General features: G+C 37.9%; 7 protein-coding genes across 18 annotated transcripts; 3 read left to right on the top strand and 4 right to left on the bottom strand.

Moving 5' to 3' along the window:
* The first annotated feature begins 97,962 nt into the window (after nucleotides 1-97,962).
* On the top strand, nucleotides 97,963-178,099 carry LCORL (ligand dependent nuclear receptor corepressor like). 8 transcript variants are annotated; one of them, XM_063157695.1, is made up of 8 exons: nucleotides 97,963-98,172; nucleotides 121,699-121,764; nucleotides 128,519-128,598; nucleotides 128,810-128,939; nucleotides 137,813-138,067; nucleotides 146,880-146,970; nucleotides 156,144-161,020; nucleotides 176,655-176,819. In XM_063157695.1, exons 1-8 carry the CDS (start codon nucleotides 98,025-98,027, stop codon nucleotides 176,666-176,668), a joined length of 5,661 nt encoding a protein of 1,886 aa, XP_063013765.1. In that variant the 5' UTR covers nucleotides 97,963-98,024; the 3' UTR covers nucleotides 176,669-176,819. The 8 variants fall into 8 exon arrangements, with proteins under 8 accessions (XP_063013765.1, XP_063013771.1, XP_063013772.1 ...); XM_063157701.1 differs by lacking the exon at nucleotides 176,655-176,819 and adding an exon at nucleotides 148,383-149,214 and having other exon boundaries at nucleotides 156,144-156,293; XM_063157697.1 differs by having other exon boundaries at nucleotides 98,100-98,168.
* Nucleotides 178,100-181,251: 3,152 nt separating this feature from the next.
* On the bottom strand, nucleotides 181,252-205,789 carry NCAPG (non-SMC condensin I complex subunit G). Its single transcript, XM_063158058.1, has 21 exons — nucleotides 205,679-205,789; nucleotides 204,864-205,073; nucleotides 203,778-204,006; nucleotides 202,385-202,530; nucleotides 201,389-201,473; nucleotides 197,922-198,114; nucleotides 196,272-196,421; nucleotides 193,994-194,134; nucleotides 192,886-193,009; nucleotides 192,131-192,220; nucleotides 191,800-191,979; nucleotides 191,239-191,349; nucleotides 190,579-190,698; nucleotides 188,829-189,062; nucleotides 188,319-188,500; nucleotides 185,534-185,708; nucleotides 184,932-185,093; nucleotides 183,938-184,109; nucleotides 182,838-182,924; nucleotides 182,350-182,425; nucleotides 181,252-181,548 (listed from the first exon to the last, which is right to left on the bottom strand). Exons 1-21 carry the CDS (start codon nucleotides 205,787-205,789, stop codon nucleotides 181,425-181,427), a joined length of 3,102 nt encoding a protein of 1,033 aa, XP_063014128.1. The 3' UTR covers nucleotides 181,252-181,424.
* Nucleotides 205,790-212,960: 7,171 nt separating this feature from the next.
* Nucleotides 212,961-249,094, top strand: FAM184B (family with sequence similarity 184 member B). Of its 5 annotated transcripts, none has more exons than XM_063157690.1 (12): nucleotides 212,962-213,196; nucleotides 225,840-226,583; nucleotides 233,655-233,765; nucleotides 238,117-238,329; nucleotides 239,529-239,682; nucleotides 240,810-240,922; nucleotides 241,326-241,567; nucleotides 244,215-244,361; nucleotides 245,712-245,829; nucleotides 246,014-246,118; nucleotides 246,773-246,972; nucleotides 248,332-249,094. In XM_063157690.1, the coding sequence occupies exons 1-12, from the start codon at nucleotides 213,062-213,064 to the stop codon at nucleotides 248,435-248,437; spliced, it is 2,388 nt and encodes a 795-aa protein (XP_063013760.1). In that variant the 5' UTR covers nucleotides 212,962-213,061; the 3' UTR covers nucleotides 248,438-249,094. The 5 variants fall into 5 exon arrangements, with proteins under 5 accessions (XP_063013763.1, XP_063013760.1, XP_063013761.1 ...); XM_063157691.1 differs by having other exon boundaries at nucleotides 212,963-213,196; nucleotides 241,326-241,510; nucleotides 246,770-246,972; XM_063157688.1 differs by having other exon boundaries at nucleotides 212,963-213,196; nucleotides 246,770-246,972.
* A 1,449-nt stretch (nucleotides 249,095-250,543) lies between these two features.
* MED28 (mediator complex subunit 28) lies at nucleotides 250,544-252,551 on the bottom strand. The gene is made up of 4 exons (XM_063157694.1): nucleotides 252,402-252,551; nucleotides 252,253-252,319; nucleotides 251,322-251,434; nucleotides 250,544-250,878 (listed from the first exon to the last, which is right to left on the bottom strand). The coding sequence occupies exons 1-4, from the start codon at nucleotides 252,549-252,551 to the stop codon at nucleotides 250,681-250,683; spliced, it is 528 nt and encodes a 175-aa protein (XP_063013764.1). The 3' UTR covers nucleotides 250,544-250,680.
* A 1,198-nt stretch (nucleotides 252,552-253,749) lies between these two features.
* LAP3 (leucine aminopeptidase 3) lies at nucleotides 253,750-268,126 on the bottom strand. Its single transcript, XM_063157687.1, has 13 exons — nucleotides 268,004-268,126; nucleotides 267,453-267,568; nucleotides 267,068-267,122; nucleotides 265,196-265,301; nucleotides 263,890-264,049; nucleotides 261,292-261,453; nucleotides 260,159-260,317; nucleotides 259,331-259,455; nucleotides 257,903-257,991; nucleotides 256,674-256,776; nucleotides 255,012-255,091; nucleotides 254,255-254,367; nucleotides 253,750-254,146 (listed from the first exon to the last, which is right to left on the bottom strand). Exons 1-13 carry the CDS (start codon nucleotides 268,124-268,126, stop codon nucleotides 253,948-253,950), a joined length of 1,590 nt encoding a protein of 529 aa, XP_063013757.1. The 3' UTR covers nucleotides 253,750-253,947.
* A 1,399-nt stretch (nucleotides 268,127-269,525) lies between these two features.
* Nucleotides 269,526-278,465, bottom strand: CLRN2 (clarin 2). The gene is made up of 3 exons (XM_063157686.1): nucleotides 277,356-278,465; nucleotides 273,435-273,614; nucleotides 269,526-273,022 (listed from the first exon to the last, which is right to left on the bottom strand). Exons 1-3 carry the CDS (start codon nucleotides 277,606-277,608, stop codon nucleotides 272,757-272,759), a joined length of 699 nt encoding a protein of 232 aa, XP_063013756.1. The 5' UTR covers nucleotides 277,609-278,465; the 3' UTR covers nucleotides 269,526-272,756.
* Nucleotides 278,122-288,092, top strand: QDPR (quinoid dihydropteridine reductase). The gene is made up of 8 exons (XM_063158102.1): nucleotides 278,122-278,230; nucleotides 278,396-278,700; nucleotides 278,812-278,904; nucleotides 280,565-280,661; nucleotides 281,404-281,544; nucleotides 283,882-283,990; nucleotides 285,354-285,437; nucleotides 287,241-288,092. Exons 1-8 carry the CDS (start codon nucleotides 278,122-278,124, stop codon nucleotides 287,347-287,349), a joined length of 1,047 nt encoding a protein of 348 aa, XP_063014172.1. The 3' UTR covers nucleotides 287,350-288,092.
* The last annotated feature ends 266 nt before the right edge of the window (nucleotides 288,093-288,358 follow it).

The raw sequence follows: 288,358 nt of genomic DNA, 5'->3' as shown, positions 1-288,358 counted from the left end.
ACCTTGCCCACCCACCATCCAGGCATTTTTTCTGCTCACTTCATGGCAAATTACAACCACAAAATTCATTTATCTTCACGTTACTAAAATCTTTGCTGATCCAGCAAGATTTGGGGCACAGCTCTAAAAGGCTAACAAATGCAAAGTATAATCTCTTTCAAAAATTGTGTCTAATGCAGCAATATTTAACTGAGTATGAGTGTATTACCTTTATTAGAATCACAGATTTCAGACAAGAACCAGAGTATCGCAGGTATAGTGTCTTTTTTTCTATTTGTGTCTCACAGTAACAGTAACAGATCATTTTTCTGGAAACTGTTTAGGGGCAGGAGTCACTGAAAAAAGTTATCCCTATCCACATTTTGAGGCCCCAGTTAAGGCCCAGAGTACCAGTATATTTTGCTTACTGAGAATATATCCCTGTAGATATAAATTATGTTTATACTATGGAACTTGAAGGAAAATTTCTGAGAACTTCAAAGTTCATGCAAACAGGAGAATAAAATTCAGTATGGCAAAGGAATTCATAGCTGATTACTAGAGAGGAGTAGAATGTGAGAGTTCTGGAGTTTTTCCCCAGATATGTAGATTTTTTAAGTTTTCTTTTCTTCAAAAACAGACAATAGTAAGAATAAATTATGTCTGGAAAAAATTATATTTTCACATTTATTAAAAATAATCTATAGATGCTATGTTAATTTTTTATCAGAATTGTACACCCCACATCACTCCTAACCTCTTGGTTTGAGTACAGGTGTTTCATATTATTAATTTGTAAATGCTCATGCAGGGCATTCTCAGACCCCCATACTTGTTTGACTTCAGAAAAATTACATATTCTGACAAACTGAAAATGTATCAACTAGTTCTATTAATCAGTGCGGTGCAGGACCAATTAAAATGAACATTTTGATTTTGCTGAGTTTTAATGGAACTGCAGAAAAATTCAAAATAATAGAAACTAAAATGGGGCACTCTGCATAGTGGAAAGAAGGGTGAGGTAATCCACATTTCTCCCAGACAGGGAAGATGATGTTCTTCTGCAAAGAGAAGTTCCAAAGGCATTCCTATACATCCTTAATCCAAAGACTTCTTGTACCAAACACAACCATAATAAACTGACTGATCAAACCAGAGCATATAGCTGGATCATCTACTGCATAATTTTGTCCTGTAACAGTAGCAAGGTCTGTGGATACTGGAATATATGTGAATTTCACAGTGATACTGATATGCTTTCCCAAACTCTTGAACATAATATCTGTGCTGGGAATCACAGGGCATTTCTAAAAATATCAAAATGGTAGCATTCAGACAGCCAATTTTGCAAGGAGGATAAATCATCTTCCCCAAAAATTTGCAAACAAGCTTGAATGTTACACAAAAAAAATTACAAACTATGTGTGATGTGTGGATGCTGTTGCACCCTGGCAGAAATGGCTGTAAAAGATAGCAGTGAAATGATGGCATAATGTCACACAATGTTGTGTCCTGATCCAGCCCCTGGCCTCCCTGGGTCACCTCTGTGCCTGACAGCTGCTCTGCAGAAAGTTAAATCTCTGTTGGAATTTCAGGATCCCAATGTTTTTCAGGCTCTATTTGACACAGCACTGGTGGACTGAGGAACTCAGTATTTTAGCATTCCAGTCCAGCTGGACAGCAGATATGAAATATTGACTTAGCCAGCAAACAGGTCATTACAGGGAGTGCCCCAGGGTCTCGTCCAACCAGAATGGATTCTGATAGCTACAGCTCTCTCATTTTGTTTCTGTCCATTGCTGGATCAAGGGCCTTTAAAGCTAAGTCTCTATCTATGTTATCAGTTTATGAAATGGGCCAGTTAGTTAGGAAATTCATTACAAACACTGCTATTAAGTGGTTTACCTCTGCTTGAGTTTCTGCAGTCTGTTAAATGTGTGCTTCCATTTATCCCATTAAATGTACTCTACAGAACTCAGTGCAATGGCCACATGGTAAAAATACCATGCCATTTACAAAAACAGTATGTCATTAAACAGTAATAAATATAAACCTTTCAAGGCAAAAGGAACTGGTGTCTTCTACAGGGCAAGTCTGGTAGCCAAAACAACCCTGCACTCAAGAGACTTCCTTTGAAAAAGGCTAATGAGAGAAAAGGTAACCTCACCCCAAAACTGGCCACAGTGTGCACTTGGAAGAAGTTGGTTTGCCTCCATGTCACCTTGACATGACAGCCTCCATTAAAACTCACATTTCAATAGCTCTGACTAGCAGTCTACCCAAGTTTTGATGCAATAAACATGTTTTGCTCTTATATGAACTGGTATCATTCACATCACTGATTATTCAAATAACTTCAAGGCGTTTTGCATATTTCTGTTTTAATGAGAAGTGCAGTAATTTTAGAGTTATTTTCCTCTTAATGCAGGCAAACCACTTGTTAATATCATGTGTGGCATCAACTGCAAATATCATATTGCTGAACTAAAAGGCTTTAATGTGTTAGACCAGTGGCCAAAGAACCAGTCTCCATGGCAACTCTATATTAAGTTTCCCGGCTACAACAATTGCAAAGACTATTCAATCACAACTCATTTCAGCTGAATTCTTTTATATTTCTAAATGGCTCTCATAAATAATACCACTTCCGACATTTTGTCTTAGTTTCAGGAGAAAAGAAAAACATAGGAAAATGAAAAGCAAAATAAAAAGCTGACTTTGGAAAGGTTACTATGAGTCTATTTTACATCCCTAGTCTAAATAAAACATTAAAAAATTATCAAAATAAAGATAAAACTAAAATTTAAAAAATAAAAATAAAAATTTGTGCAGATATGTGTAAAATTTTAGATATAACACCTACCCACAGAGCTCTGGCAGACTCCATCAGTTATTCCTATTAAGATTTTATCAGACCAGTTATTCACCTCTGAACTTTCACCCCATATCTGGAGGCAGGTTCATCTTAACCAGCAAAAATATTTTTTCTCTTATCACTGAGTGTCCATACCCACCTGTGGACTGCAGCTTTCTTATCATATACAAGCAGAGCCATCTCTCAAGTTGCTCAGTGCTTAGCAGGGCTCAGCAGCTGGATCAGCAAAGGGAACAAAAAGATTGGAAAATACCTAGTTCCAGCTACATTCTGCACAATGCCCCTTCCTGTTAAGAGCTTCTCCTAAAAGCTTTTAAAGTCCATTTGTAACTGGATATCCAAACACATGGCTCTTTCCTATTTGTGGGCTGACCAGAGCTCTTTGCTGGTCAGTTTTTGAAGTAGTTTGACTGATGTGAATAGCCAGTACTTGATTCTTGTGCTGAATTACTGCAACATGTAAGCAAAGAGAGAAATTGCGTGTTCCTGAGAAACCTCCATTTGATGCAAGTGCAGCTTCCCACCAGCTGAGGCACCATGAGAATATCACAGCATGGCTCCAATCTCTGCATTGATTCCCCACTAAAAATAGGCAAGTGCATGGTGCTATCCCATTAATTGGACTCTGTCACAGGACTGACCTTTAGAATCTGAGATCACCTCTCTGTCCACGGCTCCTGAATTCTGTAGCTGCTTCTTCCCACTGGGAGCACAAGTGAAGCACAAAATTGCCACAATGAGAACAAGATTTTTTTTGAATTCTAGATAAGATTTTTGAAATAATTTCTGCAGAAAATTAAAGAAAACACAGGACCTCAGCTGCTTTCAGAAATAACAATACCTTCCACATTTCCCAAAATAAGTCATATTAAACTTAAAAAAATAACTGATCATTGTCTGTGGAAACAGCAATATAGATAGAGAGAAAAAAATTACTCCTGACGATTCCTTGAGTGACTCAAATATATGAACCTTTGTAAGAGAGCCTACACAGTCATTAATACAGGTGCATACTATAATAATCTGCAAAATTTCTGTTGTGATTTGAAATATCTCTGTTCCTCAGTCTCAGGATCACATGAGTCCAAAGCTTCAGAGAAACAGTTGAAGTGGACTTTATTTTCCATAACTTATGGAAATAACTTACTTATTTTCCATACTGTTAAAAATGCTAACCAACATAATTCTGCATTTTGCAGAGCAGAGTTCTCACCCTTTCTTATACAGGTACAAACTGCTAATAATCATCACAAGTATTGATTGAACTGTGGGTTACTGGAGCAGACTTATTCCTAGGTGAAAGCTCTATATTAATTTAAAATAGCAATCAAGTTTGAACAAAAGATCTGAGAATTTTAAATCTATTCTCACTTCGAGTTTGTTTATAAGACATAAAGACAGGAAAAAGGTTTGTGGTTTCAGGTTTCCATTAAAATACTTAGCACATATCCATTTGTGCTTATTAAAAAAACCACATACTTTAATCTGACCATCTCTGAAAGACATAGGTGGGATCTTTTTAGTTTCCAGGCCACATTTACTTATTTTAATGAATTGATACTACGAGCAGCAACAATAACATCCTGAAACCCATCAAGCATCATATGAAATTAAAATCTGAGCTTGAGTCATTCTGCTTATCATCACTAATCTACCAGTCATTATAGGTATTTCTCCTTAATCCTTCTTTCCTGTAATATCTTGAGGTTTGACTGCAATATGGGGGCAAAGTCATTTAAAAACATGAGACACCAAATGAATGTCTACAGGTAAAATGTCTTACAGCAATGAAGTGTCCATTTATCTTAAAAGCAGCAAGGTTTAATAGAACATTACTGAAGCTTTTAATCATTCCTCAAGATATTTCAGGGCTTTTCTCATGGGACCCTTATCTGCCGGGATTCCAGAGCTAAACTGTAGACAAACTGCTATTTCAGAAAGGGTTGAGGTAGTTCATGCTTAAATTAAATTGTAGAACCCTCACAGCAATAAAATACAGTTACAAGGAAAAAAAAAATCACTTTACATAAAAGCCTTTGTCTTTAACCACTTTCAGTAGAAGATTAGAGGTTTAATCATAGTAAGTTGAGGCAGGAACAAACCCCACTTCCAATGGAGTTAAAATGGCTTCAAAGGGACTAAACTTTTGCTATGAGCATCAGACCAACACATCTTAATAAAGCTCATTACCTCAACACCTTCATGATCTATAGACATTACTCCCAATAAGCAGAATTTATTAATCTGGATCCAGTGGCTCAGTAAGTATGTCTGCATTGCTTTTGAATCAGAATTGAATTATGTTCTCAGGAAACAGTCCCACAAAAGACAGTATTTGCAAAAGCTTAATTAAAAATATCCATGATCTACCTTGTATTTGAGCGCAGGTACATAAAATGAGCAAAAGCACCTCCTTTTCTCTACTTAGCAACTCCTGGGAAGCAGCACCTTTGCTAAGTAAACTGTGCCTATGCTAGTCAGCTCATCAACTCCAGATCATTTCCCAGTCACAGAAACACAATTACATGTGCTAATAAATTGCAAATACATACTAATAAATGTCCTTGGCATACTACTTCTTTGCCAGCTATTTCCCAAAGAGTTTTCCGCACAGTTCAAGAGGCAGAGCTTTCCCAGAGCCATTCCCAGATGGCATCACGGAGGTGTTAATCTACAGGGATGAAGGCTTTCCCTCTTCCCTTGGCCACCAGATACAGGGCTTCATTTGCTCATACAGATGTGGGCTTTGAGGCCACTCAAAGCAGAAGGTTGCCACGGCAGGTGGTGGCCACCCAAAGCAGAAGGTTGCCATGGCAGGTGGTGGCCACCCAAAGCAGAAGGTTGCCATGGCAGGTGGTGGCCACCCAAAGCAGAAGATTGCCATGGCAGGTGGTTGACACTGAAAGCAGAAGGTTGCCATGGCAGGTGGTTGCACTGAGCCAGCCCAGTCACTCTGACCATTGCACAGTGCCAGCTCTCCTGGAGGACTCTTCTTTCTTCCTCTGAGCACAGGGTTCTTCAGAATCCCAGGCCCAAGCTCTTGGCTGGGGTCCCTGGGTTCCCCAGGACATCCATTCCCAAGGACTCTAACCACAGGAATATCCATGGAAGGTTTCAAGAGAGTAGCCTGGAACCAGGCCATTGTGCTTACAGTGGGGCCCACAGCCATACAGCTGCACCATACTCTTCCTCACTAAGGTTCACTGTTACCCTGTCCCTTTTACCTCTACTACACAATTCCAGAGTTTTCACTTAATTCAGTATGACTACCAGATGGCAAACTCAGCCACACCTGGTTTTCTATAAATGAAGACATGCAGTAAAAGAGCCCTGTGGCACAAATTATAATGTTCAGAGTATTGTAATTTTACATAAAGCAAGGGGAATATCTCTACTTATAGCTAGATGATATAAGATGTTTCATCATTATTCATGTCTTTTAAAAGTATTATTACTACAGGTGTCTCTTACAGGTCAATGGTTAGTATGCCACAATCTGAGTGTTCTGTAAGCAGTTTCAAATAAAAGTCCTTTTTCCTGTGATACAGGTGACTAGTTAATCAGCTAAAGTCAGCACATCCAGAATATTTACTAAGCTTAATGAACAGTGATTTTCAGGAAGTATATTTTAATCACTAGATTGCTCCAAATTTAATTTATGACAAAGCTGGTAAATATAATTACACAAACAACTATGAGGTGAATTAATACATAACATTCACAAATGGTATTTGGATTTGAACATCAAAATATATTTCAAACACACAGGGAAATTACCTAAACAAGTAAAACACTGTATTTTTGTAGCCTCATTTTTATTTCAATCTCTCTCATCTCTCCCTAAAGCCTTCTATAATTAGAAAATGCACTTTGTGACTAGAACACTGTAAATCACAGATCTGATATGGTAAAAACAGCTCTTCCAAATGCCTCTGTTATTCTTTAGATCATATGCACTATCATTTTATTTTCTGGAGGTGTCCAAAACAAAAAACAATTTAAAAATATTTTTCAAAATCCCAGATTAAGAAACAGAACATGACTGCAGGTGTACATACAAATACACATAGATTCATACTCATGCAAAACTCTTGAAAGCTATTTAAATACCTAAGCTGGCACAAATCAGTGAATAGGTAGGTCCTAAAAGTATAAGGTCTTAGGGCACTGAAGATGAAGAGTATTTTCAGCTGCAGGGGAAGTCAGTGGAGGAGGGAACTTACACATTTCAGAGGAGAATGTGAACACTTTGAAGACTACTGCAGTCAGAGAAAATGAAGATTCACATCAGTTTTTTGTGCATATAATTGCTTCAAATATTAGAAAGGAATAGAGAAAACTGAAATTGTTTTAGATGTTTTGGGAGAGCTTTCAGGACCCTGAAAAATACTCATATTTTCTTTTTAATAGTAGGTTTTAAATAACACATGGCAAATACCATGATGAATGTGAGCAGTTGCCCTGCATGTTTTTTGGTCATGAAACACTTAAGAGCACACCTCATCTAAACATCACTAGAGAGTGAGTTGAAATTTAGGTGGATGTGGGGTTGCCTGAGGCAGAGGTGACCCACCAGCCTCCTCAGAGTGCCTGGTCTCCAAGGGGATGCAGCCACAATCTGAACCGCGTGAGACCTCCTGCCTCTCAGGGGAGTTACTTTTTTGGGTGCACTATCAAGACACCATGGGTAAACAGATTCCAAGGCCAAAGTGTACTGTGTTGAAGCACGGGCCAAGTAAAGACATTACATTATTTGTATGATCAAGGTAGACAATATAGATTTTATTACATAAAGATTAAGGTAGAGATCCTCTAGCTTTTCCCAGTGTGTGAACAATCCTCTACAATTTACCTAAGTTAGGATCTTCATTCTGCTCAAAATCTTCCTTATTTTAACAACTCAGAGTTTAAAGAAGAGATTGACAGTAACCTAGGATGAGGAGTCCATTCTGTTTTCTGCATGGATATATGCACATAAACATTCACAGTTCAGATAACACCTGGGTAACAGATCTAAATTGCCTTATTTTTACAGCTTGAATTAGTTCAGAGACCAATTTAATTTAACTTTATGTATTCCTCCCACAAACATTCTTACTTTGAATTCAGTATTCCTCTTTTCAGTTTTGTTTAACCACTAAATAAAAATCACCAAAAAAACAAATGAATAGAGTATTATTCATCCAAAAGACATTTTCCATACAAAGAGAATTTAATTAAATTAGATCCTAATCCAGTTAATTAATGTGCAAACTATGCTCAGACAGCCCTAAAAAGTATTTGTTCCATAGTCTGGGCATCCATTTAAAAGCATATCATAAATCATTTCATTTTGCTTGTCTTCTAGCAGTAATAATTACAAAACCAGAGCACATTTTTCTAGCTGCTATTAATACTCTCCAGGAAAAGTAAGAATGATTATCCCCATTTTACAGGTGGGGAAACCTATTTCCCATTTCATTAATGATCCCCTCTCCCTTTGCACTTCATTAAGTCATTCACAGAAGTATAAAAAGTGAATCTGAAATAGTGTCATGATAGTATTTGTGGCATGTGCAGTTTTTCATCATTTTGCCCTGGACTGACTGGCTTCAGTGAAGTGTTGCATCAGCTTTGGGAACTAAAATACTGAAGTTTATTAATGATATACACATTTACATGCGACTAAATATTACTCCTGTAGAAACCATAAGGAGAAATCCTTACTAACTGAAGACTCATGAATGACAAGCAATGGAATGTCAGCTACTTAATTCATAAGATTTTGGAAAGCAAATGAAAAAGAAAAGCAACTTATTTTATTCCCCAGAATGTTTTGCATTTTAAAAACTACCTCTCAAAACATTCCCAACTCTTAACTTAGTGCCTAAGGTAACAGATCAGATAGAGAAAGTGAAGTGCTTAGTTGATTGCCATCTTAGTCAAGGTAAAAGGTCTCTCCTGGATTCAGCACATATGCAGATATGCATCAATTCCAGGAAAACATTATCTTTAAATGATGTCTGAATCACAAGATAAATTCAGCAATTGAACTTTCTGGTTATTTTAGCTCTTTTAAGCGACTGAATTGCTACCATAGCTGTTGTAACCACAGCTAGTTTCTGTTATTTCTTTGAGTGACAGCTGTAAAAATGTCACAGTGACCTTGAAAACAGGACTAATGTGGTAACACTGTGGAAGATAAAAGGCGCTGAAACACAGAGGCTGTTTTGGATGGCTCCATGGCAGACACATTTGTGCCTCTGTACTGCTTTTTACAACTGGTGTGGGCGTGGTGGGGGGTGGGGTGTGGGTGTGATATTAGATTTTATTTCAAGCCTCTTTTATTTGACGCCCATGAAGATGCATCTGAAGAGCCAAGAGTTGTACAGAAAAGGGGGGATGGGATTTAATTTTCAGGGGAGTGTGCTAAGGAGTACACCCCAGCCTGCAGGGAAGGAGAGCAGCACTTCAACATTACAACCCTGCCAAACTGCCTTTGGCTCTGCCCACCATCCACTCTGCCCTCACATCTGGAATTCTCAAAATCTGTTCTTCAGACCTCTCCAGACCTCTCCAGAAATCCCCTCATTTATACTAGAGGTGTTTAAAATAAGATTGAGGGGGAAAAGGTAGTTATAATACTCTGTTTAGAATTACATTCTGTATCATCATTCCCAGTTTTAGGCATGCTGCGTCGTGACTAGAAGATAAACTATTTGGGGTACAGACTGTGTTTATGGGTTTTTTTTATGCAGTATTTTGCATGCCTAGGAGACTTTATGCAAAACCCATGAAAGGTTTCTTTTGACATAGACCACTGATATGATACAGTGATAGGATAGCTTCTTATGAAATAAACATCTACTTTTTGGAGTTCTTTTAATTTCACAAAAGACCTAGTTTTGAGAAGTCACATTTCATTCTTATTCTAAATAGGGAGACATTCAACAAAACTACAAAATTTTCTTTTAAAATGTTTTAGTGCCACAATATTTAATTATATGGGGGGTTTGGGGCATTTTTTTCCCATTCTAATTGTTCTGAAATAGTATAAAAAGGGTTATGACAACTCTTTGCATCCTTATAGATTTCTCAATTCCTATCAGAAAGGATTATCCTATAGCAAACCTTATAAAAGCTCAGTAGCGAGGACAGTAAGACTAATTGATTTCGCCTTAGGTCATGTACTGACAACAAACTGCTCTCAGAAAACAGAACATCTTCCATAAAGTCACAATGTAAAGCAAAGAATAAAATGGCAACAGGAATGAATATATCTGCCTGTGTTTTTAGTTTCTTGCTGCTATTTCTACAATTATGTGGTGCAGATACAGTTCCAAAAGTATCAATTGGTAAGCATCATTAGTAAAATGCAGCATAGTTTGTAAAAATCTCAGACAAATACTGACAGTTTAAATCCACCTGTTACAGCATGAATTACCTTTCCAGAGCACTTATCAGAATACATTTATAATCCATTCTCATTGTAAGATTATCATTTGCTGTTTGATTCTATGTATTTGAGCTGTAGTTTAATCATCTCTTAAGAATTAGAATGATAAATGTTTTACAGAAAAGAAATCATCTATTGGGCAGCATTTTATTACTCTGCCACTTCACTCAAGATTTTAATGCTTCTCTAAGCAGCACAAGAAATATTTCTGCACATTTCCACCCAGGGCCTCATAAATGGAAGTAAGAGAGGCTGTTTGTACCTGCCATCTGTTCTGCAAGTCGAAATCCTCTTAGTGTAGTGGACTGAGATACCACCTTCTCCCTTAACCCATGAGGATCTCACTGTGCCCAATTAGTCTGTCTGGAATTACTCAGAAGAAATGTGACCTTAGCTGCATTGCTAAGGTCAGTCCTGCTTCACTGTCACCTCCCTAGGCAAGAAAACTATTTTTTTTTCCATGTGAGAGAAGTGGGAAAATTCAGGGAAAAAAAAAAAAAGAAAAAAGAAAAAAAAAAGGGAGAGAGAAAAATTCAGACTGGGAGTAAAAGGAGCAAGGGTTAGGTATGGGAGGACCAGTGAGAATAAATATGGATTGTGACAGAAAAAAATGAAAGGAAGAAAAATTAAAAAAATAAAAGGAGAAAAATTAGATTTAAAAAAGGAAAATATAATGCAGCTAGTTGGAAAATTACACTAAAAAACAAGTTAAGAAAGAAGGGAAGAAGGGAAGATATCTTTTCTGTCATTTTCCATGTTCTATACTCTCTCTTTAATATAATTAATCAAACATTTAGCCAGACTTCTAGTTGCTGGAAAGAAATTCCTGTCCATTCTCAGCTAATTCAGATTTTTAATTTTTTTACATTTAGTTAGGAAGCTGCAAAAAAATAGGATATCACTAATCATACTAGAAAATTCTGCTTTGAAAACATTTCCTTCGAATCATAAACATTTTCTGCAAAATACATAGAAAATGTTGAACACTATTCATTTCTAGCTAGGAAGGAAATGCAAATAACTTTTATTAAATTATTAAATAATTTTATTTTATTAAATAACCTGTATTTAAATTAGGTCTTAATTTTAGTATATAGTACTTATGATTAGTATTCAGTACTTAAACCCTGCACTTATTGATTCAGGAAATTATTTTCAAAGCAACTCAGGTCTCTGAGGATTTGCATTTGGACATCACCCTCTTCCCATTTCATTCTTCTTCACCTCTCACCCACTCTGTCTGCAACTCAGAGCTACAACACAATTAGGCATTTTCCTGTCTTCCACAGTTTTCCACAAGACAGCACAAAAATGGTTACATCCTTTTTTCTACTGATGAGAGCAGATATTAAGAGATCCAAAAAATATTCTGTTGATTGTTTGGGGTTTTCTTAGTTTGGGTGTCCACATCTCCTTCTAAGGCGCTTGATCTCATATCAGCTGCAAACATTCAGTGGCACAAGATATAAGAAGCCCTTAGGGACTATTTATAAACTTACTTATTAACTCTGGGATGATTTAAGGCCTCATTTTAACCAAGGTAGACTAGTTCCAGTTAGTTATTTATACATATAAATTCTAATCATGTTTGAATTGTACTGAGAAAAATGTCTTATTAAACTTCTGATAATTAGTTCCATGAGCTAATTTTATGCCATGCAAATAGCTATTTTCTATCAGGCTTATTTTTATAGTCTTTTTTATTGTCCCTGAATGTTCTTTTTTTGTTCTGTTACAATGCTATGCTCTGCATAGCAATACTAATCCATACTGTTATATAAATATAATTTGTGGCCTCTAATTGAGATATTTATGTCACTATGGGCAGATTCATAAATTAATGCTTCATCATCCTTATAGTGTTTTCTGTTGGCTTCTGGAAGTGTTATGTGTGGAAGCACTTTTATCTCTACAAAAGCAGAACCAAGTTTATGTCCTCAGCATGTGAATCCATGTCAGGAAGCTGAACAAATTTGCAACCATTCTCTGGCAGTGCAGACTTGTAGACCAAAACAATTTGTGCTTGTATTTCTAAACAGAGGTCCCACAAAAGCTGGTTTTTAGAAATGGTCCTCTGCCTGTACTTGCTCCCAAGCCAAACCTCCGAGCTGTTTAGAAAGCTGCCAAAACAAAAGCACAACAGGGAAGACTTGAACACTGCCATGGGTTAAATTATATTTTTTTGGCCCTGGCCTGTCCAAATTTTGCTAATATAGGATTAGGTTAAGAGAATGGGTTCTGGTCTTTACCTCGACAGAAGGACAGGATTTTATCCAAGACTACCAATGCAAGAAAGGTAAAATGAGAGAACATAGGGTTAAAAGGAATCTGTTGCTGTTGTTAAGATCTGGCTTTCTCTAAAGATGAGAGGCAGGAGCCCTGCAAGAAACAGCAAAGTTCAGCTGGATGTAATTGCTAAAATGGGTGCAAGCAACAGAATTGGCTGGGAAACAAGGAGAAAGGGAGGATGTTATTCCTTTATCCCTGGTTTAAAAGCCTCCCAGTATAGGAAGGCTGAGTGGTTGAAGCAAGAACAGCTACTTCCTTCAGAAGAGCTTTAAGTGCTTTGGCTGGAGTCACATCAAGTTCCTTGCTTTTGCTGAGTTAACAGAGCAGAGCTGACTTACTCCATTCCTCTCTTTTGCTGGAAAGATAAATTTTTCAATTATAAACATCAAAAGCTCTATTATTTAGTGAGCTGGCTAGCAGGAAGCAAGGCCAGCCTATACCACAAAATTTTTAAAACATAATAATTGCAGACTGCCTTGGTTTTATTCAGATCTTGGCTAAAAGTAAATTCAAGTTAAAGGTACCCCTCTCCTGTTTTCCTAAAAGCAAAATCTAGCTTATGTGAATCAGTAGTTAGACTGAAATCTGGGCCTAAGACCCTAGTAACTGGGCTATTGAAGTTGTGTCAATGCATAGATATTCTTTAAATCATATACATTCTAATTATTTGCTGCCTCAGAAGCAAAATTCTGAATCTATTTTCATATGTTATATGGAAAAGACAGGTAACACTCTGTATAAAACTAAATCTCCTTTTATTCCTTTATCATAAAGGTCAAACATTACTCTCATAGATTAAATGCCAACCTTATAATGGACAGAAATGTTGGTCTGAACCTAACAAACACAAAAAAGGGAAAATAACGTCAGTAAGACCTGGAGCAGGAGTTAATTAGGTTAACTTGGAAAGAACACTGAGGACCCTGCTACCAAGCTCTCAGTGATCAGCCGTGTTGTGATCACAGGACATTCTAGGGAGAAAGGTAATCTCAAAGCCATTTGGTCAATGGAAAGTCATCTGCTAATTACAGTCATTTATGGATCACAACTTTAAGTACGACTCGAGAGGTTGATCCAAGTATGGACTGTTTCTATCTCATTTGAAAACGTCCCAAATCTCGTTCAATGTGGTGCATTGAAAACATGGAATCCAGACCAAGATCAACTGCACAGGCCCAGATTAATCATAGCTCCAATGAAAACAAAACAGATTTTTCTATTTTGTACAGGAACAGTGAGTAGTAGGATAGCTATGGACTTCATCTAAAAGATAAGGGTGATTAAAAGGTTCAGTATAAGGATAAGCCATATTCATTCCTATTCTGCTAGTTTTATTCTGAATCTAGCACACAAAAAAAAAGGAAAGTAGCTTAGCTAAAGCATATGGATAATTTCAGTAAACCAATTGATAACACAAAAAAAAACACTTTTGCTCTAGAGATGTGTGGGCACTACATAGTCACACAAAGTCACAAAGAATGAATGTATATTGCAATTACTTTTTCTTTACATTTGAGGTATATTTCATTTGGGCTTTCAAAACTAATAAAGTAGCATACCCTGTGCTGCACAAGTGGGACTTGGCAATATGCTATATTGCCATCTGGTTTTGTTTATCATGTATTTTAACTATTAAACATTTATTGAAGACCTTATTGGTTAAGCCATTCCTCAATAATTGCAGTTATTATTTATTAATCGTAATACATCTACATAATTAGTTAGGGACTCCTTCTGGTATCCTTACTCACACTGAGTAATAATTTACTCCATGATCTACCCCAATAAAACAAACCACAAATCTGGCTAACACTCATCACAAATTTGGGAAGCAGGGCTGATTTTCCTGTGGCATTTTCACAGAGTGTATTAAGTTTAATGGACACACACATGCACATGTGCATGTGTGTGTTCCAGTTATCCAGAGCTGTGGGGTATTCTGCTTAATAATTTCAGTTTAGAGGCGCCAGTTTTTCTGAGATTATAAATTGGCAGGAAAGGCATGTCAAGATCTATCACTGCTAGGGATTTGACCTGTGTTATTAACTCACATTCTAAAAGACAGATGATGTTTTGTTTCTTAAGACACTTTATCGGATACCTTGTTCAATACCAGCCTCTATCTTTGTTTATTTTGTAATAACCAAAGTCTAAGATTCTTTTTCAGAGAGAAAGGTACAAATTTGTATAATCTGAAGATCTGAGCATTGTATGACTGACTATATTTAATAATCCTAAACTGAAGAGAAAAGCCTGCCATTCAGATACATGTTACTTTCAAGGAAGCTGTTTTTAAGCCTCTCAATAAAGAAATCCAGTATGTCACCAAAAAACTATATCAAGCAGCTTGACTTTATATGATCAGAAGCTGAGTAATCTTCGCAGGTGGATTCGTCCAGTATACATGAGGCAACGAAAGTAAAGGTAATAATGTATGTGTTCAGAAGGAAAAGAGTTTGACATTGCACAAGTAATCAAGGCAGAAATTATTCTGAGAAAATAAACAATATGCCACACAAATCAGAGCTCTTGAGAAACAAGACATTGGGTCTCTGCTTGCCATTTTTGAATCAGGAAGACATGTCACAGTCCTTCCTAATGAGGCTGATCCAGACAAGAGATTAAGTAACTCATTTTGTTACCTCAGGCTGGGAAAACTGTAAAGGCCACAGCACTTCAAAATGTTTATGGCATTTTGGGTATGTGTTGTCATAAAAACATGAGAACCTGTGGAATTAGAAAAAAGGCAAAAGTTTCTTTTCTACTTTCAGTTCTCGATGACAATGATGTAAAAGGTCTTTTTTCATAACAGACTGATTTTGTTCGGTTTAACATTGGCTCTGCAATTCCAATATCAACAGAGCCTAAAAATTCCACCAAGAAAACATTTTAAAGGGATTAATAAATATGCATTTGATCTAGATTTATTTGATTTGAACACATCATTAATATCTGTGTGGCCAGACAATCAGGAAGAGGTGTAAACACAAAATGGAGCCTGGAGGAGGTTTTCAGTATTCTCCAGGAAGAGCAGTAGATTGAGTTTTGTCTATATTTAGAATTGTGACCCTTGACCAAGGTTTCTTAGGTGGAAATTAATTTAGCAGAAGCATGCTGGAATTAGAACAAGTAGATGAGAATAATAGCTTGCCCTTAAGAATGTCTTTTTGTTTCCAGAGGTAAAATTAGTTTTCCTTTCTTTTATTTTTATTTCAAATCATCATCATCATTATTCAAAAGCATTGTGTGTGCTGTACTAACACTACAAGCTAGACTTTCCTTTTGTGATTAACACAGATGGCAAAAGGAAAAATAAACAGAATTCTCAAGGGCTGTAAGCACACTAAGTATATTTTAATTCATTTTCACCAGACAAGGAAAGCTTTATCACAAGAACAAGAAATTTTCCCTCAACAGAGCAGATACTTCAGTACTCAAGCAAGATATTTTGTGGCAGGAAATCAAAAAGTATTGCATAAAATTACTACAGCACAACAGAATTAAAACTATCTCTCTTTGACTCCCAGTCAACTCAGATTCAACTTCTGTAACGAGTTTCTTTAGCAAGTTTGTTCTTCTCAGTAAGACATCTAATCATATAAATATTGTAGAGAAGACTTTTGGAATGAAAAATTCTGTGGGAACTTTATGAACAACTTCATCATCTTTTTCAAGCTCTACATAAGTTTTCTACTCTTTGAGCCTTTTATTTTAGCATCTACTAGCTATAACAAAGAAACAGTCAGTGTTCAAAAGGATGGCAAATACTAAATTCAACTTTGAAATTCCATTGTAGCCCCTAAAATGGTATCTCATAATTTAAAGACTACATGCAAGTTTAGTAGCTGTTGAACATGGGCAAGATTTATGTAGTCCCATCTTCCCATCTCACATCCTTGGCCAATGCACTATAACCTTCAGTCAAGCATGCTGGCCAGCATTATAGGTAATTCAGTTGGATGTTACTGAATCATATTTTATTTAGTTGAAAAGGGCACAAGAATTGAACTGTTCAATTCTCGTTCCAGGGATTTTTAGTAGGCCACAAAGGATGAAGCTGGTTCTTGAGTGTTTAATGCTCAGTGTTTCAGCTTTGCAGCACATGAAAGAAGAGTGTCCCACTGCTAAGATTAATAGTCTAGATTAGATGTCCCTGGTCTTGCATCCTGATCATCTGTAGGTTCACAACACAATTTGGGGCAAGACCCTTTGAAATAGAGTCATCTTTTTTAACTTTAGATGCTGAAAAGTGTCCAGTCTATATCAGATATCAAGATTCCTTTCCAACAGTGCAAAAAAAGGTGTGCATCTCCAGAGATTTAGAGATTTATTTTGTTCTGATGCCTGCACTGATACCAACTGGCTGCAAATGAAGGTGGAAGTTTAGGATTTTGCTGAGCTTTGAATAGCTTGTGTCAGGTAAAATAGATTTATCTAAGCTCAGCGATCAAGCCACCAGACAAGGTGGGCACTCCTGGTGGCTCTCCAGCAGCACAGACTGGATGAGCTGTGAGAGAGCAGAGTGTGGCAGTGACCTCACTGTGGACTGGCACCTGAGAGAGAATTCTTCCCTGGCAGCTTCACAGCCCAGGCTCCTTCTCTGGAGCTTCACAACCCAGGCTGCTTGCCCCACTGCCTGTGCCCACCATGTCTGGTTCTTGAAGGCAGTGTGTACAGGTACTCTGTCAGCAACAGCAGTGCAGAAGGTACTTTAGTGAGTATTAAACACACTTAGGAACCTAGGTCTTTGTGCTTTATCTCTCCACCTCACGAAAGGAGAGTAGGACTCCCCTTCTTTAATGCACGTTCTGAATACAAAATGTAAAAATATATGACATTTTGAAATGCAGTCATTACAGTAATAACATAATGGTAATAAAGCTCAAAAAAAAAATCCTCCATTTCAATTTTATTACAATGTTTTATATATAGAGACACTTTGAGAAAACAAGGTCTTTTTTCCCATTCCTACGCATGTTTGTCAAAAATCAAATAAAATCTGTTGAAAATATAAATCACAAAAGGATAATTTACTATAAGACATTTATTTCACATATATATGTGAATTTGCTACAAATAATTGCTTTAATCATATTTTTCTACTGAAGTTTTTTTAACAGTATTTAGACCACTAGAAATGTCTTGACCATTGAATTTCTACAGAAGAAGGAAAAAGAGGATTACTGCAGAAAGCTTTATTTTTGTAGCTAAAATTCTTAACTGTGGGATTTTTTGCATTCTTTTACATGAGAAATTGTTGAAACCATGTGATTAAAGACCATTGTAATGCATATACACCAGAGGGCAGAGCAAAGGCCACTTAACTTGGACATTTCTGGGCTTTGAGTGCACAATGCAGCAACAGTACAGTTCAATGGGAAACAGAATATTTTTTGCATTTAATAGAGTATCTATAATTCAAGTCAGCAGTAGCTTCTTCCTAATTGCCTTGTTTCCAGTTGTCATCAGATGTTAAGCTAAAGACAGAATGATGTGTAACAGAAATGTGCTGCTGCAATAAGGAGCAACATGAATTGCCCTTTGCCATAACTCAGCAAGTCAGAGCCAAGCATGAAGTACTTGTCTGTGCCACACTATCCAGGCCTGTCTCAGCTGCAGGAACATTCCAAAACTATGTTGTTTGTTTATTTATTCATTTGGGTTTGGGGTTTTTATTTTTTGGGATTTTTTTTTAATTATTTTGTTTTGTTCTGTTTCAGATGAAGGAGAAGGAGAAAAGTTCAGGCTATTCCTGAAGTGTCATTTCCTCGCTTGCTTCCAACTCAGAGTGGTGCTTAGTACTTGAAGTGGCAGCCAGAGCATCCCAGATCAATAACCAAATGTGTCTGCAGATGTAAAGTCTACAATCTTAAAATCCACAATTCTAAAGAGGCTTAGTATAGCCTCATGTTCAAATCAATTGACTCTCTGGCATTTATTTTTTAAATTATGACCTTGTTTAGAGGAAAATATAAGTCAATTTATTGTTCTTCTGTTGAATATTTGTATTCCTGGAAAATTAATGTGAGTTATTCAGGAAAGTAAATAGGAATCTGATTCAGAAGGACCAGCAGAAAACAAAGGAATGATTCCTGAATGTATTATTAAAAATTTCATCTAAAGGGTTTGCCTATAAAATTTAAAATTAAATTTAGCAGTAGAACAAATCTCTGTTTCAGAAACGGCTGCCTTATGACTGAGGGAATAAGAGAGGAGCTGCATTTTAGAAGAGAATCTGAGATGTAATCTGAAAGTCCCAGTTGTATCCTCTCCTTACAATTGACTAATGCAAAATCTTACATCTGAATGCACTTTATTTTAGGTTGAGCAGTTTAGTGCTCTTGGCTCTTCATAAATATCAGCACATGTTCTTCTGTTCTTCTGGATAATGCAAAATTGAATCTGAGCAATTAAAGGTGTTTTCTAGAGCAGTAATAACTTCATTTTAATACCATTGTGTTTTCTGTTACCTTAGTTGTTTCTAACCTTTTACTAATTCAAACTGAATGTTCTTGACATGACATTTCCCCTGATATATACCTGTTTCTTAGAGGCACCTGGTCAATTATTTAATTGACATAAGTGGTATTCTTGCTTAATAGGAAAGAACATCTCTACTGTTACTGTCATGTTACATCAATTAACTTGTGCGAGAATTGGGACTGATTTCCTCAGTTCTCCAAATGTTTATCCATGTTTCATTCTGCTTTTGAAAAGCATAATAAGTTCTGTAAGAAACACTAAAAAAAATAAGAGTTTGCAATCTTTTGTATATGTGGGCACATGTGTATGTACAGAAACTTAGTCAAAATTTGAAACTCTGTATCTGGGGTGAAGCCCATTAAAATCAGTGCTGGTTTATGCATTTTTTAAATTTCTTTGCAATCAATCCTATGTAATTTGTTCTGTTACAAAAGTGTGGGGTCCATAGAAAGAGTGATCTTTTGTTTCTGTGTAGATATGTTGCTGGTATTTTTTATCTCAAGATGTAAAATGTTTACATCAGAATCTCCCAAACTGTAAACTTTCATTCTGCTGTTCAGACTTTGTAAAAAATACTGTTGGCTCTCCACTGAGAGTGTAAGATAAATTTGAATGAGGTCTCCATAGGGCATCATTTAGAACACCAAGGATGTCTGACTCTACAAACAGCTGGTTGATTTAACAAAAGGGCACAGGAGATCAGGATGACAAATTATTTGGACTAAGTGAAAAGCCATCCTTTAAATTTTTTTCAAAAATTAGAATGGCTTGGATTGGAAGGGACCTTAAAGATTACCTAGTTCCAGCCCCTCCACCATGAGCACAGGTACCTTCCACTAGAGCATGTCACTCAAACCTTGAGCAGTTCCAGCAATGGGGCATCCACAGCTTCTCTGGGCAACTTGTACCTGTACCTCACCAGTCTCACAGGAAAGAATTTCTGCCTAATATCTAACCTGAATCTACCCTCTTTTAGTTTAAAAACGTCCCCCTTGTTGTCCCAACATCTGCCCATGGAAAAGGTTGCTCTTTCTCTTTAATAAGCCCCCTTTTTGTTCTGAAAATGGCAATGAAATCTCCATGGAACATTTTCTTCTCCAGACTGAACAGCCCAGCTCTCTCAGCCAGTGTCCATAGAAAAAAGAGATCAGAGGCTGCAGTCTTCTGATCATCTTTGTGGCTTTTTACATTAAAATGAAGGTATGAGAACCTTATCATTTCAGTCCCTTTACTTTAAAGTAAAGAGTAATCTGTAAATGTACAGCACTCTTATAGATTTCACCTTTCAAAACTCTACAACTTTTACAGGTTTCAGAAAAAAGGTCAGGATTACATTGGAGCCCAAAGTCTCCACCACCACTGAGTATACAATTAAAAATTGAAACTATGAACATTTTCTATAAGAATTTTTCTTTCCATGCAATTTCACAGTACAAAACTACAGCATCAGAAGGCAGAAGGAAAACTCAGTCCCAAAATCTGTCATTCTGTTCCGATAAATTTGGCCTGACAGTTTGGTATAGATATATGAGAGATGTTGCAATTCCATTTGTTTATATTCAGAAATGGATCTTAAAGCAGAAAAATGTTTTTTCATTAAAACAAAGCAACATTACCTTTTGACCCTGTGTGCTTTGCTTCCCAGTAAAGGAAAACAATGCTTCAAGTTAGGTTCAGCATAAAATATCATATATTCAGTTTCTCTCCCTGCAAATTTCAGGATATTTTTTTTTTGAGTTCTGCTCCACTTTGTATATGTCTGTGTTTTTGGACTTGTGTTTTTTATCTAAACACAACCATTGTACACATAATTTTCTTTCATCCTATATGGATGAAGAAAAACTGGTCTCAAATAAATCACTAGTGAAAAGTGGTGTGGTATGAAATTCAATAGAAGGAAAACTTCTTTTCCTTAACTTGCAGGCCAGAAGTAGAAGCAAGAAAAAGGGGGGAAAAAACCCCAAATCAACTACCAAGTGAATAGCAGTCACAGAGATGAGAATAAATGAAAACAAAACAGCCTAAGCTGCATTTCATCAATACATCTCTGCACATGGAAAGTGACACAGCTATTTATAGCAAGCAGTCCTTTTCTGTTTTCCACCAGGTTTTATGACCAGTAATTATATTTCATAGTCAGAAGTGTTGAACTGTCACAAAGCATGAGTCCAGACCTCAGAAACAAAGCACACTGCTAGTTTACATTTTGGCTAGGCAGAGGAGGTTTTTAAGCCTTTTCAAAAACTGCAGGATAAGAGTCAACCCCTCCTTTCTAGAATTTCATACTATTCCACCCCTACCAGCTTTCTGTCATTACATTAGCTTTTCCTGGACTACTGGCATCCAGGGAGAACCTAGAAAATCTGAGAGGCAGCACCATAACCCTTGTGTGCTCAGTCTGTCACTGTGCATGTGGAGAGTCCTCTCCATCTGCAACCAGTTCTCCAGTCATCTAAAGAACACAATTAAAACAGAGATTGATGGGCAGGGCAGAAGAAGGATCTACTTCAAGCTTTCATGTATATTTTTAAATTCACATCAGGCCTGCTGGGCACCATCGTCCTCTTTCTGCAGCACTGCTGCGCAGTTCTACTTTGCAGGGAAGGAATATCAAAAGCAGAAAGACTCAAACAGCAATTTCTGCAGCAATCTCTCCCTAATATCCCATCAGTAAGAAAAAGAGAAAGCCTATGGAAGGCTAAGTGAGCCTGTTTCAATCCATTATATCCCTCTAAAATGGCAACTCACAGGCAGCCACTGTAGTCAGTGGTCCTCAGAGAGTAACAGAGGCAAAAGAAAAGGCACCCAAGTGAATGTCTAATTCTTCCTCCAGCTCTTCTGATGTCCAAATGGACGATCAAGAGTCTGAAACCTCAGATGTGTTCAACTTAGGGACAGATGAAATCATTTTCCCACTTAAAAAATAATCAAATAAAATTGTAAACACTCATGCAGCAAAGAATCACTGCTGTTTATTCAGAGGCTTGTGGAATAACATCAATATCTTGCTCAGATTTAAGGACCCCCTGCATGCCTCCCTCAGAAACATTAGCAAGAGAAAAAAAGACAATGACTTTCAGAGACAAGAGCCACAATATTCTTGGCAATTACAGTAAAATTACAGTAAAAGTGGGCAAATTTATTTTGAGTGCACAATGTAATTGTATGATTGCATTGATGCTAAATGACATTATTTTTGCCTTTAATGCATAATCATTTTATATTTCGGTTGTGGGTAGAGAGAAAATGCAACCTTTTTGTAATTTATTAAATACATTTATTGAAAAAGCCCAGCCCAGATTTTGGCAGCCCTCTTAAAGGTCAGTACAATTATTTTGAAAACAATCACAATATTTACTGTTAGCACCACTAAACTGAGAACCAGATTGGTCCTCCCGCTGCTCAGTATCTCAGACCATGCCTTCTCAAAGAAAAAGAGATGATCTTTGCACATGCCTGAAAGGCTGTTGGCTGGGGGAGCCAAGGCTGAATGATGCCTTGTTCTACAGCCCTGAGGATTAACACCACCTCCTCTACCCTATCAGGGTGGCAGTGGTTTGAAAGTGGCAATAGCCTGCAGGCTACTGCTATGAACAGCATGTTTCAAATACAGATTTCAAAGCTCCTTACAAAGGATTACCATTATCTGCATTTTACATACAGGAAACAAAAATATTTGGGAAGGAGATATTCTCTGAGGATGAGAACAGGAGAAGAAACCTCACCTCCTTAGTTATCATGCATACATTTTCTGTTAGGCTAGCAACTTGAAAGCTGCTGGAAGCCCACTGGAGAAAAAAAAAAGTCATGGAATGATTTTAGTAAACAGGCAGTTTCCATCATATTCCAGTGCTGCAGATAGAAATTGATTGATTGAGTTTAGTGAACTTGCATTAGTTTACATAAATTATTTCAATTGTTATACATACACAAAAAGTGTATAACAGTGTGTTATACATAAAAGTGGATAACGTCATTAACGTGATGATTAGTTACAAAATTTACCACTATGTAGTTTCTTTACAAAAAGAAAAATTCTCCCACAAAATCTACCTGTTCTCAAGAGGAAGTTTAGTTCAAATATATTTTTATAGGTCCTTAAGTCTGAGCAAATATATATTTCTGAAAGCAGAAAATCATCTTTATAAGAAGTGTCTGGAGTACACCTTAGCTTTGGAGAGAAGGTGTCCTCTTCAACTTCAGCAACTTCAAGGAAATAAACACCTGTTTAGAAATTAACTTCAGGTCTAACCCAAGGAAGGAAGAAAGCTAACTATGAAAAAAATTTCCTCTAGGAAAAAATGCTGACAACGCAAAACCTTTTTTGTGCAGGTGAGCTAATGCTTTAGGTGATCTCATAAGTCCTTTTCACCTCTAGCATCTGCACTTCTGAGAATTTCCAAGGAAACTTGTATGCCAGTACCTCAAATAGGCCACAGGAGCCAAGAGGAAACTGAGTGTTTTCTTAATTTCTCTTTTTTTTTTTCTCTCTCTCTCTTTTTTTTTTAATGGAGTAAGAGATCTTTTTCTTCAATTTTTTTCACCTATTTCATTTTCTCTGTTTATAGAGAACAGCTTTACAGTTTATTTACAGAGCCAAAATGAAGATGCAATTCATATTTTTGCACATCTCTTTAGCACTGAAGCATGTGAACAGTAATGCTATAGGTTTTACTTCCTTTCCTTTTTCTACTTTACCTGCAAAATAAAAGGGTGTTTGTCACATTACAGTTGCCATAATGGAAAATGACAGCACAGAGGTTGTAATGTCATTGTATTGCCATAGCAATAGACAAACAGTGCTTATTACTAGTAGTTTTAAGGTTTCACTCAAGTATTGGAGGCACTTTTTAGTTCTTTCTTCTTATGCAAACACATTTTAGTGATTTTTGGCTGGCTTCATCCTGTGGGCCAGGAAGCTCTCCTGCTCCATTGAGAAATAAATCATCTTATGATGACAGATTTCATTTCCACTGCCACCCCTTCCCTCAGTCATGGCACAGAATGGTATCTTGACTTTCAGTCTGAGGAGCATACATTCATCTATCTCCACTCCTGAGCCATTCAGGTTTCTGAAAGCTTAAAGCAGAAATGAACTTACTTACCCTTTACTTACCACATCTGACAGAATTAAAACCAATGCTGTAATTTTTACTCAGTAATACTTGGGCTACATTTTAATTGACATACTGCCCAAATCAAGACAGATGCTTATTTAACACACTGGCATCTTAAATAATTACTTGAACTTCTGAATTGCCTATACTTACATTGATCGCACTTAAATGATTTTCTTAAGTGAAATGTAAATTATCCTATAATTACAATTGTAATTGAGGATTTATCATAAGAATTAAAATAATGTAAGAGCCTTGGGAAAAAAAATGATCCTCCTGCAAGGCAGTCAAATTAATTAGAAGGCCAAACAGTGATGTGATTTGACTTAGATTCTGTAGCTAATATTCTATTAATAATAATTTCTCTTTAAGAAATGTTCCTGTTTTGTTTTCACAAAAGCCAATAAGGTTAATTGTTGGGCATTCAATACCTATAAAGCAAGTCCTAGTTTTAAAGGTTCAGTGGAATAAATTAGCAATTAAGTACCACACACCCATTTACTCATTTTCCCCAGCCTTGTGGGGAGAAGAATTAGAAAGAAAAGGAAAACCTTATGGATTAAGATTATAGCAATTTAATAATTGAAACAAAATATTGTTGTTATTGTTAATAATGATATGCCAATAATACTATAATTAGTAAGACTGTAATTATAAAAAAACTGAGAGAGAGCACGAGACTCTGACAGAAACAAGTGATACACAACACAGTTGCCCACCACTCACTGACCCAGCCCCCATCCTTGAACAGCAATCAGCCTCTTCCAGCCAATACCCATATACTGCGTGTGATGCTCTGTGGTGTGGAATTTCCCTTTGGCCAGTTTGGGACCTCTTGTCCTGGCTACACTCTGTGCCAGCCTTCTGTGCACCTCCTCACTAGTGGAGAAAATGACACTGAAAAATCCTTGACTCAGGGTAAACATTTCTAGGCAACAACCAAAACATCATTGTTTATCAACATTACTCTCATAAATCCAGGAAACCCAGCACTGTACCAGCCACTAAGTAGAAAAGGCAGCCCAGACCAGGGCCAGCTCTTAAGGTAAATTTTCCCTTCATGTATGAAATCCCAAGGAAATGAACAGTACAGCATCAGTTGTGATAGAAACATCTAATCATAGAGTTGATAGAAGTCTCAGACATTTAGAAAGTGTCTATGATCTCAGACAGAATCAATTATCACACCTGACCAGTTTGTCCAGCCTGCGCTTAAAATATTCTAGTGATAAAGACTCATACTTACTTCCATTCTAGTATTTCAGAGCCTTGGCAAGTTTATTCTAATACCTCATCTGAACCTCTCTTGAGATTCATCTTGTTTCTGCCACCATGGGGAGAGAGCACAGAAAACCCCTTCTTTACAGCAGTCCTTACATATGGAAGTTTGTTACCACATCACTCCACAGTCCTCCTTTCAACAGGCTAAGCATCCCCATATTATTATTGACTCTTCCCCCACATATTGCACTTGTATGCCAAGGTTTTAGTAGTGGTGTGTAGGGGGATACAATATAAGAAAATAAAGGCAGTATAGAAAGTAATCTTACCCCTTACAGAGTTACAGCTGAGCCAATTATTAGAGATTGGGAGCAGGCCTGACTTTACCAGGCCACAGCTGTAGCCATTAAGAAGAGTGTTATAAAAGAGTGGGTTGGTTGGTTGAGGGGAACTGGAGTCAGTGGCTGCTGTGAGGACAAGGAAGGGGCCATGTCTAGAGGAGCTGTCTGTGAGAAACATCAAGGAGGTACAAAACTCTGGCAATATGGAAACTTTGTACTATAATGATAACAGCGGTGGGCATGGGCAGATAGGGGGCTGGGGAGGCACAGGTGGTGCTGCTGGGTGGCTTCTGTGAGACGCCAGAAGCTGCTCCCTGTCCAGCAGTCAGTGCCATTGGCCTCCAAGACAGATCTGTTGCTCACCAAGGCTGAGCCCATCAGCAATGAGGGCAGCACCTCAGGATAATGGGGGGAGGGAAATGACTGCACAGCTGCAGCAAGGAGTGAAAATGCGTGAGAGGAAGGGCCTGCAGGCACCAAGGTCAGTGCAGAAGGACAGAAGGGAGAAGATGGCCCAGGTGCCCAAGCTAGGATTCCCCTGCAGCCCATAGTGAAGACCAAGGTGTAGTAGCGGTACCTCTGCAGCACCTGCGACCTGCAGCAGGCCTGCTCTGATGAGCAGGGGGATATAGCTGAATGATGCTGCACTGGCAGGTACAGGAACCCTGCCCTCCCACCATGGGAAGTTGGAACGCGATTCTAGCAGAACCTGTGGACCCATGGAGAAAGAAGCCCCTGCTGGAGCAGTTTTGCTGGCCAGACTTGTGACCCCACAGAAGATCCACACTGATGCAGTAGTAAAGGCCTACAGCCCATAGAAAGAACCTATAAACCTTTTCATAAAGATCTGCAGCCTATAGAAAGGTCCCACAGTAGAAAAGTTCAAGGAGGACTGTCTCCTGTGGATGGAACCCAAAGGGGTTCCAGGGTAAGAAATTAAATAGGAAGGAGCAGCAGAGACAATGTTTGATGAAGTGACTGCAACCCCTGCTCCCCTGTGCAACTCACTGGGATGAGATAGAGACATCCAAAGCAAAGTCAACCCTGGAAGAAGGGAGGGACGACAGTAAAGTGTTTAAAGATCTGGTTTTATTTCTCATCATCCTACTCTGATTGTATTAGTGAGAAATTCAGCTAATTTTTCCAAGCTGAGTCTGTTCTCCCCATTACAGTAATTGGTCTCCTTTACTGCCCATGAATCTCTCATACTTCTGACTCCTGCCCATCTAAGAAGGGGAGTGACAGAGTAGTTTGGAAGGAACTCAATGTCCAGCCAGGGTCAACCTGCCACATCCCTCAACAATACCTTAGAAAGTCTGAATTCATTATTATTTCAGAGGTTTTGCCTCTTTCTTGAAAGATATATGCCCCAAACTGGGTGAAATATGGTGGCCTACTAGTTAGTTAGATTAAACCTTTACTAGGATTTTTTTAGTTAATATGAGCCATCACACTTAGAAGATTTTCTCTCTCTTCATCACTAGATTCTTCCTCTCCCTTTATTTGGATTTAATGAGTAAAAAGCTGTCAATATTCCAGTGTGATATCTGGTCAACATGTGAAAATACACCAATGGGTCACTGTGTTCTCAGTGCAAGCTGTGAGCTAATGAGTCTGTGTTAAAACTGAAATTTTTGTGATAAGCCTAGAGATCTTGACCTGCATAAATGGGCAAATTACAAAATTAATTATATTCAACCAGAAGAGAAGTAAGTTTATCAAGATCAAGTAGGTAATTAAAAATCAAGTTCTGGATAGAGCAGAAGTGGTGGATGGATGTACTCGCAGATGATGACTAACACCCTAGTAAGTAGTTTTTCATACTAATGAGGCTAAAAACCTTGGAAGAACCAATTAAAAGTAAATATCCTAAAATTCAGTTAAGTGGCAAACAAAATAAGGCATTATAAGTGCTCTCAGTATGAACAAAAGTTCAGTCACAACTGCATGAACCACATTTGAGGCAATGGGGATTGAAACTCCCCACAGGTCCTTGCAATCAACAAAGATTCTGATCCACTTCTCCTCCTTCCCACAATAAAGGCCTTAATTAACACACCAGCTTGTAATTTTATTTTTTTCACTTCCCTGAAATAAATACCTGCTGATTTTACTTTATTTTGAAGAAAAAATATGTAAAATAAAGATTTTTTTATAAGAGGGTTATTTCTCTATTGCGAGTTGGAATACTTCATCCCAAAACCCAATCACAGCAACTAGTCTGAAAAAATATTGTATAGTTCATTCCAATAAACATAAATTTCAAATAAAATATTGCTTGACTTCTGTGATAACAGATTTTGAGATGTGAAGAGGAGTATACATCAAAGAACAATTGTTTTAAGCTCTTTTCAAACTCTCAAGAATGCAATACATTTCACACATTCAAAAGTAATAGAATTTTACCTTTGTTGAGAGTTGGGTGATTTCTCACAGGTCCTTTGTTCATCATCGTTGTTTGCTTAGGCCCCCACACACTGCAAAACCTTGTGGTCACACAGCCCCTGCAACTAATGCCAGAGAAGCTTTTCCACCTTCAGCCCTGACTCCTACCAGGTGTGTGTTGCAGCTCTGAGAATGTTCCCATCTGGGAATATTTTAAAGCAATTGCTTCAGTAAGCACTATCTCTCATCAGCTGCTAAAAGGTTTCCACTCTGCCCTCTGCAGCATATTTACATCTATGGAAAGGGACCACTGGAGTCATTGTAAGTGCAGCTTTGCCTCTGGACTCCCAAAGGTGGCACATGAGACCATGCAGGGCATTGGGAATTCACTTTCCAAAGATAACAGTGGCCCGACAAGAGGGAACTCAGACAATTTTTTAGTTCTGAAGGCACGGATGTGAGTATTCAGATGTGAATTGTGATGTCTACTGGTCTGCCCTAATAACCAGTGGTCATGCTCAGCTGCAGCAGTTTGATTTCTCCTGAAGGTGGGGATTAATCACTGAATAAATTAGAACTCTGTGTTTTGACACAAAGCCTGGAATTATGGGTCCTATCTCTGCCTTCAATGCAGTGCCTTTGTCTTGCTTGGCTGCTGCTTCAGGCACTGAAGCTGTTTTCACTGGCTGGTAATTTGTTTAGAGTAAGATACTCTGAGATGTATGAAGACTTAGAATGACCCTTGAAGGATTCCAAGGCAGGAATAACAAATATGTCTCTGCCTCTCTGCTGTCCCACTCCCTGAGGTCTCAGAATTATGCTCCTTTTGTTTATTAAGAGAGAACAATTGGTTTGACAGAGAAACCTCACTTCACTGACACTAACACTATTGATATTTTGTAGATTGTCATTGTGGGGAAGTATCAGAAAAGCAGTTAAAAGGAAATTGGCACTTGGAAGGATACCACAGGGCACTAGAAACAACATTTGTTAGTTCTCAGCAGCTTATTTTCATCAGGACCAGGAGAGTGAAAAGTCTCTGTAATTACTAACTACAAATGTTTCCATTCTCCAGGGAATTGCAAATTCCCTGTAATTGTTGATCGCAGTTTAGATACTTGAGGTAGAGAAAGTAAAAAATAGAGGGAACAAGATCAGTCATTACAGCCAGCTCTCACTCTCCCATCCTAAGGGAAATCAAGCTGCTGTGAACTCTAGGGCAGTACAAAGACAGTTTAGCTAAAAGCTAAAAAGTTGCAAAATGTCAAAAATAAACCAACATTTTGTGGTATCAAACTTTTGTAAAAATTATAAAGTAGCACCACAGGTTCCTATGAAGATCCTAATTTGTCTGTGTATAAGCAAGTGGTTTTGTCCACAGAATAAGTATGCAGGTTTACCAGGCAAAAATTCATGTTTGCAATGAATTTACCTTTCTTGAAAATCCCCTTAGCAGACACATTTCAGTCATACATCTGCCATTTGCCTTCTTCTCCTTGCAAACTCTTAGGCAGACAAAATTCCAGCTTTGAACTGGTAACACACATGAATGCCTTAGAAACACAAAACCATATAGCTACTGAAAGAAAGTGCTCTGCTCCAGGAAGATATCCTATGCTTAGGAAAGACTATTACATTTTACCAAAATACTTTTGACTGTGGAAAAGTTAGTAATTAAATTATTTAAAAACCAAAAGAGAGTCTGTAATTCTGATTTAAAAATGAGTGGAATTTCTTAAGAATACATAAAGTCATAAAATAGTTCAAATAATAATAATCTCTTCTTTCTCTGGAACATAAAGTATGAGCAGAATTCCCATCTGGTTAAGGTAGAAAACATGGGAATGGAGAGAAACACTAATTATACATTAGCTCAGTTAAACTAATTCATGTGGGACTGCAGCACATGAATAGATGAAATAAATATTAGTATTTTAAATGATGGAAGAACTAGTAAACATGTAATAATTTTAAACCTGTCTCTGTGATAGGAGCCTGGATTTGTAAATGCTACAGTAAAAGTGAAACTTTAAAAGAGATGAGACCTCTTCAACCTGCATATAGCTGATGGTTTGTTTTAAACAGCAATAAAACTGTCAAAAAAATCATCAGAAAAACAGTGTACATATCAATTGCCAAGAGGTACTCCTGGGGAATTTCTGAAAAAGTGAAGCAGTAAGTATTCTGGGGGGGAAAAAAGATATTTTAGTTATATAAAAATACAAATTAAGTCAATAGAATGGAGCCGTTTGATTATGCCAAAATGGAAATAATTTTAACATTAAGTAATTATAATAATTAAGAGATTCTGCTTCAAATCTTTACCAGGAATAAATCCTACAGCACTAGTAAATTTGGGGATAGATCATGGCTAGGTTAGAGATCTAAAGTTCAAAATTTGGTTTTGGAAGAAAACAAATATTCATTCTTTTCGCAATGAATATTGTTTTGTTCTTCAGAGAGTTCTCATAATTCCTATAAAATACTTAAAAAACAAAATAATATTCAACAAACTGAAACATCAACATTTTAGCAATTTTGAGCAACATTAGTAATTTCAATCAAACCTGATAGTGGAATGTCAGCTTTTGTGCCCACACACAAAGCTGCTGCTCCTCTCTATTCCTGAGGTCTAAAGAATGTGCTATATATACTGTATATAATTCAAAAGCTGTCAACATTATTTTCACCTAGAAAGACAAACATATTTTTAGATTTTTGATAAATGCCTTATTTTACTAAATTAAATCAGAACATATTGTCATAAACGGGTACTTTTAGGATAGGAAAAATGCACTACTATGAAAAACTTATTTGGTGTACGTGGCTACATGTTTAACTTACAGAACTTGTCCTCTGGGAGTGCTTTTCAGGGTGTCCTTTTGTAAAATACAAGTGATCCCATCAGGATATGTAGGTTAGCACTGAGGATATGAGATAGATTTGGTATTCAAAGTGAAGTTTGTTCTCTCCTTCAAAATTGTGTCTGTGCAACACTGCATAAATAACAGACCTGTAGTTTTTGAGAACCCCATAGAGAGGTTTTGTAATAATCTTCCAAATTTGATTATAGATTCAATGTCTGTGTAATTTACATAGCTAGAATGTCTTTTAGAAAGACATCAAATCCTGATTTTGAAACTATAGGTAATAGAGAATGCATGACTTTGTTATTAGATGATCCCACAGTCAGTCATCTTCACATGAAGATAAATAAATCTACAGTTAATTAGGGACTGAAATTCAGACTTTGAAATGAGTTGTTCCCTTGCTTTGGATTCCTTTGGATCTGCTTTTTTACTGTTTGCTTAGTCAGGATTGAACCAACATGTTGCTACAAGTGAAATTCATAATGAGAAATTCTTCCATCTCCCATGCAATCCTTTTTTCCCCAAGAAAATGGCTTTGTGCAGGTACTTGCAAAGGACTAGTGTGAACCCCACTGATACCTCATCCCAGGCAAAGGCAAGGCAGGGGGCAGATTTTGCCCACATAGGACTTAGAGTATCTGCTGTGTCTCAGCACGGCACAAAGGACCAGGAGTTACCTCTCTCCACCCTCCTAACCAAAGGGACAGAGGCGTGTGGCACACAGAGTGACACACCATTGCACCATCAGTACTCCCAGGGATTTGGAGAGGAACATTCCTGCATAAAGGCTTGTCTCTGTCCAGGCAGAGAAAGGAGCACACATTATATAGGCAGGTGTGAGATATGAAGGAGAAGGAGAGAGATGAGCTTCCTCCAGAGAGCCAGTGCCATGTGGCTGGTGCTGCTGTCAGAATGTCAGAGACTGAAATACTATGGTTAATTGCTAATCAATGTTAGGAAGGTCCTTTTGCCCATGATGACAAAACTGTATAAAGAAACTGCAACCACCAAAACCCATCCTTCCCTGAAGATCCCTCCTGACTAGAGCTTTGGGCTGTGAGTTAAGGTGAAGGGAACCTGAGAGAAAGGGGAGATCACTGTTCAATTATCTCAGGTCTAGGGAAAAATAAACAAGGCTGAGGGAGAAGAATGTATGCACAAGCCAAACCAAACAGCTGCTGTGAAAATCAGCTCTGGATGGGTTCAGGGTGGGGCAGGCCAAGGCCCACAGGTTCATCTGCTGAAGCTGGGTTTGCACAGACTCCCCCCTCCTCCAGCCAAGGGGGAAGGAAGAGAGTTTGGGGTGTGTGACATAACCCCTCCTTCATTACACAAACTGGCTCAGCCACATCCATGGGACATTCATGTGAGGGGCAGCTGAGGGGGTGTCATAAACCATCAAAGACCCCCAAAGCACTCCCCAGACTCCTTCCTGAGAGCTTGCACTAGAGTACTGCATGTGATGCACAGTGATGCAACAGAGGCTGTTGCAAGAGATTGTGTCAAACTTGCCCCCACTCCAGGGGAGGTACCTGGGTGTTCCCACCGGGTTTGAACATATACTAATCCATAAGACTTTATTCTTTTGGGGGAGACCCTCACCAGTAAGAAGGCCACATGGAGAGAATCAGTCAGGATGCCCCTGAGATCCCCAGAGCAGTGATAATTTTCTATGTAATCTGTCTCTGTTACTGTCTTTCTCTCCCCTTACCTCTTTTCTACGTCTTTCTCTCTCTGTCTCTCTCCCTCTCTCATTTACTGTTAAATAAAAACCATACCACTGACTTTGGCATATGGTCTCATTTGCACCTTAATCCAGGCAGAGGCATCACTCTAAAAATATTAATAACTGGATTATAAAACCATGTCTCTCAGCAGAGAGGGCCCAAACTCATTTCCATCACAGCCCTTCTGAGGAGGGAGACTTTCCTTACCAACACTGCACAGTGTCTATTACAGGTAACAACTGTCTCACCCAAAACCAAGGAAAGTAGAGGTGCAGACTTGTAAGTGGAATAAATTTTTACCATTGTTTCCATAGCTTGCTGTGATTGAAATAACTGCTCAGTGTTTTTCTTGGAAATTTCCAATATTTATTTAGGGAAAAACATTTAGATAGCTTGGGTAGAAATCTTCCCACTCTAATACTTTCAATGATTTACTTTCCTAGGTAGATCTTCTTCCCTTTGTTGCTCAGGTAAATTTCAAACAGCAGTTTTGGCCTACATACAGCAGATAATGCATGTTGACTCCACTTCTGGCAAATTAACGATGCATCTTTGGTAAGACACCATTTTCTGAAAATTCATTTTCTCAGAGGAATTGAATCCTTTCTGCTGATTCCAGCAGTCTCTGTTCAAAACCACCAACTACCCCTATTATCGTCTAATAAATATGACATCAGGAAACGAGGGTTTAACCAATTCTAACCAATTCTGTCAACAACTGACTAAAAGAAACTCACTGAGATATGTGAGATGACAAAACATTTTAAATGCTAATAATTTGAGACCTTAGAATGTCTGCTGCCAATGAAGTAAAATGGCATGTCTAAATAGCTGTAGAAAGAAAGTGTGGGTGGGGGGAGGGAGAGCTCCACAAATGATAACTAACTTAGTGAACTAAATCCCAAACAGAATTGTAATTTTGAAATAGATCTGAAGCAGAGAAAAAAAATGTGTAAAATCTTCTTAATGAGCATTTGAACACAGAGTCCCCAAAGCAAGAACTGAATCGACAAGGGCAAGTCTCAGTGAGTCAAATCTTACTGACACCTTACTGTCTCCTAAATTGAGGTGACAAGCTGTCTGCCCCAGGGAGAACAGCCAGCCATGAGCTGATGAAAGCAGGGAGATATACCAGATATCACTATGCCACCATGTTCTAATCTCTTCTGCTGAATATCTCAGCTCTATACCCCTTGGATTTGCAGAGGCGTCTCTAATTTGCAGCCTGTTCAAATGCTGCCCTTAATGCTTCTTTTGCCTTTGATTTTCAGGAGTTTATAGTAGCTCATATGGGTATGATAAGTTTTTACTTAAGTGAAGAGATATTTAGGTGTTTTGCAACATAGATAAATGCTTTAAAGAATTTTCCAGGGTACTTACTTGCCAATGTCTGCTAGAAAGCATGAAGTTTTTCATTATCTTGAGACCTATACATTTGTTTAAAAATCTGGACTATATGCTTGTGAGGTCACTTAATGCCACACAGTGAGCTCTTTTTGAGGAATTAAGTCTCAAGTGGGCTGTGGTTTTTTTGTAGCTGCAACAATATGAGAGAACTGGATGCAAAACAGAAATGGAGATGATAATGAACCTCCTGGTGATAAATCTTTTAGGCCAGCTGGTCAGTCAGTCTCATTTCAAGTTGTTCTGCATATTCACCAACCTTTCAAAACTGATACAAACAGGACATGTTTTGAAAATGAAGACATATAACCACTACAGTAGCCTTAATCCCACAAACCTCCTTGCAGCCCAGTATAACACTTGGCTCCAGAGCAATTGTAAATGGGAGCCCCACCCAGGCATAAATAAGTCTGAATTGTCTTCAGAGAATAAGCCTAAAACTCAGTTCGTGCCCATTCCCCAGGGACTGGTGCTGCAAAGGCTGTCTCCTAGTGTAAAAGAGACAGTGAAATAGTTCAGGCAATTGGAACCATTAGTCACTACACCACTGATTCAAAACCCCATGAAGATCCAGCAGACTGAAAGAATTAATAACTTTATCTTGAAAGCTCATTTGGACCATAGTTGTTTACAAAAGCAAACCTTCAAAGGCAAATGCTGGACTGTTTCAGTTGGTTTTATCCTTTATAAAAATGATTTATAATTTTGATTTCTATTTCAAATGCTTAAAAATGCTCATTATGAAAATAAATATAGCTCAGCAGGATCTTCACACAATATGTTGATTACAATTCTATGTATTTATTTAAGACTGAGAGAAATGTCCCTGGCATATTGCCAGTATCTTTCACTAGTGTCTACAGTCAGTACAGAGTCTGCAAAAATGCAAAGGTTAAAAAGGCTAAATTTGGGTACATTTACTTGCTGCTTTAATTATTGAGAAGAAGATAGTTGGTCACTATTGGCTGATAACATTCCCACTGTTAAAGACCCTTTTATCTCACACAGTAAGGAGAAATTTAGCTTTTTATATACATAATCATCTTTATATAATGCTAAAGTTTTTACATATGCCATATTTTGCATGAATTTTAATTAAAAACAAGTAACTATAATACCAATACAGAGTATCTTTGCAAAGATAATAAATTACAAATTACTGATAATTAAATACTACATGTGGCAGTACTTCAAAGTATTTATATTAATCATTAACAAGAATCTGGAATAAAAAGCGATATATGGCAACCCAGACTTATTATTGTTTTAAAATTGTGTTCCTATAAGCTCCATCTTTCTTTCATTAAATTATTAATATAAAAACTTATAATTTGATACAAAAATATTTAATTTTTTAGTGCATGATCAGTAAGTTATGAAATTTACTTTTGGTACCTTCTTGCATTCTTTTTGTTCTGACTGATACAGTACCTTTCTTGTGGCAAGTAACTGAAATTTTCCAACATTTTGATTTACAGTGCTCTATTATATTGGTAACCTGTTAATTCAGTAGTTGGTGTATGTGCATAGCAGAGGTGTTGTGGTAGACCATCACCTCTGTATTTTTAATTTTTTTTAATCATCTCTGATGGGGAGAGATTGGTAGAGTTTTACTGGGAAAAATAATTTAAATATGACAAAATCTGCTTTTAATAGAGTATTTATTTTGGCAATATGTTTATTTTTAATAGTCATAAAATAATCTTGGAGTTTATCTGTGTGAGACCTAAGAGGCAATCCAGATTTCAGAATGTCATACTACAAGTTAAAGTGTAATAATTGACGTGAATCTGATTTTCAGAAATGTTGGATCCCACATCATACCAGTTTGGGTTAAAAAGACCAGACCAGCTATTGTTTTTTCTGGAAAAAAAAATCAATATATTATGCGGATGTGCATTTTGAAATGAACGTCCATAAAAACCTCATAAAAGCTCAAGAGTAAAAAAGAAATTGAAGTAATTTTGTTAGCTAACTAGCAGCACGGACTTTCATTGGTACTAATAGCAGAAGAAAGGTTTTAGCATCAAACAGCACCACGTCTATTCTTATTGATTTTAAACACCCTTATTAAAAACTGTCATGTTGCAAGTGAAATGAGTGAATGTTTGTGATGCATCTGTGTAACAATGTGAATAATAAAGATGTATCAGTTTTGTATGTGCTTACATGCACTAAGTAAATCTCATTATCTTTGTTTGAAAGGGTTTCTAACGTTTTTGCTTTTGAATCTGCATAGACCATGTCCCTTTCTTAATTTCTTACTCTCTCTTCTCTCAGGTGAAGGACATGAGGGCATGTATACTGCTGACAGGGAAAGCTTTGCTTAATGAAAATAAACCAAGCTAAAGATTTAGAGGAAGGACACCTCAGCACTGAAACTGTGTGCATTTGCTTTCTGTGCATTTTAACACCAAACAGATGAAACACTGGTGCAAGCAACTGGAGTGCAGAAAAGAAACAGATCAAGAGCTTTTCACATGGAAAGATTGCATTAGCCCAGGGAACAATAGTCTCCTGATACTGCTGAGCCACAGTGTACAGAGAAAATGTAATTTAAACAAGTGAGAGCAGGTGTGTATTACTCAGTGACCTACTAGCATGGCTCACATTTCTTAACCTTTAAAGGAAAACATCTATTTGTTGTAGGACAAAAGAATGTACTTGGTATACTTGGTATAAGAGAATATGGCAAACGTTAACACACAGTAAAATATGGTTTATATGACAGAAAATTCTTCATACACATGAATATGCACATATAGAAAATCTGTCATTTTAAATTTTTTTCCTTACTTGAAAATAATGAAAAAATCATAACAGAGCCAAGATATTTCTATGTAGGGGTTTTAAATGAATGTTTCATCCAAGAGAAGCAATCTTTCCAATTTTGTAAGTGATGTTACATGACCACATAAAGGGTAACTGCAGACACCCTTTACTCAGCATTACATTTTATCATCATTGTGGGAGCTTTGCCACTGTAATTCTCAGGGTTCATCTCACTTCTAAGCAGCCATTGAGCCATTTTGCCATGGCTCAATTCCACATTGCCACAGAGATCATCTATTGCAGGCCAGCAACCTACAGAAAAAGGAACCAAAAATGGGTTGGCCCAGCTCAACAGCATCCAGCTGGGAGAATTTCTCAAAGTCTTCCCATGGAGGTTCAGATCATTTTAAATTTTTTGCATTCTGACATTATCTTCTAGAGAGAAATATATTAATGAGTTGTATGAGCTCTCTTACAGGAAAACCCCATGAGCAGATGCAGCCAAAAGAGGGGCTGCTTCCCACAAAAATCAGCAAGGGCCTCCAAACTCCCCACAGTCTGAAAGAAATGCATGCATAGAAGCCAGCTGGTTCTAAGCATGGTGTCAGAACAGACCAAGCTTTGACAAGAATCCAAGGGAAAGTCATTCCACCAATTTCTTGGAGTATTAGAGATACCCTCTTATGGATACAATGAAGAAAATGGTTTTACTGTACCTCAGCTTTCTCTTTTCATCCTGTGCAGTCTTAAAAACACTATCACTAGCTCATCTTGTGAGGAGCTCAGAGCAAATAGCTGTTATAAAACTAAAAAAATAGACAAAGGCCGTTAAGCTAAAATTTTGATATCAACAGGACTGTATACATGAGTATTGGGCATCACAGAATATTAACTAAATAGTATTTAAACTATCATCAATATACTACCCCAAAGCAAGAATCTGTGCTACTGAGCACTACTTATCTTTAGACATAAATCTGTTTCTTGATCTCCACATTATCCTATAAGGACCTCTTTGAACTCCTTTCAACACCATCTGGTACCAGAACAAGTAAATCATATCTATATCTATCTATATCTATCTATATCCATCTATAATTTTCCAAATTTTCATATGCAGCAAATACTTTATCTTGGTACTGGTATCTGTGGTACCAGTCCACAGATAGGGCTTGTTCATTTTCAGGTCCTGTTCAAAAAGGAGAAAGCCAGTGAATTCATTGATATATTTGAATATTTGCTGGTAGTAAATAAACAGCTATTTGCTGAAATAGAGGCAATATTTTATATCACCAATTTAACTATGTAGTATTCTAGAATTCTAGCCAGGAAACTTACACATCCTCCTAAAACTAAAAGCACTCCTAGTTCTCCTGAAAATATCATGTAAATAATATTTGCCAATACAGTAACCTACCAATTTTGCTACCTTTCAATTACTGGTTTTACTTGTTTCACAACATGGAAATGCTTGGCTTCCCAGTAGGTTGTATTATTCAGCACAAGGGAAGATAGACATGAGCAACATGCTTACCTAAAGGTTGATCTTGTTCCCACTGAAGGGCTTCACTTACTGTGTCAGCCTCTCATGATTTTGGGTCATGTTGTACCCATGAACACAGAAGAACAGTGTGCAAGAGGAAGTACCACTATCTCCCTATCTGATGACACAATTTTGTTTTGCAGTTCTGTGGAGCCTATGTGAACTGGCAATCCTGGAGTAAGCAGTCCCACTCCCAAAACCTCTGCCTGTCTGCAGGGTATGTTCCCAAAAATTCTCTTGGATCTTGGCATGTGATGGAGCCAACAAAAATAAGACATAATTTTGCAGGGCAGTGTTCTGGTGTGGGAGCTGAAGCCAACTGACCCTGCAGCAGTGTGACAGCAATTTCCAGTCAAGGGGAAGGGGCCAAAGACAGGCAGGGGAGAGGGACTGCTGCTTTCAGAGCCAGTCCCTTTTGATGTGAAACCTCTGCTAAGATATGAGCTACCAGGGTGTGATGTAGTGGCAGTATCCAAAGCTGGGACAGCTCTAGGTCTCCAGCCTCATGACCTAAGTGCTTGTAGAAGAAACAACAACACACATAGTTGTGAGAAGGTGAGAGAACCAGGCCAGGCCATCTGTGTTTTCAGTACCTTGGTCATTTGCTGAGTGGGAATGTGCCTAACATTTAAATGCTTCCCTGAGCTGGAACCTTAGTGAAAGCTTAGTGAACTTCAAAGAAGACTGGCTATACTGGAAAAGGAAGTTGAGAGTGCAAGATGCACAAAGAAGTTATGATGTCAGCAGAATAAAAAATAAAATAAAATAAAAATTTTAAAGCTTCTTTCTATCCCTGATCTTTTTCCACAAGGGAAAAGAGGATTCCCTCTTTTCCATATTTCCTGATTTATTGCCAGTAATTGAGTCAGCTGTAACATTTAGCATTCACAGCCTAGTGCTGGGATGGCTGTTGTGCCAATCTTTTCAGAGCAGAAAATGGAGAGTAGGACTGAAACAAGTTCCTCTTTCTTTTTCGGTCCTTTTCCCCAAACACCCAAACACCAGCACGCACACCAAAGACAATTCAAGCTATATTGTTCATAGAATTAGTGTACCCACTACATTTTGCTGCTCTAATTATCTGCTTTGATTTCCTCTGCCTCTGATTTTCTTCCTTACCAGATCAAGCGTATTGTCATATAGCATTTGCAATTGCTGGAACACAAAACACTATCATACATTTCCTAAAATTATATATTTACAGTAAATGTACCAGCTTTTTAGCATGGGTGACAATGATGTACTTTAGCTACAATCAAGACCATCAACAGATTGTACTGCAATCTGTCACACATTCTCAGGAGGAAGAAATTGGCAACTCACTACACTAAAGAACAGTAATCAAGCATCTGGAATATTACAGCACAAGTAGATTTTGTATGATCTGACTAGTTGAAGCAATTTGTAATAATGACTTTTTTAAAATGAGCTTGCCAACAAGAATCTGCAACAAGCTTAGGCTCCTATTGTCACCAGAATGCTTAATGCATGTGACTCTCTGATCAATAGTATCTCTCATCTATTTTACTAAAGATACTGTTCTAAATTACTTATAGCTGAAATAGATGCATTTTAATGAGAAAAAAAGTTAACTCTTGGTGTTATCAAAAGTAATATGTTATTTTTATGGATGCCTAATGCTTGGGAAGAATTTTAAAATGCTCAGTAAGCAAAACATTTGTGTCATTTTCTGCACCATTGGCAAGTAAATCTTAATAACTGCTTTCTCTCATGTGAGGAAAATGATATATTGAGCAATCTGGAAAAACCAGAAAGGCTGTCAAAAAGTTATCCAAAGGAGGAAAATAATGTCCTCTGGTCTCTATCACTCTGAGCTTGGACCGTTACAACAATTCCTTTTTTTTCAAAAGAAACCAAAAAGAAAAGAATGAAATGAAGTTATTTAATTCTTGAAAGCAGAAATTATAGATGTTCTGAAGCTAAACACACAATATCTCAATATAGGGGCATATGCTGACAGGGATCCCAGTTAATAAAACTGCTAAGATACTTCTAATGTTGTACATGTCAATCACAGAAAAGCAAAATAACAAAAATAAAACCCAAAAACACCTTCAAGAGAATACTGTGATTTTCTTTCAAGACAAACATTTTAAAAGGGAGACAACATAACACTCAAAAGTGCCCTATAAAATTAATTTAAAATTAGTTATGTACAATTATATTTTTTCTAATAAACTTAAAATTATTCCCGCCTTATGAATTCCTACCTTCCTAATTCTGAAAATATGTATGCAAAATGGAGATTTAAACCAAAATTTTGGGGCAGTCCTTATGAAGGCTACAGTTTATGATTAAGGCATAGAGCTAAGAAATAATATAATACTTGTTAAATACATTGTAAGATTAATAAAATAGATTTATTAATTAACTAAATTAATCAATAAATGGAATTATTTATTGTTAAGTTTTAAACCAGAATAGCAAAGTCTTAAAGAGCAGAGCCTTAAAGCCCAGTTCTCACGGCCAATTGCATCTTGAGGACTGGAAACAGTTGCAGGTATAAGTTATATGAAGGAGTCAGAGTAGTCATTCACTGTTCTTGCTCTTCATCTTCCTTATTATTCTTCCTTTTGAGGCCACATCAACTTCTTCAGAGAGTCAAACTAGTCCTAAACCTGAAGATCCATGCTGGGCCACGTTATGCTCAGGAGTAGAGAGCTGCTATACCTTTCCTTCCCTCTGGTCCAATAAGTGAATTCAAGTTTCCCATCATTTCTGTTGATTATAGTAGGCTGAAGGAAAAGCCTTACTCAGGGATGTTAATTTTCTTGTGTCCATACTTGGAAGTGGCAAACCTGGCAACAGACACACACACACACCCACAAATACACACCCTACCAGATTATAGGCCTTTGGTGTCTCTCAGGTTCAAGAAAAATACCATCTATAAGAGAATCTTCACTTGGCTGATGACTAACTCATTCACAGCTCACCACTGTAGGCACTTAGGAAAGCAGATGTGCCTCTGACCAGGAGCCTGCCTTACACCCAGCATCTACCCTCATACTGTATCTCCTGAATTCTGCAGGCCCTGTCACATCCATCTCACAGCATCTGTTGATCCCTCTCAAAAAATCACTCGATCAGTCTCATTAAATGTTAGAGCTACAAGAACACTTTTGAAATCCTCCCTTACTTTTCTTGGAGTCATCTCAGTGCTGATGAGGGGCTGTTAAAGATAGACGCAGTTTAAGAATGCTATAGTTTTGAAGGGTGCTCACACTCTCACTTGAGTTTAGCCTAGCTCAACCCCATTGCTTTGCTAAGCTTTGATAGATCTGCTCTTATTGGCAGACGATCCCAAAGAGGACATGGAAACTCTAAAAGCCTTATGAATTATCAGGCTGAAGCTGGGAAGACTTCAGTCATGACACTGAGTGTAAGGGAAGAACAGAGCCTCAAAGGTGATGTGATGTAGAGGCGTCACACAAAAGCTCCTTTGTGTTCACACACACCCAGAGAAGGCTTACTCCTGAATATCTGCAGTTATCTGGAGTACAGACTCCTGTGAAAAAGGGTTAAATTTACTTTTAGGTCTTGTTTTGAACAAGGATAACACCCTGGAACAAGAAAAGTGGCAGCCCTTGGACCTTTCAGTTTAAGTCCTGCTTTTGCATATTAACACTGGCAGACAGCCTGGCTAAGCTGCAGGTACCTTCCTTCTTAACTTTCCTCCTCCTGCTTGTGAGTCCCTCACAGGGTTCGGCCTCAGAACACCCACCACTGATTCTGACTTGGAGAACTCACTGCCTGCAGATCTGCAGGGTGCTTTGTGGAAGCTGGGGGGGATGGGGGTGGAAGGTGAAGCAGCAGCACATTGACTGCTTGTGCAGACACAGAACAGTTGTGCTGATAGAGAAAAGAGGGTCACCACAGCACATCAGGGGAGTCCAACTGTACCCAAGGACTTCAAAGTGACTGGACATGACTTCCAGTATGAACACAGACAATGTGGGCAATTTGGCAAACTCCAGGGGAAGTGATGAGAGTGATCAGGCAGTGCCTAAGGCATCAGTGCCTGATGTGAGTACTGCAGAGGAGGTTGGCCCTAGGAAGAGGAATAAGACACTGAAATCCTGGCAGGGATCAATTGCTTTAACATCAAAACATTGAGTACTGCAGTAGCTCATTTCTTTGTTGTTACAGTCTGGAAGTCTACATGGGTTATCCCTGCTCTGCTCCCTGGCTGAGGAGGAAGTTCACCACATATGATCTCTTATAGACTCTTCTTCCCTGCTGTAATGGAACATGGGAAAGTGTCTATCAGGTGGGACATCCACAGAGCCACAGTTAAACTCAACATACATGTAAAACACCCTGACAGCTCCCTAAAATAAAGATCATAGAGGGAGCCTGAATAGCTGCTTGAGGAGCAGAAACTCCTAGAATACATTAAGATACCACCTCTCTATGCTAAAGCATGACTGATGGGGGGGGGGAGCCAGTAATGATATGTACAGGCAAATGAACTGCTTTTGTGCTGCTGTCCTGCTTTTGAATCAGGAGCACCATAACCAGCTATTTGCATCTATTCAGAGGGGCCTAAACAAACACCACAAGTACAGAACCGGAACATCAAACGTGGACACAAAAAAAATAGGGGGGAGGGAAATCTTGAGCTGAGAGGTAAAAAAAAATGTTGTCTGTTGAGTTATCTCAGTACTGAGAGCAGCATTAGAAGAGTTAGACCAGTCCTATTTTGAGACTGGGAGCAGAAGACATAAAAGACAAAAAGGCTGCTGAGAGATGGTGGAGCAGCATGAGGGTCTTCACATATAAGAAGGAATGAGCAGCTATGGTTCTCCCCTTTGGGAAGAGGAGGAAAAGTAAAGACAGCTGGAGCTTAAAGAGTGTGAGAAAAAGAAAAGGGAAAAATTCCTGAGCCAGATTGTTGATTATGGTGTTAATGCTGTGATTCCTATGGTCTTGAACAGATTTTAATGGGATGAAATATTTATTCTGATTTTGTAAAGCAAGTACTTCTTGATGATGGGCTTTTTTGATGTCATTAGAAATTGGGTCACTAAGATTTACCACTTACTTTTAAAAACCAAGCCTTTATATTCATTTTTATGGATTTTATGATATGTTATCATAGATTAAAATAAGTCTCGTTCAATTTTGTTTGGAGGAGATCTCACTGCTATTAATGAATTTCCATTGCTCAGTGTACTGAAACCAACTTAAAATATTTTTGTATGCTCCAAAAATTACATAAATATTTCCCAAACCATTTCATTAGCATTTAGAGGGAAAAAACATAAATTCATTTGAGTTCATAGTTAGTTCCTTAATACTCTTTCATTAAATGACCTCTAAAATATTTTCCATGCACAATTTATTTCTTCACAATCTAAAATTTAACTGCTGTGTAGTGTTTGTTATTAAATATTCACAAAGAAGGAGGAAGCTACTTTTTTTAATGTAGAAGTTAGTAAAGTGTGAATATGAAAGACTCAGCCTTATGAATGTGTTTATTCTTTAAGTCTTTATGGGCAGGACAGGAAAATCTGACAGAATATTGCTTAAGAAATGGACAAAGGAATTATAATTTCTTGGTCGTTTTTTTATATATTCTTTCATTCGAGAGCAAAGCCAAAAGCAGAATTGTTAACATGTCTCACATGATATTTCAAAATTATTTTAGAAAAGTGAGCTAAATGTGGATATTGTAACAGTTTTTCCATTATGTGTGACAGTACAGTAAAGTAGTAATAAAAGCTCTTTATTTACACTGTAACTTAAGAGTCCTGCTTACACAGGACATTTTCATCCTATTCCATTTTTAACAGTTGCAATATAATGCTGATTCTGCAGCTGATATAGCAAAGGACAAGGATGTTCAGCACCATGTCACCTAGAGATACTGGAACTCTTTGAGATACAGCCTCAGTTTGAGGGCATGATATGATTGTTACCACAACTTGTCCTTTGGTACACTGCCTGAAAAATCCCACCAAGATCTGTTAGCTGATTTTAGCGTTAAAAATTGCATTTAGGGATCATAATATTTGCACTATTTCAAGCTGTGTTTCTTTTACTCAAATAGGACTTTCTTCACCAGAAGGATTGATTGAGTTTCAAAACTGAAGCATTTTCTCATATTTTACTAAGAACTTTGGTATAGTAAGAGACCATCACAACTCTCTTAAATCTGAACTTAAAATAAATTCCTTCGCTTTGCTATACTAACTCTCTGTATTAACTGAGAATAAAAAAAGTAGAGCTACCTTACAGTTCCTGCTGCATTTCATTGCCATTTCCTCCCTCTCTTCTGATCACATCTTCCCACCCACAAGATGAATGTTCAGGCCTAAGTCTTAATGCTCTGCAAGTGCTGCTGGCCTTTCACTTTTGCTCTGCCTTCATCTCTCACCCTAATATATTATCCTGGAGAATCTGAGCCAAAATCTGTTCTCAGGCCGAGGAAGGTAAACCTGCAGGCACTGAGCTGTGGGTGTTGGCTCCCATTTGTGCTGTCCCCAGCTGCCCTGTCTCAGCTGACACCACCCTGGACACTGCGGGCTGGGTCCTGCAGGGCAGGAACTGCCAGGGACTTGCAGGGACAGTGGCTCATGAGCAAAGCACCCAGATAATCTCGTTAGTAACTCTGTGAGTCATAGCAGAACTGCTTCAGGATGCCAGAGCAGTAGTGGGAACCATTTAGCTCCTGGAATGCCTAAAGCATTTAAGTGATGGAATAACTTACCCTCAATCTTTCTGCTACTAAGCTGTGACTCCTTCCTAAGAATAAAAAAACACAAGTATCAGCAACAGTGGCTCTGAAACACTTCAATAACAGCCCACTGCCTAAGCAGTTTCAAGGATTTTTTCTTATATACTTCTTTTATTCTATAGTGAAAACACTGCAGACACTAAATTCGTAGCCAGTGGCTGCATTAGTGGTCTGCAGAAAACACAGAAAACCTATACTAAATCCTACTAGAAACATGAAAACAAAGGGAAGCTTTCCAAGAAACAAAATACATTGATTAGAAGGTCTCAAAATTCAACTGACAAAAATATTCTGCTTTATTAACAGATACAAGAATACAAGCAATACATGTATCAAAAAGTTGTAGGTTTGGCCTTGTTGTAAAAAGAACCTTTAAAATTAGTAATTGTAATCTTTCAGTTATATATACTTAATCATAAAATGTCCATTCATTTGAATCAGGAAAGAACTGACCTTGGAAAACCTGTAAAATGAGTTCAGAAAATACCAAAACATTTCATCAGGACGCTTTAAAATTTTAAAATTACTTTTTCTGAACTAAAAATAAGTTTAGATAATAACAAAACAAAATGTTTAACAAAAACCACAGCGAAATAGAGACAAAATATTAGAAGATATTAAATAAAGCATTTCAATTGACTTGAGCTGACTATTTTCCTCATTTTTGATTGTGAAGATTCTTTGAGATTTCCATATTGCATTCCTTACTTGAATAAAACACATTTCACACTCCAAAATTTGCACCAAAAAAAATTGTTCCTACTCTAAATGAAAATCCTTACTTCAGAGAAAAATCTGGTAGTTCTGACTCCTTGGCCTGGTGAAGGACTACCAAAACACTCTGGGAAATTCCATTGTGCTGCAGTGCTCAGAACAGTTCAGCTTTCCCTGACTCTCATTGTTCTGCCTTCACCATGTAAAGCTCTCCAGTTTCTTTGTATGACTACTTAACAAAAGCAATTATAAAGAATACTATTTTTTATTTTTCAAGTATTCTTCAGTCAACAGAGATTGCAATAACTATTTTTTTTTTAACACAGATGCTGAGCAAAAGGCCAGACCTTGCTGCTCCACAGCTCTGGAAACAATTGATCTGCTAGTTCTTTCTGAAAGGATGCAGCTTGCTGAAGTAAATGCAACATCCCTAGACTTAGAAGTACAATTGACTGGTACTCATACCACCTGTGTGAGTACCTCAGTGGACCCCAGCCTTCTGGTGATTTATGTCTTTGTCTTGTGAACATGCTAATGAAAATGCTAAGTAAGGATAAGTATTACATGGTGCAAAACAACAGGCTCACAGAGATAAAAATACATCCATCAGTGCAATGTGTGAAACTGCAAGCTGCCTTGAATCCACTTTGTGAAGTTAATCTAAAATAATAAATGCAGTATTTACAGTTACTATTCATCTTAGAAAGGTCACTAGAAGTAGTACTGAGAGAGTTTTCATGTATCAGAGAGTCAAGAGTCACTAGGATATTTGTTCATATGACATGTTTTTTCCTGGAATGATCTGGAAAGGTTATTTAATAAACATCCTGATAGTGCATTGACAATGGCTACACTGTCTTTTGATCTCTTCCAGGGGAAAATTTTAGCTAAGACTTTTATTACAGAGCTTATGTTTTTAATGGAATGCAGAAATATTTCATGAGAGGTTTAAATAGCGTGTGGGACAGATGATACTGTGGAACCTTCAAAATTGGTGCGATTGCTGAGTATTACAAATCATTAGATCTGATGATGCAGGAGACTGTTTCCAGACCTATATTTCTGTGCACTTTCTCTTTTGTCCTGTACCTTCTCACAAGTCTTAATTTTGTGGAAGAGGTGGCTCCTCGTACAGAACTCAGTTTTAGGGCTAAAGCATTCATCAATGAAAGAGATCTTCATTACTATTATCACAGCTGCTCCTTCTTTTGTTGTTTTTTCCTGCAGTCCACAGGAACAGATTTCACAGCCATGGAAATTGAATCAGTAGGAGTTGATCCAGGACATTCAAATTTGATTCTCCAAAATGTTGAACAGGCCAGCCCTTATCCAGTAATTTATATAAATAACTGCTTAACCTCAAACATAATAATAATTACAGACTTCAAAGAAAGATTTTCTTTGAGTATGAATATAAACTATGGTTAATTTACTTTAGTGAGAGCTACATAATCTACTGAGAATTTGTGTGTTGCATGATAAAAGCCTGTAGCACTCATTTAAGCACTGATCTATAAATCTTTAGTTGATCATAGCAAACCAATCACTAATCTGGTGGATTAATGAAAAGAAAGCAAGAAAAAATTTATCTACTTAAACAATTAAAACTCAGCATTGGAATTCAAGACCTACTGGATTTTGTATATGCTGAACTCTATTAAATTATGTCCTCAGTTTTTTCAGATTTTGAGTCTTCTGGAAATGAAAAAAATCTATTTAAAATAGCATACATATAAATGTAACATGTATATGTATATATACACACATAAATAAATGTGTGTATATATACATAAATGTGCTGTGTATATATATCTATGTATCCACATTATATATACATATATAACATGCATACACATGTGAAGCATATTTACCTGCTACATATGTAGCTATTTCACCTAATTCTTGGCAAAATAGAAAACTACTGGTCAAAATGCATTTTTAACAATTCATTTCTGATTCTTTTTCATTTTGTAACATCTTCCCTAAATATAGATGGGAATTGATAGTATGCTGTCCCGTGCAGGATAACTTGGTAAGGTTTTTGTACAGAATATGCAAGTATCAGGGAAAATGTGCTGACACTCCAGGCAAGCCTTTGGTGATGTAGCACTTCTTCCAGGGCACACAATCTCTTCTATCCATCAAATGAAAAAAGTTTGTGCTACCTCTACACAGAGAAAGCTTCTGCCACATCCTACAGAGAACACCCTCCTAGAGAAGTTTCATCTTTTTTGACCCCTTAACCCAAATTTGTGTGAACTTCATGCTTTGCAGTTTGTTTGGGAATGTAGGAGATGTGCTAGAATGCTGATCAAAACTAGCAAAAGGTGTATATGCATTATTTACAGTGCTGATCAAAAACTAGCAAAAGGTATACATGCATGACTAGAGCAAATGTTATCAATGTCAGGCAAGATATTTGGTTTGGTGTATTCCGAAAGATTTGTATCACCATGTAAAGTTTCTAGTATAAACAGTATGATGAGATTCCTTGAAGATGGAAATTGCTTCCTACCTATGAAATATCTTTGCAAATAATTCATGTCATCCTTAAGAGAATTACTTGTGACAGAAATATGTGGAATTTGTTACTGCAGGTTTCATGTTTGGCTCAATTGTAAGGCAAAATATATAAGGGAAAAATAAGTGTAAGCATATAGCATAAAAATTATAATGACTTTAAAGGGAAAAATCCTCTGCATAAACGTGAGTAATTCTTGAGGATAGAGAAATCCACCCAAAGTGAAATGACAGCAATATCTATGTAGTTTCAGAAACCTTCACTTGTAAATGACTTTTGATAAAGAAAGTATGTCTGATAATATAGATGCTCAATAATTTGGTATTAAATGTTCCTTAAAATGCAACTGTAAAAACATCTAATACATTTTTTCTTTTTTTTTTTTTAAGTCAAATCCTTTAAAGTCAATACCTTGAAAGTCCTTCACACAAATCTGATTTCCAAAGCATCCTGAAACAGTCACATTTTGCTTAGTCAAGTATTCACAAAAGCCATTATTTCTGTAGACATGAATACATAGCAACAAATTAAAACAACCAACTGTCCTGTTTCAGGTGGAAAATTACTTCATGGGAATTTTCTTCTAACTATTATAAAAACTTTGAACAAACTTACTAACCTCAGAAAACACCACTGTCTAATTACCTTCTCTCACCTTTTCTGTTAAGCTCTGTATAATTTTTTTTTCTTTTTCTCCTCCTACTTGTCTTTTACAGAAAATACATATCTCTTCACACCTTTGCCTACTCATTTCTACCACAAATACAGTTTTTTAATAAAATTAGTCATTACTACATTACAGATCCAAAGAAATCATCACCTTTACCATTCATCAAGAGGCAGTTGTGTGCTGGTCTCTCATCATCATGCCCCTTTTGATCTATGGCCACCTATTTTGAGATTTTTTTTCCACTGATAACTCCACAAGTTAACTAATGCTCAGTAGGTTTTGAACTCCTCCTAACAAAAATACACATCAGAGGTTGTTTTTTTCCACCTTCCCTGACTTTAGACAATTAATTTGGATTAGTTTAAACCCCAGAGATGCAGAGCTCTGAATAATTCTTTGAGCAATGATTTTCCTAATTGTCTGAAGTCCGTGTGGTGAGGGGTTACAGGCACGTTTGCAGTTGTATCACAAACCAAGACTGCGTGTTTGGAGCTGAAAAACTGGTTTGTCTCCATCTTAAGAATCTGAAATTGTCAATTTTTTTTTTTTTTTTTTTGTAATTGGCAGAGAGTAAATGAATATTTTCTAACTTTTCCATCTCAGGGTCATAAAAAAAGATGAGGTAATATCCTTCATCCCCTGAATTCTGCAGCTACTGTTTTGTAAAATGTATCAGACAACGTCCTCAACAGGAACTCTTTGAATTTTATCCACATCTTCAATGCAGGATCAGGTCAGTCTTTTCTCTGATATTCATGGATTCTTTCAATTCTTTACCTCCACCTCATATTTTGTGGAACATCACTCACACAAAGACTTACTGAAGTGATAAGACCACTAATTAGACAGCCTGACACACAGCTCACATTCCCATATGAGCCTTGGGCAACATTACAATTACTGTGAACTCAGAGATGAATTTGGCAGTATTTCAAGGTGGAACACACAAGTTCATCTGCACTGAATCTCCATAAACTCTGAACAATTAATTATAGTGATTGTATATACAATCTGCAGCAGAGCAATGTCTCACTTTTCAGTCGTCTAAAACATCACAGAAGCTAAAAGCCACCCTGCTGTACCAATGCTATTATTTCATGGTTATTCTCCCTCACTGGAAATTATCAAGGCTTTAGGGCCACGTGGGGAATCCTTCAGAGATCCATACCCTCCCTAACCAGCCTGCCTGCAGCTGAGAATCCCTTGCAGCAAGAAGGGAAACCACTCAGAGCCCAACACTACCCTGCCCTACTCTGCCCCAGCCTATAACATCTATTTTTCTCTCAAGACCTGCACAATGCCTCAGTGCCAGTTTCTGCCACAGTATCTTCTCACATGGAAATGCTACAAATGGCCAATATGGAGGATGCAGTCCATTGAAGTGAAGCAAGGATGTGTCTTCTGTTACATCTACTGAGACAGTTGAAAAAAAACCCAGTTTTGAAAAACACAGATTGCTTTTCAGTTAAAACTGAGATTCTGGGTTTATCATTAATCAATGCAAACATTGTTTTCTGTAACCTGATAAAGAGTTTATCTTCATGAGCATGGATCTCATGCTAATTTTCTCCTAGTATTCAACATTTGGAAAAAATTGAGTCATTCATCTTTCAATATTTGAATTGTCCACTGATGGTTTTTTTTAATTTGCCTGTATTTGCACATATTTGATATTTATAAATATAAAGGTCAAACTTTTTGTAGTTCACATTTACTGCTACAGAATTCTAAGGAAATAACCTCAATTACCTTCTGAGAGTGTCTTAAACTAACATAGTGCTTTTCCAAAAAATTCTCAAATTATTAGACAATGACCAGCTAACAGGAATAATAAGGAGCAGCTGTAATTTGATGGGCAATTTTCTAGTATACTTGTTTTTAACAGATTTCATTGAATGAAGGCAGATGAGCAAAACTATGAAGCTGTGATTTTGAAATGTGAGAAGATCTGCACTATAAAACTAAAAATAAAATAAAATTTTTATGTTTTATGTAGCAGTTCAAAGAATAAGGGAAGTATTTTTTTATTGTTTATGTAAATATGAAAATCTAATATTGCAATTGTGAGAGATTGAGCTTCTGCTAAAACAAAAGAAAAAAAAAAAGAATTGTGATCTGGGAATTAAAATCTGTGGAATGAGTTATCCTAAAATAGTAATTAGAACTTGCCAATCAAAGTCATCTAAACCAAAATAAAGTTTATGAAAACTAGATGATATCCTTGTGTTATGGAGAACACAATTTCCTGCAAGCAATGAACATGGAAGCAAACAGACCCTTCAAACGAGTCTTCAACAGCTGCACTAAAGCTACTTCATCCAAACAATACAAACCAGATCATGATCCAATTCTTGAAAGAATATGTAAGGCAGAAAAGGCAAAGAGAAGAAAACCCCTTGGCACAAAGATCACTTCATAGGCACAAGGCACAGAACTGCAACAGCAAACTCAGAGCCTTGTCCCAAAATGCGTTAGTTCTCAATCACTGTCTTGACAGTGTAGTGCCAAAAGCAGTTTTATCATTAAAAAAATAAAAAATAAAGCCTCGTAGTTTAAAATTTATATTGATGATATCATTTAGGGTAGTAAAAATACAGTCCAAGTTACCAAAAATGTGAACTTAATCTGAAAGAAAATAAATTGAAGATGGAATTTGCAGCAGTTCTCAGGGGAAAGTGTATATTAGTATATATTGGAATGAACAAGGAAGGAAAAGGAAGATAAAACAACTGAGGAACAGTTTGAGGTGGCTTTCTAGGTGGATATTTTTCTCATCAGATTATAGAATATAGCTAATGGAGACCATTTTTTCACCTTATTCCAAGAGAAAGGATGAGTATCAAAAGAGGTTCATCACTTTGAGAAACAAAGAATAAATAATGCCATGTTTATATTGAATATAAAATATGCAAATCTGGGATATTTTCTGAAAGAAGAGTAAGGTCATTTTTCCTAATGTAAGAAATACATTGCATATAAGCTCATAAGCACACTTCAAAAATACCATGCACACCTATGTATGTTCAATTCACCTTTTGGGTGACCCTTGCACTGCTGTTCCCACCACATTCCATAGTCAACATGCTGAAATTTGAAGAGACACACAGGTGTGTGTGTGTGTGCATGCATGTGCATTTCATCATACAGATATTCCTAGGATTCTTACAAGAAGTATTTACATGCACAGAAGTGAAAGAAAAGCATGGCCAAAAGATCAGAACGTCTATGAAAAGGACAAAAGTTATTGGGCTGAACTTACAAATATGTAAATGTAGACTGTGTTAGGGTCAAAACACACAGCAAAAGACACAAGACTGAAACTGTCACCTAAATTCACCATTTAGAGGCTTAAGTCTCCTGAAGTCCTGCCTGAAGTCTCAGTTCACTGATGAACACTATTCCAAGCAGTACACCTGAATAGGAGCATTCCTTGCATAGTTCCAGCTAATCAAGCAATCCAGATTTCTCTAAATGACTATCAAACCTTCAGGATTATTTACCTTTCCATCTGCACAATTTACCATCTCAGATTTCATATCTGCTTCCTCATATCATTGATGCAATGCTGAAAAAACATTGACCCTAATAAGAATCTGAGCAGTACCTCCCTAGGAAACCCACCATGTGAGGATGATGCAGTATTAGCAAGGACCTGTTATCTGTCAGGCCTGTTTGAAATTATCTATTTCCTTTAAGTCATATCAATGCTGATAAATTGTATTCTTATTTTTTATTGTTTTATCAGATAGCACTTTGCACAATATTTCACTTCTTTTTGTTTTCAGGATAACTGGAACCTCTTTTGCCCTTTGGAATTACTGGTACACGTGGGTTTGGTTCTCAACTCTATGGAACTTGCTTAGTATTCAAATGTTTAACAAGTTCAGCAATAGCAGACCAGACACCTTAGCCAGCTCTATTCAAACTCTCTACTCCAGTTACTGACATCAGCAGTGGTATCAGCTCTTTTTCTATGAGCAGGCTAGGAAGTTCTTCTTTGTTGTTATGTAACACTCACACATCAGCCTTTCCAAACAGGATAGGAATATCTGTTGAACATTTCCTGTGACATTATCTTCATTTCAGCTACCTCCAATTTCATAATGGCCTATCCCATTAGTAGAATCTCCTTTGTTCCCACTGTAATTTTTAAAAAACTAAACTTCTATTAGCCTTTTTACTGGCAGTCATGGCTTTTCTTCAATTCTTATTTTATTAACAATTTTCTATGCTCTAGATTGAAACTCATTTTTCTCTCTCTCCTTTTCTCTTCTTGGATTTTACAGACTGTTTCTTGATTTCCATCATCTCCATTGCATCACTGATAAAGGGCGAGCTTCTAAGAAAATCATTCTCTTACCTGATGCAGAATCATAACTGAAGATTTTCTGATAATTCTCTAGACTTAATCAAAAACCTTATTTTTTAATAATTCTTTTCTTAAAGAATCCAAATTATTAAAATTCAGTCAGGTTTATCCACTATAATAATGTTCAAATATTGTTGTTCCATGGTGAATTCATGCTATTGCATTTGATTTTAAAACCTCTATCAGTGCTTAGAGTGTCTTGCTCCACACATTCTCTTACATTTGCTTTAACATGTAACTACAGTTTTTCCTCTACACACTTTATAGTCAGATGGTTTCCATTTTTATTAAATGGTCTTTAATAGATTCCCTTTTGTGCCTGTATTTGTGCTTACATGGAGTGGCTTACGTGAATTTAAACAGTAATTCAAGTGGAAGGCAGAGGAAAAGAGGATGTGTGCTGAACTCAGCAGACATTCTCAGTGTCTATTACTGAAAGTTCTGTTATGATACCACAGCTTTCTGACATGGATGACTAAATTCAGCATCAGAATAAAGGATGTAAAATAATTCGCACAGCAATGAGATTGTTTTCTTGGAGGCGCTGATCAGTAACAGGGGTTTTATTTTTTTCAGGTGCCTGAAAATGGGTTATGCTTATTTTTTTTTTAATATTATATTAAAAACTGTAAAGGAGCATTATTAAGACATTCAGTTCCAGTCTCTAAAATTTGACAAGGGCTTGTAAATATTTCACGTTGTTTTCCAAGGGAAAATTAAAATTCATCATGTTGATGGACTAAAAATCCCACATCATCCCACATCCTTCTCAAAAGCATGGGCTTTGGCAGGTTTTGACCTCAGCTCTAATGATTTCTGTTCCTTAATGGAGGGAAAATTTACTTCTATGGAGTGCTGAAGCAATTTTAAAGGGGAAAATATCTGTACTGAGAAAAGAGGTAAATATGGCTTTAGCTGGGTTATTCCCCTTCCTTACATCAGTAGAGTGAAGGAAGTTGTTTCATATTTTAAAATACATTTTAATACAGCTTGCATCTATTCAATGGTTATTTTTCTTAAATTTTAAATACAACTTAGGTAACAAAATTTGTGCAGAATAGTAACTCACAAGAATTATGCTCCTTCTTAGCCAGAGAAAAGCAAGAAAAAGTTTGGTGTCACTCCACAGCCTGTGAAACTGATTTACAACAAGTGTAAGGAGAATCAGACACTCTATTAAAAAATCTTACACAAAACCAGAATATACTGGTGTTCATTATCATTTTATTTCTTGTTTCTATTTTTAAGGCTTCTTTCTGAGAGCTCATACTGAGGTAAGAGCTTGTTCATCACTTGCAGGACAGTATAGACTTTTTATTCTTTCTTCACCTGTTGGCCTATGCCAAAAATTATAATCTCATGGAAAGTCAATTATTATTTTTCTTTTAATAAAATTGGACATTGTACCCAGTTTTCTTCCTACATGTTAAATAAAAACTGAATGATCTAATAGAAGGTATGGTGAAGGCCCCACATGTGTTTGTTTTCACCTGCTTGATTCCAGCTATCAATTAGATCTCAAAGGAACAGCGTGACTTTGGCAAGTGTAACACACAATTAAACTGAAAGGTCTTGTTCTAATGCTTCTCTGCTCTTGCAGACTTATTTTATTTCAATTAGTTATTTAGATTTATAAATAAATGACGTCTTCTCCTCTCACACCAGGCAATCAGGGAAACAAAATCTAAGCCTAATTATGCTGTGCTTTCCTCCATCTGCAAACTCTTTTAATCATTCCCATTCCAAACTCTATTGCTATGAGGATATTGGTAACAATAAAAATTAGTTTTGTTGTTGTATTTTCTGGACATTTTCTCAGCCTTCTCAGATTATAGATCCTAGTAAGCATAATAAAGATTGCAGCTGTCAAAAAGGCTGACTTCATACTGAGAATTACCTACAATTATAAACTCCTGTACTTCACATTATAATAATTATTATACAAGTTCTACTTATGTCATTTGATGTCAAAGAAGGGTGAGATCCATGCTGTGGTTTGGGAAAATAAGGTTAAAATGTCAATTAACTGCGAGATACAAATGCTAAACCAACCAGGCTTCTATAGTTCCCCTCCTCATAGAACTACTTATTTAAGCCCACAGTCAACAGACATTTACACAGATTGTGAATTGTTGTTGCTATTGATGCAGAACTTTGTTGCTTGCTTGCTGGCCTAATCTCAGAAACAACAAAACAGAGATGCACTAATCCCAGGAAAACTCATCCAGAAACAATTCAACTTCTTTCATGTGATACAAAGACAAAGGCTGTAAATTCAGCAGCCTTAATTTGCTCCTGGAGAATAATCTCAGTGCCTCAGGACTGCACTTTGAAGCACCCCAGTTCCAGGAGAGCTTTAGATGGACACAGCAGCATGTGAATGGCAGAATGTGAGCAGGTTTAAGCCCAGAATCCAAGTTACCCAGGGATGTCATCAAAAGACATCCAATGTACCTGGAAAAGCCAGTGTTGACCTTTGGGGTTTAACAAGACTTATAGAGCCCAAAGTATGTTCCAAGTAACTACAAAAAAATTTTCCTTGTCAGCCATATTCACAATATTCACAACACTGAGATTTTTACACTAGCCTAGAGCTTCCTAGCTATATTTTTCCAGAATAATCCAGAGTTGACAATGGCCAAAACAGCAAAAAAGCAAAGTCCATTACTATGTTTGTTGCTAAATACATATATTAAAGTTACAAGTAGTGACGCGTATTTGCCAAAACTATCACTATTTATTTCTGTATTTATAATGAAGCAGAAGGAGATGTTACATGCCATATGATGTTAAAGGATGCAGTAAAATTTACCATCTGTTGACAAAGAAAGATGTGAAGGAGATTTTGCTAAAATTAATGATTGCAGTTAAAGCTGAACATCTTATATCCAAGATCCCTACAGCAACTAGCTGGAAAGCTCACTGGAATAGCCTAGGGTTATTCTAAGGACTAGGGTACCCTTCTAATGTCAGACATGAGCAAGCTAAAGGCTGAATCAGGGACTGCAGGCTGCCAGTCAGCCCCTGGGCACAGAAGGGCTCCCATGCCCAGCTGGACAATCCCTCCCATTTTCAGGAATGTGGGAGCAGGGGTTTGCAGTACAGACTGCCCCCCAAAGCACAGTGCATGGACTTGTGGTGAGAACAATCAGGAGGGAGAGGGACCTGAATGAGGGGTTGGGAGCACTTTAGCCCCTGGTAAATCCTCACAGACAAGTTTTAAAAGGACTGGGCAGCAGTAATGTTGTTCTGGCATTCATGTAGTATTTAATTTATCAAAACTCATGCTTCAGGGATTCAGTGAGTCCCTTAATTACATTAGGAAAAAATCCCTTCCTTTATTCAGCAACACAGAGCCGAGATGCATTCAGAAGGAGAGATTTTTATTTTTTTTTTTTTTTTTAATACTTAAACAGAGAAGTTTACCTAGAAAGGTCAACAGGACAGGTCAATCAGCTTTACAGCCCCCTTTCTTACCAAGTATGAATGAAGTATTCAGCTCAAAGGATTATATCTCTATCACTAGATTTGGAAAGTGTAAACTTCTGCTGTTTGCAACAGATCAGCCAGGACAACCAACATGCCACTGTTTAGTCTCCTGACATTTGGAATGATTTTCACTAACGGAAGTATTTGGATTGTGGGGGAGATAAGTATGTGACACAACAGCCTTTGACACACAGAAAGTCACACTAGTTGATTAAATGGAATTCTTTGGCAAGCAGATCTGCTAAAAACTTGGACTTGCATATTTTCTGCTTAAAGGAACAGACACAGACTTGACCCAGCAGAGATGGATTCCTGGGCTCAGATGAAGAATGTGTGTTCCTAGAATGAATTTCACAGATGACTAGATCACTAGCAGCAGATATTCAAGAGCTAATCCAATTCAACAGATAAGCTTTATTCTGTATAGTAGGCATGTTAAGAAGAATTCATCTGCCTGAAAATAGGCAAAAATTTTAGATGGTGTAGAAATTTGAGTTATTGACAGTTGACTAGCCAGTAGAATCATCACGGTCTGTAACTATAGCCAGAAGCAATAGAGAATTTAAAATGAAAAATGTGTTTGGACATATGAATATCAATTGTTATCAAAATTCCTTTTTACAGCCATAAACTGTTTGAATTTTTAATTGTCCCACTTTTTGTCAGAAAAGAGACAAGATTTTCTGTATGCTAGAAATAGAAAAGGTGTCAACATCGTCAACAACAGTTTTTATTTCCCTTAGTTTGGAGTTTCATATTGAAAATCAAATAGCTAAATTTAGAAGATGAAATCCATGCATTGAAAAACTGCAAGGAGCTGCCTAAATTAAGTCAATTAGTTGGGGAATAGACCTAGTTTAAATATTGATATAAATCAATCAGACATAAAGAACATGGAATTAAACTGGACTGATACGGTCAAAACAAGAAATCAAATATTTTCGGTTGGTTCTTGGCATGGATTTATTTCTGCTCATAGAGCCAGAATTCTTGTGAAAATGAGGTAATGCCATTATAATAGGCTGGATTAGATCAAAAGAGCAATGCCTTTCTTTTCAAGGATATAATGTGTCCCTACAAGCAATCATTCTCCACTGCTCATGAAAGTTTACAGTTCTCGCAAGGCAACAAAAGGGAGCCTCCAGCAGAAAGTTATGATCCCTCTGTTTTTCTTATTAGCTACTCTAACAAATTGCCCTGAGAAATACAACTACTATATGTGACAGAGCAAAAGCACAGTAGGACAAACACTGAGAGTGTCAGAACCAGGAGGTTCAGTTAACTTTGGTCACAATCAGTAAAAAACCTGAGGCCACACTTGCATGTCCTGTCACGCTGTGCAGAAGACATAGAGGGTAACAGTGCAGGGGCTCAATAAAGAAGGAAGCCCAGGTATCTGTATCTATCTGTATCTATCTGTATCTATCTGTATCTATCTGTATCTGTATCTGTATCTGTGTATGTATCTGTATCTGTATCTGTATCAATCTGTATCTGTATCTGTATCTGTGTTTGTATCTGTAGCTGTATCTGTATCTGTGTTTGTACCTGTATCTATCTGTATCCATCTGTATCTGTATATATCTCTATCTCTATCTCTATCTCTATCTCTATCTCTATCTCTATCTCTATCTCTATCTCTATCTCTATCTCTATCTCTATCTCTATCTCTATCTATCTGTATCTGTATCTGTGTATGTATCTGTATCTGTATCTGTGTTTGTATCTGTATCTGTATCTGTATCTTTAGCTGTAGCTGTAGCTGTATCTGTATTTGTATCTTGTTTCTTCCAGGGAAGAGGACAGATAAGTCCAGCCTGACAAGTCACCAAGCAGACCATTAGCACTTTCCCACAATTTTCTCTGCAGGTTTATGCACAGGTAGGGAAAGGGCACTTTATTTCCCTTTGTGCTTCCATTCCTCATATCTCACCCTCTCAGATTTGCTGCATGGCAAAGGAGATTTTCTACCTCTCTGGTGCTCTCAAAAGAGACCTCCTTCCTTCTTTGGTCTATTTGGATTCTGAAGGAGAGAATTGCCCTTCCTTTTAATTTTCTTTCTCCACTTTCTGCTCTCTGCCTTTAATGTTGCTTCCATTAAGACCCATGGGCTTTGTGGTGTTTCTGCGGGGTTTCTGTAGTGCTTCCAGCCCAAAGACCAAGCAATGTCTTTGTAATCTGTGCCTCAGAGTTGCATAAATAAGAGTTTTAACCTGCAAATGCAAATGGGGTGATCCTGTAGATTCAAATGGTCCACATTAGCAAATCATACAGAATACAACTAGATCTAGCATAAAATCATTTGTCCTAACCACTATTTACATTAACTTTTTTTTTTCTTTTCTGTAAACAAAGTATTTGTCAAAGGAAAAATAACATCAATCTAAATTTTTATTATGGAAGATAGTTTCACATCTAATACGGTCAACCTTTCTATTAAAATATTAATTAGGAAATGATAGCAGTAAAATTTCAGGTATGTTTTTAATATTTAATTTAAGAATTTCACATCCCCTAAATCATACTTTACTTTGTAAATATTTGCTAATCTAACAATACGTGTACTACCAGCATTAGGTCATAACTCATGCAGATAGCAAAGAGGACTTCGTGCCATTTTATGATGTGACTCCTCCATTTAATTAACTCCTTTAAACTATTAATATCAGATTTTTTTTCCCCTAGCTCACATGTTTCTGCCTGTGTGACTAAAAAGCTCTGTGTGCCGTTCAGACAGCACAGGTTGGCTTCCTCCCTCTCTCATAGCAACAAAATCCTGGCTACCTCTGAAGTGGATATGCTAAATGGGAGGGATTTCACATCATCTGTTGTCTTTCTAGCTTACATGCACAAAATGCCACAGTTCTGCTCAGAAGATGTTTTTCAGCAACCATTCTGCATATGATATTAATCAGTTTGCTATTGATGAACACATCTACACAGTAACAAAAATATATCAAAAACAGAATTAGTCTGTTTCATGATGTATGGTATAGACACACATTCTTTATAAATATATAAAGAGCATTAGCATTTACAAATCTACTTGCTGGTTTTGTTTAAATAAGAAAGCCACATTCTTCTCTGGATGCTTCACTTAGAAAAATACTCGTGGCTAGCAATGTCTTGCACCAATACACTAAGCATTTTTGTTGAACATTGTAGCAAATTTTTTCTAACGGAATTTATACTTTTTGCTAACACAGAGTTCAATTTTGGTCAAGTCCTGTAACCCTGATTCAAATGACTTCATGGGAATAATATCACTTGTTTCAGTAAACCTATTTGAGTTTGTGCTGTTCAACATCCTGTCAGCTTGCTGAATCAGATCATTAGCTAAGACAGACAAATATATTCAGCCTAGGCAACTTGCACTCCCCTGTTTCTAAATAAATGGACTTATCCTGCAGTATAAACAGCACTTATTTTTCTCAAAATTTTAAAGGAATGAACACAGTCAAGATTAATCTCTTTATTATGACATCTGTTATTTTTCCATTATCCATTTCTAAATTTTGTTGCGTGCCCTACAATTAGAGAATGTTTTGTTGCTTAGTTCAGCAGTAAAAAGGATTGTTTCTAAAAGGCACAAATGAAATATCTCCAGACCAGTTCAATGAGCTTCTGAGATCCTTTCACTTCTAATGAAGCACCATTACTAAGCAATCATAAAGCATTTGCTAGCCCTCAGTAGCTCTTACTCCAATGAGACTATTTATGACAGCAGAACTAAAAGTGAATATAAGCATCTGCAGAGTGACAGCTTTGACAAGAGGTTCTGTGAAGAGTATTGCTAACACAACACCTTACTCCTCAGAGCAAAGGCAGGCAATGTGGTGCACTGCTGGCCAAGCTGCTGTGTTAATAATAGAAGAATGATTGAAGTTAAGAGGGATTTTTGACCTAATGGTAAAAGGAAAAACATTACCAGCTTTGTGTAGTAATACTGACTAAATTCATTTACCCTTATTTATACCCATCTACATTACTGTAGTGATTTTCTCTCCTTTTATCTAAGTCAAAATTCTGGTTTGGTACTCTTACTAGAAGGGAAATATGAGAAACAGAAGGTCTGCAGCAGCTGAAGAGAAAAGGAAAGATCAGGACCTTCAGTGTAACTGCAGTGTGCATTGCCTGAATTTTCCTTCCCATCTCCTTGGAAAAATAAGAGTGTTTCTAGTCTAGGTTACCATAGTTTCTGGTTTCCTTAGTAACCCACCCTTTTGAGAGCATTCATGTGTTTGTGTCAGTAAGCAAGAGTGTGAGTGGGTCTAAAATGGAGTACAAACCTATCAAATTTGATTTGAGTGAAAAAAATCCAAATTTTCTCCTCGACCAACAAAAAACTCCAAAACTTAAAGCAAAAAAGTCTCACTGGAAATCAAGTGAAATAACTATGACTGGGTATGATTTAAATCATGATGTGAGGAAAGGATGAGTTTGTTCTCAAGTCAGAAGGGTCTTCAGAGAAACTTGGAATTTGAACAGAAGACATGCAGTTACTGTTCCTGGGATAGGAATCTGGAATTATGAACTGTCACTTGCAAGGAGGCTTCCTGTCTAGAGTTTTGTTGCATGGCAGTTACAAAGAAAGCAGTTACCCATTTGAGGCATAATTTTAGCAAACAAAAACAAGGCCAGTAAGACTTATCGGTCAGACAGTATCTTTGTGTAATTATAATGGAAATACTTTAATAAGAATATAACCAGTAATATTTTGCAAAGCATTTCCTCCACCCCTCATGCAATAGACACTAAATACAAAAATTAAGTGGTTTATGAGCTAATGGCTTGATCTTGCCTTTTTTCGTAGTCTGAAATATTTGATATGACACCTAAATACTTGAGAGTTTAAATTTCTATTTAAATATAGAAATCCATTTATGTTTATAGAAGACTACTCTTTACTAGTAGCCTTCAGTGATCTTTATTATTGTACATCTGTCAGAGCCCTCCTGTGTTTGGAACTGTGCAGACACTGAAGTAAGGTAGGTCTTAGGATAAATAATGAATATACGAAAACACATTTTTACTGTGAGGGTGGTCATACAGTGGAAGAGGTTGCCCAAAGAGACTGCAGGGTTTCCATCCTTGGAGATATTCAAAACTCAGCCTGATCTGGGGAAGGGAGTTGCATTAGATCTCCAGAAGTCCTTTCCAACTTCTGCTCTGCTGTAATTCCAAGATTCTGTGAAGTGTGTAATGACTGGAAAACTGCCTAAATGCACATTACTGAGAGATCTAGAGAAAGTCTGTGGTTCATACAAGGAAGCACATGCTGTTTCACAAATTTAATACTTTTCTAAATATTTATATAGTATTTGAAACCTTAAAATGTAAGTGACTGAGGGTATAAAAAGGGAGGCAGTAAGGCAGGCAGGAAAGATAGTAGTAACTATAGCATTGGTATTAAGTATAGCAAATATCCTAAAAAAATTTGGTAATTATAGGATTTTTCATTTGGGAAATTTAGCAAAATTTGAAGCCAGAGCTGGGAGGATTTCCTTTTTATATGAAAAAAAAAGGTACAGCTCCTTTTACATACAAATGGGACAAAGATAGAAAACAAGTACATAGACAAGAGTGATATGGAAAAATGAATGGTTTTAAGAAGAAAAGAGCATAAATATTTATCCCATTTTTTTGTTCATCTTTTCCATTCTTGTCCTTTAACTGTCATTCCCTTGTGCTGTTGATGTCTTGCTGTGTTTTTGAAGGCACTTATGGCAAAGCTGCTGTTAGTACTTTTCTAATTGTTGGCTCCTGTGCCAATGCTTTTTAACTTATAGTAACAGATTGCAAAATACGTTTGTTGATATTTGTCTGATTTTCTGAAACAAAAATAAAAAATAATTACTTAGGTCAGCAATGAATGGTTTAGATTTTTCCCTATGAGTTTCTTTGAAAGGAAATTGAAATTTTTATATATTGTATGTGAAAGAAGCATCACTAACAGCTTGTTCTATATACAATACATTACATATACATCTTTAATCAGATAAACAGTTTCAGTAGGTGGCTGATAATAAGCTATTTGTTACACTTCAGAGGTGATTTATTGATTGGCTTTGATTGATTATTGATTATCATGCCCTTTGGTAGATACTGGTCAGTTTATTGTCTTTAAACCATCTCTCATCCTACATTTGTTCAGCATCTCATTGCTTTGGATCTTGCAAAATATTTACTTCAGCACAAAAAGGAGAACCAGAACAGTAATGTTTTGTGCCTGTTTTGTACCTATAATTCCCATCAAGAAACAGTCAGGCCTTTTCCTTCAGATAAATACCACTAAAACCACACGGTATTACAGAGCACCACTTAAAGGTCTGACTCAAACCTCAGTAAAATCAGAGGAAATCTTTCTATTTAATTTCATGAACTTCAGATCAGATCCTGAATAACCCTGGCTTTATATTAGAGTCAAAGACATCTCTCTCCTCTAAGAGGCTGAAGAGACTCCCTAGTGACTTCTAATGCTGTTTTTGAAAAGTAGAAAACTGTCAAGAGGAGACTGCATAATACCAAAGAAACAATTGAAAATACCATTACCACACTTTACTTCTTAGCTGCTGACCACAAGATTTAAGATTCAGCTCAACTGAAAAAAAAAACAAAGCCCAAAGCAAATAAACTACAGGAAGGACTATGGCTTGTGTGTGTTCAGATCCCTCTTCACAATTAAAAAAGTCTGGACTGTAGGGGATACTTATAATTTGGGTATCATTCTTGGTTTGCAGACTGAAAATGCTCATGTGTTAAGTAGAATTCTTTCACCATAAAAGAGTAGTATAACATATTAATGCCACAGTTAAGATGAATATTTTTAGAAAGATACAAATTATTCCACATTAATAAATTTTCTTCTTGGTAAAGTGGGTCTCTTCCAGATGTTGATGCTTAATATTCAATTTGAGGAAACAAACAACTATTTTCTTTCATCCTCACTCCTTCTTCTACTACTGCATTCAAGTTTCATATGAAAAAAATGAGCATTCTTATAATAGACAAAAAAAATCACTGAAAAAATCACCTGTTACCAACCAGCTGTCATAATAAAAATAAGTCTTTCCTAACCCAGCAGCATGCATAAATAAGATTGCAGGAAGTCATGAATTGGGTCACAAACTCATTACAATGCCATATATTGTTATCATATTGTTTCCATCTGATAGTCTTTAATAGCTCATATAATCCAGATCACACTTCATTTTCTTTGCCACAAGTGCTACAAGTAATGTGAACCCCCAATAAAGAGAGACTTTATCTGGCACACTGGGTGACAACTTCAACTTAAGGCTTGAGTGACAGAGGCTTAAATGATCTCTGAACATACAGGGTGCTACTCTAAAACTGTTTAGGTAAAATGATACAGGAAACTTTTCATTAACATTGCCTGGTATAGAAACTTGATCACAAAGATACTTCATTGCAAGGAAAAAGAGCTTAGGGGATAGTGGGTTTTTTATACATGATGGCTACTTTTAGCAGTTATTCTTGAGTGCTAGGTACAAGTACAGGGATAATCCTCAGCTATGGAATTAAAACAGCAAGGCTATATGACACCACTTTCAGCAGAATCTGTCTGGTGAGATTGTTGGAGAACCAGTTAAAAAGGTGTCTCATTTTGATTAGACTACTTTATTCTAGTAACTTTGTTCAGGTTCAGAGACAAAGAAAGAAATTCATGTTCCTTATTTTGACCCCCAATAACCCACTGGCTTTGTGTTCTTCTCTTTTAGAATGAGAAGCACTGAAATTCTAAGGTACTATTAAATAGATGCATTGTCAGTAACGCTATGAAAACCCCTACTCTTATACAGTTAATTAGTCTTGTTACATTAATTGAAAACCATTCAGAGCTCAGGAGTGAATGGAGGGTGCTCTGGGAAAGCAGCCAAGCTTTAGGGGTTGGAGAGAGGGCTGCAGGCTGGCCGTGCCTCCCTCAGCCTGCGGCAGGCAGGGACGGAGCCTGCGCCCGGCGCTGCATCGGCCACGCTCCCATGCCAAAGGGCTGCTGAGGAGCCACACATTCATTTCAGGTGATCACGTTTAGTAGTGGTCAGAATAATGAAAAAGGTGCAAGGGGAAAGCCTTTTAAAGACTTTCAGCAATGAAGAAGCGAGGAAGGTATCTTGCACTGGCCATACTGAGTCATGGATAGTGGCTAATTGCTCCTCAGGAAATAGCTGTGCCATCTTGCAGGTGTTTGCAATCCTCAGAACACAGTTTTGTCTTTTGGGGTTTTGGGGGGTTTTTTCTGTTGTTCCTACTTACGTTCTTTGAAAAACAGGATGTTAATAAAATAATAAAATAATGATAGATTGTAAATAAAAAGGGTAGATCAAATATTCTGTTTATACATAGATACTGAACTCTGCAGTGCAGCAAATAGAAAAAAAAAAAAACAGGACTAGGATGAAAACATTTTTAAGAGCTGGATGACTCAATGTGAAGACATGTTTGCTCAGCTCTTTCTGAGCTCCCACTCTACAAAAAAACATAAAATACAGTAACAAAGAGCCTTATGATGGATTTCTCTTACTAAAAGGCAAAAATGTAGAAAATCAGAAAATTAGGAATTTTATGTACACTTTTATTCTAGTTTCTGGAAAATTGAATTTCAGTGCACTTATCTTCAGGAAAATAAATGTTTTTGTAGTGGATTACCCTTGGCCCTAGACCAAATTCCCTCCCAGCAGCTCTGTCACTCCTTTTCAACAGTCCAGGGGTTGAAAATAAGTAGTGTTCCTGGTCTAGCAGTAAGACAGGGACATTGTTTAACAGTTTGCAACATGGGCAAAAAAGACTTGACTTGGGGAAAATTAATTTATTTTAATATCAATTAAAATAGACTTGGTTAGAGAAACAAAGACAAAAATTTAAACAACCATCCCATCCTTCTTAAATATGTTTATCTAGAGGCTCCCTATCCCTGGCTAAGAGACTCAGCTCTTCTCTGCTATGAGCCTGATGGAGGCAGATGGGATGGGCTGTGTCCTCCTCACAGAGGCACTTAGTGACACAAACCCAACCGAGTATTTGGTACAGAAACATGACTAAACTAAAATATGAAAGAACATTGACTGTCACAAGGAAAGCCTCTTGTTTTACCTTTGGACATAATTACAAAATGCTCTCAAGCATGGAGGAGGAGACTGAGGGGAGACCTCATTGGAGCCTGCAACTTCCTCATGGGGGGAAGAGGAGGGGCAGACAGTGATCTCTGCTCTCTAAAGGGAATGGCACAGAGCTGAGTCAGGGGAAGTTTAAGTCAGGAGTTAGGAAAGCATTCTTCACCCAGAGGATGGCTGGAACAGGCACCCCAGGGACGTGATCACAGCAGCAATCCTGACAAGAGCTCAAGAAGTATTTGAACAATGAGCATGGTGTGATCCTTGGAGCAATCCTGTGCAGGGCTGAGTTGGACTTCGATGATCCTTGTGGTCCCTTCCAACTCAGGATAGTCCATGATTCTATGATTTGTGAAGATTTGTGAATATTTTTTATATTCCTGTGATAGAAGCTGATCCAAATTAAATCCAATTGTGGATTGAAAGTTACTAGTAGCACTTGATTTTCAGACAAATATATAGCTCCTCAAAAAGTCAGATCATTTGCTTTCTGGAATATTTTGACAAGAAAAGATGCAAAATGGATGGAAAAGAGTCAACTCTTTTGGGAAATAATGCTTTGAAACAGAGAAAGGTGTTGATAGTCTTATAAAAAAGATATGCACCTAACGGCTCTCTTCTTTCCATCATACTGTGGTTGGACCAGTAAATGCATCTTTCTTAAAAATACTGCCTTTTAAAATCCCTGCAGAGTTCATTCCCATGTCCTGAATATCATCAGGTTTGTAAGATATTTTAGTAATCAGGACTGTCTTTAAATGCTGTAATTCATTGTATTATATTTTTTCTATTTTCATCTCCTTTTTCCTCCCATATGTATATCATAAATTACCCTTATCCCAGGTACCTTATTAGAGCCATCCTTATTCAGCCATGTGCATTGTCTTTGATTTTTTCCTACTTTAACATTTTTTTCTTTTTTAACTGCAGATCATTTTGTGATCTGAGCTCTTTTTGTGATAATAGAAAAAAAAAAGGAGCAGGGCATGCATTTTTCAAAAATTGATGCTTGAATTATTAAATGCATCTCTATTCCCATGTGCAGTGACAGTCAAGTAGAAAATGGAAGCTGTCTATAATTTAATCTTAGCACATACAATAATAATTAGTTGTCATTAGGACCCTGATTTTCACTGTGATGTACAAGCAGAGAAATGCTGAATTCACAGAAGTGAGGTGTTGTGTGACTTGCAGTGCAGGACTGACTAATTTTTTGTGCAAAACTGCATTTTTATTTATTTCTACTGTTTATTTCTGGTCATGTTATGTCACTCTAAACTTTTAATTGCTCACAGTGAATACATGACACTAACTGGTATTATAATTTAAAGAATCCATAGCTTAACAAATAATCAATTTTTAAAGTAAATCATAATAGTGGGCATATTCTAGGAAAGGGATCAGAGACCCTGTTCTTATTTCTATGTGATTCCTGTTTAAATTGTGTGTTCGTGCTACTATTTTGTAATTAAATGCCTGAGTCTCAGCTCTCTAATGATAGAAATTTGTTGATTACTACAGATCTTTAAACAGCACTCAGGCACATACTGAAACAGATTGATAATGCCAACTGGATACAAAGTGGGAGTGTTAAATTCTGCTGCCAGTTTCAGATGCTTTGAAACACTTTGGGAGTAGAGTTCTGGTGGCCCCAGAATGAAGACTATGCTGAGCACTGTAACATGACAAAACGTCCCTGTCTCCACCAACCTACTCCAATGCAGAAAAAGAGTCATGTTGACCAGATCAATACTCAAGTGACACAGGGTAAAGGTCATAAACACAATGACATGAAGATATGAAAAATTCAAAGTCTAATTATCACAGCTATGCTACTGTGGACTGACAGGAAAGATGTCCATAGCCGGTTGAAGGACAAGTGAAAGTCTGCTTGTGGCACTGTGTGGATGCAGCCTGAACAATGCCAGAAATAGCTTTAAACATATATAGCTTGTACTGAACATGTGGTGCTGCTAATGACTACATTTTGTGTACATGTTTTGCATGTCAATAAATTAATTAACCATTTTAAAGTCACATGGTGAAAATGATAGCCTACAGGGTTTTGTTTAAGGAACTGATTAGACATCTATGAAAGAGAGGTGTAAGCTTGATTTGACCTGCTGGACAGCAGAAACTGATGCTGGTGATGATTAAGCAGCAGAGCTCTCAGTGCTTTTCAGTGGCTATACAGCCTTAATTAAGAAATCCAGGGGGTGAACCAGGAGCTGCTTCAGTCAGTCTTTGTGGCTGGGCAAGGTGGAGCAAATCTGGTTCCTATGAAAGTTAGGATTCAAGGCAGACACTAGGATAGTGAGAGGTACCCTCTGGGAGAGCCCATGAGCCCTGTAGCACCTTGCAGGTCGGGGTACTCACCCATCCTTCATCAAACACATGGAATTTCTATAAGAAAAAATTTAATATTCAATATTCTATATTGCATGTTTGGGGGGGTTGGAGCCTTTATTTTTCACAGTTTTCACAATGAATAGAGTGCTCAAACCTGTACATTGCAAATGGCCACTAGTTCCCAAAGAAATTAAGAGGCACTACTTCTCAGGCTAGCAGAGTTTTCCCTCTCAGTTGAAGAATCCTATTCAGGACTATCTGAAAAACATGAAAAAACCCTGTCAGATTCAATAGTGCAACCCACCACTAACATACAAATCACAACACACTGCTTGCACAGGGGCTTAATTGCTGACAATCTCACAGCCAATTTTGCCACAAGTTGCAAATTTTCATTACAAAAGGATTTTGTAAGGCCTTAGCTCTCAAACTGATGCCATGACATGAGACTTTTCAAGTAATCTAAATAAGGATTTCACAGTGTCATAGCTGCAAGCATATTTCTGAATGCATGACTTGTCCACACCTTGTGTGTTTATAAACCAAAATGCAGACCAGTTATCTGCAGCTCTGCCTACCCTAGTGCCAGTGTCATACACCTGAACACCTTTCCCTGCCCCTTATTAGATAAAACTTCGGTCTGAATTCTTAATAGCACCTTGATCCAGCCCTAAAATAAGGAATTCCTTACTGTTCAGACTAAGCCCACCAAGTCCAGTGTCTAGAAGGAACCAACACATTCCACTCAATTCTGCTACAAGATAGGATTTTGTCCCCAGTAAAGAAAAATTATTCCATACCTAGTCTTTTTTTATTAAATCGATTTTCCACAGTATTCACCTACTGAATTATACATTTAAGTCATGCTAGCCTACATTTTTTTTAAAGTTATAATTTTTTTAATTCACTTTCTTTCCTCTATTATACTTACAAGGGCCATTTAATGCTTTTGGTAATGTAGAACTTTTGAACTATCTTTAGTAACAGCATAGTTAAAACTTGTAGGCAAAACTTGAGCTCTGCACCACCCCAGGCTTCCTCTGCTTGTGAAGGAATATTACTAGGCAAAAGACAAACTTGCAAGCATTTCACTTCTGAAAAAAGCCAAAAATTTCAGGTTATGGCATCAAGAAAATGCCCCTTCTCTTTCATGTAAAAATTTTGTTTTACACCTGCCATGGAGTACTAAATGTAGCCTGATTCTGTTTCACCATGATATATTGCCAGTTTCTGAGCACAGCAAAAGCAGTTCTATATTTAAAAGATTCTATGCAAATTCCATCTGCTAATGGCACTCATTTTTATGTTCAAAAGTGGTGTACTGCTTTATGTAGATGTTTAATTTCTATTTCTAGTTACTAAATGTATATTTAGACATTGGATAGCACTTGTCTAAATTTTAGATGGTAGAATTAGTCTGTATACCTGTAAAGGTTCTTAAGAAGAATAATGTATGGCCGACTACTCACAGAAAATGTTACTTCATGGTAATCAGCTCATTATGAAAACACATAAGCCATTGCCTAAATTCCTAGCCTGCCTCTATTTGGTCCTTAAAGGTAACATCTTCTCAAATAGAATTAGAATTATAGCTTTCCTTTTACCTATTTCAAGCAAATGGAGTGTTCTGAAAGCAGGTTAAGGGAAACATGCTTTCCAATGTTTGGGATAAGACTTTTGCTCATAACCTGTGTGCATGTAAACACTTTAAGCCAGGCACAAAAATAAATACATATGTACAGACCACTCTGCACATGAAAAGATAGTTTTCTCGATGGTCACTGAAAACTGAACACTGTGTGATAAATTCAGCAGAACAGCCCTCCAGAGAGCCCCAGAGTGGCAGCAACAGAAGACAACATCTGTGAATCCAACATGCTAAACTCCAACAGAGCACTAACACAATATTTAAGGGCATTTCTTCTCACTGTTCACTGTAGGAAAGGAATCATTCCTTTCATACCCTTAATCTGACACCTAAAGTGTTTCAAACTCATAAAAGGGTTGAGTCCCTAGTTCAGTAACCCACATCATCTTGATTTAGCTGAGATGTTCCCTGTGTGGGGCATTTTCACTGAAATTCTCACCCTGCACAGATATTGCCAAATCACATCTTTTCAGCCTTGCAGACCTAGCTCAGTACCAGTTCTATGCTTCATTTCTAAAAAGTTTGGCCCAGGTGGAAAAGTCTGGCTGTTGTTTTTTTCATAGAAAAAGAGGATAGAAGAAAAGTTGTCACTACTACATTCCATAATAAACACCTCACTTCTTGGCTTCCAGTTGCCTGTAGTAAGACTTCACAACACCTTGAATAGTCAATGACCTCTCAGAGAACTTTTGTTACTCTGTAAACATTGAAACAGAAAAGCTATTATAGTAATTCCAAGTTCATGCTTATGTTAAATATCCTCACACCCTTCTGAAGCACAATGTTTTCTCCAGAACTGTGTTCAGAGCAGGGAAGAGTACTTGGAAATCCAGTATGAACATCTGATACCTTATAATCTATATTTTCTCTAAACTAACAATCAACACCTTAAACATATGGCAATTCAAAGTCAAAATGTTGATAGATATTTGGAATACTGATAAATCCTTTTCCTCAGAGATGCGGAATGCACTAATGCAAAATAACAGCTTTGACACTTCATGGAACACACATCTTTTTCATCCTGACTAAAAGGCAATAGGTAGAACAAACAGAACAAATACTGGAAGCTTAGAAAACTAAGAGAATATTCAGAAAAATAAAATCAAGTTCCAGAGCTGGTTGACTGTACTTTATTTTCAGGAACCCAGCTTGAAATCAACCAAGTCTTTTTTGATTTTTGGGAAGCCCCAAACTCCCTTTCCAAAGACCAGCCCTGCAGGACAGGGCAGATGGGGACTTCCTTGCCCATTCAAGTTCCTTTGAAAAGTATTGGCCAAAGTTGGTTTGAGTTTTCTTAGCTCTTCAGCTAAGCTGACAAGTTGTCAGTTGCTCTTCTGAAGGAATACATTGTAGGATGATTTGAGATTGACTTTTCCTGAAAGCCAAATCAGGGTCCAGCAATGAATTGTATAAAGCTGTTGATGTAGAGCTTCTATAACTAGTGTATAACTATTAACTTGTATAACATGTAGAACAGTTACATCATCCTATTTTGCATCCACCTTTTTGTATTCCATGCAATTAAAGAGAGTGGCATGAAAAGACCATCAAATAGGTACAGGACAAGTAATAATAAAAGGTTTTATGACCATGATTCTGGGAAGAGTGTGTTCCTCACAAAGAAGTTATGCAACTCATTCTTAGAAGTGACAATAAAATCTTTATTCCTCTCCTTTCTCACCCTTTCTCATCAACACACAGAGGCACAAATTTTTATGCTATCTGTTGGAAAAACATACCTTATAACATTTTCAGATTTGGAGCCTGTTTGTCATTCACCTAGTTTATTCACAATTCTTTATCTGTGTGGGGCTTTTGACGACTTCATATACGTATATAAATATATGCAAATTACTTCTTTATCCTACCCTTTTTTTTAGGTATCAGAAAAAACAGTTTTAAAATATTTTAGGTCAGATCTGGAAAGATTCACTGCTAAGTCATGCTGTTCTAAACATACTGTCTTGTAAAAGAGCATAACTGGAAACTTGTGGATTATTATTTCAAACTACTAGGATTCCAGTCTCTCCCAAAACTTTTAAAGCATTTGCAATAAACCTCCCAGTTAGACAGTCATCAGTCATGTAATCAAAACAAGCATTTTTAGAGATAATCTTTTTAATCTATTTTGAAGCCTTGCATTTCACAACAGAGAGCACAGGATGATCTCGTAAGGCAGAACATAAACAGCAAACGGTACTGCAGAATTTGTGGGGATTCCTTGGGTCAGAGCAGGCAAGCAGATTTCTAACTGTCACATACTATCTTCCTCTGCAATAATGAACCATGGTTTCGCTCTTTCACAAAGAACTTCAGCTTTACAGGCTAAGTGCTTTTTTCTTTCTCTCCCCACCAACCCTGCCCCAAGAGGAAATAAAAGTCACAAAATTTAAAGGGAGTTTCTTGATCAGAAAAATAACAACACCAAAACTGACAGGATGCTTCCAAACATTTCCATGGAGCTTATTACAATAGCAGGTAAAAATTAACAAAATCCAAAAGAGGATTAGATATTGAGGGATAGTGCTTCTGACATATATCAAATAAAGATACTCCAAGGCATTTGACTGAAAGATCCAGGCAAAAAACTAAACTTTTGAGTCAAACCACTTCCTGTGTATAAAAAGTTAGGATGGCATTTAATGTATGGAGGGAAAAAATTACTGCAGCTGCTTGTTAGAGTTTTTGGAACTGTGTTCTTCAGTCTATGCTACCTGTCACAGGCTATTAGCAAAGTCTGGCTTTGTTTGGGTTTGATCCAAAGTGGGTTTGATCCACCATGTTAATTCCAGTATATACATTCTGTTGTTCATTACATTGATAAAATACTATCATTTCCCCAGCGAAAAATACAAAAGTGCTACCTAGTGCTACAAATTAACAAAGCTGGAAAAAAGCTGAAACAGGATTTTTTAGTTACACTGTTAGATTACGTGTGGTACTGGTGAATTCCTCTGAGGTAACTCATAAATTTGAGACAAAGACTTTGCCTCCTATAAAGTCTGAAAGGCATAGGTGCCGCCTTCTGTAAATATTAATAATGGCTGCAGAGTGAGTGCCACAAGCAAAGGGCACTCAGTCACACAGAGCCAGCCCAACAAAGCCCGCCCATCAACACAGACTTGCTTTTTCTCAAAGCTACATTTAAGATTGTAAATGTGAGGAATATTTCTGTACATTCCACAACAACAGGTGGATTAAAGACTGCAGTTACTCCTACATTGCTATTTTTGCATTTTGATTTAATTTTTTTTTCAGCATTTGGGAAAGCATTTGGTGTGCTTCAGAGAACTTGCAGTGAGTGCCCCAACCCAAAGTACATGACTATCTGCTCTAACCACAATAAAAATACTCTTTGAACATAAACTGTTTCAACAGGGAATCATTTAATCTCTTTCAAAAATCAAAAATAAAGAAATAAATACATAATGTAACTTTTCAATCACTGTAAAAGCCAGCACCCAAAATGCTGCTAGCAATCTGACAGTCCAAGCAGGTGCCCAGCAGAGATCCCTTGTGCCTTGCTTCCCTGGATAATGAGTACACAGGCTCAGGAATAGAACACAAATCGGCCAGGAACCACTCAGGATCCTTTCCACTTTTTTGCTACTCTGTCACTTTAAAATATCTCACAAGCATACACTGTCTCAAAAGGCAGCTTGAAAGAGACAGAAATTGCCGTGTGTGTGCACTCTCCTTTTGAATCCAGGGCAGATCAATGATTGTTTATTTATTCTGAGCAAAGCAAGTGATGGTTTTTTCAAATTCTAGCAGACAAATCTCCCACTGCTGAACCTGGCAGGGCAGGTCACACAGAGCTGGGAGTGGGCACAGGACTGGAGCACGTTAGAAACTGGCTGCCTTGGTCAACCAAGGGAGTACAATTACTTAATGACAGCAATTTACCCGTTTTACAGTTTGCAGTGCCAAGGAAATATCGCTTGTGACAGTGGAAACAAATCAAGCCTGAACTGGTAATTCAGCACAGCAAACCTGAGCTACTTCTTCTAACACTGAAAATCATGGAATTTATTTCACTGCTTGAATAAAGTTGTAGATACCCAGTCCTAAATAGATTTGTTGGCAAGTCTGGGACACCAGTCCCTTCAAATAACCAGAAGTTATGGATTACTGTTATATTGCTTCTAGCCGTTATTAACTTGATGCTGAATTTTTTCTAATGATTATTCCCTGTGTGCTACTCATCTTCCAACTGTGAGAGATATTTATTTGTGCTGTTTTCCTAAGCAACAGCTAATTCCCTGCTGAAAGATCATGCATAAGCAAGGGGCTATCGAACATGGCCGAAGTCTTTCAGTGCAAAAGAGAGGACATTAAGAAAGAAAAGGGTTATTGAAACCACTCAAGGCTAGATTAATATCTTCACCTTTCCACATTAAATGAGTGTCTTTCAATTTTGTATAATCATCTGTTGTAATAGGAGTTCAGAAACAGGAAAAATATTACTCTTTTATATTTAAAATCACTTAAGGAGAAGAGACAGGAAGGGATTTGGTTTAACAGGTAACGAACTCACAACAATCACCAGGAATAACGTCACTGGTGCACAGGAGGGGAAATCCCAGCTATATGTATTTTCCCCTGTTTATGTACATCTTTGATGATTTCTCCTAGTAAAATGAAACAAATGAACATCAAAATGTGAAAGAATCAGCAATTAAACTAGGGGGTTGATTTTTGACTAAAAAATTAATTAGCTCAAAACCTAATATTGAAAGGTTTTTACAGTTGGGTAACTTTCAGACCAAAAAACACTAGAAATCTATCACTGCTTTCTGACCTACTTTCCATGGCCATGGCTAATTCGATCTTCTTGCCTTTCATATCTCTGTCTCTGCCAACAGACAGATGAGCAGTGGAAGAACAGAAGAGGCAGGTTGGGTTAAGAGGACAGATCAAGACAAATCATTACAAGCAAGAGAGTGGAAGTTTTCAGAGAGCTATTCCCAAAATAAGCAGACAATTATTCTTATTAGGATGAAGTCAAAAGATGTTATTATCACAAATATAATATGTCTCAAAAATCACCAAAAAGAGTTCATGTAAATGATCTGTGCCAGGATAATGCCATGCCTGAAATGATTATACCACTTATATTTCAAATCTAAATGCTACAAGAAGTTAAACAAGGAAATTGAATAATAGTAGATCTGTTAAAAACAAAAAAAAGAAACATCAGAAATTAGAGGGCAAACTGAGTACTTCAGACATTTGCTACAAGAATTATTGTTATTTTTGTTTGAGAACTATGTATCTGCCTTAAAACATAAACAATTATAGGATGTGAAACCATCTTATAAACCCAGAAATCATACTTTTTGTTTCAATTCAACTACTTCACTTGGCCTGAACAACATAAAAGAATGCTTTTCAAACTAATTGAATTTTGCTCTTTCTCCCTAAGAAACTTTTCATATGTCCCAATTTCTATCCTGAGTCCTCCCACATTAATTTTACTCTGATTTTCTGAGTAAATTAGGTTTAGGTAACAGTACTGTCAATTGACATCTGTACTCCAGATCTTCTGGTAGCTTTTCATCCCATGACTACATTAAAATACAAATTTAAAGATATTAGTTTCTACAAATGTGTCTGCTAATTGAGAGCTGTTTGAAGAAAGCAGGCTAAATTGCATGTCCCCATTTAAAGCAAGACTGTGTAACTCCAGCAGTTTCCTGTTTTACAGGCAGTGTATACATGGACTAAGCCAGCCTCTGCATGAGCTGCTACGTGCCCAGCCAAACATGGAAGTGATTTAGGAGTCAGAAGAAAAACAGGGGGGAGAGGACTGGAGTAATAGCACATCAGCATGTTCTGTGAGATGAGGAAGAGAGAATTAAGACACTGATAGGTTGAAAGCTTGTTTCCACTAGTACCATCCCTGTGGTTCCTTCTCCCCCTCAAATGTTTCAGTATAGCTCCCAAAATGAACTAGTAATTATTTGCTCACTCCTAATTAAATGTTAATAAACTGGTGGTAAAAGCTGCATGAAAGAGATTGGGTAGGTAAACTTGAGATTTTAGGAAGGTTCAAAGAGAGATACCTGACACCAGTAACAAGTCCTTGATTCTGAGGATCTGCATTGTCTGACCTTGGCTCAACTGTAAAACAGGCCACCATCCACACTGATCCATGTCTACAGTTCCTAAAGGCAACCATCATGCCTTTTTGTGTTTTCCACCAGGATTAAGTGCCTTTGTGAGATGACCAGTTCATTCATCATTGAAAACTGTATCTGGACTGAAAGAGATATTAAAGTGGCAGGAGTGTCGAGTCTCCCAAAGAACAAGTAGCTGTCTTCCCAGTCCCATGTTGTGTATACACTGCTGTAATCCTGTTTTAAAGAATGCATTGATTTTTTTCAGCCTTAAAGAGCTAACTGGATTTTGTGGTTTCAGTTATGATCACAGAAACATACAGGGCAAGTTTCAATCAACAGTCCAAAACTTTACTCTTTTATGCTGTTTTCTAGGAGAGCTGTGTGCTCCTCACCACCATGAAATAACAGCATCTGTAATTTCATTTTTATAATTTCACTGAATTTAATTTTTACTTGTTTGTTCTTGCCTTCGAATTTCCCTTTTGGAAAGCCATTAATATTGGAAATTAAAAATGTTTCCAAAATGCCATTCTCTCATTTGTTATACTGCTTTTAAAATCCCCTAGGGGAAAAAAAAATTCCAAACAAGTGAACAAAATCACCTCAAAAATGTGAATAAATTAGTAGAAGAAAAAATTACTAATTTCAATGAAATTATTTTTTTCCATTTGGAAAACACTATGATGATGATGAATTTTCTGTCAATTCCAGATGATGAAAAATAAGGTAAAAATACAGAGGTTGTGCAGCTCCATGGTTAAGGCTGTATGTTCCACTACACCTTCAGCTAGACTAAATATGCTAGGCTTCACAATTTCACAATTTGAAAATAGTAATTCTTCAAAAAATGACAGAGCCAGACATATGATTTTTGTGTTTAATCAATAACTTTAAAAGACAGATGCTGTATTCTGCAGTGTTATGGCCACACAGAGAACAAGAACACAGAACAGACAAGTGATTTCACTGCAACTTTCAGTTTCAGGGCTGCTAATGAAGAGTATTTCTTTCAAGAGCTGGAGCCATTCTTTGTGCATAACATTGCTGTAGATTTTCTCTGTAATAGACATTTTGTCAGAAAATACAGTACCTGGAAATACTTTTGGGTAACAGTAAAATAATTGCCAGGAAGTGAACACTTTACTATAAATGTTTTAATGCTTTTAAAAACTATTTCTTTATACCATAGAAGATTAATATACCTAAAGAGATAGTAATGTACCAATCATTTAGACAGTGAAACTTCCCAAGGCACCTAGTAAATCTAATGTGATATTTGCTTTTTTTTTTTTTTTAACCTGAACTATGAGGTAAATGTATGTGGGATGTTAATAAAATATTACATAGCCTAATGACTGTAATTTTATCTATGTTGAGTAACCAGCTCATACTGAACGGGGGTTAGTTACTGTGAGCACAGTTGTTCATATGGATTTGCAGAATAGCAGCCTGCAACACGGTGCTTTTAGAAAAGCAGGTTCAAACAGAGAAGAATATGAAACACATATAAAAGAAAGTTCACCTTTGAAAAAGTAGTCTTTCATAGTATTTTTTAAACCAAAGAGGATTTTGTTTTTGCTTTTATTCAGAAACAATGATTATTTTATCATTTTCTGCTTCCATCCTCTTTTTTAAACCTTTGAAGCCATACTTTTATAAGAAATGGAAAAAATTTCTTCCCCCAGGATAAGAGAAAGAAATTTGTCATGTAAATCTACATGGTTCAAGCTCAGAAATTTATGACATTTATTTACTTATTTACTTGTAATATTTTGCCTTCTATCTTATATGGACTAAAAATATTGTCAGAGGACCTTTTTAAACAACAGAAATTTTTCATATACTGGGATATTGCTTCAATGGTCTTCTGAAAAGTGTTTTAGAACTTATTTTATAGTTTAAAATGACACACGCTTTTTATAAGAATGTAATGGAATATTTGATACAAAATTCTATAGATCTCTACTGAAAGGAAGTATGAACCTTCAAAGGTCAGCTATGTGACTGAAAAAAGTTCCCTAGAAATGAGTGTAATCTTTGTCAAGATTGTCTTTTTCAAGGAAATCACAGTTTGGTAATTTCTACTTATTAAATTGTTTTCTCTAACTCTCTTGTTTACAGGTACGCTGCAATGTTCATCCTGTCATAGCAAAGGAGAAAAAAATAGACCTGTTTGAAAGGAGCTTCTGGCATCATTGCAAAGTGAACTGAAAGTGTGTCAAGCCATGGAAGAGCATAGTTTCTTATTCCTCAAGTACTCAGACTTTAGATCCCCAGGATATCAGGGTCTCTCTCATGGCACTAAGCCAGACTTCTCTGAGAACAGGAATGACCCTTCAGATGAGTATGAGATGCTATTCAACAGCAACCAAATGAGGAAAGATTTCAATGTCTTCCCTTCAGTATGACTCAAAACTACACAGAAGAGTAGAGGAGCTTTTGCAGCTTTTTTCCCCAGAAGCAGTAACACAGGTTAACACTCAGTTACTAATCAGTTGACCCAAAATTCTTCCTTTTGAAGATCTACTAGCAATAAGTAGTGTTCAAAGGCTGTGTAATAAGCCAGATATCAGCTTCAACAACCTGACCAAAGAATAACATGAAAATAGAGCCAGAAACAAGATAACACATCTCAACACAAAATGCAAGCATTGTAAGGGCTGAGTAATTACTGACCACCACATGATGCCAGACACAGAAAAGAAACTCAGGAACAAATGGACCATCCAGAACCACAGATAAAACTCTGGACATGTAAAGAAAACCCAAAGAAGTGCAAAATACAGCTTAAGTTTTAAATTCAAACAATGAGATCTTAAAAAAACCAAACCAAACAAACAAAAAAACACCAAAAAAAACCCACTAAAAAAACCCAAGAAAACCCCACTCTACTCAGAGTAACTCTTCCTCTTTTTCCTAGATGCCTTTGAGGCATTCAGCACACTCAGCTCTGTTACAGAAATCTGAGGATTATTTCATGTCAAAAAATGTCTGGAAGGAACTGGAGAGTAGTAATTTTAAAAGAGTGCTAAATGCTGACTTTCCAGTGCTCAAGTCAATGCAGCAATAATTCATTCTGTCTGAACTGTTGCAATTATGAGTTTAACACAATGCTTTATGTCATGATTCTCCAATTAGTTTATTTCAGTATAAATCCACACTACTGCTCAGGGGGTTGAGCTTGTCTTCCCCTTTCCTCTTTCCTCTCCCCTCTCTGGTGCTAGCACTAGCACTCAGGAAAACACATGGTGCAGCAAACAGATCTCACATCCATGAAAATTACAGTTAGAGGTTTCAGTTTTTTAGTTTTAGGGGGATTTTTTTAGTTTTTTTAGGTTTTTTTAAGCAGATCATTGCCATATATAATTCACCTTGGAATTTGATGAATGTTCAGTTCTGCTCAAGGGAAGGGGCAAGAAAAAATAGCTACAACTCTGCTGACTGCTGTTGGATTCCCAGGTCATGGGGAAACCCTAAAAATGGGGCAAACAGACTGTTGCCTACTGTAGCCTTGCATAGGAGCAATGACAGTGATTCCTCAGTTATCTCTCACAATATCTTTTTCTGCCTGGCAATTCATGTATTTTTCTGTTATTTAAGCAATACAGCTGCTTATAATAATAGTTATTTGAGCATCATTAACTAATGAGCATAATTGCCTATTGTCATCTTTATTAAATCCCTCCTTTTCCTTTGTCTTTGAATAGTTATGCTTTTTTCAGGACTTCTTTCCTGTAAGTTGAATAGGATGAGTTTATTTCCATAGTGTCTGCTAGCATAGGATGTTGCTTTAATAATTATGGATTAAATCCCTGTACAAATTAAATCAAAGTCATCTCTCTTATTGAATTGCCGCTTCAATTAACCCATTGCCTTCAAATGCAGGAACTCTGCTAGAAGACCTCCAAACCTCCATTTCTTTCTGTCTGGGAACCAGCATCCTTACTTGTGCTCTAACTTCCCCCAGTGCATACAGATTTGAGAGTTTCCCTGACCTGCTGTGAAGGGAGTTGTATTTTCCACCCACCCCACACACACAGATCTCCCCTAGCTGCCCTTAGACCAATTTAAAAGCACATGGAGAATTTGGCAGAGACTATTGCAGTGCAGTGAATGGAGCCACTGTAGTTCGGAAGGGCTTCATGAACAAGCCCATATTACAGTGTCATAACATAAATATATAACTAATTAACTAAATAATGAAGGGGAAACAAAAACAGTTTCTAATGCCTGGGGAGTTATAGAGCTTATAGCTGAAATACCAGCTTTAAATAAATATTTCCTTCTGGTTTTGTTAACACAGGTTGCTTTATTTTAATACACATTTATATTAAAATCAATTATAATGTATATTGGTTTTTGTGGCTATAATTTGTATTTTCTGCCTTATGTGTCACTCACTCATTAGGTTCCTAAATAACAGAGAACACACTTAGTCAGTTGGCATTTTCCAGTGTTTTAATTGCCTGCTGTGATATAATTATTGTGACATTTTGGGATGTTTTTAACATCCTGAATTAAATATTCTGACATCCCACAGAGCACTTCATGAAAACAGTCAAACTGTATTCAAGTCATTAGGAGTCTACAGTTGTCCTTTAATATTAAAATTATTTTTGACACAAAAAATGCAGATAAAATTAAAATGCTTAACAGTTTATATCGTATGTCAGTTTTCATCTTTAAAACTTTAACATGTTATTACCATATAATGAGCAACTGTGGAGCTCAAAATATCACCTTAATTTGTATTTTATTTTTCTTTTTTTTAAAGTAGCTTTCAAAGAATATTACATAAGAAATCCTATCTACAAAGCTTAGTTTTTGGTGAATTTTCACAGCATAATATCACAAGTATTTTAAAGAACAAAATAAATCATTTCTTCTGATTCTTTTTTCATAATAGCTGTGAAATACTGTACATCTTTAAAAATTCTTTTACTTGCCACAAAATAGTTCATGACAGAACATAAAATGCTTTGACTTTCAGATTAGACTTCATTTCTGCAAACATTAATTATTTAATGGGTTAAACAATGAGAATGACATATGTACAATAAAATGTTGCGAATTAGTTTCTAACAATGCACGAAGATCCTTAAGATACATTAAAAAAACCAACAGCCATTACCCGGTCTTGGTTTTTTCAGTCTTGTTTTTGCAAACGGTTTGGAATGGTGTGTCCTGGTATGTGCCAGGACAGCATAGGAGAGGTTTTGAGCTCGACACAGCCCTTCAGTCCAGCCCCTCTGTCTCTACCAACGCTGCTACAAAAATGTGTAATCTCACCAGGGATAGAAAGGGAACTTGGGAGACTGAGGGAGGGGGTTACTGCACACTGGCTATCTCCAGATTGCACCTGCTCCCCAAACTCTCACACGCTGCCTTCTGCACAGCACTGTACTGAATTGTGCTACAGCCCCACTGGAAAACCAGGCATAACCTGCCCCTTAAACTACATAGATGAGAGAATGGCTCTAGAGGCACAAATTGCACATGTCAATGTTTTAATATATACCTAAGGTTTCATTTATACTTACCTGTGATTTCCCAAAAACTCAAATGAAATCCTCAATTCATATTCTCACATTTTAAGGACAAAATAATTATTTCTTTTTATCTTAATGGCAAATTTAGCTAGTGTATGACATTAATCATTTAAATTTTGAAAGATTGCCTGTATTCTCCTGATACAGTTTTAAAAGAAATGCATTTCTGAAACACTGAAGTAATGTCCCACAAGTTTTGAATGTAAGTATGTATATTTTAACTAAAAATATATTGGGCTACTGAGTAACCAAGGTCCATGCAAGATGCATGGAAAGACTTTATAGTTTGTGTGGAAAGACAGTAATTGGTAGAGAACCAGAACAGAAACTAGAAGTGAGGAAGCAACTGTAAACAGCACTGTACTACATTGGCATCAATTTGATAGCAACAATATAGGAAGTGAAATTCTTTCTCTTTCTTAGGCAGAATACAGAAAAAAATCCTCTAAATCAAGTCAATTATCTGCTATAAGTGATGAAGATGGCAATATTACAGAGCACAGTGTGTGCAAAATTAATGTTCATTGTAACTTTAGTGAGAACCTGCAGAGAGAGATAGTGGAGATACAACCAGGGGACAAATTTGCAGCAAGGGTGTTACTTATATGTACACAATTGCCTGTTTCTTCTGAGTTATCACTTAGGTGAGTACTTATTTACTTCATATTTTTCTGAAGATTCATATTGACTTGATATCCCCTAGTGTACTTCCTACAATATAATTCACTGAAACAATCACAATTGGATGATCAAAATCTTCAATAACCTAACTGGCATTTATGCTGACTCACTGTCCACACATCAGGTTTCTACGCAGGCTTGAGTCTTTTTCTGTTCATATCACATCTTCACTTTTTATATGTCTTTAAAATAATTTCAATGAGTTAATTACAATTCCAAATAGCAGATGTGGGGTTTAAAAGTCATAGGGTTTGCACCAACAGGGTATCTGAGCAAATATCCTGTTAACTTAAGTGAAATTTGCAAAGATATGGAACCAAGTAATTAGAGATTAATAATAATATGGTTAAAATTAGGCCCAAAAAAACTGTATTTGCATTTATAGCCAGGAGCAGATCACCACTAGTGTTATTTTAGTCTTATATTGAACCACTTTTCAATATGTTATAAGACCATGAAATTCAATGAGACCAAGTTCAAAGTCAGGGCAACCCCCAGAACAAGCACAGGCTGGCAGGAGAACAGATTGAGAACAGCCTGAGGAGGAAGACTTGGGGATGTTGGCTGATGAGAAGCTCAACATGACCCAGCAATGTCCACTCACAGCCCAGAAAGCCAACAGCATCCTGAGCTGCATCAAAAGCAGCATGGCCAGCAGAGCAAAAGTGCTGCTTAATTCCAGATACAAGACTTAGAAAAGATTTTCTAAAAGTTTAATGGGATTTTTTTTATTGCAGGAATGTCCAATAAATATGTCTGTGCTTATATGTTGAAAGATGCTAAAAGACCATCTCCTCACTTTGTTAGAAAATAAGCACCCATTTAACAAAAAACCTCATAGCTCTAGCCATTGAATTCATTACTGAGATAGTATGGAGTTACTGTCATGTATTTACTCAACATAGTTCTTCAAAGGGTCAAAGATCAAAGTCCTGAGTAAAATAAAGCTCATATTTCAACACCATCAGCAAGGTAACTGCTATTAATAAATTGAATCATTATCTTTACTGAAGGAATATTATATTACATGAGCATTTTAGTGCAAAGATTACTGTTCTCAAGCATGTTTCCCACTCACTGCCACCTACTATGTTACACTTCACATCATGGAACTGGTTTAGAGTCCAAAATCTGCATTCTTTTCTGATAAAAATAAGGTATAAAATATGTACCAGAAGCATGTGTAATAGTGTCCACTCCTGGCCGGACATCTAGGCCAGGAGACAGACTACTGCAAGTCCAAAACAAACCACAAAAAATATAAATAACACAAAAAAATAAAATAATAAAATAAAAATATAAATGAACATAAGATATAATCACCAGTTCAAAACTCTACAGGTTCAATGAGGAAATTCTCTTGCTGAAATGAACATAGAGAGCACTTCTGTCGAGAACAATGCTATAGGAGTTTTGATGTTTAAAAATACAAACTATTTATACCCAAGATTTTTAAGAGCAATTATAAAAACTATGGTGAATGAAAGAGATGGCAGGAAGTTTCTCTCTTCTTATGAGGTGTATAATAATTTCATGGAACACCAAGTGCTCCACTGCCAATGGTTCACCTTCTAACTCCATGGGTTTCCCAAAATACCTATGATAAGCCAGCCTTGAGACTTAAGCTTCCAGGTTATCTCTGACAAATCCTTCTTGACAATGCATCTTCACCTCTTAAATAAACTCAACAAGGTGATCCAGACTCCACTCTTGGTTCCAACTGCAGGGATTTAAACCTCTCTCCCTCAATATCTGTAACCATGAACCTCTGGGTGATGAGAATGTGCCCTCTCTCCATACTACTGACATTGTGAAACCATGCAGAAAGGAATTTGTCATAAATTGAATTGGAAAGGGAGAACCCAACTTTAACTTATTGATTGAAACATTTCTATTAAAGGCAGGAATACTCAATCAGTCTGCAGGTTGTTGTAGCTGCCATTACAGAAAGTGATGTAGGAAACATTACAACTGCATTCTCTGCAGGGCCTAATCCTCTAGTAAGTATTAGGTATGCTCTGAGACTACCTCCCAGATGAAGCTGCTTAGAGGATTTGGTAGAGAAATGGTTCCCAGATTGCTGTCAGACTAAGGCAGAAGATAGAAAAACTCCAAGCAGGACATGCACAAAGCCAGGTATCTGGACACATATACACATTAAAAGGAAAAGAAGCAAAGGAAGTAGCAAACAGCTACTAATGAAGGTCTTTTGGGATCATACTTTATGCTTCATAAGCCCTTTATTTGAACCACTGTACAATTCCTCTGATTTTGAGGTGTAGTAGTACTCTCCCTCCAAAAGGAATAGCAGTATATTGGGAAAATAGAGGAGACAAAGAGAAGGAAGCACATATACTGCAAGCTGCATAAGCCATCAGGCTTTAGCAAGGCAGTGTGAGCCCTGGCAGGCAGTCAGTGAGCTCAGGCCAGTGCCAGGCAGCTGTGCTCACAGACCACGTCCAGCCCCTGAGCACGGGCCTGAGCACTGGCTCAGACAGCACTGCGCTCTCTGCGGTCAGCGGGCCTAGCACGAAACCAGGGCAGGAAAGAACTTTTGGTATGCACTTAAGGTCATAATTAGGAAAGTGGGTAAGTGGATGCTTGAAGTTAATCACCTGCTTAAGTGCTTTCCTGAATTAGAGCCATACATTGGTATAACTGATAACTATACCTTTACGTAGACTCCATTTTATAATTCTACACAGAAACAGGGAAAGAAACTATTCATGTTAAAGGAAGTGAAATGAAGCTGAGTAAATTCGATTCCTGCTAATTTTGTTAGCTTTTTTCAGTGCTGTCACACCAGTTGGAACTTAATTTAGAAATCTGTTTGATTTTTGTAACTTGAGATTGATATGTTTCTTAGCAATAGCCTATTTATACAAAAACATTTCATTTCCCTTTTGCTTTTTGTTTCCTTCAGATTATAACAATTTGTACCATTTCTTACCTCTATTGCTAAACAGATACGGTTGTTAGGTTTGCAGTAATTCCAACCATAATTGTGCAGTGTATATGTTTCCTGTTCCTCACCCCAGTGAGAAGCTTTCTCAGTAAATATTTACAAGGACATAATTTCAGTGCAGTTTAATTAAAATGTTGATTTTCAAAGAACTGTAAATACATACAGTTGATATTATTAAAGCATATTTTAAAATCATAATAAATAAGAAAACATGAGCTAGAATTAGTATAATCCTAGTGCTCATTATAAACAATGGGATATTTATTTCTCCATTGCATCCATCATTCAGCATGGATGCAATATTCTATGTTCACTGAATTCATACAAAAACATTTCCACACCTTTGTGTCTACTAAACATTCTCCAAAATATCATAAGAAGTGGAAATAACATTGTTAATTGTTCTGAAAACCTGCCAGGTTTCCACAAATGTAGTTTTCTGTGCTCACACCAGACCTGGGACAGATGTAGTTACAACAATTTCAGCATCACCAAGGGCACCTATTAATGCATAGTTTGATCTTTGCTCCCTAAAAATTGTTGTTCAGGTTGTTAAGTACTCACTGCATTTCATTCCGGGGAGAGAGCTATCCCTATGCAAAGGGAAATTGCAAGTTTGCTATGACACCTTTCTGCAGAAAAAAAAGATACCACACATAGCCTCAGTCTTGCACAGTTTAAACAAAGCTTTACTAAATACTTCCCTTGGAAAAAGTGACAAAAAATGGTTAAAGGATGACAAAAAAAACCCAATTATTTTGCAGATATAGAGCTGAGTAATGAAATAAGAACACAAATATTTTTTTTACCTGCAGTCAAGTAATTTACGATGGAATTATTGGAAGACAGCAAGGACTTGTCCACATAAATATTCTGGCAGGACCAAGGCTTAAGTTATACAAAAAAACCCCACCCAAATTCAGCCATTAGCTCAGTTTCTCTTTTTCTTAAAGTCACCCCAAAATATGACAGATCTATAACCCCTAAAATGAAGAACAAACTATATCTGCAACAAGTGTATATTCAGAAATATTGAGACATATTTAAAAAATAGTCTGAGAACTAATCTGTCCCCTACCTGCTAAGCCCCTAGGGGCTAAAACCTTTGTTGAAGTTAATTTTTCTAACTCAGAAATTCCCCAAACTAAATACAGTCTGTACAAATGCCTCAACAAAGAAAAATTCTGTTTCCTCTATGACTTAAATATTTGAGTACTAATGTTACTGCAACTTAACCCTAAGTCTTTTACAAATTTGTTTCCTGTAGAAATTCACTGTGCTCTCTTCCTCAGATGCTTTCTCACCCTCCTAAAAAGGCAGGAGTTGTCCACATCAAGTAGTAAAGAAATCACTTTATTACAATAACCCTATTATTTCACACCAACACCTTCTCCCAAGTGAATATGTTTAACTGCTCCCAGGGGAATTTCCCCCTTCTGCCTATGGACTTCACCTGAGCAGAGTGCAACACCCAGAGCTGTTCTCTCTGTAGCCAGCCATTGATTTATTAACAAAGAATACCATAGAGTAAGCTGTGTACAAAAAGTTCCATTGACTATCATAGCAGGCCTGGTTCCAGCTCTCAGCTCGGGTAATCAGGTTAGATAAAAATAGGCTTTGTGCTCTATTTTCTAATCTGAAATGCATCTCTTTTAGAAGAAAGGAAAGAAAAGGAAACAGATATTGATTATAGCTATGTTGGTTTCATCTGGGGTAATTTTTTTCCAATGGCTGGTATGGGGCTAGGTTTTGGATTTGTTCTGAACATAGAGTTGATAATGTAGAGATGTTTTTGTCATTGGTTGCTGGCTGGGGAGAAATAACCATGAGCCCTAATTTAGGGAGTGATGAGCTTGTGTTTTGTATTTCTCAGCTCTTGTACTGGGTAATTTTTGAATATATTTTCTCTGATTTCTCTGATTCTTTTGAAGTTAGCATATTACAGTGAGGGGAGGGTATTCTGTTTTGGGTTTGCTTCATTGTTTTGTTGCTTGTTGGGGTTTTTTTTAATAATAAACCTTCCGATATTGCCTAAAAGCCCACAGTATGTGCTGGAGATAAGAGCATTAGAGGCAAGTGAGCAAATCTTCAAGCAACCTTTCCATAAACTCCAGGATCCCCACTCCTCCTCAGTGAAAGATGCAAGAGGACCAGATCACTTAATATTTTGAGGAAAGAAGGTTTATAAGTCATCATTTCTTAAGCAAGTTATACCAAAATTAAAAGAAAGCTCTCTCAAATGAAACTTCTTATGGTCCTTAGAGATTTGTACACCTTGTTCCAAAAGGATTCCCTTACAACCTCTTTCTCTAGCTACTTTTGCCTATTGCTTATACAAAGAAACTGTATTTCTTCTCAGTAGGCAGTAGGAAAAACTGTCATAATGAACCTTTTTTTGCAAACTTTTGCTGCACTGGTAAGGCCCCACTCATCCATGCCTAATTTTTTCATATTTATAAGAAAGAATGTGAAGGAAAAAATATGCAAGAGTATGTTTCAACATTCCTTTCTTTTGACTTCAGTTTTCATCCTGAGCTTTGCTTGCATGGCAAGGAATTGCTACTGGATTTTGTATGTGTAATAGTGATATTTGTGTGTGTGTGTGTGTACATTTTTGTTGTTTTGCTTCTGAAAGAGAAATATCTGCTTATCTGCTGCAGGTGATCTGAATTCTGCATGGAATTGAACTGTTTCTTCACCTTTAAGGTGTTTTTGTTGTTTTCTATGTTACAAACTGGCATTTTAAGGAAGCATAGTGCTTCTGAAGGATTTAGTCCATGGCATGCTATTGCTTGGCTGATTACCTCTGTAACTAAGAGGAAATATCTTTCCAGGTGATCAAAAGGGTGACCATTTTCCCAGTTTCCCAACAATTTCCACCACTGTTTAAGTTTCTATCTTTTGATAAACCTACTTCCTCATTTTCTCTGCTCTGGTCAGAGCACAGATGTGCTTTCCAGAGTAAATACTAGCTGTGGATGGTATAGCCAATTGCCATGTTGGATAGAACAGCTGAACATCATATGCTGTATGCAGGGTCACTGTGAAGTGCAAAAGAGAAAAGCAAAATCAAATAGCTGAATAGGTGCATGGCCTGTTTGGTGACAGCTGTATATCCATGCAAGGTCTTATCATGAGGGCCAATCTGAGTACAAGTTTCTGCTTCATTTGTTTCTCCAGCTTGCTTTTTTTCATGCCTTCCCCTTGGCTTTTGTCCTCTACTGTGTGTATATTTATCATCTCATCCTGGATATGGTTCTTGTATTACCTATTACATAAGTAACAGCAGCATTTTATTAGCAAGCTACATGGGTTTATTTTATTAGCAAGCTACAAGGTTTCAGTTCTAGTGAAACAAATAAAATGTATCCCAAAAAATATATGCTGAAAAGAATGGTGATAGAAGTTGTATAAAAATATTGAACACTTAATGATGAACTGTCTTCCTATCGAGATATCCTTGGACAACATTGATTTGTTACATGCTGTGTAAGACTGTTTATGACAACTTTGATCAGAAGTACTCAAATTTAAGAAACAATCAGGCCACAGATGGCAGTTAAGCTAGTCTTTGACTAAATTAATTGGTTTCATAATTGGGTACACATGGAGCTCTTTAAACATTAATCACAGTCCTCTTAGATATCTTTAACAAGACAAAGTATGGCTGTTCTAACCAAATGCTTTGTGAAGCTGAAAATAACCAGGAAGTGTTGGCCTAGGGAAAAAAAAGCCTCAGAATTCTGTGATTGTATTTAGCTCTGCAGAGATAAGAAACAGCAAGATGAGAATTGGCGTGTTTGGTTAAATTTAAGAAACATTTTGTAACTGCACAGAGGTAGGAAACTTGTTACTGTTATCCTTTCACTGGGCACAGAATTCAAAATTGCTTTGGATATTAAAAGCTAATGCAATTTCTACAATTAGTTTTCTGTTAAATTTCTTCCATTTCCACAGACCTGTAGATACAATAGTGAAAGACTAGAGCCCACTTAAATTATCAGCAACAAATGCCATGGCTTAAGACATTCCGTGCATTTCCTTTGACTCTCCAGTCTGATGGAGTATCTCACTAGAATCTATAGTAAGGCAGCAACACCTGACTGATGAATGCTGAGAAAAAGCTGACTGTGAGAATGCATAAAAGCCTAAGAATAGGAGAAATAATCTAAATAGGAAGGGCTTATTAAAGGGTATGAAAAGTAGTCACTATGAAACCTTGTCAGCCAAATCTGATGAAGTGATGGTATAGCCTTGGCATGTAAAAATATTTGTGTAATATTTAAGTGGGCAATTTTAATTTTTAACAGTAAAGCTCTACAGTTAAGACAGAGTTTCTACCTTAAAGAACAAAACATTGTCAGGTCTAACACTAGCATTACAAATTCCATTGTTTCTTTAAGCCCAAGACTAGGATTAGAAGACAGGGGCCTCTTGGCTTTCCTTTGAAAGAAACTTAATACATTTCAGTGCAGAAAAGGTTGAAAATATACCTTGATTCAACCCTAAGCAGACAGGCAAGAAAAAAAATGCAAAATGGAATGCAATAGATGAGAGAGAAGGGATGGAGAAGGAAGAGATCTGAATTGCTGTGGCACTGGGCCCATAATTGAAGGAGAGGGATCCCAGCATTGCTTTGAAGTGCTGCACACCAGCTTCTCACCAACTTGCTCTGCACTGTGGGGAGGAATTGCCAGGGAATATAGATATCTAGCTGGGAAAACATCCTTCATGGCAAATGGTGGGAAATTAAACACATTTTAAACCAGGGGAGGAAAAGGAAGAAACCCTCAAAATGTATGGGTTTTATGAGGAAGTTGCCTTGACTAAGACAGAGAAGGAAAGGATTACTTCTCTTTGCATCTCAATCCATGAATACTTGAAATGAAAAGGGTTTTTCAAGGATGATCAAATTATGGGAAAGAACAACAGAAATATCACACTTTTTCTCATGATGATCTGCAGTAGATCATCTCTGTTGTCTACTTTTCTCAGCAGGAATCCAACAAGCTATTCAGTTTGTCATATTCAGTCTACCATGACTTCATTTTTTTATTAGCTGAGGGGATTACTTAATGTAGTCCTAAAAAGGAATACTTAATGTGAATCTATACTTGTTCTGTTACTTTGTTTGAATTAGCCTAATATAAAAACAGTCTTTAAAATTAATGTGAAAATGGTAAATGGAAGAAAATAATAATGAAAAACTGATTGAGAAATAACATGAATGAAAAAAAAAATTCCATGCTTGATTTTAAAATCTCAGTATGAAAAAAGGGAAAATAAGAGACCATCTTGATTATGTTGAATTAACTGCCTTTACAAAATAGAAATGTTATTTTCAGTACCTCTGCAGCACTACTGAGATTGACTATAACCACATGAAAAGATACTTATTGAGAACCAGAAGATAAAAATCCAAATATTTCAAGAATGCAGTTATGTGAAGAAATCTAAGGTCACAGCAAACTAAACCCCACAAAACTGATCTAGCTACTGAAAGAGTTGCATTACAGTAATAACTTTTTTTTTCACCTTATTTTGGATTTGAGAGGTCATGTTACTCCCCCTGTTTTGCTAAAAGGAGAGGGAATTCCATACACAGTATTCCTTCTTTTCTTTTTTTTCAATTCAATGAGTTTAGCCTGAAAATGAAGGTAGAGAATTGGTAGGAAAAGAGGAAAAGGGGAGATCAGTGAGGGATTCGGAATATAGCTTAAACCACACACAATTCAGCGGAAAGAAAGGTTATACATAAAATTGATAGGATGAAGCCTAAAGATGTTATAAAAATAATAATTCTAAACCAATCCATTAATAGTTCTACTTCAAGAGGTGATAATTTTGCAAGTGATATTACAGGAAATAAACTGCCTCACCCAAGTGACTACCACTCAGGGTGGATGCTGGTTAGGTTGGTTATAAAATTGCAGCCTACTCTGGAAACTGAGCTGGAAAGATGTGCAAAGGACTCCAAAACATGAATTTCTGCATGTTATTTCTTGGCTGATTACCTCTGTAACTAAGAGGAAATATCTTTCCAGGTGATCAAAAGGGTGACCATTTTCCCAGTTTCCCAACAATTTCCACCACTGTTTAAGTTTCTATCTTTTGATAAACCTACTTCCTCATTTTCTCTGCTCTGGTCAGAGCACAGATGTGCTTTCCAGAGTAAATACTAGCTGTGGATGGTATAGCCAATTGCCATGTTGGATAGAACAACATATGCTGTATGCAGGGTCACTGTGAAGTGCAAAAGAGAAAAGCAAAATCAAATAGCTGAATAGGTGCATGGCCAACATAAGATCAAAAAAGATCAAAAACATGCATACACCTTCCTCATCAGTGACTCACACTCCTGGGGAGATGGTAGAGACCTAGAGGTGACACCCTATGCTCTGCTTCCTGGGCAATGGCTCTCGTGGAGCAGGCAGCCTGAGAACTGGGTGTTGCTCATGCAATCCCTCATTTATACTGCAATCCTTCAGGGGGAAGGAACCACCTCCTGTGATGCTCCACATATGCTGTATCTTTTCACATGCTCTGTTGGTTCAACTTTCACACAGGGAAACCTACCCTGTGTGACATTCCATACAAAGAAGGTTTTGGGGAAAAAACTTCTTTCTTAGCTTAAATAATAATTGAGCTGTAGTCTGCAACAGAAGTAGCAGTCCTTGTCTTTCTTAGCTTTAGCAAGTTCTTAGCTACTGTAATTGTACAAGTCATTCATGAAGACATAAACAGTCCTTGGTCTTTTCAATTATAACACAAGTTTGGATTACCAGGGCATTCTCTGATGGCTGGCTCAGTATTTCATGTCCATCTCTAATATTAAGCTGCAATTAGTGATCTATTCTCTCTGGATTTAATAGCAGTATATTTTCAGCTGCAGAGTTGCTCTGGTGATGGCATACTTAAATTACTTGGCCACAAGGGAAACTTTAGAGAGAGTGAGTGACATTACTGGGCTGTGAGGAACATAGGATAATGTTTAAATGGAAGGAAAACCAGCCATATTTGATAGATAGTGCTATGGAGACATCACTTAGGAGTATATATCGGATTTTACCTTCTCTCCAAATTTCATTTTAATGGCCAAATAATGACACATTAAAACAGCAGCCCAATCTACAGTAATTTGTTATTTTATGGCATTTCAGGCTGACTGCTTTCACTAACACACCTTTTCTGCCAGACTGGTACTGAAACAAGATATATCATCCTCAGAAGAACCCTCTGAGAATAATAAATGTTTTAAAATAGTACCAAACAAAAGTTTCTCTTCTACTTGTTTTGTGTAATATAACATCATGGAATCTTTCATATAGTTGCATATTAATATTTTATTTCACCTTACAAGCCTGCATTGTTTAAAGTCCCTTATTTTTGACCTTGCTGACCACTTTGAGGAACAGTTCCATAAAGTAACCTGATTTTACTATGATCAAGTGTGCTCAGCTCACCATAAAAGTTGTGTGATTGTTTTTCTAGTTCTAAGAGTTTGTCTAAATACAATGCAGCCTCCATACATGCATTCTCTTGTGTAGCAGAACATGCATGTGATGAGACCATGGCCCCTGTACCACCAGATCCTTAGTCTCTAAACAATAACAATAAACAAAGACCTGAAAATAACCTATGAAAACTTCACTGTATATTCTAAAATGGTACATAATGGAGAGCTCTATCCATGTTTTAGTTACCCACATAAAACCAAGTGCATCTATTTTATAAACATTTACTGTAGAGTTTCATTATAACGTTTGCTTGCTACAAAAAAGGCAAGTTTGATATATGGAAGTGACATCTCTATTTAACTAAAATAGCTGATATAAGTAAACAGGACATGAAGAATATTGGTGTTCTTGAAAGCCTGCCTGCTTTTCACTGAGCTAATTAGATGATGTGATAAGAGCACATCCGCTCAGATACAAACTTTGTTTTTTGGTTGCCCTAAACCATACACCTAGTTAGATGCTCACAGACTTAAGAGGACTACTGCTGGACTACAAGAATCATATTCCCATTTTTTACCTTCCTATCCAAAGGACAAAGATTTTTTTTAAATGGTCATCTGCCTGAATATTCATGTTTCATGTACTTAGAATTAGGTCAATAACAGCAACACAAATGCAGGCACTGGAATCAGCTGATGCCAGTGAGAATCACAAACACAGGCCCTGTAATGAGGAGACAGCAGTATTGTTAATTGTATATTCTACTGAAATACAGAGTCTTTGAACACTAAATATGTATCCTGAGATAAACCAAACATGTGATGTGAATGGGGGGGTTTTCCTGTGCAGGGCCAGGAGCTGGACTCAATGAGCCACACGGATCCCTTCCCACTCACAACATTCTACAAACCCTGAATTTTCAGGTGTAAACAGATAATTTCTTTCATCATATTTAAGATATTTGATATTAAATTATAGTCTATCCACCTGTCACCATTTGTAAACTATTTTGAATTTTATATGAGCATAGAGATACAAAAGATATAAACCTGAAATGCTTACAAATCATACTTCTTCCTGGTGATCCAAAAATCAATGAGGAGACCTGAAGTTGCCTGACTCTTCAGCTCTGTTAAAAATCTCATTCTTCCACTTGTGTGTGAAATGGAAACTTTTCCAATTGTTCCTATTAGAGTTTGTTATTTCATTTTCCCTTCCTTTCCCTTCATTTTCATTTAGAACTGATGACAATGCAAAGAAATGTTCAGAGTTTAACTTTCAAGACTCACAGGGCCCCTAACCCAAATATCAGCAAGATCTGGATTATGAACATATTTTTGTGTATCTTCACGCTGATTGAGGTTGTCATGAAAATTCCAAGTCTAAACTACTAGATTAGGGACAATCTTTTTATTTGGGCTGTTCTGCTTGCCACCACAGACATGGAAGTGATAAATAATGGGCTGGCCCCTCTCTCACAGCATCCTTGCTGTACTGCTCTACAGCTGCTGGTAGAGCTGCCTCTGCTGAAGGAAAAACAATGATCATGTCAGTGTTTATGGTGAAATATCCTCTAGTGTCATTATTTCCACCCTTCTTTTTTCTGTGGTGGCATATCTTTCAAGTATCAATGATTATCTGCAATATTCATTCATAAAGCTATCACACAATTCATCATTTCACCCCTTGTTTTACCAAGACACTGACAATTTCAAGGTTTACTAATTGCATTCACGTGAGAGAGGAGCTCACCACTGATTGCATCTGCAGAAGGCTTGCTACAAGGTTTTGACTGTCCAAGTTAGGTTCTTTTAATTACACTGCATCATTGCCCCCAGTTTCCATAAAGCAGCACTTATGTGACAAAGAGCCATGCAAAGTTGTCTGTAAGGAGTAAATTTCACCTTTGGGGACTAATTATAAAGAGTTTTTGGTGATGAACAATTTTGCAATGTTTCAATAAGACAGTTAAATCTCCCCAATACGTTAAAAAAATTAATTCAAAATGTTAGACTTTAATGGGGTTGTGGTATCAAACTGTAAGCATCTTTGAGTGTTTTAATTTCTCTTTACCCCCAAATTAACATGAGATGAAACAGGAAGAACAGCAGTAGTAATTCTTGCATCTTCAAAAAAATTGTACTGGATTTTGTCTCCAGAGTAATTTCTAAGTAACTGGCACTCTGATCCCATAAAAATTAGCTAGGACAGGCAGCTAAAATTAACTAAATTGAAACTACCCCTCACTGCTTCAGCTTCTGCCCTCAATCAGCCTTGGAGTTTTAATCCAACCCTTGTTCAGAAAACTGGAAATATTTCTATAAAATCAAGTACAAATCCACATAAGAAGTAATCTCTTGGCTGGAAAGTAATTTTCATAGATAAGAAAAACCAGTACTCCTAATGTAAAAAAAACCATCCCTGAAGGTTTGATGAAGCAGGATCCTTGGCTTACCTGGTTCAGTTTTGTTTGGAAAAATTAAACACCTCCAAGGGAGGGAGTGGTCCAAAGCTGGTCTCTGTAGCATATCTGATTTCTAGGCAGTATTTTCAGAAGGAGTAAGAGTTCAAAACCTAGATAACTGCAAAAATTCAGTGGGAAATGCTTTATTTGTCCTTTTCTTGTCCTCTCTGAAATCTGCCCACCAAGGTTTTCAGTTTTGTTACTTTTTCCTTTCATGCCTGGAGAAGTCTCTCAAGCAGGAGAAACCTTGAAACTGCAAGAAAAATAATGTTCATTTCACAAAATGAAAGGGGGGTGTAATTCCTTCCATATTCATTATTTAATCATAGAAACTTCAAAATAAAACTCTTCAGATGTGGGACATTTGTGTCCCTATGACACTGATTCACATCACGTAAGCTCAGGGGTTCAGTTAAACACCATTCATTTAAAATTCTTCTGTGTTGAATTCCCTAAGCTCAATTACCTGCTTTACAGAAGTGACAAAGTTTATTTTTATGAAATTTCTTTACAAAAAAATTATGTGATCTGCAATCTGTTCCCAAAGTTTTGTTTGTCCCAGCAGTAGCAGAATAGAACTTCAGGGATCTCTACAAACAACCCCTGAATGTGTCCTTCACCACAAATAAAGAACATCTTTATGAAGCTCAGAAGAAAATATCCATCAGGTTTGCAGTAGAAGCCAATTCATGAAAGATTTGTTTTTAACCAGTCTTATGGCAAAAAAAAAAAAAAAAATACAGGAAGGATACTATTAGTTTGAAACTTTTGCGTTATCCAAATAAGGTTACATTTTACTTTGTGTGGGTTTTGTCTTCTCTGAGTTAACTTGGCTTTTGCCATTTCTTTGAGGTAGGACTGAAAAATTTTGCTGCTGTTTGGAAGGCCAGTATGAGAACCGAGGTACTTGCAATAGATCTGAGGTGAAGAAGGAGACTCATGAGTTGCTGCTTATTTATTGCTGGTTGCCATGATGAAAAGTTAGAGGAAGCAACAGGCTGCCTGCATTTCCAGTCTTGCCATTCTCCTGATATGCTTCACTAAAAGGTGGTCAGGGCTTCACTCCTACGTAGCGTTTCTTCTTACAGTCTACACAGATCTGTATAGGGATGAATGTGGGGAATAATTTCCTCTTTATTTTTCAAACTTGAAGCTCTTCTGCAGTTTCAACACAGTATTGCTGCTGTTAACTCTCCTCATACTCGAGAACAAAAAGAAAATTTGGTATAGATAGAGTGATTTGGTTCTTTCCAGCCTTGCATCTTCAACCCATATAGGGGAGTAAGGGGAGAAGCAATGGTGCCTTGTCTTTTCTATGACCTTATTAAATCCTGTTTTCTATTACAACCTCCAAATAGGCACAGAAAATGTAATTTCTTGCTGAACTGACACTGCTTACAAAGCCTGGTATGAGAAGGAGAACATGGGGGAGGAGGAGGCTCTCAAAGAAGAACCAGGATCTGAGAAAACTGCAGATCTTGATTCTTCTGTCTAGGGAATTAGGGACTGCTAATTGCTCTCTTGCAAGACAAGGGTAGCGACTGTCACATTGGACGAGTGCGGAGGGATGTGTGTCTTGTGCTGGAGGCACAACACGGGGGTGACTGCGCCGAGCAGCGCAACCGCCGGTCCAAGGGGCTGTCAAGCGCTCCAAGTAATCCAATCTGACATTTGTGTGTTAACTTTCTTGCAGTTACCTTAATCTGACTTCAGTTTGTAGGTTGATAGTAAGCCTTCTCAGGCGTGCTCCCAGACACTGAACTGATTTGGTTCCTAGTTTTCACGGTAGTCTTTTCCAAAGGGGTGGTGGGAGATAACGCTGTGCGACGCCAGGGAGCAAACCTCCCTGTGCGGCTCTACATGACACTAACAGCCCCATAAAAACTGGACTGAAAGCAAAGCCGTTGAAAACAGACAGCTGAACCGGGCAGCAGTTCAGAGAACTTTGAAAATCTCCCTACGGAGTGACTCTGGCGAGCTGGCTCGTAAGGCACAGCGCTGTGCGACAGCCGCGTCCGTGCGGTGCTGCCAGGGCCGGGGCGAGCTGGCGGCAGCCTCGGGGCAGGTGTGGGCGAGGGGCTGGAAGAGGCACCTGAGCCAGGAGCCCCGCTCCAAGCAGCGCCCAGGACAGACCGTGGGATGAAGGCGAGAACCGCGCCGGTTTTTGAGGTGTTCTGAGCCCGGCACTGTGAGGCGCGGGGCTGTGGGGCCGCTGGCAGGGCCGGCTGCGCTGCCCACCCGGGGAGAAACCTCGGGGGCGGTGCCGCTCCCCTCCCTCACGAACTACAGCTCCCGACGTGCCTTGCTGCCGCCTGCCCTGGCCGGGCCGAAGCAGGTGGCGCGCTGCCCTGCGGGAGCTGTAGGCCGGGGGAAATCGATGGGCAGCGGGACAGTGGCGGGCAGGGAAGGGTTTTCGGTTCTCGACCCGGTTCTCGGCCCGGCCCGCGGTCTGTGGGGGAGAACCGGGCCCCAGGCAGGGAGGGCCGCGGGGCGGGGGAACCGTGGGGAGCGGGCACGCGCGTCAGTCACCCCGCCAGGCGGCGCGCGCGCTCCCCGCGCCGGATGCTGAGGGGGAGAAGGGGGTGCGCGGGCGCGCGCTCGACGAGGCAAAGGGGGGTGGGGGGGAGGGAGAGGAGCCGGGGGAGCGCGCGCTCGTATGTAAATGAGCGGGCGTGAGGTCAGAGGCAGATGGAAAAGGGAACAGAAGGAATGGCCGCCGCGGCTCCCGCTCCTCCTGCCGCCGCCTCCCAGTGCCGGAGCCCCCGCTGCACGGCGGAGCGAAGGGGAGTCCGCCGAGAACTCGACTCCTGGCGGCACCGGCTCATGCACTGTGTGGGTAAGAGAGGGGGCGGCGGCGTGTCCCGGCTGCAGCGGGGGGCACCGAGGGGCGGGGGACGGGGCGGCGAGCGGGGTCTGTGAGGGGAGCGGGCAGCGGGGCGGGCGAGGCTCTCCGAGCCCAGATCTGTCGAGTGGGCGGAGGGGGGGGAGCGGGGATGGAGGAGCAGCTCCAGCGGCTTTCCTGGAGGGTGGGAGCGGGGACGGGGTCTGTAAGGGAGAGCGAAGGTCCTAAGCCGCCTCCGGGCACCAGAGGGTGGGTGTTACGGCTTTGCCTGGGGCCGCTGGCTCCCTCCCGTCATCGCCGACCGAGAGCCTTTCTCGGCTCGGGTCCTTTTGTCTCGGCTCCTCGTCGTTCGCGCGGTGAGCGCCGGTGGCTGCCCCCCTCCTCTCCTCCTCCATCGCCAGTGCCTGGGGGGCGGAGGGGGGAAGGGAGCCCGCCTCTGTGTGTGTGTGTGTGTCTGTGTGTGCGTGCGCCTTTAAGAGGGAGCCGCTCCTGCACTGACGGTTGGGATTTGAAGTTTTCCCTCCCCCTGGAAGTTGTCATGGCGACGGCAGCTCTCCCCCCTCCCGCCCCCGGGGCTGCCCCGGTGGCTCTCGTGCCGGGAGGTTTCCCGGGTCACGTGACTCCCGCGCGCGTGTCCGGTTGGCGGGGGCGCGCGGGCACCGGCGGCGTTCCCGCCCGGAGGAGCCCCGGGACCGGCGCTGCTCCCGCCGCGCTCCGCCCGGGCAAGCGCAGCCTCCCCTCCCGGCCCCGTCCCTGTGAGCGCTGGCGCTCGGCACGTGTGCCGCCTCGGGGCGGCGGGCGCCTCGCTTGGGGTTTTTTTTGTTTATTTGTTTGTGGAGGTGGGGTGTGAAGGCTGAGGCCGGGAACTGCCTGTTTGTATTGTTCCAACAGTCGCTTCCCTTCGTGGGGAAATAGAATCCTTGATCTTCAAGTAGAGCGTTAGAGTCGGTGCCGATCCTCCCCGATGGCTGAGCGGGGAAACACATCCAGTGTGGCTGGCAGGGTGAGCAGCGCTTCACTCAGGGTTTCTGCGGGCGCTTGAGACAGGAGCAGAGTAAGCAGTGAATTCCTAACGAGCTGGCACACCTGTATTTACCGGCAATTAGGACTAATCCACTGTCCGTGGGTTTTTTACGTTTTTCAGTAACCTGATAATTGCCTGTTACACGCAAGCTTCTTGATCTTGCTGTGTTGCCCCAAGAGCACTTATAAACACCTGTTATAACACCTGTATATATGTGAACATGTCTCTGTATGCTTGCAGTGGCTTTTTATTCCTCCAAGTATAGTATAGTGTTTTCTAAACACTACTACTCTGTATAACGCTTCTAATAGAAAGAATGCAGTTTAATTAGAATATAGAGGAGAGCCAGTTCATTTGCATAGATGCTGTGATAAATCCGAGATGGATATCTCCACAAGTGGCACTTTCTGTGGCTCTCTGTTATTTAATGGCATTTCACTTAGAAATTTAAACTGAAATCCAGAAGTCTGCTTGACAGTGGATGACTGCAGGAGTCTCCTGGTGGTAATTGTATACTGTCAGACGTGTTTGAGAAACAGTTGCGCTGCACAACCCACACTGAGAAGTGTAAAGAAAGACAAGAAGTTGAGTCCTCTACTGGGCAGATCTCCTGGGTTTAGGGAACTTCTTTCAGAGTTGCCTTTTGGGTTGGCCTTTCTCTGAGAAGTGCAGAGCTGTCATATAGTTACTTACATTTTACACTGAGGGCACTATGGTTGTGCTTCACATTCAGCTTTGTCTTATTTGGAATTAAAAAAAAGTTAAGTATATGATTTCTTTGTATGTTCATGATGAGAAATTTAGTTAAAAGAAAGGAGCCCCGAGATTAGTAGCAACTGCTAAGGAGAAAGGACATAGGTTATGGTTTAATAGTTAGTCAAGAGCTATCTCAGTTAAGAACTGTTACCTGGCAGGCCTATTGAGCAGCCCTTATCAGAGAGAGTGTAAACAAAGTGGCAAGAAAGTGAGTAGTCAGGATAATGGAGGTAGAGTATGCTTAACAGGTTTGGGCTGGGGGTTTTTGTGTGGGGTTTTTGTTCCCCTTTACTCCTTTGAAATTCTGTTGCATTAAATTCTGTAAAATAACCTCCTACAATAGCTAAAAATAACTTCTAAAGTCAAAATGGTTCATTGTTCTCACTTGCCAAAATATTCCTAAGGATTTAAAGAGTCTAACAAAGTTAGTGTTACCTGGAAGGTCTTGATGGCTGAAATGGCAGCATGGTGGAGGAGGGAGTGCTGAGTTTGGATTTAGCACTCTTCTCAAGGATTGTATGGTTATAGTAAAATGAGAAAAAACAATATGGTAAGGCAGTAGTCCCCCAGTTCTTGAACTTTTTGGATGAACAACTTTATTTTGATGTCTTGTGTCATTTACTGTATTGATACTCAATTTGATATTGGCATTTCTGTAGTGTAATTAACTGAACAGCAACATCATTTAGCTGTCAAGGATTCCTCATTTACTTTCTCCATGGAAGTGAGCCAGAGATAACTCCAAGACAGTGGTTGAGGCTCACAGTGAGCACTGTTCTTGTTTACAACAGTGAGACTGAAATAATATTCAGTGGAGGGCTAGGGATAGTGAGGAACTTCTGCTTGCAGGGCTCAGTTGCTGAACTGTTCATTGATCAAAGCCTGGGAGATTGAGCAGATCTAGCTCTAAAGCCCATGCATATGTGTAAAAGCTTGGGGTTTGCCAGCCTGATGTGTTAATTTGTGACCCCCAGAATGTGATTTAAAGCCTCATGTCAAAATGTTCAAATACTTAAAGAATTTGAAAAGCAAATCCGTGATAAAATTTCACTGACATTACTGAAAATTTGTTTGTTTGGTATCTAAACATACTTGAAGGTACAAAAGACTCCACATGGTAAATGACTGCAATATATTAAGGGAAATTTGAAATAGGTGTTCAGTACAAAATGTCTGTTCAGCTGGAAATCTTTGTGTGTTATGTTGAGCACTGACATTCCTAAGATGCTTAGACTTGTGCTTATTGGGTGTTCCTAACTCTTGCATGACTCGATCAGAGTTCAAGACTAGATGTTCTTAAAAAGCACCTGGAGATGTCAGTTCTGTTGTGTCCTTACAGCTGGATAGTGTGTGCTAACAAGTATTGCTTATTCTTGTCAGCAGTGCTCACTGGTGTGTTTTGGCTTAGGTACAGTCTTTGTGGCATAACTAACACAAAATGCCCTCATTGTAAATGGTGTATTTATAGAAAAGTGCCAGAAAGCTCAGGGTTGAACTACCTGTAAAGAGTTGGCCAGTAACTGAGTTCAGTGGTGGTTTAAATTGCAAGGTATTTTATAGAGGTGAATATCACAAGGATTAAAAAGTGCTCTCTGGTGCTCCTTGATTAGAACTTTGTCATGTGAATTGATTAAGTCTATTCCATTGGACTGGGAGGCTTTGGCAGTACGGCCTGTAAGCCTAGCTTTGTGATTAGCCTTAAAAACCAGGATTTCTGCAGGTTTGTTCAAGCAGTAATTGATCCCACTGCCCAATTTCACTTGAACTTCATAGGTAGAGTGCTGACAAGTACTTTGAGTTGCCATTACTGTCTTGGTTAGGCACAGAGGAGAGACCAGGTGATGGCTGGGATGCAGGAACAGTTCAGGCACAGGGTTGGGCTTTTTGCTGTGTTACCACAGTAGCCTGTGGGTGAGGTTGGAGCAGCAATATGGGGCTTTTTAGTGGAAAGTGCCAGTAATTCCAGCCATGGATGTTGGAATCTTGCTAGGACCCTGCAGTGTGTTGTGAAAATACAAGAGTGTCTAAGTAAAACTTTTCATTTTCAGTGAAAGATTAAAATATTATTGCTACTTTTTCTAAAAAAAAAAATACATTGCTGTTTGGGGGAAGGGCAGAAGTTTTACTGTTCCTCTTCTGCAGCTCAAGGGCATGCATTTGACAGGAAATAGCCTTGGTATTGCTTTCTTATGAAAACTGAAATTTGATCAAAGTGAAAATCCATTTTTGTATGCCTGTGATATCTAGCATACAAATACTCTTTTACTCTTGTTAAATTTATCCAGCCTTTTTCCTTCAAAACTAGGATACATTAATGCATCTAATTCTGTTTTTATAGATCTAGACTTTCAATTTTTATTTTGTTTTAGTATTTGAACTTCTGCTCCAGTTTACTATTTTTGAACAAGCTGTCTCAAAAGTGTACTTTCCAGGGAGAGGAATTCCCCCCAAACAAAAGATTTCTATCTGCTTCATTTGCTGGTGTCCCCACACTTGCACCACTCCTGCATTAAATACCTCATGTCTTTATTCCCACAATATGCAGCAGTGTTCTCTCTTTCCATGTGGGTGTAAGTACTTTGCAGCAGGATAGTGGCAGTTTTTATTTGTAATATGCCATGGTTTTAGGTGATTTTCTGTGGTTGCCATTGTAGTAGTGAGAGAACCAGTTATTTTACTAACATCTGTAATGTTCTTGTGTATCTGTTAATGATAGTTATGGTGGCTCAGTGCTCTGTCACCTGTCAGGCCACTAACAGATGGCATGCAAGAGTGACTGCAGTATGATACCTGCTTTGAACTCTTTTGCTTCCTTGGCACTCCAGCACCTTTAAACAGCCCACAAGGCTGCTATGGCCACAGTGCCATCACCCAGTGTGATGGGCAGTATTACTGGGGTAAGGTGTTCCTGTGGATCTGTTGTGCTTTGAGCTGTGATGTGAAACCCTTGGTGTGATTCCAGCGTGAAGCAGATCAAGGAAGTAATCTCACTGTTACTGCAAATGTCAGAAGAAGAAGAGGAATTAAATCTAGATCTCAATCACAGCACAGGTTCACAGGCAGTTTTGATGCTGTGAGGGAAGATGGGATCATCTAAGGGAGCAGCTCAGACTAGCATTACAGAGTCAGGTGTGTAAGTGGGCACTAGCATTGAGCACTTATTGTGCACCACAGTTTAGGAATGCAATAAAGTGCCATTTTGCATTGTCAGCAGTTCCCATGGAACTGTTACTAGAATGGAGTAATTGCAGTTCTGACTACATGTTCATGCCTCTTGGATGCTTGCATCAGCACTCATTGGACCCTGTCTGATCTGTTTTAACTCAGTATCTGGTCAACTGGCTGTTGCAGAGTTGGGGGGATTTGCAAAAGAAAAAAAAAATTGATAGCTCCTGCTGCTAACACAAGGATAGGGATGGGCCTTTGCAACAGAAGCAGAATGGGTAATAACAAAAAGGAGCCACTGGATTGGTGTAGCTGACAGGAATGGAACACAGTCCTGAACGTACCATCTCAATTTCCCCTGAACAAAACAGGTTGGCAAAAGAGGAAGAAATGGTCAGTGTGTGTATATAGGCCATTGGAAGTTGCTGCAGTGCATGTATTGAATTAACTGTCTTTAGACTGAAGTAAGAGAAAACACATGGGGTTTGTTTTGTGTTGGACTACCTTTGTTTCAAATATGCAGTGTTAAATCAGCTTCTTTTCTGTATCTTGTCACAATCCGTTTCAACTCATCAGCTTTTCTCTTAGAAAGAAGTAACTGCCCATTGCTGTCAAATGTTTTTGAATGGTTATCTTATGATTGACTCTTGAGAGAAATGTCTATGTGGTGAAAACAGTACAAGACAAGTTAGATTAATGATACCCAGAGATGTAGTTGAAAAGACAGAGGGAAGGAGTTCTGTGTGTTCAGCTGTAGATGCAGTACTAGTTCACTGATCCCTTGAGAACCTGCAATTGGAAGGATCTGTGGAGCATAATTTTTATGAAAGATGAAACTGTTCCTGCTACATAGACTAATCCATGGTTTGTGTGGCATGCATGCAGTGCTTGGTTTGAATTCTTTGCACATGGAACAGAAATGTGTTGCTGGGCATGCAAGCAGATACACATATCTGCAGTAGTGTGATAAAACCTGTGATTGTTTTTGGTGCTCCCTATGTCTAGATACTGGTATGTGGAAGCAGTTCAATTTTTAAGTGTTCCAGGAACTACTGTAATCTTTGTCAGTGTTTCTAGGCATAGCTTGAACTTTCTTATTGTATGTTCTTATATGGTAGCTGTTTACTTTATATGTGCTGATAGAGAGCTGAGAAATTTAAACTCTGATTTTCTACTTTATAGGCACTGAGAATTTCCTAAGCTGGAGCTTGTGTAAACCAAAACCATGGAGTGCAAATAAAGTCACTGCAGCTCCCTCTCAGTTCTTCCCTTGGTTTGGCATTTAGTAACTGTGCACTCTAATGCTTGAGGTTGGTAACTTTCAGGGGATTTTTTTTGGTTGATGCATGACACAGTATTGTTGTTTTTCTTTCTGAACTCACTGTACCTACCTTCATGATTTATGTTGACTGGTATGACCATTCATTAATTAAACAGTTCAACAAACTAGACTGTAAAACTAATCTAGCTTAACACTAACCTAGAAAACAGGAGGAGAAACGTGGCAGGAGGAAGAGAGGGAGGAAAAGGTCAGATCTAGTTTAACTTGGATCAGTTTTCCAATCAGGTTTACAATGTACCTGTTTTTTTCCCCTGAGTTAAGTGTAAATAGCTTTAATGGGGAGAACAAGGCTTCTGATTTTTAGCTACTGTTTATTTTATCAACATTTTTGGGTGTTAGAAGAGAGTGTAAGTAGGCTGGAAAGTGTTCCTAACCAAGAAGACTGTTGATGAGAGAGAATACAATACCACTAACAATAGGATCTTTCCAGTTGTTCTCCCTTTGTAGTAGAAGTTGTCTGGTGTAACAGTGAACTGCCCTTCTGTTTTAAGTTAGCCTGGAAGCCTACTGTAAATGTTGTTGTTGCTCTGGGTTGCTTTTCTGTTAGCTGGGTCTCCTGAACTGCCTTGCTGTGTGAGGGAAGTAATAGCAGGCATGTGTTGTGCTGATCAGTTACCAGATCCGGGTGTGCTGCTGGGGAGCTCTGTTCCAGCTACCCTCAAACAGCTGGGGCTTGTGCTGCCTACAGCTAAAATGGGAAAAATTAGTGCCTCTTTTCCACCCTTGCCTGTTTTGTTTTTCAGCTACATTATATGGGTGTTTTGAGTAGATGCTTACAATGGATCCCTTTTTCTTGACTATGACTCAAGTATCAGGGCTTCAAAGTAAGTTGTTGTTCTAACCTTTAGAGTTCAGTGTGTTTGTGTAGAGGTCAGGCAGAGCTTTATAGACTTTACTAACTTCAAATTCTTTGTCCCAGTTAGAACTACTGTCTTTTATGTTATTCTTGAACTTTGCTCTCTTCAATGTGCTTGGTGGGAACTTTGATAAGATAAGTTGGAACATTAATAGAGGTTGGAACAGAACTGAATTACTGTGGTGCACATGTATAGTATCAAACTTCTGAAAAGTAAGATTACATTCTACATGTGGCTATCATACATTAGGAAAAAAATCCACAGAGCACAAAACCAAACAAAATCAAAATCAAACACAACCTTGTTTGGGGATATAAAGTTATGTGATACATTTCTTCTTTTTCCACTGCTAATCTACCACTTTATCCTTCCACTTACTACAGGCATAAGGAAGCCAGGAAGAATTGAAGGAAGAGTAGGGAAGATGGATGGTAGTGGCTTATCTGTTTGAGCATGTGAGGGCACAGAAGGTGCATTGCAAAGAGCAGAGAACTCTGAATCTGCAGAAATGCTCTGAGCTTTGGAGGCTGAATTCCTTTTTAAGGGGCGTGGCCAGCAGCGTGTCACTCTGCAGATCAAAGAGCCACGTGTCAGGCGTTTTTCTGGTTTCCTCTTCTGGCACAGTCCAGGTTCCTCCGTAGTATCTTGAGAAGCTGGATTAACCCCTTCTTAGATAAACATCCTATTGGCAAAATCCTTCTGGCATCTCAGTTACTGCTTTGTGTTTGGTTCTCAGCATCCACCCAGGCTTGTATCTCCATAGCAGCAAGTGTTGTATTGCAGGAGTGTGAGTTGGGTCAATTTTTGGGTGAATGTCACTAGATGTAATTTTTTTTCCTGTTTTAATTGTTGGGGTTTTTTTGTTGGTAAATGAAAGCTCACTGAATTTTTGACCTCATTAAGTCTGTTCCTTGCTTTCACTTTTTCTATAACTTACTAGACTCTTGATATCCAATTATGAGACATCCTAGCTTTTGTGGCACCTGGGGATTGATTACTCATGTTCAAAGTGCTGTTCAGGGGGAAAAATTACTGGTTTTCAATGTGTTTTATTGTAAAATGTTGCTAATTTACTTTAAAAATGCTAAATTTTCAGATTTAAAGTATTTGTCTTCCTCCTTCCACGGTTCTCAGCTTCTTCAAATCATCTTAATTAAAGGCTAGTTAGTTGTACATGTGAGTAATAGTTCTCTCTGTCATAATTCCACTTCCATGGAATTTTATGGAATATTTAGCTTTATAAACTAGCTTTAGTGCATTTCTAGTCTGATCATCCAGTAATAGATCAGAGGGAAGTGTAATTGATCTGGGGTTGAATATGCTCCTCTTTTTCATAACTATTGTCAAAAAGCTTTGTGTATCTTATTTTAAAGTTTTATTTTCAACTTGAAAAGCACTACACCAGTTAGTAATGCCAGGTTAAAATGCTACTGCTGTAAAACTGCTGGACATCTTTAGATTGATAATGAATTAGTATTGCTGCCATATATAACGTAGAGTGTAGAGGACTGCTTTAAAGGAGCCTCCTTATGATCACAGCTGGCAGTTTGGCTCACAGGACAGAGTGTGCCACAGCAAGGCCCAGCTAAATGGGAAGATCTGACTTCACTTAGGGTGGCTGTTAAGCCCCCTAATCTGAAAATGGGGGAGGATTAGCAAATGGCTACTGTTCTGTGACCTTAGTTCAGATCTAGGTCATTCTGGTGTTAGCCATTGATGGGGGGAAGAAAAATAAAATATGAGTTTTACTGCTGCCTTAGACTGTTCTGTGTATGGGCTTGAGTGCTAGCTGTGACAAGCTGTTTCAAAAGTTTACTGTGCTATCAGCTAAATAATGCAGTGATTGTGGAGTTACCTGTGATTCTGGTACATGCTCCTTCAATTTTCTTATTCTTCCTGGACCATTTCTGTCCTTCTTCCATCCTTCAACTTTCATGAGTACTATTTGACTAAAACAAACTTGAAAGTGGTACAGTACAATGGCTGTTGGGGAAATAAGGTTTATAAAGTCACTTCTGCCATTTTGAAAGGTGTCCCTACCCACAGCAGGGAGCTGGAACTAGAGGAGCTTTAAGGTCCCTTCCAAGCCTGTTCTATGATCCCTATTGACTTGGGAATTTTGCCCCCTGTTGTGTGTTCCTCTCTGTTGTGGCTTTTGAGCTCAGAGATCTTCCTGTGATATTTAGAGAGTTTCAAAGCTGTCCTGATTGAAGTCCTGCCACACCTCTTTCTGTTGATGCCTAAATCTTGTTCAGGTATAGCTGTCCTGTGATCTATCAGGAAGTGAGATCCTTTGGTCAGAGTAATTTCAACTGTGCAGCTCCTGTTGGGTTCTTTGCTTCATTGCAGGTATGTTCCTGCACATCATTTAATTAATTAGATGTGCAATGAAATGTCATTTGTTTGTCTTTGAGGCTTGCATCATACTCTCTGCTGATGCAATGAGTCAGAACTTCTGATGTACTTGCTGCTTTTAATTGTTGATTAAATGTACTTAGCAAGGTAAAACTTACTCTAAAGGAAATTGTCTTCTTGAGGCTAAACCATCTCCTTCAGCATTACTTGTTCTTGTCTTCCCTATTTTTTGTCAGTTCTGTGCCTGTTTTACATGCACAATGCCTTGCAGGCATGACAAAGTTTTGTGTTGAGATGCCAGGGATGTTGAAATTGGTTAAACCATGGCAACACATCTGTCCTAACTCTAACTGATGTATGTGCCATAAGCACTTAGTACCAGTCTGCTCTAGTGGTGTCCAAAAACATGCACTCCTCTTCCATGTCACCAAGCCCTCCCAGCTCTGTAAGGACCTCAGGAATGGGAGGTGGCTCTTGGTTTTTGGCCTTTCTTGTTTTTCTTAGGTGCCTTACTGCAGTTTGCATTAATTCCTTATTGCTTTTTTAAAACCAGCAACAAACTTTCCCTTGAACTCATACTGGCCTCCCTTTTGAAATGCCAGATGTTACACCTTCTCAGAAAGAATTTCTTCAACAAGACCATCAGACTGGTTGGGATATATTGGAAAGTACCTTTATTTCTCATCTGCATCCTTTCTGAAGTCTACTGACTCCAGAACATGGGTTCTGCCCTAGTGAAATAGGATTTATTAAGGAAATGGTCCATTTGGAACTTGTGGTGTCAGTTCTTATCCTGAAACGTTGGAATTGCCCAGAGGGCTCTGAGCTTGGCACTGATGTGAAAAACTGCACTTCAGTACTGACCCCGGATCAGCTTTGTGCACAGCCCTCAGCAGCAATGGTAGGTGAGCCCTGTGTCCTTTGTACCTCACTTTGTCACTTGCACAGAACAGAGCTTTTTCTTAGAGCTAGAGCTTCTCCACAAAACATCAGGGTTTCACTGGAGAATTCATGTTAGAGATAAACTGCTTGGTAAGGCTTAAAATAGCAAAGGTTTTGAGCAAGTGTTCATCTGTAGATCAGTCCTGTCTAAATGACTGTTGTCACCTCTGGCAAGAGCTCCTTGTCCCACAAACCTTCAAAGAGTGAACTGATAATTTAATGTATCATGGATTTCTTATTTAAGGGGTCAATGCTTTCTGCAGTTACACTGCAGGAGAAAAAGCTGTGAGAGAAACACACTGTAGTATGACCTGAGGAAACTTGCATGATGAATTTAGGTTGTTGGAGTCTGTGATATTCCTTGCTGCATGTGTCTCTTAATTGGTGACTAAGAATACTTGACCAGTGGTTCAGGAAGGAGTTTTGTTGGCCCAGACCTGGCTTTATGAGGCCTTTACAACAGGTTGTCACATACAGTAGTAGTTTAACAGCTGCTACTTGGTGTAACTTGAGGTAATTTCCCACTCCTTCATGTTGTCTGAGGAGATCCTGCCATCTTTTCAGACTGAGGAATCGAGTCATTCACCTTGTCTGCCTCATTCAGCCACCAGCATCACAAACCACAAGGAGCCAAAACAGCCTCTTGTGCTGTTGTTTGTGAGAGCAGTTACTTGGTAGTGATTTGGGTGCTGTGTTTGAAGAGCTGGTAGCTCTGCTTTGCTCTGTGTGGTGCTGCACTTCTCCACCTGCCTTTAACTGTCCTGGTTAAGTGGCATTCAGGGCAGTTGCAAACTGGATACTCGACAGCTTTATGCATTCAGCATCTCAAGTGGCAATCAGGCATTTTCTCCTCTTTCATTCTCAACCTTTCTGATAAGTAATAAATGCTGTTTTGCACTTTGTGAGTGATATGAGTGATCTTGACCTATGAGACTGATTTAAGAAATTTGGTACCAGATAAGTAACTTTATAGTAAGTTTTCCTGAATGCTGGTACTGAGATTGATCTGTTTCCTGCACCAGTTTCCCTCTTGCTGGAAATGCAGACTCTGATCACACCTTTCATTTAAGAAATCCTATTAATGTATTCTTAACCTAGCAGTTCACTTGGCTTCCCTAAATGATTGCAGTTTTTCCAAATTGTTTCATTAGGAGGGAAAAGTGCTCTACTTACAGATCAGTTCACAGTACTGAAGTTTCTTGTTTTGTCTTGCTTGAGACTTGTGGGAAGCAATGGGTTTATGGCTGTCTTGGTCAAAGAAACTCAGTAAACTGTGAGTGGAATAATGGACTCTGCTAAAGATTCTGCCTTTTCCATTTATCTTACAGTTTATGGTTCTTATGGAGAACAAGAAGTAAACTCCAAACCAACTGATTTGAATCCTTTTTTTTTTCAGCTTGATCTTAGTGCAGAATTTGTGCTGAGTTGTTTTTTTAAGGAATAAAATAGGAACATCCACTTTTTCCCTTTTTTTTGCACAGTATACAGTGAAGAGGTATCTCTTTGTTTTTAAAGCAGACTAACAAATTTAGTAGTAAGAATTACTGTGTATGGAAATAATGAATATTTGCTTTTGCTAAGGAAAAGACAGTGCTGGAATAGAGAAGGAGCAGAGTGTTTCTAAGACAGGATAGCTGCTGTTTAAACCCTTCTGCCTTGTGTAAGAGCTCTTGTCTGTTCCCAACCTGATTCAAGTATTCAGAATCTTGCCACTAGGTACTTGAAAATGTATCTGGTTTTCCTTTGTGGTGTTCTCCCTGCTCCCTAACTCAGGTTGGACAGTTGTTAATGTGAATTTTATAGAATCTAATCAGAAATTTAATACAAAACCATTTCAAAAACCTCCCAGTAAATTCTCATATCTAGTATGTGGTTGAATTTCAGTGCAGATGGGTTCAAGTCCCACACTTTGAAGCTTACCATTTTCTCCTTTATCTTGTGTCATTTAGTGACTGGGAGGAAGTTTATAAAAAGTTTTTACAGATGCATCCTAACTACTTTAAGAAAAAAAAGCCAGACCAAAAAATAAGAACCAAAAAAACCAAACCCCAGTCACACCTGCTTAACCTTTGAATTGTGTTGAATACTAAAAGCAAATCCTAGAGACTTTTCCCTGTTCTCTTCTTACACATGACACCTTTTATGTGATGAAAATGCCCAATGTGAAGCTAAAATTTGTCTTCAAAGTCTTTATTTCTGTATTTCTGCTTTTCTGATCTCCAGGGGGAAATGAAATTATTCAGCCTTCTTAATCAAAAGTTCAACAACTGAAAACTTTTGTCTATTCATTTCAGCATGTTCTGCCAGTTCAGCAGATGTTGTGTTGAATGATGCAGATTCCAGGCTGGAGTCCATCACTGTAAGCTGGGATGCAGTGCCTACGTGCCTTGAGCAGTGACATCTTTTCTTCTATTCACTCAGCATGTTTAAGACCTGGTTTGAAATCACAGTTCAGCTAAGTTCTTTCAATCTCACAGGAGCATCTCAGGCACTTGCATTTTAAGGCTTGAGCACCAGAACATATTTTTTAGAGAAAGTAAGCATAGTTGAAAATTTTTATTTGAAGTGCAGTTATTCAATAGCTAGAAGTTGGTTTCTTGTTAACATGTTGCTGGCTCTAAATTTTGTCTTAATTTGCAAAGCCAGATTCTGCCTGGATTTAGAAATGATGGCTATTAGAGGGGCTTGGGGGAATTGCTGGTTTATTTTTTTAAACTAGGTATTTGTAGAAATAGGCTGTAAATTAAAGGTGAAACTACATGGGCGTAAGTGTTATAAAACACAGGAAAGTGAATTTAAGACAAATTTAAGAAATTAACCATTATTTAAAAGGTATGTTTTACTCATTTCATGCCAACATTGTGGTACTTCTAGGATTACTAGAATGTTTTTTAATGATCTGGTTTCAGCATTTGTGTTAATGATATGTTTGAAAATGTATATTTTGGAGAATTCAACACTGAGATTTACAGAGTTGATAGTTCACTGTCTGTGTTACAGCTTGGTAGCTTGATACAAGAGCTGTTCCTTCTGGAGCTTCAGCAGGTTAGAAAAGTGTCAGTTGATTTCAGTGCAATCTAGTTGCTGGATTTCAGTCAATTTCAAACTTTCTAAATAATAGAAACTGGGAAATAGTTTCTCAATAACAAATAGTTTCTGAATAGGAGGAACATTAATTTGTTGGGAGAGATGAATGACTTCTCCAGTTGATAATTTCAAAGCTATTTGTGGGAAATAGTTTGTTTGAGTGACACAGAAATTATAATTGAAAAGAAACCTGAAAATTCCCTTGAAACTGAATCTCCTTTGAAATTCCTCTTCCTTGTAAGACAGTGTCAGGCAGCAGTTTCCTGGAATGCTCTGAAGGCTTGTAACTTCATTAGCTTGCAGTAGACACATGATGTAACACAGAATCCTAAGCTTCAGTTTCTCAAAAGCCTGTCAGGCTAGGAATGGTCTGATTTTTGGGTTTGTTTTTTTTTTTTGTTTGGTTGGTTTTGGGGGTGGGGGGGGTTGGGGTTGGTCGGATTTTTTTTTTTTTTTTTTTTTTTTTGGCTTAGTGTACTGGGGTTTTTTGATAACTTGTTTTTTTTCTAATAGGTTTTCTTAGTGGAAAGCTGAATGTTCTTTGATTCTTACAATCCAGGAAGTGTGCAAGACCTGTTTATTTGTTAGTTGCCTCCTAGACTTTCTCTCAGATGCTGCTTGGATGTGTGGTGCTGCATAGCAGTAAAAGAACATTGTGACCTATTCATTGTTACAGACTCGCTGTGCACTTGACTTTTTTCTGTGGTTTAGTGAACATCTGACTAGGCCTTCAAGGAGAAGAAGAGAGTTTCTCCAACAATTCTAAACTTGTTAGGGAAAATAGCTAAACTTTTTAGTCCTCTTGTAAATCTTAAAATGATTATTAAGAAACAGACACATGCTTTAGGCACAGGATTTTCTGAAAGTGACAGTTGTTTCTATGTCTTACTCTTGGGCATTGTTCTCCTCACGTTGTAAAACACTTAAATTGATACCAAACGAGGAAGTGGTGAGCATTTTTCCAAGCTGGATGTAATCTTTTACAGTCTCTTCCTCCCTCTGAATTTTCTTCATTAAGGATACAAGCTGTGAACTGATGAAATTATTGCCAGCACTGTTCTGGGTAGCAGTTGGTATCTAGGTAGCTCTGATGTAGGGTCTTGGAAAGAGAAAGGCAGGATAAGCTTCAGGCTGAACACCAATATTCACACCAATTCTATATTTAAATGTCCCAGTGCAGCAGCTGGAATTAGATTACTGTTCCAAGAGAGTTTTTAGAGAGAACAGAAATGAAGTTTTAGTAACTGTCATTTGGAGGCATTTTTCTCTCCCTATCCACAGAGCAGCATAGTCACTTCTGAAGTGTCTTCCTTATGCCTTTTAAATTATAAATAACACAATTCTCTCAGAATATCTGGCTGCTACATTAGAAATTAAATCTACTTTTAACCTTGGCAATGCCTGAAGGTATAGTACAAGGTGTCATGTTGGGCTCTCCTGTTTACAAGTCTGCAAGGACACATTGGCGTAGAAGATTACTTGGGAGAATGAAACTGCTTCTCTTTTTATTGAGCCTCGTTTTTCTTGCTGTGATTTATAAATATCTGAACTCTAAGTTGATGCTAATTGCAGTCTTTATTTAACCTACAAAAACTTCCCCGTCCCTCCCCAGTTGGCTGCCACCCTTTTCTTTAAAATTGTGAACAATTGGGGGGAGGCAGGACATTTCCTCTTTTTGTTCTGCTTCTGAGGTATGGCCAATGTCAGTCTCCTTCTTTGTATTCAACTTAATGTTTGTAACTGCTTCATGTTACAGCAAGTTCTTTTGATGTATGTAATATTTTTCTGAAACTATATTTCATCACTGCCTCCATCCCCACAATAAAGCCCAGCACAGAGAGTTGAAAGCAAGGATTTTTATCCTAAGTGAAAAGTGAGCAGTTAGAAGTGACGTGGTTCTGTGGGCTCATTTCAAGCTTTGGTCCCCCTGTCTTGCTGGCAGCAGCAGTGTCCTCAGCTGCATTAGTTCTTAGAGTCAGGATCTGCACAGAAGGAAAAGCATCATTTTAGCTATGGTTTGGAATTTGTATTGGAGTCTAAATAGAGGATTTCCTCCCTTTCATTTTGGAATCTCTGGTATGTTGGTTCCTGTTTGCTCAGGGAACTGAATCAATATGGTAAAGAAAATGAGTGTTTTAAGTTAAATGTTAGGACTTTCTATTATAAGAGAACTTTTTTAGTGCTGTAAGCAAGAAATGGATTCAAGGTAGACAGCACATTCAACAGAAGCCCCCACCCTGCTCCATTCCTATGCAGAATATGTCCTAATGTTTGAATAGAGGTATAATAATTTTTGCTTCTATTGTCATGCTTTCTATCTTGAATATTTTGTCTAGCAAGTTACTTTTTTTTGTTTTTTCTTGCCGTTTGTATAAATGTCAAAAAGGTGATTGAGTGTTTGATTACTGGTTTGTGTGTTTGTATTTTTGGAGGTTTTTTTCCTCTTTTTTTATTTCAATGCTTCAGTTGTTTCATACAATAGTCAATCCTTTCCAGATTGTTGTAGTAGTAGATTTAAAAACTAATATATAAGTAAAACCAAACTAAAACAAGCCATAATCAACAATAAAAACCATGTGACTTTGAGATTTATGTCAATATATAAGCAAGACTAAGATTATTAATCCTTCTATGGTTAGGGGGGAACAGTGGGCAAAAAGGACAGCTGCTGCCCTGTGGAAGGAAGGGAGAGGCAAAAGAAGCAGACACAGATGTTAATGCTTAATTTCAATTTCTCTGTTAAACACTCTGCTCCTCTTCTATGAAATATTAAAACAACTCTCTTCTTTACAGAGTATTCTCCTTTAACAAGTTGTAAGGGAATTTCTGCTTATATCCTAATGGTGGGATAAAGATAACTAGATATAATTTAAAAATGGATGTAATTAATTTATGGGTTTTTTCAAAATTTTGAATTCAAGCTACAGAAAGCTCATAAAATATTTTCTACATGATTGAGAGTGTCTGATATATCAAAGGAACTTGGTGCTGGCTGAGTAATAGACACATACTCTTGAAGGATTTGAGTTTCTGATGTAATTAATTTTATTTTCCTGTCAGTTGGAGACAAAAAAGGTGCAAGAGTTTGGAGCAGATAACCATTTTTCAGGTAAACCCATTCCCTTCTGTAGTGGCAAATAATGGTGGGCACTAGAGTGCAAGCTGCACCTGGAAAATACAATGTGTACTTCAGAAAGCTGTAAGTTAACATGACTAGAAGCTAAAAGATGATTCAGCATGAGCTCCAAGCCCCTTTCCTGTGAAAGGGATAACTTGTAAGAAAGGCAGATGACTTTTTTAACTAAGCCAAAACAAAATACTGCTTCCTACTCTTGCACCTGAATTAATGATAAATAATATTTATCAGTAAATATTGAAGCACTATTGAGAGAGAATTTGGCAAGTGAAAGATTTTCTTTCAGGGAAGATGCAACTGGTGCTTTGTCTGCCTTGGTACATTTAAAAAGAAAAAAATTAAAGGCAGTTCTAATACTTGACAAAACCAATCAAGCTGAATTCTGTCTGTGGTATGATTGTTTTAATCCAAGGTAGCTGTATTTGTAAGGCAAACCACAAAACTTCCCCCATGTATACTCCTGTATTGGGCCAAGCTAAATAGTGCAGTCATGAAAATGTACAGAATGGGGAGAAGAAGTGAAGTTTTTTATTTAGATGTACTATTGTTTTGAATTGCATGCTGTTTTCAGGTGCATGAAACAGGGCAAAGTTACAAGGACAGTGGGGGGAAATAAATTTATTTTTCTCGTGGTAATGTCAGTCATGTCAGTGAGTTTTAGCTCAGAACTTTGTTTGTATGTTATACCTTGGCATGAAGCTGCTGCTACTGAAATTCAAGTGTGTGTGGGGTGGAGGGGGCAGGTAATAGAGGAGGTTGGCTTGTTGGTTGGGACACAAACCAGTGTGCAGGATCTGTCTTTCAGTCCTTACTTGTCCATAATTTCTTCCAATGTGACTTTAGATTCTGAGATTCCTCGTACAAATTATGTAATGGTCCTCATAGATCAAGAAATACCAGCTCAAAATATAGCTTGTATGACTTCAGAATGGGATTAGAACTCATGTGTCAGCTAGATAAGTGTTTAGAGGCAAATGCAGGAACTGAACTCATGAGTTGTTACCAGGTGCCTTTAACAACTGGGTAAAGTAACAGTAGCTGTTCCCACACTAAAAAATAAAAGAAGGTAGTTTAATCGTAATGCTGTGTGTGGCAATACAGTGCTCAATCTCATTAAATGTAATCTTATTCTTTGGATTTTCCTAATTACATTTTAAAGATCATTTATTAAATTCTGCAACTTTTAAGAATTGAAATCAGCAGTTCTGAACCTACTTTCACATTAGTTTTGATTTAAAAGCAAAATTAATGGGCTAAACTCCACACTGCTTAAAATGTGCAATTTTTTTTCTTCAACTTTTGTTTTCTCTGCTGAGAATATTAAATTCAGTAAATAAGGAGAATACATGAATCTTCCTCACTGATGTTTGTTACTTAAGAGGGGTGAGGCCTAATTTTATGTGAGAAGTTAAATAACAAGTGTTTTGGACTTCAGTAAAACAACTTGAACTACCATAACTCAAATGTGATTCTTGGTGTAGTAAGCCACAAAATGAAGGGTGATGGAAGTAAACTTTTAGGCACACAGAAGTTGGGAAGATTTCAACATACACTGCTGCTGACTTTCTTGGGTGGGTTAACAAAATTGTGTTTTACAGAGCCTCAAGGTTCTTTCTTTTCCTACAGGGCCTCCAGAGGCCGTAGTGCTTAAAGCTGAAAGTCTCATTTCATTGGAGTAAAAATACACATGTGTGCCCTGTCCTTCAAAGCAGTGTGCAGCAGGCTCACCCTGTGCCTAGCTGATGATATGCTGGAAAAGAAGGGAGGAAGCAGAACTTCATTTGCATGCACCCAAAATCTTCCAAATTCCTTAACACATAGAGCAACTTAGAGAGGACAATAGGATCTCATCTAAGGGGTAACCTTTCACATCAGATGGAAAGTACAGCAGTAACTATGAATCAGATGAGCAATCTTGATAAGCATCTCCCTCCTTAATTTAAATATTTTCTGTCTCTGTAAGGAGCATTAATCTGCTGTTTCTTGTATGGCTTAGAAAAATATCAGACCAGAAGTGAATTTGTTTAGAAGTATTTGTGCTTTTATCTTTAAGCAGATGAACTGATAAAAAGCTTACACTTTCCTAAACTGGAAAAGCTGTGGCAGATCAGAGGAGGGGAGAGCAAGTATAAGCAAAAGGTTTTTTTAGGTGGCTGACTGTGAGGTCATTAGTGTCACTATTATAGTTTGTACAAGTTTTGGTTGGCACCTCTTGAGATTTAGTATTATTGTGTTCTAGTGCTGAGTAAAAGAACAAACAAAAATGTTTTGTTAATATTTTAACTAAAAATTATTACATTTTAGTAAAGTGTCCCAAATATAGGCTTAAAAAAAAGCCTTGTAGCTAAAGCTCTAAAATTGGATTGCTTCTTAAACAGAAACATGGAAAGGGGAAGAGAAAAAAGAAACAAAAGAAGTAAAACTAGTAAAGAAACCAAAAGACAAAGGGGAAAGGAAATATATCTGCTTTTATGAAAGGGACTTTCATTTGAAAAGAACATACAAATTTAGGAGGTAATATGGCCTTATACAAGGTTAGGGGAATCAAGAAATTCATGTGATGTGGAGTGCACCAAACCTATCAATAACTTTTTAATACAACCTGCATATACATTTTAATATAACCTGCATATATTTCTGTTCCCTTTCCCAAGTGTAGAGTAAGTGCTACTCCTATCTTCAGACCCACCAAGTGGTTCATTTCAAGGTGGTAGTCAAATGTCAGCTTCCATTTATTACATGATATTTATTCTTTTTTTGGCTATTTTTCTAACACATAGTCTGAGTCATTCAAATTTTTGAAAACATACTTGCAGTCTCCATTCACTTTGAAGATGTGGGAGGGAAGGAGGAGATGGCTGTTGAATCCAACTCTGAGGCTAAAGTAACTAAAGTTTTTTCTTAGAAATTATGGAGATAAATAGCTTTTGAAATAATAATAGCCAATGTATAGCTAAACCTGTCCAACCTCAATTTGTGTTGTATAACTGTTCAATTACTATATCTGTCTAGAATTAACCTAGACCAACTTTGCCTTAAAATTTCTGTAAATCTTCACCTCATGATTTTCTCTAGGCTTAGTGCATTGCTATCCATTGCTCCCACAGCTGCAGGCTGTGGCAGTGCTGATTTGCATTATCAAATAGATCAGCACTCTGTTCCTTAAAGGATCCTAGTGTCAGAAGAGCTGAAGTCCTGCCTGCAGCCATGTAGTCCCCTGTTGATCCCGCAGGATGTTTGTTTGCCCTATGAAAGCCTTCACCTTGGATCAACACCTGGGCTCTGTTATTTATTCCATTGACACCTGGTGTTGTTCAGCATTGCCCCTGTGCTCCTGTAGTTAGCTCTGGCTGCTGGAGGTCACTTCTGGCAGTATCATGGTGGCCAGGTAGATGGGTAACACATGATATTTTCAGCAGCCAGATAAGCCATAAGAGTTCTCTGTAACATTCTGGGTTTGGAGTGGAGGTAAGAGCTGAATTCTGTGGCAGCCAGTCCAGCTGCTGGGCAGAAGCCCCATGGGAGCTGCAGTTACTGTCCCCTATTGCTTCCTTTTGGTGGCCTTTGCTGTGATCCCTGTGGCAGACCTGACAGAACTTGTTCCTGGGCTGTTTGCCTTTTAGTACTCAAATAGGGACCGATGGAAAAGAGAGCCCCCTTCCTGTTGCTGGAGGTCACAGCTTCAGCCTCCCTCCTCCTGTCCCATCCCAGCCCCGAGTGAGGAAAGCAGCATCCGTGGTGGGGGAAAGGTGGGAGGGAGAAAAACCTGTTCACAGCTTTATTCAGAAATACAAACTGTAAAAGCTTGTAACTGAGACTCGCTCTATCACAAATTTCTGCTTATGAAGACTGTTGGAGGAACCTATCTTGGATTTTAAAAGGTGTCAGACAATAAAGAAAGGTGATTCTTTCTACATGAAGATACAATAAATTTATTAGAGAAAGAGGGAGTTTGATGGTTTGGGGTACTGCAAGTTGCTAGAGCCAAGTATTGCTTTTCAGTTTGGAGCTAGAAAGTGTCAGATCTCAAGTAACAATTTTGAAAGATCAGGTTTGGAATCAAATAGGCAATCAAACACCATGAGACAGCAAATTCTGTCAAACTTTTTTGAAGCAAAGTTTTTCCATTAGTGAATCATAAAAAGTATAAGCAAAGTGTATTTCTGACTGGTTTATGTAGGCTCTTCAGGTTCTGGAGAGTTCCAAAGCTGCTACTACTGTTTGCTTAAGCATACTGACTCAAGAAGGAAAACAAAGATTTATTGAACTGCTTGTGTCCAGATGGTTACATTTTAGGAAAAGGTTCATTCCTCAGTATTCATTCGTCAGCATTCATTTGTTGGCGTTTGCCAGCATTCATTTGTCAGTACTGGAAACTAAGATACATTTTCTTGTTTAGGTTAAACTAAAATTGTATCAATTCTGCTGAAAGGTAATAGAGCTTTGTGGAGCATGGAAGCACCACAGGTGCTTTCTGGGAAAATTTTAGCCTAAGGTCTGGAAAAATATTCTCTTGATGGTCTTAGGTTGTACAAGTGTTCTTTTAAAAGATGGCATCCAGTGTCCAGAGGTGAGGAAGCAAGTGATTGGGCAGGGTAAGTCTGTGGGGGTTCCTTGGAGAAGTTGTGTAATACTTCAGGAAGAGAAGAGCCCTTTGGATGGGTAGGATGGAATTAAGTTTGGTGAATTAGCGAAGAAGCAGGCTGGTGTAGCTTTTCCTCAGAGTAAGAAAAGAAAAAAACCCAACAACTCCCACAGTGTGCTAATTGCTATCTTTAATACAAGCTGTATGGAAATCTGTTTGGGGTTTGCATTTTTCTGTGCCTGGCTGCTGTTTACAGAGCTGGGTTTCTGCACTCATGGTTTTCCATAGGCAGGAGCAGGCAGTAGGGCAGGCAGGAAAGGACAAAAGTAAAGGCAGAAACAAGTGCCACCCTCCACAGGGTGGGAAGGGTGGTAGGGATCCAAAGACCAAGGAGGTTTTGGGTGCTGACTGGGATGGTAAATGAGCTTCCTGTTGTTTGACTGATAAGTCCTGAAAAATAGGAGTTGCCGTTTGCCCTTTTGAAATAGGCAGGGTTGTCTCCAAGTGCTGCTTCATTCATTTCTTTACCCAGGGACAGTAACTTGGCAGAATGGAACTAGCTGCTGACCTAAAATGGCTTACAGTGTGTAACATGAATGGCAATGCTCCTGGTGTGGTTTGTATTTCCACTCTCTTGTGTTTGGAGGATTGCTATTTTAGCTTCAGCCTTCATCTCTCTTTGCTCTGTTGTCCGTAACCCTTTGAAGCCAGAAGAACAGGGAACTTGTGCAGTGCTGATAGGATGTGAATTTATATTACATTGAATCTGAGAGTTGCTGGATGATGCTTTAAAGTAAATTTTAGTGTGTGCCTGGGCTTTGGGCTTTTTGCTTTCTAGTTCTTGTAGGCTGTTTAAAAGATGTGTGTATATGTTAGAGGACAGTGGTTTTGTCATTTAATTTGTGTTGTCTTGTGGTATTATATGTAATACAAAAAAAAGTGGAAAATGAAATCCATATAGTTCAATATATAAATCCATTTATAGCTCAAATATCAGATTTGTAGAGGTTGTAATTGTTTCACAGTATAGTCCATATATTAAAATTACTTTGCAATGGAAATTTTAACAAAATCTGACTTGTCAAACCGTACAGCTCCTATGTGTTAAGATAGCTTCCCTTGTCTGCTTCAAATATGGTACATATTTATTCTTCCTTATACTAGTGTACATACAATCTAAACCAAAAAGTAAATATAACTTTTGGGGAGGGAACAGGATGTTGTGTTGTCTTAAAAGACATCACATGACAAACAAATTTTGCGATTCTGAATGTTCTTTGTTGATAGAAGTTGTTTCCTGAAGATTTTGGTGTCTTTTATGTAGTATGATGATAAAATAGTCTTGCAAAGTTCTGGTCTAGCAAAATAGCTACGGGCAGGCCTTTAGTGTAAAGAATGAGAACCTTCAAATGCTGCTTTGAATTATCCTCTTATTTTCAAATAAGCTTATTATTTGGAAGGAGAAAGGGGGGCACTTGGAAACTGCTTCTGCATTGAACAAAACTTCTTTTATATTGATGCTCTAAATTGTCACCATATTTCATCAGCTGTCATGTGCTTTTTTGTGGGTTTGGGGTTTCAAACATTATTTATTTATCAATCATGTGATTTGCTCTGTGTCTCATCACCCTTACTGAAGTATTTAATTTTTACCAAATACCTAAACAGACTAGCTGGTAAATCTGTAAAATAATTGGATTTATCTAATCCTCCATTTTAAAACGTTTTTGTGCAGATACAGAGGACTAGAGAGCACTGTCATGGTATCAGAAGCAAAAGAAGATTGCTTTTTTTCTATTTGTTGTAATATTAGCCTGCTCAGATTATGTAGTTTCAGGAGATCATGAGAAGTTTCTGATCTGTAAATTTTTCATTTTTTTTTCTTTTCATTTTTTCTTCTTTTCATTTTTTCCTCTCTCTGTCCATGACACTGATTCTCAGGCTAAGAGAGAAACTCCTTCACTTGCTTAGGGCTAGGAGGCTAATCCTAGCACCTTTAGGATTCTGTGGTAGTTATTTTAAGTCTAATGAGGTTGTTGGGGCATGGCTTAATAGGCTGATTGTGGGCAGATGGCAGTTGCCTTGTCTTATTTTTATCTTCTAATGCTATTGAGTAGTACTATAGTGGAAGGAGTAAATATTTGTTTGATAAATGTAACAATTTTTGGAATTGCTCTTATAATTTGAGGATACTTGTTGCCAGTTTTCTAGAATTTGCTTTCTTTTAAGAAACTTTTGATTTACCATTTTAAATGTTTCTTTTGTCTCCAGGTTTTGAAAGTATTTTAGAAGGGCTTTATGGACCAAGGCTACGAAGAGACCTCAGTTTATTTGAAGGTAAATGAGCCAGCATTTAGTGCAATGACTTCAACTTACTGTTTTTTCTTTTAGCTAAAAGTAGTTTCAAGTATATATCTTGAATTTGAAAAAGGAAATCTTCTAGTGCTTTTCTTTCCAGTGTTCATTTATTAATTTTGTTGTAAATACTGTGCCTAAGCAAAGCACTAGGGAGAGTGATACATAGGTTTGTTCCCATACAGGGGAATTTGGATTAGCTAAGCTTTTCTACAGAGCTCTCATGAAAAAGACTCACTCTTCTGGAATACTGCATCTCCTACTTTGTTTCTGAATATCCATTAGAAAGGGCAGACAAGCTGATCAGCTTCCCATTGACATTAATTGGTAAAAGGAAGGTAATGGATGCTAGTTGGGTCTCGTAGTTGTCAAGAAAGTTTATGCTTTTTATATAATCATGGTTTTTTACATCTTTATTATATGCACACCAAACTTTTAGTTTTTATAGTACTTTATGTGTGTATATATATATATATATATATATATGTAAAGTCCCAGTACGTTCAAGCATGTATGGATATAGACACCTTTCCCATCAGCCTTGTGAAGCCCAGCATTATTCCCAATGTTTGGTTTTGCTGGAATAGCTGTCAGTAACATATAAGTCCTTAGTTAAGAGTGGAATGATTCATCTTTCACAACATGGGGACTACAAATCAAAAATTTGCTTTAAAGTATTGAAAGAATTGTTTTGCCAAGTTCATTTTATGACTTAAAGAAATGTTACTTCTGCTATGAAACTGTAAAAATGTTCCATCTCATTTCTTCATAATTCATTTTCTGATAGTGTCATTTGTAAAGCATATCACTTATTTAGTGCTAGCACATGAGGCAGACTGGCATGTACTGCTTAGAATACTTTTAGAACAATTGCTTTAACTTGGTTATGGTTTTGTCCCCTTCATAATGTGTAAGTTCCTTGGCCTGTATCATATGCATAACACAGTATTTTCAGGGGGAAGGGGAGGAACTTGGAATACTACTTTGATGCTTTCAGAATATTTTTTCCTTTCTCAAGCTAGACATGCAGCTAATAAGACATAAAAACACTTAAGAAATATGTACAGTTGGATTAAAGCTTGTTTTCATGACTAGTATTTTCAACTGCTGTGATAAGCACATTTGCAAAGGAAACAGGATATTGTTATGTGTGCAGTATCTCTTTTGGTTTTTTTGAGTTTTAATTCCAATACGTTGTATGCATTGAGCTTTACACTGATTAGTAGTTAATGCTTTATTTTTTGCATGAAAGGGTTTACTTTTTTCTATTTTTTTTTTCATTTTTTTCTTTTCTTTTTTTTTTCTTTTGGGTAAGAAGGCAGAAAGTACTGAGCTAATGAGGTAGTGGCCAAAGTCTAAGCTAAGTTAAAGGGCATGATACCCTACGCCATAAAGTTTATATTGCTCCTTTAGAGTTCATGTGTTGCAGGTATTTGAGCTTAGGGGTAAAGTTTTAAGTTATTTGCCTCATGCTGTTGAAGATTTCTTACCTATTTAAAATCTAATATTTCCATTGCTTGCATATCTTTGCTATTTGATGCCCTTTTGACTTTGTCTTGAAAATTAAATTTGTGTTTATCTAAAATGCAACATCTCAGAGCTATTTTTTTTCAATTTCTGAAAATTTTTGTCAGTAATGTGCAAGAGTTCTTCAACAATTAATGCCTATTTCCATGTCTGAGGCATCTGTAAAATTGATTTTAGTTCTGGAGCCAACTGCTGCAGAACTGCTGGTAGGTTGGGATTCCCACCTTACCTTACTCTTATTTTTGGTTCATTTTTAAAGATATAATATCTGTAAATTCAGTAATGCCATGTGAAATAGTTTATATTGGTACAGTAGAGGTCAGCTCTATCATTAGTATAGTATGCAGGGCTATTTCTGATTTGAAGTCTGAATTTTGTTTTAAAGATTAATACAGAACTCTCAAGTAAAATTTGTACAAAATTTTCCACTGTCCTAAGTGTCACATTTCATTTCACAGGTAATGAAACCAAGGTACAAAGTAAATAATTTGCCTTACTTAAAAAATATGGCTGGTGGAATTAGAGCTCAGGTTTTCACACTCTAAGCAATGTGACTGAATGACTGCATCTTTTAGGCTGTTTATTTTCCTCATCATAACCACTGAACTAATACTGTCAATATGCAATATTATGGCTCATTAGCAGCAAGAGTGTGTTTCCTCAAACATACCTCAAGACATTATGTAGCTTTCTTGTGCAGAAATGTGTGAGAATTGGCTGAAATGTATTCTGCTTAGATACAATAGCATTTTATTCTCTTGTGTTGTTGGCTTTATCTATTGTGACATGAAAGAGATCAATAATGTGCATAAAATTTAACATGATTGATATATTTCCTCCTTAGTTCTTTCTTGAAATAGTGTTTGATTTATAGATTAAAATATTGTATTGTATTAAGTTACTTGAGTGAATAATAAATTGCAATGGCAAATCTAAATGATAGAAGGTACACTTCACTTTTACTAGACTACTACACTTTTCCAAGAAAATACCTTTCAAACATTTTTTTGTGTCTTGAAATTCTTTTGTATGTAGGATTTACTCTGTAATTGCTAAAGTGATTCTTGTCACTGTTATTCAGCACCAGTTTGTTTTCCTGACTGCTTGGGTTCTGCAGCTTCTGCTTGCAGAGGGGTCGAGTTCTGTTTCTTGGCATCTGACCTTGGTTCAAGCTCTGAACTGAGACTATGTCATTGAATCTTTAGGGCTTTCTAATCCTTTCTCCACACCCATTTTCAGCTAAGTAAATTCACATATAAATTGTTGTTCTTTATATTCTACTTATGGATAATTAGCTAAACTGTTAAAAAGCTGCTCCTCTAATCAGGTGGTATGTGTGTATTTTCTTTTGGGGGGGATTTTGTGCTGGAGTTCTGTTCTCTGAACCAGTGAGGAAAAGCTTTGTCTTGTTGGAAAAAAGCAGCTCCCAATGCTCTTTCTCTGCCAGGAAAAAATCATCTTTATACAGGACAAAAGCTTTTATTTTTCCTTATGTTCTTTTGGACTATTTCTAGTAGTGAAAACTTTTATTTGAAACACAAATCTAATAGAATTGGAGGTTTTATGAAATTAAAAATATGAAGGATTTGATAAATACTTCAACTGTTTTAATGTACTTATTAGGAAGCATTAGTGCTGTATAAAAAGGAAGGCAGTGATATGTTCAAAATTGTCATAAATAGCTGGAAAATCTTTTGGGACATTATTATAATCAGAAAATACTGGTAAGTAAGAGATGAATTCTTAATTTTTATTTTGATGTTTTTTTAAATTTTATTTTGTATTTAGGTTTACTAGACAATTATTTCATATTTTAAGATACAAACATGGAATCTGTTTAGTACTACAGATGTCTGAATTAATTTACTTAATTTTGCATTACTTCTTGGGAAAAGTGGTTTGGGGAAACACAAATGTGAGCCTATTAAGAAATGAAAAAAAAAATTATTTTTTGTCAAAGTTCACCAATTTATTCTTAATAAATGGAAATAAGTTTAACACCTTTGTGCTAAACAGGTTTGGTTTCAAGTAGTGATCTGTACTGTGATTAGTATTAAAATGCTGTTTTCACAGTTTTAGCAACTTTTCTCATGAGCTAGCAAGCATTACAGGTTGTCTACAAATCTTTCATCATGTGACCCCAAGCATGATAAAATGGGGAGGGAAGATGATCCTCATCCTAAATTCAGTGCAGCTGCAGGAAAGTTTGTTCAGCTTAAAGTGCTGTCTGTGCCTCTGATTTTTCTGCAAGTATGGCTGCCTATCTGTAGTTAAAAACTTAATACTGATATCAGGATGTTTCCTGTGGGGGTGACCTGAGACTGTCTGACATTTGATATATCTTGTATATACCTGATATCACTTCTGCTTAGCTCACTGGCAGACTTAATAAGTCTTGTACATGATTTATATTGCTTTAAATAAAGGGTTTAGTGTTATGTGGAGCTGATGTGTCTCAAGGTTTGATCTTTTTTTTGGCAACACACAAGGATTGCTCTCTAGTTTGACTTTTACCAGTGGAAATTCAGGATTCCAAGGCAGAAGAGCTTCTCTGAAAGTATAAAGCCTGTCCTAGAGTTAGGTGTAGAATCTCAAGGTTCATAAATAGAGTTTTCATGGTTGCAAGAAAAACAATGAACTTGTTGTGAGGGAATAGTGTTGTTTTTATGCTGTAGACATCCTAAAGGAATAGCTCTAATGGGCTGGGACAGGTAGATTAATTCAGCAAAAATGACTCATTATCTCTTGGTACTGTCCAGCCAAGAAAAATACCATGTCTGTTTTTAAACATCAGCTGTCCAATCTGTAAAAATTGCTCTTTTGCATCCCTGAAAGCATATAATACAATAATACAGAATTCTGTTCTAAATCAATATTTTAGAGCTGAGCAAACTAGATTTAAGTAATAATAAGGAGTTACTTACATTATGTTTGTGCTCAACTGAAGAACCTTTATTTTTCAGAGTAATTTTATTCTTATTTTGCCTTTTTAATAATATCTTTGAGAAGAAGTAAGAGGTCAGCAGTTGTGGGAAGAGGGTGGAGGACAGTGGGCAGTGGGAAACAACCCTGCAGACAGCAAGGTCAGAGAAGGAAGAGGGGAGAGGTGCTCCAGTTACTGGAGCAGAGATTCCCCTGCAGCCCTTGGAGAGGAGCATGGTGAAGCCTGTAGAACCTGCAGGCCACAGAGGACCGTGTTGGAACAGATATCCACAGTGCAGCCCTTGGAGGACCCACTGGAGCAGGTGGAGATGCCCTGAAGGAAGCTACAGCCTGTGGAGATGCCATGCTGAGCAGGCCTCTGGCAGGAACTGCAGCTCTAGAGAGGAGCCCATGCAGGAGCAGCTTTTCTGGCAGGAGCTGTGGGTCTGTGGAATGGTCTGTTCCTGAAGGGCTGTGCCCTGTGGAAAAGACATGTATTAGAGCAGTTCATGAAGAGCTGCAGTTGTGGGAAGAACACTGGAGCAGTTTGTGAAGGCCTGTAGCCCATGGGAGAGACCCCAAGCTGGAAGCAGGGAAAAAAGAGAGGGAAGTGGCAGAGAGGAACTGTTATGAACTGAGAGTAGCCTGTTTCCCTTCCTCCATGCACTCTTTGGGGTGGGGGAGGAGGTAGAAGAGTCAGGAATGAAGGAGTGAAGCTGAAGCCTGGGAAGAAGGGGTGGTAAGGTGGTTTAGTGTTTTCCCTTTCTTATTATGCAAATCTGTTTTTATTGGCTATAAATGAAATTGATTCTCTTCAAGTTGAGTCTGACTTCCCTGTTACAGTAATTGGTAAGTGATCTCCCTGTCTTCATCTTGACCCTCAAGTTTCTCCCCCTGATTTTCTCCCCTACCCTCCTATTTCCTCACCCCTGCCCTATTGAAGAGGGGCAGTGGATTGAGAGCATCAGTGGATTGGGAGATTGGCAGCCAGCCAAGATCAGGCTACCATCATGTGCTATTGCAAGCAGATAATCTCAAAAACCTCCCTGAACAGAACTGACTAATTTAGTGGTATGGAGAAAAGGAGGAAACATACCTGGTAACTAATAATGGGAGTGAAAAAGTTCTTTAGGTTGTAAGCACATGAACAGGATGGAGAAGACCTTGGTGTTGTAGTTAGTCATATTTAGATTCACCTGCCAAAACACTGCAGCTATAATAAAGGCTGCTGCATAGCTAGGATACTGTAGGAAAAGTACTGCCTGCAGTGTAAGGAAGTCTGGTGTATAGGTAAAAGACATCATCTTGAGATCTTGCTCCCCGTGTTCAGGAAACAGGTGTTCAGCTGAGACTTGTGCAGAAGAGATGGAGTTGAATCTCGTGAGGAAGAGCAGGTGGACTAAATTAGCCACAAAATGAAGTGTTAAGGGGGTAATGAAGGTCTCTGTAAATGCATCAAGGTGCTAAATACCTAGTTATTGTTCATGGGTACAAGAATAAAATTGCCACAGAAGCAAACTGGAATAAGTTGCCATATGCAATTTTTAACAAGAAATTAGAAGCTTTATTTTAACTACTAGCACAGTTGATTTGGGAAAAGTTTTAAAGTAACTGGTGTTTGTGAAGAGAAGGGTATTCGCTGAAAACTCTTAATTTTTGAAATGGAGCTTAATTTAAAGAAGGTAGATTATGTGTCTCCATTCAGTAGAAGATGGGACTTGATATAGGCAGTGTAAGTTTAAGTCCTGCATTCCCTCTAGACCAGAGTACCTTTTCTGATAAAGCATATAAAGGTACATTTCTAGATGAATCAAGTGCTACAAGCGAGTATAAGGCTTGGATTTACCTGTAGTGATTATATGAAATCAATTAAAATACTGTAAGAATAATGCATGTAGCTCACATGGTAAGGAGTCTGTATCCTAATTCTTAGCTTAGTTTGCCACAAGTTTGCAGACTTGAGTTAAAAAGAATGATGCCTGCAATTCAGAGCTTTCTTTGCAGTATTCAGATGCCTCTAGTAATTATGACAGATATTTAACTGAATGACACGAGTTTACCTTTTCTTCTAAGGAAAGCACTCTCTGCTATTATTAAATTGAGCTGTAAAAGCCAGACAAGAATTTGAAAATATCTGAAGTATTGAATATGACTGAATGCACTGTACCAATAAATATATATCATATTAGTAATGGAATTTATTTAAGAGAATTTTAGGAAGTGTGTGTTGTTCTCAAAATCCATTTTTGCTTGTTTAAAACATCTAGCTTTCTTTTCTTCCTTTAAGACTGTGAGCCAGAAGAGCTAACTGACTGGTCTATGGATGAGAAATGTTCCTTTTGTAATTTACACAAAGAAACAGCCAGTGTAAGTATGAGCATTATATTAAATATTACTCCCCAACACTAATTTTCAGTTCAGAGAATTGAATTTTGCAAATAAGTTAATTCCACATTTTGACTCAAGGTAGTTTGATTTTAGTGGTTCTATTCCATTCAAAGCTCAGTAATTTAATTGTATATTTTACTACCAGCAGACTAACTTCTGAAAGATGTTATGATCTTGCTATGTTTTCCAGGATCGTGCATCAGTTTTCGGTTCTTCACAGTCAACGCCTACAGAGGAACTGTCATCTCAGGGCCAGTCCAACACTGATAAGATTGAATGCCAAGCAGAAAACTATCTAAATGCACTCTTTCGAAAGAAAGGTAATAAAAGCATGTCTTTTGTATTATGAAAAATCTGGAAGAATCAAATTATTCAGGGTTAATTTTGTTTCCTCAGTAATTTTTTTTTAATCTACTGAAACAGATGTTTCTGCTGTTTCTCTTTTTTATTCCTTTGGTTTTCCTTTATCTTTTTCTCACTTGAATCATCAAATGAACTGCTACCCTTCCTACTTGCCATTCCTCTTCATCCTCTTGCAGTATGTGTCATTCTTTTGAATCCCTGTTCATAAGTTGTATTGGATTTTTCTTTTTACCATGAGCTGCTACTTTGTTTTCATGCCAACCTCAGGTGTCATTCTCTGGAATCCGAAGCATTTAAACATTTTCTGTTCCTAAATTCTCACTTCTGGTTTTCAATGGGAAACACATTTTAGGCAACAGAATGCGCTTTGCAGATTGCAAAATGGAATTTGGGATCTTCTTGCATGCAAACTTCAAATACATCCAAATTGGAGGTTAAAACTTCTTCTCAAAATGCAGTATTTAGTAGGTCATTAATTCTTTGACTGTTCTTATTCTTTCCTCTATCATCAAGTTAGAGCAGTACATGAGTGAATGATAAATCAGCTTATTTCATGAATGTTATTTGGTTTACTCACTGTCCACAAAAGCAGAAATAGTAATTTTCTTCCTTAAGTTCTTGTGAATGAAGAAATGTGAATCAAGTTACTGTGAATGCAGTAACTACATTTTTAATAGATTTTTCTTGAGTTTAGTATGTGTGTGTCAGAATAGCTGAGTATGGCTAGGGTGACAGCTCTCTCTTGCTTTTGACAGAGTTAGAGTCAGACACTGTCTCTTCTTCATAAGTGGGAGAAAAAAGCAAAGTTAGTTTTCTCCCTTTTAAATTGCTGTAGCAGGAGAGATTATTATGCCCTTGAACCTGGGGTATGTAAAATCTTCTTCTGTACAGACTTGTCTACTCAGTTCTTTTTTGCATTTTAAAGAACTGAAATGGAGTGCAACAGCATTTTGAGTGCATCCTTTGGACTCTTGGCTTTCTTTCAAACCAGCTATTTTCCATTTGAAATAAAATGTCCAATGAAGTTGGCACCTCATTACTTCTTAAAGTCTTATTATATTTTCATCACAGGCCCAATTCTGTGGCATCTACCTAGGCAGATATTTTAATTCCTTCAAATTTCTACTTTGTCAGATCTCTTCTTGGTCTTGATGTGTACAATGTTATTTAGTGTTTGCCTGCTTTATGCTCCTGCTGCAGATGATCTCTTTTGATACTCCTTGAGAGGAACTTCTATCATGGGAGAAGTGAAACTTGGCATGACCTCACCTTAGTGGTGTGAACGACTTCTAAGTGAAGTTTCTCACAAAGAACATTTGGCTTTCAGCATTTTCTTTCGGTTTGATCTGCCAGATCAGTAATGCTAGGTTAAAGAGGTTTTGTCTATTGAAAAATGAAACTTCCAGTTGTTTTTGTGATTCTCTGAAGTACTTCTGTATTCTTGGGTAAGAATTCACTAAGAATATTGCTTCAGTTCAGGTTTTAGCAAAGTCTTTAAAGTTGTTCAAATTACAGGAAGTGAAAAGGAAAAAAATAGTAAAGGGCATGTGAAACCAATTTATGAGGTATTCAAGTAACTGGTTTGGATTTTAGGACGAAGATGAAGAGTTTTACTAAGAAAGTCCCAAGTCTGCTTTCTGAATTTTTATAGGTTTTTGAGTTCAAGTATCAACTTATGAAGAAAGGAATAAAAAAAATTTCCAGTAATTGTTTAGCTAAGGAATGGTTAGCTAAGGAATAGTTCTTATACCTGGTCCCAAACCAGATGTTCTTTTGTTGTTAGAAAATTGTAGAGTTCTTGGCTGGCTGTCTTTAAAATGGAGTAACACTTGTTAGGATTGCAAACTCCTCAAGATGATCTACTCTCTTGCTATTGTACCTAATTTAGGCCTCTAAAGACCATTGAACAAATTAGAGAGTTCATTTCTTGGTCCCATTAATCTTTTATTTTGAAGAAGTTTATATATGGCTTTTTAAATTTAGTTTGAGGGGATTTGATTGTGGGTTTGGGGTTTTTTTTTGTTTTTTTTTGTATCAGGAAGCTTGTTCAGAAGATCTCAAAACGTGCCTATTTGTAGAATCTAGGACAAAAGATGATAAACTCCTGCCAAAATGGGCAAACTCTTGAAATGCTGTAAACAGCTAAGGTCTTCCCATTAGGAACCCAACTTCACTATGTATTAGTGAGAGACCAGTTTTGTAGTCAGTTGTCTGTAGGAAAGTCCTGTGCTCAGCAGACACGTCAGCAAATCCAAAGTTCTTGTCATCAAACACTGATTGTTGCCATTAAACAATATGTCTGAAACCCAAATGCTTTCTTCCCAAGTATGGCATCTCTCTACCCTTTTGGTGGTGTAAGCAGAGTAAACTTAGATTGGTGCTTTTCCACTTCCACAATGATGACGTTCAGCTGTTCTGTTTTGTTAAGGGAAAAACACAGTATGCTTTAAAAATACATATAGGTCCTTTTTTGATACGAGTATTATAGAGTGTGACATGTGATCATTGTTATATCATAGAATCACAGTTGTTTAAAAGCTTGATCAGACATTTTGTTCATGGACTTAATTTTCTGTATTTCTTGTAATACCATTGTGTGTTCTTGGAAGCTCATTTTTCCATGCAATATTAATGTGACCTCTTTAAACAAAACCAAAGAAAAAGAGTTGTGAATCAGGTTCTATCTTCAGGAGAGATGATCCACCAAGAGACAACTGAGACATGAGAAGCTCGTGTAGAAGTTAAGGAATTTAGGCACAAAATTATAGAGGGAATGTTGGAGATTACTTGAATCTTTTCAGATTCTCTGGACTGCTGTGTCAAGTATCTTCAATGCCATGTTTCCCATCCCAAAGTAATTTTCCTGTAAGCTTTTTAAAGCTCTTTACTATTTCTAGATATCCTTGTTATGTTCTAAAATATTTCCATTCACAAATATGGCTTTGTTATACCATACCATATACCTGAATTTAACTTTGAGTTGTTCTGTTCTTTTAGTAGTTTCCTTTGGGTTGTGCAACTGTCACAAGCTGGTTATGCATCTTGTACAATGTATATTTAATTTAGCAAACCTATGACAATGTAACCATGCACACATTATCTCAGACTAAAAAAAGTGTTAGGTTCTGAGGTGTAGTTTTGAGTTGCCCACACTACTTCATCCAAAACCAGCTGCAGTTTCTTTTGATTATTAATCTTAAGAAATCTAATTTGTCCTTTCAAAATCTGGATGATTTTCTGTAATCACTGACACAGTTTGTGCAATAAACTTCTGTGACAGACAGCTTTGATGTCCCTCTTAAATTTCATCAGGAAAGAATGTTTAGTGGGGTTTACACTCCTTTCTTAAGGAGATACTTTTTGTGTTGACCACCTACCTGGCATTGTTACTTTCTTCACTGATTCTACTTTTCTTGATAATTTCTACTACATTTACTAAGATTCATAGAAATATGACTGGATATAGAATAGTGAACATTGCAGTCTGAGTAGAGGAAGAAAAAAGGTGAAATGTTTATGAGAACAGAAGAGTTAACTTACTCCTTCTGTTTGTTGGTTGGTCAAGTTAGCTGAACTAATCATGATACATGCCTCAGAATAAATAATTGTATTCCTGTTGTAACCTGAACAATTTTGCAAGTAGAACTAAGAACTTCACTGGGACAGTTGGGTGGCTGTTGAGGTGGGGTTGTTAAAATAAAATGTGGCCTTTTTGTGAAAAGGGTGAATTTATGGAGTGAATTCATGAAGCACACTGAGAAGCAATCGTGTGTTCTTAATCCTTCTCCTCACACAACTGGATTGCAGGTACAAGGGGGATTGTGATTCCCTGCTGCTTTTCACTGCCTTTTGGCATTGTGTCAGAAGACAAATTCTGTTATAAGGTTGAGCTTGTAGTGAAAATATACTGGTTTTTGATTAATGGAATACTGTTGTTCAACACTATTTTGGGAGCTTTTAACTTATTGTTCATTGTCCTGACGGACAAATCTGTCACCATAGGCATTGCAGTCTAGTGATCACACATAATGTTGATGTGCAGAATAGCTAACAGTATAGGTTTGAATAGTTACAAGCTCGTGCAGCACGTAAACTGAGGAATTATTAATCCTAAATATGATCTTTGAATTAAAATAAATCATTGCAATTAGTCATAATTATATTACATAATTACTCTTTTCTCTTGTATTCAGACTGTTACCTTCACAATCAAAAGCAGAAAATATCAGATTCCATCACACAAATTCAGTCCTCTTTTATCCTAATAACATCAGGTCTGCAGACCTTTAGAGACTGTTCTACTGGATTCAAATTATAGGTTATACATGGACTAAATACAGCTGCCTTGTATTTTATAACGACTGTCAAAAACAGAGTTTTAAACAGATGTAGGCATGCAAATTTAAAACTTTGCAATTTTTTCCTATAGTCACAACTCGTAATAAAACATCTTTGAAAAAAAACCTATTCAGGTCATACCAAGTACATCTGGTGCCATCTGCTGATAACAATTAAGAAATATTTGGTAGTGATAGTAAGTTCAGAGTTCTAACACCTTTCTTGCCCAAAATATGTTTCATTGGGTTTTAAAATTTTATAGGACTAATTACAAATTTCTCATGTGTAATGGAAAATTACTACTATGAATCACAGGATGGGTGAAGTACTTTCCCATGTTGTGGGGAACAGGCTGGCCAATGAGAAGCTGGAGAGCAGCACTGCAGAAAGGGACTTGGGGGGGTCCTGGTTGATGGAAAGTTGAACACGAGCCAGCAGTGCCCTGGCAGCCAGGAGGGCCAGCCCTGTCCTGGGGCATCAGGCACAGCATGGCCAGCTGGGCAAGGGAAGGGGTTGTCCTGCTCTGCTCTGGGCTGGGACAGCCTCACCTCGAGTGCTGGGGCAGTTTGGGGTGCCACAGTATAAGAAAGACATCAAACATTAGAGAGTGTCCAAAGGAGGGCAACAAAGATGGTGAGGGGTTTTAAGGGGAAGCCATACAGGGAGTGGCTGAAAGTCACTTGCCTTTTTCAGCCTGGAGGAGACTGAGGGGAGACCTCATTGCACTGACAAGACCTGAGGTCAACCTCAGTCCCAAAGCTGTGCCAGAGAAAGTTCAGCTTGGACATTAGGAAAACATTCTTCACCAGAGGATGGTTGGGCACTGGAACAGGCTCCCCAGGGAAGTGGTCACAGCACCAAGCCTGACAGAGTTCAAGAAGCATTTGGACAATAATCTCAGGCACATGCTATGACTCTCGGAGATGTCCTGTGTGGGGCCAGGAGCTGGACTTTGATGATCCTTGTGGGTCCCTTTCATCTCAGGATATTCTAATTTTAAGACAGGGTCAAAGTCTTTACAGTGGTGCATAGCAGGATAATGACAGACTGTAAACAAGTTGAAATGAAAAGTTTTTTTTAATGTAAGGAAAAATGAGGACAGGCAAGCAGTAGAACATGCCACCCAGAGGTTGTAGAGTCTCCCATCCATGGAAGTATTCCTTACCTAACTAGGTAAAATCCAGAGGAATTCACTTTGACCTCAAAGATGACTACTTTGAATAAGCAGTTTTACTAGAGACTTCCCAAGGTACTTCCACCATGATTTACAGGTTAATGATTTGCAATACAGAGCAGTCAATGTGATAGCAGCACTATTTGCATTTTTGGCAGATTCGTCTACCTGAGTCTTTTCAAACCCTTTTGATTGAATATGCATTTAGCAGCAAGAGGACTTCAAATGCAACCCCAACCCAGGAGCACACCTTTCAGAGTATATGCTCTTAGATAGACACACATCACCCCCTCATCATGTTACTTTTTCGGAGTAAAATAACTTAAAATCTGTGCACTACCAATAGCTGCAGCAGTTGAATATATAAGAAATTCTGCTGTATTTATTCTTCATAGGGAGTTTTTGGAAATCATTGCAAAAAATTATACTAATTCTAAAGAAATTATTATAAGAACAAAAAAACAAATCCTTTATTATTCTGACTAGGTGAAAGATGACTTTGCTCCTAAGGCAAAAGCTGACTTCTCCTGCAAGTGTCTGAAAGCAATACATGCTTGACTGTTACCAGTGCAAAGAGTCTAAAGTGAATAGAAAGGCAGTAAAAACTTGACAGCTCTGAATTAGTTTTGTCTTGCAGTTTTGTAATAATTGATGCAGAGGATGATGATTAATAAGGAGAAATCTGTTCCAGGCTGTTGTGTTTTCCTGCTGATGGAAGGTCCCCTGTACTTGCTGGTCTTTTGCTCCTGAAAGGCACAGATCACACCAGGATGTAAAATCTCCCATTTGCACTGATGATCACCTGTTACCCAGAAGTTATCCAAGAAGTTTTTCTTGTGTGCATGCAACAAACTAATTGCTCCGTATAAGTAGGGTCATTCCAGACCCTGCTCAGTCTTGATAATATTTTGTAGAATTCATTTTCTATGAGTTTCTGATTAGAGGCAGTCAAATTTTTGCATTTTCAAGCTTAAGCTGTTGATCAGTAGATTTCATTGTCTGGAACTACCATTTCCCTGTCTTGCAAACAATTTTGTTCCTAGATAATTCAATTATTTAATTTCATCTCTTAACTTTCTGTATTCTTTTCTTGTATTTTGCATGTGCATCAGTACTGTACATCTATTGTCTTACTGTTCTTGAATCTGTTGTTCAATTTTTTTTCTTTACTTCTAAGTGTGTCTCTAGGATGGTAAACTCCAGTTGAACATTTATTGAGTTCATTATTTAGGAATCAGGAATAGGTATGCTCTGTTTATATTGCTTTGCCTGGAGGTTACATGGTGGGGAAAGATCTTTGTAGGTATCCTCCATCATTTAGAATTTTACCTCATATCTCTCTTCAAGAAACACCTGTCAATTTTAGGTATTTTGGTAGAGATCTGGTTGAAAGACTGTTGGAAGCTAGAGCTTTAACCATAAGCAGATTTGGTTTGTCATGCCTCGGGTAAGTTCTCTTGAAGCCAAGATGTTTTAAAAATGCTGGAGCTTCACTGTACCTCATCAAGCACTGTGGAGAGGCTGGCCAAAAGGTCTTGACAGGAAGCAGCTGAGCAGTGAGTCAGTTGCCCTCTCGTGTGCTATAGACAGAGATCTCATAGGTGCAGGTTTGTAATTCCTTGCAGTGCTCTGTTGGTGAAAATGATTTCTCAAAATGGAATATGTTTTAAATAAACCTGAAACAAGCAAGCAAAAAAATCTTCTGTGCATTCATCCTAAACCTGAGCAGCATTCCTTGATCAGTGCTGGCAGTCACTCTCTTGATAGTTGATGGATAAAGCTTCATTGGCATAAAGTACTTGAGCAAGTATGCTGTGTGATCCTCCAAACTTCCTATTAGGACATGTACCCCAGGTACCCTTTGCATGCAAACATCTACCCAACCCAGCCCTTCCAGTTTGTTCACTTCCATGAAAAAACCCTTCAGTTTATCATCTATTTTATTTGTTTCAGATTAACTTTATTATCCCAGTAACTACGGAGCCATGTCCTTTGGTATTTCCTCCAGGCAATCAGGCTCACCTAAAAGCTAATTCTTGTTCATTGCTTTCGCACTTGCTTTAAATCCCTCTCCCTTCTTGATTGAAAACTGTTTCACTCATTACCTATGAACTATGGGCAGTGGTTAGTATATTGAAAAGGATATTTGTGTGGAGACATGTGTAGAGTTGAAGGGAGGAGTGAGGTAATGAAGTAAGTACTAGTGCTGCCAGTTTAAAGGAAAACACAGATCTCCGAGTATGGCCAGTTGTACTTGTCCTGTGAAATGGTGTGTTGCAGTCATCAGTGCAGTAGCACAGCTTACTTTAACTTTCTTATTTACATTATTTATGCTAAGTTACATTTTTTCTGTTGCTTCTGTTAGGATTCTTTTTGGTGATTCATAGTTATGGTTTTCAGCTGTGCTTTTTAGTAAGAGGTTTAACTTTTTTCTAGCTGATAGGTAGCATTAAAATGAAGTAATATATATCACATTTGATCCTTTTTTTTTTGTTTTGTTTCTAAAATGAGATACTTTTTTCCATTGAAATGTTACATACACAAGCAGAAGTAGAATATAGTTAGTTTAGAATGGGAAATAAAGCTTTTCTTGCAAGTGTTTTATTTCTCGCACTTTGAAAATGTCCTTAAAATCCCATAAGATTTTACAATAAAAGCTTTAAACTTTATGTTTGTATTCAATTGCTTGTATTACTACAAATTGTATGGGACATTTCAAGTAGCATCATATCAGTTCTGACATTTCAATCCTGAACCTACAATGAGGATTATAATCTCAAGAGTGGAACACAATCTTTTTGCCTTTTTTTTTTTTTTTTTCAGACCAGTTCCTCAAAAGTCTAACTGTTCTATGTTATGAAGAGAACTAGTCTTTACAACTACACTCTAAAATTATTTTTGTTGTTGTTCTTTGAAAGTAACTTCTTTCTGTATTAATCCATATTTTATTTTACTTCCATGGTTTGTATTCAAAATACTTTATTTTCAAAACTGAAAATGAGCAGTCTGTAAATGAAAATTCAACTCATTTGCCATTAGTACAGATTCTGAGTCCCCTAAGTAATGCAACCCCACATACTCTTACTTGCATGCTATGATAGAGGAGTAAGGTAAGAATTAATGGTCTATGCTAAATGTTCTTTCAAGTGACTTCCAGTTAGGAATGCTCATTAAAAAAAACTGATAGAGATCTGAATTAATATGTTTGTTACACATGTACTTGTTTAACATTTGTGTGCTTATATGAAGTATTTATTATAAGAAAAGTAGATAATTTTGGTTCTTAATATATCTGATGCCTCTGTTTTTTATTTCTAGATCTTCCTCAGAACTGTGATCCTAACATTCCCCTAGTTGCTCAGGAATTAATGAAAAAAATGATCCGTCAGTTTGCGATTGAGTACATTTCAAAAAGTAGCAAAATTCAAGAGAACAGAAATGGTTCATCATTTGAACCAAGTCTGATGTGTAAAAGTATCCAAATGAACCAAACGGAAAACTCCCTTCAGGAAGAACAGGATAGCCCTCTAGACCTCACTGTGAATCGAACTCAAGAACAGAATACTCAGCAAGGTAAATTTCTATATCTGATAATCTGTGTTTTGCTGTCATTTATTTTATGGTGTCTTATTCCCTTGAAAAGTAAATGTCCATGTCAAATAAAAATATTTTTCATATTGTGTGTTAGCGTATAAGCATTCTGATTTCCGAGTGCCCGTGTTAAACAAGTGGCATTGGAATTTTTCAGTTTTGGAATACTGAATTTAAGTCCTCTCACCTGTGCTGTCACAGGTGACAGTGGTTCAAAATTTTGTTGAAGTAATGGCTGTCTGAGAAAAGAGAAAAAGATGCTGGGATTTCATGGAGCAAATGTCACTCAGTCTCTCTCAGCTCTTGAACACTTTGATTCTTTAAATACGGTCTGGTTAGAATGATGGGAAGAGAAGATTGATCTGGGAGAAAATTTTCCTTACTTCATACCTTAATCATTACAGATCAGTGCAGCTTTCTTAACTAAAGTAAAGCTAGAAAAATAGTCTGTCTCACTATCACTTACAAAAAGGAAATAATTTCTTTGCCTCAAGGAATATTGCTATCCAAAACTGATAACAGTATAATCACAAGAGTGATTTGGACTTTCAGCTAGATTTGGATTAGCAGCAGTTTTCAGGAAGGGTTGTGACTGTCATGTGCAACTGAAAGCAGTGGCAAAAGCAGCTTTTGTCTTTTACAGATATCAGGGTCTGTGCTTATCCTGTAATATTGCAGACCAAAGGGAAAAGTTGACCTGTATGTACCATACTAAAAAGTATGGTACCATACTAAAAAAGTTGAAAGAAGCCAGAACTAAGTTTGTTTGGGTTTTTTGTTTGTTTGTTTATTTTAATGTGCATTAGTACATTTGGTATCTATGTACCTAATGATTCAGTCTTTAATTGGAGATCCTTGGGGGCAGGGAGCTCTGATAGATTCCTCATGACCAATATACCTATTCTAGGTTAAATTTCAAGCATCTTTTCTCTTTGACAGAAAAAAATTAAGAAATACTGGAATTCTTGCTTTTATTCTGTATGGTCAGTGGAAACCAGTTCATGCCAGGTTTTAGTAAATCCTTAGTGGTTTAAATCCTGAGAAGATACCTATTGTGGTTGGATATAATTTTTCTACAGATGAATTACAGATTTTAAAGGTTTATAATTGGCCAGGTTGAAGCACATTTCTTTTGCAAGAGCAATAAAAAATACTTTCCTGATATCAGGACTATAGCATGTTGCTTACTTCAGCAGCTGATTATTTATGACTAGTCTTAAATGTTCATGAAGGAGCAAAGTCCCCAAAGGCAGGTTCTGGTCATTGCTGAGCCCAAATAAATCTTCGAGGAATGAAAGGGAAGGCAGGAGGTGGGCAGGGCAGGGACAGGAGGAAAATTGTGCTGCCACCCTTATCTTGAAATCCACTGGTCCTTTCTCTAAGAAAAATCGAAAATACAGAGAAATGGAGTTATTTAAATAATCTTTTTATGTCATTGGATTTTTTCTTGTAGTAAGGCTAAATAGCAAGTTTAGAATTGTGCACCTTGGGTGAAACACCTAAATCTAAAATAGTTGCTCAGCACACACAGTGTACAAGTTACACATTGAACTATGTAAGACACTGCAGAGTCTCAGGACTTTGACTGCCATGTTTGCTAGAGTGCTCTTTAGATGATCTTGCTGTTCAGAGATGAAATTCAGAGATGCTGAATTGAGAAATAATAGTGGAATAAGACTGTAGTTGGAGAAAGGTGGCTTAAACATCTTACCTACCAGGGAAGTTGTATTGTGCTTTCTGTTTTCAATGAATATGTTAATTTTGAGCTATTTTAACTTTTTATTGTAGTGATGGCAACACAAGCAAATAAGTTCAAGATTTAAAATGTCAGCCTGCTCTTTTTATTTGCATTGTGTTCTAAATGCAAAGATTAATGAAAGAGTTATTTCAATTAGCTTTTGTCAAGGACTGTATATTATTGCACTCATCTCTCAGTTCTATGCTTTTCCTGAAGACAGCTTGGTTATAATAAAGTGTCATGTGCTTATGGTAGGGAATTATGAAGGTTTTTTAATTGGATTATTTTTTGAAATGTAAATTCTCTAACATAGTGTACTTCTTTGGTAGGGAGACTTCTAAAAGCTGTACCATAGTTCCATTCTTAATAATATTTTTAAATGTCATGCAACTCTCTTTGGTTTTTGCTATTTGTAATTCCTGTTAAAATTTCCAAATGAAGTGGCAGTAGCAGGAGGAAGTTCAGATTGCTTTGATGGATCCTCAGAGTTGAAATCTTTAATTCAAACCTTGTTAAGCAGATAATAATTCAAGTATAAATTGTTTTGGTTCACTTTATGCATCGTTTGTATTTACAATAGTCATCTTTGAAATTAATGATCTAACTAGTTAAATAGACAATCTTACTCCTTTACTAGGAGAGTGATTCTTGGGCTTGAGAGGCAGGAGTAAGCTTCATTTTCCACATTAGTAGAAGCAGTGAGCAGATCCAAGCTAAGTACTAGCTCAGAACTGAAAGCAGATTCTGCCACTGAAGTTCTGCATTGAAGAAAGCTTCCTACTTTGCTCTGGAGGCCATCTCTGAAGCCAAAATATCCTTAGGTCTGGCACTTCCACACCTGATAGCCCTGATATTTTGGGCTTACATGGCAGGAGTTTTGTAGCTGGGGAGGGCTGTAGGGTGGCACCTGTGAGAAGCTTGTGTGGATTCCCTGTGCGAGGCTCAGGCAGCTCTGCCACAGACCCACGCCAGGCTGAAGGGGGGCACAGGAGCTGGGCTCATTGTGCTGCTGGTTAAGAAAGTGCAAAAATGCTGGACAGGCAGAGGGAGGGGTCAGAAGCAGCACTGGGAGCAATGAGGTGAGGGAAAGGGGAAGGGAGGTGCTCCAGGCACCAGAGTAGATATTTCCATGGAGCACATGGAAAGGACCATGGTGGAACATGTGTTCCAGTGCAGCCTCTGGAGTAAATACTTATTCATGTTGTAGCTTGTGGAACACCCTACATTGAAGCATCTGGGTGTTTCCTGAAGGGTCTATGGCCTGTGGAGAAGGAGCTGTAAAGAAGAATTTTACTGACTTTAGCCCTCATTTTCAATCTTGCCTATGCCATCTGGGGATGGGGGAAAATAGAGGGATTGGGAATAAAGTTGAGAGCCTGGGAAGAGGTAGGAGTGGGGAAGTGCTTTAATTTTTATCTTTTTCTCATTATCCAAATCTATTTTAAATTGCAATAAATTAATTTTCCTCAAGTCTGTTTTGCCTGTAATGGTAATTGACAAGTGTTTTCCCTGTTTTTATCTTGATGATCTTCATCTTATTTCTTCCTGCCCCCCACTGAGGATGGGGAGTGGTAGAGGGGCTGAGTTGGGGTCTAACTACTGGCCAAGGTGAACCCATTGCACCTCTGGAACTGCAGCGTTTGGTACTGAGTATGAGTTTAAGCACTGGCATCCAGGTATGTCCAGCTGACCCCTAACTGGTAATGGAGTCCCAGAGCATCCTCTACTTTGCTCTGCAGGTGGAAGTGTGGTAATTTAGCAGGGTGCTTTCATTCCTGTGTATCTTGCTGGTAATGAGCAATCATTCCCTGTCAGTCAATTAACAGCAGCTGTCTCCAAAAATACCTGTATCTTGCTCCGTTTTCTAATCCATGTAACTTACTGTCCAGGCCTTGATAATGAGTACTCTGTAAAGTGAAACAAAATCTATTTTCCATGCACTGCATCTAGCAAAAGTGAGGTGTTGCTGTGTGCTTCTGCAATATTGCTTTTCCTCTAAACTAAGCTAATGAAGAAGCAGCATCCTTACAGAATGAAATGGTGAGTAAGAAATAGTGTTGGAATATCCTGCAGCAACTTATTTCCTTGTGCAGTCACAGGGCTAAGCTCTTTCAGGAATATTCCTAGCAACAGTAAAGTTTGATACAGAGGCTTCTTTCACTTGGTTGATAGTTCTCAAGCTTCTAAGCAAAGTGACTTTAAGAGTCAGAAGTAGAAGCAGTACCAATATATAATCTGCAGGTTTAGCTGCACAAGCTTTTTCTTGTTTCTGGATTTTCTGGAACCGAGATATCCAGAACCACACACTGATAATGTGTAAACGTAGCCAAAACATGCAAGAAAACTTTCATAATTCCCTTGTTTCATTGAGCCATCATAGACTGGAAGACATCAAAAGATAGCTGGCAGTGTATTGAAAGAATTCCAAACTTTACTGAAAATTAACTTCTTTTTCTTAATATCCTGGTTTAAATATATGTATTGGTGAAAATACTATGCATTTTGAAGATACACATGGTATGTTCCCAAGAAAAATTGTATGCGCTGTAAATATATTCAAGAAACAGTTTAATACTTTTGCATGAGAAAGTCCCCCTGAAAAGCTACATTTTTGAGGGGAGTAGGTGTTTTTCTTTGCTGGCTGCTATGGTGACAGCCAAGCTCCTTGTCAGATGCTTGCTTGCTTACTTCTCTCACCATAGCACAGGGGAGAAAATGGGAAGTGCAGAAGGGAGAGCTTATGAGTTAAGGATATGGTTACTGCTTGCTACCAGTCGCCATCATGTGCTAAACAGACTTCGGGGAAAATAATTTGAATATTTCTTAAAATATATTTTTTTCATTACTAATTCAGGCAGTAGAAACAAAAAAACACTGCCTTTTCCTCCCTCTTTTGCCAGGCTCAGCTTTGCTCCAGGTCCACTTGTGACCACGACCACCACCTCCATCCCTGTAGTTCAAGGGGATTGGGTGTGGGCTGTCCACAGTCTGTACCTGCTGCTGGACTTACCTCTGATATTTTCTTATTCTTTTTATTCCCATTTTTTGTGTCCATCTGGCACTTTTCCCCCTTTCTTAAATATAGTTCTCCAGAGTTTCTGCCCAAGTGGCTGCTGGACTCAGCTGTGTGCTGCAGCAGATCTGGGAGCCGGCTATTGGTGTCCAGCACAGGGCAGCCCCTGGCTTGTCCTCGCAGATACTGCCAGGACTGGGCCCTGATCGCCCTAGGTATGGCCATATACTTTTCATCTGGCATTCTTTTATGTTACTAAATAGCACTTCAAGTCAAAAAGGGCTACTCAAAGTGGTAGTTAAGAATTAATAAAAGGCTTTGGTGTTCCTATTGACAGTTTCCTGAAAACTCTGTGTTCAGAAGCACAGAAAATAGCCATCAAAAGGCAAGGCACCATCAGGAAAAGTACTGAAAACAAGAATGTTGTCTTGTTGCTACAAAACCCATTGTCCTGTGGATGGATAAGGTAAAGGGAGAGTTGTTATTTACTAAATCTCACTGTATTAAAACTAGGTAAAACTCTATGAAAATTCTTAGAGGAAGAGACAGGTAATGGGCAGGTTTTGCTCAACTGTTCTTAAACATGGGAACTGCTGTGACAGGAGGTCATGGGTCACTGGGTTCACAAAGGGCCTTAGATTTCACAGCTAACAGAAACAAGGCCAGAAACTAAAGCTAGAGTAGGCAGGGATAAATCCCTGAGATCCCTAAGCCAACAGCAGCAGCTGCTAGGGGAGCAAAGAGCCGCAGGTAGTAGCCAGGCTGATGCTCTTCCAGAGTAGGAGTGGAGTGCTCCCCTGCCTTGGAGGCTGAGGACTGAGTAGTGTGGGTTATCTGATCTACTAAGACAGTTCATAATAGCTACTGAGAGATTTCCTGAAACCCAGAAAAAAAATCAGTTGAGAAATCAAATACCAGTTGTGGGAACTGAAGGCTGACCTGGTTTCTGTTGCTTCCCCTTCCCCTCCCTCCTTCCCTGAAATCACTAGTCTGGAGGAGTTTCAAGGGATTGTGGTCCTGATTATTTTGGAAATGAACTTTGATCACACTTAGTTTCATCTTGGTATTGGTGCACCTGATGATCTTGTCCTGAGAATCAAAGGCCGGAGGTTGAACCATTCCTTTGAAGATAAGAATAATTCAATTTGCATAGAAATAGCTGCATTAGAAGACCATGAGTAGCAAACCTGAAAAACATCTAATGTATTTTTCTATATTATCCAATGTTTTATACTTTTTTTAATGAAGAATCATTTCTTAGTAGTCATGGCTTCACCTGAAGAGTGGAAGTAATTTCATAGCTTTTATTAAAACCACCTTACAGGGTGGTTTTTCTGTTCCTGATACAATTCAGTTCCTGTCCAGAATTCTTGCTCTAATACCTGTTTTGATGGATTTGTAAGAAATAATAGAAAGTTCTGGCTCAGTTTAGAGAAGACTATCCCTATCTTGCAAGTAACAACCTTCCAAGATTCATAGTCCACCTGTAGGATGCCTCTTTGCAAACTTTTTGTACCTGATGTTCCAAAGTGAACATCTCAACTGTGTATATGCATTCATTTTATTACGTGGGATTTCACTGTGTCTTAGAGCTTTACAGCAAATGCTCTCATTTTCCTACCAGTTTGAGGTGGGTTTTTGTGAGGGTTGTTTATTGAAGGATTTGGTGGGGTTTTTTTAGTGTTTTTTTTTTCTTGATTGATTGGTTTGCTTTTTTTAAAAGTTCAACTGAAATTACTAAAAAAAAAAAAAAAATCTGTGATCCAGTGACTCTATCTGGTATTTTGCATGTATATCAAATTTCTTCTATGGTTCTCTTTACTGGGTATCATCTTCCCATAAAGCATTATTTTCAGGGAGGTGTTACGTACTTAATGAATTTGAATTTGCTGTGTTGGAAGAACCAAATGTCTTGAACCTCAAATTCCATCAGTTCTGCGCATCCTTTAGAGGCTGAAAATATATCTCATTTTTTTATTCAGGAAGCTGAATTTTCACTACTGTGTTCTTTTAGTCATTTTTCAACTGATTGCTAGCCTGGTGTTGTCAAAGCCAGTTCTGAAAGATTGAGAACAAAAATTATTTTCATTATGAAATCTTACAAGAGCCTTTGGATTTTGTTGATTTGTTGGGGCTCTTTCTTTTACTAAAAATCTTGCTAGCTGCTAACTTTGCCTAGGTTTTTGGTTTTTGGTGGGTTTTTGGGGTTTTTTTTTTTTTTGTAGATTGGTGGAGAGACAATTAGCTTTCTGTTGCTTGATATGTTGTCAACTTTGTAGTAGTTTTTTTCCCAGTGATGTCTTTTAAACTTTTCTGTGATGCCTATGAGTGCCAATTGAAGATGGAGAAAGGGAGAGCGCACAAGCACTTAAGAGAGGGAGATTTACTTTGTGCGACTGACAGAGCACAGCAGGTGAAATCTGTTCCACAGGACTCAGGGGCTTTGGGTTCAGCTTGGATATTCCTGGGTAGGCCAAAATGTCCATGTAGAATTTGTCTGTAGTGTTCTTAATTGGCTTTTTCTTCTGCAATATCAGTGCATCAGGAAGGCTGATTAGCATTAGTCTTTTCTCTGACTTTAAGATTTTGAAAGGAATGTATTCAGGTGGAAAGAAGCACCCTTGACAAGGGGCATACTTATATATATTCGTCCCCTATTGCTGAGTTATGATGTTACCTTTTCTCTCTTTGACCTCCTTCAAATAGTACAAAAGAGCTGTGGAAAAACAGTCAAAAAGCAGTCCAAAAACAAAAATCTGGATTTGATTATTATACAGAAATCTATTTCTTTGCTTTATTGGTATAAAGGAGAGCTACCCAAACCATTTTCTTGACTTCTTGTTTCACTGTTGGCATTTGGATGCTTCAACCATTGTATGCTTCTGAGACTGTGGGAAAGTATGTGAAATTGATTGATATTTTAGAAATAATTGATGCTTAAATAATAGAAATAGGTACTGAAATAATAGGTACTGAAACATGGAAATGACACTGCAAATGCAATAAGGGGTAGTATAAAGCTGATTATAGAGTTGAATGTTGAGCTACATGTTGAAACTCAAAATTGAATTCGCAGAGCTCAGGCACACAAAACAGCCCAAGTTTGAAACAGAGAACCAAGGAAGAAAGGTATGAAATTAAATATATATTTAGGGGATTTAACTATAATTTAAATGCCATTGATTTTTTTTTTTTAATTAAAAGGAGTATTTTAACTGTTAATGTTTTAAGTATACTGATTTTTTTAAAAGTATGTTTTTCTGTTTCAATACTTCATAGATTTAACAGCCAAGTATAAATCTTGAATTTTAACATTTACTAGTGACTTGACAGAGCAGACTCCCACCCCACTTTAGGTTTTTCTTTTTTCTAATTTCTAATATTATTGCATATATGTGGAGGTAGCAGGAGGAGTATGTATAGTTAAAGTGTTAGAACTCTGTATTGGGCTCAAGCTCTTTTCCCAGTCACGGGGAAGTTACTGGATACTGGGAAGTTATCCAGTTACTGGTACCTGCTCATCCAGTAACCTGGTCTGGTGTCATTGCTGACCCTGCTCGGAGCAGGAGGTTGGTCTGGGGGCCTCCTGAGATCCTTATTAGCTTGAATTATCCTGTAAGCTTAGGATTTATGTCAAGTTGAACTTCAGCATCAGAATTGTGTGTTTGTTTGCAGTAAGTAAATATAAATAATAATTGTGATATCAAGTGCATTGTTTTGGTTGCCTTGAAGTAAAATGTGCAATATAGACACATGTGCTTTTTAGGAAAGCAGTCATGTTTGGTTAATACAAATTCTTTTAAATTTTATTATTTCTGAATGGGTTTACTTTTTATTTTTTCTCAAATTTCTAAAGTTTGGTGACAAATCAAATACACAAAATCATTTAGTGATGGCTGATACTGTTAATGGAATAAGGTGTCAGAAATTTTACAGGCTAAAGTAGCTGCTTGAAAATTGTGCCATAGGTGAAACTACATTTTCTGACAAAAATTTGAGTCTTCCTTAAAGCCACTGTTATCACCACTACTCGTTCTTTGCAGGGGATGGAGTGCTAGATCTCTCTACAAAGAAAAGCGCAAGGTTGGAAGAACCAAAATATGATCCCTTGTGTTCTGAAAACTCAGTGTCTGGGTAAGCAATGTTTAGGACTCTCTTTGGCTTATCAAAAAGACAATCCAGGTTTCTCTTCTTTGGCCAGGTTTTATGTTCATAACATACCTGTATATACTGGCACACACATGTGGTTCCTATTTTGCTTTCAAAAGAATTTTTGTCACTCATAAGTGTGTGTCTATGTATATATCATATGTTTCATTTGTCTTTTTTCCTTTTTTTTCTGTTTAAAGAAAAGTTATCAGAACAATCACCAAACTTTAGTTCATGTTACTAAAAATTACATGAAAATTGATTACATAACACAGTAGAAGTAAGAGACTAGTAGAAGAAAATGCAAATAATTCTTTTAGAATTTATTTAGGGAATTTCAATTCTTGACAAAAATGACCATGTTAATAATTAGATGCAAAATCTTCTTCAACTAACATGAACAAGTTAAATGACTATTACCTATAATATTCATTAATAGAGAGAGAGAGAGCAAGCGTGTGAGAGAGAGCTCTTAATCGTCATACTTATATTTGCATCATGGTTCTGACTATGGTGTGTGGTGGCAAATGGTTAAATTTCTTTATTCAGCAAGGAAAAGATTATTGCATCTGCTGAAAGCTACCACAAAAGTAGTGAATTGCTTTGTTTTGTTGGATTTTATGATCTTGGCATCCTCCCATCCACTAGCCATAGCAGGACCCTTTTTGTCACCTGTACGTCTTACAAATAACTTATTACAAATAGGACTACAGTAGCAGCATTTGTTGAATGATGTAAAAGTGCATTTTATTAATTTGCTGATATGAAAAAGTTTGAAAATGGATGGCTTTGTAATAGTGAGCTGTAAATAGTGAGTAGAAGTTTTTAAAATTTTGCCTTATTTTGCGAAAAATGGACTTGATTGTTAACTACAGCACTTTATCTTCTTGTTGTAGAAAGCCTAGTTTTGTGTAAGTCTGGGATGTTTGTGTGTAGTTATGTACTTTTTGCTCAAATTTTCTATAAGGGGGTTGACTCTTTTATTACTTGTTTAGCGGTAACGTCACGTTTCTACTAACAAAAACTCCTTCAGGATTTGGGTATTTAACAGAACGTTAATTGTATAATTAAAATTATAACAGTGTTGCTCTGCAAGCATGTGAACAAGGGGATATAGCAAGACCATGAGACTATTACCAAATACTGAGCTAGGATATAAAGTTCTTGGAAGGGCTGCTGTAGAAGCCACGGTATGATTTTTGACACACTGTCCTACCAGAACTGTAACATTTTGCTAGGATAATCATTTAACTACCACATCTCAAAGGCTAAAAAGTATCAGAAGCAGTGATGTTACCGAAGCAAGGAGTATAATAAAGGAGTGGACCCTTCCCTTCCATAGCTGTGTGAGAGTCTCTCATACATCAGTTTACCATCGTTTCATTCCATCCATCCAGGAGACTACACAGAAACAGAGAGGACTATGTGGAAAGAAGTGCTGAGTTTGCAGATGGTTTGCTCTCAAAAGCTTTGAAAGACATTCAGTCTGGAGCACTGGACATAAATAAAGCAGGCATACTTTATGGCATACCTCAAAAAACTTTACTTCTCCACTTAGAAGCCTTACCAGCAGGAAAGCCTGCACCTTTTAAAAATAAAACTCGAGATTTCAATGATAGTTATTCATTTAAAGACAGTAAAGAAACTTGTGCAGTCCTACAAAAAGTAGCCTTGTGGGCAAGAGCTCAAGCAGAGCGCACAGAAAAAAGTAAACTCAGTCTACTTGAAACCTCAGAATTAAAATTCCCAACAGCTTCCAGTTACCTCCACCAGTTAACTCTACAGAGAATGGTCACTCAGTTTAAAGAAAAAAGTGAAAATCTACAATATGAAACTTCAAGTCCCACTGTACAATTAAAAATTCCTCAGCTAAGAATAAGTTCTGTGTCCAAACCACAGTCTGATACTGCTGGTCTTCTGGATGTTATGTACCACGTTTCTAAAACCTCCTCAGTCTTAGAAGGATCAGCTCTTCAAAAATTGAAAAATATCCTCCCTAAACAGAACAAAATTGAATGTTCTGGACCTGTAACTCACTCAAGTGTTGACTCCTACTTTCTGCATGGGGACCTCTCTCCTTTGTGTCTTAATGCTAAGAATGGGACAGTAGATGGAACCTCAGAAAATACAGAAGATAGTTTGGATCGTAAAGATAATAAGCAACCAAGGAAAAAACGTGGCCGCTATCGGCAGTATGACCATGAAATAATGGAAGAAGCAATTGCAATGGTAATGAGTGGGAAAATGAGTGTTTCCAAAGCACAAGGAATTTATGGGGTACCTCACAGCACTTTAGAATATAAAGTAAAAGAAAGATCTGGAACATTGAAGACTCCACCGAAGAAGAAACTCCGTTTACCAGATACTGGCTTATTTAATATGACAGATTCAGGGACTGGCAGCTGCAAAAATAGTAGCAAGCCTGTGTAGAATAATTGTTAGCAAATTGTTTTGTGTGTGTGTATGTATGTCTGTATACACACACTATGTGAGAAATACATATGCTCACTCTGACAGAAGACATGAAATTATACAGTTCAAAAACCACATACATGCCTTTTGAAAAATAGTTATATTCAGGGTTTTCACTGTGGACAGAATTATAGAGTTGCTCACTTAATTCTGATAGTGTGTATTTAATATAATCCATGTATAAATAGGTGAAAAGATTCAGGTTTTATTTAGTAGTCACTAGCATAAAGATGTTTTGGGAAAACAAGTATTTGTCATGTGAAGCATAATTTTTAATTGGTGGAGAACCACTTTACCCATTCAATTATCCATCTTATTATGGAAATACACAACCAAGGGTTAGCAGACTTTTATAGTTCACAGAATACTTGCAATAAATTGTAAGTAACTCAGATTATACACAGCAAGGGATTTAAAAAAAAAAAGATAGTTCCTCACAAGGAAGTGAATTTGTGAAGTATTAGTAGGATATAGTACATTCTGTGAAAGAAAAAAAGTTCGTTATTTAAATATCCAATACAAGTAAGAAAAACATTTCATTACAAAAATGTGTGTTTAGCAGGCATAAACTGCATTTTTTTATCATTTTAAGAAAATTTTGTTGTTGGTTTAGAAAGAAATTGGTGTTTACAAAGTGTACAATTATGAAATCTGAGAAATTACTGTAGTTATAGAATTATTAAATATGAAATAAGATGGAATACTAAGAGCATAAAATAATTTAAACTTTAACATAATTTACCTTTTTAGTTTGACAATTAAGGTAACTTGTAAGGTTTAAAAAGAAAGTTGGAATGCAACTTAGAGCATGTTCATACTGTGCACAGAATGAGCTTGAGAATGGTTTGGATTTGTTTGTTTTTTTGTTTAAACGTGCTGGTTAGTTGATGTTATGACTACTTAAAATTTATTTAAGGATTGTGTCACACTCCTATTGAAAAACCTCACTGTAACTGTAATGTATTTGCTGCTGTGACATTTCAAAACATTTTCAGTTTATCAAAATGAATACCAAGTTACATTATCATCTTGCTAATAACCAAATTTGCAGTTCAGGGTCTTGATAGAAATACAAATATGAAACAGTGAAGCTGTTTTGAACTTTCAATAATATAAATTCTTTATAAATTTGGTAGTTAGAAGTTAGACAGTTCATTTTAAATACGTAACTTTTAATAGAATTTAAGGGAGACCAATTACCTTCATATTGCAGTTTTTACATGAATTTCAAAGTATTCACATTGGACTTTTTATCACACTTAATTTTTTTATGTAATATGAAAATTATATGTCTACGTATGAATGGGGGCTTGCTTCATATATTCACTACTGAACATCAATGCCCTTTTCCTCTCAACATGTAATTTTTTCTCTATGTATCTAATTTGGCATAAAAAAAGACTCCAACTTTTATGCACATGGTGTACATGCACATGCTTTTTCCCCCCACTTAAATTTCCATGTGTATGGGTTAATTGTAGAAATTAAATAGGACTTTAGATACATATGGGCCCCATCAGGTAATTTCATTTCTATATAGACTTGCCATTAATTTCAGTGGAGAGCATACTGCAATACTGGTGGCAAAATCCAACCCGCATCTATTAACACTACTAAAAAATGGCAACATCCACTTTAGAACAGAATAATCCTCTGAAACTGCACAACCACTATCTCAGTTCCTTGGTCTCTCAGATCTATACTGAATCTTCTTCAGTCATTAAGGTTTACTTGCATATTACAGAACGAATCTCTCAGGCACATGATGATTCTTGGGGTGTCCTGTGCAGGGTCAGGAGTTGGACTCAGTGATCCTGGTGGGTCCCTTCCAACTCAGCTTAATCTGTGATTCTATGATTTTTAGCAGAACTGTACCTGGTAAGGAGTTCGCAGAACAGCAGATGTCAGGGTCATCTTTCATTTTAAAAGAATTAAGCCATATTTTGTGAGGGCCAGAAGGATTGATTTGTGAATAAATCCCCAGTGAAAAATGCAACTAAAAAAACTGCATTAAAAGTTTCAACATCTGTCTTTATACAGTTTTACTTGCAAAAATCTGGGGCTTCAATACATTGCCTAATATTTGTACCATACTGATGTTTTCTACTCCTCAGACATTGTTAGAAATTTGAGTCAGAACTTTATATTGAAGGCAAGTGACAGTACTCTTTTTATATCATTTAAAAGATGACCTGACCAAAAATTTAACAGGATTCATAAAATCAGGGATCATTTTACTATTGACTTAACAGTACTCAGTAGTTTTGTATGTAATATTATAATTAATTTTCAACGTTTTAGTACTTGTATTTATTTTTTGGTCAGAAATAGTAATTAAAATATTTTTTGATAGTTTATAGATGATACTCAACCTGTAAGTGTTTAAAGAACAGAATTATTTGTTTCTAATTATTAGGCTAACATTTTAATTACACAACTAAGGAAAGGCAGGGAAATGTGTAAATTCTCCTCCCCCAACCCCTATGTATTTCATTAATGTCATTTAAATTATACATTTTGAACTGTTTTATAAATTCAGTTACCAGTCACTACTTAGTAATTGACAATTTCTGAAAATTCCTGTTTCAGCAGAATTTTAAATGAAGGCGAAAGCAAGCCCTACATGCTTTCTACTTATTTGAATGTTTCTCAAGTATTTTATATTAAAAAACAGTGCCTCTGTTTTTAGAACTACTGCTCAGTAAAGTTGTTTAAACCATTTCTGGTAGCTAATGACAATTTTATATTAAATTGTATATTAACTTTAGTGAGACTGATTTTTTTAGTTGTTTACAGTACAAATACTTGTATTTGTTTTTTAATTGCAGTATTTCCATTGTCGCAGTAATTTAGTAAAACTCTGTGGCTGCCTTGATTTTTGACAGATTTTTGTTAACAACTGATTTTTAGGCAATTAGTTATATTTATGCATAAATCAATTGCACTATAATTCATGAATTATTTATTACAATATTTTCTAATGAATTCCATGTATTTGTCTTGTGTTGTAAATGTACTGTAATTCTGTTTCTTCTTTGTGTTGTTATATTCCTAAATCTGATTGTATGAATTTAATTGTTTAGTTAACGTGTTTCTACGTTGTAATTTGTAGTAAAGCACTTCAATGCTTTTGCACATAAATTTACAACACTGATGTGTGATTGATTTGCTCATTCAGTAAAAAAAAAGAAAGAAACAAAAACCTGTACACTGACTTATTTGACTTATTCTTGAGGCACAAGTTGATTAGCAGTGGCATAAGACCAAGAACTGTACAAATTAAGCTTATAATGACTAATTTGCTATGAGAATTTTATCAGAAAGTAGCTTTAAGGAAGGATGTTTTCTTTTCTCTGAATTGATTAATTACTAATGAGAACAAAATCAGAAAATTATTGTTCTAACACCCCCCTTAGTTAGCAGCTAAAAATTACAAATAGTATATGGTTTTTTTGAGATACTTATTTACTTAATAAAAGTCAGAAAACAAACATTTCTGTAAGACAGATTTGTATTTCTATAGTAGTTCCATTCTGTTTGTATGAGTACTTGAAACTATGTTCTGTTCCAGTTTTGTTGCTGTTGCTGGTCTGTACAGATCTTGCTAGAGTGCTCTATCTTCTCTCTGGCTGAGACAACAAGGAAAGGTTCTCTTTTGGGAGTCCTCCCATAGAGCTTTTCCCTGATAGTTTTTAGATGTGGAGGAGGCCAAGTTTTACTTCTTTATATGTAACTTAATACACTGAAAGTCTGGGAATTAACCTTATCACATTGTTGCCTTTGTGCCGTGTTTGGACTCTAGTCCATCCCCACTCCATGTTATTAAGTGCCCCTATCTGCCAGAAGGGAAGCATCATTCCATGCTCAACCTTGGTCCTGAGCGATACAGAAGGTGCCAGGGTAGCAGCATATTGATCCTCTCACCTCTCAACCCCTCAGTTTCCTGCCCACTCTCTCCTGCCATCTTTCTGGGTATGGTTTGGAGGAAGTGTGCAGTTTGTCAAAGTGATAGGTCTTCCTTCTATGAAATGATTGTTTAAGCCTTTTATCCTGAGGATAGGCTGAACTACAGTGTGACAACACAAATTTAAAGAGATATAGGAAGGTGTTACAGGAAACCGAAGTATAATTATAATAGTTGTATGGAAAAGCTACTCAAAATTAGTATGTTTAAATATATTGATATCTCTACAGGGAGACGCTTCAAGGAAAATACGTTGCTTTAATGCTTGAATTTGTTTGTGTAGTAAGCTCTGCTCCCAAGTGGTGGCTGAGTGAGGGCTCCATGTGTCTGTAGGAACTCAGAAGATCGATCACAATAGAATAGATGAAAGTTGTCTGTTGTCTGTCAGCTTTAGAAACTAACTCATGTTAAGGGAAAGCAGATTATAGATGTCACACAAGGGTAGGTAATCAGGAAAGAAATTGTTTTAGAAGAATCCCTGTGATAATCAGAATATTGCTTTATACAAAAATTGATCTCCACATAGCAAATTCAAAAGTTTTGAGGCCTGTGGATGATTTGGTCACTCCTTCTGAGAAGGTTGTAAGGCTCCAGAAGTTTTTTCCACCAGTGAACAGACTTTAAATAGCAGTTATGGATACAGGTCCTCTATAGTTCAAGCTCTCCAGTGAAGCTATAGACACACCTTGCAAGTCTGGACAGATAGAAAGGTGCTAGTTTAAAAAATCAGTCTAAAAAGAGATTCTGCTATAGCTATCTTTTTAGCAAATTAGTGCTTAACAAATTTACTCTGGTTTACAAACAGAATATGGAAGATGGAGGCCTAGTGGCATGTTGAATTTTTTTTTTTTTTAGTCTGGCCTTTCAAAACATTAATTAAAATCATGGTGGTGGGGAGGGCAATTACCATTTATCCTTAATTGTACTATTAGAATGAGCTTTCTTCTTACAAGTGCAGTGATTTTGATACCTTGTGACTCCTGAATTTGTTGGAGTAACAGACTTTTCTCAGTGTAGTGGCATTTCAAAAAGAGTCAAATCCTGACACTGACATTCCCTTGAATAATGTGGGTTTTATTTTAGATTGCAAGTGCAAAGAGGTTTTGATTTTTTTCTTTTTAAGACTTAATCATTTCAGATTAAATATTATCTCAACTTCAACTAATACCATCATGGTTATCTTACACCTTTATGAGTTAGTATCATCTAGATGCCTGATTTTGAATGTATACCATTTCTTATGGAATATTACAGGAGAAGGAAAAAACATGAAGAATTATTATGCACAGTTGGCTGGTTTTAAGCTCTAAGCTTTAAAGTATGTCTAGGACAATAAAAATACAAGTTTGCATCCAGTAAGAAACTCAAAGCTAGAAGTTATTATTGATTCTTATAATTTTCGGTATGACTCAATTAATGAATAGGTAACTATTTAAATATAGCACATTAAATTTTAAATATGTTTGTTCATTGATCAGTACAGTTGTAAAAAAATCAGCATGAAAATTTTTTGAAGTACAGGCTTAAATACAAAAAAATTACAGGGGATAATAACAGGGAAAAAAGTTAGTGTCATGTTCAGAGTTTGGTGATATGTTTAAACTATACATACTTTTCTAAAACAGAATTCTTCCAACATTTTCTGCTCATGCAATTGGTTTCAGTAAAACATTTGAATTAGGTGTTAACTATCTCTTGATAGTTGCTATCCAGCATAAGGATTTTGTATTTAATTGAAGAAATACCTGTATTAATTTCTACCATGGAAAATTTTCAGCTTTTCAGTATAAATGATTGATTAGGTAAGTAGTGACATTAGTTTTAATAATTTATAAGAAATTGATTAAATAGTTAAAGTAGTATTTCTAAGTTTTTTTTTTTTTTTAGTTAATACATTTGAGAACAACTGCTCAGCAATCCTTCAATATAGGCCTACCCTGTTTTAAGGATATTTAAAGAAAATTAGCTTTTATCTTGGAAATTAGTTATTTCAGTGGTGATTATCTCTTTTTCTGTTTAAGGAATCTGTGTGTGTGCACACACGTGTGTGTTTAATGTATTGCAATGAAGAGCTTGTGATGCACCATTGCAATTTTTTTTAAAACTGAAAGGGAATATTTTACCTGCAAAGAGCACTAGGCTATTTTTTTCCATTTTCTGTTAGCTTGTTAAGTGTTCTTTAAATACAGAAATAAAAATGTCTTTAGAAATACCTTAAAGTGTATCCTGAAGAGCACTCAGTACACTTGAGTATTTAAATATCAAAGAGTGGGATTCAGGAGAGATGGATCCATTCTTTCCTCTGCCACAACCTTGAACCTCACTCATTTACCTTCTCTGTGCTCCAGTTAGTGAAATGAGAGTAATATCAAGCTTGCCAGGTTCTTGATGAGATTTTCTTTCATTAAGAGTTAAAATAGTTGGAAATACCAGAAAGTTAAAGTTGTTGTAATTGTAGTTAGGTTCAAGAAGCTGTATTGCAAATTATTCTTTTTGCCTTTATTTTTTCTCATGATTATTTTTCTTAATGCTAGTTTAGTGCTGTCACTGATAAGATGCACATCATTGCTAGTGACTTGCAAGTATGATTGAATACTGCAAATAGACCAGAACTGTTTTGTAAATGTCAGGTTTGTAGGGTTGAGTTTAACCATTATAACAAACATTAGATGTGGTGTTTTACTGTAATTTATATTTTGTTTTGATTTGTTTTCATTTTCAGTTCAAGCTCAACAGCTGATGCAAATTCAGAGGAAACAGCTAATTTGGAAAAAGGAAAATCAACATTAAACAAAGTTTTGGAGTCTTTTTGTTCATATCACTGGCAACAGACTTTGGCTATGTTAAAATTCCTATTACAGGATGAAAATGTTCCTATAGCTTGCAGTTGCAAGCAAACACATTTGGTCCACTCTGAAACTCCCAGTTCCCTTACTGAAGAGGATGTTCACGTTCCATTTTGCAGTTGCAATGGACACATGCTGACAAAAAGGTGCTGTTTACAAAATCAAAGGCCAAACACTTGTTTACCACCTCTGTCTGTTTGTATTAAAGATTTCCATTCTTTGTCATGCCAAGCTGTAGCAATTGGATGTATTAAGACAATGGTGAACAAAGCATGTAGTTCTCCTAACTATTGTGCTGACCAGTTGCAAAATTATAACAGGCATTCTGTGAAAGCAGCAGCATGTACATATTCAGCTAAGGACTGTGACCTCTTAAGCAGCATTAAAAATTCAAACAGATCCCGCAGTCCATCGCCACCTCCACTATCACCTGTACACAGTGAAGAATTTGAATTGTCGGAAGGAATGGTTATGGACTTCCCAACTTTAGACAACAACAAGCTTGAAATATCCATCAACCAGCCTCCATCCCTCTTGCCAGCTGAAGGAAGCAAGGGAGAGTTTGAGTATGAAGGTAAAACGTGCAAAGGAAAAGAGATTGATTATTCAGATGGAGCGCTGGGATCAGCAGACCAAGAAAGCAATGATGGTTGTATGAACTCTGAGAAAGGTGAACATTCTGCCATTTTTCAAGATTTAATGGACCGCATTAATGAGAAGTTGAAATCAATAGACACTACAGATCTAGCCACAAATCTTGTAAAACTTTCTAGCAGTGACAGGGCACCAGAAAATGATGTCAAGTTAGGAGACTTCATAACTTCTCTTTTGCATAATGCTAAGGCAAGCGATTACAGCTTTATGGAATTACTTCGCCAACATGATAAACAAGTGGAAAATAAAATTATTCAGACAAGATTTCGCAAGCGTCAGGAAACTTTATTTGCAACGTATAATTCTCCTGACTCACCAGTCATTCGACGACAGACCTTGCAAATCAAGAGGGAGCTTGCAAGCCTTGATGAAACTCTTGTACGAAAAAAGTCAATTTCTGAGAGAAATGCAAAAAAATCTACAAAAAAAATTGATAAAATGCATCCAAATAAAAGACATACTTTTACTGTCATAGAGGATAAGACTTTGCAACACCTTGGAAGTAACCCATGTGTGAACTGCCAAACCAAACCAATGTGCTTTCCAGCACACCAAACAGAGTCTTTCAATCTACCTCTTACTAATTTTCAGACCAGCTCCAGCTTTTTAGTTCTTTCAGAAAACAGTGCTATTGCAGCCAGCCAGGCAAAACTCCCAAATGCACAAGGAGATTGTGCAACCTTAAAAGAGACTGGTCCGATTCCTCTGAAGGATGAGAATAATGAAATCCTGGGTAGAACTAAACGTAACATTGTGCCTCCTGGGTGGTACTCTGTGTATGTAACAAACAATATCATGTTTAGAAAGTCATCCAGTACAAAAAAGTCGTTGAAAAGTTTGGAAAAAATGAGAATAAATAAAAATCTTCATGCTGAAAGATGCAGTGACATAAATATAAGCAAAATTGTGAGAGACACAAATCTGCAAGTTGTTGTGGAGCGTTTAGAAGATACAATAAGCTTATCCAGAAAGACTAGCAACTCATTGTTGGATAGTTACAAAATAAGCCAAAAATTAAAAGATAATGCTTATGAACAGGTTATAAACCCAGCTACTAGAAGGGGCTTACCTTTCACTCTGAGCGAAATGGGATGCACAGGACAAACCTTCCTTCCACATTCACAGGTGCCAAGCAGCAGTAAAATCAAAGCAATTTGTGTTGCATCCAACACACAAGAAACTGTTCTAGATCAAGAAATTAATGGCAGCCTTTTGAAATCTCTGACCTTTAATTCAAGCAGTTCAACTTCCAGTAATGGGGACTTGCATGTCACTTCTGAAGCTGGGGAGATCCCATCTCCCTTAAACTACTCTAGTCCTATTAAGCTTATGTTTGTCTCAGAAGTTAACAGTCATGAAGGAGTCAAATACACGTTAACATCTGCAGCTGCATCTTCTAAGGGAAGCACAGATCTTTGTTTGTTTCAGGGCCACACAAACGCTTTGTTAGATAAACAGGCCACAGGTGACCTTTCCCATGCAGTCTGTGTCAAGGGTTGTGATTGCAGTGAAAATGATACTAAGGAGAGGTCAAGCTGCATTTTTGCAGAAGCTGCTACAAGCTCTTGTCCAATTGGTCAAATCAACATAAATGACTCAAAAAAAAATGATGAAGTTGTGGAGAAATCAAGCAGTAGCAGTGAATTAGTTTTCAAAAGAAAACCTGGTAGACCAAAGAAAATAGGTCCTCAGGTAGTTAAGCAGGTTAAGAGACCCATTGGACGGCCTCCTAAACCAAAAGTAGACATGAGTGGAAGCACAAAACCTAGACCTGAACTTAGCTGTGGTGGTAAAAACATCAAGTCTGATGCAGCAACAATGGAAGAAGTTAACAGCAACAAAAATATTACTGTAACAGTTGTTTTTGGAAGGTCAAGAAGAACTAAGAGACACGTTTCTGAAGGTAATCTAAATCTCATCAGCATTCTGCCCACACAACATATTGATTCTAATTTTGCCAATGATCCCAGCAAAGCAAGGCACAATGCAGAAACTGGAAATGCTTTGACTGAAACAGTAAAAGCCTTCCAGAATCTTTCTGCTGAAAAGGAGGTCTCTGGTTATGACTATGTCAGGCCTATCAAGGGCAATCTGGCATCAGCACCTCCTTGCAGCAATGTTATACGGCAGATTAAGAAACCATTAACCACTGTTCGAAAACCTGGCAGGCCAGCAAAAGTAAAAATTTCCGGCATATCAGTGACTGTCAGCAGACTTTCACCTCAGGAAAGAAAAGTGAGCATCAGCAATGGTTTGCCTCCTTTACAACAGCAGAATGTGTTAGAAAAAAACATACCACAGGAAAGAAAAAATCAACTGTGCAATAATATGGGTCAAGTAAAGAACATGCAGAAAGATTCTAGAGAGGATGGGTCACACAGTGTTACTACAACAGTGTCAAGAAAACGTGAAATTCCATCGAGACACTCTGCTAGAGACAGAAAACCTTCACTGCATTTTTTGCATTCATTAGCATCTTCTAGTCCATTTACTTGTAGAAGTGCCTTACTACATAAATCTTACAAACTCCATTTGAAAAAAGCTAAAGAGCGAAAGGAAAAACTTACACAATCCAATCAGTGCACAGCATCCAGAGATACCTCAGAACAGAGAAATCCAGGAAATGCTAAAAAGGATCTTAAGGATGGTGGATTCGGACCCATTAATGAGGTATCATCAGATCCCATTTTTTCGTCAAATCCCTCTCTCAGGTGGTGGCCTACTTCCACTTCAAGTGACACCTTGTTGGAAGAACTAAACAATAGATTTGAACAGATGACTAATACCTGGTTGAGAGTGGGGGGAAGTGAGTTTGACAAATGTGTATGTGAGAAAAGGGATCCCATTGAACAAGACTATAATGCTGAAATGTCAGACCCTTTAGACTCCTGCCTTGTAGGACTTGAAACATCACCTATAAAAATGCTGTTCCAGAAAAAGTGTAATATGAATGAACTCTGCACCTGGTTTATGCAAACTACAGAAACACAGTCTCTCTCTCTTGTGAGAAAGGCAAATGCTCGCAATCCCTTAGAGGTAGTTAGTACTAAAGAGATAAAGATGGAAACGAAACAATCTGATCCTAGCACTTGCCCTTTCAGAAAGCACTTTAAAAAGTTTGCACTATCCTCTCCTTCAAAACCAGCAGGGAAATTGCAAATGTTACATAACATGGTGAGATCTCCAGTCTTAAGCATGAAAAGTAATTTCACTTTAGCCAGATTAAAAAGAAATGAATTTAAGAAGTTGCAGCGTGATAGGTGGGGACAAACAAAAAAGCTCTATAATCAGGCTCCTGGAGGCTGGAAATCAAAAAAGAAAAATCTGCAGTTATTTTGCCAAAGCCAATTGTTTAAGAGTACAAGTGGGGAAACCAATGATGAAACACCCAAGCTGCAGGAGAAAAATACAGTAGAAATCCAGCCCACTCAGACTTTGGTAGAGTCTCAGAATAGCCTCTTGCCAACTGAAAATGAAACCAGAGATGGATTTGTTGAACAAATGATGGGATCGTCTGACTTTAACCCACATCCTGGTTTAGCAAATATACTTAAGTCACATTCAGAGGCAAATGGAACAATTCATTGCCAGCAAAATGTTAGAAAAGAACAAAGCCAAGATAAACTGTTTCAAAATACTTGGAAAGCCAAAACCTTTAAAGACTGTAGGATATTTCTGAGAAAAATCAACCATATTGAGCAGCACAATTCATTTAATTTAAATAATGTCATTTATTCTCCTGAAGCTGTCGACAGTAAAAGCACTCGGGCCTTTATGGAAGAAAAAAGGCATCCTCTTTTAAGGTCCCATTCTACTAAACGAAATACATTAAAGAAACAAGAAAATGAAGTGGAAACATCTAAAGGATCTAATTCTTCTAAAGGGATTGAAAAGCTGGATGGCCAGTTTCACAGCAGAAAATTAAGTAGTGGTGTAAACCAGGACGATAATCCTGCTGGTAGTTCTGAAGGTCTTACTAGAATAAACAAAAGGAAAAGTCCACAATGGGAGGCCACTGATACAAATTTAAGAAAAAGGCATAAGAGACAATCATGCAGTAGTGGACAAATGGCACCTTATTACCCAAAGTACCAAGTAGGTAAGTTCTTGTTCCCCACTTCATCTTAAAATTGAAATCCTAAAGAATTGGAGAAGTCAAACAACTAAGCACTTTTTTGTTTATTGCATGTTACTCATTTTAATTTCAGACAAGTCATGAAATCAAACATTGCATAACATCAGAATAATTCAGAAAGTGCAATTTTAAAATGTTTATAACGTTTTGCACCATTCTTTCAGCTCTGATAAGCTAACCAATATAGTTTAGACAGACAAGAAGTTCTGGCATTCTGTAGTCAGTCACACCTGGCTATTGACTTCAAAAGGAACAGAATTTCATTGCATTGTGTAGTTTCTCATAGTGTGAGGAGGAATAAGCTATAAAATAAAGCATAAATTCAATGTATTAGCATATAGCTGGTTTTAAAAAATTCTCATTGGATGATTACTGTTACAAATCAGTCATATTTTTGTAATTTTACAGTAAAAGATAGTATTTTGTACTTCGGAAAATTATTTAGTCAGAGACCCATTTTAGTATCCTTCCCATGCCAAGTGAAATCTGCCGACTCTAAGGGGTTTGCACATTGAATCCTTATACAGCAATTTAAAATGCAAAATTATTTTTCACAAGAACAATATACAGTTACTCTGCTTAATACTTTGGCTTGGAATCTTTTAGGCTAGTGTGAAATTAAATCATTTTTTAAAGATAGGTATTTATAAATACATTGTAATACAACTGTGATCTCAAAAAGGCCATTATATTACTTAGAAAGAGGGCACATCTGTTTTGTAATTATTTCTTCTGTTGGGTGAAGAGATATCCTTAAACAGAAGTCTTAACTCATTTCGACAAAATTGCTAAGGTGTGAAATCCTCGCACAACTCCTGCAATGTGATTTAAGTTGCTACCTTTGTAGAAACAATATTGTATTAGCTAATCTGATATTGGCCAAATATCAAAACCTTATTCAAAATATCAGGTAAAAACTTTAGGTCCTCTTTTGTATTCTATGTTTTAGAAAAGGATCTCTGATAATAAAGGGAAAGGTTAATTTAAGTTGTAATATAAACAATATAATGGCTCTTGTATGCTTTATTTCTTTTGTACTTCATGTGATATATAGAATTCTTCATATTAAGCTCATTCAGTATAACCCTGCTTTTTCCAATATACAGCATTTTTTTATCTATGGATTGCTCTTTTGTATTTTGATTCATTGATCTGCAGACAAGCTCAACATAAATAACTTGTTTTTAAGAAGTTCAAACTTTGACACAAAATTGCTGTTAAAAAAAGAAAAAAGACAAACTAGGAAAGGATAGAATATACCCATTTCTATATTGCAAATGAAGAAAGAGCTCTCTCATACTTGTAACTTGTTGAGAAAATGTTACATTCCAATTATATTTATCTGTAAATGTTTTGTTTCTATGGTAATGCAAGACCTATTACTGTGATCCGGTCTCATGTTAGTTTTAATTGGGACTCAATTTTATCTACCTGATAACTTTCATCCTTTAGTTTTGGATTTTCAGGAAATCTGATAACTATTTTGATATTTTACATTACTTCATTTACAGTTTTTGTTGTTTTCCCTTTTACTCATGGTTTCTCATATCAGTCATTGTCTTCAGAAAAACTATGATAGGGAATTAATTGAAAAAGGAAATGTTAAAAGACAAAGAATGATGATTCTGGAATTGTCTCCACACTTGTAACCCCAGATCTTTCTTAGGGGTACTATTGCACTGTCAGAGGATTGTCTGATATTGGAAGGATGTCTTGTTTTGCTGTGTTGACTCAACATTGTGTACTTTCTGCACCAGCCAAGGAAATCATACAAATATTTTTAGTCTAACATAGCTACTCCCTAAAAAGAAGCAACATGATTTCTAGCTGGGCATGCATGTGACTTCAAATGTCATTCCTGCATCTGGGAGTTAAATGCACATGAAAACATCATGTTTTGTTCATGTGTTCTTTGGATTGTATTTTTGTTTATGTGGCATCATAAACTATATCATTGTTCTGTTGTCATGCTTGAAATGTTGCTATAGACACATTTATGGTCAGTATTTGAAGTTTTTCTTAAACGTGGGGTCTTACCAAATGTTCTTAAAGAGAGAGATGTGGTGCTGTTTTATTGTGAACCATTGCGGCAGGTGGGCAGAATGTTGTTACCAAACTTTTTATGTACTCTTGGTTTTTTTATTAGCATGTGCAAGCAGGAATAAACAATTGAATTCTTACAGCTCAAGGTAGTGTCCAACAACCAGAGCTAGCCATGCACTCATTGCAGCAACAGAAAAGAATTAATTGCTTTTTCTCATTGCCTGTTGTATTCAAGATAAGGTGGCTGGTAGACACATGGGTCCATTTGATGTTTGTTTATACTTCTGAACTGTTGCTTCCACAATGCATTTGATGTGTTGAGGGGCAGTTCCCTTTTACTCTAAATCCATCTTCTGGCAATTTTAATTTCTTTAGCAACACTGAAATGCTATTATTCTCCATTGTGCAAAGAAAATTACATAAGCTCGTTTTTAGGAAAGCGCTTGTTTTCTTTTCACAAGAGTACTTCACTTGTAACATTGAAGGTCACATTAACATGCTTTGGACTTGGGCAAAAGGTGTCAAGAAAGCCAAGCTAAAATACAAAAAAACTATTAATCCAACAATAAAACTGGGATATGTAAAATACTCCATTTTACAATCTTACAATGTATTAAATGTTTTAAAAATCTGCTTCAAAGGGTGTGGACTTCATACAGATGGAAAAGAGACTGTGAATCTTCTATGGTAGCAGGGAGAGCTGACATCGCAGACCTGTGCTCTTGGCCTTCATATCAGGGTGGCAGTTTGCATTTTCAAAATAGATTTCTATCACTCAAAGTTAGGATATTTTCATCTAACATGAACTTTTAATAAAATTTTCACCTTTATATTTTCACTTTTCTTCAAGTGGTGTGGAGTTTTAGAACAGATCTATTGGATTTTTCAGGAGAGAATATGACTTTTCAATTTTAATTTTGTATTAAGTTTGGATGTGGTTTTTATATTTTACCTTAATGAAATCAAGTTTGTGCAGTTCTTGAAAAGAGAATTTGCTAATTTTTTGTGGTAATTTCAAAGTTGGCTGCAAGAGTGAAGAATCATAACTATGAAAACTTCGGTGTTGTGAGTCTAATTGGTCTCTTCATTCTGCACATAGAATAACATCTGTGTTAATATCACAGACAAGCATTTTCTTAAACTTAACTTCCATTACTATAAGTTGGCAAAAAAATGGAAGGGAAATTTTTGTGAATTCTTTTTTACACATCTGTGTTAGAATGGATTTAATATTCCAGTATTGTTGCTTATTTGTGTCATGGTAGTGCAATCCAGTAATAATAAAGCTACAAATGGGGATCACTTCCCTTCTACTGTGAATGACCTGGTAGCAGACAAGATTGGTTTTAGCAGGCTGGTCAGCTTTCATCAAGGACCACATTCTACACCCCTAATCAGTGACAAATTTAAAATATTGGGTTAGGAAAAGTGCTGAGGAGACACTGAGTAACAGTCATTAAATCTGTTGATTTTAAGAAGACTCTTTTCACAAAATCTTTTCATCAGAGGGTTACTTGCTCTAAAATAAATTTTGCCTGTGATGCAGAGTAAGCAGATAGAAATTTTCATGCCTGTAGCTGTTCGGACAAGAAGTTACCTTTTCACAGGCAGACATAAACCAAAGTAAGAGCACTAATAGAAATATAAGAAGAATATAAATTGCATGACTGTTCACAGTAAGTGGGCCGGTTTTAATGCAGAAGTGTAAAAGCAGAAAGGTAACTTGATATGTAGATGACTGTACATGTGTAGTAAATCCTTACTCATTTAATGAACTTAATGGTCTCTGCCTCATTCCCCATGATGGAACAGCAGCAGCTCCCATGCCACATTCTAATGCTCCATTTTGTTTCACACTCTGGGATTCTACTTGCCAAATTACATATTCTTCTTTCCTTTTCTTTTTCTCACATCAGGTGATCCAATGTGGGGTGTGTAGGTTTTGGGTGCTGTTCAGTTTTATTTTTGATTTGCATATTGTCTTAGAGTATGCTTTTACTCATCTTCTTTTGAGGGTTCTTAGCTAAGGATTTTTATTCTTGCTTCTTTGAATAATGGACTTTTTTAAAGAACTTGGCTCTGGGGTCTTCAAATTTCTTTACCTGCTACAATATGTAGTTTTCTGTAGCTTAGTGTTCTGTAGTTTAGATCATTAGGCCTTTGTGTAGAATTTATATACCCAGTTTTATACCTAAGCTGGAGTGATTTTTTCATCATTTTATTCAGTATGGCTTTGCTGTCTGTTTTTAATTTTCCCTCTTCAAAAACTGAGAAACTCATAGTCATATTTTCCTATTTGTCCTTGGTCCTGAGGAAATGGCTAGATTTTTCAGCTTTCTTTAGGGAACTGATAATACTAAATAAATATAGACAATCTTCTGTCTTCCTTTGAAAGCCTTTTACTAGAAGAGAAAATAGCAGTTTTCCAAGGCCTGCACGGTGCTTTTGAAAATCTGACAAGTACATATCCTTTTTAAAATCCTCTCTTCTGTTGAGAGTTCATGGCCTTAAAGCAGAGCTTCTGTTGCTGTTAGATAGAAAAGGAGGGAAGTCAATTAACAGAGCCTGTGAAGAGGTAACCTGTAAATTAAGTATTCGTGTAGTCTGACCATGACCAGAGCACATTAATTTTGCTGAGACAATTCCATATTTTGGTGTTGAAAATAGTTCAAGAGAGATGCTGTAATTCATAGAAACCTCTGTACTGTGCCTCTTGGCATTTCTCTATTGTTGATATGCTAAAGCTAGTGCTGCTTTTCTATTTTCACCACATCTTTGGAAAGTGTTTTACATGGAATCTTCAGTTAATTACATTCAAAAAGTGCAGATTCTGGTTCCAGAGTCAAGGGAGGAAATTTTAAATGGTGTGACATGACTGGGTTGTTGTTTGCATGTATTCTTGGGTAGATTTTCCCTTTCTAATTCATCTTTCACTCCTAAAAGGATAGTTTTAGTCAGACCCTTGATGGTTTGCAATAATTTTCAGACTTGTAAGCCAAAAATGATGCCACTTTTATTCACTGTTCATTCTTTTGCTTGCAGTGTCATTGAATTTTGCTAAAATAGCTGTGCCTTAAAGATATTGTTTCAACAACCTTTGAGACTAATAGAAATGTTTTTGTTATTTGGTAACTGGATATTAATTTAATAGAAATAGTAATTTTGCCGTATTTTAAGGACAGTATTTCCTTATCAAAAGGCTTTGTTTCTCCAACATTTCCTGTGGTCAGCATGGAAAAGAAAGGTTCTGTAAAATGTCCTTGAATCTTGGATGTCACTGAGAATGCTGTGTGTTTCTGCAAGCTGTTGGCAACCTTCAGGTTCTAATTAAGACAGATATTTTTACAATGATCAGCAACTAATTAGATGGATGTATCTGAAAGGAAATTGCTGTCTACAAGAAGTCTAATATTTTAAGATCAGCATTTTGCCAATATTGCTATGCACACTCCACTACAGCATTTCAGCTTGGTGGGTTTGCCCTTGGTGGCACTTGGGGCAGTGTCCTGCTTCCTGTATTCAGTGTCATCTCAAATGTGATGGTGCTTCTGGGTGTGTGATCTCAATAAAAAAAGAGTTTATGGAGTCCTCATTAGCCATGTTTACTTCATAGTTATTTAAGGATTTTTATTATTAGGTATTTTGAAAGAAATCAGAGGAAAACATTTGGAAATCAGAATTATGGGTTTTACCAAATACAATTATATAGAAATGTGTGATATATAGACCTGTGCCTGAATATATTTATATAGGGATATGTGCTACCTGTGAAACTTTCTAAGGTATGACTTTAAGAGAAAATCACTTCTTTGAAAAACTGCAAGTAGAACCTTGATTTAGATGCCAATTGGGAAGTTATTTAGAATTTTTTCCTCTGTTGCTCACAAGGGTTTTTTTTAGTAGAGCTTTATAAAAAGCTAGAAAAGTAAATCTTATTTCACCGCTAGTCAAATAGAAGATTGAAATTCTTGTCACTGAGTAATAATTAATACATACTCCACAGTCCTAACCAGGTGAGGACTCAATGTTTTGATTGGTTGCATTGTAACTTTATAAAATAATGCTGTTCTTGAGACACATCTTCCTCCATTGTCTCCTTTCAATGCATGAGATACCATCTTGAAAACCGTATCTCCTTCCTCTGTTATTTCTTTTTTCCCATTGTTGGATTGCCAGCTTTCAGCAGACTGACTTGTTTTCTCATCTAAATGCTCACTTTATATTTCATTCTCGGTGTGTGATTATTCATGAACTTTTTTTATTAATTACTCACTTAATAAATCAGATTGTCTATGTTTTCCCTGCAATTTTGTACCTTTTTGTAGGAAGATGTACATACTTTTTCAAGGAGTGTGATGAGCTCAATTGAGATGTCAAATCATTGCACATCAGCTCTGGTCCTGTAGAGAAAATTGCACCTTTGCCTTTGGCTGTCTCTTCCTGTGTTGGCTGAACTGCTCCTTTCTGTGTCTCACGCCACTTGTTTGTGGTGTTGCAGTACAGCATTGACCTGTGCTTCCTCTGTGCTCCAGGATGGCTGCCTGTGCCTTTGTCCCAGCAGTGCCTGTCCTGTCCTGCTGAGCTGCTGTTCATGGCACAACTTTGCTGTTGCTCCTCTTGTTCATTCAGACCCGTGTGTGAGCCACGGTTCAGAGCAGCCAGGCCATTGCACTCTGGGTATTCCACATTTCTCTGCATACTGCTTTCATGCTTTGCTCTCCTTTAGCACCAAACTGATCCTCAGATCATGCATCAGCTTTCATTTTATGCCAAGCTGTGTGTTTGTGAGTGCCAAAGGATTTTCTCCAGAAGATGAGTGCAGCCCAGTTTTATTCCTGTTTTGATTTTTTACTGCATGTTTCTCATTGTGTACTTTGGCTGGTCCATTCTGTCTGGTCCATACACCTGCCAAGAGATTTTTAATACCATGAGCAAAATATCAGTCAGTTTTTGTCATAGATTTCTTCAAACCTAGGTACAGAAATTCTTTTGTAAAAAGCCATACCAGATTTTTAATCCGTTTTTTCATATTGAAGACCAGGTAATTTAATTTTTTCCTACAGTGTAGAGATATGTCTTTTCCAAGATCAAGATATTTAAATCATTTCATCTTCCTATCTCCATGCTTTTGGGCCAACAGCTCTGGATGCTTTATAAGTCTAGACAAATTCATTTCTGCTGCCCTATTCATGGCAAGTTGCACGTTCTGTCCTTGTGGGACAGGTCAAGCAATTTTTGTTTCTTTGCATTTTTTCAAAACTGAAAGGGGACCATTTTTTTTATGCTGATTCTTCTCATGTTCTAGACATCAGTAAAGGCTGTTTAGATTATTCTTCCATTTCTTTGGAGCACAGATAATGTTATCTCTTGCTGTGTCAAGAGGTTGTAAACCTTTAGTGAGAAACTTCATGATTTATGGAGGCAATGTGCCCTTTTCTGTATTCTATTCTTTGATTTCAGTCTGTCCAGGTTTTACTGTTCGATTTGTCTTTTCAACAGCAGAAACTCACCTGACTTATATCTGCTTTCAGCTGTATTGGTTCCTTACCACAAATTAAATTTAGGCAGGAGTTTCACACTTTCTTTCAGTGGCTGTGCGCTCCCCTACTCTCCATCCCCCACTCACTGCCCTTGCTCCTTTCTGTCACTTCTGGGCATCCATAAGAGGAATCTGCTTCTCTCTTTCATCATGGTTTATCTGTAAGTGGGGCAGGTATCTTAACTTGATTGCAGCTCTTCCTTCAGTTAAATCAACTTTAGACCTACTTTTCTTACTTCATGTATACCAGTAGAAATGGCCTTAAAATTAACTTAGGACTTAAAAAACTTTTAAAAGCATAAGTCTGAATTTCTGCTTGGTTTGGGATGTTTTATATCAACTGTCAAGCCATCAGTGAGTAATGTGATACAATCAGGTTTTTCCAAGCAGGTCTTACTCTTTGTTTTCATTTTGTAGCTCAGGGTAGAATATTTCTAAGTTATGATTCTGCTAGGAATTAGAATAATGAGGCTTTCACATTTCATATTAAACTGCATGCATACATGAAAATTAAGATGTTCAGGGAAGTCAGTCTTTTCAGATAGATCTTGTCACAGGTTCCTGTTACCTAAGGTGTGAATTTCACATATACTCAGAGATTATACCTGATATTTTACTGACCCAGGCCTGCCCTCAAAGCTGTCTTATTTCAAACTATTGAAATCTTGCTCCAAACAATGGATTATTTCCCTGTACATGAAATGGAAACCTACCAGAAAAAATCTTGTCTAAAAGCTGTAAGAATGACTTAAAATATTTTTCTTGAAAAATAAATTCTTATTCTCAGTTGAATTGTGCTCTTTTGCCTATGTGTAAAGTCTTTCATTTTGAATGCAGGGTAAATTTTAGGGGGAAAAAAACTACTTAAAGTTAGGCTTAGTGTTTTTATTGGGGCAATTAGCATAATTTTCAAAACATTCAATAATAATAATTTATTTTTAAAATGTAAGAAATATATTTACACCGCAAGTAAATATTTAAGAGCTATACTTGAGGTATCAGTTCTTTAAATTTGGTTGTTGTTGTTACCTGTCTTTCTAGTTTAAAGTTCTTGTGATGTGTGCTTGAATAAATTCTCTTGTGTATCGTATTTGTTGCTGACATTTCCTATTTATCAGTTTACTACTTACAGCTGGTTTTAAATTACATTTAAGTAGTAGAAATCTCAGAAAAGGAAATTACTTATTTGCAAATTGCTGTTTGACCTTCCTGAATTCAGAAGTCTGGTGGGTTTTAAACCACCCAGGGACTGTCTCATCATGTTTCTGAGATGATCTCTCTCCATAACATAATTGCATTTATAATGTAAAAAAACTGTTATGGATTAAAGGTTTGAGCTCAAGTGGCAGGACTTCCACAGCTGCATTCAGCCCAGCACTGAGATGGGGACATTGTGCTTCCTCAGAGCAGCCTGAACCAGCAGCACACACTGTTCTGAACCCCCAGCCTCCTTCCAAACCTTTCTTAATTAGGATCAGATAGAAAAAAATAACAAAAGCTTTTCTTCTGTTATAGTATATCTCTAAGTCAAATACAACAGTGCTCATCTTCACAACAGGTGTTGAGGGGTTTTATTTATTTACATGCTGCTAGCTTCTAGTCATAACTAGAAATTAGTTTTTTTTCAGGGGATTGGTGATCAGAAGGAGGCTTGTTTTGGGGTGGTGCCTAGAAGCTAAGAGCTCATTATGTTCATCATCATATTAATGATGCTGCCTTTCAACTGTTAGAATCTTAGCTGCTTTTTGGTACCAAGATCTTTTAAGACAGTATGCTATGAACAGTTTGAGATCATAGGATTATTTTTTTTCTCTTTAACTGGTTATGTACTATCATCACTAGTAAATTACACCCTAAAATTTAATGAGTTCTTCATGACAGCTTACATTAATATTCTACTTCCTTGTTCTTGTCTTCTGTGGACTGCTAGAGTCTGTAACACCACAAAACATGGTGGTTCCTGTCAAAAAGATCACTGTTCTACAAAACCTTCTCAGTCAGGCTGCTTTAAATAATTGGGAAAGGAATGTTGTTGCTATTTAGACAACATATATTCAAGTCTGCCTTGTATTTTGGGGAGCCATTAGAATGGAACTCTGTACTTCCATGGCTGTGCAAGCCTGATTAATTTATTTTTAAAAAGAGCTTTAGTTCCTGAATTCTTGAATGAAATTGCAATTTAAACCTTTTATGTTGCCTATGATCTGATGCGTGTAATTTTCTGAGGCTGACTGGTTTTGGGGAGCAAGTTGTGTTATTTCTCTACCTGCTCTCTCAAACTGTTGCCATCCATTCCACTTGCCAAATGTTTACCTGAAGATGTAACCACCTGCTGTTCAGTGCTACTGTTGTGCTTGGTCTTTGAAGATGAAGTACCAATGATCGGTGCTGCTGTGTAATTTTGCTCTGTGCAAGTTAAAGCTTGAACAGTGTGTTGGTATCTCAATATAGAAATTCAGAAAAAAGCTACCAGTTAGTGATGCTCTTTCACTGACAGGCCAAGAGTGCTCACAAAATCCTACTTGCCTCTTCTTGCTGTCTTTCACATATATTTTGTATGTATTTCACTCATGTTTCCTTTTTTTTTTTTTTTTTTTCTTTTTTTTCCTTCTCAAACCAAGACTCAACTCTGAGTTAGTCTGAAGAGCAAAATAAATTTTCCACTATAATTTCAGTCTGGGATTATGGCTGGTTCTGACTTCTCACTCTGTTCTTTTGTCTCCTTTCAGTTCACCTCCTGTCTTGGTGTTCTGTGCTGTTTTGTTTGTCTTAGCACTCAGCCCTTATATCTGACTTTTAAGACTCCCTGAATATTGCTTATCTCCCCATCTTGCTTTGATTGATTTCCAGCACATTTTTTTTCCTCTCTCTGATTCCCAGATGAGATTCCATCCTCTCATCTGAAATATGTTATTTCATACTGCAATGAGAGTCCTGTTGGTAAATGAGACATTAAAATTTTCTTCGTAGATTTCTTTGCTGCTGGGTTTTGGCATTGTGGGAAAAATGAGTTTAAATTTTAGACACAATCAGTCAGACTGTGCATGCTTGGTTTGCTGTCTTTTCAATATATATTACATTACCAAATCAGTCTCTGCTGGAAGTCATATTGAGGCTGCTGCATTCATTGTAGATTTTAATCTAGTGTATTCCACCAGTTCCTTTTTTGAGAAATTGTTTGAGCAGGGTTTGTACAGAGAACATTTTTTTTAATTCTGCTGAAGTTTTACTGTTTCGACTCAGTGTTTTTGAAACCTTTCTGTAAAAGCCCCGAGTCAGTGCTGTGTGTCACAGATGCTCTTATGCTTTCCAAGCTGCCAGTCTGCAATCTCTGCTGGCAGTGTTTAACAAGTGCACTTTGCAGAATTTCTGTCAGACAGGAGGGTAAGAGCCAGTTTGACCTTGCTCCTAAATAGTGGGGAAGGAGATGTTTTTATCTGTAGGTGTTGCAAAGGACTTAGAGAAACACAGCCCTGCAGTGATGCTTTCATAGCTGTTTTACAGCACACAAGCACACACATTGATGGCAGTCTCTGGGAAATGCTGAGGACTGACCTAACAGATAAGAGATATTTTTACCCATTCCTACTTTTTCTTTTTCCTACTTTTTTTCAACATGTTGTGACAGATTAACTCAGCAAATATATGGAGTTGAGCTAGCCAGATATTTTTTATCATTTTCATACAACAACAACAGGTGTCAAATATCCTGTTTTTCCAGAAGAATGTGGCTCCAAACTGCAGAGAAAATAAGCAGTTGAAAGAATATTATTTTCCTTTTGTACTTGGCAGCCTCAAATTTTCTGGTGTTGCTCTCCCATCCTGCCATTAAAAAACAGTATTTATAACAGTATGATTATGATTTGGGTAAAACTAAAGAAAGAAATTTGAATTAAAAAAAAAAAAAGTTGTATTGAGGCAGTTTTAACAGGAAGTGTGGAAAAGAGCAAGTTTTTCTTTAGCACTTAGGAGCATGGGGAGGCCTCTCACTGCTTACTTTAGTAGAGGGTTGAATTCAAACCTTTCTATTTATTCCTTTTTATTTAATGATAGGAGGAGATTTTTGTGGGGAGAGATGATCCCTTTAGGGATCCTTCCAGCAGGTCTGGAAACTTAACCATACACAGGGTTCTCTGCTTAGCCAAGGAGACCAGAGAGCACCTGAGAGTCCATCGGTGTGACTCTGATGTGGCTGCTGAGTCAGAGTCACACAGGGGTAATTTGTTAGAACAACACAGGCAATCCACCCCTTCTGCAGCACTGTTCCAAGATGGTAAATTCAGCAATGGTGGTGGGGGAGCTGGGAGTTCCAGCACACACAAAAGCACCCCGAAGCCCTCGCTGACTGTTGCAGCCCCGCTGGTTTGGCGTGCAGCGGCTTCCAAAGGCAGCCTGGAGCAGGGGAGGCCGTTCCCAGGAGCCAGCAGCGTGTCCTGCTCCTGTCACCGTGCACAGTGTGCTGTGCCATGGCCTCAGTGCCACCCCTGGGCTTCACGTGGCTCTGGGGAAGCTCCAGCCTCTGAGGCTGAGCAGGCCCCTTGCACTGAACCATGGCAGAGCACCTGCTGAGGGGCTGCTGAATTTGCCTCCTCAAGGCATTTTTTCAGATTGCTCTGGTTTCAGATCAAAAAGTATAGTCACATTTCCATGTGCCTTTTTTTTCTGTTTACTTTCTAAGAAGAGACAAGAATTATATGGATCAGGTATTATACATGGTGAAATATAAAATCTTTTCAATTAAGCAGTAAATATGTTACCAGCACTTCAAGACTATTTAGAGAAAAGGGCTAGGAAAGGGTAGCTTAATTTAAGATGAAGAAAAAATGGTGAGTTTTCAGGATATCTCACTAATTTGTTGTACAAATTGTGAAAAAAATAAAGATGGTTTTCACCTTTTTCACTGGGATTTCAGCACTGTTGTCCTGTCTTCAAATTCCCCAGTGAAAAGAGAGCTATTGGATATGCCATGGCTGGAGTTTATGATGTTCCATGTCACAGAAACACCTGTAGCTGACTTCCACAAATCACATGCATAGAAACTGATTAACTGAGTCCCAGGTGAATAAAAACAAAACTGATGATGATTGCAGGCATGGTAAACACAGGGCATCAGAACTGGCAATTCTGACCTTTTTAGAGACCATTGTGTAAGGTCAGTATATGCCTGGTGTTTAGGGAATTAAAGGAAACTCCATCTCCTTGCTGGAGTGAGTGCTGGTAGTGCAGAGCTCCAGGGGCTGTAAAGTGGGGATACTCTTCCAGGCTCTCCTGAAATAGGCCCCATGGCTTCTGGAGCTTGACTTTGTCCCTTTAATTACATTCTCTGATTTAAAAATATTTAAATACACAGTTTTTTTACCTTGTTACATCAACAGCTGGAAAAGAAATCACTACAAGTAAAGGAATGAAAGCAAGATGAAAGACTAGGTTCTTCTCGGTTAACAAATATATTAAAGCAGATCTCTAACCATATTATTTTCCACTTAATTTTTATTAAAGTAAAATTTTCTGAAGTACTTTCACTTTTTGTGTTGATGTTACCCATACTGAGGAACTGGGGAAAAAATTAACATTTTTCTATTCCTGTTTTTATGCATTTATTTAAAAAGCAAACTATTGAGTTTCCTAGAGTTCTCTGAGAGGTAAATAGATCACCACTTGAAAATTATCAACACATACTCCAGTTCTAGCTTTGCAACTTCAGTCCTGCCCATTGCACTTTGTACAGAAACCTGTACAAACCTAAAATATGAAGAGTTGGACAGTTCCTGACAGAGCAGAGTCCTTGGAAAGGGCTGTTTTGTGCTATACCAGCACTCAGCATTTTCATTTATAGTCCAAGCAAATGAGAAGGAATGATGGCCACAGTTGCACCAAATCTAGGATACACCGTTAGCACCAGCAGTGTACTTTGGAAAATGGCCCTTGGCAGCTTGGTGTAATTCCCAGTTGATCTACAGAAGGAAGGTGCCAGGTCATACAATGAACAAAAAACCTTTGGCTTTTTCTGTCTGGCCCTTGCCCAGCATTCAACACAGTTTATCTGTCTACACTGCTGTAATGACAGTAGAAATGCTGGGATTTAAAGTATTTTGCAGGTATATACCTGCACCACCAAAAAAAAAAAAACCAAACCACCCCAACTCTTAAAAAAAAAAAAAAAAACCAAACCAAAACATTCCTGCCCTATCCTTCATTTAGCTGTTGGGAAGTTAGAAGTTCTGTTTTGCTACATGGCCCTGCCTGAAAAGCACAAAGTCAGTAGGGGTGAGGAAAGCTGCTAACTGAATCCTTAACACCATCTTCCATCTGCACTTAATCCCATGTCATAAGAAAAGCCTTTCACTTCCTGAGGGCAAAGATCCAAGTCTGAAGAGGTTGTAAACTCAAGAAAGTAACCTTGCTGACTGAAGTCCTGTCCATCATCTACACCTGCACTCCTTTTCCTGCAGGAAGGAAAAGATCAGAGCAACCAGAGGAAAAGGGCACAAGGCAAAACAAGACAAAAGACAGAGGCTGAATAATGGCACAAGGACATGCAGAGCACGGGGGCAGTGCACTAGTTGGAGAGTTGGGAACAAGTGTTAGGAAATGTGAAATTTCTGTTTCACTGCCATGTCAGCAAGGCACACAGCCTTGAGGGGTGCAGATATTAAAATATGAAATTATTAAAACCGTGTCTGATGTCTGTGACAAACAACAGTGAATTGTCATTCTAGCTGTTGCCTAAAGTCTTTCCCTTTTGCTGTGACATAGGAAATGTTTTAATCAAAGTCAGTCATTGGTATTTCAGTAGCACAAGCCAGTGTTTTAGGCTGTAGTCCTACACTGACTGACTGGCCTCAGCCACTCTGTGCATGTAAGCACTACACTGCAGCACATTCCATCCTTCAGAATGAGTTCTGTAATGAACCCCTTTGCCTGCAATGCAAGTAAAAGCTGTTTCTGCTGCTTAAATACCCCTTGGATGGAAACTGTGTTCAGATAGGTTTTAGCATGGTGATTACCTCCTACCCTTAATTACAATACTTAGAACATTATTTTTAGTACCTCAGAAATATTTTCAACTTTGTCATTCTAGAAGTTGTCAAAAACTTTGAAAAGGATGGTGAGAAACACTGTATCACACACAGAGTGACAAATCACTGCAGGAGGTAGGCAGTAAAATAAAGGGGATGAAGAGGTTTGACATGAGGATTGAAATTGTTTCTGAGTATGTTTTATATCTTAAATCACTTCTGAGTGCTTTATATATTAAGGAAGACATTTTTGATGATGAGGATGGTGAAACACTGAAACAGGTTGTCCAGATAGATGCTTTATGTCTATCCCTGGAAACATTCAGGATCAGGCTGGATGGGGCTCTGAGCAACCTGATCTAGTTGAAGATGTCCCTGTCATTGCAGGGGGTTGGAGCAGATGACCTTGAAAGGTGTCTTCCAACCCAAACTGTTTGATAATTCAATCCACACTTCTGTCCTAGTCTGCTTAGTGACCCCCACAAAGGACTGGGTTTCTTTCCCTTCCTGTGTTACTTCTTCCCCTAAATTTAAAACAAAATACCATCTATATGAGTCCTTCCATGGCTGCACTAAATTTACAGTCAGCAATAAAAACAAGCCCCAAACTCTTGCCCAGTTCCTGGTCTGTGCCTTTACAGCAGTCAGCTGGAGATGATTGGAGCAAGAGCAGCTGTTCCTGCACCTCCTGCAAAGGAGCAGCACGAGCAGGAGACTGCCCTGGCACTGACACTGCCAATGGAAGGGCTCAGGCATCCCCACACAGCCCAGCCCAATCTGCTGCACAGCACAGCACAGCACAGCACAGCACGGCAGGGTTCTAATCTCGGTGTTTCTGGAACATCGTGCACTAAAACAACAACAAAAATCCAGCAGAACACAGGATCTGCCAGCACCTCATCTTGCCTCTTATCAGCTTGTTTGCAGGGCAAGAGGAAAGTGTACTAAACTTTTTCTCATTTTTTTCCCTCTCCTACCACCCCTTCTTTTCTCACAGCACGCTACAAGTGAAAGTCTCGGAGCCGCAGAATTCAATAGACATGAACACAGAAAATGAACATTTGAAGTCCATAAAGATGTGCCTTAATCAGCCCACTGAGTGGAATCTGAGTTTTTCAGCAGCATCTCTCGCCAGCTGTAAAGTTTTTAACCAAAATCTCAAAACTGATGAGAACAAATAGATTGCAGCTGTTCTTGCACTATTATTTTGTACATTGTTCCTGATTTTTTTTTCTGCTAAATAATAAGCATTTATTACATTGATCTTGAAATGATCTTGTGTGATTTGGCTTTATATACTATTAGCATTATTCAGTTTGATGTACTTTTCTTTTCTAAATATGAAGTTTCACATCTGACCGTCATGAAATTCTTGCAGTTCAAATTTATATCAGAATCGGATGTTCCCCTTTAATAGTATTGTGATTTTTCTATGTTCTTTAAATTTAACTCTGGTTTCCCAATTTTATTTTTGTGCACGAAAGTTAATATATTATGTAATTTGTGGCATAGGTCACCATGTAAAGGTTTATGGTAATAATTCAAACAAATCCATAACAGGTGGAGACCGACTACCTCGAAGCAAAGCAGTACAAAGCTAAATGACCTGAGGAGATCTCCTTCACCAATGGATGAAATGTATGGAAGCACCAGTTTGTTTCTGCAGTATGCTTTCATCTTCACTGACCTTGAGAACTTCTGTGTGACAGTGTTTAATGACCCTAATGTCTAAAAGAAAGACCAAGCCTGCTGGAGAATCTCATGAAAGATTGTCATTCAACAAATCTGTAACTGCACTTTTTGAGGTTTCTGCTAAATGGTCTTTCTTCCCCGTTTGTTTTTATGAATTTATGCCTGCCACCAATTAAAATGGATGTAAATGCTCTTCCTATTTCATTTTTTCCGTGTACTTTGGAAATTCAATGTAAAATCGAAATTTTATCTCTACTCAAAGAAGTAGTAAATGGTTGTAGCTGACTACATTGTAGACATTCCATGCTTAAATGATCTTAGCAAGGTTCATGTACTTTGTTCATCAAAACTTTATTATTGATACAGCTATAAAAAAAGTGTTAGAATAAAACCATATAATATACTTCTCTTTTCTGGAGTCATACATTCAGTAGCTAGAGTAGAGGTTTCTTAATTCATGATGAGTTGTCTGTCCTTTACTTGACAAAAACTAATTTCCCAGAAGGAAATTTCCTTGGAAGACACTGTATTTTATAAAACAAAGGTTTTAAGGATTCACCTTACAAAAATGAAGCTGCATATTTCCTCTTTACAGAGGTTTGTTGGTTTGCAGGTGCAATCCAGTCACTGAAATAAAGAGATTGTTATGAAGTCTGGTGGCACAAGATCCCAAGAGAGTATTGAGTCACTGAAGCATTGGACATGATTAAAAGAATGTGATTTAAACAATAAACATTCATCATGTTTTGAGCTGTTTAGCAGGTCTTTATGTATCTCAACTGTTACATGCACGTGGACTCAGTGGGGCAAGAAAGCCAAAAGAAGAATTGCACTTTGCAGGGGAGAGGAACTGAAGCTGCCTTCAGTGGAGCCCCCAAGCACAAGGGTCAGGCAGGACACAGGAGCTGTGTTTGTGTGCCCGGCCGAGGAGACGCCACACGGAGGTTCTGATTCCAAGCACCCATAAACACCAGCACCCCGCTGCTTTGGACAGCTCTCCCTCAGCTCCAAGCAGGAGCCTGGTTTTTATTAACAAATTATTATTATTATTAATTATTATTCCTTTGAGTTTTCAGGCGTAACCCAAGCTCACCAGCCCCTGCTGTCCTTCAGCCTGGAGAGCAACCAACCAAAGGCCTGTTCTCAAGAGAAGCTGCTTTAGTGCATAGGCTGAAGAGACCGAATACACAGGCAAACAAAATCACAACATTGGATTAAAGAAACAAAAACTAGTGTGGGAATAAACATGGGATCTAAGTTTGATGAGTGAGCACTGCTATTTTACTGTTATTTAATAGGCAGTCAAGTCTAGATCTAGTTCGTGTTTGACACTGTTGTGTTTAGCCAGCAAAAAGAGGAAGGACACACTAATTGGTCCAGAGCAACAAAGAGACTGCTTTTAAATAAATTAAAATATTTTAGGAATAAAATTCAAGGAATAAAATTTAAGAAATAAAATTTTATTCCTTAACTAAGAAGCTGGGAAGTTAGGTACTTTTAAGACATAGAATCAAAGTAAAAAACAGCATTATTTTAGCTAGAAGGAGTAATGCATACCAAGAAAAGATGTTTTTCATTGCAAGGATGACAATTCCAAGCTTGGCTCCTTGTCACCTTTGGATGAATTCTTGCTACCATGTGCCTTTCCCAGAAGTCAGCTGTATCCATTGAAACCTTGATCATCGGTGATGGTGAAATTTGAGAGACAGCACACACCTTATTGTCCCACCCTGCAATGATGCAGCCACCCCTCCTAAAGGTAATTTTCAAGAACACATCAAGTTTTATATTACACAGAAAACCCTTCCCTTTACAGGGAATTGGGCAGGCAATGAACCCAGAGGGGCTGGAAATGCAGTGCCAGTTACTGCTCAGGTTTCTGGCCTGAAAGGATCACAGGGCAAGTCTGGCATAAAGGACATCGGGAAGGTCCGTAATTGTACACCCTGCTCAAAGGCAGCCAGCTGTGAGGAGTTCACACCTCCTCCTGTCTTAATAACTGCCAGGACAGAACCTGCACAGGCAACCTGTTCCAGCAGTTTTTAACTTGTTTCACTGCTTTTTTCACCTTCTGGTCTGAGTTTCAATTTATACCCAGGTTTTTTTTATCCTCTCATCATATGCAACAAAAAGCCCAATTTTATCTTTTTACTGAACTCCTTGCAGGTAACTGGGGATGCTCCCAACATTCACAGGCTCAACAAGCCCAGCTTGCTTGGCCTCTCCCACTGGGAACTCCAGCCCCACACCAGCCCCAGGGGCCTCTAGTTAGACAAAGAATTTTCTATAAACACACCCCAGTGAAGCCACATCCACAGCAGAGGCATCCACAGACTAGGAGGTGACTTGAGGGAAACCTCATCTTTTCAGTCCAGCATTCCCAAGAGATGCCAGAGACAGAACCTGTATATGTGGCAAGGCACAACAGAACAGCAAGAAGGCAAAACTAAAGTCTTATTCAGGAAGGCATGCCCAGAAGCTTTTATGGATTTTTATTGCTCCTGCTTTACCTCAAAATTCATTTTAAGAAAAAATAAAGGTGGACTAGCACCAGTTGCTCAGTGTAGTAGTGCTTAAAAAACAAACCCCTCAAGAGAGGAAGGATGAGACAGAACTTCAATTAAAAAAAAAACCAAGAACTAAAGCCCCAAGAAAGCTCTTATACCTTAGAAAAACAACTGTACACTTTGCCCATTTCAACTATGTTCAGGCAGCATTCAAGGGGACAGAGCATCTCTGATCTGAAGTGGCTGCATGTACATAAACTCATACTACAACACAATTTGGGGATTTAAAGAGTTTCCAAAGGAGGGAGATCAAGACGTCAATATTGTGTTTAAAACGACAAAATGAATTCCTCATAGTTACAGAAGCTTCTAAACAGAGCAAATACCAGCAGAAAAGTGTGTTGTGGCTGTTTGCAGTTTGACAAGTTTCCAATACCTCTATTTCCTATATGCAAGCTTGGAAACAGCAGAATAGTTTGGGCATTACACTTTGGGAATACTAAATGTCACTTGTGTCCCTAAGTCGTTCCTAAGAATGACCAAAGATCATTTATAGCATATTCAGCAGTTTCAAATGCAAGTTCCCTAAAGTCTGCATTGGGCATCAATAGCTGAGAGGTGCATGTGGAGCAATGGAGTGAGCTTGCTGCCACTGCTCTCAAGTGGCCCCACTGTGACACGGACGTGGCTCTGTGGCGTTTCCAGCACCAGTGACCCTGCTCAGCCACAGTGACTGCTGAGTGATCACGGCTTCGTCTGCTGTCCTCTGCAGCCCTGGCCATTCCCCCCTTCTGAACTTCAGAGCTTCAAAGAAATAACAACTGGATACTGCTGAAAAAAGACACAACACTGACCTTAGAAGATTTCATTTTTTGCCCCTTCCTATTGAAATACTCCTTTCCTTACCAGATCTTATTTTGTACCACAAATATTTTTATGCTTTTCTAAAAGCACGTCCCTGATTCTATATAACAAAGTCAGCATCAGTAGATTTCAGTATGGTTTGTAAAATCAGTTACTCAGTTCTACCACTTTGACATTGTTTAATTAAGTGGATGCACACCTGCAGAAAGCAGAATTCCCAGTTAAGATCAACTATTTTTTTACATTAACATGAATGGTAAGTAAGTATCTGCTGACCAGGCTTTACTGTTATGAAACCTTATGAAGAAAGCGGATGCTGTAAAAGTAGGTACATTCAAAATTGCTGCCATCACAAGCAACCACTCTGCTACTGTTAAATATCAAAACAGCTTTAACTATGGAATATTTAGCACCAACAGCAATTTCTATTTTCAGGTAAGATGCATTCTTCTCTATAAAGTAAAAGAAAACACATCCAAGTTTTGTTCAGGTAATATTTTAATCCATTTTTATTACATGAATGAGGGACTTTATATCAGGAATTACAAGAAGTACAAGCATCTATTTTAAAAAAATTAATATATAAATGTAGAATTATAAATGATTCATATAAAAGGAGCAAATATGACTAGCAAGAAAAAAGTCTTATTTTCAAGTCTGATGTTAACTACCAGTGTTGACAAAGGCACTTTCTTCTCCTGTCTTCACTCATCTGTTTCCTCATTCAACAGTCTGGAAAGATTCATTCTGGTTTTCTCCAATGCCAAAGTTTTTGCTCGTCTTTGAGGCCTCGAACTTGACACTGGGACTGGTTCTGGAATTTGATCACTGAAACACAGAGTGTTTAAGAGTTAGGTAAAAAAGACTAAAACTGAAGAGCTTTTATAGGAACAAAGTTGAAACATGGTCATAAAGAGCAAAAATACTTCTTACCAATTAAAGACTTTTTATTTTTTGAGAATATATTGCTATTTTCAAGTGATATAGCAGTATCAGTAAAGATAACCACGTGATAAGGAGTTGCAAAATCAGCAAAATTAGATGGAATCAAATTCCCCCAAAATTAGATGGAATCAAAGCAAACACATCAAATAGGCAAATGGGAGAGACTGACCCTGGTCACAATAAAGTCCACAGAAAATGGATTACTTGCTTAAGAAAGATTAGAACACAGCTGAAAAGTACAAAGATAATGTTGTTGTAATGATTATATCCTGCAAAATCAGAAGGGAACAGATCCATTGTCTATATTCACTTTTCAGTCATTTCTAGATGCTTGTCAACTATGTGTTGGACAACAAGCAATGAAACTGTGAGGGGAAAAAGGATTTAAATTTAAAACATTTATACTTCCACAGAACAAATTTAAAAAGGCAGAAAAAAATTAACTGGAAGAAGAGCAATAATGTAAACCAATGATCTGAACTTTTTCAGCTAGAATATCTATTAACACACAAAAGGTACATTCAAAAGTACCAGTTCAAAGAAATTTTTTTCCTTAAAATATTATCAGTGTTTTTGGAGCAGAGAATATCAAATCATATATGTTTGGGAAAGAAAAACATTTGAATTAAATTTCCTTGCTAGAACAGACATCATAGTTTTGATGGTGGGGAGACAAGGATTTACCTTTCAAGACCACGTTTTACACTTGCACCAGTTTTTCTTCTGCTCACAGACCTCACTTCTGACGCTTTCCGCTGTCCTAAGTATAAGCAAAAGTCTTTTTTCATATCTTCATATCATTTATTTTCTTAAACTAGTTCTGTATCTACTTTTCTTCAGTGTTTGAAATGGCATCTAAACATAGAAATATGCAGTCTACAACCAAAACCCCACAATTTTCTCCTTCTCACAGAAACAGCTGTATGTTACTGTCAGTGGCTGTGGCTGGGTTATCTGCCAGCCTGTAGTCAGTCCTTTCTTCTTTTCTGAAATCTCTGTTATTGGGAGAGGCTAACAGCACAAAAATTTCCAAAGAACAAACAACTTTAATATTTTAACAAATACAACTATAAATCTACAACAGAGTATGAATGGCTTTCCCATCTATGCATTCACAAAAAGTTAGTATGAAATTATTTTATTAAAAACAACTAATATTGTAGCCACTGTACCTCTGCCAGTTTTGCTTCTTGTGGATCTTAATTTTGCAGTTTCTTTAACTTCATTAACTGGAGTATGAAGAGCATCTTCATTATTTTCTGTTAAACAGAATAACAAATGCAGAACTCATAAATTAAAACTTGATTATCTTAAATACCAGGATTTTAAATTTTGGCTGCTACATTAAAAAGCCACACAATTGAACCTCACTTTTTCTTTAAACCAGAAAGTAGCTAATAAAGCTAACAGGAAATTTAAAATGTCACTCAGCTGTAACTCCACCCCAACAAAGGTCAATAATACATAAACTATTCTTGATGACTGTTTAGCTCCTTCCACTGTGTTGGAAGCTGAGCAAGCAGGACAGAGGATCAGCTTGTGTGAACAGGGACCTCTTTGTGGAGCTCAAGAGGAAAAAGGAACTGCAGGATCTCTGCAAGTTCAGCAGGTCAGGCTTTGCAGGAAGATGACAGAGCTGTGTTCATACGCGTGGGGAGAAGGCACCAAAGGCCAAAGTTCAATTACAGCTGAACGTGGTCAGTGTTTTGTGAGATAATAAAGAAGGACTTTTGACAGTACAGTAAAAACAGGAGAAAATCCAAACAAAACACTGGATGAACACTTGCTGAAGATGGTTAGTCACCTGACTAGCAGAGCTAGAGAAAAAAGCAGAGCCATTCAGTGCTTGATTTGCTGGATTCTTTAATATTACCGATGGAGCTCAGGCTGCCCAGTCCCCTGAATCAGAGGATCAGGAGCATGGAACAGTGATTTTCCATTTGAGGACACTGATAAGGGAGCAGCTCCAAGAGCTGAATGTCTGTAAGCTGAGCATGAGCCAGCAGTGACTTTGTCCAGGGCAGTGACCATTCCCTGCACTCAGCACTGATGAGGCCTCAAACCCCATGCTCAGTTCTGGGCCTCTCACTGCAAGACAGACATTGAGCTGCTGGAGTGAGTCTGGAGAAGGGCAGTGGAGCTGGGGAAGGGGCTGGAGCACAAGTGATATGGGGAGTAGCTGGAATTGCCTCTCAAGTCCCATTACTTCTTATTTCCATAATATCTAAAGAATTCATTGAATTGTACACGTGCTACATCCCTCCTGAATTACCTTCTTCATTGTGAACAGTATTTTCACACAATGTGATGTCTCTTTCCTGTGTCCTTTCAGACAGACCTGTTTCCTCAGTTCTTCCAGAGTGGTTTTTGCCCACATTGGGACCCTTGGTTAGTTTCATATGGAGCTTCTCAATAGCTCTTTGACAAGGTTTATCTTCCACTTTCTGGAGGGCAGACATTTCATGTTAAACACTACTTGAACTTACAACTATTACTTTTATCTATAAAATTTGCTTACTAATAGGATTAGGTGAAATTACTGCACAAAGGATACATTGTGTGATATGAAAGTGACCAGTCAAGCTAAAAGAAGAAAAACTTTCTCCATCAATACTAAGCACTAAAATACCATATTTTTTTCATAATTTGTCTTAAAGAAAACCTGAAAAAAATTAAAGCAACTGGACACAGAGTACAGCTATCACTGGATGATATGCCAATCGTGGATTCAGCATTCTTACCGACATTTCTATATACCATTGTGTTCCTGTGCCACACTTCCAAATTTCAATTTTTAAAATAATAATAAAAGCACCAAAGTAAAACTGCTGTAATCCTTTCCTACTTCATCTTAAATCAAGCATCATTTTCATGTTGGCTAATGATCTTCCCATTATACCATAAGTTTAGGTGTAAAATTTCAGCCATTAATAATTAACTAAAGATAAATTGCAAAACTGCAAGACTCAATACTGAAATTTATTTTAACTTAAAAGTAATAACTACACCACAGTTAACAAAAGAACTTACTGTACTGCAATGTATCAAGTCAGGAACACTGTTTCAAGCTGTTTGTACTGTCTATGGTTTATGCAGTGATATCAGCTCAGATTATTATAAATTATTCAAAAATTAATTTTCAAAACTGTTTAGAAGATAAATTCCAGTCATATGGTCAAAGTAAACAAAAGGCCCATTTTTAGGGGTATCAGAACATTAGCCTACTAATGATTAAAAAAGTAAGAACCATGCTTTTTATGTACTACCTCCTGAATCTCATCGAGCAGCACCAGCAGATTCTCTGTAGAAGAACTACTGAGTTCTAGAAAATTTAAAGCTCTCGCATAAATACGGACATCTGGTGCAGTTGGGTCTGCCAGGATTTCATTGCAAATTTTCATGGCTAAACTATCATGCACTGTTAACTCCTGCAAAGGAAAGAAATTAGGCATCAGAAATTTTGCTGGGGACTATTTACTAGAGACAACAGTGAGAACAATCTCATTTAAACAGTTGGCTAATTTTACACAGCAAACATCTTCCTAAAATGCACTATTTTCAGTACAATCCCCACCTGATTCTTATAAATATCTTCCACAACATAAACAATTAGCCACGTGCAAGTTCCTACTAACATTTTTTTAATTGTAAGAGGGACAGAAAATTTGGGACAGGGGGGAAGAAAAGGGAAGGAAAAGGAGGAAGAAAGTGTCAAGCTAAAAGACTTCATTACCTGAGCAGGCACTCATTTAATCCAACTGCTGGCACTGGGAATCCCACAGAGGCCCTGACAGGTAGCAGTAAACTAAGGGGGAGTAGTTCTTAACCTGACACAAGTGCTACTTTCTGACAGTTTAATGCATTGTACCTGAGAGTCCTGGCACTTCTTGGACTGACATCTCAGTCCACTTGGTCTGGTCAGATCCACTAACAGTTCAGAAACATTACTGACATCTATTTCAGCCAAAGGTGATGTTGCAGGAGCATTTAACAGAGTTTGCAGAGTTGGAAGATAAGCTTCTTCAAAGCACTCCTGGTTGGACCTGTTTCAATGAAGTCAAATATTAGTAGCATAATAAAACAAAATTGAGTTTTTTCTTCCATGATGAAAGTTCACTGACCTGGTACATCAATCAAAGTGGGAGCAGCCAATCTTGGAAGCAACAGCCAGCAAGATCAAGATATCAAAACTGCTTCATAGTACCATTTGAAATTTTAACACTTCCTTCCTCTGAAGAATTTGAATATTCATCCTGACTACTGAAACTGATATATACAGACATGTTCTGTCTTGAAGGACAAGAGAAAAAATTTCCATAAATACATTTCTCTAATTCATTTTCATAGATTAATCTTGGTTTTTGCTCATTCCTCCTTTCTGCTAGCATATTTCTTTGGGGGTACTTCTCATTGTGTAAGAAAGCAAGGAAACTTGGCAAAAAAAGTATGCAGTGGTTAACAGGATTTTTGGAAGAAATACTTGTGATTTTTTTCTCAGAAGAGTTCATAACTCCTGCCAAGCAAACCTAAAAACCTAAAAATCATGTTTCACTTGGTCGTGCAGCAAGTTGTCTAGAAGTGTGGTTCCACAAGACTTGTCAAAACAATTTAACAAGTAAGATGTCAAAAAGTACAAGGTACAGTTGAAGTGAAGCCTTTACTCTTGCTGATATTTCTATTAACTTCCTATTTGAACCCAAATAACTACAGGAGAAAACCAAGAAAGCAAGTAATTTTTTAAAAAGCAGATTATTTGCTGCTGGATTATGGAGCAAAACCAGCTGACAAAAAATCCTTTTGAGCACTACAATTGGCTACAAAAGAACCAAAGCAAGAACTCCCCCTTTCAGCAGCTTTAAGGCTTTATATTGGCTCAAGCATTACTGAAGTATCATTCAGATTATTCCCTGCAAATGGAAAAAACCCCAACATCTGCAATAACACACAGGCACAAGGCAGAAGCTTCTCCTCTTATACTGCCTGCAAGTTTAATACACTATAAAGACATTCCATGAGTAAGAATTGTCCCTATTCCAGCATCTCACATCACACTTCCAACACAACAGATAATTTAAACAGTCAGGATCAAACTTTCTTCCTCAGAGTTCAAATATTTCATTTCAAAAAGTAAGCCTCTTGATTAAATCTGTGACCAGGTGGAAAGATTAACAGAGCAGCACCCAGAAAAAAAAATGGTACTTTAAAATTCTGTGAGAGATCAGTACCAAATTTAGGTATGAGCCTCCACCAAATCTCATTTATTACCCAAATTCTCCTTTACTGAATGGCAACTTTGCAGACAAGTTCTGAATTACACCTGGTATTTAATAATTCACTTCTAATAATACAGTATCTGTCACTGAAGAAAGTAAATAACTCAACTTAAAATGGACCATTTGTGATCCAGGATGCAGACAGTGTTTTGAGACAGAAAAGAAATAAGATTTCCTAACTAAACAGAGATTCTAATCAATGAGCCAGACTAAGACATAGGAATTTTTTCCACAGATTTTTCTGATTTTTGCTTAACACATACACCATGTTATTTTTTCAAGAGCACAATCATCGATGAGATCCACAAGAAATTGCTTCATTTACAAATGACGCGGAAATACATGGGACTAGAACGCTCATAAAAAGAGAATGAAATTCACAGCATCAGATGACATTCACAAATAAAAGATTATCAATGTTAAAAGCTTAAATTGATTACTCATTAGCAGAGATAGTGGAAACATATTAAATCAATTTTTCTGTTACTTTTATAAGAATTTTGAGTAGGGAAACCCCCATTCTATGAGAAATTGGGAATTTTCTTCATTTTTTTTCTGACAACAACAAATACCACATTGCTTAGGGGTTTTTTACCTCTTCAAGAAAACACCCCTTTGTATTACTCCTCTTAATATGGCAATGTATAGACCACAAAAATTTAATTTAATTTGTTTTGAAAAATAGGTAAGATAACTTAATTTAGGTGTCATAATACACCTAAATTAAAACCTAACTATAAAAAATCAGATAAATACTTTATTTGCTCTAACTTAATAAAACTACTAGCATTTATTGAAAAGTAAGCTTTCAGTAGCAGGTAAAAGGAGATGAGAATTGCTATTTAAGCTCTTATTCCCTTACATAAGCTCTCTACCTCCTTTGTCCACCACCAAAATAAACAGGAGATTTGGATATGCTGTGAATTTAAATTGGAATATTCCTTGGTTCAAAAGCAAACCAAAACCAAACCCCAAACCACAACCCAGCAGCCTGCTGCTTTGATAACTGCTTTTCTTTTGAAGCATTCCTGCTAGCTACTTTTTAGTGACACTTCAAAGCCTACCTGTAGTGCTCAACACCATAAATAAGTAAAGCACATATTTTTAAATTAATTTTATTCAATCTCTTTGAGAAGAGTTTCAATTGTAGGCTTAGGAAAGAAAAACAAAAGGGGAAGCCCCATGGAAAGCCATTAATGGAAAGTCTTCAGAATGGTCACAGGTTGAGATTATGTACTTTCAAAGCAATAGGCATAGGAGAGTGAATTAGATGTCTAAATCTAATTTGCATTTGTGCCATTTCTACTGCAAGACCAAAAGAGGTTCCTAAAGCTGCTAGATGAATGTATATTGTCATCAAACAACTACACAGAGCATTACCTATTTGCATAAGCAAACAAAGGGAAGAACACTCCCAGGCAGTGTCGGAGCCGAGTGTCCTCCTCGGTGACGGGATTGTACCACAGCAGAACGAGACGCGAGAGGAGCTTGGCACTGCTCAGCCTCCCAGAGAACATCAGCTTGGCAATGCCCTCTGCAGCCTCCGTCCTCAGCTCTGAGAACTGAACAGAGAGCTCATCACAGACCCCATACCCCAACCAGCACGCTTTTCACTAGTACTGCACTGCAATAGCCTCTACCCTGTCTTACCAATCACTTCTCTGCATTCACATATTTCCACCTGCAAACAGAATGCAAAGCTGCTCAAGGGTAATCTTAGCCTGAACCAGTGACAAACTTGTAGCCATTTTCTAGGACAGGTATTTTAAGAATAGACCATTAATTTCAATTTGCATCACATAACATTCCCAGGCAGCCTAATGGGATGATAAGCCATCTGCAAAAATAATTTTAAAACAAAGCTAAGGCAAATTTTATAATATTCCTTACCGTGCTGTCTAAGAAGCCAGAGAGAAGCATCAGAAGGCTGTGAACGGTGGCAGTCTCTTCTTCCTCTATTGTTTCACTTTCATCCTCACCATTTTCAGTTCTAATGTGTGCACTTTCACTTTGAAAGTCATTGCCTCTTCTGGTTTTAAAAGGCTCAATTCCAAACAGTATTAGTAGATCAAAGATCGCCTTTAAAGCACTGAGCTTTATCTTTATGTTATCTATTTGCAACACCTAGGTTTAATAAGGAAAATAAACATATCATCTTCCAGTAGACCACCAATTGAAATGAGGCATAGTAAGATTTTTCCTTTAATAAGATTGGTTATTTTGGGAAACTTTTCATAATATTTGAACCAATTTTCCAACTTTAGGAAGGTGTGATACAAATTTAAACCCGAATTTATAATACAATCTGAGAAATAATTTATTAAGTCACCTATGCAATTTGCACTACATACAATCAAATTAATTTCACTCATGGAGTGAACATCCATGTATGAGATGTAATTTTATTGTTCAACCCATAAACAGACACTGGACAAACAAAGTCTATTTGCCTGTGGTTGCTGCAGAGTGTTAGGCATTACAGAAATATAGTTAAACAAAAGAACAGCTTAATTAAAATCATGGTATGTAAAAAGACAACAGAGACCAAGAGAGTGATAAAAGTCAAAGTTACAGAGGTTACTATATGTATTATAGTTCAAATTACATGCAAGTCAAACCATGCCTCTTGGGTTAGCCCAGAGATTCTACATCTATTTAGTCCAACACCCTGCTTCTGATTGCAACCCACACAGAGATTGTGGGATTTACAATCTGCAGAAAGATTGCTTAACTCAAAAATTTTAGTTACTTAAGTAACTGAAATCCTCTCCAAACAAACTTTTTTTTTAATGTGACATACTCAAAGCCAAATTAAAAACAATAGTAAATGTTACTTTTTTAGGAACCCAAAGTTCTCCCACTATGACTACAACTCTACTATCTTGTCTGAGCCAAGCACATCAGTTCAACTCTTGTTGTCATTTCTCCAATGTCTGCCTGAACACACTCTTAGAAAAGCACAGTTGCCACCCACATTTCCCTCAAATCCAGGGTCAAAAACCAGGGTTAACAAGTGTCATATTGGATATAATTAGCTTGGTATCACAACAACCACAAGGCTGGGAACTGTGGATATTACAGCATCCAACACACTCCATGTTCACAGATGTTTGGCCATGCTATTGTTTTGTTGGTTCGAATATTGCTTTATCCTCTAGTTAACAACTCTTCCTCAATCCTTAATATAAACATATTAATTACTCAGAATTTAAATCAGACACCCAGTATCACAGGAAGTGTGCAACAGAAGTGTGAAAACCAGACTCATTTTTAGTTTGGTTTCCCAAGGAAAGCTTAGAGAATCCTACAGCTTCTCTTTGCTGTATTGAGTAACAAATTCAGGACGGATTTCACCCAGATTTGGAAGAGAAAGTGAGACCTTAAGGATAAGGAATTCTTAGAAAATTTTAGGACAACAGGTGACTTCACAAAGGTAAAACATGCCACTACCAAGATAAACTGAATTTTATCAGACATCAGAAATATCTACAGGAAACCATACTCTCCAGATCTTCAGAAAATGAGGAATTACTGGGTCTCAAAGAACATTACTATGTATGACAGCTTGTTAAAGATACAAGACTAGATTTATTTACTAAGTCACAAAGACTATAATTTCACTTCTTATCAGATATTTTACCTGTAACAGCAATGGAAGCTGTTGTTGGGCAAGTTCTTTGTTCTGAAGAGTACAGCAGCCCAAACACAGAACTGCCATATTTCTCACAGCTGGGTGGACATTAATTACACCTGGAAGTATCTGAAAACAATAATATTAAACTTTATAGACAAAATACATAAACTGAAAATAAAACTCTGACTACTAAAATATATTATCCTGAAATTAGAAATAATTTATTTTGATACAGTATTAGAAAATGGCAACTATCAAATACTCTGTTTATCTAGATATAAACAGAAGCAGATTGAATATGTTGTTTGAAATCAGCAAGAAAATAATGGCAAAAGTCACATGAGTGTTTTGCTTTGTGTTTGTTTTTAAAAAATACTTGTTTTCAAACAAAATTGAGTTGATCACTCTGGGAAACAAAAAAACCAACACACAACAAACCTAAACATCTCTTCATAAAAGACATGAATATTCTTGCAGAGAAACCATGCACAGTTCCAAGTTATGAAATACAGATGCCACTTCGATGTACTTGCAATAGTTTTGAGGACACAATTGTAAAAATCCACACAAAAAACCAGACTAGATACAGTATGAACAATGCAATGGCATCATTTAATATTTTTGCATTTACTATTCAAGCTCAAGTTATTTTGCATTCCTACATACCAGAGATTGAATGATTTCATTAATGGTTGGACTGATGCCTTTAGAAAGAGACATGATCTTCAGAACCTCGTAGCACATCATCAGACACTTCAACAGGGTTTCAGGATCATTCTTCAAGTTGGCCAGGGAAAAGAGAAAAACACTATTAATACAAATGGTGGCTATGATAAGAATGGGGCCACTCATCAATTTGACCCTACCCAAATAAACTTTTCCTGTCCACTACACATGTGTTGTGCAAGAATATTAGTCATCATCTGTCTGTAAGCTATGATCAAAATTATTTCCTTTTTATATTTTCAGTTAGTTAAGAGTAAAAAGAGTAAGAACAAGACTGCAATTTGTTTTTTCTGGAACATACCATCAGCTTCTATACAATTTATCTTTTGTCAGAGCATACTATTGGCTTCTATAATTGCAGAAGAAGAATACTAATACCATCAATGTTTGATTTCAATTTTTAAAATGTATTTTAGACAAGGCCAAGCTACACTTTCTTTTAAAATTAAGAATAAATTTTAAAACATAACCAGCACTTAAAAATACAGGAAGGGAAGAGACCTTCTCCACACGCATTTCTTTAATTTCAGGTTGCTCTGCTGCTTTTATAAGATCATTTTTTGTCTGTTCCAACTCAGTTATTTTCTCTTTTAATATTGATGCTCTGTTAAAATCCTGAAGAGTAATGCATTCTTCCAAAGCTTGTTTTGCTTCGAAAAGCTTCACTTTTATTTCAGCCAGCTGAAATACAAAGTAAAAAGAAAATGAACATAGTAACTTCTGTAGTATTAGCCAGTGATACCCTATTGACACTAGACAATGTTAACCTACTATGTAAAACTCTGGATGATTAAGTTTACAAAAATATTTTTATTATTAACTAAAATCTCACCTTAAGCTCCCGCTTTCTTATTTCAGCAGCATCAATAGGCTGGTCAATTGCAACAATTGGCTCACGAACTTCTGATATAATTTCTGCAATCTATTGTCACAAACAGTATATTAGTGCCATTAATTGCAGTTCAGATATACACTAAGCATTTCACTTTTCCAAATTTAAAATGTTATCTTTTTGAAAAAGTATTCCACATCCATGCAGTTTCTCTTATCAGCTGGTTCCCTGTAAATAATCCTCAATTTGAAAACACAATGTTTCCATGAGCACATTTCAATCCCATTTTTTCCCATCCAGCTGGGTAAGCAAGAAACAAAAAGACCTTAAGCACCTATCTGAGTTAACAGGAATGAAGAGAAATATGAAACCCTGAAATCTACATCATCCTCACTTTGAATGTTTTTGTCAAAACACTTTGCATCTAATACAATAAAATATTCTGGAACAGGCCGCTGAAGTGTAACAGGTTCCTAGTGTGAGGACTGCATTTACAACACCAGTCACATCTTTGAACATAAAGCTCTCTAGAAAACCACAAAATGCAGCTATGCCTAAAACCAAAATGACAAACAACAACAAAAAAACCCACAAAAAAAAAAAAAAAAAACCAAAACAAAACAAAAAAACCCACCCCAACAAGCCAAAAAAACGCAAGAGGGAAGGAGACAATATTTAAATACTGATATTTCTTTTACAATGTTTGATTTATGGGAAAGATAAAGACTAGAAAACAAGCTTTTACAGTTACTTACAATTTGAATCCTTCTGTCCTCATCCTTAACAATACTGAGCAATCTTTCAACAAGCAGAGGGATAAGTGCTGCTGAAGTTGAAGGTAAAATGAGAATCTTTTGTAAAATAACTAGCAGGTGCTTTCTGGATTAGAGGAAAAAAAACCAGTGATTTCTTATTCAAGCAAATGGAAGACATAAGAGTTACTATCCTACCAACTCGGAGATATTGTGATGAAGATTTCATAATACAGTATGAAACTTTTCTCCATAGCTACATTAACTGCCAAATGTATTTTCTTACTTAGCAATGTTTGTCTTTTACTGATTTTACCTGTTTTCTTTTGATTAGAAAATGCTGAATTTTTTAATCATATGTCTCTACTGTCCAAAGAAAAGTCATACCAGCAGAAACAGTATCAATACTGCAGAATGCTTTCATGGAAAATATCTGACTGAAAACTTAAAAAAAAAAAAAGAAAGAAAAATACAACTTAAACTACCCTGCCAGTCTGGCACACACTGACACATTCCAGTGAGAGTTTGAAATTACTGCTGTGTTTATAGTATCATAACTGTAAGTTTTCACAAAATACTTGAGATGGTATGAATTTTCAAATTCATTTGCTCTTCTTAATTCACACCAAAAGACTGTTAAAATTATAAGAATGACTCAGTTAACACAATTTAGCCTGGCATCTAAGATATTTGTAGCCTTTTAGGCCTTAGCAGATTATAGCTTAAAAACATAAGAAACAAACATGTTACTTGCTACAAGTCATCTGTTCTGAAGCAATACATTTTTCTCCCTTTATTTTTTACATACAATACTCCAAATAAGAAGTTTTGTAATTTCATAATCTCAATGATATATTACAAAAACAACTGAATTTCTTTCCCCTAACAATGCTGAATCAGAATTAGAACTTACATTTCCATAAAAGTAAGCAGACAATATGTGGCACAATGTTGGGACCAATTCTACTAAGGAGACTGCTTTCTATTCCAGCTAGCATTAGAAATGTATTTTCTCTGCTGGATCAGGTTCTTTTCCAAGCAGAGGTTCTATACCTGTCCTCAGGCATGAGTGTCTTAAGCTCAGTAACACAAATTTGATATTTAAGTTTACCTTCCTCCCTCTTCCATGGTATCCATGCAGCCTATGATTAGAATCAGTTGCTGGCCTATGAATTCTTTTGTCATCAGGTTTTCAAAACAATTAAAGTCTTCTTTTTGTTCTTCACTGAGAATTGGCATATTTTGAAGATAACTGAATCCAAACAGAAGAGATATAATTACATTCAGGTTCACTGTTGGACAGTAATAAATAAGTAAATAAATAAATACACTCCAAACAAATCCAAATATCCACTCCTGCTCCACCCCAATAAAAATCCCACCACTTCTGTGTCCTGTAAAAAACAAGTGGTTATGTTAGGTACAAACCTTAAAAATTAATGATTGTGTTCTTTTCATGGATTATTTTTCATGAAGTTATTTATACCAAATAATGTACAGTTTCAAAATAATGCACTTTAAATAAAGAAATCCCTTTTGTGAATGCAATACAATAGGAAACATGTGATTTCAGTTCTGTAAAAATGCATAAAGGTAACATCTTAGGAACAAATGTATAGATACACCATTTTTCTTACTATTTTCTGCATATTTAGGTATAATGTATCTTTTACAATTTCAGAATTGTTATATTGCCTACAAGACAAAATACAAGAAAATCATGGAAGTGTACAGTGATGTCTTAATCTGATTAAATATGTCATCACAGAATAATAATCTGTTATCAGATACATTCAGCCATATAGCATGGAAAGTGCAATCAGTTTGTTCCATTTCTTTTTTTCTAGACTCAATTGTTTTTTTCTAAAAATTTTATCTATCAGTGGGAGTTTGCATGTTCAGAAAATCTGAAGTGAAACATCAAGTACAAAATTCAATATCATAAAATACAATTCAAATACTGACATAAGCTGTGGAAAATACACTTTTTTCTACCTCAGCTTTGTAGATACTTTTCAGTAAGAGCTTGTTATTTTTAGCAAATTTTTACAATTTCTTCAAATTTAGGACAAAAAACTTCACATGTAACTACTATTTAAGAAGATCTGAAATGAAAATTGTTTCTGATCACTGAATAATACCTGCAGCAGGTAACAGTGCATATGGAAATGCAGCTCACAATCTGCTCTTTCCTGAAGTCCCAGTGACCAGCATGTTCCTGCTCCTCCTGACCAACACAGGGCAGTGCACAGTTGTGCACTGTACACCAGAAACTGAGAACTGAAAATCATACCTGAAACAGCTCAGCAATGAGGGCTTTAACAGTTGATACCATAAACAATTACTAGTAAACCTGATTAATTTTAGCCTCACCCTGAAGAGTAGTGTAACTGAAGGCACTTTGAGTAAGACTAGATGAAAACAGAACAAATGTTCTCTGAAAGAACAGATTTTTTGGAAAATAAATGTTTCATGGACTGTAAAATGAATAATGAATGAATAAATTTATATCCACCAGACTGGATATACATTTCCAAACTAAGGAAGCACAGATGTTTCTTTTATTAAATGTTTATGAAACATGTTAACACATTCCACACTGAAAAGTAGCAATGACTTCTGTAATCACTACCAGTATGCTACACCCAGTGCAGTGAGAAAAGAATATGCATATTTTTAATTGGAAACATCCATCAATACAATGCATTTTTCAGCAGATCTGATTTATTATCATTTCAGGAAGGTACACTGTTTTACAGGTACAGCACCTCAGTTAAGATTTCCCAGCATTATCCATGCTCAGAAGCAAACTCTGTTCAAAATTTATGTTAAGACTAAAGAATCCCATGAAGACAAAAAAAAAAAAGCCAAGAAAACCCCCAAACAAACAAAACAAAAAAACCAATCAAAACTATTACACTAACACCCCATCAATAAAAAACCAATTGCCATTCTTTGCTTGAATAAAAACATTGCATGAACAAAACATTCATTTCCATCCTCCTGTGCCCTCCAGTTAAATAACTGTTCTGTAACTGCTCATTTGGCAGCTCTGTCACTGCCTTCAAACATAAGTTTTTAGGAAGCATGCCTGCCTAAGCAGGCAAAAGAGAGGGAAGTTTCAATTCAAAAATGCTTCTCTTAGGGACAGCAGCAAAATTTTACTTTATTTTCACAAATGACAGCACTGGAAGAAGTGTCAATTTCTGCAAGCTTGAAAAAAATCTCTCAAAAATCTTTTCAAAAAAGCAAAGAAATGCTAAAATCCCTGTTCAAGCACAGCTTTGGGTTTGAAGGATACCTGAACACTTGAATAAAATAAATATTCTCTAATTTAAAAATAAAAATCTACTTTAGTGGTAAGAGATTCATTTTTAAATGCAATGTACCTCAATAAATAATCTGCATATATAGCTGGTTCTGGCAGCACCTCTTCCAATAAAACTTCACCTTCTTCACCTTTTGATTTTAGATATTCACAAAGACATCTCCAATATAACACATTCTCAGCTGTTAAATCCTCCACTGGAATCAGCTTTCTAAACAAAAATTAAAAAAAAAAGCAACATGAAGAGATGAATAATAGAGTCTGAAACAATAAATACACACAAGTATTAGAAAATAAGAAATAAATATTATTTCCTAAAATGCAAATAAAACTCCATCAAAGGTATTCCCCACAGAAATAGTTAGAGATTGAGAAAAATAACTCCCTGTCTCTTGAGGACACAGCTCCCCAAGCCATTCACTACAGTGCCCTTCTCAGTGTTGTAACTCAAGGCTGCTCACACCAGTCTGCAGAAACACTGTGCCCAACCCTTCAGACCTCCTAGAGCAACCAGGCAGGTACTTTATGAAACATTGTTATCCCTGCACAAGTCTGGAAAACTGAACACCACTAATCCACAGAAATGCAAAACAGCATTAAAATATTTTTTCAGCTTCTCTGAATTGTTTCTTCCATTCTTAACAGAAGATCTGGAGACAACAGTGGAGCAGCAATCACAGTATGTCAAATACAAAATCTAATACAACTTTTTCTCAGCAACTCTGTAAGCTCCTCATCCACCTGCCTTCATACACAGATCATCCATCATGAGACCCCCACTCCTTTTTAGATCCATAGTATTTTTCATGCCAAGCATGGAAATTAATCTTCGTTTTTGAAGCAGAACATTAAGTTCTGCATTAATTCTACCTCAAAACAGAAAAGACTCTGCAGTGGTACTTTTTACTCCCTTGAATCCCATTTTACTTACAAACTATCAGCAATTTTGGTTTTGCTTTAGATTGCTCACATACAAAACAAACAAAAAACCCAGCCAAAAACACCCAAGGCAACATGTAAATGAAAACTGACCTTTTGACAGATTCTCATTAATCTGACAGGTCTTTATTTAAAAGTAAATTTAACAAACAGAAATCACAGACTTAAACAATCTAACCATTTATCATTCTGATACTCCATCATTCAAGCTGTACTCAGAAACTTCATACAAAAACAATCCTAGTGTTTTCCATAAATTAAATTAATGTAAGCTTCATTATAAACTGACTAATTTGACTTACTTTTCAAAATGTCATTAGTCTAAGAGATCTGGTACTTAAAAAATTCTCAGCCCAGTTTTTCAGAATGGAAGCTTCATTTTGCTCAGGACCAAAGTCAGATCAATCAGAACGAAAAGATTTTGAAGTGTGGTAGGAGTCTAATCTCAGATGATGAAATTAAGTGACAAATTGTCACTGATTAAAAAGCAAGAGCAAAATCTTTGTTATTATGGGAGAAAATGCACAGTATCACATGAAGTGCCTTGCATTCTGGTTAGTAGCAGGAGAGATGTTTTGAAATCAGTAGATGCTACATGCACTGCACTCCAAAGCTATAGATGTGGGCCTGTCTGGCTTTAAAGAGCATCAATAATAGTGAAATAACTTTCTTACAGAGGAAACGGGCCAGTATCTTAAGAGGTTAAATGAATTTAGTTTTATATTCTCATAGAAAACACTCATCTTTTGGAAATGAAGAATGCTCTGCATACCTGCTATCAAGGTTTTTACAGCTCTGAACGATGTCATGAAGTGGAGATAATGAAAACATAGCATTTAGTACTGGGATGGCCACTTCTGGGCAGTTTTCTACATCCAGTCTATGGAGCAATTCTAAAACATCTCCTTCAGTGAACTGTAACCAGGCTTGAAGTAGCTTCTTCCTCATTACCTCCTTAACAGCATCTAATAATACAAGAATTCAAACAGTTTAAAACAAAGTTTAAAAAATATCAAATTTTAAACATACTTTCATAAAACATTTTTCTATAGAAGTCTTTTTGCAAAAGAAGCTATTATACAGTTAAACTTAAGATTACCTTAAATAAAGAAAAACTCTGTTGAGCAAGAACTACCTGGGGTACACCCTTTTTTTGAGGCAATGTAATTTTGCCCTCACAAGGAATTAGAAAAAAAACCTCTATGCAATAAACTTTTACATTTAAAGACAGCATCTCAACCCAGAAAACCTACAAACCACAAACTCCTGTAGAAGAAATATCCAAAATCAGAATCACAGAATGGGTAAGACTGGGAGGGACCACAGTGGGTCATCTGGTGCAACTTCCCTGCACAAGCAGGGCCACCCCAGAGCACATGGCACAGGGCTGCATCCAGACACTTCATGAATATCTCCAGTGTGGGAGACTCCAGAACCTCTCTGGGCAACCTGTTCCAGTGCAAAGTCACCTGCACAGTGCAGAAATTCCTCCTTGTGTTCAGGCAGAACACCGTGTGCATCACTCTCTGCTCGCTGGGTCTTTTCCTATTGCTTGGCAGCACTGAGCAGAGCCTGGCTCCATCCTCCTGCCACCCTCCCTTCACACACTGACAGACATGGATGAGCTCCCCTCCCAGTTTTCTGGAGGCTGAACAGGCCCAGCTCCCTCAGCCTGTCCTTGTAACAGAGATGCTCCAGTCCCAAACATTCTGCATTGGTAAGCATTGTTACATACTTGCTCTGTTTCAGGAGTCACCACTTTTGGAGGCAGGATACTACATGAGAATTGCCATACAGAATTCTCATGCTATTTCAATTATGGGAATGGATTATGAAGTTTACATATGATACATTAACTCCCTACTCACCACTGCCACAAGAAACAATTCCTGGATCAAGAGGTGCTATTTAATCAATGAAAAAAAATTTATGGGAACATCCAGAATGTATACATCTTTAATGCATTCACCTAGAATTAAGCAGGGAAGTTGAACAGCTAAGTGTCTGGTGGAGATAAAAACATAATAACTAAGGAGCAAAACATTTTTGCTCTTAGGCTCTTTCAGAAAACAATATCCAGTATAAGGGAAACAAAATCCCCACACACTGACAACATCCATCTCTCCTCTTATATGTAACTCATGATAATAAATGCTGCAGTTAAATATAGTTTACAGTTCAAAAAGGACTGTAAAAAGGCCTTGAAAAAGCTAAATTACAATCCTAAGGATAAGAAACCTCTCCAAGAAGGTGAAAAGCATAAACTAGTAGAATAAAGTACAATGAGAGCTGAACTCACCCTGAAAAGCATAACTAAGCAGAATGTGCATTATGTACTCTACATCTTATCTAATTATAAGTCCTTGTTCTAAAGCCAATATGGAAAAACATCCAAAATTTCAGTGTTGGTACCTTGAATGAGCAGGTTCCTCACTTGTTACCTCAGGAGTTACCCAGATAAGCAAATTCAATAGATACATATATCCTTCACAATAAAGATATATGTATCCTTCAGAGCTACAGGATTTGCAATACAGAATTGCCAATGTGGAATACAATCCTACCTGGCCAGGAACACGTGACATCAGTCAAACTACACACCCTGGCAGATGTTACATACCCTGTGATTCTAGATGTCAAGAAAAAGTCCTCAACAGCTGGGATGTAAAACCATCCTAAGGTGGAGACAGACACTAAGAAAGTATCTGTCCTGAATCATAAAAGAAGACACTTCTTTATGTTGAATTCATCACTGTCACCAAAAAATAGGTCACATAGAAAGGCTGTACTTTTCCTTTAAAGGAATACAACAGATATTTGTTCCTGACAAGTGAAGGATCACATGAAAAGTTTGGGAAAGTAATTTCCTCCCCAGTTTGGAGAGATTACTAAAAGAAATGCATTCATCCTAAGTATCTCTGACAACCAAGGATTACAGGGGGAGTGGGGGCAGCCAGCAGACATGCAGCAACTAGTTAGATAAAACAGAAAACTAGTGTATCAATAAGACACAGTAATTCAGAACATGGGTTTTTCAGTGCTGGACTTCAGAAACAGAACATGGCAAACTTCTGTAAGCTACTACAGACCAATTCAGCATAGGTGGGGCAAAGTGACTAAAACCTCCTCTACAGAAGGAGGTGGTCTTTTTAAGTGTAGTTCTATACAGCATAAAAAGTTCTATACAGCATAAAAAAGGAGTCAGCTGATTGTCTCTTCCTTTCCTGTCAAGAACAGAATATGATCCCCAAAAATAGCCAAAAATAAGAGCAGATCAATAAAAACACATGCATGCACAACACACCTTAAAGAGCTCTAGTACCCAGTACTTCACTCTTGTTTTGTGAGTGAATATCCACATAGATCATAATTCTCACAATTCCCAAGCAGCACATCATTCAGCAAGGGAAATTCTCAGAGTAAAATTCAACTTAGTGCAGGCTTTTCAATCAAAGCAGGGGGACTACACATCAGCACTCAGTAAAACTGGTTAGCTTCCATTGTGAAATTCATGCATACAATTGCTGCAGCTGGGGGAAACAAAAACACCAAAAGGGAGTTCTACATAGGCAGGCCAAAATTGTCTTGCTCAGATGCAGGTGATGTTTTCATCTTTTGTCAATACCATGACACACAATTATGGGTACATTCTGAATGGCTCTGTCTGTAGAGTGATACAGTACAAAAGACATTAAAAAGAATAAAGCTGCCCCATGGTGAAATGCATAGGGTCAAAGATTCATTAAAAAAAAAACCTCAAGCTAGTTAAACAAAAAATTAACCAGCTGAGAAGATTTCTCTCTGACAGCACATAGGAAATATTTTCAAACTGATATTAATGTTCATATTTAAATTATTTAATACATTTATTAGTTCCAAAAATATCTGTAATGTAACATTTCTGAATACACCAAAATAATTAATTTTTTTCTAATTCTGTGTTTAATTACTTTTTTTTTTTTTAATTTTAATAGCATTTGGTCCCATTTTAAAGCTCACTGGCTTTCAGGTTCTTTGAAAGTGCAATTCTTTTCTGGTTTGTTTACTATAAAGGGCCTGGAAAAACAAAGCAGCAAACAGATTTCATGTGTCTAAACACTTCCTGGTACCTCATTAATCCCTTTGGGCTCATTATTGCCATCACAGCTTCTGCATACAGCACCCCAACAATTTACAATCAGAAAGTATTCTCTCTTAAACATTAGTATTAAGATGTTAAGAAACTTTATGATCTCTTACCAGATCTGTCATTAAGTCCTTGTTGCAACAATTTAACTCTCTGTGCTATTGTCAGAGCTCTCATGTGAACTTTTTCAGCCAAAACCTTGAAAAATATTAAGACATTAAAATACATTTCCACATTTGATAACAAATGATCCCATTACCTACCTATGGTTTTACACTTAAGAGTTTTAACCATCCACATGAATCCTAAATCAATAGAAACCTCTAATATCTATAACCAACAGTACTGTACCAACAATTAACTATCAGATCCTTGTGCATGGAAGAAAATGTAAAGTAAAATAAACAAGAAAATTAACACATAGCTTAGAAGCTCATCAGCTCTGCTTGAATGCAACACCTGGACATGAAAATTATCCTCTCTCTTTAATGTGAGCAAGGTGATGAATACCTACAATAAATTACAGAACTAAGTACTTTTCTTAAAAAGTTACTAACACAGAGATTCAGTTGAAAAAATCAATCTAACCAAAGATTTAAAAAGCAGAAGACAGTTCTGTGTGAAAAAATTGAACACTTTGTTTCAAGATCTCCCATAAGATGCCTGCATAAGAAACAGACATGTTAGCATATTTCTTACCTCTGCATGCAAACATGAATAACGGTTGGTACTTCCCAAAATTGCAATACCAAAACCATGCCATTTTTCACTACTGCTGTGGTCCTAACATCCACTACATAATACCAGAGAAGCAAATTTGCTTCAATGACAAAATGCATAGAGGAAAAACAACTGACTGCATACATAATTGATACTGTTACTACCTGATCTTCAACAGACAAATTCTACCACACAAGTAAATTCCATCAAGAAAGTTCTACAGTCGAGTTCAGCAGTTTTAACTAGAAAACTTGCATTAAATCACCCCCCTCAAAATTTTGGTCAATGAAGTATTGAACTGATCTTAGTGGTAAGTGAAATATAATAAAAGATGTCAAGCCTTTTTCCTAAGTCAGCCTTTGAAATGAATGGTAAGTGAGCCCAGTTACCTCATATGCCAGCTTTCTGACAGCCTCCTTCACATCCATGGTGCGGCCTACAATTATGGGCAGAGTCCTCTCTGAGGGAGCGATACACGACAGCACCGCACGTCTCACATCTGAGTTGGAATCATTTTCCAGCAATGTGCTATAAACTGAAAATAAAATAGTCATCATAATGCATTCATATAAGTTTGAAACATTGAAAAACAGAAAATATAAAAAAATAAAAAAAAAAAAAAACAACAAACCAGCAGCTGTTACCAAAACCCCTCCCCTGCAAGATTTTAAGATAACTACATGCTGAGCTATGATGTCAAAAGAAACAATATTTGTAATCATAAGTAAGATCTTCAGGTAACAACTCCAAAAATATCTGCTCTAGATCCCACCCATAAATAACCACTTTGTCATTTACTAGCAGAAAAATAAAACATTTCCAAATATTGGCTCTGTAAGACCTCTATTCACTAGTTGTACCTTTTCATTATCTTTTGAAGTAGATCCTCAATTTTTCCTATGAATGGAAAACTGCAATCTCCATTAAGCCTACCAAAACTCTTACAGTAAATCCCTCACATTGCTCAAGCTCTTTTATTATATTCTTGAACCTTATTCAAAATTCAAGGCAACTATAAACTTAGTTTAATCACAGTATACACAAATTCCTCTTGCTCTGTGAGACAATGACTTACTGTGAAATTTATGTGCTTCTAAATAAGTAACCTATAAACATCACATAGAAAATAAAATTTAAAAGAAGCTCCCTTAACAGAAACCCCCAATTCAGTAATTTTTCATAAAAGGCAATATGTAAAGATTAATCAGGGCACAATTTAATTACCAGCTCTGCTGGTACAAATGCACACTGTGTCTACCTTGAGGCAAAGGAAATGGAAACTTTGGCAAGAATGATACAATACACAAAGAAACCCTCAAACATCATCAAGATCCCTGCCTTGCAGAGATGCTGATCTCTTCTAGAAAAGTGATCATAATTTGAGACAACAATAGTTTTTCTCTATCATTTCTACTAAGAGTTTTGTGCTAAATCAATTAACAGTACCAAAGGCTCCTTAGAGGGCAAGAACTGAACAAACATGTTTGGTACCTCCACTCTAGTATCCAACACATTTTCACAAGCCTGCTTCTACATTCAGCCCAGAGCAGCCTGAGCCCAGTATGAGTGTCCAGCAGATCTCTCCTAACAGCTGTCCCTTCCCCTTGAACACACATCTTGCATCCTCCAACTCCTCTAGCAAAGTTTCACAGTTTATGTATTATTACAAGATTACCCTCAAACATCCACTTAGTCAATGATAAAAAAAAAACAAAAAAAACAGCTTTGAAATACTTTAAAGCAATGTAAATTAGACAAAAGAGAAAGATCAATACTACTTACTATTAACAACAGGGCAGGCTTCATCCTTAGGATCTTGAAGTCTTGACAGGGCCAAGACAGCTTGAATTCTCACACTTGGAAATTTATCTTTAAGTCTAATCAGCATAGCTCCATTAATTTTATCAAATAAGTCATCATCAATCTCAGCATTCTCTGGCATATTTCCCAAAATCTTATTAACAAGCTGACAGGTTCGAAACCTCACTGCATGGCTGTTGGCATTGTGAGACTTGGGGAAAGAAAAAAAAAGGTATTTTTATAATCACATTTTTCTCATTTCCATCATAAGGCTATTAATACGCACATCTAACTGCCTAATATTCTACACAATAAATTAAATATGCACTTCTATGTTTCAAAAGCTTTTCCAATTTAATTTGACTTTTCATCTCAAAAAGTCACAGAACTGAAAAGCAATTACAGAATTACAGCCCATTGCCTGGACCAGTGACTGGAAAATCAGCAGTGCCTTCCCAAAGGAAGCAGCACGCTGACCACTGCACGCAGCCTGCAGTGCATTAGCCAGCTTACTGCTCTGCCTCCACAAAACATTAGAAGGAAAAAAACACATTAGCAATTATGGTTAGTTATCCTGATCCATAATCTTACCATGGAAAATCAATAGTTTAGGAAAATGTAATTCTATCTGTGTTCATGCTGTTGGAACTGTTTCTATGTAACACTTGCAGTAAGCAGAAAGAAATAATACACATGCCAACCACAGTTGTATAGAAGATGTTCTAATATTTTTGTTATCAAAGGAAGGGTATAAATTAATTTCCACAGCACTCCCACACTTTCATGCTTATACATATACCTGATAGCCATATAGGAGAACTTTCATTTTTCTCAGAGGCTCAAATTTTGAAATCCAGTTGTTGGATTATTGTGTGTGATGTGGTGGATCTTTTTGTGTTGGGGGAATGGGGATGGTGTTACGTGTCAAGCACTAGCTTTGTTTTGCTTTCACTTTTTAAGTTCTAATTTTTAAGTTTTGTCAGGTAGCAGCAAGTTTTCCCCACTGCAAAAAGTTTCCATTTTCTATGTTAGAAACGTTAGACATTTAAGAATAAATGTTAACTGTACCTCAAGCAGAAATGTAAACACATAATTCAGAAGTAAATTATCTTCTTCTCCCTCCTCACTACCATCTTCTTTCTCCATCTCATAGAATGAAGTAACAAATGCAGCTGCAAAATTGATCACTCGCTCCACTGCTGGTTCCCGCCTGTAGATTATCATAGCATACTTGAGGAAGTGAATGAATTTTTCATTAAAGCTTTCTTTATCATCCAACTGGGAAAAAAAAAAATCAAACCACAACAAAAGATAACTATCCGGTTCATCTTTCAAAGCTGTACCACAGAAAAATAAAGTAAGTGGGCTTACTATTGACAGCTTCCAATTGAATTTAAATTTTTAAAGGGCTACAGCCAGCGGTCGGGGCACACCCGCTATCGTGCCCCTCTCAGTGAGTATTTTGCTATAAATTAATTACACAGCAGGTACATTGCAATCGGGGGTTCCACCCGGCCGACAGATTCCAGGACATCAATCACACCCCGTGCATTATATCCTGTGTCACAGCCACACCTCGGGCATCCCAACACCCTCACACCTTCCCCGGCATCACCAGCACCCGCGGGCAGCTCTCAGGAGACAACTGGGCAGAACAGTTCAGCAGCCTGGCTTTGCGGCATTTGGGTGGGGTTTTTGAGAGAGGGTTGGGGAGTTCTTTTTGTTTGTTTGCTTGTTCTTAAGTCGCGGGCTGTCCTTAGGCACACTCTGGTGCTCGTTTTAGGGGAACACGGCGGGGGCGGCCCCTGCCCCCGGGGGACCAGAGGAGCAGCCGCTGGGGCCCTCAGCTCCCGCCGCGCCGGGCTGCCCGAGGGCAGCCGTACCTGAGCATAAGTGCTCTTCAGAGCCACCACGAGCTTCGCGTGGTTCTGGTGAGGCTTCTGGGCCAGCTGAAAGGCCTCCTGGACCTGCAGCAGCTTCTTTCTGGCTCCCATGGCGGAGGAGCGGCTGCGGCACCGACCCCTCACAGCCCCGCGCACGCGCCAGCAACGGCCGCGGCGTCCGCGCGCGCAGCTTCAAACCGGGCGCGGGAGCCGCTCCCGATCTCGCGAGAAGGCCGGGCGGGCGCGCGCCGGTGCCCGCGCGCTGGAGGCGGGGCGGGGGCCGGGCCGGGGCGGGCGATGGCGGGCGGCCAATGGCGGCCGTTGGCCGGGAACGCTCGCGGAGCGTCGCCATTTCTACACAATCATAGAACGGAACGGGTGGGGGTAGAGCTTTGAGGTATTTCAGTCCAAGCTGTGGGCGAACACTGCCGTGTCAACTGGACCATGGCACTGAGTGCCACGTCCAGTCATTTCTTGAAGACTTCTAGGGATGGTGACTTTGCCATCTCCCTGGACGGCCCACTCACCTTTCTGTGAAAACTCACCCTGTCTAATCGCCTTTTCTGTGAAGAAATTCGTCCTAACGCCAGCCTTAAGGTGGCGCACTATGTTCCCCTGGTCCTGCGTCGGGTTGCCTGTGAGCAAATGCCGACCCCATCTGGCTATAGCCTCCTTTCAGGTAGTTGAGTGATAAGGTCCCCCTGAACCTCCTCCAGGCTTTACATCCCCAAATCCCGCAGCTGCTCCTCATGGGGTTTGTGCTCCGAGCCCTTCAGGGCGGGCTGGGAGGGAGAGGGATGGGCTGGGGCCGTGCGGGGCTGCGGTGGCCCTGCCGCTGTTCCAAAGCCCATTCCCGGTACCAGCCCGCCTGCTGCAGAGGGCCTCCAGAATTACGTTCGCTAAAAGATTTAAACCCGCCCGGAGCCGCTCTCCAGAGTCCTCTCCGGACGTGAGCACCCGGGGAAGTAAATACAGACGGGTTCCGTAAACGGAAGCATGTGCGGCGGCGACCTGAGGGAGCTCCGCCGCTGTGTAAGTAATGGAAGCTCATTGACACACGGAGGCAACACCCATTTGTGCTCCTTCCACGCTGAATCCCTTTCTAGTGGAAATTCCCCCCAAGTTTGCAAGCGTTTGTTGTGAACCTAATGCTTTCCCAGAAATCCTTTAACTTGAGAAGAGTAATAAGCCTCATTATCTCAGTATCTCATTAAAAGCAGGAAAAATAACTCAGCTCAAAGCCCGGAGCTGCGTTACTGTTACGGAACGTGCGGTGAGCATTTAATGACACAATTAACGAACCAAGGCCGAGGGTCATTAGCTGAGGGGAAGCATTCTGAGCATCTATCAATTACAGAGTTACACACAACATGCAAAGAAGTGAACACGAGCCGTGGACAGCAGGAACTTACAGTGTTTGATGTCCATATATGTTTGGGCTTTAAGAAAAAAAAGTGCCTAATGGACCTCAAGGGATGACAGCTATTTAGTAAGGACAGGTGACAAACCATCAAATGACAATAGGTCAAACAGGCAGGACCTGGCTTGAAGAAGGGTCATTTTTGTGTAAGGAAAAAAAAGAAATAAAGAAAAAAGAGAAAAAAGAAAAACACTAGGGGTCAGTCTTGTTCTAGATCTAAATCTTCCTAGTGTTTTACTTAAGAGGCAGATTTTAATCAACCAAATAATTGGAATTATTTTCTCCTTACAATGGCGTCAAGGATTATGGGATATATATGAGCTGTATGTGAAGAATGGAGGGCAGCAGCTGGAGACAAAGTATCTTCTTTTATAGACTTAAATAAATTCTAAAATAATTTAAATATGTGGCAGAGGGTTTTTTCCCCCTGACATATTATTCTACCATACATTTGTGTATGTTTAAAAAAGATACCTCCATTTTAAAGGTGAGTTTTATATTTTTTATTAACTTCTAAAATATACAGATCAGGCCTAATCACCTTCTACTCCTAGAGAGTAGGAAATTGATTCTATATATACAAATACAATAGTAACATAGAATCTTACATGTTAACATTTTTCTAAAAGTTTTCATTTTATGTTGGAGAAATAATCACTCTACAAAACCACTATAATCAACTGCAAATCATCAATGACTTGAACTTTTTTTACGATTACATTTTGTGGGGAAATACAATGTGTAACAATCTTTCTGTTTAATGTATTTTTACTAGATAATTACCTTCATATAGCTTTTTTTCTGCAATGGAACTCCTCTCTGTGCACAAGATGCAAAGAGGAAGATGAGCAGACAAACCTTTGTGATTCTTGCGACATTAAAAACACAGGACAGTTATTTTAAGTGAAATAATAATGCAAACTGAATTATTTTTTATTCACATGTTTACCATCCCAGTTGTGCCTACCTGCATCTCAGGTCTACAGAAGACCTTCCCTGGAGAATATCTCATAGTCCCTTACCATGGATTTCATCTAGGATGTGAGATTTATTTTGTACAGGCTGCTTTAAATATTTCTGCTAGGCTTTGCATTTACAGGTAGAAATAGAAAATTCTTAGTACAACAGATATTTCATATGTAGGTAAATAGCATGCTGAAGCAGGATCACAAATGCTGGTCATGTTTCTGTGGTACAGATACCTTGTTCAACAGATAGAAATGTTGCCACCATAATTTTTACTGAAGCTTACTTTAATGCAGCCTTGACTGCACTCATCAGCTTTAATGAGTCCCAACCTGCCTCACGTGAGGCCTGGAGCCACAGCCTTTGCCTGTGGGCCCAGGAATCCCTTCCAGCTCTGCCCTGCACCTTCAGTTCCTTGCTGAGCTGACTGTGGGGGCTCACTGGGGACCAGCTGCTCCCTGAGGGGTGGGTATAATGACTGACCAGGAGGGCAAGGATGTAATGAAGCCCCAAAGGTCATAGCCAGTGGGATTCCACAGTTCTATCCTGAAAAGAATGATGAAATTCTGAACCTTGAATGGTGCTCTGAGCCCTAGAGGGTAATGCACTCTATTAATTCCAGCTTTTTTCCTTCTCCTTTGAAATAGTGACCTTATCTGCCATGATCTAATTCTCATAACTCACTGTTCTAGATCCTTTCTCTTTCCTTTGTTGGTCCTGTTATGTGAGCAAATACAGTGCCACGGGGTAAGCCAAACTTGCTGCATGCCAATTACTTTGTGGTAATATTAAATGTAGGTCATTGGATAAAAAATGGAAGCAGCAAAAAATGGAAGTTGATGCTATCCTGCTAGGTATCCAAGGGCTTTTATATCTGATGTCTACTTGGTTCCAGTTTCCATATTTAAAACATAAACATAATAATGTTTCATCCATAATTAAGTCATCATTATGCAACAGAGTCTGAGCTTATATCCACCACATTGCTCCAAAACTTGTATATATGTAAGTCAGCTATAAAATTGTATATACATTTTTGAATGGTTAATGTTTTCAATCAAAGAGGATTTCTTCTGCTGTGTTTGGAATCCTGTCTGTTTTACGAGGAGGGGAGAAATGAAAAATATAAAGTAGTTATATATAATATTTTATATGTAATTATGTATAATATCGGTAATTACCCAAGATGTATCAGTGGCAACACTTCATATTTGTTATTTTTCTTGTACTTAATCCCAAAACAAGTTTTATTGGAAATGGATTAGTGAATTAGGTGAGCAGCATAACTTTTATGAGTCTTCTGACTGTTATTTTTATCCTTATTTCCCTTTTTTTTTTCCTCTTGTCAAAAAAAGAGAAAATGGTTCCTGGATTCTCTGTTCTGGGATCACAAAGCTACTCTAGGACCAAAGTGAATGTAAGTGGAGATCAAAAATGAGGATAGGGATTTAGGAATTGAATTAGAATCTCGGGGCTGTATCTTCCTTTACTTACACACTAAGTTGAGAGATTTTATGTCAGTTTTAGTACTACAGCTTTTTCATTTGAAACATGGAATCACAGGAAGATTTGGGTTGGCAGGGACCTTGAAGATCATCTAATTCCTGCTGCCACCCCAGTGCTGCTGTGGGCAGGGATGCCATCACTATCTCAGGGTGCCCAGGATCCCCTGCTGACAGCCTTGACATAACATGACACTTAATGACTAAAGCTTGTTCTACCATGTTCAGAGGCAAACTTTGTTGGACTGCAAAACAGCAGTAGAATGTAATCCAGGATATCAGTGTAACTTTGCTGTTGTATATTTAAAAAAAAAAATCTCACTGAGCACTGGTGTTCAGAGAAAGAGTGAAAGAATGGGCTGTATTGATTGTGTTTTAGGAAAGCTGTCTGCAAGGTGTTGAACAAAGGTGCAAACTTATGTATTAAACATTTGCAACAGAAATATGGGTTTTTAATGTCTTGGAATTTCAGGGTATGGCTCTTTTAATAGTAACTAGTAGCTAGTCAGGAGATTGCAGAAGTTATGTGGTCTGAGTGTTCAACAAGCAGGAGGTAAAAATGGAAGGCTTATAGTCTTTTGCTCATGTATGTTTTTGGTTTTTTTATGGAAAGGAGATTAGTTCATATATCTGAACAGCAAAGCTACAAACCTGTGTGCAGTTAATCAAAGACGTATAAAAACTGTAGTGACATGACCACCTTCTCTCACAATTTTTTTTACCAAAATTAATGCAGCAATAATAATTCAAGCAGAAGCATTTTCTGTTAGATTTTTTGATTTTTATTTTAAAATGATTTTGTCATCTACTGCTCCAAGTTCAGACACATTCTGTAATTTACTTGTGTTCCATGTGATTCTCACAAAATCTATATTTGTGTTGTACACATTTAGATTAGGCTTTGTGACATCCTTGTTTTGTCATCTTATGACATTCATCTCATAGATGATTCCTAGATCAGTTACAAGGAAAAAAAAGCTAAATGCTCATTGGAACATTTTGGCATTATCTGCTGAAATTCTGTTCTTGATACTAAGTTGGGTTTTTTGAGTAATGAAACTAATGGACCTGAGTCATCTGTGAATTTATTTTCTGTTGTGGCATTTTCTGGTGCATGAGATCTGACTTAAACTTTTCCAGGGTTTGAAGTATTGTCTGAGAAGTCTGGACTGAGAATACTTCACCAGTGACAAATTGTGTTCTGCTAAAACACCATCTTGTACCAAAGTCTCAAGTTCTTTCTTTCTACTGCCCCAAAATTCATAAACAGCCTGCTTGAAGATATCTCAGTAGTTTATTCCTTTTCCAATGTATCTGAAGGTCTGTTCTTCTCTGTTCTGCTATGCCCATACAGGTGTCTCAAGTCTCTATCCACCCCAGCATTCAGGTCCAGTGTTTAATAGAACAACCATAAATGTTGCTGTCCACCTGTGATAACACAGGTAACTTCTTGTCAGTACTTGTAAAACCTATTGCAATTTTCTTAATTTGCTTTCTATTTTCGCTTAGTTTGTTCTATTTTTTTCTGAGGAAACAATGTGTTAGGACTTTGCTCTAGCCCTTGCTCTTCTCTTGATTCTCCTAATAAGCTTGTCAATTTAATCAAAATCTTACATATAATTAAATTCCTAGGCTTTTTCTGAAATTGATGACCAGCTAGATAAGGTACTACAAAATATTAACTGAGTTAAACTTATGTGTGAGTACATGTCGTAGCAGATATCAGACAATTAGCAGTGGCATGTCCCTATGTCCTAGTCACAGAAAAAGTTCCAGCAACATCTTGGACACTAGTGCCAGTGAACAAAGAAACTGTTTGGCATTCCTTTGTGCAAGGATCTCTTTCTCACCTTTTCTTATTCATGTTCTTTCTGGGCTAATCATCATTTCTCTGCTTAGCATGTCTCAGCAACTGTGATCATTTTCATTTATACATTGCATTTCTCAGTCTTCATTTCCTCTCATTCCTGGAGTGCAGACTTTCAGCCTCTGGAGATTTAGAGTCTCTCCTTTTCTCCTGGCAATCAAGGGTTTGGTTTCCCTGTCCCAAGTTCTTATCTTCTTACATTTTTGCAGTGTTCCTTCTCCCCACTGCCTTGTAGGTATTCTTCTGCCCTGATCTTTTCCATTTAGGAGTGTTATTCTTAACAGTTCTTTGTCTCTTTTGCCCTCACCAAGTTTTTTCTGTTCCTCTTCTGCCCTACCATTAACTGACACCTGATAATCTTCCTCCTCAATTCTGATAGTCCTCAGGAAGCTCTTTTTTTAAACCCACCACTAGCAAAGTGGAAGCTTCTCACCCAAGAATGATGGCAAGAACTGCCAGGAGCTGAGACTGGAAAGCTGCCTGCCTTTCCAGGTAGGGGCAGCAGGGCAGAAACAGCCTCATGACCCCTCTGGGTGGCCGCAAGTGAGTAGGGCCTGAGGTGGAGCCCTTGGCATTTCCATGGGGTCTCTTGCACTGCCTGCAGTGACACATCAGAGGGGTGTTGGGCAGCTCTTGGTTTCCCTCATCTGTTCTTTCTCCCTTTTCCTCTTTACTACCTCTCTTACTCCACTCTACTTGGCCTTCTCCTACTTCTTCTCTTCTAGACTTGTTTAAACATGTTCACCAACAGTTTTCTTCTTGTATAACACTTCACTGAAGCATTCTCTTTAAAAATCCCATTATCTTAATAGCTTGCCTTTCTTGTGTGTATTTTTCTGCCTTTTCTGTCCCTTTATTTATTTTACATGTCCAAACCTGATCTCTTTGATATAACGCACAATAAAAAAAAGGAAGAAAGAAAGAAAGACCTGTAATACTGTCAGTTTTCTTCAGGCACCTTTCTAGTGCATTTAGTATAAGCAAAGGGAACAGAATCTCCTTGGATAAGGTAGGACACAGCTCCTGGGCTCTGCTGTGCTCATGGGCCCCTTGGCTCCCATTCTGCTTTCAGCACAGCAGCAAAAGCTAAGCAAAGGTTTTCTTCATCACCTCTGGGCTCATCCTGGTTTAGAGAGGATTGCCAAAATAACAGAGCTTGTGAAATGTGCCAACACTCTCTTCTCAGATGACCGCTTCAGTCCTTTGACACTTAACAAGGCAGCATGATCTGGTCTTCAGGCAATCTCTCCTTCAGCAGATCCCCAGCAGTGTCTGCGCTCCTGTCTCTAGGCTGGCTCAGCGTCTCCAGCGGGGAATTTGTAGCACCCAGCCGCTGGCGTCTTCTCCTGGCGGAAGCTCAACCATTTGAAGAGAAGGGGAGGGAAAAAAATATCCCAATCAGGACGCTTGCACATGCTGTTGTCGGCTCGCTCGCCTGGGTGTTCTGCTGAAGGACTGGGACATCTGCAGAGCAGCGGGAGCGGCGGGGCCGGAGCGTGCCCTGCTCGGGGCTGGAGTTCCTGCAGCGCCGGGGGCGGTGGGTGCGCTGTGGGCGGGGGGCCAGCAGCGGGGCCGGGATCGCGCTCCCCGCAGCGCACGCACACAGGCGTGATTAAAATTCAAGCCTAATGGCCTCTGGCATAAACAACATTCATCAGCCCGGGACTTGCAATGGATCTAAAGCCGCTCGCAGCAGCTCGGCAGAGGAATGCAATCGGGAAATGCACGTGAAAATGTGCAAGAAGATTGCCCAGCTCACTAAGGTAGGGCTCGCTGTTGCAGTTTTTCCAGGGAGGTGAGGCTGCCCTGGCCGGGGGTGTCAGGGAACTGTCTCCTCTGGTCCCCCTGTGTGAGAGGAGGGAAGGGAAGCGGCTCCTCTCTTCTTAGGCTGTTGCCAGAGCATCGCTGTGCACAAACTTCCCTGCGCGCAGTTCCCCGGGGGGCTGCAGCCCATCCTTAGGGGTTGCCTTTGTGGCAGCCCATGGACGCCTCGCACTGAGCTGCTCTAATTAGTGCGACCATAACGGGAAGAGCTCCAGCTCCGCGAAAACCCGGGGCTTGTCTGGGAGCTGTTGAGACGGATTGACAGTATCCGCTTTGCTTCTAGAATTACGAAGACTGCAAGTAATTTGACTTTTCTATGTTCTCAAGTAATATTGTTGCAAAGCTGCAGCCAACGCGTGGTGCTACAGTACAATGGTACTCTGACTGGCGGCTAATTGTTCCTGATGTGCGTAAAAAGAGCTACTTTAAATGACGTTTGTTAAAGGAGTTGGAGAAGAGACAGGACTAATATACGTCGTTTATTGTACTTAAAACTTATAGTCAATACTGAACTATTCGATATTTTCCACACCGTGATAAGAAGTAAGAGAAAGTATGTAGGAAATGGCAGTTATCTATTAACCTATTCTTATGCTGCGTCTTTGTCAGTGAGGAAAACGTATTTACTACCCTTGTACCCTACTAATGCAGCTTTTACATGGTCTGTAACCTCGCTGCAATTGATAAAAAATTATTAGCAATTAAAAAAAAGTTGAAAATACAGGTAAAAGAATAAGTTATTTAGATGTTCAGGTTAGAATGGCTTACTAGTTACAGTGCTATCATTCTCATGATAACTGTACAGGATAATGTACATCATGTGCATCGATGCATAAACAAGAGCTACCTCTAATTACATATACTTCTTGTATGATACCTTCTGTGCTATACCAATACTTACTTTACAGGTTCTTTGATTGTATGTTTTAATAGAATTTGTGCACAATATAATCCTTACTTTTGCCCACACATTGCATAATTTTATTGCAGTAATTTTTTCAGATGTCTTTTGGTAAATTTCTACTTTTAAAGTGTGTGGGGGTTGATTTCTTTAGTTTTGATAGAATTTCCCCTCTGGATGCTTTTCAGTTATCTGAAATAAAGATAATTTATACCTGAAGCTCAAAAAATACTTCTGGAAAGCAAATAATTCTGGTTTGGAATGTGGCTTTTAAGAAGCAATGTTCTCTGCAATAACGCTACACTTACAGAGAATTCATGACACAACTGGAATTTAAATTACATGCTTTCCCTTCTGAATTCTGTGTAGACTAATGCAGTACCAACAGCAGGCATGTAAGAAGCAAAATTTGACACCAGATCAACTGAAAAATGGCTATATGGGAAATTTGTTATAGCAATTTTTGGCCTAGGAATTTTGAGAGTTCCCATTTAAAGCACTGTTTTCTTGGTTCTATTACAGTCTGAATGATTATAATAAAATCCCTTCTAAATTTAAATGACCCATAGTACTTTCCTTTTTGTTTCCAACCCATATGCAATACTGCTGTGTGTTGCTGCACAGCTGCAACTTCCTGTCTCAGTGACTGTAGATTTTCACTGATGAGGAGATAATGATCTCATTATTCATCTATTCAGTGTTGTGCCAGGTGAGATGAATGCAAAATATGTAAATTAGGCATAAGATCTATATCTTGACTTCCTTTCTCTTTGTTACATAGTTACTAGGGGCCTCCTCATACTCTCAAAGGCAAAGTACATAAAGGTGTCAACAGGAACCAAACTGGGTGAGGTGATGAGTTTCTGTCCTTGCCTGTAGTGCTGATTATGCCTTAAAGTGTTGGTTAGGGGAACACAGGGATCCAGGGAATCCCAACAGGTAATTTGGGCAGAGAGTCAGAGCTGCTCCCATTCTACTGCTCTGCTATTTCTGGTTTTGTAGAGGTAGAATATAGCAAGTTGTCATAACTTCAGTCATGTATTTTTTTGTTCTGCACATTTTTGGCTGTAGCCACAAAAAATACAAACCTTTAGCAATATTTTGCTTGCTTTGAGCCACAGACCACTAGTTTTTTGTAGCTCCCTGCTCTTGAAATGGGTGTATATACATTGTATTTGATTGTAGCAGAATGCATGGCTTTGTAGTAGTTATTAAGTAATACCAATAGTGGCATTCAAACTTCTCTGTCAGCCATTGGGCTCATGGCATGCTGTTTCAGGCTTTCCAGTTCATTGTACTTCTGTATCTGGTTAGCAATGATGTGGAGTTTAAGATGCATGGTGACTTTTGTAAGACTTGGGGTGTCACTCCCTGCTGGCTCAAGTTATGGATTTGTAACATCTACTAGCTATTAAGGGATTTTCATGTGCTTATGGTTTCTCAGCATCGTCCTTTTTAATTGAAATAGGATGAGAAATTCAAATGAGCTCTTGAAGAAGAGTGTTGAGGATCAGCTTTCATTAACAGAGGCAGTTTGGACAGGGCTGACAGGAACTAGCTACACTGCAGATATCCATGCTATTCAGGCTCCTTTGCAAACCTCTGCTCAAACCAAACCTCCTGTTCTGGACTGCAGTTCTGAAACCAAGCCCAATATCAATACCTAGAAAGGTGACATTACCTGGTGATCAGAGAGCTACCTAAGCCACAAAATAGTTCTGTTTCCTTCTTAGAAACAAATTCCTGGATACCAATGGAGGGGTATTTTTTAACGAGAGAAAACAATTATTCTCAAGTACTTTTTTTCCCTCAGAGTTCATCTGACTGTCCATTGCAAATCTGGGAGCCTTGTTGTAAGAAACACATTTTAAATTGCAGTATTACTGGTCAAGTAGATTGTTACTAAAAAATAAAGCCAAGTAGCCTGGCAAAAAGTTTGTGTATGTATGGATACTGTGAGTTGTAACAGAGGAAGAGAGTGCTGATGCAAGGAAAAGTTAATTGCTGGTAAAATACGCTTGCAAACCCTTTTTTCCCTTTAGGGGAAAGAAATGTCAAAGGGAAGCAAGTGTGTTCCTCTTCCAGAAGCAGCAACGTAGGCAGATGTTCCTTAATGACTCTGTGTGGAGCAGTTCAAAGTGTTACATGTTCTGACTGCCTTTCACCAGCAGTCACTAGGAGGTTCAGCCCCTCAGCTCAGTCAGCAAGGTAGAAAATATGACCATTATTTAATAAGCTTCAGTGGAAAATCAGCTAGAAAAGCAAAACCCTCTTTCCTTCATTGATTAAGGGAGGTATGGCTGACTGCTGCACTAATACGCTCATATTTAGTTCTGTTGGCTTCACTCTTGTGGGTAGAAATTTACTGAAGAATTAACAAGTGACCTGGCACGTGTGTGAGGGCATAAACTGTGTACACCACTGCAATGACTTGTAGCAGAGTCATATATTAGATCTTTTAACCTTTCCTGCTTTATTTGCCATAAAGCTATCAAACATTTCTTGGTTTCAGACATGAAATATGATCAAATTTTAATGGTTTATTCTGGAAGCACCTAAGAGCTGGGTAACTCTAAAAGAGCTACCCACTTCTGTGGTCTACTCATATTCCTATTGAAAAATGTGGCCTTTTTTCACATAGTTTAAGTTTACTGACCTTGTTTGCTGTTCTCAGTAACCAGTGCTTGCAGAGGTTCAGCTGCTGTGCAGTTAGTTATTATGCTACCAGAGCTCTCCTGTGTGCTTGAGGCTTTTTGATCTCAACTTTCCTGGGATGTATTCAATATTCTACAAAAATGAAGGAAAATAGAATAGAATAAAAACTAGGACCATGCTTTTGGAGTAACAGTATTTTTCCTTTGGGCAAGTAATATAAAAAATTATTTCCATGTAGGCAAATAGAGAGAATCTATTTATAAAACTGCTTAAATTATGTGCCAAGAAGACCAATGAAATCAGCCATCCCTATCCCTAAGTACTCTCTGATGTATTTGTTTTCATTAATTTTTTGTACAATTTGCTACCAAAGCTAGCATTATTTTTGCTTATGAGCTGATAAGAATGTGCAGGCTGGTTTCTTGTCATTACTATGTTTCTCCTTACAGAAAGTTCCTCCCCAAAAAGGAACTGTATTATTAAATGCATGTGCAATGAAATAAAATTGTGTTGATCAGCTAGTCAAAAGCAGTATTAAACCCATACTTCCATTAGGAAAAACCTAGTATCTTATTTGGATAGCTAGAAATTGTTTAAATTAATTCAAGGGATAAGAATGACATCTATGTATGGAATTACTTCCATACCTTAGACATTTGGCACTAATTATATCAAGTTTGCAGAAAATCTGATGGTCTTATTAACTGACAACTCAAGACTTTTTTTTTTTTTTTAAAGTATCTATGCCATGTCCCTCATATCTTCCCCTCCAAGTTTTGTCTTCCTCCTTGACTTTTCCCCCTTGACTTTTTCTCTTTATAATGGAGAGTACATAATGAATTCAAGTCTCTTTATCAATGAATACTGGTTAATGTTTTTATACAACATGTTTTGGATATTATTAATATGCAAATTACAGACAATAGGGAATAAAATATCTAATGATCCATTAATTGCACAAAGGAAAGTTGCAAGCTTATAGCTTTTTCTTTTTCATGTTCTGTCTTTTTTTTATGGTAATATTTAAAAGTCCCTTTTTCAGTGACACTATAATAGTGCCTCTCTCCTAATATTTCTTTTAACCACCCTGTACATGCAATGTGATACAATTGTGACAATTATACCCAAATTAGAAGTCAGTGACAAGTCAGTTGAAGACATTCTCATGTAAATATTTTGAGCTGTGTATTTTAGGCTATTGAACACTCCACCGTTGAATATTGTATATAAAATACCTTTTTTTCCATCAAGTATCATGTTCTTCCTGCCCCACCCCCTCAGCAATCACATCCTCATTAGTTGAAAGATTTTCTATGTTTTATTAAAACAGCTATAACACTGAGGTAGAACTCCCTCTGTTGCCACCTCTACAGTCATAGTTTAAACGTGTTAAGTGTCTCACTGTTTTACCAGATTGTCTTTAGTCTGGTTCTGAAAACTACTTAACCTGTGTTTTTAAGTAGAAGCTGATAGACATATGAGTTTTGGATGTTTTTTTTTTTTTTGGCTTGTGCTTAAAGCTGGAAGGAAATCTGTGAATGTATTTAGAGCAGTACCAAGTCTGAGTTAATTTATCCAAACCCCCAGTGGGCACAATCACTCAAACTTCTCTGTGCTGGCTCAAACTTGGCATTTTACTTCATGTGTATTCATTTGTCTTTCAAAGCTTGGAGACAGCAGAACAGACACAACTCTGTTACTGAGGAAATATTACCTTTATTTCAAAAAGAAACTACAAACTGACTGCTTTCAAATAGGGATTTTTTCCCTTAAGTTAATGAACTGGGTGAAAATCTTCTGAAGGAAGATGATATTTTTTTAATGTGGTTGTCATTCAGAACTTTGTCTGACTTGGTTTTTAGGCACTTAAACACAGTTTTAACTTATAACAAGTTACTACCAGCAAAGTCTTTTGTTTTAATTATCTTTGGAAGCTACAGCACTGTAGCTGTAGCACTGACTGGTTGAAACTATATAACTCTCTTAGAGGGTTATAGAAGTGCTGCCTTTAAATGTAAATATGAGCACGCAGTTGATTATTTTACTTTTTTTCATTCAGCAAGAGAGAGCTACTAGAATTTAACAACAAGGCTGTTAAGAACTATAGCTAATACTTTTACATATTTTACAATGTTGAAATATTTTTACTAAGATACTGATATGCCTTAGTATTTAATAAAAATAATGAATTTTCTGTAGACTACAGGACTTACCAATGCAAAAAAGCATTGCTGCTACACTCTTTGCAGACTGCTTCCACTTTTTCTGATGATAAATGATGGTTAAGCTTTCTTGGTTTTATGATCGTTGGTGCAATCCCAGAATGTGTCCAGCATATGCTTAATAAGAGTATCTTCCTGAAATGGGAATGTAATGGCTGTATTCAATCTAGCTCCATTTTACTGTTACAGATGTTTGTGTAAAAATGTCCTGGGTACATCAGTGATGGTGTAGTGTTATGATGTGTGTTATTATGTAGCCCTTCATAACACTATTTTGACTTGGGGTCTAATGATGCTGCTTTGAAAATGAGGACAGAAACTGAAAGAAAAATATCTTTTAAAAAACACTATGCTGAGGTCTGTCTGGGACAATAGCCTGATTCTGATTGTGCCCAGAGAGTGAGAGTTACAGGAATATGACATGCATCTGGTGTTCTTGTCAAAAGTTTCATTGCCTTCATTGATCTGTGAGATTTTCCAGACTGGCAGAGTATTTTAATACTTCCTTGCCGTAACTGGATTTTTATTCAATACATTTTGCAATCACTTCTTGAATCCCTGTGATCTTTTAGTTGAATTTGCTTACAGCAGCAAGAATTTAAATTTTGGTGCCTGTAATAGCAGAAGCTGGTATTATAAATTCATAGATACCTGAAGGTTCTGATGGTTTTTTTTCTTAACCAGCAAAGTATCTAGAATGTGTAAAGAAATCTTTTAAATTTTAAAAAATCCTCTCTGAGAATGCAAACTACAGGAGAGTAAGAATTTGGTCCAATCTGTATAATGCTTTAGTTTGGATTAGGAAGAAACAGGACTCATTTTATCTATGCTTCTCATAGATCTACATAAAGGGCAAAAACTTGCAATAAATATTGTGTTTTAAATAAATTATAATATTTGTTTCTACAAAACCATGTATTTGTTTGGGAAAAACTCTTCCACTTCGAGCTGTAATTAAATCAACAGTTCTGCAACTTACATTTGCAAGACTTTCAAATCATACTATATTTAAAGTAAATACTTTGAAAAACGGGAATCAAGTGAGAGCTTATTTGACAACTCTCTTTGAGTACTGTACTTATTGTAAAATTGAACAATGTTGCTTTATTGTAATTGGCAAATCAGAAGGTATTTTGGAGGCATAAAATTTCAGGTAAATATCTAGAATAATTAAAAAAACCAGCCAAACAAAACTCTTGAAAGCACTGAACAGGTGTCTGCAATTTAGACTCTTTGAAGTTCTTTAAAATCTGGGATGGAATGAAACATTTCACAAAATACAGTGTTAGTCTGGCAAATGAATTCTATCAGCACTGTGTTTAAATCTGTTTGATGAAATGCATTAGCTCATATTTTTGAAGCATAATTGAGATCAAACTTCTATGAGTTTTAGATAGGTTTAAATCCTAGAAGAGTTTGACATGTAACAAAAACCAGTGCTAAATTATCAGTGAATTTCATGCAAATAAGGTCTTTTTTTAATTCTTGAATTGACACAGAATTGATTACTTCAGTTGTGTATTAAAAATCCACCTAATTTACAGTGACAACAATGGACAGAGGACATAAATTTGTCAGACTGATCCTCTACTTCTTGCACATTATACCTCTGACAGAGTGGTTAGACATAGGCAAACAAATTCAGTCATTCTGGAGACATTTTTGGGGTTTATACAACACAGATTAGTCTTATGACAGTTACTGCAGTCAAGACACTTCCTGGACTCCCAATTAACTTTTGTGGTTCTACAGCATATTTTTTTCTGTGCTGAAATTATTAATGTCTTTTTTAGCACCTGCTCTGCTTGTGGAAATATTCTTGCAATATAGTTTTACCTTCCTAATTCTTAAATTGCCTGGCAGTTGTTCTTGTGGCTTATTAGAAGCTGTAAAATACAAATGAGGGACAACTGGATGCCTCTTTAGTAAAATTTAGGCCAGAGCTCATTTTGTGTTCGATCGCACTTGAGAGATTAGGTGCAATACATAAACCACTAAAGTATCATTTTCTATGTTCAGTATTGCACTACACCAAGCAGAAAAAAAAAAAAAAAAAAGGTAAAAGATGGGACCAAATAAACTAAACTAAAGGGAGGAGGAAACAAAGAGGGTAGCAGAAAGAGTCAAAAGTGTGCCAAAATATATTGGAAACCTGTAGACATTTTATGCTTATGCTTTCTTGATACATTTTAGTATTTCATTGTATTTTTTGACTGATTGTAACACATGGTATGTGTAGGAAAATGGGTGATATATTCAAATTTGAAGAATGTAAGATCAACTTGCCCTCTTTTACTGTGAATCTCTAGATAAAGCAAGCCTGAGACAGTTCCAGGAGGGTGAGACATTGCACCATGAGCTTCTGCCCCAGAGACATCAGATCTTGTAAACACAGGTGGGTTTCATACAGAGCCATTGGCTGCCCTTGTGCTGCACCACCTCTTCCAGGGTTCTGCAGCACAAGGTAGCTAGGAGACTCTTCCAGGGTCTCGAGGGCTTTATTATCATGGATGAAAGGCTATAGATTCACCCTGAAATAAAAGGAAACCTTCTGGAGCAAAATCCTTTTTTATTATCGTAGTTAGGATTCATTCTGGTGTAGGATACAAGCCGTGCACCTCTTTGGGATGTTTGGAGTGACAATTTGTTTAAAGCTTCTCTCATTCTACACAACACTACATATGTGTTTATGTTATGAACATTTGGTGCAAGTATTTGGATGCATGGAATTATTCCTGTGCTTCCAGGGAACTACTAAGAATGCAAGGAGAAAGCTGAGACTTCATTCTTTAGGTCCCAGGTCATGCCTTAGAGCAGTATCATTTATCATTTACCACCTATGTATGAAATCAGCACAGATGTAAAATGGGATCAGCATTGTAGGTAATCATAGCCTAGGCCTGTACCTTAATTAAAAGACATTATTCGTCAGTGTTAGAACATGATAGACTGATTAGAATATTAATTAATGAATTGTGGGAGGCGGGTTTATTTTCTAGAAAACCTGTGGAGTTGGTGACAATGGAGGCTAAGGGATAAAAAAGGCATTTGTTTAAATAACTGAAGTTATTTTTGATAATTTCTCTGTCCTTTGCTTTTAAAGAGACCATTTAAGGCTGATGTGTTTATCAGTACCTCACACTGCCCTGCTCAGCAAGTAGACAGGATGAATTCAAAGTGAAAAGGAGGTGATGCATGGAGTGACCTGGCATCAGTGAGCCTCTAGCAAACTTCTTCCTTAGAAATAGAAGTTTGTCTCCTTCCCTGCTTTGTGTGGAGTGATGCTGGGAGTACCCTGTTTGACACCTTCATCCAGGGCCACTTCTCATTCTTTTGGGATTTTTTGGTGTTTTTTTTTTTTTTTTTGCTTTTTTGCTTTTAACTCTTTTTTTTTTTTTTTTTTTTTTTTTTTTTTTGTCAGGGAGGTTTTGTGTCTAGTAGCTTGGGCCTGAAGGAAGAATATTTATGATCTTTTGCTTTTCTTAGATTCATCTTAATATCATCACTCCACCTACCATACCAAATTGTCTTATTCAGCTAGAAAAGCAACCTGCTAGAACCATTTTTTTCATTATGACAGTCAGGTTCCTCTAAGAGTAGTATTTAACACTACTGTGGGAAGAGACCAATTTTTGGTTTGAATGCTTTAACTCTGCCTTCACTGTTAAGGTGCAGTTGAAAGTTTTCTTTTTCAATTTGTTTTGTTTTGTTTGTTTGTTATCTTATATCACCATAAGAAAAATGAGAAAGAAAATGCTATTTAGATTTACAGCATTTGGAGAATAAAATAGGGCAAATAAGATGGATTCACACTGCACTGTTAATATTCAAGTGTATATGTGTAATAATTGTTTTACCAACCTGCCATACAACACCCAGGTGCTATAAATTCAGTACAGTGTTTCCCAATCTGTTTGGTTTTGGAGAGCTGTGAGGAGGCAGAAGCCATTGGTATTATGGTAGTGCCTCCCAGAGCAGTGATGTGCTCTTTTCACTTGAAAGCTGTACTGCCTGTACTGTCAAATGATCAGTTTTAGAGCTGCATTTTAAAAGCTGTTTATCAACACAGCTGTTAAGGAATTTATACCACATTAGTGTACACTCACAATGTACAGGTCTGAAATAATTTTTCAGTATTTTTCCTTTCAGCACATAAAGCACCGGATTCATCTCATATAACTCCAGTCTTCAAAATGAGGTATCTGGAATAGGAATATAGGAGCTATATTCAGTAGGGAGTGAAAGGGAAGGGTTTAAATTTCATAAAGTAGAGAGCAGCAGCCGTCTCAAAATTAAATCTTTTAAGAAGGTTAAGATATGGAGGAGTCAATTTCAGCACTCAAGCTTGAAGATTAAATTTAAGGGCATGCAAATCAAAATGCTTCACTGTGGTTCTAGCCAGTATTGAACAGAAGTGTAGGATTCATAGATGGGGCAGGGAGGCCAGGTTCTTCCATGGTTTTAGATAACTCACCTAAGGTGCTGGTGGTAGTCGAATGCTTAGTGGAATTTGGGAAATCTGTGTGATTAAGTCAGATTTTAGAGGAATCCTGAACACAACATAGCATGAGACAGGCCATGGTGACTTACTAGATAACTTTATCATTGAGTGAAAGTTTGAGTCACAAAGGTTGGATGTTCATTTCCGTTTTAGTGGTGGAATGAAATACAGAAATGTGATCATCAGCATCTGACCTAGTTAACTGAAGAGTTACCCAACCTAATTACAGGTCATTCAGTGTGGAAAATGTGGGCAAGAATAATCTTCTTGGAGTTTTTATGTCTCTCTCCTGAATGGATAAGAACTGTTCATAGATGATTTTAGCTAGTGAGATGAAGAAATCTCCTCAGTATACTGTAACTCTTTCCATTTCAAAGGGAAATGCTTAAAAATAACTGAGAGGAATTAATGACTTGTAATCTTAGGCCCCAAAATATACTTATCTAAATGTAGACAATAACTTCTTGTCTGGTGTTCTTCTGAAATAGGATGCTGTTATTCTGTTTTGTCAAATATTTATCAAGAAATATATTCAGATTGTGTTTTCCAATTGTGACTTTTAAAGGCTTCTGTACCTAATTCATTACTGCCAGGGAGGAAGCTGACTATACACAAGATTTATTTGTGAATTTGCTTTAATTTATGGTTGACTGAAATGCAATGTGTTATTCATATACAGATAGCACAAAAAATGGTTGGACATAGATAAGCAAATTCAATAATTCTGAAGACATCTTCAGAATTTGGACTTACATAACAATTACAGGCTTGTGACATTTATTCTGGTCAAGACACTTCTGAACTCTAAATTGAGACTTGCCCTGGTAAAGGCTTGAAAATTATAGGGCCACAACTCTAGCATAATTAAAGAATTAATTGTCTCATTGTTTTTGTATTTATTTATCTACTTACTTAAGGCTATGATTTTCTCAAACATTGTCTAAGAATCTTTTCATTAACTTCTGTGGGCTCAGGCCAGACTGAAAATATCTGTCAAAACTTGTGTACAAATTCCAAACCTATTTTTTTTAGAGCAGTAATTTATCCCTAAAAAACCCTAACCAACCAACCAAGCAAGTCAAAAGCCTTCCTACATAATGTGTTGTTCTCCTTAAGTTGGATAACTTTATCTAGTAGAAACTGGATTAGCTCCCACATGTCCTAGTGGAGGTCTGAAAAGACAAGCACGTGTCTTTTCAAGGCAGCTATTTTGTTGTGCAGTTATAGCTGTAAATTTTTGCAGTATGTAGCTGTGAATTTAAGTTGGGCATTTACTCTTCCTTTCAGGCTACTGTGGGCTTCTAAAAGTGTTTTCTTTTTGAAGCAGCAGTAGAGTGCTTGTACAACAGCTTCTGTGAGAGATAGCTGGTGTATGTTATGGTAACAGATGAAGCCTGCTTAGGGTAATATGGTCTTACAGTCATGAGAATTCTTATTCTGCATTTTATAAAAGAAATAAAGCATTAAAGGGTTTAAATCAGTTTTTTGGAAAAATTGCTTATCGTTATTAGAGATTTGCTTGAATCTGCTAAAAGCAGTTTTGAGATTTATAGCTGTTACTGAAATTATGGGGGGGAAAGACCCTGAAACGTTGCCTGAACACTTCTCAGAATTAAGTCCAAAGATGCTTGGAGTTACCTACCCTGCAATACCTACCCTGAAATGCTGACCAAACTGACTTGTCAGGAATGTGATTCCAGAAGTGCATCTTCCATGGTGTTTTGACAGGAGTGGAAAATTTAATCTGCTTTTCATACTTTCATTTACATCAGTAAGTGATTTTGGTCCACATGAACAGCATGTCAGGAGCTCAGGTTTCACTGTTCAGATTTGCCACTACTGGTCCCCAGCACCTGGTCATGCTAAAGGCAATGTGGCCTTTAGTACTCCTGCTGCACTGAAGGGCAGATGGACTGGACTTCAAATAAGGAGTCAGTTAGCTAGAGAAGGAACCCAACTTCCTTCTTTGTATTAGAGATCAAACTAGCGATGTGAAGTGACAACTTGCCTAGAATAAAAGAGAAATTTCTGACAAAAAATAAAATAAAAAAGAAATTTCTGTGAAAAAGTTAAAAAAATACTTTGTCGCCTTTTTTGTAAGGTTTTTCAGTTGATAATTGTTCCCTCTGTTCCTAGTGAGAAAAAAAACCCCTAAACAACACAAAGAGCCAGCACCACCAGAAAAATATTAATCTGTAGCAGTAATTCACTTTTAGTGTTTAACACCTTGATAAATAGAGGTACTGGATTAAAGGTTATTGCTGACAAGATACTTTACTTTTCTGTTTTTTCTTGTTCAATAGGTGATATATGCCCTGAACACTAAGAATGATGAACATGAGGACAGTATACAGGCTTTGAGAGAGGCTCATGAAGAAGAAATTCAGAATATTCTTGCTGAGACAAGAGAAACAATTCTCCAGTGTAAAAGCAAAGCTGAAGAAGAACAGTTACTGAGAAAGCATATTCAGGCCCTTGAAATTGCAGTAGCACACCACAAGAGATTGAAGGAAGAAGCCTTAGCAGAGTTAATATTGTGTAAAAGACAAGCAGAAGAGAAGGAGTCAAGAACAGAAGAGAAACAAGCACAGACAGCAGCAGACACCACTGCAGGCTTTGAAAACAAACTTTCACATTTAAATCAGGAGTCTGATGGACTGCTAAATGACTGTAAAGCATTTAGAGGAGAAAATCTAGATAAAAAATTAAATTTAGATGAAAAATGTAGTATGAAAAGGCACACTGCAATGAATGAGATTGAAAACCTGAAGAGCGAGAACCAGAAAACAACTGAAGAATATATTCAGAAAACAACAAAACTGCAAGCCCCTTGTGAGATGGAAAAAGAGACTTTGAAAATAGCCATGCAGCAATCTGTGATAGAAACAAACAGTCAACAAGGAGAAACAGAGCAAAAGAAGAGCTCAGGGACTGAGGAAGGCTTTTTGCTGCAGCAGGTAAAGAAGTTGGAAGCAGACCTAGAGGAGAAAAGCCAGAAGATAAATGAGAAGAAGAAACATTCCCAGAAGCTGAAGGAGCGAATACAGGTAGAGTTAATCCCTATCTCTGCCTGAGAAAATGAAAATTATCAATCCTTTAAAATTTGGGAGAGGATGGTCTTTTAAAGATCATGTTGATTCAAATGCTTTTTAAGTAGTAAAGCAGTTTTAACAGCTTAGAATGGAAATAGGAGTGATATAATGCTAGCAGCTTTAAAGAAAGAGTTAAGATGATTAGTAACTCATTAGGAGAACACTTTGAACACTATAATTTGTATTCCTTGAGGGAGGAGTGAAGTCAAATTTATCTGTTGGCTGAAGAGAGTTTTACTTTTTCTGCCCAGAAATGTGACAAGAGCAGCAAGCAGGCACTCCTGCTACCTATGTATGTTTGTTGAGAGAGTACATTCTCCTTTTCCCTTGTGGTTGTGTCCTGGATTGCCACTGTCTTTCCAAACTAAGACAGGTTGCCAATAGCTCCGTGCATGGATACAAAGAGGGTTAGATATGAGACCTGAGCTGGCAGTTTAGGAATCAAGTTTTTTGTGTGACTCTTGCAGCAGTGGCTTGTACCAGGTGCCATTTAATGAAGTGTCCTTTACACTTGTGAAGTTTTATGTGCTTTGGCCATTGTTTCATGAGACTTTGGCCATTGGTTCTCACCTTGCATTTTGCCTGCTCACTGCTGTGTATCTCACACATTTGCAGCACAGTTCAGCAGACCCTTCCTGGTTGCATCATGTGTCAGATGCAGTTTCAGAGGTTGGCATGTCATGGGAAATCTGCCAAACAGCTGCTTTTGGTACATAAGGTCAGAGTGCAGGAGAGATGCTGATGGTCCGTGCTGAAATTGAAGCACCCAGCCATGCTCTCATCAGTTCAACTTCCTTCTGATTATTTGATCCTTTACATCAGATAAACTCACCTACCAGACATGCCCCCAGCCCTATGACAGAAATCTTGTATATTAGGTAAGAAAACAGCTTGAAGGTCTAGACTTGAAGTATTACAAAATAACAAAAATGGTTCCCTAATGGGAAAGAAGATTTTCTTCCTTTAGAGGAAGAGAGCCCCAGAATTCTGCAGGGAGCAGGGTCAGCCCAGTCAGCTGTGTTCTTCCAAGGCAGCTCTTCACTCTTTCCACCATCTGCCCTCACATCTTGCTTGCCACTATTGTTCTGCTGACAATGTAGAGTTCTGAGCTACTTCTTTTAGGATGTTCTTACAGGGAGTTCAGCCTTCAATGCACTCCCTACAAGATCAGAGGATGAATTGAACACACCTTCCCCAACATCATTCAGATTTCATTGTCTCAGTGTGTAGATCTGTAGCAGAACAACCTCTGTCTTTTACAGAAAAGATAGAGGATACAAAGTGTAGAGGATACAAAGATGCAGATAAGCCCTTTTTTAAATTGAGTCAATCTTTAATATCTGTTTCAATACTAAAAAGTATCCTGGGTTCTTTAGAAATTGGAAGCATTAGAGGGGAAGAGAGAAAGGAAGATTTTGATTTTTTGTCTGTGGATACTGTGGTGACATTCAGGGAAAATTAAGAATAAACACATGAAAATTTATGCACGTGGTTGACTCTTCTGATTTATTGTATAAGTAATGCAGTAATTCAGGAACAAATAATGTAAAATATGATAGGAAGTGGAAGTAACAATGTGGTGTCATTAGCAATTTATTTTCTAAATTCAGTTTCAGCTGGATAAAACTGAAATATTTTCTGAAGGACATATGCTCAACTCGTACATTTCAAATCCTCTAAATCTGTGGAATGAGACTGATTTACATACCACTGGAGCATGTTGCCTTGAATCTTTGAAAAGATACTCTCAGACTAGGTTAAATCTGGAAGGAGGGAAAGAGTTAGACATGATGTTGTTTTCTGTTTCTTTCACAGTTTGAACAAAAAATTGTGAAGTTTCTCCTTTCTAAATTGACTATTTTTTATGCCACCATTAAATGCAGTTTTTCAGACTTATATGGACGATGGCAGGCAGGGAAATAGAAACATCACTCTAATCAGAAATACCTTTGTGCATCAGTAAATACTAGCAGGAAAAGCTATTATAAGGCTTGAAAGGTGAAAGGACAGTTGATTCAATAAGATGAATTTTCCTGTTTTCTCCTTAGAGTATGCCAAGAGGTTTGAGACCTTTAGATGAAAGGCATTGCATTAGTACACATTTATTGTTACTGCTGTAGAAGGGAGAATACAAAGGTTGACAAATCATTAAGTCTGATCTGTTCAGTCTAGTTTTGGAAGAATTCTGGCATATATGCCAGAGGTAAAAGTAACAAGCTTACCTTGAAGTTTTGAGCTACAGAGAGTGTTAAATACAAGTTAGTTTTAACCCTGAGGTTTTACTTGACATTCATATAGGAAAAAATGGCAGTTTTATCTCAGTGAGTATTGCAGTATTATGCTAGACATCTGAAACTGCAACTAGAACCTTCAGAAATAGCACATTCAGTATGATTCAATTTTTTTCCATTAATAATGGAAAGACAGCTCCCAGCAAAGTCTGGGGACAAGAAGTCCCAGCAAAATAGGGCACAATTTTTTCTGAGTTTAGGCATCTGTATATGGATTATGTTACAAACTTTTGTATTTCAGCAACTGAAAAAACCTTAATTAATATTCATTAGCTTTTGGCATAAGCTTTCATTATTAGAAGTTGTCATTATTCAAATTATTTGAAGTATAGCCTATTTCAAGTTTAGGATAATCTCAGACATCTTTTAGATGGTAACTATTGATGGGTATTCATTTTACAATGATGCCAACTATATGTGAGGGAAGGGCTCCACATCACAAGTATTCTGGCAGCAGAGACAGTTTAAGGGTATAGAAGAGCAAAAAAAAAAAAGCATTTAAATCAGTTCTGTAGGTGATTTATATCATGGAACACCAGGAGAGAAAATGACCATTTATTTCTTATTACAAGAGAATTACATATGTAATAAACGTGAAAGTAATGTCATGCATATTTTAGGATTTGGAAGTGTAGCTTAAGCGAACACAGCAAGAAATTCTGGGATCAAAATGTATAGTGAAAAAAGAGGAAGAAGATCTAAGTGTAGTCAAAGAGAGAAATTCACATCAAGAAAAGGAAATCCTGCATAAAGCAGGTAAGATGCTCATTAATGTCATTCTAAAGTATTTCCCATGTTAGTAGTCACTGATATTGGAAATTCTGCAAGTTATTTATGCTACTTGAAATGTAAATTTTGGTACCACAGAAGATATGGAAGCTGTATTGAATTCCCAAAGCAAAGCTGTTAAAAAAGTAGATGAACTGAAACATCAAATAACGCAGCTGTAGCAAATGACTTGTACCACAGAAAGTCAGGAAAAGAGCAACTCTGAAGATGTGCAAGAGCTTTAGCAGGTGATTTGCTCTCAAATATTCAAAGACATGGCATACCAAAAGTACTGAAATCAATGCAGGTTTTTTTACAATTGATGGCTTTATTGTACAGGAGTCAATCCTGTGAGATTCCCAGATCCCTGAGCTCATTCAGTGGAACATTGACTTGTGTTCATAACCTGAAGTACCTGAGCTCCTGCAAAGACAGCAAAGGAGTCCTTGGGCTAGAGCAGGGCACAGTGTTCAACTGCTTCTGTAACCAAATCCTTAAAGAGAACAATGTCTAAGGCAGACTATCTCTGCTGAGGTCAAGCTGGAATACTGATTTATTTATTTTTAAATATAGGAAATGGTTATTCTGAAAAGCTGTGCAGAAATGATAGCAGGAATAAACTCAGTAAAATGAGCAATGTGTGTATCCTGAGAGTACCCTCTGTACAATATCTCCCCTTAAGCAACTGTTCAGCCCTGAATCTTTTCTACACTTTTTAGTTCTCTTTAACTATTGTTAAGTTACCATTTAGGAAAATTAGACTTGGCATCACAGTCAGCAAATCATCTACTGTACTTTTTCACAGGACTAAGGCTGTCCTTGAGGGAGCCTGCACGGTTGGACGTGAGTTATACACCCAAGCTCAAACCAGAACTGCAAAAAATCCCAAATCATTCCTAGACTGCAGAAAAGGCTTACCATCTTGAATCAGTACAGTTCTACATTTTTAACTAAAATAAAGCTAATATTTTTCAATACAGTATTGCTACCTAAATAGAGTTTTCACTACAAAATAGACTACTGTGATCCCAGAGTTCTACCCTGAGGGGTTTTTTGTACAATATATCTAGTGTGTTTTATAGGCTATGGAAACTGTAGCTGTTTACAAGGAGGGTATGAATAAAAGAGAGAACCTTCTTTGTAAAATCAAGCATAAATCCTATAAGGAAAAGATTTATCTGAAGGAATAGCTGGTAAAAGGAACGGTAGATCATGTAATAAAGTCTACAAAGGAAATCAGGCCAGTCTAAAACTTCATGGAATCTGAAAAAACCAAAAACCAGAAAGTAGGAATTTCTTCTATTTATAGATGCTTTAATTCATCTGGTTTTAATCTTATTGGTCACAGCAACATCATTTGAATTATGCTCACTGTAGGCACTTTGAATTAACATAAAATGCCAGGATTTTCTTGCTACAGAAAAAAAAATCAGAAAAAGGAAAAAAAAGGTCAGACTGATTTATTTCAGTGAAAAGCTCTGAAGACAGGTGAATTTATCCCTGATGGGATAACTGGCCTTCTTAGCAATACTTATCCTTGCATTTTTTTTTGCATGTGGCAGTTGGAGTGTTTTATAGAAGATTCTTCCTGAAGAAGATTGTATTGGGCATGTTGTTCCAATTCCCGAGTTAAATTTTCATGGGCTGCTGCTGTGAAACACTCAGATAAATTTATTTAATCAGAATTTTGCATTAATTAGGCAGAGGATCTAGTTCTGCAAAGTGTTGTTAAATTAATTCAGAGTGCATGTGCTACCAGTGAAATTGCAACTATTTACAATGCATGCATGCAAACATACATACATATAAATATGTGTGTCTCTTTAACTTTAGTCAGAAAGAAGGCTCATCTCCTTGTATATCCAAACAGCTTACCTGAGCAATACTTTTTTTTCAGTGTGTTTTAAGTGGGGAAGCTGTTATTTTTTGTTGTTGATATGCATTAGCAGCAGTTGACTTAAGAGATTCTTCAGAGAATTTCACTTCCATCAGAGCTGCTGTCTGTGACTGAATCCTTTGGCTTTAGGAAATTTGCAGTCTCTAATGTTTTTGTGCAGTAGGAACCTAAGTGTGAGCTGAATTCTGTTCAAAGGGAGGATAACTTTGAAAGATATGTTTTAATGATTTGTGGAGCTCACAAGTCAGTGCATGTCTGTGATTTGCACTGAGCATAAGCTAAGGGGGAAGTTAGGTTCTGACTCCTAATGGACTCAGCAGTTTGTAGAATGGGACAATAAGGCTACTGGTCAAGTGGTTTTTAGATCCTTCTTGGTGCTAAGAATGAACTTCCACCCATTTTCTGTAGTTAACACTGCTATAACTTTCTGAGTTCAGTGTTTACTTGAGCAGCTGCTGTCCCTAAATGTTGAGCTGCATAGTACCTGCCCAGTCTTGGAGACTAGGAATTGTATTTAGTGCTTGCCAAAAGAATTAATGTCCATGAAACTGCTGGAGTTTATACGTTTATACAATCTTATTTCTCAAAATTGAACCTGGGTGAGTAAATTATTTTATCTGCTTGTGGAATGGCTCACTTTTGATCAGTATCTGAAGATGCAATTCTTCAAGGTGCAGTTAAACTAGTGAAGCCTCATGGAAATTGCTTTGCCTTTTATATAGTGTATTCTACTTATTATTATCTTGTACATGTATTCTTAAAATTATGCCAGGCTGAAGGTCTTCATGTGAGTCAGATTGAATTTAAGTATCAAACACTTTATACTTTAGAAAAAGGCATACTAGTAGATATTTATCTTTTATAGGCAATAAATATTATTACTTATAATAATATCTTCTTAGATAATAATATTAATTTAATCAGGAAAATATTGAGTTAGTAAAATGAACAAAATTACAATTTTTTTCATTATTGATGATGTTTATATCCTCTTATTCAACGAAGTCCTGTAACAGCTGTTAAGGAAGTGTTGTATCTATTTTTCCAGATAGAAAAATTAGGATACAGAGAAGAAAGTCAGTTGACAGAGTTGAAGTGGGAATGTTGCACCTGATCTTCACATTTTAATCAAAAAGACACATCTGCTCCTTTTTGTACAGGCAAAACTAAAGCTAATTCCTCCCTTGCAATATTCATGTATCTGTTTAATTCCATCCTTTAATTGTTACCTAGGTTTTACACGAAGGGGTGTGAGAGAGAGCTGTACAGGATGGAGGAGGTGTTAAGTAGTTATTTTTTTCTGTTTCCTTCATTTGTAGTGCATGAAGACACTGTAGAATGTTTTTTGAGTTCGCAAATTTGCACAGATAGGAAGAGCAAGCACACTAATGAATTTGTTGTGTGTATCAGTTCAGGAAGTTTCTAGAGGTTGCACATTCAGTCTTTCTACAAGTAATTGCTGACACTTACTACAAACAATTGCTACAAGCTCTTGGTCACTGTCTTGCAACTAATGCTCTCATTGATTTTTTTAACTATTTCCAGCAACATGGTGATTATATAATCCTCTTTTTTTTTTTTTTAATTTTATTTTTACTTCCTCATCATTTTTTTCTTTATGGATGCTGTCAGATATTGCTTCCTATTGATTCTCTTTGCACTAATTGCCCATTAGTCATCTTGTTATTTATATGGCCAATGTATAGTTACAGTTTTTCAGGTCTTGTGGGTGACTCTTGCATACTAAATTCTTTTTGAAGATTCATGCTACTCTAGGCAAAACAGTCTGACTCTTCATGCTGTACAGTTTTACACCTTAGGGAAGCTTTCAGTAGAAGATTAGGATAATGTGAGCTGTATTGTCTCACAGTAATATTAGAAGGAAGCAAACCAAACTGTTTATATATTTTAAATTAAATAACACAGCTGACATTAATTGACCGTAGCATGTACTGTTGTGCACACTGCTGTATTATCTAGGTTAATGTAGAAGAAGAGTGTTCTTTTTCATGCATGTTTTGTCCCATCTATTGCATGCTCTTGTCTTTTCTTCTTTTATTTTTTTTTTAGGAGCTCCAGACACAGCTAGATGAATTTAAAAGAAAATCTGAGTGTGAACTAAAGCAACTAGAGAAAGAGAAAGAAGTTCTTACTGGGAAACTTCAAAACTCTTCACTGGAGGTAAACTGGGCATAAATGTAATGCAGTAATAAAAAGTCTCTTCATTTTTCCTCCCATCTGTGAGATTCTGGATTAAATTTTAATAATATTTGTTGTGTCTATCACTCAATAAAATATGTTTATTATAAATATAATAAAATAAAATAACAGCTTCTAAATATCTATGAAGATTTTGACAAGCCTATTTGTTTCATATATTATGCTGTGCAGATGTTCTAAGGTGAGGAGTTTGGCCATATCAAGGTTTCAGAGTGACTCTGATTGTTTGTTTGTTTACAGGACAAAGTGAGATAAGACTCTTCCTTACAAATCCTGTTAACTTTCTGATTTTTTTGTAATTCATAGAGATGTATCTTCACTGATTCTAACCAGTTTCACTTCCCTCAACTTCAGTGGGAATTTGTGTGGCAACAACTCTGCAAAAAATCAAGACATAGATCTTCAGTTGACATTTCTAGCCTCTCAGTGGTCATAATTAGCTCTTGCTGAGTGGTTAAAGACAGAGAAAGGACAGATAGGGTCATGAGGAGGCTAAGCAAAACCCTGTCCTCCCTTTCCTGCCTCCACCTTCCCACATGCCATTACTACCCCTTGGTGTGCATGTTCCAGCAATCAGGCCGTGGGCTGTGCTCATTTCTGGTAAGCCACACCTGGTTTTTCTCCCATCTGTGCTACACTAGCTGTACTAGTTATGAGTGCAGCATGGGTGTTTCTTTTTAATTTCTCCTCCAAAACATATTTATACATTCTGTTATCAAACAGTGACATTCTGTCTATTTCCCAGTCTTACAAATACAGAATTTAAGTGTAGTTTAATGTTCTGAAATTTCTGGCTGTTTCTGAGTTTCATTACATATTTCTTCATGCCACTGTTTCCTACAGATTCTTCTCTGAGAGATTTTTGGGTCAATCCAACCTATGTTGGCCTATTCAGAGTGAAAGGTTTATGACATTCAGGTTTATTCCTCAGGTTTTGCAGATGCAAAAAATAAGGTTGTGGGTAATCAAATTACTTTTCTTGAAATGTTCAGGACAGTAAAATATGAAGGAAACTTATGTTTTCTAACTGCTCATCCACTTGCATCGCAAGATCATGGTAAATTAGCAAAGAGTGGTGGAAAATTATTGCAACTATAAGCATAAATAGTATTAAATAGTACATAGCATGCCATATGTTATGTCCACAGAGCCATGCTAAATATGAACAGATACACTAAAAAACATTTTATTGTATCTTAGAATCTGACTGCTCTGAAAAAGGAGCAAATGCTCCATTTGAAGAGAAATTTTGCATTTTTCTTGATTATTCCAGAAGTTACTTTCTTAACTAATTACTTGGCAATATTGCCAGAGTAGTGAAGTAATTTCAACTTGTAATAGTTTCCTGCTATAGGTACACGAATATTCACAGCCAAGAAAGCACCATTCACTATATAATGTTATGTTTCAGTGAGGGCATGTTTCCCATCTGGAAACCTTCACAATGGCTCAGCCCAGAGCTTCTGCATCAAAGGTTAGGCAATGTGCTGTTACTAATCCAGTTCTAACCTGGATACAATTTCAGACCTAAAAATAGCTTCCTTGGCTGCCTAAGACCTGGTTTTGGTTGGTCTGACATAGCTGGAGCACTGTCCAGAGTAGAGAGAAGAATGATAATTTCATCTCTCTGGGGTTGTACTTCAAAGTGTCAGTATTTCTGTACTAATAAGACTTTTATGGATAAAGAAATCAGACTTGTATCTGTTTGGTCATTTGGAAGGAAAGATGTGAGATCCTGTGTGGATTGAATGCTAATTCATTAGGGCCCTCCAGTTCCTTGGGTTTGAGCTACAGGATCTCTTCAGCATGTGTTAAAGGATCTTGGTGCCGCAATATAAGAAAAATATGAAACTATCAGAAAGTGTCCAAAGGATGGCTACAGGGATGGTGAAGGGTCTTGAGGAAAAGCTGTATAAGGAGCAGCTGAGGTCACTTGGTCTGTTCAGCCTGGAGAAGAGGATGCCGAGGGAAGGCCTCACTGCAGTCCAGAACTTCCTTATGAGGGAAGAGGAGGGGCAGACACTGATTTCTTCTCTCTGGTGACACAGAGGAATGACCTGAAGCTCTCAGGGGAGATTTAGGTTGGATATTAGAGACAGGTTTTTCTCCTAGAGGGTGGTTGGGCACTGGAACAGGCTCTCCAGTGCAGTGGTCACAGCATCAAACCTGGCAGAATTCAAAGAGTGTTTGGGCATTGCTCTCAGGCATGGTGTGACTCCTGGGGATGGGGCTGTGCAGAGCCAGGAGCTGGACTTCTATGACCCCTGTGGGTCCCTTCCAGCTCCAAATATTCTATGATTCTGTTCTATTCTGGAATTAGAAGATGCATAAAATGGCAGTACAAACATCAGCTTGTCATGATATATCTTTGTACAATGTACAACACAGCAACGCCCAGAGTTTTTATGGATCTTGAAGATTCCACCAACTAACAGCCAAAGAACACAGTCAGAAATTCCTCTGGTCAGGAATTGCCACAAGTTTAGGAATATTTGTTACTGAGAACTTAATTGAAGTAACTCTGAAATAAGCCTTAAAAACCCAGTAAAATACAATTTATTTTGTTTTTACTTCTTATGCCATATTACTGTTTATGTTATATTAGGTAATGTTTGCATCTCTGAGATTACTTTGTGCAATTCTGGTAGATAAAAGTGAATTAGTAATGGAATTAAAGTACAGTTTTTTCAAGAACTTTTGTTTTGCAGCAGGAGGACATTATAAAACAAAATTCCAGAGTGTTGCTGCTTTGTTAATAATGAAAACATCCAAATAGATTCTGGACTGATGTGAGTTGACAGTTTCATTGGCTTAAATGCTGCTTTACCAACTTCAGCAAATTGAGGGTCTGGCTATCTGTTTAGAAGTCAGGAAGTGCAAAAAATTATTTGGGGACTGCAAAACTCCAGAGAAGATTTTCACTGGTGGATTTGAAAACCTCTTTAACTGCAAAAGAGGAGGAGGAAACCTGATAGGATGGACATGTTTGTTTCTTAACTTCTGATATGTTAGAAGCACCAGGATTCATGAGAAAGAACATGTTTGTAAGTCTGATACCTCTCTGTAGGATTTTCCCCTTAATCACTGAAAAACAATGGTTTTAAAACTACTTTTCCATATGATTTCTTACTACACTGTGTTCCCAGCTCAGCCTATTTCTAGTTAGTATGATCTTTTGTTTCGTGTTTGAAGTCCTTTGGGCCAATAATTGTCTCTGAAGAGTTGGGGAAGTTTATAATGTTGTGACCACATATTAAGTTTATATAGGCCTCTAAAAATCTTTCCTGCCTAGGTGACTAATTTGCTTAAGAAGTATTCCAAGTAACATTTTTCCTCTTTCAGATTTTTCTATTATAAAGTATACAGCCTATTTTCTGACACATTTTTTTCAGTCTCCTTATTTTCAGGAAGCCCATTAAAAAATGCATGCTTGAGTGTAGTGATGCTAATGCATATTGTGTCAGCTGATAGGAGGCACAGTACAGCATTAAGTCTTTCACATCAAAGGTTAGTTTTATGAGGAACTGCAGTACCTAAAAACTGCAGTGTTTCTTTTCTTTATACAGGAAAATATTGGCTTGAGTTCAATAGGTGTGCAGAGAGAGTAGGGGTTTTTTTGCCTGTAACCAGAAACCAAAGCGCCCCTTTGATTAAATCTTATGATTTACCACATATTTCTTTAAAAAGTAATAAAAGAAAAAAATCATAACCTCTTGAAGCAAAAGTATGCTTGGCAAGTAGCTTTGGCATCTGCCTATTCTTGGAGTGTATCCAGGCTACAGACAGATCCCATTACACAGATATATTAAAGGCAATTAATGTTTTTCATTACAAATAGTATTTGGCAATTACTCTTCACTAGTTTGATCAGGGAAATTGGTTTCATTTGATGACACAGTGGAAGAAGCCAAGAAAAAACCGGATGAATAGTGAACTTAAACTCAGTCTGAGGCAGGTGAAGCTAGGTGCTGGCTCAAATTAAATATATCAGTTTTGTTGGATAGCTTCAGCAGAGCCTTAGGCCTGCCTTCTGGTTTGTGCCATATTATTGTGCAAATTGAACTGTGGATTGCACATATGAGATGAAGATGATTTGAAATTCTTAAAAAGTACTTGATGAGCAACAGACAGTATATGCAAAAAGGTTGTCATTCTTCACTGAAAAAAAGTGTTATTTTCTTGCACAAAACAAGCATCTTGCTATTTTTTCATAGAGCAAGAGAAGCTCATACAGTATATTCAACTTTACATAATTCCTCTGCATTGTAAATGCAGCTAATAATCCTGTCCTGCTGATTTGCTTTTCTGGAAGGTGGCTCAGCTGAAGCAAATATTAGAACAACAAGCAAATAATTTCAAGGAGTCACTGAAGAAACATAATCTACAGTCCAACAAAGAAAAAGAGAAGCTTTTGCAGGATCTTCAAAACACCATTAAAGAAAACCAAAATGTTAAACTGCAGTTGGAGGCATCACATCAAAAAGTCTTAAAAATGTTGGAGAAAAGCAAGAATCAGGAACTCAAGGTCAGTTTACTACATACTAATGTTAAAAATATATATATATTTATGGGATAAACCATCTAAGTGAGAGCCAAAACTCAGTTACCTCCAATTAGCTTAATGATGGGTTGCTATTGTTGCACATAATAAATTATTCTGGGATTTTGAAACTTCCTCATCATGGGACTTTTGTTTTGTTTTTTAATAATTTTAACATTTTAACTTAGACCACAGTGTGAATATAGTATATCCTACAGTTAGGCTGCCATGAATATATGCTCCTTTATCTGTGCACCTACTTCAGAAATACAAGGGAATTTCTGAGAGTATTAATAACAGGACTCAGTTTTATTATGTTTCATCCATTATTAATTTATACATAAATACTTAAGAAGTATAATAGACACATATAGTGATGTGTATTGCCTTATATACCTTCAAGAAATCAATTCAGTAAGTGATAGCCAAGGCTTTTAAAGATTCAAGTGAATTGATTTCAGTTAATGCAATATACTGAAGTTCCAAAGACTGTTGCTGTCCAAGAAAAAATCAACTTGAAAAATGTACATGTGATTGTGACATGGAATTCAGATGTCCCTGTTGGTTCCCACAGCTTAGAGAACTTTATAAAACCTAGGTAATAAAACTACTGTAAGTAGAATTTAATATCCTGTTTATATATTCCAAATAAAATTCCAGTTTTGACAAAACCAAGCTGAAGGCAGTGAGTTGGTAAGAATAAAACTGAGGACAGGAGCTTGCTTTCAGAGCCACTACAGAGCAGCTGCTCCATCCCTTGCAGTGTACCAGCTGTACTTCTAATGACAATGGAAGCATGACCCAAGAGGGATTCAAGGAAAGACAGATGCCTTTGTCTGACACACTGTGATAAGTAATGACAAACAGGTCAAATCTGGGGCCTTTGTATGATGAATAATAAAACTTTCTTTCTAATGTCAAATAGTGCAAAGATATCCGTGTTATTTTATCCTGCTCAAAAGATCTAAGAGGTGATACACTGATAATTTATCTTGTACCTATTAACTGTTACTTTTTAACTTCAGCTCATTTTTATGCTTGCATAGATAAAATGTCTTGTAAAGTGGTGATGAAAATTTAAGTTCCACAATGAAAGGCCACATTCATCCTAGCATTACAAGTAAAACAACAAGCTGATAAACAGGCTCCAACTACTTTGTTTTTGGGGGAACTTTTGCTTACAGGAGGCAGAAGAACGTTTGAAAAAGGAATTTAATGAGACTTTCAAGATCCAACATCAGTCTCATAGGCTGGAAATACAAACCTTGGAAGAGAAAGCAAAGAAAGAATTACATGATGAACTTGAGCAGATACAAAAGCAGCAAGCCCTCTTGCTAGGTATAGTGTCTCATGTCATGCACAGTTCCTATTGCTTGATTATAGATATGCTGAGAACCACTGACTTTCATCCCATTCATTTCTTTCCCATTTTCTGGGAACTCAGATCTTTCTTAATCTCTTTTGTCATACCCTTCAATTTCAACAATATAGTCTTAATATTCTTTGTTAACCAAGCTCTCAATTGTCAGCAGCAAAATGTTGCAGAGAGAGTAGTATGGTGTACAGCATTCAAGTATGCATTATCAGGCATATTAGATTGGAAAATTATAATTAGTTCATATGACTTTACTCTTCTTTTTCTATATTGAATTTTTATATGTGCTTCAAGTCTGCTCTATTGAGTTCAGCAGTGGAGATGAGTTGCTCCCTATGTGCTGTTTAGTCAGTTTCAAAAGTGCCCAAAACTGTTTAGAACTCAACAGAACACTGCACTAGCAAGATGTGTAATATCTTCAGGTTTAATCTCAGATTATTAAAGCTCATCTATAAAATGTTTTTTAATTAAATAAAAAATAATTTGAAAGTATTTTACATACAAACTGAATTTTATTCTTGGATTTTTTCCACTAGTAATTAAAATTTTCTCGAAAGATTCTTCCTTTCTGAAGTTTAGACTTTAAATAGATAGATTATCTTCTTCAAGAAAGATTGTAGGGAGACAACAGAGATAAAAACTTTTTTCTTCTTGTACTTGAAAAACTTGTACCTAAAATACCCGAAAGTTGCAGTATATGACAGATGAGCTTGCATAAGCCTTGTACTTCTCTAACACAACCAGAGCTTTCCTCAGTCTGCCCTGTGGCCCTCTGTAGAACACCAGCTGAATTAACACTAAAGTTCAAGATTAGAAGAAACAATGGTGATGATGTGGTCTGCAATACAACTGCCACAGAATTATCTCTCTGAGTCTGATGTGGACTCATTGCTTTTGTAGCTCCATATCAGTTTATTATTACTCAGCTGAGTTACCTCTCTAGTAATAGGAGGCCATTATGCTTAATGGGGAAGGAGTTGAGGAACAAAGCAAAATATAATGAATTAATGTTTTCATCTACATTCCCTGTATCTGCCTTCCCCATCCAGCTGGCCTCTGACTGCCTAAATGACTGTCTGATTGTTACTAGGGTCTCTAAGGATGGAACTCTCCGAGCAGCAGACATCATGCACAAACCTAAAGAAGCAAATAGAAGAACTACAAATGGAGCTGAGGAGTGTGAGGACACTGAAGAAGCAACAGGCAAGGGACCAGTTTTTACTTCATTGCTGTGTTGGGTTCAGCAAAAGCAATAATATCACATTTTTCTCTCCAGTGATAATAAAAGTATATGGTCTCTTCCAGAAATGCAATGGGTTTTCTGCCTTTAAGTCTCACTTTAAATGTTTATAATTTTTTCCCTGTGGGCAGGCTTTTTCTTTCCAATTAAAGATCAGAATCTACAAAAGAAGTAAATGAAAGAATGTTACAATAAAATAAATTGTGTAGAGACTGTAGATTATATTCAGAAACTTTTGATCCCTGATTTTGTCTTGCACATATAATTGAAAAATCAGATCACAAAAATGCAATGCACAAAAATCCAGGAAGATGTTAACATTAAAAGTAAGAGGCTGTGAATAACTAAATTTGGCCTTTTTCTTAGGAAGGAAGTAGCCAAAGCCAGATCAGATCTCTTCATGATGAACTGGAAAAATGTCAGAGTGAAATTTCTGAACTCAAGAGAGAGAATTTACTTTTGAAGGACACAATGGAGCTGCTCAGTGCTGAGTTGGAGACACAGAAGCAAGAAGCTGCACAGCTTCAGGATAGAGATAAACAGCATAGAAGGTTTGCCTTGAATTCACACTTGGCAGTGCAATCTAGAGATTCAATAATTATGCCAGAGTGAGTGGTGTTCTAAGCGTGATGCATGTCAGAATCTTTCCTTCCTAAAGTACTAACTTTCCTTCCTAAAGTACTAATTTAATTTTAGAAGCTAGGAATTTTGCAAAAGCAGTAATTCATTTCACATTTTCCTCCAGCCATAATAGATGCATTTGAACTAATTGTTCATTATATGTTACAGAAAAGTATGTCTAGTGTATCCCCCCAGGAGTGACCTGAGAAAATGTGCATGATGTCAGCCTTTCAAAGGCACTGGGAGACATAGATCCCAAACTCACCAAAGAGCTATTAAAAGGAATATGGAAGTTTCTGAGAATAAATATCAGGTTTTTATACATACTCTGTAGGTGAAACCAATGGACTGTTAATTCCAAAGGGGATGTTTGAGAATGCCATATACTCCCTGTAGGAGTTTGCTTTGGCTGTAGCAGCCAGATTTGCACAGGGGTAGTAAGGGCAGTGCCAGTGGATACTGACAGTGCCCCTGGGCTGATGGTGAGCCTGGCACTGTGAGGGGCTGTCAGGGCACAGGAGGGGCAAGGTGACTTGAGTCTTGGCCATCTTGTAGAAGGTAAGCCATGTCTCAGTGTAGCCAGAGGCTCAGCACACAAATGGTTCCATTTCTGTTCAGAAAAAGTGCAGAATGCCAGGATCAATTAGTTTGGAGAAGACCTCTGAGATCCTTGAGTCCAGCCTGTGGCCACCATGTCAACTAGACCATGGCACTGGGTGCCACATCCAGTCTTTCCTTAAACACATCCGGGCAGCCCATTCCAATGTCTAATCACCTTCCTTTGAAGAAATTCTTTCTACTGTCCAACCTAAACCTCCCCTGGCATGACTTACAAAGGAGACAAGACTGGGTTCACTGCCCACTGCATTTGTATGGGTGTTGAATCCTTTGAAATTTATGGATGAACATAACACATTCTCTTTGCAGAGAGACTGAGGGATCTGGTGTGTGGGTATATGCCCCTAACTACACAAGCATGTATATAAAAGGATTTCTGAAGAGTGTGCCCTTAAAGGAATCTTTAAAATTATGGCATATATAGTCCAGAAAAAAGCATTCAATGGATAGAATGTCTCTCTGCAGACTGTCAGAGTGGCCAGAGTAATTCCATTCCTGTCTACCAGTCAGTAGATATTTAAAGAATGAGTAACTTTTTTTTTTTTTTTTTTGCCATTGCACTCTTTGGAGAGTTACTTCAAAGTGAATTTCATTTCAAGCTTTTGAAGCAAGATCAATAGAGAGAATTGCAAACCAGAGGGTTTCATTAATGCCCTCAAGCTACCTTGAAGGAATTTTGAGCCTCTGTTCATGAAGAGAAGAATTATTCACGTGTCAGCGCTGAGGTCTAAAAGGCCTCAAATGCTAAGGCTGCTGGGCTGGAGGATTTGCATTACAGGGAATGGATGGTGTAGCTCTACTACAGTAAGCATTTGGGAAGGAAGCATTAATGGAAATTATATAAGGAGAAATCCTTCAAATAACTGGAGATAGGACCAAAGCACTGGAGTGGACCTAGGCCTCTGATACAGGCTGCTCTGAAATTAACCCATGGAAGACTTGAAAAACTAACTTGCAGCTCTTGGGTTTTGGGGTTTTTTTTTTGTTTGTTTGGTTTTTTTTTTGTTTGTTTGTTTGTTTGTTGCCAGACTAATAATTTGTGTAGGGGAGTAGTTAAATTGGTGCATATAAGTAATTGCTATTTTTACTTTTAACAACAGTGCCCCTGTCTTATGCCAGTTTCTTTTCTGATTTGAAAGCTGATAGGGGCTTGTTACTTGCATGTGACAAATTTTTATAACAAACTACTTAAAATTACTAGGCCTACTCTTGCAAAGTAAGTGAAACCCATAATCTGCTTGAAGTAATAATTCCTCTTTCCGTTCTCTTGAACTGTGTGATATCCACCTCCAGTACAGAAAGCTTTTACAAGGATGAGGATAAGAGCAGACAAAGGTGTTTTTATGGGAAGAGAGAACAAGTCCCCAAGTGGGTCTTCTGAAGGAAAATATTCTACTCCTGAATATTCATTTCAAGGGATCCTTCTCCCTTTTTTGCCCTTATTCTTCTGCTGCTTATTTTATGCTAAGTGCCAAATTAGTCACTTCCATGGCTGTGCTCTAATTTCAAGGGGAGAAACTAGATTTTTTTTTTTTTAGATTTTTAATTTTTTTTTTTAGTTTTAGGATGATGATAGGCAGTATTAAATGTTTCTGGTGTCATGATGTAGTGACATATATCATGAGAGCCTCATGTTAAAATGCTAGATATTTCAACATGATTTTGCCTAATACAAATAAGTTCCTATGGTACTTTGTTGTCATATTTTGTCATTAAGATTGATGTACAAACTAACCCTCGACAGAACATCAATAGCACCATTATATGGAATAGACCTTGAATTTCCTGAAGGGTGAAGGCCAAGTACTTTTCAAAATAATTTTTCTCTTCCTCAGTGTTAAAATATTTCTTCTCAGATTGCAACCAAAATGTCAAATCTGTAGGCAGAAGCCAGATCTTTGCCCAGTTAATTACCCTTGCAGTCAATAAAACTCCTCAAAACAGCATGCTTTGATCAATGATAATAAACTAATATTGAAACCTGAGAATTCAGACATATTTTAATACCAATGAAAGGCTACTGGTAGAAGACCTCAATATCAAGCATAAAAAAGAACTGGACATACTGAAAGGAGATCACCGGAAGGAAATTGAAACCATAGTGTCTGATTTCAGCAGCACTCAGGCACATCTCCAAGCAAAGATTTTCTCCTTAGAAACTGCGTAAGTAATTTAACAATAAACTCTGGCTCATGCTGGCACTGAGTTCTGTTTCTATTTATTATCCTTAGTACATACAGTTTTTTTATTAATCATAAGTAAAATACTATAAGGATCAAAATAGAAGTGCATAGGTATTATCTTTGCAAACCAAAAGATCCAGCCACATTGTAATAAATTCTGGATATTGCTTAATCTAAAGCACTATATATGAAGTTTTACAATGCTAAATTAAAACTTGCATGTATCAAAATAGAAGTGTATAGGTATTGTCTTTGCAAACCAAAAATACCCAGCCACATTGTAATAAATTCTGGATATTGCTTAATCTAAAGTACTATACATGAAGTTTTACTATGCTAAATTAAAACTTGCATGTAGAATCTAGAAATTCTATAAAGTGTAAAATCATCTGTGTTACAGATAACACCAGAGGCCTTGATCATAATCGTGTACTTAATTTTGTTCAGCAGAGTAGCATCGTTAAGTAAAACATCTTAACCTCATTCTCACTCCCTTAAAAATTTCCAAGGAAAAAGATGCTCGTGTAAATAAATGCAGTTTGCAGCCCCCTGTGCATTTAAGAAGTCCTGTGGTGCTTCAGATTGAGTCCCCTCAGAAAGAATCCCTTATATATATATATATATATCCCTCCTCCTTTTCTCTTATCCCAACTGCTCAGAAGCAGCAGAAGTCCAGAAGAGAGACTTGGCATGTAAGCAGGCCTCTAACCTTTAAACCTTTCAGATGTAAAGATTCATCTTTTTATTTTAACTCAGAGATAACTCCAAGGTAATAAGAGTCAGGGGTGGTCCTCTCAAAAATGTTTACCCACACATATAAAACAGGAAATTTAAGGAATTTAAAAAGCTGAATTTAGACTACAGGTTTTGACTTAGCAGGGTTACTAAAGCAGCATGCATATCCATGTTTATCTTCATGAAAATTACAGGAATTGAGTAATTCTGAGGATTCCAAAGTTACTGGGTCAGAAAAGAGAACAAGTAGATGATTATAGATATGTATAGATCCTCTGACACCAATTTCTTTCTTTAGGAAACTAGACTAGCAATATGATGTGCAAGCTTGTTACCATTTTACATAAGGGGCTGGATTTTACACTGGACAGGTGTTGTAGATTAACCCTGGACATTTATTTTGGAGCTCCAGAAGATTCTATACTTCTACATAAACCATGTACAGGTGTCCATTTTATAAAAATCCTGTTTTATTGGAAAGGCCTGGCTATGTCCCTGTATTTTAGGCTTGGAACATAGGGCAGAGTACATCCAAGGTTTCTCTTGAACCTAATCTGAGGAAGTTTTTTTCTGGTCTGTATTTTCTTTGGTACAGACTTAAAGAATTAGAAGAAAAGTCAAAAAAGTGGGAGTCCAGGCCTGAAGACACACACCTTATAAACTGTCTGCAAGACAAATTAAGTGAGAGAGAAGAGATTATCAAGCAGCTGGTGGTAAGACTCTTTTTTATATGGACATATGTATTTTGGAATCTATTGTAAGGCTCTATTCAGTGTTTCACACATTGCTTCACCCTGGTTGTTTCTTTCTGTTCTGGAATACTTTGACAAATGTATCTTTCCATACCAGCTTCCAACAAATACAGGTTTCCATACATGTAACTTTGTTTCCCTTCAGGAAGGAAGAAAATGTCAGCATTCACTTGTAGCCAACACTGACTCTTACAGGAATCGGTCATTTTCTTTCAACCCCAATACAGCATGCCTGACTCCCTCCATGAAGGTAAGATGAACAGTGCAATTAAAATCACACATTGTGATCATTTTATTACTATTTGAATCATATCAGGACAATAAAAATGCTATCCATGGTCTATGATGATATTCAGTAGAATTCTTTCCAGTGCCAATCTAGAGTCAGTTGCTGAGCAGAGGAGAAATTCTTCAGAAGTATATATGCAACATAGATAACTGGTGTTTAAGCCAGTCTAAAACAACAGAACTCTGACATCAGTCTTCCATTGGGATAAGCATGGCAATTGCTTGCAGATTTGGGATGTGCTAATTGGGATATTGCATGCATCAAGGCAAATTATGCATCTGTTTGAGTTGCTTGGTATCTGCCCTTTGTCATTCCAGTCCCTCTGCATGATATTTCTACAAATATCCATAGAAAGAAGGGAGGTCAAGTTGGTGGAAAGCACCTTCATGTGTCTAAAATCTCAGGGTCAAATACATGTTGTTTTAATTGGATGGCAAAACGCATGGATACAGCATACCATGGAAATTTAATTTAAATGCCTATAGAAAAATACAGAAATCTTCCTATTTGGGTGTTCCTTGTAAGGTATTTGGGAATGAGGTATTGTTAAGGTTTCATAGAATAAAATGTAAAAAATGTGTATGTAATGAAGTTTTCTTTTGCAATAAAAAGCAGAAGAAAAAGGTTGAGGTGCCCAGTCGTGTTGTCAGTGTTCCGAATTTAGCTTCCTACGCAAAGAGCTTTTTGAGCTGTGACTTGAGATCAAAAAGAAGTGCTCCTCAAATAACAAAATCTACAAGCTTAGACCGGAGTTCTGGTTGCCTCAGGGTGGGCTCTCCATCAACACAGTCCTCAGACAGCACTGCTGCCACAAGGTATTTGTCCATTTTGTATGATGATAAATGAATTCATATTTAGAATCTTGTAGGCAATTCAAACACATTTGACACGAAATACACAACGATGTAAAGTTCCTACTGTGCAATGAACTCTGTGTGTTTCATTTTCTGCAGACAGATCCAGAACTTTACTGCAAAAGTGGGCTATAATCCCTGCCCAGCTGACCTTTTGCTTGTTTATTTCCTGGTAGGGGAAATAAAAAACAATAGAAACCAACCAAACAAAACACACACACAGACACACACATACACACAAAAAAGCAAAAGGACCTGCAAGTATTTTACTAAGAATGTAATTAATTAGTAACATGGCATCTTTTAATGGTTCTGTTAAGGATGTGTGTCTTGTGTGTCTTCCTTATTTTTATTTCCTCACCTTGCACTTGGTAGATGTGGATGTCATGTTTTTATTTTAAGATGTATTTGAATGAACCTAGGCTGATCATTTAGCAAAGGTTAGGGATTTGAAAACTGATTAGCAGATACTTAATGTCTTTGGTTTTTTTCTCTTTGAGGAGCTTCAATTCTTCAAATTTTTGAGTTATGTAAATGATGTTCAGTGTTTTATAACATAAACTCTCTCTTCAAGCAATAGTTAAAAATGTATGTAGCTACTATACAGTTAAAAAATCCCCAAACTTTACCACTGTATTTCAGGGCAAAATCTGGCCTTCTCAGCTATCTCCTGGAGGAGATTTAGTTATCCTGTAAATTATGTGCAAGAGAATTCTTTCCTTGGGGGCAGATGGTGCTGACTGCTGACAAAAACAACCTGGGACACAGGCTTAGATCCTCCTTGGCAATTCCCACTTCTTTAAGATACAAACATGCTGTGTCATCCCAGATGACTGCCAAGGCAAATGGGATTTCTGTTTTAGAGGGAAACAAACGTGCAAGGAGACTGAGCTTGGCTGCTGCTGCCTTAATTCTTTTAAATCGGTCAATCATAAGTTAAGTCCTATTTGTTACCATATGTTTAAAAAATCCTGAATTATGGAAAATCAGGGACTATGTAATAGGATTGATTATGAATGCCAGGTAGTGTTCAGATAAATCTTTCCATTTCAAATAGAACTTTTACCCAACATTTTTAATGCATAAATTGTATTTGGTATTTTTAAGAGTGAATTGCAGCTGCCATTCTCTGATTTTCAAGATTTCATATCCTGGTGCATCCTTTTGTTTAATTTTTTGAGAGTGTCAAGTTAAGAACTATGTTCAAATGTTTCTGTATAGCTGTTAAGCTCGGCTTCATGCTTTTCTTCATGTTACAATCAGTGCTGCTGGATTGTAAGTAAGTAGGTTGGTGATGCTAATGCTTATTTGTTTGCACAGGACACATGGCAATGAACATGAACAAATGAACAATGAACAAACCAAAGATGACCAAAAACAAGACCCTCAGCATCAAGAATGGCTTACTAAGTATTTTTCATTTTAAAGCAAACTACTGCCATACTTCTCAAAATTACTATAAAAGTCATTCCTGTTTCCTTTTTAGGAATGATAATCCAATAGTTGTTTTAAGGGAAGAAAAAAAAAGTAATTTCTAAGTAAGGAAGTACCTGCATTCTCTTTCATCTAGTAACCATGGAGTTACAGGCATGAAGTTCAGGAAAATGCTTTTTTTAAAACAACTTCTATAAAAAATTAAGGAAAAGTTTGGATACAGTTATGTGAAAAGGCTTTTTAATGAAGAGACTATATCACTCCACTATTTCATTAAATGTGGAATTTGGACTCTGATATGTTCTGTCAATTTGGCACCAGCTGAAAAAAAAATCTTCCTTCTGTACATTTACATTTGCTTCATCAGCTTTTTATGTAAGTTCTGCATATAATAATGTAATTTTAAAAGTTTTTAATGCTTTTTGTTAAATTAATTTTAAGCTGCACAGCATGTAGTACACCTTCAAAAATATGCTAGCATGTTTATAGCAGGCTGATTCAGAAATAATTTCTGGTTTGCTTCATAAACTGTTTTGTATATTTATAGCTATTTGCTATGTAATATTCCCATTGAATTTCAATATATGTATCAGCCTGATAAATTAGGGTGATATGTAAGTATGAACATTAAAGCTTGTAAATGATCCAATTTCTGTGTTTTTCAAAAGAATTCTCTGTTAATGCTGAAGTCAGACTTGTACACTGAGTTCCAGTGATGACAACTGCACCCTGGTACCTTTTAACTCCATACTAGTTTTATGCCCACATAAAAGTCAAGTGGGGGAATGACCACATTTATCAGATCATGCTAATTCATTGCTGGCAGGAAAGAACCCATGTAGAAGTTGACTCTTGGGTTATAACCCATTAAGTGTAAAAGGCAGGAAAATGTGCAACCAGCAGCCTGCTATTAAGACAGGACAGTTCTCTTCGGTTGCTTTGAATTCCCATTTCATTTCAACTAACAGGGCCCAGCTACCTAAAAAAATGTTATACATGCAAAGAGATGTACCTCCAGCCTAACCTGTGCTCACATCCAACAGCCAGCAAGAGCTACACCAACAGATGCAATCATTTCAGACAAAACAGCCACTGCATCTCACTGGTGGTGCAAAGGTGGAAGGAAGGGCAGAACACTTCTACATGCCCTAAGCTTTCATCCCAGTTATCAAGTATTTTTTCCAAGAGGAACTGTTTGGTTGGAAAAGTGATTTGGCAAAAAGGCACTTTGTATACTTGTAATCAAGAAAGAGATTAAATAGCGTATAGAAACTCTGATGGGTACCTTGGCACCTGTGAGGATGGAAATGTACAGTGCTGTTCTCATTACTTTTCATCCATTCTGCCCCAAGAACACTAGAAATTTCAATACACAATTAGCAATTCTTACTTCCAGGGTTACAACAATTAATTATTCAACTCTGCCCCCCTAAATAAGTATATGTAGAAAAGTGGTTATATGGATGAATTTAATTTGTTGCTTAGTAATACACAGGAGTGTTTTGCTATTTCTACCTCCAAAAGCTTTTTTGGCTACATTTAACTTACTAAATAGAGCACTGCAATAGAAGGTAATTCTGTATACTGGTCAGTGGTGGTTATTCTACCTCCACAATGAGTGGTCTGCATTTTGGGGTAGGTATTTTGGAACACCTCTTCAGTAGCCTGAGAGTCAGAACATCAGTAGCATGAGGCCTGCATTACATATCCCACTCTTTTGTGTGTGTTTTTCCATTTCAATTCATCCCATAAGAACCAAATTTGAATATCCCAAGACACCTTCCATGAGGTGAGCCAGTATGATGGAGAGTGACAATTCACTTCAAAAAAAAGTGATCTGACCTACATACAGACAATTTTAAAGAATGTTTCTGCAGTGGTACTCATGGATAATTACTGGATCACAAAACATTTAAATATTCCAGAAAAATCAAAAACTAATCTTTGCAAATATTTTGATCATATCAAAAAGAGGGGAAAGCAAGGGCCACCCTCTCTAGAAGGAACAAGGGTACATTCTGGGAGACACACTTCTACCAGAAAGCACCCTGAACAGCAACTCTGAATATTTTCCATTAAAACATAAAACCAATCCATATTTCTGTAACAAAAGAAAACAAGAAAATTTATTTGGCTTAATTGTTTTAACTATATTTGCAGTATAAATTACATTATACAAAAAGCATACAAACAACACCATTGCTTTTAAAATATTGAGCTGTGTAAAACTGAAGATTATGTTTGCTTCATTGGAGCAGGAATGTTTGCAGATGCTTGTTCTAGGTAAGCTAATGGACCTTGAGGCATTTCTGCAGGCTTTTTGTGCTGTACACTGATGTCTTCCAGGACCTGCTGCCAGTGTCTCAGTTTACTCAGATGCTTCTGAATTAATGCTTCTTTTCTCTGCAATTCATTTCTTAATTCTGAAACATCCTATGGATGAAAAAATGGTGTATTAGTAAATAGTATTCAAAAGGATAACCACCTCATATAAAGAGTATGTAACTTTTTTAGACCTTGAGTTTTCAAGCTGAACTTACAGTGGAAAAAGAGAATAATGGAAAAGTGTCTAATGATACAGAGGGAAAGCACTGTGAATGCACTAGTGCCATTCACCTATGTCACATATTGCAGAGATCACCATCCCCAGCAAAATCTGACTAACTAGTTTGTCTCTTCCAATGAATTATCAGCTGTGTTCCAATACTCCACATAGCAGGTATCCAGCCTCTCCAGGTTCATGATGAGACTTATGATAACAGCCAAGTTCTACCAACTTAAGGTACAGCATCATGTTGAAAAATCCAAAATTATGAACATGGTGATGAAGGTACATAGCTTATCTGATCTAGCACAGGATAGGTAAATTAACATACCTCTTTAATTACTTGTTCTGGTTTCTGGACTGATAGCTGCAGTCTTTTTTGTAGAAAAAAGCATTCAGTTTGTCTTGCAACATCCAAAAACTTTTGGATGCACTGATCAACACCTAAACATATAATAACAGTATTGAAAGAACAGCTTCCAAAAAAATAGGATTTCAGGCTGGTAATGGTAGTGGTCTATTAAAAACACTTTTCACAGTACCTTCTAGAACGAAAATCGTCAGACTATCTAAAATAATGTATTTATAAACCAGTAAGTCCTTGTATAAGACAATGCTTTGCAAATGGACAAGTTATTTTAGAAGTGCAACACTTCCTCCCATGTTTTATTTTATTTCTGACAAGGAGTAATAAAGTAATTCATGGAACCTGGTTGCATGCCTAAGCAACATGCTCAGTGTAGGGTTCTAAAACATGCATTTATTGAGGAGAATATTCTGCCCTCATAGACTACACACTACTATTTTGGTAATAAAAGTTGTTCCATGCCAGCACATGAATATGATCAAATAACCAGAAAGGAGTTTTGAAAAGCATTTATGCCGAAATCATTGAAACGCCATTTGAATGAAGTTTCAGAAAATTTTCAAGGACAACGGCACTTCTAAGGCCCACTTTTTAAACTCTTGTTCACACAACATTTATTCCACCTCCACGGAGGTGGTCACCCAAACCCTAAAGCAGCGCTGCTGAGCTGCCTGGCCTTTCCCGTTCCCTGGAACTGCTTCATTCAGCTTCCCAATGCATCACATCACCTCCCTGGTGCTCGAAACGCGTTTCACTGCACGCCAACCCAACCTCAGGAGACACCTGGCACACTCCGACCCTCCCACCGCACCCGGGCCATTCCCGGCTCCGCTTCTCTCCTGCCACCGCTCCCGGCAGCGGCAAGGGGCGGCGCCCTGCTCCCGCCCGGGCTCACCGGTGCGGATCTCCTCCTGGTCCGTGCCGTTCACGTAGTCCTGGCTCACCAGCGAGGCGAAGCAGGCCTGCGGACAGGGAAGCACCGCGCTGAGCGGCTGCGGGGCCGGCGCAGGCAGGCAGCGCCCGCCCGCGGCTGCCCCTCCTCACCTCAAAGGACGCCTCCAGCTCGTCCACCAGCGTGCTGTTGGGGTTGCGCGGCCCCGCGGGCGGCGGGATGAGGCCGGGCGGGCCGGGCGGGCCCGGCGGCGGCGGCCCCGGGGCCTGGGAGCCGAACATTCCGCCCAGCGCGCCCGCCATGGCGGGAGCGGCGGCCGCGCATGCGGCGGGAGCGGGGCGGGCCCGGGCGGCCCCGCCCGCTGAGGGCCGGAGCCTCGGGCGGCGGCGGCGTGTGGGGCGGTGCATCGCTCCTGGCACTGTCACTGGGCACCGTCTGGCACCATTCTCCTGGCACACGTCAGAGATATTGCAATGTATCGAGAACCCTTCTTAGACTTCTCCAGACTAAACACAGCCAGCTCCTGCAGTCTCTCCTGTTCCACACCGTCCATCCTCACTGCCCTCTCCTGTAGCTCCACCCGTTTCTTGCACTGACCAGCGCAGAACCGGACAGGACACTCCAGAAGTGGCCTCGGTAGGGCAGAGGAGGTGGGAGGATCTCCTCCCCAAGCCGCTGGCCACACTCCTTCCACTCCAGCCCAGGATAGCACTGGCCCTGCTGGAACAAGGCAAGCACAGACAGCAAAGCCGTCCTCCCCAGAGGGACCCTCCTCCTCCTCCAGCCTTTGCCCTGCTTCTGTCTCACAGGTGCGAGCCTTGCTAAGCACTGTTTCAGCATCACTTGGTCTACAACAGCATTTAACAAAAACCCCAAAAACCCACCCTAAACCAAAATAAATCCCCACCTCATGGGCTTGGATCCCCCAAATTGTCAAGAAAACATCACCTCACGTTTTAAGTGTCAGGTCTGTTTGATGTTTGAACTGAGTCTTGGAATAACATCCCTGCTTGGAGGGTGGCCAGCTCACACCAGGAAAGCGGGGAACTATCAGCATGACAAAAACCATGTGAGATAAGGGCAGGTTCCCCTAAAAACACACAAGCACTAACTTGCACCCAGTAGTTTTCTGAAAAAAAGTTACAATATACACTTTTTGACATGTTTTTAACTTACTACATAATTCTATGCAGAAGCCATGCTAATTCTAATCACACAGCATCATTTCTGCCTCAGTACATACCAAAAGCAGTTTAGTTTTTCTAAGGAAAAAATGCCAGAATGGTGTTTCTATGAAAATCTTTGCAGAGTTCCCATTGACACCACCTACAGTTCACTCAAAACTGAGGTACATCTATCATTGATTGTTTATTCTCTCTCAATCAAAACTCACATCCAAATAAAGTATTTATTGTTTACGATAGTTATGCATACTTTGCATATAAAATAGGTGTCTCAATAATTCCCATTGTGATGTTTTGGTATTAAATATTTCAGTAGTTCAAACAGAATAATTTTTATTTTGCTGCATAATATGGTACGGGATGAAAAATCTCAAAGTTGAGATATTCTTACCCAAGTAATAATTTATAAAGTTAATTGCCATAGTGAAAATATGCTTGGGGCATTCATTTATCAATGATACCTTTTAAGATTTTGTTTCTTAAGGCAGAGTGGATGATTTTAGAACAAGTATTTTTATTTGGCACTGTGAGTGTCTTGACTTAATCGAGCTGCAAACTCAACGAGCGTCCTGGTGGGCCGCCCCGCCATGCCCTTGCGCAGGTACGGCACCTCATCCTTGTTGGACATGACCCCAGCTATATCCAAATGAGCCCAGTGAGAGGCAGTCACAAACTCCTTCAGGAATGCAGCAGCTGTGCATGCTCCTCCAGCCCTGCAGGAAACAGAAAGATGTATTGCTCCCAAAGCAATTCCAACAGCACGCAAAGTAAACAAATGGGTTGAAAGAAAGGGGCACATAGAAGGTGTTGGTTCATCTTACCTGCTGTACTTTCCAATGTTGCTCACATCTGCAAGAGGACAGTCTGTGACTTGTTTTGTGTAATGCTCAAAAAGAGGCATCCTCCAAACTCTGTCCCCTGTCAAAATGCTGGCCTGAAAAAAAAAAAAAAAATGATGTTTTGGGAATTTCTTTTTCTAACGGTACTTGTAAGTCCTGTTTTCATGCATGCTTCTTTTTGTTTAGGTTTTACCAGTCTAAAAATCTGCAGCCCAAGATATTAGGTTTTTGGAAATACATTGTTTGCAAAACAAAAGAGGCAGTCCTGCTTTTTAGGTACTGTGGTGTCAGCCAAAAGGCAACATCAAAAGACCACATTTTTTATCTGTTTTCCTTTTCCCTGACAACAGAAATCCTTCCCCTCAGAGGCTTCCTTGATCCATCACACCTCAGCCACTCACAAGGCCTCTCTGAATTTCTGTACCTCTGTTGTTAATTATCTTTTTAACATAGACTAATTACTGCCAGTAGTCCAGAGTTTATCCAAATGTAGTGAGTTATCAGAACATGCAGATCCATGAGATGTTTGGTGTATGATATTACATCTCACTGAAGAGCTAGTAATTAAGTCAACATTATTTTCAACTAAATATAGTACTGACATCATTCCTCTAAAATTTCAAAACATAGTAACATCATTCAGATTTGCATAAAGACTTTCAGTAGTGTACTAACTTTTCAATAAGACATATCACTGATTTATTACTATTATGATTTAACAATAATGCGGGTGATCTACCTCATAGAGGTGAGTCCAAAGCCAAGATGAGTTTGTGAACACTCCAGTGGCAGCAGATCCCAATGCAACATCCATGGCACCTAAAGGAACACACCTTCAAGTTTATATGAAATAAGGCAAAGGTAGAACTGAGCTATTCCTTGCATCCTGACTCCTCACAGAACTTTCCATTTTTAATTCCCAGTATCAGTAACAGGAATTTATCAGACTGCAAAACTTGAAGACTTTAGTATACTGACATTTTTGAAATTCTGAACATTTTTATTTAATTTATATATTCCAAAAAATGCAAGAAATCATAAAAATTATATTCTGTTTTCCATGAAACTAAATTTTCTGATTTCAGATTGATGTTTCTTAAAAATAGTTCTAAGATCATGTATTAAACAATAACATTATCCTCTAAAAAACCCCTAGATATTATTATTTTCATATAGAAAATACAAGTGAATGGGCTTTTTCCAGTTTATAGACCTCTACAATTTTTGAGCCGATACTTTCTCTTTTGTGAATTTCACTTACATAGACTTTTGCACATCATGTGTAAATTTATTTGATTAAATATTTAATTTATTAAAATAATCATTATCAAAATATTAAACCATAGTATTAGATATTTATCTATTTCATGCCTCAGAACTGCTTCTCTAATAGCAACACTTAATCCTTAGTGAGATGAAAATAAAAAAAAAGTAGTTTAGCAAAATATGTCAAAGAAAATTCTATGGGAGCCCTCCTTCTTCCTGCTTGGTGCCCAAGGATCCCAGATAGGAATACTTTTATACAAGCCAACAATCTTAAAATCAGTTTCCCTTCTGTCTATTGAAATTTTCCACAGCATTTGAACTGGTAAAACTGATGGAACATAATTTAAGGCATTAGCAGAGAATCTATATAAGCATAATTATTTTGCTTAACATATTAATTAAGCAACAGAGTAGAGTTCTGTCTGAATTACTCTTCCATGTTTGCTTTTATTTCAGCTACAGTCACCTCACCCGTGACAGCCTGTTAGTGAGTTCATGCATACAAAATTGCTGGTTTTAAATTTAAATTTACAACTTCATTATTATACAACTGTAGAGATGAAGCAATTAAAACACACTTCATAATGCCTAAAAGTATGCAAATTACACAAAAAATACTTCAGTCAAACAAATTCCTGGGGAATGATGACATCATGGAGGCCTGAGCCAGCTCCCAGGGTGGGAGAACTGGCACTGGCAGGGTCAGAGCTCAGGCACCCAGCAAGGCCTTCAGGAACCTGCCTGGGCTCTGTGCCAGAGGGACTGGGCAGGACTCCCCCATGCACATGTCACCACCTCTGCATCACACAGGCCTGGGAGCTGAGAGGGTTCAGCCCAGAGATGGAAGAAGCACAGGGAAACACTGTGCACAAACACTGACATCTGTGTAGGTTTTCCTGCTCCGGGCTCCAGCTGGGCTGAGCCAACCCAACTTCATCTCCACTGCTGAGCGTGTACCCTGCATGTCCCCTCCCCACTCCAGAGTCACACAAGCTGCTGTCCTGAAACATGTAAAATCATCTCATTGCCTTTGAATTAAAGGGGGGTGTATATACACAGCACAAGTAATCCACAGCCCAACTAATGGGTAAGGCAAAACTGACCTCAAAGTGCGCAGGGAAGGAACACGGCTTACCTGTTAATGTTGCAGCATTCACAATAGCCCTTGCATTAAAATTGTGGGCATAACAGAGAGCATCAGCTAACAGCAGTCTTCCTTCTGCATCTGTGTTATCTACCTTCAAAGGCAAAATCAGTAAAAAACAGATAAAGTACTGTATACACCTCTTTCACTGATGTATTTCTCACATATTATCTTAAATAGCTGCTGGATAGAGACCCTAGAAACTTCAGGTAATGAAAATTTACTCAAACTACATTGAAAAGAAGAAAGAAAAAATACAGCATCGATACACAGTTATGTGTATAAACTAAAAGTGTATCTGTAGCTGATGTAAGTCATCCTTCAGCACTACAACCTCCTTGCATGCTGGGTCTCTGTACTGCTGGCTCCTCAGAGGAGCCTGGAGACTGGAGAGGTGTCTCAGGGGAGCACAGAGGCTGCAGCATGTGCTTGGAGCTGCCAGCACTTACTTGCAGATTTCTTCTTGGTGGGGGAATACCCACCCACTCTTTTTCCCTCAAAGCAGAGGGTGACTGAACTCAGTTTGCAGAGATGGATGTCAAAAAAGAGGAAGGTTCAGCGAGTCAAAAGTGGCAGAATCACAGAAATTCAGACAAAAAGAAAGCCATCTACTTCTGCATTAAATCAGTTATCTACAGCACAAGGACCTTCAGTACAATTTAATCTCTTAGATGAGTATGGAACCATTTGTAATAAATATGAAATATGTATCTTGGGTACTGATTTGGCAGGCTTCTTTGGACCAACAGCCCCTATGACTCAGAGTTCTGATTGTACTGAGCATTTTGGCAATGTAAAGACCGTGTTACATCAGCAGGAAACTGATGTCTTTCTCTGATGTCTTACTCCAGATAGCAAAGAATTTGCCTCAAGAGTCTGCTGGAAGCACTTATAGTTATTTATTTGGACTTAGAGCCTGTATTTATGAGCATTGTAACAACCTCTTGTGCCAAAAGAGCTTTTCCAGCGTGCTCAATAAATGACCTTACTTTGCAGCTTTTCCTAGCAATTTATAAGACATGTCCCATCTCTTCAATCTAGATTAGAAAAAATCCTACCATAGCAATTTCTAGTTACTAACATGCTTCTTACAATTTTAAAAACAGTACATTTGCACTGCTAATCTAGAAGGGTTTTTTAAATGTGCTCTGACTGCAGTCAACTTGGTTGATGAAACCAGCTCAATAAAAGTACCCAAATTTCAAGTTTCACATGCATACCTGTATTGTTTTTCCATTCTTGGCTCTAACTACATCTCCAGGCTTGTTTGCCTTACCACTGGGCATATTTTCACAGAGGGGTGCCAAACCTCAGAGAGAGAAAAAGAAAAGTGAACTACTTGTTTCCTTCTCAGAAAAGCTGTAGAAAAAACCTACTTAGATAAATGCCAAACACCTCCTTAAGAAAATAGTACGAGTCTAATTTTGAAATTAAAGTAAAAATTCAAGTTTTCCCAGTTAATGGAAGACACATGGTCCAGTTTTCAATCAGGGAAACTCCTCTGCATGATGCACTACCAGGCTCTCTCACCTACAGTACTTTACCACTAAGATTTTCTTCTACATTTTTTTTCAGACAAGTGATATCAGAGGAGCAATAAATGCTATTTTTTGTCTCCCATGTATAATTATTCACATGTAAAGGAATTTGTTTCTTTCTGAAATTAAAAACTTCTCAAATAAACACTGAGCCATTCAAGCTGTGCTCACTGTATAATGTCTAGAGTGATCCAAGGACTTGCCACGTAACTTCAGCCACACCAAGAACAACTAGAAATGAGCAAAACACAGGCTCAGTGTCAAAACTGCAACTGTGACTGGGATCGTGGAATGAACGAGGAATTTCACTCATAGGGAAAGCCTGCACCTGGCACAAGGTGCACAAGTGGAGCCCACTTTTCATGATGTACAGACGGGCTGCACTGCCATCGCACGCTTGGTGAGGAACTCTGTAAGGATGTCCGTGGGCACCGCTGCCCTCTCCTGGCTGAAGCACAGAAGTGACTAAAGTACCAGGTTAACTCAAAGTCGAGCTTCTCAAACTAAAACTTATTGCACTCCATGTTCCATGTCATTGCCAACCGGTCTTGCCACAGCGTCTGAATCAGCTCATTTAATTTTACCACTGTAGAAAAAATAAACTTTTTTTCAGGAAAGAAAAAATCATTGCACATGCATAAAGGCATCAGCAGACTGGTTTGGTTTAGTTTTCTGCTGGGATATTCACCTAAGGAAACTAGAGTTGATCCCTCCTCCTGTTCATGCACTTATGGAGGTAGCTTGGCACTCCTGACTCCTTTTCAGTCTAACTGCTTATACAGAGATGCACATTCCTTCTTGTAATGAAGGATCAGGACTTTCCAAAGACTCATTGGAAGTATCTTTATTGACAAATATTTCTTGCTTAAGATGTAAAAATCATACCTTAAGAATCTTGATTTGGTGTTCTAATATTTTATTCAAGAATAGTAATTTTTTGATATGCCAGTAAAAATGGAAGAGAGATTGAGCGAGGGAATGAGAGAAGAGGATGTGCAAGAGTCCGTGATGTTTGTACATGGCTTTTACCATTGCTAATACTAGAAAAACGCTCTCTCACAAAATGTTGTAGAACTAAGGTTTTTGGGTTCTCCACACAAAAACACTTACCAATTATGTTCAAAGGCAGATTTAGAGTTGCTGCTGTCACAATGGCTGAGCAGACAGTTGCTGCCCCTCCCATGTCTGCTCTCATCGCATCCATGCCCGACGACGGCTTCAGTGAAATGCCACCGCTGGAACAAACAGCTCGAGTTCCATGTCACATACACTGGTGATGTTCTGTCCCTCAGTGTGTGTTAACACCAAATAGCAGTAAATGCTAGACCTGGGGCTCCAAGTACCTCTACAACCCTAGTAAATAAACTGGAAGCAAGGTATCTGGGTTTTCATTTCAGATAAAATATTACCTCCTCCTAATTAGGAGATGATAAAAATCCAGGTAACTGCAGTGGAGTAACTCCTTGATCTTCATAATGGCAGTGCACATAACGAACAAAATATTACACTTGGTAAAAATCAACATATGGATGGGGAACATGGAAAGTAGTTATAAGGAACTGCTGTGAAGAATGAACTATTTTCTATTTCTTTAAGCATCATCTAATGTCCAGTGACACAGTGCAATTCTTAACATGCAAATCCTTCATCCGCAGGTTTGTTCAGGACAAGAAAAGAAATAGCATCTTCTTTATTTTCTTTCCCTCTGAATTTCTTTCTTCCCCTTACAAGATGATGGCATATTAATTCCTACTTTGGTCAACTGATGTTATCTTATTGCCAGAAAAGGGAGCACAAGCTGCTATATAATGCAAGTTCAGTGGAATGGCATTGGAAGATGTGCTGAGCAAAGAAAAAGCATCTCCCTGTTGAACATGAATAGCAAGAAAGCATTTTCTCCCTCTAGTAATTAAAATACTGGCATGCGAGCATACATACCTGTCAAATGTAACTCCTTTTCCTACAAATACCAATGGGGAGTCATCTGTATTGGCACTCCCTAAATAGTGAATCTCCAGAAAGATGGGAGGTTCAGCTGAACCCTTAGCTACACTCAGGAATGCTCCCATCTCTTGTGTCGTTATCCAAGACTCTGGTCTGGAATAGAAACATGTATTAGTTTTATTATTTTTCCCAACTGGACACTTTGACCAAGGTGACTTTTTTTAAGATATGATTCTTGATGGTTTGTACACAAACTATTTCATTTTAGTTAGTTATTTTGGAAACTGTAGTTTAAATCCAACTACTACTACCTTTTCTGGTGAATCAGAAAAATACTTCCTCAGTTGCTCTTTGATTTTTGTTTTGTTTTAAAAAACCCAACAAAACAACAGCTTGTCTACAGTTTCTGCATCAGAAACACTGATCTTTCACTTCCTGTGAGGCTGTAGATGCTAAAGGTATATGAAGTAACAATATTGCAGCAGGTTACATTTAGCTTTCTGCTAGCAAGATTTCCCCCAGTCTTCTGCTTTCAACAAAATAGTCTCCAACACTTGCACAACCAGTATGCCCATTTCTACTGTAGAGCAGAAAGTAGAAATTCAGGGGCAAGAAGCACCAGCTGTGCAAATTCTCTTGCAAGGGCTTTTATGGCTCCATCTCACATTTTTAAAAACTATTAAAAAATCCCAACAGTAATGGCAATAAATAGAAGATGTTTTATTACCATATCCACACAAAAAAGCAAAGGTATGTAAAAAACCCACTTGGGAAGAAAACAAAAGGTACTTAATATTAGCCCTCTATTCACTGAGGTTTCTTCTTTTCACAGCACATGTGTTAATTAAGCAATAATTGACTGCATGGCTAATTGACAGTTAATGATTTTACTGCAACACAGTATCTTGCTTCCTCTGCAAACTAGCAGTTCATTTAACCCTCGACAACAGCCTGCAGTCTGGGCACCCCTCACACCTTTTCCCCAAACACTTCACCCTCTTTTGTCATTTGAAGTAGCAAAGGGAAAATGAGATTTGAATAACTTCAGATTTGAATAACCTGGAAGGTATCTTATCTCACTGTTATGGTCCTCTACCCAACAAAGGAATAATTTCCACGGAATTTACCTTATGTGGACCTTCACATTGCTGAAAGTTCTGAGCTTCTGTTCAATATGTTCAGCAAATTTGATTGGAGTTATATAATTAGCTGGAGCCTCCATGAGGTACCGAGCGAGGTTCTGCCCCTCAGCGTAGGTAACACCTTTTTGCCAGGCTTGACTTTCAGCACTGAACAGCAACACACAATGATCAGGATTATAGACATTTGCAAAAGTAAGAAAAGCATTCACATATTTTCTTTCTTAAAATGCAGTATCATTAATTTGGAGAAATTAAGAATATCAGTTATCTTGGTACAAGGACTCTAGTATAGTAACTCAGCTGTGGTTCTAGTCAGTGCCAAATACTTCAGAGAAAGCTAGGAGAATCCAAGAGTAGACAGATGGAAAATTATCTATCCAATTCATTAGGTCTTATCCTAATCCTTACTAATCAAAGGTTGCCTTAAATCCTTAAACACAAGGTTTAATACCCCTTCTGAAGTTTGTAATCACATTACTTTTAACAGCCTTGAAAGTTTTTATTTACCATATAAAGTCTCCAATTCTGTTTCTCCCTTTACTGAAATATGGTTATGTGGTAAGAATGGAACTTGGATCTCATTTCTCAGTGCATTCAAGGCACTGCACTAAGAAATGACAGAGCAAACATTCACAGAGCTGCCTGTGTAGGAAATGGAGAAGTCTCTCTGGTTACTTTGACAGAGGACCAGTACAAAACCTTTCATTTTACTGAGACAATTTACTTTATAAGCTATCACAAAGCAAGGCATTGAACAGGATTTTGCCTCTAAAAAGAGCAGGACAGTGATAGAGGAATGCAGGAGGAATATACAAATATTGCCTGGATATGGAAGGATCTGCTTCCAGATTCTCCAGTTCTTTGTGCTCAGCAATAGAGTTTAAGGAAGAGGGGCACTCCTCATGACAGGAAGAGACACTCAGGACTTAGCTCAAGGATGATGGACATACACAACTCCTTGGTAGCAGGCAGAACATATCTGAGGGTTCTGAGGGAGCTGGCTGGCATCACTGCAAACCTAGGCTCTTTCAGTTTGAAAGGTAAAACTGAATGTGGTCCCTGATGACCCTGAGGTCCCTGAAAAGGCCAAATATGCATCTTTAAAAATGCCAAGGAGAATATGGGGAACTACAAGCCAGTTATCCTAGACTAATTCCTTGGAAGTTTGTAGAGAAAGTAATTTTGAAAGCCAGTTCTAGGTATATGAAGGACAAGATGGACACTGGGAACCATAATTTTAGATTTGCAGCAAATTCCCGACCAACTTAAATGAATTCTGTGATGACAGAGTTTGTCACAGAGGACCACAATGGATGTAATTGACCTTAAAGGTCTTTTCCAGCCTTAACAACTCTGTGATTTTTCTTGACATTAGCTAGGTTTTCAGACAGAGTCCTTGCAGACAAATTGAGAAAACATGAAATGAAGCAGGAGTGTGTCTGAACACAGACACATCTCAGAGCTGGACAGTAAGACAGTAACAGACAACAATCTCAAGATTCAACACGGAAAACTGCAATAGGACACAAAGAAAAAAATTGACTGTGAGTGTAGTTAAGCACTAGAACAGATGCTCCAGTGAGGTTGTGGAATTTTCAACTCAGGAGATATTTAAATGTGGACTAAACAAAGGCCAGGCTTTAATGTTGTAAGTAATGTCCACGTTATCCCTAATCCAAGCTGGAGTTGGACTGAATGACCTCCAGAAGTCTTTTCCAACCTAAATTACTATATAAAAAAAGTTACTTCCATAACCGGTCATAGGACCATCTATGTTTTCAGGAAATGTTTATTTAATACAAATTTTATCAGTTTCTAAACTATCTGCAGTGCTACAAAATAGGAAGAGTGTTTATTTTACATATAACTTATCAAAACATGTTTAATCAAGAGGCTTCCACTTTATTTCACTAACTTTTTTGTAAGGAAGAACTTGTTCCTGCTTAAAGTACATACAGGGAATTCCTCTCCCCTGCAGGACAGAATATCCTATACCAAACATCCAAAGTCCACTACAAAAATTGTTCTGAGACCAAAAGCCCTGGTTCTACTTTCTGCTCTCAGTAAGTGATGTCTGTTTAGAGAGCAGAAGAACCCAGGCTTCTCTTCTTGCATTAAACTCTGTGAATGAAAATATAACAAATGAACTATGTAAAATATATCCATAGCACATTGGTCTGGTGTCAGTTAGCATTTCCTGATTCTCCAAAGGATTTATCCATTTATGGCATTTGAAATACCTCTTCTCCACAATTCTGGTACACAATACCAACAGAAGTCCTAGTATATCACAACTTTTCTTTGGGTAGCTTTTACTTTTATCCTGGTTCTTTTCTATGAAGCAGCATTTATTTATCCTTAACCTCTGAATATGGCACCAAAACACACGGAACAAACACGATGAATATACCTGAGATGTAAGATACTTCAGGAAATTCAAATGAGCGGGAGTTAAAAAGAGTACTGTTGCTACCCCTATTCTTTCCGTTTTGTTTTTCTCATGCACAAGCATGCCATGCATACAGTTTTATAAACAAGCAAACAAACAGAAGAATAAATAGGCAAGCTCTGCTTTGCCATCACCTTCCATGAAGCTGAGGAGTAACTACAGGTTTCTTTTTTTGCTTCAGCTCGTTATATTCATGCAATCCAAGGACAGCACCTTCTGCAGCTGCTTGTGCATCTCCACAGGGGTCAACTTCCACACAAGGGATCTCCAGGTCCTGGATCTGCCTGCAGCCAACTAAAAAATACAGCACAGAACTGAAGGCCAAATAAAAAATACAGAACAGCAAAACAGCTGTCTGAGGTGATCAATGGGACATTGCAAGGAAAAAATAATTTTAACTAGAGATAACTGAGTTTATAAGTAAGTCAGTCAAAGAGACCATGTAGCAGAAGAATGAAAAATGCTAATGACCATATACTGGCAAATTTTTACTAAAAATATCAGTTGATGAATTATAATTATTAAAATGTTTCACAAGAATAAAAAAAAGCAAAGATCACAGTTGTTCTGACTCCTTAAAGCTCATTCCATAGCAAAGTAAGGCTCTATCATTCTGGAGTGCTATGAATTATAGCTATCTACAGGTATCAGAAATTTGCCATAATTTAGATTTTTGCTAAGAATATGACTATTTTTTTTTCTTCCAGATGAGTTTATATACCCTTTCATAAACAATGTATTCCATAAATTCTATTTTGTTCCCAAATAATTTAACAATGTTTTATGTCAGCTACAAAGTGAACATTAATTAAAAATGTTAATGGCAGCTACAGTCTAGCACTTTGGACAAACAGCTGTCATCCAATCAGACTATAAAGTCTTCAGTGAGAACTCCTAATTCTTATTTTACACACTTAGATCCAGCAATCATCCTTGATTAAGATAAGCCCTCTGTCTTCAACAGATAACATACTGAATCATAGTACTGATGTTGTGAAAGATATTAATTTATAACAGAAATATCTTAGTTATTATATAAGTGTGCATACTTAAATATAGATATTTATATAAAATAGATATAATATATGTACGTACTTTAGTACAGGGTGACCATAAAGTCAATTGGTGATGACCCTGGTCTCCAAAATACTAATTACACAAGAGCCTTTTCAATATCACACTGTTTAGGAAAGTTATTTGATATAAATCACTGCTGTTACCTGTCTTCAGATTTGATTTACATTCCTGATAACTCCTTGCTCACTAAGGAAGAATTTCCATCAGTATCAGTGACAAGTAAATGCATTTACCAAACCATACAGTAAGTTGTGCATTTCAAAACAAAGGCATACCTAGACTTGGTCTTCAAAAGTGGAATATGCTGCAGAACTGCAATTGCTTTACAGACAAAATGCTTAAAAATTTTTAAAGATATTTAACCTGCAACAGCCGTACGGATGTTTTCTTTGCCTTCATTCCAGTTTTCTTGTTCGTTTATTCCAGCGTTCTTCTTACCCAAGCCAACTACCACCACACTTGGAAAGTCCTAGATGAAGCCAACACAAAAATGGATTAATTTTCCTCATTGTTACAGCCACAGCAGAGTTGTTAAAAAGACTTTACTTTCCAAATCAAATCAAGCAAAGCATTAAAATAGATGCAGTACTTTTTCTATATCAGGCACTTTCCATTAAGAGTGCCTGCATGGCGCTGCTTTGCTGTGCTCCCAAAAATTTGCCACAGGCATGCAAGTCTATTATTCTGTTGTCCAGTTCAGAACCATGTGCATTGCACATGGCAGGTAGGGCTTTATGCTCAACACCTGCTAAATCTGGGCACCCAAGGGCAAGCCTAAGAGTCCTTGGAAAGCACATCCAGCCTCCAAGCTGTAAGAAAGACAGACCTTATCTGGAGAATTGTAACCCTTTCTGGCACAGTGCTATATTCAAGAAAATAAAATCACTTCAAAAGCTCAGTGTGGTAGCTCATCTCAGGAGTTCTGCTGGCAGGATTTGCCAGGTAGCAAACCTAAGCTGCACAAGGGTAGATCTCTCCAGAGCTCAGGAAAACAATGTAGCACAGCAGACTACATGCTTGCCTTGTAAGCTGCAAGGGAAAGGAAAGAAGGAATGAGTACTAAAGGAGCCTTTTAATAGTGAAGTCAAATTTGTATAAAGCTCCAAGCTATATACATGAACATATATAATGTTCCTATAGCTCCAAGCTATATACATGAACATATATAACGTTCCTATAACTCTTAAGAAAAAATTAAGTTAATGTTAGGCTTTCCCATTTCTGTCAGCCTCTACAATCAGCTGTCAAACTGCTACACTGTAGTAAAGCCCTTTAGTCTGCAAAATGCTGAAGCTTGTGTTAGCTTTCTGGAAAATCAGTGATATCAGTTAACATTCTCCTGTCTTCTACGGCAGAGATTTGCTACTCACTTCAGAGCCCATCCTGTATGCAGAACTGGGACCTTCAGTGCACTCAACTTCCATGAAATTTCTGAGAGCCTTTTACCAAGTCCGGTGTCACCTGCGTGGGGTGTCCTCACAGGAATTTATACATGGTAGGCAATTCTCACTACAAATGGATTTATTTCAGATTATTGAAATAGCCTTAATGTAAGATTCAGTTACTTAGAGAGGAACACCTAATGTCACATCACATGCCTTACTAGGACTCTAAAAAGGCACAGATCATGCTATATTGGTCAGCTTCACATATGTGCATTAGTTCTATCCTAGCTTCTCAAGTGGAACTAAAAGCCTGACTTTGAGCAGATGAATCCTCATCTCATAGCCTTATGTTCTATCATGCCTGTGCAGAAAAAAGTCCTGCTTGAAGAACAGTCCCATAACTTGTTTTCAGAGGTTTCAAGCACCTGACTTAAAACCTCTGACAAAAGCCTATGAAAGGGACTACCTTGTCTGAGAACTGTCAGGTCTGGAAGGTCTTTGCACCTATCAGTAACTCCTCACAGACTCACCCCTCCTGGACACAGGAGGCATGGAAGTCAGATCCAAAACTGCCATGCTTTAGCTCATTCAGGAAGCAGCTATTCAGAGCACAGCACCTTTGGGGCAGACTTGTTCACATCCTCTCCACTTGCAGCACCATGGAGGGAGTGCAGGAATGTGCAAAAGGCTGTGCAAACATGGGCAGTGCAGAACAGGAGTTGAAACAGTCAAAAAGAGGGAAGAAGAGCCAGCCACTTTACAAGCACAGCAGTGAACTCAGCATAAAATTAGATGTAAGGACAAACTTCACACATCAATCAATTAGCACACAAAACCACAAAGTTCATACCTGATGCAAACCATGAAATATACGTGTTTTGCCTTTCTTCAAAGGTGGCCCACATCTAGGAAAAAAAAGATTATTTTTGAAGAAGGCCTTACTTGTGATCAACCTTACAGTACTGCATTTACTCCACAACCACACAGTGTGCCACACATGTACTCGGATGCTTGGCTCTGTGCTCATTCAGGGCAGGGGATGGCTCCCATGAAATTTTTGCATGTTTGCTCAGTGATTGGTTTTATCATGGGAGCTCCCCTCCAATTGTTTGTTTGTGGAAGCAAACACCAGCCTGATGGTGATATGGACACACACAGTAATAATGAAAAAAATATCATTCCTACTGGTATTTGTAGGTACTTGAGTCCATTTCAGGAGCTTATCACACACTTACAGGGAGAGAAGTGCTCTCAGCTTTCCGGACACAAGCCTATCAAAAGCATCTCCCGCACTAGTGAACTGGGCAGCACCATCGCCCTTTTCACTAGAGTAGACTCCCAGAACAAGACCCTAGAAAAGAAAACGCATTAATGTAAACAACACGAAATTTAGAGACCCATCAGAGAGTCAGCGAGCACAGTTTTCAAACTATTGCTAATTCTCTATGTATTTATCTCAGTTTTTGAATTTATCTAACATGATGCGTAGAGTAACACTTCTGTAAACCAAGATCAACTACAACTACTTTAAAGTGTGAAAAAGAAGTCAGATACAGCATAAGTGAACTTACAATAATTTTGCCGATCACATAAAGGCAAAAACTCTTTCAATCAGTAATTTTAAGTACAAAAGAGCTTCTCCCCGCCAGCGCAGACGCCCAGTCTGGCACCCCCAAGAGCAGCGGAGGGAGCCGCACCGCTCCTGCCTCAGCTCCGGGGGGCACACGGGGGGCTCAGCCGAGAGCCCAGCGGAGGAAGGGACGCGCAACCCCGGCTCCCCGCTCACCTTCCCGGCCGTGTCACGGCTGTAGCCCCGCGGCGAGGGGCCCTGCGCCGAGCAGCTGCAGGCCCGCGGCACGTCCCGGGCGAGGCGGCGCGCAGCCCCGCTCCGCACGCAGGGCAGCAGCATGGCACCGGGCGCGGCACCGAGCGCTGCAGCGGCCGGCAAGGCAGCACGGCGGGGAGGGCAGGGGAAAGGAGCAGCGGGGCCGGGCCCGGCGCGCACAGCGCCTCATCAGCCGGCGCCGCGAGGGGCGGTGCGCGGCGGCCGCGGGGGAGGGCCCGGCCGGAGAGCGGGAACGGAGAGCGGGAACGGAGAGCGGGGATGGAGAGCGGGGATGGAGAGCGGGGCCGGAGCGCGGGCAGGGAGAGCGGGCAGGGAGAGCGGGCAGGGAGAGCGGGCACGGAGAGCGGGGATGGAGAGCGGGGCCGGAGCGCTCCCGAGCGGGGATGGAGAAATGGGGATGGAGAGATGGGGATGGAGAGCGGGGCCCCGGAGCGCTCCCGAGCGGGCATCCCGCGGGACGGGGGCTAGGGTTTCCTCACGGTCCGGCACTGTGAAAAATGCATGTATTTTATGATTGGCTTTTCGCAAATATTAAAATGGGTATTATATGTGTTGTGTTAGAAAGTAATGCTGTGTTAATTATCTTAAGTAGTGTGTTAAATACAGTTTTAGGTTACAAAACATGTTAAAATAGAAACTATGCTATGTAGGATACTTTTTTTAAAAGAAAGGACTCACAGCGAGATAGCAGCCACAGGACCCCTACATCTTTCAGAGAAAAAAAAATTATTGCCCTCTTATCAGAAGAAACAAACTTCTTCCCGCATCGAAGGCGTTGTTAGGATTCAGAGGAAGAAGTTGACGATGACCAGACAGAATCCTGTGTTTGAATGGAATTTTTGCATCATGTATGAAGTGTATGAATATGCAACAGGCTATTGCTTTTAAGGGGTAATCCTTTGTTAATGGGGGTCCTTTTTCGGGCCCGTGCTGCCCAGAAAAAGGTACCCGGACGTCCGTAGCTCTTTATCTCTATTGTCTCATATTGCCCTAATTCAAATTGTCCAAATTATTATTACTCTAATTGCATTACTGTTTTTATAACCATTTTATTACTATTAAACTTTTAAAATTTTAAAAACAAGTGATTGGCGTTTTTCACAGGCATCATTCGTGCGAGGGGGCGGCTCAGCTTCACAGTGGATTTTTGCCCTCTCGTGGCATGTTCTAGATAGGTGGTCATACTTCTCTCGGGGGTTTATCACAGATTTAGGCAGCCCTAGTCCGTGTACTTAATTTGCATATTGAAGATTAAAATGTGAATTATTTAGGAAAAATAAAACTTTATTGCAAACGCACGTTACTGTAACAATTTCAGGCTGAAATTACGGAAAGAAATAAAAATGTGGCAAATGAAAAAAACACAAACCAATGACAATGACTGTGGTTACATTCTGTCAGGAAAGTTCAGAGCAGAATACAGGGTCATCGCTGTAATATCAGAAGTAGATTTATGGTGAGCAAAAGCACTGCACGGAAAAGAACTGGTTAGAGTTTGCTGACAATTGTATTGTCAGTCTGAAGAGCACTGAACATGCGCTGGATTTTAATTTCAGGTGATTGAGACATTTTTTGTTTGTTTCCCTGCCCTGAAGTGTGAAGCATAGATTTTAAGTATTTCATTTAAATATGTAAGAATAAGACACCTTATGAATATATATATAACAATGTTTGCTTTTCCATACATCCTTAAGTGGAGTTAGACTGTTAGATAAGCAGAACATGATGTAGAAGGAGCTGGGCCTGTTCACTAGGAGTCCACTAGATTTCCCACCTCACAGCTTTTCCCATGAAGTGGTAGAGAGACAAATAACATGTTTTATTAAGGACAGCAGCACTCAGAAACAATGACTGAGGACCCAATTTGATTTATCTTGTAAAAATACATATTTCTAACATTAAACCACAATATTATTTAAAGAGTCAATGTGGCAATTAATTTTCAGCTTCATTTATTTTGGCAAGGCTCTTGAATTAACAGTTTTTTAGTTCTTTGAACTCCATAGCTCCATAGCTTCTCCACATTCATGTAGTTTCTAGATATTATTCTGTACATACAAATTAAGTCGGTATTTCTCAGATATATGAAGTTGTCTTGAATTTTATGGAAAGACAGGATTGGGCCCAAAATATCTTCAAAGTTCTGGGTAGATATTACTCTGGGTAGATATAAATATTCTCATCTGGGATTTCAAATCTTCCAAGGTAAGAAATGCCCCCAGAGAAGTGCTCATTTTTACATGTTGAGCATGCATATGATCAGATACACTATGTGAAGCATAATAAAAATGTGTAAATAAAGTAGACCACATATATCAAGTTGCACACTTTTGAAATTAGTTTATGAGGTTCAAGGGAAAGCTGAAAAGGTCTGAGTGATAAACTTACTTATTGTTAACTCCAAGGTGGGCTTTATAATTGCACATTTCAAATATGTATACCTGCACTTAACCTTTTTTTCTCCAGACAAAATATCCCAGGGCAAATATTCCATGCATTGACCTATCAGTGTATCTTAGCAGTGCCTAAACTCAGACAACCTGTGCAGCTGAAAGTTTAATTTAGCCTCACATCTGTTTCATTAAGTTTAGTTCATGCATGAGGATACTTCTGTTCACTCTGAACTGAAAATTCTATTTTCTCACAGGTCACAGCACAGTCATTGGTGAGAATGTTATTTGGTCATTCAACTTGTGCAACTACAGTATCCCACAAGGATGGTTCATAGGTCTGCTGTGAGAGAAATCTTCTTTTGGACCTTTACTGCAGAATATGTTCCATTCTTGAATTGATTCAAACCAAGAAATTACAACACTAATCAGCCCAGTCATCCCCTTTAACTTCATGTATACAGTGCATTCTACAGGTTCTTTCAGAGCTACTGTGACCTCCCTAGTAATCCACTCCAATAAATCTTTAATCTTGTCCTTACCTAAATGGTCCCATGATTCTTATTCAGTAATATTTTTGGAGGGGTTCAAAATTTGTGGGCCATCAAGCAGTTCATTATCAGTATGAAAATGTGTTGCAACACATGCATATCAATGCTACTGAAAAGCATTTTCACAGCAATCGCTCAATATGGAGGATTTAAGAATCTGCTTCCTTCTCACCTCCAGAAGAGAATTATATTTAGTAAAAGCTAAGTTACATGCCACAATATAATTCTTTAGAATGTTCATAGAACAATTACATTACATGTTCATAGAACAATTACAAATGACAAGTATTACATTTTCTACTGGTGTAATTATGCTGCACTTCAAGTTTTTCTATCTCAAAGCCATTCAGAATTTTCTGGAAGGAGAAGGTGGTACCACAGAGGGCCCTGTGGACAGTTTTCAGGGCCATAGTGTTGTTACCATCTAAGACACCTTTGTAGCCTGGGTTTGTTTGCTGCCTATCCATGTGCAGGCTATTGCACCATCTTCCTGGAGTGTGGCCCAGGGCACAGTCTGAGTCAAAGCACCAGTAAATTTAGAAGAACAATGAAGCAAGAGGGTGGTATGAAATAGGAACTTTTTCTGCTTTATTAAGTCTCCTTTATACTAAAATTGTAACAGTTCTACAACTCATCATCATCATTTTCCATCTATCTTTTAATTTTTTTAGAATAATTGTAGTGCTCCTGCAAAACAAAAGTGGCTCATGGTGTCTTGAAGAAGATAGGTGAGTAGGGCCTATTGCAGAGACACCCTCACAAATTTCTGCTTCACTCATAATCCTACTAACCTTGTAGAGCCAAACCCAGAGATGGTAGAGGCCACTGTATCCATTCTTAATGGTATATTCCATATCCTTTTCTCAAAAATAATCACTCCTCAGCACGCATGAACTAGTCGAAACTTTGTCAAAATTATGGCCCTTCCTAAGAAAGTAACTTTTCCATCCATTTAGCCAGTTCTATTCATTTCAATACTGTTTCATCATACATCACTTTTACTTGATTTCAGATAGACTTAACAGTTATGAAGAAAATTAATCTGTCAGATTAATATTTTCCAGGTTATCTAAAAGCATTATTACCCTTAATCTGTTTACTTCCAGAAGCTGCAATAAAATGTTCATCTAGCAGCTAATAATTTTTGCTTCACAGACTAATAGAATCCCATATACTTTACATTTCTCACTTCTTTGCCTTGTGGTACTGACAATTTCTGTTTTAAAAACATTTCACACACACACACTTAGCCTTTACTACCCCATAACTTTAGCCTCACAGTTGATGAAGTTCTCTTTTTCCATGCTGTATAACATCATGAAAGATATATGTCCTTCTTAATATGCTCTAGATAATTCTGTGAAATAAATGCCAAATATACATTCTTTCTCTTTTGAAATAACCTTATAGTTTCAAAGATTTGTGATAAACATGTTGTCTTTCTAAATAAAGAAGACATTTGGTTTGATGAATATTTTACCTTAACTTTCTAAAATACCCCAAAGAGCAAATTTTCTTAAAATGGAAACAGTATATACTCACTGCAGATATCAGTTTGTTTTGAGAATAATGATATTTATAGCATTTGGTTTTTTAATTTTTTTTCACAGACATGTTAGTTGCTGGTATTGTAGACTGACATGTTTACACAGGTTTGTACACAAATCATCTATCCAAAACAAAGGATGAAGAGCCAAGAAGCTGTTCCTGTCACAACAGTTCACGTGAGCAAAATAGTTTTGTGTAGATTTGTTAGTACATGATATCCTCTGCTGTAACATTGACTTCTTCTGTTTTAGTCTTAATTTTAGGGAAATGAATCTCACTAATGGCTATTAGCAGTAAATTCACTGCATGTGCTGTGGCACTTGCCACACAAATCCAAAAACAGTCTTCAAAGCGTTCTTCTAAGATAACGAACCGAAAGACATTTTCCCGAAAATTGGCAATTCTTTCTGTGAGGTGATGAAGTTTCACAGCAGCCATGAAGCTGGTGACTCCAAGTACCACAAATCCACCTGCAACGAAATTAAATGAGTACTCACCATTATCAAATCAAAACAAGACAGATATTTTGGTCATGCTTCAAAAGACCTACTGAATACACCACTGAGCACTATGCAGAGTAGGGACAGACAAAGGCATGGCTTACACACCTTCAAAATGCTTAGGCTGTATTGTGTGGGCAAACATACTTTTATCCATGACATAAAAACTCAAGGCTGGCATTCACAGCTCCTGATAAATGTTAACTAGACACAGTAAGCCAAGATACTACCTGGAAGTTCTGTTTTGATAGGTGTGAATTCACCACCAACTTCATTGTATTCACAATATTTAAATCAAGGAGGTATTCAGTAAGGCAAAAGAAGGAACTTGTATCATTTTCTATGAATGTGACTAGAGAAAAACACTGGAAAATTACTTTACCTGCAAGGAAGTTCCAAAGGCATGCTCCTGCTGGACCGTTAATAGCCCGGTAAGGAACTTTTATTGCGTTAAGAATGCAGAATCCAAAACTGACCAGAGAAAAGAAAATGGCCACACAGAGGAACATTATGATCATCACATGCAGGCCTGTATTCAACTTTTTCACCATGTGTGGGAAAACTGTCAAGAAAAAATAAATTGTCTATTCAGTGTATTGGATTTCTTGATGATGGCAAACATCGCACTGTGCTGGTACTTCAAATTCAACTTATATTTAAGGATTGTTTTTTTATGGAGATGTGGAATTCAGCTAGCTGCACACATCTCAGTTCCTGATGCTTTATTTTTCAGTGCATCAAGCTAGGGATTTTCTGCTACAGGAATAATCCTTTAAACAGGATCTGTGAATAAGGATTCAGGCTGAAGTCTTGTTTATTTATCTAGCATGGTAATGTTTTTATCTCTGGTGCTGTATTGTCTGCTGCAAAAGAGACTTTCCTGTCTCTTTTTCACCTCTGTTCCCAGTACCAAACTCCTGGTTTGGAGCTTCTCATTCCTGTCTCATGCTTTTTATCTCATCCATTTGAAGTCTGATAGTCTCAGTTTCCTTGTTCCCTTGCTGCCTAAAATGGTATCACCTTTTTCTCTGTTTATTTTCTCATGTTCTTCTTCTTCTTTTTCTAATCCTCTCTTTACTGTTGGCTCCAGTGAGATCTGCCCTGATTTCATACATCCTAATCCCACAGGTTTGCCCTTTAAGATTCCCTTCTTGGTTTCTCATCTAGTGTTTATGGTCCCTTCATGCTTTTCTGGGCATCTGGCAGTGTTTTAGCCACAGATGTAGGAAGCTTGTAAAGTGTTGCAAGGTGGGCTTTAGCTGAAGCACTCACATGGTTTGCTATAGACACAAGCTCTCCCTCAGCATCCTGACACTCACTTGTCTCTTGAGAACAGCAATTTTTTTGGTTCTGTCTTCACAGACACAGTTCCTTTGTTGGAGAGCCAGATTGGCAGGAGCAGCAGGAAATGTACACCTGAGTGTTCAGTTTATCCTGCAGCCCTCTAGTAACAGAATCAGAAGAAATGTGAGTAGGGAATTGTAGGTGATGTTGACTGACAGGAAAGAGAGAAGCTGATTGAGAGGAACTCTAAAATACAAGGTGATCAAGAGGAGACCTCCAGCTAGCATAGCACTGCACACTCATACATGTTCTGAAAAACTCACTGCCCAATTACTAAAAAGTTACTACAAAGAAGGTATACTATGTTATAAACAAATAAATAAATTCCTACCTGTGCTGTATAACTGACAAAAAACCCACAAAGTTCAAACAAACCATCTAAAAAGTAGGCAGCAACAGTTTGTAGATGTCACTATGAACTTCAGGCATATAATTTGATCATGACAGGACAAAATTACAGTAGATCCTGTAGAAAAAAATTGTACTGTACAAATCCCACACAAAAATGATGTGATTCAACAGATCTGCCCTTTCAGTAGCTCATTCTGGGGTTGTAGTTGGGCTTGGTGCACAGAAGAGCTACAGAAGACTCTGACAACAAGAAATGAGGGGAGTAGGATCAGAAATACATCTGAGAAATGGAAATCTAAAAACAAGGTTGCTTTCTGACTGGAAAATAACTGGCAGTGTAACAACAAAGCACGTGGAATTAAGGCTCCTTACAAACAATCAGAGATTTTAGGGTAGTTGTAAGGATTATTTGGTCTCTTTTCTGAGTCTTGCAGCCAAGTCCTGATGACCTGCCCAGGGCGTCTGGCTTAGTACACAGAAATAAGAATCCATGAAAAGGATATTGCCATGGAGACTCCAGACACAATCCAGCAGTGTTTGCTATGCACAGGCAAAACACATGGCTTCCCCAGCTTGTTCCAGGGCTTGAATTAATTGTCAAAACAGAAGCATCTCATGCCAGCTTAGGTGCCTTAGGACCATCACAACAAGCCTGAGGTCTAACATACATGCTGCACTTAGGATGGGACACTTCCAGAAGCTGCAGCTGGAGGCCAGATGATACATCTTTAGGAGTACAAAAGAGCAGTAGACACCTGTTACGGCAACAGTCACTGTCCCAGCTAAAAGAGAGTGTTCCAGCCATAAGTCTACTTTAGTGGATGCTAACAAAGTGAGAGGTGATGAACCAATAACAGCAAATTATTGCAATTTGAAATTCTGAAGTGTCAGAAGTACTGCAATACTGCACCATATGATATGTTAGCTTTGTCTTCATCTATGGTGCTAGTGAAGTCCATTTATATTATCACAATCCTCACGGAAAGTCTCAAAGTTCTTGCACCCCAGTAAATGCAGAATGCTTGGAGATGAAGGGGGACATTCTAACCAAAAAACGTCAAGTCAAACCCAGAACCCCCAGCCCTGCTTACCATTGTGCTAAAGTATCAGCTTTATTGTGTATTGCTGTTTGAAACCAGTATTGTGAAAATATCAAATTCAGTAGAATTATTAAAATATTTAAAAGGGAAAATCTCTGGAACACTTGTTGAACAAAATGCATATTTGTGCCTACTGCACTTAATGTTTTACAGTTCTACCAGAGAATTATTACTAGCTTCAGTGAGAGCTCTGTTTAGGGAGTGCCGGCTCATGTCCTCCAGTTGCATATTGATGTACTCCAGAGTGACTGTGGAACATTATGCCTTCCTCTCAGGTTGCACAGTAAAAAATCAGAAAGTTCATTAAATAGTCCAAAAAGTTGTACAGAGTTGTTCTCATTCTGTCTATCAGGATGGCCTGCAAGAACTGGAGCTGGATGAGCATGACTGCTGTGTCCATGTCATGATTGCAGTTGCAGGCAGACCTTGAGCAATAATTTGGTTACCAGTCCAAATTCATCCAGTTTAACAACTGGTCATGCTGATCTAAGTTGAGATTGCTCTGGTGCTTTTCTACATTCCCCCTGAAGTCCCACAGTCACACCTGCCTTCAATTTTTATAGAAGTGCTTGTGTAGTTGTGTAGTCAGACACGATCCTATGGGAAAACAAGTATTTATTTTTGTAGGCTAAATCTTTGGCCCGTTTAACTTCTGGAATACCTCACCTCAGCTACCAGAGCCATTGCAAAGGATGGGACAGGACAGCATTGCTGTGGGCCAGGGAGATGGTGAGACTGCAACAGCTTCAACTTGTATTGGTTTAAGTTTCAGTAAATGTGTACACTGAAATAAAAATCTTCAATGCAAATTGCCATTTTCACTACAGAATAGGAAGAGTGAAATTTGGAAATCATCCACAGTACAGCTCAGTGCTTTCAAGACTTCAATGAAAATCTTTTATGTTAAAAGCAATACCTTTAGAAAAGTTTCTATGTTTGTTAAAAGTTCAGCAATTTTTTGTCTCCCAAGTTAATAGAAAAGAAGGTAAGAATTTCTTCAACATGTTAATAAAGTTAGCGATATGTGCTATGGTAGACATTTGCATTAGGACAGCCAGAGAAATACAGAAATATGTCCAGCTAAATAAATCTCTGCTTCTTAAAGGGAAAAATCCTCACAAGAGTTCAAGAGAGAAGGCAGGAACAGATGCAGAGGGGTGGCAGAGCAAAACGTGACATAGGAAAAAGTCAGTCAAGGGAAAGTATGATTTACAGGGTCATCTCCAAATGACTTTCACCCCCTTCACAAGGCTAAAAGGAAACTCTCCATCTAGCCCTAGGGATTTTTTGTCTCCAGCTTGATTCCAGGATTACAGAATATAACTATAGCAGAAAGTATTAATGAAATTATAGAAATTTTACATTCACACTCCAAATATCAAACCATAAAGACTACATATTTATTTAATAATACAAATTTGCATTCTACAAATTCTGTAAACAAAAATTATAGAAAGTTAAATTTGAACTAGATATTAGACTAAATATTCAACCAAAATTGTACTTACTTGTGAATTTGGAGCGCCGCCCGCCCAAGCCACATTGGCGTATTTTGCCGCCCCGAAAGAGTCCGTAGTAAATTTCTCCAATGAACTTGACCAGCTCTGGATCTGTGGCATTGACCAAATCAGCCCCTGTTTTGCAAAGGATCTTTCCAGTCATCCACTTTGGGATCCCCATTGCAACAACAATCAAGATAAAAGACACAAAACTTATTAGGGAAGCCAAGGCAAATAATGTCTTTTTAAAGCAGCCAGGCATCTTAGTGCCTTCAAGGGATCATCTCCAAGCCCTCTCTGCAGCAGTCAGACGTATTTCCCATTTTTCATCATGCTCCAAAATCCACAGCTGAATACCAGGCATTTCAAGATACTTCTCTTTGTATTTTGGAGGTTCAGCAATTAATCTGTATGGTTAAAAATCAAGGCAAAAAATACATTTTGCTGCAACAACATCCTGAAATGGTTGCAAGTAAGGGCTTCATTACACTGTAGTGCGGTGATGCTTCTTTGTAGCAAGTAATCCTATCTCTATGGCCAGTCTAATATTTCTTCAGGGGTTTAATTGTCCTGCTCAAATGACATCAAGTTTCTTACTGCAACCTCATGTGAAGAAAATTTGGAGAAGAATCCAGTTCATTGGATTATTTTAAAAAGTGGGTAAACATCTGTGTGCAGGGGACAAAGGATCAAAACAGCATAATTTGTCTGAAGGATTCTGCAGTCGCCTGAGCCGTGCTGAGCTTCCCGGCGCCTGCTCCCACCCAGCCTGTAAATGTCACTGCGGGCAGAGATATCAGAGGGACAGAAAGGATGGGTCTGGAATCTCCTGAATTACAGCGGGGCGCACGAAGCCCCTGGCAGCGGGGGCGGCCTGGCCAGCCGTGCCGGACATCGGGGCACTCATGGGGGGTAACAAGCGACAGCTGCGATCCATGAGCGCCAAAGAAAACCCGCCGTAATTGTCCGCACTTCTACGGTTACTGCTACCCGAGCCCTGGCAGGACCTTCAGAGCCACTAATTAATTAATTAATTAACCAACTAACAGCAGCAGGAGCCCTGGGGACTAGGGACAAGGCCCCTGACGCGGCTGGGCCGAGGCATTGGGATCTCTCCTCCCTCGCTGCCCCCGCTCCGCACGGCCCGGGCGGGCAGCCCCGCCCCGCCCCTCGCCCCGCCCCTCGCCCCGCCCACGGCCGGGCGCTGCCGCCCCTCGCCCGGCCCGTGACGCGGCCCAGTCCGCGCCCTGAGAGCAGCGCCGGAGCAGCGGGCATGGCGCGCAGGGTGCTGGTGTACGGCGGCAGAGGGGCGCTGGGCTCCCAGTGCGTGCGGTACTTCAGGTCCAAGAACTGGGTAAGCGCCGGGCCGGGAGGTGGCGAGGCGGGGAGCAGCCGTGCCCTGCCGGGCTGTGCTGGGCGCTCCGGGGCGCGGGCCGCTAACGCGCCGTTCCTCTCGCCGTGGCAGTGGGTGGCCAGCATCGACCTGGCGGAGAACACGGACGCCCACGCCAGCGTAGTGGTGAAAGCGACCGACTCCTTCCCCGAGCAGGCCGAGCAGGTGGGTCTGCGGCGGGCGCGGGGCGGCCAGTGCCGGGTGAAGCGGTGGGGCGGTGCAGCTGCCAATCTCCCCCGGGGGTGCGCATCCCTTCGGCCGAGCGGTGCACCAGCCAGCCTCCCCCGGGGATGCGCATCCCTTCGGCCGAGCGGTGCCCGCAGCCTCCCCGGGGGTGCGCATCCCTTCGGCCGGGAGGTGCACCAGCCAGCCTCCCCCGGGGGTGCGCATCCCTTCGGCCGAGCGGTGCCCGCAGCCTCCCCGGGGGTGCGCATCCCTTCGGCCGGGAGGTGCACCAGCCAGCCTCCCCCGGGGGTGCGCATCCCTTCGGCCGGGAGGTGCACCAGCCAGCCTCCCCCGGGGGTGCGCATCCCTTCGGCCGAGCGGTGCCCGCAGCCTCCCCGCAGGTTTGTGCATCTCTTTCGCTGCCGCCCGCGGTACCAAGGTGGCTGCAGGGATGGGTCCGGCTCCACGCAGGGAGCAGCAGCCGTACCGCGAATCTCAAGGTCCTTCAGCTTCTGCTCGTCCCTTCTTTTTAATGTTTTGTAATTCCTTTTAACTGAATATGCAGAAAGAGCTTGATCCGGGATATTGAAGGCTCAGCATATAAGGCAGTTTTGCTTTGTTTTTGTCTTGACTTTTGAGAGTTATAGACTGAACCTGGTGAGTTGTAATCAAGATGGTAAGGACACCTTAAAATGAAGCAAATACCCTAACTTAAAGATGTGTTGTGTGTAAGTAGATGGCATGCTCAAAGCATATGAACCTAAGCCCCAAGGGATCCCTAGGGTAATGCACTGGTTTCCACAGATGGGAATGTGAGAGGATCTAAGCCAGCTGAAAAAAGTATTTTGCTTTATTCTCTACAGATAGCATTCATTTTTACATTTTAAGTTTCAAGCCAATTTCTGTTACTGATGTACTGAATACCTAGCCAGTAGGAGTTTTTTATATATGCACAACTCCTAAAGCTTGGAAGAGTAACATAGAATGTTTACAATACAATTTTCAGTATATGGTTTTGTAAAAGCTGTTCGTTTTTCTTCACTTCTTGGGAGATAGATTGTTTGCTATTTGCTTTGACAGAGAAAATGTGTAGCCAACAAATTCATTACCAATTGCGAGGTCTTATATTTGAAAGAAAAGAAATTATAGATATCTTAAAGTATACAAGCTCAAATTTTGTGATCAGACTCAAACTGATGGTTGTGGTCTAGATAGAAGCATTAAAGAGGGCTAATCTTTAGTTTTTCTTGCACTGTCATCAAAAGTGACAGTAGTAGTCCTTGTCAGACCTAGAGTTTCATTTCCTATCTTAAACAACACCATACTCTGAAAAGAACCTGTCAAAAGAAAGTCAGTAATAATTTTTGTTAGCAGTAGAGGTAAGGGTCAGGTGTTTCAGCCCTGATGATCACTTATTTCCAGTGACATCACACACTCTATGGCTTTCATTTGTCTGACTTTCATCTATAGTTATTTTTAAACACAGTTGTTTTGAGTTCATGAATCATAAATATGAATTTTCTATAGCTGTTTAAATTGCTGTGTCCTGTGTTACTCAGATACATAAGTAGGAAAAAGTAGCTTTATGGCATTCACGGTGTTTACCTCTTTACCTTATCAGTCCAGTGTTTTCAGTATGTTCTTGTTCTGTGTGTTGAAGGTGACAGCACAAGTTGGAATGCTTCTTGGTGAAGAGAAGGTGGATGCAATCCTGTGTGTGGCAGGAGGATGGGCTGGAGGCAGTGCCAAAGCCAAGTGTAAGCCTTTGGTATAGACATGCTGGTGAAAACATGAATGATACCTGAGAGAAGTCCTTAAAAATATTTCTTCCTCTTCCATAAGAGTACAAAAGCATAGAAGCACAAAATAGCTTAGTCACAGTGCTCTGAATTTTTGCTTTCTGTTAAATTTGCACAGCACTTCATTTTTCAGTAATTTTTATCAGAAAGTTTTGATGTGCTTTCTGAAGGAGCTCAGCATTGTTATCTGTGATAACAATCTTTTTGCTGAGATTACCTGTGTCAGGCAAGTTATGAAGGACACATTGATGTTGTTTCCTAAGTCATTGCTTTATGCATAAAACCTCAGTTGCTTCTGCAGCTCTCTAAGCTGTTACTGTGCAATATGATATTGGAAGGCACTGCCTATTCATGCCACAGAAAAAAACACTTCAGATTGAAAAAAGGCTTTTAAACATGTAACATTCATAATGAAATTTGTACTTTGCCCACTACTGTAGAGATACAAGAATAAAAATAGCCTTGTTTTCTGTTTGGAATAAATCTGGTGAAATGTGTCCCTTTCTTCCCCCTTCTGGTTTGGCTGTTACAGGCTCAAAGAGAAAGGAGATAAGAAGACATAAATGAATATTTTACAATGTAGAGGTAGAAAATTACAGAAAGCATGTTTTCATAGTGCTATTGCACTCTGTGTAACAGTGAGGAAATCAGAGTTTGTCGTCTTCCTTTGGCTAATTTCATTAATTCTCCTCCTAATCAGCTTTATACAAAAACTGTGATCTGATGTGGAAGCAGAGTGTTTGGACATCGATTATTTCCAGCCACCTTGCCACAAAACATCTGAAAGAAGGTGGCCTCTTGACTCTGACAGGAGCTCAAGCTGCTTTGTCTGGAACCCCAGGTAAAATGCTGTGCACGACAGCTGCAGGGACACCAGCAGGCAGAGACAGTTGTTTGAGCATTCTTGTTTGTGAGGCAATAGCTTCACACCCCAGGTTCTTGTCATCTAGCACAGATGGGATCCTGCTGCTGAAACGTGTAAGGAAAATGTAATTTTACAGGTAACAATATTGAATCTCTCGAAGCTGTAGTGCAAGCATGTAGAATCAGTATTTAAATAGTATTTGACATGCATTGGTGAAATATACTTGGCTAGTATATGATACAGAAAAATGTTTGGAAGACAATGAAGACTAGAAGCACAGAGCAATAGAAGTACAGTGCTTAGACAAAGTTAAATTTCCTATTTGTGTTCTGAAAGACAGAGTCCTTAATTGACCAATCTTTCTGTTGGTGATGACTCAGCTGATTCTGATAACCATGCTTGTCCTGTTCATGTTCTGATTCCAATCTATCTTTGCTTCAAACATAGATAAGCTTGTTGACTGTTGGCTTTGTCCTTAGCTAGCTATTTAATAGGAACTTTATTGCATTTTTAATCTTACCCCTCATCCATGTTGATCTGCATGGAGGAAGAAATCTGGGAGAAATTTAAAATGGAAAAAAAAAAATAGGCACTGACACACAAGCCCACAGGCAGCAAAAGGAAAGTTTGAGACAAATACTCCTATTTCCCAAGCTTTTATTAGTGTCATTTTAACAATGTTTTTAAGACACAGATACTAAGATATTGAAACATATACAATTTATGAATATTCCTGAAAGCTTTGTCTAAAACTCTTCAGGCAAAAATATTCTATATATTTTCTAGTTAATGATTAGTCTTTTGTTTTTATAGTGGCATCTGTTATAGTCAAAGATAAAAGGTTTATTTTTGAGAATAAGCAGATGAATAATTTACAGTGAACTGCTGAATGACTGTACACAAATGAAATAAAGTGAATTCTGGCAGATTTTCACAGTTTTTGTTTGGGTGGTCTTGGGAGTTAGAGACCACAACACAGGAATCAAAGTGATGAGCCTTCCTGTTTTGAAATAGCTGGTTTCAGCTGGTCTGGATTTTTCTAACAGTCACAGCAGTACTTTGGGCAAACACATGCAACTTATTAAAATCAGGAAGAATTGGGAAAGAGTTGTTACTCAACTTTTGCAAATATGCCTTATTAGCCTTTTTGTGACTGGCTGTTCTGGAAGAAAGAATCTTTTTCTTGTTTGCTGTTAATGAGATTTTTCTTTTCCTATGAGAAAATCTTGCCTCACATAATGCAAACCAAAGAACATTGAAAATTACATGAACAGTGACAGAAGCAGGGTGAGTGTGATATTTGAGAAATGTATCAGGCATGAAAAGGTTTCTAAGAAGAATTAGAATGTTTGGTTTAGGCAAGACGAGAGAGGAATATGATACACATGTGAATATTTTTATCATAACATTAAAATAAGTTAGCTAGGGCTGTCCATGATTATTCCTAATAAAAATGGATGTTATATAATATGTTTAATTACATTGTAGAAGTATTTCTACTATGTTCAGAATACTTCTTTAGGAGCATTGGATAGGGCCTAAATGGCTGTATAGATGGCTAGGAAGGAAGACATTCAGTTGTAGTAGACCTGTTTTCTTAGGTACTTTGTCTGTGTCTGGACTTCTTGACAGATATATGCCTTGAGACATCTGAGACTTCTGATTGTCCAGATCTTGTTCCTGACCAGTGTGCCTTATGCTCTGGTTCTTGCTGCTCTTACACTGCTAAATGCTGACTTGCCTAGAAAGCAGCAGTTTTTAGGAAAAGGCTTCTTTTCCTGCACATTATTTATTAATTTTCTACCATGAGCCTTGGGTTTTTTTGTAGCTTTCTCCACAGGGCCTGTCAGACCTGGGATGCTGACCAAGTGAATTCCAGATTTGAGAGAGAAGTGTCTCTTTGGGTCCAAATTCACAAATACTGTAGTTATATGATGAAAATTAATAGAAGAGTGCCTTATTGAAGTCTGTGAGCATCTTACTCTGTTAAATTTGTAAACTTAGCCCTGTAGGTCACATCCTTCAGGGTGCATTTGGATACTTTGACTAAACATGCTTGACTTGGTAAGCTGTTTATTTCTGTAGTGCTGAGTTAACTGAGTTCTGTGGTAGTTTCTGGATGTCTTCTAAAGCCTTTTTATTAATATTATACTTTCTTTTAATATGTATGCTTTAATATGTTTTGAAAGTCTGATTCTTTTCTGGCTGTGGTAAGTGGTCCTAATATTTATCAGTCTTTAGTTTCTGTCATGTTACTGCTGATGTTGAGGGCTGTTCTGATAGTGCTCTGATTTGCCTGTTTTTAATTTTTAGGGATGATTGCCTATGGCATGGCCAAAGGAGCAGTGCACCAGCTTTGTCAGAGTCTGGCTGGTGCCAACAGTGGGCTGCCATCTGGCTGTGCTGCAGTTGCCATTTTACCGTAAGTGGTTGCTTAGTTGTCTCTGCCTGTGTTGTTTCATTTAATTACTGCTGCAACCTAGAGCCAACCAGATATGTTTGCAGTGTCCTATTCACAGCACACAGACAGCCTCTCAGACCTACTCACAGGGAAAAGATGCATCTTCACTGGATGAACAAAGAATTACACAAGTCACCCTAAAAATGATTGCATTCTTTTCTTTGTCTTTGCAAAACAGTCATGGATGTTAGGATTAAAATTTTGTTTACTTTTAACCAGTTTAGCTGTAGCCATGCATTAACATGTGATTTCTTTATTTCAGGATAGACAGAACTGTAAAAATGAGATAAACTGTTCAGCAAAGTTTTAGACTTAGCTCTGTGATAGTAGTAAGCACAGGATTACTTGACAGGCTTTCACTTGATTAAAGATGCTTCTTCATAAGATGCTGCATGCGTGAACGGTAAAATTAGGGTACTTTGAGGACCTGTAAACCAAAAAATTTAGCTTGTATTTACCTGCTTTCATTTTTTGTTAGAAAAACTAGTGAAAGGTGGATGGCCTAGTAGGTCTTCACTATGTTTAATTTTATCAATTCTGTTGCAAAAATTGAAAGTATGTTTCTTTCCGGGTCCATATCTAGTTCAAGACCCAAAATGTAAGACTAGAGAGTTCTGTACAGAGATTTGATCTACTACCTGAATTCTCTACTTTTGGTTTCCTCACACAAACTCTTAAGACACTTCTTCAGGTCAGACAGGAATGGCATTAAATGTGTTTGGATAACTGACAGCACCTTCTAGAGAGCTTTACAGCCAGGCATACACCAAGATCACTGGATTTTTGTGCCTGCTGCTCTTGTGTAGTTCTCATGCAAACTGCTGTTCTTAACTGAATTTTTGAGAGGATAAATACACCTTGGATTGTCAACAGCATTTCAGTGAGGGAGTTCTGGAAAGTTAACCCTTTCATATCATTGTATCTAGTGTAAATATGTATTGTCAAACTCACTGCTTCCTATATTTATGCACTTGGTCTCTCAAAAGCATGGAAGTAGTGCAGGTGTGCTGGGCAGTACATGTGAACAGGCTTATTGCTGCCATTCACCATCTGCATAGGAGGGATGGGAGGGGAACTGCAGGCTGAGTGATGGCTCCAATGGGCACTTCTTCAGCTAGCCAGGACGCTGGGGGCTAGTCTTAGTTGGAGCCTTGGATATAGATTGAAACTAATGACTATAGACTGTTAACACATGGAGAGGATGCAAGGGATCCATATCACCTGGTGTAAAAGTCAAGGACGTATTACAGAAATGAGTTGAAGTAGGTGGTGCTCATCAGAAACATATATAAATAAAAGGCTTGCTTATCTTCTTTAATCACAGAGTTACCTTAGATACACCAGCAAACAGGAAATCAATGCCTGATGCAGATTTCAGCTCCTGGACACCTTTAGATTTCATTGCAGAGTGAGTATCTGTGGGATAACTAAACAGTTGTTCCCTGTCCCTCTTGCTGCTGCATCTCAGTGCCTGTTCTGTTTAAATAGCTGTTTTGGATTTGGGTGGATTTTTTTTCCTCTATCATCTTATTGGGTATCTTTCTAAATCACATCAGGTTTAATTGCACAGGCTTCCTAACTGGAGAAAATTAGCCTAACTCCATCAACTTTAGCTTCTCTGCATGAGTGATTCCAGCAAGGAAGATAGCCTTAAGCAGCTGGAAGCTGGAGAATTTCCTAAAGCCTGTAGACAAATTAAATTGCAGACAGCAGGTGCAGGAGACACCTGGCTTAAAGATAAACTGCAAATAAGCATTTCAACTTGGGTGGGATTCTTTTTCTTCTAAACACATTTTACTGCCCAGTTTATGGCACGTTAGTTCAGTTCTATCAACTGGCAACATTTCTGCTCTTGTTCAGAAGAATTTAGTACAGATTTTTTTTTTTTTTTACTATCTACAAAAACTTGTCCTGAATGGTGCTGCAAAATGCTGAAACTTCAGCTGTAGTTTATGTAAGGGCAGGCTGAGATTATCTGCCTTACTGTTCTCATTCCTCAGGGTTAGAGAAGGTGCAGCATGACTATTGCTTTCTGCCATGTGATGGGGAGTAGCAGAGTTTCTGTTGAGTGTGAACTCACATTTTAAAACTCTTTTAGAACTGGAATTGAATTTACCTATTGCTAATTGTTCAGAGAATAGTTTAGTTCTGACATCAGATTTCCTTTTCTGTAATTTTTTTTTAAGGTGGATGCCAGAGATGGAAATGGTTTCAGTTGCATCTGTTTAGTTTAAGCCTCTGCAGTTGTCTGATGAGGCTCTTTAAAACAGGCCCCATCAATTGAGTTTAGCTGGCCTGGAAATGTTCAGAAAAAGATCCCTAATTTATTGTGCTCCAGGGATAGCTTAGCTAGATGTTGCAGTGTTACAAATTCGTTTTTTAAGTTGAACTTTTAAATAATTTATCCTTACAGGAGAATTCAGTTGATTGGTTTGTTTTGTTTCTAATTCCCCAAAGTTTAACCCCAGTGCTTGGAAAACTGAAAATCTCACTGAGCAACATCTGCATCTTGGGAACAATGCAGGAAATCCTTTCCCATATGGCACTTGGATTTTGTGCCCTGGGAGCTCTTGTTGAATTATGGGATATTCCAACATGATAGTTGCAATGTGTGCATTATTGGGAAGGCTGAAGGACCTGTAAAATACACTTCACTCTGTCTAATATATTTTGAGGAAGGAGATTATGCTGCCTTTTGATAAGGAGTCTCCTGGTCTGCTACCTAGAAGGCGTCCATCTTACTCAGCACTGTTTTGGATGTCTTAAGGCTTTTTTCCCTCCCTCTGAGACCACTTTCACAGTTACATATTATAATGTTATAATGGCCAGTGGCAGAGTAATGAATTTAGTAACTCTATTCTAGTCATAAAACTGAAATTCTTTTATTTATGTGCTATAAAGGCAACTAAAGTAGCTCCTCCTTCCCCTTTTCTAACTTCTTTTAAATAGGAAAAAACCTAGTGACTGACATTTTAAGCTCCTGGCCTTTTCTTTTGAGATATTTTGGAAATCCTGTGTCCCTTGGATTTCTGTGGGCCCTCTGTACAGTTCTGAGGGTCTGAATCCAGTGATCACATCACATTGACATCTCTAGAGAGAGCAGTAGGAAAAGTAATAGGCTTGTATTTTATTCTTCCTGTCAATATACCTGATAATAGTTGTAATTTTTTTCTTCTCCCTCACCCTATTTTATCCATTTATTTTAAAACAGAACCTTTTATGACTGGATAAAAGGAAAGGATCGACCCAGCTCTGGCAGTCTAATCCAGGTGATAACTACAGGTGGGAAGACTGAATTAGTTTCAGCAGCACATCTTTGATTTGAGTCACTTGAAGTGATGAAACTTCAACAAAGGAGAAGATGTGGAAAATCTGTCCACCAGTATAATTTCAATGGTCTTCTGTATCCAGTGTTTGTAGTTATTCCATTAATGGAACCAGATTTCAAGTAATGTTTGTGCTGTCAGTTGTGAGCTATCAGCGTTTGTTTACCAAATAATACCAACTTGTCTCTAAATGAAGGTTGCAGGCTTTAAAGTCTGTAGGTGTCCTAATTCTGAGCATTTTATGGCAATTTACCTGTTTTCTCTGAAATGGGAATTGTGCTTAACTATGTCATGTGATTGCATACATAGTAGTTGGATTTTTTTTCTCTGTCAGTAAGTGTTTCTGGCAACTTACTGTGCATCTTTTAGCTTTCTGTCTTTTTCTGTCTGAGAATATAACCTGCCTATACTGTTGGCTATAGCCATAGGGAACACCACAGTCATGTATCATGTCCTAGTCATGTAACACTTTTCTTGTGAATGTTCCACTTGAGTTAATGAAACTGAGATTACTCACTTGAGAAGGAATTCCTAATTTGCCTTACAGTTCATAAACTGCTCTCAGGCCTACAGTTGTAGGATAAGAGTCATTCTGTCAAATGAATAGTGTGTCTTTCTCTTGGTCATGATTGTTCTTGACTTTTTCTAAAAGCAAAGTGCTGTAAAGTAGTAGAAAAAGCATACATGCACTTGAAAATGGAACTTTTTGTGCAAATAAATATATATTGTTTTATGTACTGGGCTGTCTCCATTACTGTAATCCAAATACCTTGATAACATTTTATTTGGTTTAATTGAACATACAGTTCAGTTGTGGTAAAGGACTTAATCTTTTTACTTATTTAATTCTGATGGTGCATAAAATACATTTCTGTGTGTGCTGAAGATCTACTAGCCATGCACAGAGGCAGGCCTTCAGCTGGGGCAAATGTTTTCTTAAATCCAGCCATGTTACATGGGAGTACAGTTCAGATAAAGAGTGCAAGCATTACCTGTTCTGAGC

This window comes from Melospiza melodia, chromosome 5 (genome assembly GCF_035770615.1).
Source record: "Melospiza melodia melodia isolate bMelMel2 chromosome 5, bMelMel2.pri, whole genome shotgun sequence".
Taxonomy (NCBI): Eukaryota; Metazoa; Chordata; class Aves; order Passeriformes; family Passerellidae; genus Melospiza; species Melospiza melodia.
The sequence above is the reverse complement of the archived record's forward strand: the minus strand, read 5'-3'. Positions and strand labels throughout refer to the sequence as shown.

What these genes read in the sequence shown, in the direction of transcription:
- LCORL (XM_063157695.1), top strand. Translation starts at nt 98,025, where the DNA reads ATGGAAAAGGGAACAGAAGGAATGGCCGCCGCGGCTCCCGCTCCTCCT. An exon ending in AGACCTCAGTTTATTTGAAG is followed by an intron (nt 121,765 to 128,518) that starts GTAAATGAGCCA and finishes TCTTCCTTTAAG; the next exon opens with ACTGTGAGCCAGAAGAGCTA. An exon ending in AGAACAGAATACTCAGCAAG is followed by an intron (nt 138,068 to 146,879) that starts GTAAATTTCTAT and finishes CGTTCTTTGCAG; the next exon opens with GGGATGGAGTGCTAGATCTC.
- NCAPG (XM_063158058.1), bottom strand. Translation starts at nt 205,789, where the DNA reads ATGGGAGCCAGAAAGAAGCTGCTGCAGGTCCAGGAGGCCTTTCAGCTG. An exon ending in TATGCAGATTATTTATTGAG is followed by an intron (nt 194,135 to 196,271) that starts GTACATTGCATT and finishes GTTTGGATTCAG; the next exon opens with TTATCTTCAAAATATGCCAA. An exon ending in TTGTTTGCTTATGCAAATAG is followed by an intron (nt 185,709 to 188,318) that starts GTAATGCTCTGT and finishes TCATTGAAACAG; the next exon opens with GTCCAACCAGGAGTGCTTTG.
- FAM184B (XM_063157688.1), top strand. Translation starts at nt 213,062, where the DNA reads ATGGCCTCTGGCATAAACAACATTCATCAGCCCGGGACTTGCAATGGA. An exon ending in AGATTATCAAGCAGCTGGTG is followed by an intron (nt 245,830 to 246,013) that starts GTAAGACTCTTT and finishes GTTTCCCTTCAG; the next exon opens with GAAGGAAGAAAATGTCAGCA. An exon ending in GCCTGACTCCCTCCATGAAG is followed by an intron (nt 246,119 to 246,769) that starts GTAAGATGAACA and finishes TGCAATAAAAAG; the next exon opens with CAGAAGAAAAAGGTTGAGGT.
- MED28 (XM_063157694.1), bottom strand. Translation starts at nt 252,551, where the DNA reads ATGGCGGGCGCGCTGGGCGGAATGTTCGGCTCCCAGGCCCCGGGGCCG. An exon ending in AGCTGGAGGCGTCCTTTGAG is followed by an intron (nt 252,320 to 252,401) that starts GTGAGGAGGGGC and finishes CCCTGTCCGCAG; the next exon opens with GCCTGCTTCGCCTCGCTGGT. An exon ending in CCAGGAGGAGATCCGCACCG is followed by an intron (nt 251,435 to 252,252) that starts GTGAGCCCGGGC and finishes TTATATGTTTAG; the next exon opens with GTGTTGATCAGTGCATCCAA.
- LAP3 (XM_063157687.1), bottom strand. Translation starts at nt 268,126, where the DNA reads ATGCTGCTGCCCTGCGTGCGGAGCGGGGCTGCGCGCCGCCTCGCCCGG. An exon ending in AAAGGAGTTACATTTGACAG is followed by an intron (nt 259,456 to 260,158) that starts GTATGTATGCTC and finishes TGTTTGTTCCAG; the next exon opens with CGGTGGCATTTCACTGAAGC. An exon ending in TTTGGACTCACCTCTATGAG is followed by an intron (nt 254,368 to 255,011) that starts GTAGATCACCCG and finishes TTTTTTTTTCAG; the next exon opens with GCCAGCATTTTGACAGGGGA.
- CLRN2 (XM_063157686.1), bottom strand. Translation starts at nt 277,608, where the DNA reads ATGCCTGGCTGCTTTAAAAAGACATTATTTGCCTTGGCTTCCCTAATA. An exon ending in GCGGCGCTCCAAATTCACAA is followed by an intron (nt 273,615 to 277,355) that starts GTAAGTACAATT and finishes TTTTCTTGACAG; the next exon opens with TTTTCCCACACATGGTGAAA. An exon ending in CCTTTGGAACTTCCTTGCAG is followed by an intron (nt 273,023 to 273,434) that starts GTAAAGTAATTT and finishes ATTTCGTTGCAG; the next exon opens with GTGGATTTGTGGTACTTGGA.
- QDPR (XM_063158102.1), top strand. Translation starts at nt 278,122, where the DNA reads ATGTCACTGCGGGCAGAGATATCAGAGGGACAGAAAGGATGGGTCTGG. An exon ending in AGGCAGTGCCAAAGCCAAGT is followed by an intron (nt 280,662 to 281,403) that starts GTAAGCCTTTGG and finishes CCTCCTAATCAG; the next exon opens with CTTTATACAAAAACTGTGAT. An exon ending in CCTTTAGATTTCATTGCAGA is followed by an intron (nt 285,438 to 287,240) that starts GTGAGTATCTGT and finishes ATTTTAAAACAG; the next exon opens with AACCTTTTATGACTGGATAA.